The 288358-nt window shown below is 35.8% G+C and overlaps 2 protein-coding genes, 1 non-coding gene and 1 pseudogene across 10 annotated transcripts; all 4 read right to left on the bottom strand.

Annotated features, from left to right (window-relative positions):
* Positions 1 to 10885: 10885 nt before the first annotated feature.
* LOC113184251 (U6 spliceosomal RNA) lies at positions 10886 to 10992 on the bottom strand. Its single transcript, XR_003300964.2, has one exon. It is a non-coding gene; the product is annotated as a U6 spliceosomal RNA (small nuclear RNA).
* Positions 10993 to 55673: 44681 nt separating this feature from the next.
* On the bottom strand, positions 55674 to 92479 carry Srek1 (splicing regulatory glutamic acid and lysine rich protein 1). Of its 4 annotated transcripts, none has more exons than XM_077800351.1 (12): positions 92052 to 92479; positions 84256 to 84389; positions 78676 to 78791; positions 76887 to 77051; positions 76506 to 76684; positions 75179 to 75309; positions 74196 to 74310; positions 68329 to 68448; positions 67600 to 67974; positions 64170 to 64265; positions 61749 to 61890; positions 55674 to 60602 (listed from the first exon to the last, which is right to left on the bottom strand). In XM_077800351.1, exons 1-12 carry the CDS (start codon positions 92210 to 92212, stop codon positions 60453 to 60455), a joined length of 1884 nt encoding a protein of 627 aa, XP_077656477.1. In that variant the 5' UTR covers positions 92213 to 92479; the 3' UTR covers positions 55674 to 60452. The 4 variants fall into 4 exon arrangements, with proteins under 4 accessions (XP_077656477.1, XP_026246602.1, XP_026246604.1 ...); XM_026390817.2 differs by having other exon boundaries at positions 61749 to 61893; positions 92052 to 92477; XM_026390819.2 differs by lacking the exon at positions 92052 to 92479 and adding an exon at positions 79079 to 79202 and having other exon boundaries at positions 61749 to 61893; positions 84256 to 84338.
* A 37039-nt stretch (positions 92480 to 129518) lies between these two features.
* On the bottom strand, positions 129519 to 132819 carry LOC113184233 (radixin-like; annotated as a pseudogene).
* A 15148-nt stretch (positions 132820 to 147967) lies between these two features.
* Erbin (erbb2 interacting protein) lies at positions 147968 to 283925 on the bottom strand. Of its 5 annotated transcripts, XM_026390857.2 has the most exons (27): positions 283548 to 283925; positions 237131 to 237178; positions 233484 to 233681; positions 226416 to 226533; positions 207622 to 207700; positions 206014 to 206103; positions 204756 to 204812; positions 200016 to 200079; positions 197549 to 197623; positions 196784 to 196928; positions 195078 to 195150; positions 194653 to 194782; positions 194239 to 194354; positions 192802 to 192871; positions 183902 to 184001; positions 179818 to 179939; positions 178724 to 178897; positions 177598 to 177783; positions 172545 to 172659; positions 170474 to 170657; positions 166672 to 168217; positions 158371 to 158514; positions 155544 to 155663; positions 152935 to 153141; positions 151936 to 152028; positions 151215 to 151289; positions 147968 to 149708 (listed from the first exon to the last, which is right to left on the bottom strand). In XM_026390857.2, the coding sequence occupies exons 3-27, from the start codon at positions 233670 to 233672 to the stop codon at positions 149601 to 149603; spliced, it is 4380 nt and encodes a 1459-aa protein (XP_026246642.2). In that variant the 5' UTR covers positions 233673 to 233681; positions 237131 to 237178; positions 283548 to 283925; the 3' UTR covers positions 147968 to 149600. The 5 variants fall into 5 exon arrangements, with proteins under 5 accessions (XP_026246642.2, XP_026246644.2, XP_026246643.2 ...); XM_026390859.2 differs by lacking the exon at positions 152935 to 153141; XM_026390858.2 differs by lacking the exon at positions 158371 to 158514 and having other exon boundaries at positions 283548 to 283919.
* Between the last annotated feature and the right edge of the window lie 4433 nt (positions 283926 to 288358).

The following is a 288358-nucleotide window of genomic DNA, read 5'->3' as shown; positions in this document are numbered from 1 at the left end:
CCTGACACATACTAGGCAAGTGTTTTGCCACTGAGCCACAGCCACAACCCAAGGCTGCTCTACTTTTATATCTTGTCTCCCTTCCTCACATTCCCCATGGCACTCTCAGAAAATAACCAAGGGGGTCAGATCTGTTTTCCTGCCAAACACAGTTACTTGTGGCTCTAATTATATGAAAGGTCCAAATGGGAATAGGGAAGTACAGGTAAAATAAAATCTTAGCCAGGTACAGTGGCAAATACCTGGAATTCCAGTGGCTCAGGAGTTTAAAGCAAGAAAATCAAAAGTTCAAAGCTAGCCTCAGCAACTTAGCAAGACCCTAAGCAGCTTAGCGAAACCCTGTCTCAAAATAAAAAAATAAAAAGTGCTGAGGATGTGACAAAGTGGCTAAGCACCCCTGGGTTCAATCTCTGGTACCAAATAAATAAATAAATAAAATCTGACTTTATAACAATTCCCCAAACATGCTTCCTGTGTTTGTTAGCTTTCCATTACTGTAACAAAATACCTGAGATAATTGACTTTTAAAGAGGAAATATTTGTTTTGGCTCAGTTTTGGAGGTTCCAGTCCATGATCATCCGACTCCTCCTGGTTTAGGCCTGCAGTAAGGCAGCACGTCATGATGGAAGCACATGGTCAAGAAAAACCAGCCCATGGGTAAGAAATAAAGAGAAGAAGGGACTGGGGTCCCATAATCCCTTCCAAAGGCCTGCCCTCAATGACCTAAGAATTTCTCACAAGGCCTACATCCTACATTTCTGCCAACTCCCAATAGCACCACCCTGGGTAACAAATCTTTAATACACAGATGGTTGGAGGACATTCAAGGTAAACCTGTAGTACTTTCTACCCAGTGTAAGTTTTCCCAGAGGTTAAAAATAAATGAGTGGACAGAAGAGGGTGTGTGTTAGCACACTTGAATATTTGACTGTATCAACTGGAAAGTTCTCCCCATTCACCATCCATATCTTTTACAAATGAGGAATGAACCCCCTAACAGTCTCAGTTCTCCTCTCTACCATGAGAAACCTGCTTTTGCTGAGGAGCATGCTTAGACCCTTCCCACCTTCCCTTCTTGGCCTGTAATGATCCTTACCATCAAGATGGACTGCCTCTCAGGAGCCAGTTAATTACTAATTGTTAATTACTAATTTTCCCTTAATATTCTGCTCAAAGACAATAAATAGCTTTCAAAATCTAAGAACTTGTAATCTGAAGTGGGCCACAGCAAAGTAGGCAAACAAAATATACTTATTTTAACAAGATTTATACCAGGGATGGCACCCTTTAAGGAGCCAGACTGGTGATATAAAAGTATGAAGCTAAATCTTAAGCAATAAAGAGTGACGGAGATTGTGGAAAATTAAAACATTTTTAGTCAAAATAAATACATCTACGGGTGAAAGCTCATGCAGAGACGTGATCCATGTTGTGACAGTGACTCAGGGGATCAGAGCAGTGCTTCTTAAAGAAATCCAGATATTTAAGGGCAGGACAAAAATTCCCAAGAAATGTTTTCTCTGTTTTACTGCATCCTCATTGGATCAAAAGTCAGAGTAGATTCTCTTCATAATATATGTTGGTGTCACCCTGCCCCTCCGACATGGTACCACACCATCCTCAGACTCTTTAAAATGCCATTTTCATAGCGGCCCTCCCTGCTCAAGAGGTGTGGTCTCTTCCCCCTGATTTTTCATGCCATCGAGGACCTTTCCAACCAGGTCTCACTTTACCCAAACCAAACTGCATTGGGCCAGAGTGGGTAGACTCCTGATCCTCACTTGGAATTCTTCACTCATATTTTATCCGTTATTCGCCACATTCCTCCCTTCTGGAAAGTTTAGACCCTTTCCACTTCCCTTCTTGGCCTGGAATGATCCTTACCTTCAAGATGGACTTCCTCTCAGAAGCCAAGGGTTCTTACATTTCTAAAGGTGACAGAATCACCAGGGAACCTGAGAGGGCTCAGGCTCTGCTGCAGAGGACCTTTGCACATAAACAGGGGGAAAGTGGCTCATGCACACACACCACACTTTCCCCTGAGGGGCTGGTATGAACCCATTTCTCCAACTCATGAATCAATGTCCCCTGAAAGACAGTGATATTAGCCACATGTCACCCCCAGAAAGCAAGTAATTTTATTGCTGGTAGAAACATCTTCCCTTCATCCAAATTGGGGCCTTTGGGGTAGGTACAGAGAGCCAGGGGCCAGAAAGAATCCTGGGATACTGAAAGAGAAGTGGCATCCAGTGTCATCTTTAAAAAGCCACTGAGCATGCTTGACAGGCTTCGTGCTTTAACATCCACAATGCTACATGGCTGTTAGCGCTCAAGGTTTATTTTCCTTTTTATTGCTTATGTTTTATGGCATTTAATTTCTCCAATTTTCACACTGGCTCAGGTACCCTAATGCAATTCTGGGTCGAAGGTGATTTTTTACACATGAACAGAGCCTTTTCAGAAAAGAACTATTCACCTGAAGTAATTAGCCAGCGGTTCTTGTCTCTGTTCTCATTACAGCATATCTCCTCCTGCCAAAATGGGACTCTCTCTGGAATGTGGGCCGCCACATGGGCACAGCTCCCATTTGCAGGTCTGGGTGCCAGCAGACGGGCCACCACCTTGCCTTTACCATGAATGAGACTCCGTGGATTGTCCCAGGCTTTCATCAGCAAACCCCACTGGAAACCTTTCAGTGCGGCCAGAGCCTGCCAGACATTCATATCAAAAATCCACAGGCTTTACTTAACTCTCCCTGGAAGGAAGGATAAAGGTTACAAAATAATGAGGAAGAGCTCTGCTGAGCAGGAACCCAAGAGTCACAACCTCTTTGTTAAAACTGACAAAAGAGTTGGAAGATAAACTCTATGAGGAGCAGAATCGGGGCTATTTAACCTGCCGAAGGGGAAGCTGGAAGGGAACAAAATCACAGGATTCATGCATATGAAGGGGTATTATAATAGGGGATGCTGAGCAGCTGCTCCCCAATTCCTCTGAGGACAGGTAAGAAATGGGTTTCCGTTTTAGCAGCAGAAGGATTTGCAGGCATTTGAGTACCTTGGAAAAGATGAGCATTAAGACTTAGAAAAAGCGAGTCCTAATCTCTGCCCCTCCCTTGGCCAGCTGGTAGATTCCTCTGTTTTCTCAGAAATTAGAATGGGATAGCAGTCTCCCACCTGGTGCCATAGGATTGCAGGGAGAATAAAAGCAGTAATAGGCACAAAATCGCATTTTAAAAAGTAAAGGGAGCTGGGGGTGTAGCTCTGTGGTAGAACACGTGCCTTGCATGTGCTTGAGGCCCTGGGCTCAATCCCCAGTACTGGGGGAAGAAAAAAGCAAAGAGTGTTAGAAAAATTTAAGTAATTATTATTCCAATTTGGGCAAATAATAGATGAGGAGTTGATATAAGTTTCAGAAATACTGCATAACTTACCCCCTGACCTGATTGTGTAAAATACATTCAGTACATAGGTACATCTATTTCTCAAAAGCCAAACAGATTAAGACAATCATAAAAATGTCACATTCTCAATTTTTTTAAGCAAGGATTAAACCCAGGGGAGCTTAACCACTGAGCCACATCCCCAGCTCTTTTTATTTTTTTTATTTTTCAGACTGAAGCTCACTAAGTTATGTAGGGCCCCACTAAATTTCTGAAGCTGATTTTGAACTTGCAATTTTCTGGCCTCAGCCTACAGAGGAAGGCACCACCATGCTCAGCCTCAATTCAACCATTATGGAAAGCAGTATGGAGATTCCTCAGAAAACTTGGAATGGAACCACCATTTGACCCAGCTATCCCACTCCTCAGTTTATATCAAAGGACTTAAATAAGCATACTACAATGTTGCAGCCACATCAATGCTTATAGCAGTTCAACTTACACTAGCTAAGCTATGAAACCAACTTAGATGTCCTTCAGCAGATGAATGGATAAAGTAAATGTCACACACACATACACCCACACACACACACACACACAATGGATTATTACTCAGCCTTAAAGAAGAATGAAATTATTGCATTTGCTGGTAAATGGATAAAGCTGGAGAATAACATGCTAAGCAAAATAAACCAATCCCAGAAAAATCAAAGACAATGTTTTCTCTGATATACAGATGCCATTTCACAATATGGTGTGGGATGGGGGGTAGGGAAGAATAGAGGTACTTTATATTAATACAGGGGGTATGGGAGTAGGAAAGATAATAGAATTAATCAGACATTATTACCCTATGTACATATACCACACAACCAGTGTGATTCTATATCATGTATAACCAGAAGAATGAGAAGTTATACTCCATTTATGTATGATGTGTCAAAATGCATTCTACTTCATATAAAACTAATTAGAACAAATTTAAAAATCTTTAAAAAAAATGTTTTTAAAACAAGCTGATTTGGGCCTAAAATCTAAGTAACTTGCTAGGAAATGCTGAAGTATGTGTGAGTGTGAACACATGTACCTGAAGACACAGTGTTGATGCTGTGTCCTAAACGTCTGTGTCCCCCAAATTCTGTACATTGAACCCCATCACCAGTGTGATGGTATTAGGAGGTGGAACCTTTGAGAGGTGACCGATCATGCTGGTAGAGCCAGCCCTTGTGAATGGAATTAGTGCCCGAATAAAAGAGCCCCTGAGAGCTGCCTTGTCCCTTCCCATATGTGAGAACACAGCTGGAAAGCACCATGTATCAATCAGAAAGAAAGTCCTCAACAGATGCCAGGACCTTTGTGTTGGATTTCACAGCCTCCAGAATGGTGAAGGATAATGTCTGTCACTCATGGTGTTTTGTTATGGCTGCCCAAACAGACTCAGATTGTCAATTCTCTTTTGAAAAGTCAGCTAGGCCTAAAATCAAAGTCACTTCATAAGAAATGCTGAAGTATATGAGAGAATAACTTAGTTAATGGATATTACTACTGAATACTAATGTCCAGAATTTAATTACCTTGGGGCTTCCACAGACCTTGCTAAAGCACCAAAATATAACATCTAAGCAGCTGACATCAGTTTATATCTAGAAAAAAAAACAGAAGAATCAATGGGAAAACTACCAAAAATATAGCAAAATAGTAAATTAACATGTTTGATGTATACAAATAAGTAGTTACAATACAAGAAAATGCTGCTTTTGTGACATCAAAATGTGAAATAAAATATCAAGGAGCAAACATAATAAGAAAATACCAAAATCCTATGTGAAGAAAACTACAAAGCACTCCTTAAAATCCCAAAAGCACCCTTGAAGAAATACAAAGACTGTTTTAGTCAGCTTTTTCACTGTTGTGACCAAAGGATCTGACCAGAAAAACTAGAGAAGAGTTTATCTGAGGGCTCCCAGTTTCAGAGGTCTTAGTCCATAGAAGCCTGGCTCCATTTCTCAGGGCTTGAGGTGAGGCTGAACATCATGGCAGAGTGTGTGGCAGAAGGAAGCAGCTCACATCATGGTGATCAAGAAGCAGAGAGACTCCACCTCTCTAGATACAAATATATACACCGAAGCCACACCCTAATGTCACCTCCTCCAGACACACCCTACCACTTCAGTTGCCAGCTAATCCTATTGGGGGATTAAATACCTGATTGGGTTAAGAATCTTAAATCCAATCATTCCTCTGAAACTTCTTGCATCGTCTCACATTCGAGCTTTTGGGAGACACCTAACATCCAAACCATAACAAAGACATACCATATGTTGGCATTTCAGTTCTTAGGAAGGTAATTTATATTAAAAAAAAAAAACCCTCATGCCTATGTAATTTTTTCTGGCAAAAATCAAGCTTATTACAAGGGACATATATAAAAGAACAAAGCAAGAATAACCATTAAAAAAACTTAAAAAAAAATAAATATGGAGAGTACAGGAAGCTAGCTGATATATAATAAATCCTCTATAATTAAAAACAGTGTGGTATTGACACATGAAGAAGGAAACCAAAGAACAAACTAGAAAATTGAGACATAGACCAAATTGCACATGGAAATTTAATTCATGATAAAGGAGGCTTCACAAGTTATTAAAAAGAGTTGATAAGTGCTGAGAAGATAACTGAAAAGTCAAAAGGATAAAATTGGATGCATTCCCCATACCATATGTTCCTAGAATCCAAGTGGATTAGAGATTTAAATATAATTCATAAAGCTATGAAAATATAAGTGGATTATTTTAAAATTAGAGAAGTCATTGTTCCCAGTATGATTCAAAAATCCAGAAACAAGTAAGAGAAAATAGTATGAGAGCAACATCAAATATAAATTTAATAACATGTTTATAGATAAGTCAAACACCATGAGCAAAATAAAACTACAAAACATTATTAATATACTAAAAAAAGTCACTGCAATCTACATTCTTAAGTGATGCAGTGGTAAATCTTAAGTGAATTTTACCTCAATTTTTTTCACAAAAATTGGCTAACAATATAAACAGTTCATCAAGAAATGAAAGCAAAATGGCTGTAAATATATAGAAAAATGCTCAACTTATAAGAGGAAAAAATATGTAGTGAAACAATTCTAGAAATATTGCAGTAATAGTAGGATTTTTTAAATTTTTTTCCTTAATTGCCCCATGAAAACTTTCCAAGCAACAAGGATAACAATACCAAAAACTTGGGACTGATAACCAAACCTGGAAAGAGGTTCTGCAAGATATGATTTGGCAAGTATGTCCAAGGAGTGCACTATGATATGTAAGGTTTGATGAAATTTAAACAGTCCGAGTTCTGTGAATTCTCAACAAAACAGAATTTCCTTCCAAGATGAAGCCCCACTCTGAGGAGAAACTTATGAAGTAGAATCAAACAGAACAATGGTGAAGAGAAAACTTAGTTAAAGCAGAGGAGGCAGAACTCAGGCAAGGTTTGTTGTTTTGTTGTTGTTGTTGTATTTCTTGTTTTGTTTTGGGTTGGGGTGTTGGGTTATTTTGTTGTTTGGTTGGTTGGGTTTTTTTGTTTTTTTTTTTTTTTATTTTTAGGGATCTTTCTAAATTGCTTAGGACAATTTAGTTGCTGAGGCTGGTTTCAAATTCAAAATCCTCCTGTGTTAGCCTCCTGAGCTACTGGGATTACAGGCATGTGCTACCATGCCCAGTTGTTTTGTTGTTTTGTTTTTATCATTTCACAGAAACAACACAGGGGACACTCCAAAGCCAAGATTTTTAAAATAATATGCTGGCCAATTCTCCCCCTACATCTTATACAAAAGACAAGAAAAATTATTTCTCTTTTTAAAAATGAACAAAACTACAACCTACTATTTTAAAAGCCAAAAGAAATGTAATAGAATATATAAAATAACAATTTAAGTCAGAATTATAAATTAGGTGATTTGAGAAAGAATTTGTGTGTGTGTGTGTGTGTGTGTGTGTGTGTGTGTGTTGCTGGGGATTGAACCCAGGGCTTTGTGCATGCAAGGCAAGCACTCTACCAACTGAGCTATACCCCAGCCCAAAAAAGATTTTTAAAGGGAGTGATAGTGCTTAGAAACAAAAGAATATTTTACATCAGAAAATAAGTCTAAACTTTAAAAAATAAAAAAGCATCCCTTTAGAAAAAATAGAAAATGAAAACCAAAAAAAAATTTCAAAAAGAAATGAAGAAAGTGCTAAAAGAAGTTTGAGAAAATTTCCAAATCAAAAACAGATAAAAGCAATCCAAGATTTGTATAAATTTTGAATAAAACCTTAACAATGGAACAAAAACTACAATTCAATAAAAGCTAAAATTAAACACACATATTCTTGAGAATTGTGTGAGATGCTTGATTTGATCCCCAGCATCACAAAAAAAGAGAAAGAAAGAAAGAGAGGAAGGAAGGAAGGAAGGAAGGTAGGAAGGAAAGGAGGGAAGGAAGGTGGGAGGGGGGAGGGAGGGAGGAAGACAGGCTTGCTTCCCTGAAACTGCAACATATTGAGATACCACACCACACTAGCTTCCTAGGAATATTGGCCCAGAATGACCAAAATCAAAACATAGTCTAGTGAAATTGGAATTTAACAAAGAAAAATATCTTTTGCATCTAGGCAAAAGAACCAGGTCACTTATAAGGGAAAGAAAAATCAAAATATCATCTGAGTTTTTGACAATAATGCTTTTCACCAAAAAGTAATTAGGCAACGTTTTTAGGCAACTCATGAAGAGAAAGGTAATGATTTTATATCCAAAGGTGGATTTTATTCAGTTAAACTGACATTTAAGTACAAAGGCAACACAAATAAAATTCTAAACATGGAAGAATTCAGAGACTATTGTTCCGTTAAACCCTTCCTAAAGTATCTGCTAAATATATGGAGATACATTGACATAAGAATTGGACAAAAAACTAAATGGAGGCTAAAGAAAAAGAAAGTACAGCACATAGGCTCTGACAACATAAATAATGTGTATTTCTCAACTATGGAGGAAAAACAGAGATTATGTATGAAATGTAGAATAAACTCACTTATTATAGGTATGCCCTTGTAGTAAAAGGATTTTACTTTAGAAGTTGGGAGTACATAGGAATGAACAAGGCACTATTTGATTTTAACACCACTTTGAATGGGAAATAAATAGAAAATGGGGTATATAAAAAAAACTCAAAAAGCTAAGCACCAAAAAAACAAATAACCCAATCAATAAATGGGCCAAGGACCTGAACAGACCCTTCTCAGAAGGTGATATACAGTCAATCAACAAATAGATGAAAAAATGTTCATCACCACTAGAAATTAGAGAAATGCAAATCTCACTCCAGTCAGAATGGCAGCTATTATGAAGACAAACAACAATAAGTGTTGGCAAGGATGTGGAGAAAAAGTACACTCATACACTGCTGGTGGGACTGCAAATTGGTACAGCCAATATGGAAAGCAGTATGGAGATTTCTTAGAAAATTGGGAATTGAACCACCATTTGACCCAGCTATCCCTCTCCTTGATCTGTACCCAAAGGACTTAAAAACAACATACTACAGGGACACAGCCACATCTATGTTTATAGTAGCACAATTCACAATAGCTAAATTGTGGAACCAACCTAGATGTCCTTCAATAGATGAATGGATAAAAAAAAATGTGGCATATATACACAATGGAATATTACTCAGCAATAAAAGAGAATAAAATCATGGCATTTGCAGGTAAATGGATGGAGTTAGAGAAGATAATGAATGCTAAGTGAAGTTAGTCAAACACAAAAAACCAAATGCTGAATGTTTTCTCTGATATAAGGAGGATGATTCATAGTGGGATAGGGAAAGGGAGCATGGCAGGAATAGACTAACTCTAGATAGGGCAGAGGGGTTGGAGGGGAAGGGAAGGGGCATAGGGTTAGAAATGATGGTGGAATATGATGAACATTATTATTCAAAGTACATGTATGAAGACACGAATTGGTGTGGAAATATTTTGTATTCAACCAGAGATGTGAAAAATTATGCTCTATATGTGTTATAAGAATTGTAATGCATTCCCCTGTCATATATAAATTTAAAAAGGAAGGAATGGGGAAAAAAACCTACATACATATAAAAAGACTTATTGTTTATCAAAAAAAGGAGATTGATAATTTATATTAACTTGCTCATATTATTTAAAAGATATATAAGCCATTAAAAAAAGAAAGGAAAAAATATTTCCTACAGGAAAGAGGATAGGATAAGGATAGAGAAAACAAAGACAAAAATTTTACTTCATTGAATATTTCTTTTTTTTTTTTGAAGATTTTCATTTTAAAACCAAATAAATATTTCATATAATTATAAAACAAAATAAAAATTTACTAAATCTGAAAGTAAAAAAAAAAACAAAATTAAATGAACTTAGATGTGTATCTAGTAGGTGGGAAAATAACAGAGAAGATACCTTCAAAATTTACTTTTAAGCACAGCAATTTGGCTGTTTGTTTCTAACAAGACATATCCTAATGACAAAGCAACTGCAAAAATGTCTTAAACTCTTTTCTTCAATCAAATTATTGATTGCTGTGGTGTTGGTAAAGATTTTCTGAGGCTACTATGTACATATTATGGGAGAAAAAACAGTTGAGCAATTTTGTTGTTGTCATGGAGAAGACAGATTTTTGGCTTAGAAGAAAGGAAATACTGATGTAAAATTGGTTTATAAAGGTCTGTTGTTCTAAATTTTAATTTGAAGTTATCAGTATAATCTATTTTATCTTAAATAAAAATTCCTAGCTGTAGCCTGGATGGTGCATGCCTATAATCCCAGTGATTCAGGAGGCTAAGGCATGAGGACCCCAAGTTACAGGGCAGTCTGAACAACTGAGCAAGACCCTGTCTCAAAATAAAAGAGCTAGAATGCAGCTCCACGGTAGAACATGCCAGAGTCCAATCCCCAACACAAAAAAAGACATCCTGACCCCTGTCTATTGACAAGGACTGAAAGTAGGGACTTACCAGTATACTGAGCACACCTACTACCTAGATTATGGTTCCTAAATATCTTCTCACTAAAAGAAACCAGAGTTTCTTAAAGATATGGCAGAGTCCAGATTTGGGGCAGGAAATGTAAAAGATAAGCCTAAACATTTTGTTACGCCAGAAATCAAGGAAGGTACAAAAGATTTATTAGAACTGTGCCAGAAACAAACAAAAACAACAATGAAACACCTCAGGATTCAACTTGAGGACCCAATTGGCTAAAGACAGGACTATTTAAGTATTAACAGGTTGATATTGCAAATGAATTGAAGCACAACAAATATTATTAAATCCATGAGTTCATATGATTTTTTAAAATCCCATTGATCACCTGGAGAGGACATCACTTAAAATCAAGCAGCAAAATTCAAATTGGAAACTGTAAGATGAAAAATCTAGTTCATTCAGTTTTTTTAATATTTATTTTTTAGTTGTAGATGGATACAATATCTTTAAAAACATGGAACACTTCACAAATTTGCATGTCATCCTTGCGCAGGGGCCATGCTAATCTTCTCTGTATCGTTCCAATTTTAGTTTATGTGCTGCCGAAGCGAGCATGTTTATTCAGTTTTTAAAAAATTGCAAGAAAAGAAACAAAACTCAACGTGATATAGATTAAAAGATCTTTAGGACATATATCAAATAATGTGGACAGAAAAGTTTTCAGGAAAACTTGGAAAAAAATCTGACAAGATGTCTGACGATATCAAGGACTTATTATTCATATTTTATAGAGATGTTAACATTGTATTGTTTTTATTGTAATTGTCTTTATCTTTTAGAGGAACATAGAGACATATTTCCAGCTCTGAATGGGATCTCCCTCAAATTCACATTCTTTTGAATCCTTAGAATGTGTTTTTATTTAAGGTCATTACAGATGCAATGAGTTAAGATGAGGTCATACTAGAGTAGGATGGTCTTTAATCCAATACCATTGCTGTCCTAAAAGAAGAGAAGACACAACACAGAGACACGGGGAAGACACATGAATACGAAAGTTGTACTGCTCTCAAGGGAAGGAAAACCAGCACACAAAGGTCAGAGTGAGCTTTGGAAGACTTTTCCTTAGTGCTGCAAAAAGCAGTCAGAATTTTTCAAGTTTAATTTTTAGAATTAGGAAGATTGGGTGGGGGAGTGCTCAGTATCAAACCCAGGTTCTCACACATGCTCAGGGGAGAATAAATTTCTGTGGTGGTAAGCAAACCAATCTGTGGTAGTTTGTTAGGGCAGCTGTAGGAAATGAATGTCGATGTGTCTCAGATTTGCTTCCAAGTAACAAGGGGAGACTGGGAATGGATAGGGGTAAAGTGAAATAGGTTGAGCCCTGACAATCTTTGTTGAAGCCAGGTGACAAGTGTGGATGGCTTATTATACTATCACCCCCACTTCTGAATATGTTTAAATTTGCTGGAGTGAAAAAATGTTGCTGGGCCTGGAGCCACATACCTGTAATACCAGCAATTTGGGAGGCTGAGGCAGGAGGATCACAAGTTCAAGACCAGGCTGAGTGAGACCTTGTATCAAATTTCTAACAATTTAAAAAGGGCTGGAAATGTAGCTCAATAGTGGAGCACCTCTGGGTTCAACTCCCAGTACCCCCCAACACACACACACACACACAGTGTTAACAAATGATACTTCTTATGTGCTTATGGAGTTTCCACTTCTTAGAATTATTTATTTAATATATTGTGTGTTTATTAAATGTTTTATTGTCTCAATGGGCTTTCATTATTGTCCCTAGAGTGTTGGTAGTCACAGGCACAGACAGGATGAGCAACTTGCCTTTTGTCACAGAACCAGTTTGTGATGTCATTCAAGTCTAAACCTCAGCCTCTGGACTCAGGGTCTAGTTCCATTCCCCACACCATAGGTGTCACTGCTTTGTCATTCCTACACGGGACATAATTCCTACTCCCAGAGAGTATTAAATCTTGTTTGAAGAGGTCACATGTACATAAGGAAATCTTCAGAGAAGAAAAAAACATCCTAAGCAATAAAACAAATCCAATTCTATAGTATAATAAAAGCTGAAATGTATGATACAAAAAACATGTTTGTGTATCTATACATGCTGCACAGAAAAAAATGAATTCCAGTTCTAGTTTTCACAATTAAGAGGCTAAAATAAAACACCTAGCCTTTGAGCATCAGGTCTTATCTTAAAACCAGGAAACATAAGCACCTCACTAAGAGCATAAAACAGCATAATATATGTGAACAGGCCTCATGATCTGGAAGAGGTTATAAAAGCACTTTGAGAGTCCAAACTGGATGATGGTTCATACCTGGGTTGGAACAGATTGACAAAGCCCCCTCACCCCAAAATCTCTTAGCATCAAACAAGATATTTTTTTATTAAATGCTTTTTATTATTGAAGGAGATTAACTGTAACTATTTCTTCATGGGCAGGAAAACTATGGTTAGGAAGATATCAACAAAGAATTACTGCTTTGCAAAAACACAGTGGCGTTTGAGCTTTTCTTGTAGAGATTAAGTGTAGAATCACTGTCAGTAGCTCATTAGGCTGCTTCCTTTTGGCATCGTCCTCTGTTCTTGCTAATAGGAAAACTTCTGTCATGCCCCAAACTGGTATGGAGACAGAGAGGGTTCAGCTCTCTCCACAGCAGTATTCTTAGCTGATCACCAAAGCAGAGTTCAACAGAAGGCAACCAACCCAGGGCAGCCTCTACAGGACAACAAAACTAATAGCTAAACATGTCAGTCTCAGGACTTCTTTTAATCCCATGAAACCTAGAGCAGGGGTGCACTGTATTGATTTTTTTCTTCTTCTTCTCTCAATTTATAGAGCTGATGGGAGATTTGGTATCATGTGGCTATAGCCCGACTGTGTATTCATTAAGCGTCTCAAACTGTAGGTCATATGATTTAGGTTCCAATGCCCTTTCAGTTCTCAAAAGATCAAAAAGAAACCTGGTGTCACTTCCCATTCATAAGGCCACCAGAGCGAGCTCAGTGGAAGGGGAGTTGGGCAGATACCACAGGGCCAGAGCAGCTTTGCTGTGTCAAGATCCTCCCTTCTGTGCTTCACACCTTTTTCCCAGGGGGAGGATATTGACTCTTGTGTGTCTCTTCTCGATTTTGAAGAGATTCCCTGAGAATTCCTAAGCAATCACAGATCTTCCTGGCCCTGTCCAATATAAAGACCATTTCTCCAGGAATGCAGCTGAGGTTTTGCCAGAAGCACTAGAAGACACGTGTAAATTAAGGGCTAACCCTAAAACTGAACATCTTTTTCCATTTGAAACGAATGCTTTGTTTGTATTGGTCCTGCCTTTCAATAGTGAGTTTCTCTTTAAAGCAAGTAGTCTTCCTTTTTAAAATTAAATTATCCCTGGAAAATCCTGGAATTAGGGATCAGGATGTGAATGATTAGGCAGGTTAGATTTGAATCAGGTTTGAATCGCACTGCTCTTGAGTGCCTTCTTTGCACAAGCAATTTCCCTGCATCCTGGGGCAACTACATGAAACAGTAATCGTTCGTTCACATGTTTGGACATGAGAACTCGACCTCTCTGTGCCTTGGTTTTCTCATCTGTAAAATGGGGAGAGTAATAGTTTTACCTCATGCTATTGAGAAATGGCACCTACTAAACTTTCCATAGTAATTGCCATTATTGTTATTACCACTTGACAATGAGCACCTTGCAAAGGAGTTCTGGATCCAATTCTTGATGCCATGGTGCCAGGTACATAGTCAGTGCTCAGTGAACATAAGGTGGGTGGTTGGATGAATGTTTCAACCACAGCAAGCAGGTGTGAGAACAAGAATGCAACCCACAGTCTCACTGAAGGTAGGTTAAGAACTGGCTAGATTGCTAGATTTTTCTGAGTTGGGATATTCATTGGTGCTTCTCTATCCTGTGCAAAAGAAGTATGTGTGAATAGAAATAGGCACACAGGAGAACTCCATGCTTTATTTGTCGATGTAATTGTTCTCTGTTGGTTTTTTGTGGGTTTGTTTGATTTCCTGGCCGTTTTGAAGACTGAACCCAGGGCTTCACACTTGCTAGGTAAGTACGCTACCAATGAGCTACACACCCAGCCCTGTTGATTTAGTTATTTTAAGAATGTACGCATTTATATATTTGAAGCTGAGAGAGTGTTGATGGTTGCCCAGCTACAGAGAGACCCGGCACCTGTTGAAGAAGATGAGAGACACAGAAAGATCCTGGGGGCCCCAAAGAGGGTTTTTAGAAACACAAGCCATTCAGAGCTGCAGATGCTGTGTGTGAGGTTACTGCGACTGATCGTGTTGCCCCAGGAGGACTTTGCTCAGTAAGACATCCAAAGCCACTGGTGCAAAGGAAGAAATTGAAATGGGGCTTGCTGTTACTGGAAGAGAATTACCTAGGGCCTCTGTGGGAGCCATGGGCCAGAACACTTGGGGACAGGTAGAGAGAGACAGTGCTTCAGGCTCTGGGCCCCTCTGTCTTGCAACCCTTGACTTTCTAATGGAGAGTAGAGATTGGGGCATTTCAAGGAAGGAGAATGGGGGACAGTGGAGTCTGGGCCAACCAAGTCAGAGAACTCCAGATTCTGGGCCCTCTCCTCACTTTTGTCCTCCATTGTAAATGTGGAAAATTTCCTTATAGCCAATTGCTATTTAATCACATTCTTGTTCATTTTTTTCCCCATTTAGGCATTGAAATGATGGTCCTATTTTAAAACACAAATCATGAACGTTTTTCATAAGATATTTATTCCTTTTTTGCTAGAAGCTCACTCAGTAAGCATGGGCAAGTTATTGAACTTGGCCTTCTTCTCACTCCGTTTTCCCATCTATGAACTCCGACTCCCTTTCCATTAAATATGGATAGTGTTGATCTCTACCTGCTGACTCTCCCCTTTGTGCTGGTATTTTATATTCATGGAAGCTCAGCAAGGAACAAAATATAGAATTCAGGGCAGAGCTTCTGTCCATTGGGTTTTCATTCAAAATTCAACAGGTAGACAGAGCTCCCGCATAAGGAAAGGACGAGGTGACTCAGGGGAGGCAAGTAATGCTGAACATTAATGATGCTTGGATGTGGGCTGCCAGGGCTCTGAGAGCCAAAGATGGTCTTTTCAAAGACAGTGAGCCTGGAGATGTGAACAGCCTATACCAAGGTCATGCTGAGCAAGTTTTGCAGCCCCCAAGTCAGTGCAGTCTGAGCTATGCAAACACAATAAACTTCCTTCTCCTAGAAACAGATTGGTATTTCTGTGCTCAACTTTATGAGCTGGAGACAAATGAAATTTTACGACTACAGATGAGAAATTTATCCAAAAAACAAATAAATCAACAGCATGATGTTAAGTACCTAACGTGTGAAGATGAGGTCAGAAAGCACAAAGGCAGACAGGCCTGCTTGGGCACAACAGGAGGCTGAGGTGGGAGGATTCCTGAAGCTCAGGAGTTGAAGACCAACCTGTGCAACAGGAGATGAAAAGAAATTGTGAATGAGCAAAGGTTACCAGGCAATTGCTATGTCCCCAAAGTTCACGTTAGAAGTTTGATTCCCAAATTCATGTTGATGGAGGTGTAGTCAATGGGAAGTAATTACAATCAAACAGATCATGGGAGTGGATCCCAAACTGCATCAGTGGCTTTATAAGTGGAGAAAGAGAAACCTGAGCTACCATGACCTGAGCTACCATTTGCTCTTTCTGACCATGTGACGTCCTTCATCATAAGCAGCAAAACACTCTCACCAGATGCCAGCACCATGCGCTCAGATTTCCCAGCCTCCAGAACCATGAGCTAAATAATCTTCTATTCTTTATAAATTACCTGGTCTCACATATTTTTATTATCAGCAGCAAAACACTGGCTAAGATGCAGACTGACTAAACCAAAAGACCATATTGAGTGAAAATATAGGTACTAAGAACTGATCGCAGCTAAAAGGGTTGAAGGATTTATGGAAAGCCAGACCTGATGGTGTACTGGGTACATATTCTAGCTAGTTGGAGTTATGGCTAGACCCTGAAGATTGGGTAGAATCGGGGTCAGTAGAGAGGAAGCACAATATAGCAGTGTGCCAGAGCCAATTTGTGCTCCAGAGAGCTGGTTGCTCCATCTTCAGGAATGTTGTGAGCCATTTGTTAAAGATGGTGACTATTAAAAATTAATTTGTAAAAACTCAAAGAGAAATAAATTATATTTTAAAAGGTAATAAATAATCAGAACTCATCACTTCCTAATTCTTCTACCATAATTTACTATTATCTATTCTTAACATTATTTTTAACTATTGAATCTCTATGATGAAATACTAAATATAAGAGTGTGTTATTGCCATCTCTCCTTGACTTCATGGTAGGAGTATTTATACAACAAAAATCTGCTGACACTACAAGGCAGAGATTGATTAAATATTCTATTGACTGAGGACTATTAAAACTTAAGAAAGTAATGTAAAAATAGTAATAATACAGCCTAAACTTAAAAATACATGGGTCAGGGATGGGGATATAGCTCAGTGATGAGCACTTGCCTGGCATGTGTAGGACCCCAAGTTGAATCCCTAGCACCACAACAGCAAGGGGAGATAGATAGATAGACAGACAAATGGATAGAAACATACATACATACATACAACCCACAGTCTCATTGAAGACTCCTGTGTGGAACCAAGGAGTACATTGTGAATGATAGCAAAAGCACTGAGGAAATTTTCTTCTACCACTTGAAAATTATTATCTGATTCAGCAAAAAGTCCCTCACATCACTGATAAACAGTGAAGTTGGACATGCTCATTGATGTAAATAAAAATGTCAACCAATATTCATGTTAGAACTACAATGAGAAAGCCAGTTATTAAACATTTATCAGCACACCCCTGGGGGAGGGCCATATCATAAATAAATGACAATATATACAAATTGGCAAAGCTGAAAGGCATAGTATCATATGGTGAAAGTGACATGGGCTATAGTCAAGGGTTCAAATTCCAGCTCTAAATTCTGCAGTTTACTAGCTGTGAAAACTGAAGCAAACTATATTACATGACTGAGCCTAAACTTTTGCATATTTAGACAGTGAAGGCAACCACACTGTATGATTGTGAGCACTAGAAAGACCATAGCATTAAATGCTTAGAACAGCATCAGGTGCATATTACACACCCAATATTGATACTAATTATTACAGTGAAATGTTCTAAAACCCACAGAAAATTGATTGAGTAGTGGGTTTATTTAAGGGATGGGTGGAAGCATTAAGTCTGGAACTCCAGGCAAGAAATATGGAAATTATTATGTAAATAGCAGTGGTTCATTAAAGGTTTCTGATGGGGACATTATTGTAGGTTAAAATGATATCATAGAAAGTTGGGAATGGCATTAGCTTGGTACATAAACTACTGTCTTCTACACATGGACATTTAGGAAAATGTTTAATAACAAACCTCATTGTGGCAGATCCCAAAAATGTCTTCTGAATCAAAAAAAGATTAAGTTTTATATAATTTAAAGATTTATATAATTTAAAGATTAAGTTTATATAATTTTGGTGTTAGTGTACCTCAGCATATTCTAATTCTTTAGAAATTTAAAAATATATACTGAGTAGATACGGTAATGCCCCATGAAGTAATACACCAGACTCATGGTTTTCTTTTTCTACCCAACTCTTTCATCAAATAAATCTCCAAGACCTGTGGTTCTGCCTCTTTAATATCTCTTGACCCTATCCGCCACTGACCTTCCCATTGCCTTATTTGAAATCAGTGGATCACAACCTTGGTCCCACACAGGAGTCACCTAGAGAACCTTTAATTTAAAATGTGCCAGGGTCTGGCTCCTGCCTCCAGAGACCTAATTGATCCAATTGGTATGAGGTAGGGCTTGAACATTGGGGCATTTTTTTAAGCTCCTAAGGGTTCTACCTTGCAGACAAGCCTCAGACACCCCCCAGGTTGCTTCCCTGTATAAATGCCATGAGTCATCTGCCCGATCCCAGCCTCTAGGTTTGATTTTTTTAATTCTCTTCTTTACCCTGATTTCAGAATAATCTTTGAAAATACACTAATTTATCAGATTACTTTTGCTTTTAAACCCTTTAGTAAGTAGCTCTCCTGTACCTAATATGACCCAATCTTATTAATACTAGAGCCTTCTTTAACCACACATACACATCCTCTCTCTATCTCTCTCTCTCTATCTCTCTCTCTCTCTCTCTCTCCCCTCCCCACCCCCAAAAAATTCCAATAATAAAGAAGATAATGGCAAATTCAAGGAAAAAATTGAATCAGAGTGATCTGGCCTTGGAAATTGTGGTAAACTCAAATATTTAACAAAAGTTTCTAAAAACTCTGGTCAAAAAAAAATATTCCCAAGGTACCTGCTCTGCCACATTGAAGGCGCAGGGGAGCTTCGCTAGAGAAATGAGCCCAGGTGTAAGAAATGGCATTCCTTAGAAAAGGGGGAAATGTGAATACAGACACACACCCCAGGAGAAGGCCATGTGAAAGCAAAGGCCTTGGTGACCTGCCACAGCCAAGGAAGGCCGAAGGTGGACAGAACTGCCAGAAACTGGGGAGAGGTGGGGACAGATCTCCCTGGCATCTCTCAGAAGGAACAACCCTGCTCACACTCTGATCCTGGACTTGTATCCTTCAGACCGTGAGACAATACATTTCTGTGGTTTAAGCCACCCATCAGTGGTACCTTGTTTGAGCAGTCCTGGATACCTAATCCACCTCCAGGATGGCTTCTTTGTCTAAGAGCTGCTCGTCTTTCCGCCCACCCACTCCCAAACCCCTCCTGAGCTTTCATCTTCAGCCAGCAAGTCCCCTCACTGATGATTATTTGTTTGTACTTGTGTCTTTTTTTTTTTTTTTTTGCCATGCTGGGGATTGAACCCAGGGGTACTCAACCACCAAGCTACATCCCCAGCCCTTTTTATTTTTTATTTTGAGACAGTATGTTACTAAGTTCCCTGGGCTGGCCTTGAACTTGTGATCCTCCTGTCTCAACCTGCCATGTCACTGTGATTAAATTTGTGCAACCCAGCATCCAGCTTACTGATGTCTTTTCAAACAGAATTTAGGCTTCTTTGAAAAGAGGAATGAGGGCTAGGGTTGTGGCTCAGTGGTAGAGTGATTGCCTCGCACACATAAGGCCCTGGGTTGAACCTCAGGGCCACATACAAATAAACAAATAAAAATGAAGGTATTGTGTACATCTACTACTAAAAAAATATTTAAAAAAATGAGGAATGATGTCTTTTTAATTTCTGCATCTCCAGAAGCATCAAGCAATGTGGTTCCTCAATACACGTTGAATGAGTGTGTTGTGATCTTCTCAGTGCAGCTAAGGAAAAGTTTAAGGTAAGGATCCTTCTGTAGATAATGTCAGGATAATAAAGTTAAATCCCTACCTCACACTTTACATCAAATAAAGATGAATTGAGTGTTAAATGCCAAATAGAAGCAATTTTTAAAAGGATGATGAAAACAGTGTATAGCCTGGTAGGAGAGGTAAGTACAAAGCAAAGCTCCACTATGGACTGAGCTCCTCTAAGCAAAAGCACGGGTTGGGGAGGGGGGCTGAAAGAGCACCAAAGTCAGGCTGAGCTCAGAGAGTGCCCAAGGAAGTGAGCTCTAGGCTAAGTTCTGGAAGACACATAGAAAGGAGCCAGAGGGCTGGGAGGAAGTCATTCTAGGCAGAGGGAAGAGCCTGGACAAGGCATGGAGGTGAGAGGTTCTGATTGGAACAAACAAAAACAATTGTCTTGAAGCTCTCTGTAGAGATGCTAAGGAATCCATGGGAGTTATGAGATTCTGACTCTGGGGGAAAGAATGTCAAATATCACACAAATAAGAGCTGAGCGATTGCTCCGAGGTGCACTTGGAGTCCTTGCTTTCTTCTTCTGAGCTATGTGGTTGCTGCTTTCCTGGGTTACTACAGCCCTAGTCCGCACATGCACCAGGTTTGACAAGGACATCAAAACTAGCTTGGCCCACTCCTGAAGGGCATCCAGATTCTAGGGCTGGAGGCTGCACCAAATGTGCAAGTAGAAACATTGTCCCTTCTCTTTGATGGCTTCTGAGAAAGCTATTTCATAGGTCCTGGGAGCTCTTTGAATCGCCAGGAACCAGCATAGATGACCTATCAGGTCAGAAAAGTAGGACCCAATGAAGAGCCAGAGAATAGGGAATAAACTAGACTTGCCCATTGATTTTCAATGTAGGTTAATTGTAGACTATGGCACTTCATTTTATAGTCTGTGACAATTGAAATATTTTCCTTACATAAAGTTCAATGCTTATGTTCCCTTTACCCTAATGAATTTCTCTACATAATAGTACTCAATGGAATATTACTCAGCTTTAAAGAAGAGTGAAATTATGACATTTGCCAGTAAATGTTGGAGAATATCATACTAAGCGAAATAAGCCAATCCCACAAAACCAAAGGCCAAATGTTTTCTCTAATATGTGGATGCTAATTCACAATAAGTGGGGGGGGATGCAGGGGAGGGATGCGGGGGGGGGGGGGGGGCATGGGTAGAGCATGCACTAGGGAAGAATAGCATTACCTTAGATTAGGTAAAGAGAAGTGATGAGAGGGTAGGGGAGAGGATGTGGGGATAGGAAAGATAGTAGAATGAAACAGATATTATCACTGTATGTGTACATGTGATTGCATGACCAATATGATTCTGCAACATGTACACTCAGAAAAATGAGAAATTATATCCCATCTATGTATAATATATCAAAGTGCATAAATGCATTCTACTGCCATGTATAACTAATTAAAACAAATAAATTTTTTTTTAAAAAATTACAGCAGAATTAAAAACAAAAAAAAAAAATTGTAACACTGTTCTTTTCAATTCAAACTGATAACTTTTAGTAATGTCCTGGTCCAAGAATCAGGCAAATTGAATCAAAATACTTCATAACAACCATGCAATATTTTAGTGTGCATCTTTAAAATACACTTAATGTAATAAAGTATGTATTGTGCCATGAAATCCTTTAAAACCAGAGGGAATGAAGTAAAAGAACACCATGATAGTCTGAGAGGACCAACTAATATATTCCATGCTCCCTTCAACAGCAATAGCAATTGAACAAGAGTGCTGATAAGACATAATTGTAAGCTTGTCATTTATCACAAACATGAGGAAAACTCACTCAGCTTCAGGAACTTCTGTCACAAAAGGTAAATATAAAAATATCAACTTTTTAAAATCATCTATTATAAGACACCTGTCCTCAGTCGCCCATCTATTGTCTTCAAACATTTGATAGGATAAATGGGAGGATGCTGATTACATCACGTCATCACTAACACACTCAAAGAATTGTGACAGTCACATATTTTCTGACTTAGACTGTGTTTTATTTATGATTCATGTCAAAAAAATGCCTTGGGGTTTTGCTCTTCAATTCTCTAGCAGTTTATTTCTTCCAAATTGTGCCCATGTTTTACAGCAAGATCCACAGCAATAAAGCAAGAAATCAGAAAAAAAAATCAGCATTGGATATCAACAGTTTAACATTCTCTGCTCCCTGGGACAATCCAGAGACAATCAAAGAAAGGGTCTCCATGACCTTGCAGTAGCTGCAAATCACTGTGATCTGAATTAGAATAGCCTCCTCTTCAATAATACATTACAGACTTGGTACTTTTAGGCATCCTTGGGGTTTCTCAGTGGGAACTAAGATTATTCCAGCACAAACCTCATTTTTCTTATCACACAGCTTCCATCAATACATTTATGATCTCTTTAAAGCACACAATAGAGGCTACACCTATGTATCAGTCCCACATTTATCCACAAGCCCTCAAATAGATACATAAGCCAATAAATTCTAAGTAACTAAATGAAAGTACGAACTAAAATTCTTGTCCAGAGGGTGAATGCATCGCTGCTCACATCCAAGATCTGTCCTGTCAGAGATTAAGCAAAGAAATCAGACAAAAGTCAGCTAGCCAAGGTCAACTGTAAAGGCCAGGGAGGCAGAAGGGCAGCCACAGCAGATGATGCCCAAAGGCCAACCAAGACCCTTGGCATTAGCTGAGAATGAGTCACAAACCATCAGGGGTCCCCATATTCAAGAAAGTTTCTATAGGAGAATGGTCCCAATAAAAGCAATAAAAAAACAAATAGAAATGCAAGGTGTCCCCTTCAGAGCCAAGTACAGAACTTCAAAGCCACATTGAAATGTCAGCATTCATTGCTCAGAGTCCTGCTGGGGACCTTGCCAGCACCCAGTGCCCTCATCCTGCTCAGCATGCACACACATGCACACTCGCACACGGGCACACACATACATACACACACACACACCCTGTCTCCAGTTTCCTTCTGAGCTGAATGATTCACACAAATCTATCGCTACGTAAGACGACAAAGTATCAGATCTCATGATTGTAAAAATAAGGGCTAACACGTATGCAAGTGACAACTGGATACCAGCCACTATTACTCAAAGTGGTCTGAATGTTACCTCGTGTCATTGTCACCTCAACTGAATGAGATGAGTCTATCATTAACCCCCATTTTATTGAAGAGAAGCTCAAGTTTAATGAATTAGACACTATGGCGAGTGTCCACACAATTCACAATTATTCTCCCGTCTCTTTGAACTCCCCCACCTTTGCCCCACAATCCAGATTGATGATTCCTTAGGAAACGCGTTTGTACCACCAACTCTGTCAGCCAGTCCATTCAAAAGCCCAAATCTGAACTGAGAGCAAGAGAGATGGAAAGCTGATTGGTGCATCTTAGCAACAGAGACTGAAAAGAGAAGCCATAAACTCCTACTGCTGACCGCAGCAGCCCTGGCAGCCCACAGGAGATCTTCCAGAAAGCTCTGCTCTTCCAAAGCTATGTTTCTGTGCCTTGCTGTGGCCCCTGTGCTTCTATTGGCAGAAGTCAAGAGGAATCATCGTCCACTCCAAGAGCTGAGATGGAGCTCTATACACCACAAGAAAGACCTTGCACCCTCTACCCTTGGCACTTTTGTTAGCAGGAACCGGGGTGGGGCAGAATTCGGCATGCTCCAGCAAGACCACCTCACTCTCCCTTCTCCCATAACTCTGGCCACCACCCATTACCTTGTGATCACCAGATCCTTTATCCCTGCTACCTCAGCTGCCACACAAGCCAAGACTTCCAAGCATCCTTATATTCCCTTTTCTGACCCCTGTCTTCCACCATCACTCACTGCAAGCTTCTAAAATCCTTCCACGGTGCCTGCTCCGTCACACAACCCATCCTTAGCAAATTGCCTCTATTCACCGCCTCCTCTGGGCCCATTTCCTTCACCTCTTCCTCCAAATGAAAATCTAAGGGCATGCTTCTCCTGCAACCCATTTAAGATGAACTTTAATTTTCAGGATATATAAAGAACCAAAACAAATATATTTTAAAATCTCCAACATCTCTAACAATTAGAGAAATGCAAAAATCAGCATACTACAGAGACACAACCACATCAAGGTTTATAGCAGCTCAATTTACAATAGCTAAGCTATGGAACCAACCTAAGTGCCCTTCAACAGATGAATGGATAAAGATATATATATATATATTATATCATTTATATATATAAATATTCCATTATATATAATGGAATATTACTCATCCTTAAAGAAAAGTGAATGAGGACATTTGCCAGTAAATGGATGGAGCTGGAGAATATCATGCTTAACTGAATAAGCCAATCCCAAAGAAACAAAGGCCAAATGTTTTTCTGATATGTGGATGCTAATTCACAATGGTGGGGGACTAGGGAAGAATACATGTACTTGTATTGGACAAAGGAGAATGAGGGGAAGGGAGGATGGATAGGAAAAGGAAAGACAGTTGAATTAATCCAAAATAATTTTCCCATGTGCATATATGAATACACAATAGTGAATCTCACCATCATGTACATCCACAAGAATGGGGTCCTAATTAGAATAAGATCTATTCCATGCTTGTTTAATTATATCAAAATGAATTCTATTGTCATGTATAACTAAAAAGAATGAATAAAAAAATAAGATGAGGGACTGGGGATATAGCTTGGTTGGTAGAGTGCTTGCCTCAAATGCACAAGGCTCTGGGTTCAATCCCCAACACCACTAAAATAATAATAACTATAAGATGGACATTTTCTTCCTCATATCTCTTAAGCCACTGGACTGCAGATGGGTTAGCTGTCTTCTGCTCCTCACTGCCATTTCTAGACCTTTCCTCTTCCCTAAACTTCCTCTCCCCGGCTTGGTATCTTGTCATCAAGTTGCTCTCACCCAGTAGCCTACCTTGTGACAGCAACTACTGAGCCCCCTGCCCAACATCTCTTCCCTCTTTTCTCTAAGAATTTTCCTCCTGATTCATTGCCCATTTCTCCAACAGGATTCTCATCAAAATGCTTGGTGATTTTAATATCCACATGGGTGATCTTTCTCCCATCCTCCACCCTACTTCAGCCACTCACTCCCTTCCTTGGTCACAGCCAGACTGAGCCCATCCATATCCATTGCCAGTACTAGCATCCCTCCATAGCCTCAATAGCAAGCATTCCAACTGACACCTCCAACTACCTGTTCCACATCCTCACTCATCCAACAGTCATCTCAAACTTAGCACATCTAAAATCAAACTCTCCATCTTTCCCCAAAATCTGTTCCAACTGCTATCTTCCCATCTCAGGCAAGGGCAACCTCAATCTTCCAGTTGCATCCACAAAAATCTTGTATTTTCCTCATACCCCACATGCAGTCATCAAGAAATCCTGTTGAATAGACCTTCAAAAGGTCTCAGGCTGGGGTTGTGGCTCAGTGGCAAAGCGCTCACCTAGTATGCATGAGGCACTGGGTTTGATCCTCAGTACCACATAAGTATAAAATAAAGATATTGCATCCACCTAAAACTATAAAATAAATATTCAAAAAAAAAGGTGCAGTCTCTAACCATATCTTACCAACTCACCACAACCACCTGCTGTAAACCACCCCTAGATTATTGCAGTGGCCTCCCAGATGCTTGCATGGCTGCAACCTGCCTCCCCTCCACGCAGGCCAAGGCTCTTTTCAACACAGTACCAAGTGGACCATTGAATATATAAGTCCAGGTCTGGGGCTGTGGCTCAGTGGCAGAGCACATGCCCATCATGTGTGAGGCACTGGGTTCGGTCCTCAGCACCACATAAAAATAAATAAATATAAAAATATCGTACATCATGTGCATCTGTATCTAAAAATATTTTTAAAAAAGAAAAGAAAATACAAGTCCAGTTATGTCCTTCTTTCTTCAAAAGCTCTCCCTTGGCTTTATAATAACTCCTAGAACCTCATATTTGCTGGCCTCCCAGCACTCCTTGGACCTGCCTCTCATTAGATCTTCTGTGTTTCTTCTGCCCCGAATCCCTCTAGCCTCCTTGCTGCTCCCCACCATGCCAGACATATATTTTGCCTCAGGTCTTGTTCTTTCTCACATCTCAACTGGAAAGTTCTTCCTTCCAAATTTCTACTTCCTCTTTTTTCTTCCTTTCAGTCTTCACTCAAATATCACCTTTTCCTTGAGGCTCTGTAAGCACCTTAGTTAAAACTGAAGAACCCCTCACACACCATCTCCCCCTGCCTTGAAATGTCCTGTGCCTCTTTCTTGTTTTCTATTTCATCATGACACTATTGTCATCTTCATTTTATAGACTTTTACTTCTGTGTCTACCTCCATCTGGTGAAAGGTCTCACTGAGTTGCTTAGCACCTCACTTTTGCTGAGGCTGGCTTTGAACTTGGGATCCTCCTGCCTCAGCCTCCTGAGCCCCTGGGATTACAGACATACACCACGGCAGCCGGCTCGACAAATAGTTTTAATTAGCTGGGTGCAGTAGCACTCACCTGTAATCCCAGGCAGGAGGATTACAAATTAAGGGCAGCTTGGGCAACTTATCCAAATTCTGTGTCAAAATAAACATAAAAATAAAAAGGGCTGGGAGCTGGGCATGATGGCACACACCTGTAGTCCTAGAAATTTTTTGGAGGCTGAGGCAAGAGAATCACAAATTCAAAGCCAGCCTTAGCAACTTAGCAAGGTCCTAAGCAACTTAGTGAGACCCTGTCCCAAAATTTTTAAAAAAAGGTGGGCAGGGGCTGGAGATGTGGCTCAGTGGTTAAACTCCCCTGGGTTAAATCCCCAGAACCAAATAAATAAATAAACAAGCAAAGGGTGGAGGATATAGCTCAATGTTAGAGAACACTGGGTTTGATCCCCAGTACCAGAAAGGGAAAAAAAGTTTTAATTAATGACTGAATAAATAAGAACAAATAGAAATAGGCAGATGAAGCAATTTCTCCAAGGTCACAGAGCTTGTCCTCAGCACACATTTACCAGAGATGCACTTTGCACTGAAGACTTCCCTGCTTCATATAATCACACGCTTGGGATAACTTACAAACACACAATGAAATGGTAAATCCTCTAATGATGAGTTTGTTATGCCTTTACTAGGAAGATGAAGAGATGAAGAGAAGCCCATTTGAAATTGCTTATATCAGAGCAAACTCTGTAAAAAGCCAGCTGTTGAGTCTGTCATGGTTTGCAGGCCATTTGGTCTCAACGACTCAGCCTTGTCTTTGGAAGCACAAAAGCAGCCATAGACATAGACACATAGAAAAGCAGGCAGCTATCTGCATTCCATAAAACTTCAACTTCAAAAACACAGATGACAGACTGGATTTGACCCACATTCCATAATTTGCCAATCTCTGATTTAAATCTGTAAAAAACGTAGTTAGGCTGATGGGTAATTGTGTCTTAAATCTTAGGCAATTACAGGAAACAACGAAATAAAAAGAATCAACATTGAATTTGTCCAATTCCAGGTTCAAATTCTAGCCCTGCCATGTGCTATTTGTGACAATGGGCAAATTACCAACTCTTTAAAATTCAGATTGCTAAATGGTGCAGTGGTGCATGCCTGTAATCCCAGTGGCTCAGGAGGCTGAGGCAGGACGATAGAAGGTTCAAACCCAGGCTCAGCAACGTAGTGAGGCCCTAAGCAACTCAGGGAGACTCTGTCTCTAAATAAAATACAAAAAAAAAAAAAAGGTTAGGGATGTGGCTCAGTGGTTAAGTGCCCTGGGGTTAAATCCCCAGTACCAAAAACATAATAATAAATAAATAAATAAAATTCAGATTGTTCACCTGTGAAAAGGATAAATAATCCTTATTTGGCAAAGTTGTTTTGAGGCACAAATGAGATGATACGTACAGAGTTGTCACTAAATTGTACATAACAGTTGCTCAGTAGTGATGGTTACTATTATCCGGCGGCTCCTGTGAATCCCAAGTAGACTGTAGGTCACTTAGAGTGGAAGGCTATTTTTTTATTTTCAAGATTGAAGTTTGAACATTAGAGAAGCACGCCGTGGCAAGCATATGAAGCAGGGCTTATTTTAAAAGGGGTAACACAGACTTCTCCCGCAAGGGAGAAGGGGGCATAGCTGGTATTCTGGTATCCCAAGAAGCCAGGTGTTCTGCCCTTTTTATATGTCCTAGGCTTCCTTTGATCTCCTCCTTTCCCCCTTATCTTTCTCCTGCCTGTGGACATGACTAGGCCCAGGAATGCTTGGTGGGATGGCCAAAAGGTGGGAAATAGGTAGGCTGAAGGGGGAAGGGCAGGATGGAGTAGAGGAAAAACACCCTAACAACCTTATTGCTCCTTGTAGGGCAGAGATTTTCCTGGGACTGGTTACTTTGACAACAGGTTGGAGCAGGGGCCGGTTCTTGATAAGATCCCTCAGGGACAGTCTCCCACTTCCCAGACTCACTCAAAATTGGCCTCCTAGATCCGACCTGACTCAATTTACCTGTCTACACTGACTGCCTGTCTAATTCTGGCTTCAGTGTCTAGTTCTGGCCAGGAGATGTCCCTACTGAGCTTTTTGTGAAGGACAAACAAAAGGACATATTCCTTTTCACAAAGCCTGGTAAACTTCTGAATTCAAGAAATAACACAGATGTGTTTAAACACCAAGTTCTAGAAGCATTTAAATACAAAAGGCCTAAGAACACTGTGGCTGTGGAATTATGATAAAACTATTGAGGACTATTTAGCCAATATAGTATCATCCCCGTTTTCTCTGTTGCTCTGGGGTAGACAGAGCCGAACCCATGGAAACCATGCTGACCCCCTTAGAATTCAGACTCTGCCTGTGACTTGGATTCACCAGACACAATACACAACTCTGCAAGTCCAGGCGAGGTGGCTTTCCTGTGGGCACGTGTTGCTGGCTTGACTGTTGCAGGTGGCCCTACAGCTGATGTGTCCTTTAGTTTGTCCTTCACAAAAGGCTCAGTAGGAACATCTTCTGGCCAGAACTAGATACCAAAGTGACCTTGATATTAAATAATAGCCTTCCACCCTAAAGGACCTCTACCCTGGGCTTTCCTGAGTCGCCAATGGGGCAGCCAGCCCCTGGTGGTCCAATTCTGCAGTGTGGTTCTGGGTGGGGCTAGAAACTTCTTCTCTGGCCTGCCCAACAAAGTGTATTCAAGCCTGTAGGTTCAAGTTAGAGCAATCTCTGCGATCTGGACCTGAACCTGGACTGTCATGGCTCCTTGATTAGATGCCTCACTGGCCAACTCAGATCATCAGTTTCATGATCTGGAAAAGATAAGAAATGACCACTGACTGGTTCCCTCACACAGAAAAAGGAGGAAACAGCTTGCCTTTTCCCAAATGGAATGCAGGGACAAGCTAGACGTTGAAACAGGTTTGAACAGAAGCAGGGGGAGAGACACATGCTTCGCCAGAGTCACCCTTCTGCCCGAGAGGCTTGGTGGGGGGATTACAGCCCCACTAATACAGGAGGGCGGGCTGGGTTCCGTCCCTGCTGGGAGCACACTGTGGGGAACGGCCCTGCCAGTACGCCACACAAACACAGGGAGAACACAGAGCTAGGTCCCCAAGGCCTTGAGGCTTTCAGAAATGTCCGCATACCTGTGGAGGGAAGTAAAGCCCCATTGCCAGATGGGAGGATGGTATTGAAAAGGAAAACCTCGCTTTTCTTTACTCTCACTTCACTTCTGATTCCAAGTGGGTGGAGTTTCCCCCACGCTGACCCATTCTACATGCCAACCAGGCAGCCATCATTCAATCATAACACCAACTACTTGGAGTTAGTGCAGATCCCGCAAGCTCAGTCCTGTAAGATTCCCCCACTCCAGGCCACGATCAAGAGCAGTGGGTCCCCAGGTTACCCATACATCTGTCTAACTTGGCTACAAATGGGGAGTCCCCCTGACTCCTCCTCATGATCAGTATTTTGCCATAATAATTCACAGAAGCCAGGAAAACACATTTTTTGGTTTATCATAAAGGATATGATTCAGCATACAGCCGCACAGTCAGAAGAAGAGATGCATGGGGAGAAGTCAGAGTCCCTGTCCCAGAAGCTCCTGCCCCTAGGGAGCTGGGTGCACCACGCTCTAGCTTGTGGATGTACTCACCAACATGGAAGCTTTCTGAACCCTGTACTTTAGGGATTTTGCCAGAGGCCCCTTCACATAGACATGATCAACTATTAACTCAGTCTCCAGCTCTCTTCCCTTCCCAGAGGCTGGAGGATGAGTCTGAAATATTCAGGCTTCAAACCATGGCTTGATCTTTCTGGGGACCAACCCCCATTAAGGAACCCACCAAGAATCACCTCATCAGAACAAAAGATGCTTCTGTGCCCCAGGAAATTCTCAGGGATTGGGGGCTTCTGTTTCAGGAGGGGGACAAAGACCCAATACTAGAATATAAGATGTTCATAACACGCAGGAGATTATAAAGGTTCTATGAGTTCTGCTAGGACAGATGGATGGGATGTCGATGGATAGATGGATGGATATCTTAGTATATCACAAATAATGTAAGGCAATATGATTTTTATTTTTTAAAATGGATTCCATACAGTATACTTTTCTAAACTCTTAATTGTTCAAAGAAAAGCTCTGATATTACATGTCAAATCATAAGCAATGGTTACTTCCCACAGGAAATGGGGAGAGAAGGAGGGAGGGGGAAACTTCACTATGTCTTACTTGAGGATATTCAGTCTTGTGTGAATTTTTAAACATGAACTTCTTTTGTAATTAAAAAAAAAAACTTTTTGTGGCCTCTTCTTTTATCACAGCTGTTCACCAAGTGAAAACAGCCAGGTGTGAACAGCTGATGTCAAAATGTGCTACACTGTGATTTGCTCCAGGAACCTTCTATTCAAATACAAATACATGAATATTCTACAGATTTCCCTCTGTCATTTCTGAGAAAGAGGATGTGGGTGACATCTGGATGGTAAATTAGGCCTGTTCCTCAGACCAGCTGTTCTTAAACCTGAATAAACATCAGAATCATGGGGTGGGAAAAACTTGTTGAAATACAGATTTGCTGGGCCCACCTCTGCAGCTCCTGTCAAATTACATCTGGTATCAGACCCAAGAATTTGCATTCCTAGCCAGTTCCCAGGAGTTGATAGTGATGATGATGGGTGGACCACGCCTTGAGACTCTCTGCCCTAGACTCTCCTATTGCACCTGTGGCCCGGGACCAGCAACAGGGAACCATCCAGGAGCTTGGATCCTGAAGCAGACCCTGCCTCCTAACAAGCTTCCCAGGAGGCTCACAGCCACATGGCAATCAGCAAACACTGCTCTAGAAGACCAGAGCCTTCAGCCCCAGCAGCCTGAGATGTTTCCCCACACACAAAGCCTTCCATGGCTCCCACTCAAGTCGTGGGTCTGCAGTGCTGAGGCAGAGCACAGCCCTGTCAGTGGTTAGGACCTGGAGTTATGGGGAGGAGGAAGGAGAACCTGACCTTGACAAGAGAGCTACAGCCTCTGAGTGCCATGCAGCAGGTAAACACCTTCTTCCTTTATGCACATTCTCGTAGCCCATGTGGAGCCATATTTTCAACATAGCTGCTGATCTATGTCCTTCTGACCACACACAGAAGTAGAAGGCTGGACTCCATGCTGGATGGAGCCCCTTACCAACACCAGACTAGATAACCCATGTGTGTGAACACACACACACACACACTCAGGTCTTGCACCTCTGTTAGGTCCTCTCAGAGTTAAGCAGTCTATAAAGACAAGCAGAATAAAAGCCAGCCAATCTAAAGACTCTCTGAACACTTCAGAGACAAAAGCATGACTTCCACCAAGTAATTCCATCCCAGAGCCCAAACACTGAGGTCTATTGTGCAGGCCACAGGCCGTCCCAGTTTCACTGCATCATAATGATCAGTGTGGCGGTAACAAGATCCACACCACCATTTGATTAGGTCACCCAGCAGACTCAGAGAAGACTAAGTGCTTTCCTCCCACCCATCAACCAGACCTGCCCGAAGCTCTCTCCTTCCATAAATTGCTTTTATTGGGATTTAGAAAAAAATTCTTAACCCTTCTCAATACATCACTTGTATTTATACAAGTATTTGAGTACTAATAAAAATTATACAGGAGTACTAATAAAAATTATACACCTTCCCTTCACAGACACCCTCGGTGGTGCTATGGTTCACTTTTTTTACATTGATAGGAAAAAAACTGAAGCTCAGAGATGTTAGCTCACACAAGGCCCTACAGCTAGTCACCTCGGTAGGCTGATTTCAGCCAGTAGGCTTAATCTGTAGTCTATACCACCTTCCAGTCCTCTAGCCTCATGGACACTTGAGGAAGAAACAGAAAGCACAGGGAGGGGAAGAAGAAAGATCCCAGTGCCTCTGGAAATATTGGAGGGACAGGCTGCCTTTGTGTAAAGGTAAGAATCACTGTATCTTCCTCCTGTGTGCCATGTTGGGGGGAGGGGTTAAGGAGCTCCAGATGGCTCATGTATGGTTTTGGTACATGGAGAGGAGTCGCTCCCTGTGAAAGGAAAAACAGAGTCATGCCTCAACTCCAGACCAGCTCATCGTTGCTGCCGGCTGCAGAAACACTTCACTGGGTCATGACCCCAGTGTCAGCGCTGACTGTTTTGACGTGTGAGGGAGCCCCAGGTCATCAGCCCAGAATGACAGCACAAGGAGACTTTCTGCTTCTCAGTCCTGCTGTCTAGGAGACTCATTCTTCATTGCCAGGATGACAGATTGCCTTGTGTCACGCTGGGGAAAAACACGCGCGTGCGCATACACACAAACAGGTAATGCCTCAAAACTCAGCTTCGCTTGAGAAGCATGAGGTGATGTGAACTAAAGAACTCTGCTCACATATATAATTCCACACGGGAAAGGGAGGCTGGTTTTATTGTTAAAACAATGATGACTTAAAACATGGTGGAGAGACAGCCACCTCTCCATGGGCAGAATTGTCCACCTGTAAATACCAACCCTGAAAACTTGAAGTCAGACACAGCTCACTGGGAGAGTCAATGTCACTCACATATGAAGTGCAGACAGCACCCAAATCCATAAGAGAACAAGAGAAATAGAAATAGTGGGCTGAGGAAAGACAAGCCCAAGTGTGATTGAAAAATTAGCTTAGTGCTCAAAACTGGCCTCAAAGCAAATAATATAAACGTAATAATCACAAATTGACCCAAATGTCGGGAAATATAGAGCTAAGGAAATTGGAATTATCCACCGATTTATCTATTATTATTCTAATGAGAAATAAGTGTTAATTTATTGAAGATCTACTAGGCACCAAGTAAGATGTGATTCCCATTTTATGTATGAGGAAACTGAAACTTGAAGAGTTAAAAAACCTGAAACAAATGCACAGATGATGAATAGCATGGTCTGGAATCCAAAGCCCATCAATGATTTTGACTGGGAAATGGCTATAATTTCTTAATACCACAAACTGGAAAATGGCATCCAGTGCAAGGTATACATAGAAGGGCCCGGAGCAAACACTGGTGGTGATCTGTCCAATATCCATTCCCCCTATTCTCTTTCCCCTTTCCGAACCTCAATTATGTTAGATATTTAGTTATCCAGTTTCTGATTCCCAGATGGAGTCCTGATTGATCTAAGGTAACCTTCAACTGGTATTCTCTCAGCCAGTGTTTCCCGTGTAAGGGTGAGCACATGACCTTACATGACTGACTTATACTGAGGGGAGGAGCATAGGTACAATGCTTGGGAACAGGACAAGGATTTATCTCTGGCCACTAGCAGCCCCATATTGTGACCATGAAGAGACCCACCTGAAGACAAAACCAGCACCCCAAGGATGGCATTGTGGTAAGATGGAAAAAAGCTGGGTCTGTGAGGAAAAGCCCTTTGAGCCAATGGCTTAACCAATTTTGGAAACTGTGGTATTTGTGAATTTCTTGTTATGTGAAATAAAATGTGTCTTTATTTTTAACTAATTTGTTTCTGTCACTGACATATGAAAGTATCCTATTTGATTTTGGCTCCATATCCAAATTATTTTTTAATAACCTACTAAGTTCCATATTTCACAATTAGAGAATTATGCCTTTGAATATTTATGTTTCCCAATAGGTAATAGGGTTTTTAAGAAGTATATAATCTTGGGATAATTTTTTCCTTAATATTGCATCAAAGAAAATGATTAATTAAAGAAAATACTAACATGTTTAATTGCATAAAATGCTAAAACTTTTGGATCTATAAATTCCATAAAATCTACAGGGAAGTAATAAACTGGAGAAAAATTTTTCCACATATAATGCTATATGAAAAAGCTCTGCAAATAGATGGAGTCTCCAAGAGAAAATTATACAAAGGTTATGAACAAGCAATGGAATACTACACAGATTTTGAAATGTTCAATTTTACTAGGAATCAAAGGAACACAAGTTAAAATATGTTCATTTACTAAGCTTGCACTTTTTTCCTTATTAAGGACATGTTGGCTATCAGCCAGGCACCTCCACTCCCCTCATTCTTCATCAGGGTGAACCTCAACCAGTAGCCATGGCAGAGACGTAGAAAGGAGGCCTGGCTCAGAACTGGCACACCGTCACCTCCACTGCAGCACACGGGCAGAACAAGTCAAAGGCCAGCAAAGATTGGTGGGAAATCAGTTCTGCCTCCTGGTGAGAGGATTTGCAAAGTCAAATTGCAAAGACTGTAGTTACAGGAAAGGTGTTGTGCAAGCATGTACAACAGAATCCCAATTACATTTAAAAAATTTTTACTCAGTGAGACCCTGTCGCTAAATAAAATACAAAATGAGGCTAGGGATGTGGCTCTGTGGTTGAGTGCCCCTGAGCTCAATCCCCGGTACCTCCCAATTTTTTTGTTGTTGTTGTTTATCTATCTATATGATAGGTATTTAGACAGAACTACACAGTCTCACACACAGAGATACATAGATGTAGTGTGTGTGTGTGTGTGTGTGTGTGTGTGTGTGTACATAGACCATCCACTGAAATCTATTCCCAGTTGAACAAGTATTACGCAAAAGAGCTCTGGCTCTGTCCAGGACAAGAGCTTCGACTGTCAGGATTCGGTGACGACCAATCTCTGCAGCTCGAACCTGCCACTAAGGCACTCCTGATTTTTGGCTCTAGCGGGGACGCCCCTTTTGCCAATAAATCAGTTTCCTCCTTCTCTCTTAGACTATCTTTGCGTCTCCTTCCTTCTCCCCTATATTACGTTTGCGTCCTCTTCCCTCCTCCTTATACTACATTTGCAACATGGGTAATGTGTCCTCTCTGCCAGTCGACTCTCCCCCACAATGACTCTTGGATAACCTCAAAACCCTCCCCTTGACACCAGACATCAAACCCAAAAAATTGATCAAATATAGCCCCCAGGCCTGGCCCACTTATCCCTTAGACAACCAAAGCAGATGGCCCCCTTTTGGGTCCCTGGATCCCTCCATTCTAAGGGAACTCTACAATTACTGTGAGCGTTCAAAAAAATGGGTTAAAGATCACTTTCTTCTTGCTCCGATCCAATCCTGCTCTCTGCACCTCTAGCAAACCTCTACAAATTCTTCTATCTTGCAAACAACCCCCACAACCACAGATCCCCAATATTTTCCTCCTCTGGATTCATCCACTAACTTTTGACCCTGCTGATGAACCTCCACCCTATCGCCCTGCTCAAATAGGTCCTCGCCCTCCACCTTCTGCCCCAGCCCCTCCACTGTCTCTCCCCTACCTGTACAACCTGCTTTCTCCCCTCCAATTACTAGATCAAAAACATACACCACCACCCTTCCTCAAACTGTTGCCCCCTTGCTGAGGTAGCAGGTACTGAGGTATCCCTCTACCCACTCCTCCTCTCTTTTCCTGTCAGCGCCCACACCTGGTCCCACCATGTCCTCTTACCAATTAACCCAAAGCTCAAACTAGCTGAGGAGAGTCCTCAGACCCCTATCTAAGATCTGATGAAAATGGCCTTTAAAGTTGCTTTGTCATCACTGAAAACAGGTTACTAGGGATTAAAGTCCCTTATAGGCTTTTGGGGATATTCACTCCCATCTTCCCCTCTGCTCTACCTGTTCTGCTGCTCAAGTTTTCCTTGCTAGGGAAAATCCTATTCTTTTACATCTCCTTCCTCATTCTCAGATCCACCGGAGCTGCTCTCAGGCCCGCCTTCCTGTCTTCCCCCTCCCAACCCAGGTCCACAGAAAAGTCTTAACTGACCCTCTCCAGAAATCTTCACCATGGCTGATTTTAGGACTTTCAGAATCTCTACAAAAAAGTTTAATGTAGATAAACTTCCTCTTTTCGTGTTGCCCTGTTTTACTTGCCCACTGTCTGAAAAAATCAGCGCTCCAGGTGCTGGACACCCCCTTACTAGTTTTTCACAAAAATATGTAAACAAGGCCTCTGGCCTTGAGCTGGGGCTTCATAGTGCTGACTACATTTCTAGGGCTCCATGGTAACAGCTGGCAGGGGGAGGAAAGAAAGAGAAAAAGAAGCTCTCCCCTTCCCAGGTGTCCTTGAAGGGTTAACTTGCCCAGAACACACACACACACACCAAAAAAAAAAAAAAAAAAAAACTGCTATTTGTGAACTTCTGAGCCCCTCCTCTTACATGCTGGGTGCAAAATTCTGAAACTACCTAAACTTGGGGTTCAGGGGATTGATTACAGAAGCTGTGTGCTCTGAATCTGGCTGCAACCGAATAAATCTGTTTCCCTATATTCGCTGCTATCTTAGGTGCCTTGCCTTGTCCGTCCTTACAACAGTATAATTCTATATACTTAAACATTGTTAATGTTTTCATGAAATGGTAAACAGATGTGATTAATTGTGTACTGCAAATAACAAAATACCTCTTATTAAAATGGAATAATTTGCCTAAATTCAGAAATTTACAAGGATTGTTTCAAAGTGTGAATAAAGAAGGAGTTAACAGATGGGAAAGAGAAATTAGAAGGTTCTAGGTATGGATTTAATAGAAGGAATATGTGTTTCTGGATAAGAGAGTCTATGTGATTAAGTAAATAAGAGGGTTTAAGCAAGTGATAAAGAAGATCTGTGTACGTTGGCTATATAGGTTTGAGTAAGTGATAAAGAAGGTCTGTGTATGTTGGTTATATATGTAAGTTTTTTGAGCAAGTAATCTTGAAGGAATTAAGCATTATACAACTATGGTTAAACAACAACTGTTATTTTGCAATATTATATGTTATTTCTTTAAGAGCTAAACTGGGTTAATATAAAAACATCAATGTAATTGTGGTACTATTACTCTTCTTTGTATATTAAATGTGTTCATATTTTCCAGGCATATAATTCATTAAGATAGAAGCTTTAAAAAAAATTATATCAAGCTGGTATTCTCCAAAAGATTGCATAGTAATTTTAGACTTATAAAAACAACATATTAGAGATTTATTTATATCATTTAATGTTCTATGATTGGACCTGTTATTAATAAGATTAATATAAAGTTCTATACACTGGGTACAATTTAAATATAATATCATATTATGTTAGCTAGTATTCATGTGACATCAAGCAAAATTATATGTAAACTTTATAAAATGATATTTAAAAACAAAGATCAGTTCAATAATAGAACACTTTACCTAAGATTTATAAATCTTAGCCTTACCTGAGATAAGGCTATGCCTCCCATCTTACTACATGTCAGAATGACTCCAAAGTAGGCCAGACTTCAGCTAAAGCCCAGTATTCTTAATTTAAGGTGAAACTGACTTTGCTGGATGTTTATGATCAAGACTCAAAGTTAAATTAAAATGGCCTAGAAAACCAATGTTTGGCTCTGGCCCTCTGAGTCAGCCTGAAATCCAGGGAACAGGGAACTTCTCTAAAGAGCTTTGCAACTCTGGGCCACATAACCTCCTGATCAGGGAGATTATTGAGACCACTGGAGAATAAAAAGCCAATCAGTGCACTTGCTGTGAATAGGAGGGTCATAAGAGAAGGGAGACATCCCTCATGCTTCCAAGGGAAGCCACGTGGTCAAGCAAGACCTGGACCCATCCTAGTGCAAATGGCACTAGCAGAACTAAGAAGCTGCTCTCAAGTTCCCCCACGAGTGACCCCTATGGGAACTCGACTGACTCTAGATAGAAACAAAGTCAATTTTGACCAGCTTGATCTTAAACACCTACCAAAAACAGTTAAGCCAAAACACAGTCATTCCTGGGGGTAATGAAGGACAAAGAACAGCAACTAGGCCAACAGGCTCCATGGGGAATGTTCAGTCAAGTATGGCCTTGGCTCTTCCCCCTTACAGGACCCCTATTAGTCCTCTTTATGTTTCTCCTAATAGGACCATGTAAGTTCAGTTGCCTACAGAAGTTCCTGCAAGATCAGATACACAAATTCACCCACCAGTCAGTCAATCAACTACTTCTTTAAGACTACCAGCCCTGGTGCCCAAGATGGAGACCTGCGACTCACGACCAACTCCTCTAGCTCCAGAGACTCTGCCCCCACCTAAAACCCTCTCTAACCCCTTTTCCAGATTTTACAACCCCTCTTTCACTTCCTAGGAATGAGAACTACTCTCCAGCAGGTCCACTCTGCTTGTTCTGTCTGCTCTACAGCATCCCCATAAGGAAACATCAAACCTAAACTCCCCACACCTCAGATGAGGAGCCACCTGCCAGGCAAAGACTGGTAGATCAACTTCACTCATGTGCCTAGGCACAAAAAGCTTCGCTACCTACTTACTTTGGTTGATACTTTTTCAGGTTGGATAGAAGCCTTCCCTACATCCAGGGAAACTGCTGACACTATTGCCTCCATCCTCATTGAGGGGATCATTTCCAGGTTCGGACTTCCCACCTCCATCCAGTCGGACAACAGTCCCGCCTTCACTTCTCAGGTGGTTCAATAGTCTCCAAAGGCCTCAATATCACTTGGAGGCTCCACATCCCCCACCAACGCCAATCCTCGGGTAAGGTTGAGAGGCCTAACGGCATTCTCAAGGATCATCTCACTAAACTTGCTATTGAACTTAGGCTCTCCTGACCCAATCTCCTGCCGTTGGCCCTCAACTGAATTCAGGAAGCCCCCTAGAGCCCCAACAGGTCTTAACCCCTTTGAGCAATTCTATGGGTGCCCTTTCTTAACCACCCAAAGCTTTCCAATCACTCCTCCTCCCCTTGTGTCCTACCTGTCCTATCTCACACTTCTATGGAAACTCCTAAGGGAACACACAGACCGGTGCCTTCCTGCGCCATTCATTGCCTCAATCCCAGCACAACCACAAACTGAACTGGACCCTCTTCAACTGGGCGACTCAGTCTTACTTCAGGAACTGCATTCTCAATCGTTGGAACCTCGCTGGACGGGACCCCATACAGTCATACTGACTACCCCAATGGTGACCAAGCTTTTAGACACTCTCCCTGGTACCATGTCTCCTGCCTTAAAAAGGCACCTGTTCCAAATGTCCAGTCCTGGACTTCCACCACGCCCACTAAACTCAAGATTTTTTGCCAACTCTCTTCTTCTTCTACTAATCATTATTCTCTCTCAAGTTTTTATCTCAAACCACAGATGGCACTTCTACATCCAAGTGACATGGCACCAGGATGACACCACCCACTCTCAGTTTAAGGGTTAAGGCGATTGCCCTTCCACTGGCTGCAATTGGGCTGTCACCCTTAACATTACTGGATTCAACCAAGCCACCTCCAATACTTCCTAGAGTCCCTGCTACAGGACCAGTGGCTGATACCAAGAATCTCCTCCATCCAGTACTGGTTTGATGCCATCGAGACTTGTGGCTTCAAGGAACTTTTATGGACTTTACCCCTACCAAAGTAGTTGTCTATAGCCACTGAGTGTTATTTCTGGCTGCCCTGGTGTTCTCAGACCTGTCCCCCGAACATTCCTCCACTTTCCCTTCTAGGTTCCATGCCACCCACCATTAAGCAGGAAGTAGCCAGAGGACTTTACATCGTCCCCCATGTCACTTAGAAAAACAAAAAGAGAGAAATGTTAGGTGCAGGACAGGCTGAGTAAGCTGTCTGCAAGGCTTGCCAAACAAAGTTAGCTGCAGGATGACCTGGCGACTCAAACCCTCTGTCTGGCTCTTTATCACCTGTTTGCTTCACGCCCAAATGCCCAAGCCCCCGCTCAAGGCTGAACACTCAACCCCCCACTCAAGGCTGAACACTTAACCCCCTTGTGCCAACAAGGCAGCTTGCAGACGCAGAGACCCCATTAGATTTGGGCTATAAAAACTCCCTCCTGCCGGGCCCCTCTCTCTTGCTTTCTCTGTCTCTCTCTTGCGTTCTCTCTCTCTCTCTCTCTCTCTCTCTCTCTCTCTCTCTCTCTCTCTCTCTCTCTCTCTTTTCTCCTCTGTTGCAATGCTGCAATAAAGCTCTCTTTGTCGCTCTGAGTGTTGTGGTCACTTTCCTTTCAATATCTATCATTCATCACCTTCCTAAATGACTTCTAGATTCTGCTTTTCTAGGATGTCCGATAAAATCTTTTCAGTATTTCCTGGGAATTTCCTTATGGTTTTCATTTTGTGACCTAGTTTTTAAGTGAAAAACAACTAATTAAAGAATACAAGAGATTAAATACAATTAGATTCTCTTCAGTTTCCTCACAAAATTGGTTGACTAAACTTTTACCTTTCATTGAAGCAATTAAGTTGCCCAATAAGAATGCATTTAGCAACAAATTTAACAGCTCATAAACTAATGAAAAAAAAATCAACAAATTGCTGGGTCTAAAAATAACATAACTTAGCTGTATTCCTAGTCTTTTTAAATGACAGAGCAAAGACTGCAATGTCCAATTCTAGTGAGTCACTGGAAGCATGTCATGAGAAATGACAGCGAGTTTAAAGGGACTCAGATGAACCCAGCTGAAAGAGCTGGTTCTCATAGCTCTCTTCGAATTTCCTCTCCTCTTTTCTCCTGCTTCCTCTGCCCAATCCCTCATGTCAGTCCACTTAGGATCTTCTCATTGATAAAAATAAGATCCATGCTCCCTTGGCTTGGCATTGCCTACTTGATATTTGGGACAAGCTGCTACAAGGAAGGACATAAATTAAAAGATGGAACTCATTCTGGGGCACTCTGCCATCAAGCAGATTGTTAATATAAATCACTGCATTTCCATAACACAGGGGAAATTAATCATTTCATTCATGCAGATTTTGACCAAGAATTTTTTAAATGTGCCACTGTCGCAATGGCAAAAAGTGAGACTCATGCAGTCGAGGGGGAGAAATAAAGTATGTCCACGCACTTCTGCCTTTGTCAATGCTTTTTTCACTCAAATCACTCAATACAATTTCACTCTATAGGTTCTTAATCAAGAAAATGACAATCCTTAATGCTAGGCACTGCAATAGACATAATCAATTCACAGCAAACAATTCTAGATTCATTTTAAGCACTGCAAACACACTTACTCATGACAGGCTCGTGACAGACATTCCCTCTGTGTGCTAAACTCAAGTGTCAGATCCAAAGTCTCAAGTCTTAGGCTTTGACTCCAGCAGATGCACATTCCTCAGACTATGGTGATCAGATCAGGAACCAAGGCAGGCTTCTACTGGGATGGAGCTGATGGCCAGTTGAGGAGAGGGCCATAAGGAGAAGTTGTGGCTCTCACCAGGGTCGAGATGTGGCTGTAGAGTTTGAGAGCAGTGAGGAAGACTCAGAGGATCAGGCAAAGGATGAGAAGAGGTGGAATGTCAGTCCAGGTCCTCATCAGGCTCTCCAGCAGGAGGGCATCAGTGTGGGCTGGCTGAATGTCTGTCTGTTTATTTGCTTCTTCATTTATACTAAAATTTGAGGCTTGGGCTGGGGTTGTGGCTCAAGCGGTAGCGCGCTCGCCTGGCATGCGTGCGGCCCGGGTTCGAACCTCAGCACCACATACCAACAAGGATGTTGTGTCCGCCGAGAACTAAAAAATAAATATTAAAAATTCTCTCTCATTCTCATTCTCTCTCTCTCTCTCTCTCTCTCTCTCTCTCTCTCTCTCTCTAAAAAAAATAAAATAAAATAAAATTTGAGGCTTTTGACCACCATTGCAATTCCTATCAGTAACGTCATTTACCCTGGGGTTAAAGCATCTGGTCTGGTGGTCCCCACCCTGATTTTCTCACCTTTCCCCCTTATTGGGACGAGGACAATGTGCCAGAGACTTTGGCATGTTGGCAAAGTGAGTGGCACTCACTCTGAGTTTGTCAGGGGTGGGAAGAAGCGACTTATTTGTGCTTGAGGGCCACACTGGAGGGCTCCTTTAGGCATGCCTGGTGAGACTGCAGGTTTCAAATTGGAGTTTTAAAATGGAGTTGCTTAGCCTCAGGCCTCAGGCCATCCTTACAGCCACAATTTGTCTAAGAAGAATTTTAAGACACATATGATTTTAACCAGCATAATGTTCAAGTGTGTATGGACCGTATGAAGGTTGATAACAAATTTAATTTACTAAAATATAGCAAAGTAGCTCACTGAGGCCTGAAAACATAGCTCACCATAATCAAAGGAATAGCTAAAAATGATGGGAAAGTAACTTTTGAGATGAAAAAAATCAGATAGTGTAGCTTTTCTGGAGAGAGAAAACCCACCTACAACATTGGTTTGCTTTACAGTCCCAGGACCTCTTCTTGTAGCCCTGTATGACTAAATCCTGGGGCAAGGAGATGTGTCCCATGCCATGTAAACCAACCAACAACCCAGTTAAAACCTAACCCACACAGATAGAGGATTACACATGGGGTTTTTGTTTTGTTTTGTTAATTGGCCAAAGTCAGAGGAACTTCCAAGTACCTCCCTGGCTGCTGGCTGTCCTTCCCACAATGTCATGACTACCCACATAAAAAAAGGAAGGATGATTCCCAGCTACTTTCCCCTATAATCCTGAGATATCTGGCTCAAAACAAACAGCACCCGCTACCTTCTTAGCACCTCAAAGCTAACCTCAAAGACACTAACTTTTAGGTTTTACAGACCACATACGGGAAAACCTATGTTCTTCCTCTATCCAGTCAGAGCTGTGTTTTTGTTGATGAGGGTGTTCTAATGCAACAACAAGACATGGAAAGAATCAAAAGGCAGACGCTGAGGAACCCAGTCCTGTTTTCATTTTCATGATAGTATGAAGTCCCAGTAGCCCATGGCAGTTAGAAAGTCTGCTTCCTAAATCTTCATTCATTCACCCCATGGGTGTGTCCTGACCATTAGCATAAACTGGAAACTATGTTGGGTGGGGAAAATGTGTATCATTAATAAAATATGATTCCTGGTTGTGTGAAGCTTGAGAACTGGGAAGCCCTGTATTTGTACACATGCTCAAAAATAGGACATTACAACAAGGGATCCAAGAGTAATGGCAGGCGGGGGCGGGGAGGGGGTGAGGGTCTCTAACAAGGCTAGTAGTGAGACAGGGCAAAGAACTGGTAGCTGATGGTCAAAGAAAAGGAAATGAGTTGCTAACCTGCCCCTAGCACTTTCCTGCTCAACCAGTTGTTAACTCCCCTTCAGGGGAGGGGAAGGATCACACCTTCCAACCCAAGAGATTACCCCCTGGGGCTACTCTTTCCTGACTTTTAGGCTTGTAGGCAGGAAAGAAAGAGAGGTTGAGGGGTTTACTATACACCCCCACTCCCATGGGTCCCAGCTCTGGGCTGCTCTCCAGAGAAGTCTCTCTCTGTCTTTCTGTTCTGGCTCTTAAATAACACTTGCTTTCTATGCTGGCCTCAGCATTTCTGAGGTTTCTGAAAATCTGATCTGGATTTCCAAGATTGGTATCAGAAGACAGACTTACATCCACACACAGATAGCAGGTCCAGCCCTGGGGCTGCTAAGTGTTAGCTTATGAGAAAGAAGAGTCTTTTTGATGGATGTGATTAAATTAGGGATCTTGATATGGAGAGATTGTTTTGGATTATCTTGGATTATCCTGCTGAGCCCTAAATCCAATCACAATTGTCCTTATAGAGAAAGAGGCTGGGAGTGAAGTGACACAGTCCAGGTGAAGGAATGCCAGCAGCCACCAGGAGCTGGCACACTCAGAGACACATTTTCCCCCAGAAACTTCAGAGGAAATGAGGCCCCGCCTCTGCCTTGATTTCAGACACTGTCCTATGGAATTTTTTAAGTGGGCATTCATAAGAATATAGCAACTATAAATGAACAGTGCTGAGAAATCCATTATCATATATTGCTTGCTGAAGTATAAACTCTAGCAACATTTCTGAAAATCATTTTGGTAATACATGCCAACATCCTTGAAAAACAAGATATTGATAGGCATGGTGGTGCACACCTGTAATCCTAGTCACTCAGGAGGCTGAGGCAGGAGGATAAGTTTGAAACTAGTCTGGGCAACTTAGCAAGATCCGGTAAATAAAAATAAAAATTCAAAGGTCTGAGGAAGTAGCTCAAAGATAGAGTGCCACTGGGTTCAATCCTAGTTAATCATAATTTTTTGAGGGAATTGTGGCTAAAAACTTCCCAAAATTAGTGAAAGATGCAAAGCTACTGATTAAAGAAGCTTAGCAACCTCTACAGGATAAGACCAAAGAAATCCACACCCAAACACGTTATAATCAAACTATTGAAAACTAAAGACAGAAAAAAGTCTTGAAAGTGGTAAGAGAAAAATTATGCACTAGTTACAGGTAACAATTTGAACAATTGCAAATTTCCCCTTAGAAATACTGAAGTTTAGAAAGAAAAGGAGTAAAATTACTTAAATGCCAAAATTTAAAACTATCAGAATTCCTGTATCCAGGATAATTTTCCCGTAGGACTGAAGGTAAATCCATTCCCAGATGGAGGCAAACTAAGATATTTCACCAAGAGACACTCTGAAAGAACTGTTAAAAGAGGTTTTTCAGACAGTAGGGAAATGATACTGGAAAGAAACTTGGATCTTTAAGAATAAGGAAGAGAAATGAAAAATGATAAATATCTGGTAAATATAATAGATCATGGTTCTCTTGAGTTCTTTAAAATCTGCATGACAATTGAAAACAAAAGTGATCACATTGTCTAGGGGGGGTGTCATATGTAGATGTGATCTATGAGACAACTAGAGTGTGAAGGAGGGTAAAGGACCTGCCTTGGTGATGCTGGAATAATAACTTAATTAATGGGAAAGATATTCATGCTCTGGATATGAGTTGGGAGCAGGCAGACCAGAGCAAATCCTGGTGACCAAAAGATCTCATCCCATCCTCACCTCCCAAACCCAAATTTTTCCATCCTTCCTTCCAAATAGAAAGCCTTTTCCACCCTTTATTCATAGTATACCCTCAATCATTGGTTTACAGCTATCTGGTGGTCTTCAAAAAAATAATAATAACTGATTCTATTAATAACAACATCAACCATTTATTAAGTATCTGCTTTCTGTCAGATACTAAACCAAGTACTTTACAAGTGCCATCTCTAATTCTTACAAAACAGTGAAGTAGGTAATATTGTTCCCACTTGGCAAAAGAGGAAATGTGTTAGTCATTTTTATACTTGTTTTGTCTACAATAACAAGACTTACTAGGCTCTGCTAAGGTGAACCTTTTCTGGAGCATTTTGTAGGTTCATAAAACCCAAGCAGGAATGACCTTACTAATGTGCTTCAACTTTAACTCTTGAATTCTACAGCTGACAAAGTCAGGCTGGTTGGGTTTATTTTAAAATCAAGTTAGCACAGGTGCTGGGGATATAGCTCAGTTGGTAGAGTGCTTGCCTCGAATGCACAAGGCCCTGGGTGCAATCCTCAGCACCACACACACACACACACACACACAAAAAAAAAAAAAAAAAAATCAAGTTAGCAAGTTAGCACATAAACCTAAAAGAAATACAGGGCAATAAAATGTTTGGAAGCTGGTAGGTCTTGGCTCTAGCTCCTAAGGCACCTCTTGGATCCTAGATAGCATGTAAGAAAAGGCTGAGATACTTGGGAGGTATTTTGTGCAAACCACAGAGACTTTCTTGATTCCCAGTGAGATCAGAATGAAACAATTTATGTTTCCAAGCGTGGATACCTTGGCTTGACTTTGCTGCTGAATACTTATATGATTTCTTGTGCTGCAGCACATCCCAAGTTCAAAGTCAGATGGATATATCTTAGCCATACATGTTGGAGAAAATCAATTTCTATGACAAATGGTGTGATTCTTGTCTTAGGGCAGTGCTGGCAGCTGCGTCTGAGCACAGCCAGTCCGTTCTTGAAAGGCAATGCTCTCTGTGTACTGTAAGTGCTAGTTACCACGGAATGTTTTAGACTGGGCTGCTATGTGCAGGGAAAGAATCCGTATTTAATCATTTCATTAAAATATCCGAAGGAGGGCTGAGGTTGTGGCTCATTGATAGAGCGCTCGCCTCGCACATGTAAGACTGTGGGTTCGATCCTCAGCACCACATAAAAATAAACAAAATAAAGATTTAAATATATATATATATATATATATATATATATATATATATAGGCATTAAAAAAATAAAAACTGAGGGAACTTTCCATGGAGGAGGCCCATGGCATTGGGCCTTTTAGGAGAAGTAGAATTTGGACATGTACAACTAGGACTGGGTGAGATGCATGGTGTTCCAAGTTGGGAAGGCAAGAACTGGAAAGGGGCCACAAAGTGGGAACCGAGTTTGGAGCTCAGAGTACATAATTAAAGGAGGGAAAAGGAATGTGGGTTGGGAAGATTGATGGAGAATGCATGAGGCAGGACTCTTTCAATGGAAGTAACTAAAACCCAGTTTAAATTAGGTGAATTTAAGAAGGTTGAGAATTCAATGTCTGTCTTAAGTGGGATATCCAGGGATACAGAAGGCCTCAGGCATTTTAGACCCAAGTGCTAAAAATGTCCTCAGTTTCTCTCTCTTCCCTTTCTTGTGCTGTGCTCACCAACAGAGGTTGGCCTCACTGTCTCTGACTCTGTCCCTCTGCAGACCAACTTTCTTTTTTTTTCTTTTTTTCTGACTCTGTCCCTCTGCAGACCAACTTTCTTTTCTTTCTTTTTTTTTTTTTAAAGAGAGAGTGAGAGAGGAGAGAGAGAGAATTTTTTTTTAATATTTATTTTTTAGTTCTCGGCGGACACAACATCTTTGTTGGTATGTGGTGCTGAGGATTGAACCCGGGCCGCACGCATGCCAGGCGAGCGCGCTACCGCTTGAGCCACATCCCCAGCCCTGCAGACCAATTTTCTCCAGGTAACCTTGTGGGTCTGGGGGCCTGAAAGGCAGGGAATACACTCAATCATCCCCCTGGTCATGCCACATCCCAGGGAGGGGCTTTGCTTAGAGGACGATGAAAAGCTACTGAAAGATCTTACTCAGGGCTGTGGTATTAGCAGCCTTGAGCTTAGCAAGACCACTGTGCACAGTGGTGAGACATAGGAGGAGGCCGGTGGGAGGGCCATGGAATAATCAGAATGAGAAGTAATGAGGACATGAAGCCAGGCAGTAGCAGGGAGGGTGGAGAAAACCTCTCCCATGTTAGGAATGCTCACAACAGCAGGACCTGGTGGAAGAGGAGCACAAACCAGGCTACTGGCCACAGTTTTCCCATCGGAACCGCCACTGCATGGTGATATTGTTCACTGAGAGGTGGGCTATGGGGGAAGGAGAGCTTTCTCAGGGTCAGGTCTAAAGTTCTAGGTCTTTTTTGCCATAAAGCAGCATTGACTTCCCCCCCTCCCTATTAAGCTAATCAAGTCCACTTTGTGTCTGCCATTCAGCGACTCTCTCTCTCTCTCTCTCTCTCTCTCTCTCTTTCTGGACACAATACCTTTATTTTATTTATTTATGTGGTGCTGAGGATCGAACCCAGTGCCTCACAGATGCTAGGCAAGTGCTCTACCACTGAGATACAGCCCCCAGCCCTCAGAGATTCTCCTTTGATAGGAGGGAAAATAAAGACCCATGGAGAGTCCTACTGAGAACATATTGCGGCAGAAGTTGGGCTTGTGGAGCCAGAGAGCACATTCAGTCATTTTAAAAGCTTGTTATTTTTGAGGCCCCAAGCTCCAGAAATGAATTCAGAAAGAAAATGGAAAAAAAAAAAAAAAACCTAAGAAGACAGATAGCAGGAGCACAGGCTCCACTAACAAAAGCTGTCAGCTGAAACCAATTTGGACAGCTCAGCTCAGTCTCGGCTCATGAACTTCACTTTACCTCAGAAGAGCCCTTCAGCTCAGCCTTGGCATGCACTCAGGAACACACGCACTCGAGTGCACGTACACACACACATGCACAGAAGGCAGCACTGGGTTTCACAGCTACTCAGCACCCAAGAAGAGGAAACTTGCTTCATTTTTGTAAGTGATAATCTCTGTGTTTCTGACCTCACTAATTGTGATTTATAATGAGAAATATATCAATAAGGTCTTTGTCCAGTTTTATGGCACAAAGCTCCTAAAATCTTGGAAACATCTTGAATCATCAATGTCTCTGGGGACGTTAATGAGAAAACTGTGGCTGGGGGCTCCTGGATAGCCTCAGGATGCCAGGGGAACCAACCATGTGATCAGAGAATCCCCCATCCTCCACCCTTCTTCAGAGAAAGGAGAGGTGCTGAGGGTTGAGTTGATCACTGTGTTCATCAGCTTCCTGTCACTGTGACAAAATTTCTGAGATAAACAACTTATAAGGAGAAAAGCTTTATTTTGGCTTTTAGTTTCAGAAGTTTAAATCCATGGTCAATTGACTGTTGCTTTTGGGCCTGTGGCAAGGCAGAACATCATGAAGACATCATAGAGCACACTGCTCACCTCAAGGCAGTAAGGAAGCCAAGGTGAGAGTAAAAGGCCAGGGTCCCCATATCCCCTTCAAGGCCATGCCCCCAGTGACCCAACTTCCTCCCACTAGGGCCTCCTTCTGAAAAGTTGCACCACCTCCCAACAGTGCCACAGGCTAGAGAGCAACCTGAGCTTGGGGGGAACACCTGTACAAACCATAGCCATTGCCAGCGACCTATGATCTCATCAGCCATGGCTGTGCAATGAACCGCCATACAAACTCAAAAGGATTCAGAGAGCTGCTGGGCTGCTGAACACGTGGAATGCATGTGAACACCCAGAGAGCGCACAAAAGCTCCAGGACTTTCTCACACATCTTGCCCTACATGTTTCCAAATCAGCTGTTCATCTGTAGCTTGTATCACATCCTTTATAATAAACCAGTAAATGTAAGTAAAGCACTTTCATGAGTTCTGTGAAATGTTCCAGGAAAGGACTGAACCTGAGGAAGGGGTTGTAGGAAGCCCCCACTTACACTTGGTTGATCAGAAGCATAGGTCATAACCTGGAATTGGGGATTGGCATCTGAAATGCAGAGCAGCCTTGTGGGACGGAGCCCTTATTGACCTGTGCTTGAGGTTATCTGACTCAATTTCAGGTAGATAATGTCAGAACTGAATTGAATTAGATAACCCAGGTGGTTTCTGATGGAGAATTGGCTGTTGGGGGAAATCCCCTGACATATTTTGGCAACCAAAGGTGAAGTATTCTATGTTGAGTGTTAGAATATAGTAGAAGAAAACAGTCATTTGTTTTTCTGCTACAGTACTATACAGATGTTTTCAACTTAATGTCAAATGAGGAATTAACAGCCTCTCCCTCCTGAACAAAACCTTTCTCTTGCCTCAGGCTTTGCCATTTCACTTAATGACACCACCCTTGACTCAATTGCTCAAGCCCAAATGCTGAACATCATCCTGAATTCTTTCACCCTCCCACCCGTGATCCATCAGTATTAGCATCCTGACATGCTACCTCCAAAAGGGAACTAAAAATCTACTCACTATCCTCCCTTTTATTATCCAGTCATATATATTGGCATCTATGTATCAGGGGGGTATATACAAGGTATATTGTAGCTGTACTTATGTCAAAAAGGTTTGAAAGTCACTCATTGCCCATTAGGTTACAGCTCCTGACTACTACTTCATTGGGTCTTCTACCATCTCCCCATCTTTCTTCCTTCAGTCCCTGGAAAATGTTGTGCTCTTTTACACCTTGGACCTCAGTTCTTGCTATTAACTCCAACTGGAACATTCTTCTCCCTATCTTTCCCATGGCTAGTTCATTATCATCCTTTAATTCTCAGTTTAAATAGCATTATCGCAGAGAGACCTCCCCTGCAAACCCCCGTAAACCTTGTTTTCTTAAGTTTTCTATCACAATATGCTATGGTCTGAATGTTTGTACTGCCCCCAAATATTCATGTTTAAGACTAATTCCCAATGCAATAGGACTAAGAAGTAGAGTCTTTAGGAGATTACCAGGTCTTGAGGACAGAGTTCTTACAAATGGGATTAATTCTATTATAAAAGACGCCGGAGGGAGCTTGTTGGCCCCTTCCACCATGTGAGGACTCATGGAAGGCACAATGAATGAGGAAGTGGGCCCTTACCAGACTCTGAAACTGCTGAGGCCTGGATCTTGGACTTCCCAGTCTCAGATCACCTAGTCTGAGGTATTTTGTTATAGCAGCTCAAACAGACTAAGATACTAAACACAAGGCCCTGGGTTCAATCCCCAGCACACACACAGAAAAAGAAGCCCCATGGAAAATGATAATATATGGGTGCTTGCAGCATTTTTTCAAAGTAGTAATATATTTATTTATAAAATATAGTTTCACAGAAACAGCTCTCTTTATACACATAACCTTTATAATTACACAGAACCATGTAAATGATACTAAGTGTTTGGCCTAGCCAAAGCCCATGAGGGGCCTATTTTGGAGGTAACATCTTTCCCTCCCCTCACTTCATTAGTGATCACCCAGAAGTCCCTAGATGGGTCATGCCTAATTTACAAAAAGAAGCTGGTAGCAGCTGCCTAGCTCAATCTATCCCCAAAACTAAGGTGTGTGCCTCTCATCTCAGACAGCTCCCACAGGAATAGATCTGCTAAAAGAACATAAACAAAATCAAAGAAACAGAAATTGAGATGAGTACCAAACATGTTCCAGAAGCATCAAATCTTCTAACACACATTAACCATCACCAATATAAAACCACACATATTCTTAATTGCACTTTAAAAAAACCTTGTGGAGCTTTTTTTTTAAAAAAAGAAACACACTTTGGAACTTTGGTTATTCTCATGGTGAAGACAGTGGACAGGCATCATTATGTGGCAGATCTTTGGCAAATTCCTCCCCAACTTGTCCTGGATGTTTGCCCCCGAGCCTGCAGACAGGCTGTTTCTCAACAAGCTCTTTCTCTGCAGCAGAACTCTCCCTTGGGATCTCCTCAGTAAACTGAGTTTCAGAAGCTATTTCTACTTTCATACTTTGATATAAGCAACAGGACTTTTACAAACTAAGACAATTGACTAGACAAGTGTGAAGGATATTAGTACAAAAAAATAATGGGCTCTGGTTAGCAAAATTACCCTTCAGCCCCTTGGTGCTTCAGTAAGAGGACACCAGTAATGGCTGGTGGCCTGGGTACAAAGGTGCCACAGGGATGGGAAGCTTCCAGGAGGCAGACTGCAGGGCCCGTTCTGCTTCAAATAATATGCAAATAAATATGACTAACATTCTTCCCCTTTCATGTCTTATAAGAAACAATGCTTATGAGAACATACCTACCACTTTACAAAACATTCTTGAGAACATGTACTTGACCTGAAGAATAAGGTCAATTTCAGAGAAGCCTGAGGCCTCCTCTCCCCTTGAGTGCCAGAACCACTGGTGTACTGGGTACATTGCCCTTTGAGCGGAATCTACCTGCAGCATTTCTATATTCACAGAGATAGTAAGTCTGCATGCTACAGGATAGAATTGTGTCCTCCAGAAGACGATGTGTAAGCCCTAACCCAATTATGTGTCCATCTGGAAACAGGGTCTTTGCATGTAACTAGTTAAGATGAGGTCATACTGGAATAGGATGGGTCTGGTGTCCTTAAAAGGGGGAGAGATCTAGGGACACAAACACTGGGAGAATGTCATGTGATAACAAAGGCAGAGATTGGAGTGCTACGTTTATAGACCAAAGAATGCCAAGGACTGCTGGCAACATCAGAAGCTGAGGCATGGACCAGAACCCCTCTCCTGGGGGGTCTTCAGAGACAGCGCAGCCCTGCTGACATCTTGGTTCCAGCCTTCAGCCAGAACCGTAAGAGAATAAATTTCTGTTGTTTTAAGCCCCATTTGTGGTGCTTATACAGACAGCCTTGAGTCAAATCATGCAAAGAAAACAAAATATTTCTAAAATGAAAGCTAGCCCCATGGTTTGTGGATTTTAAGAATAGCAATTAGTAAGAGACTTGGAGGACCTGAAACACCTCAAGCAGGTCCTATTCCTTGCAGGGAAATATTCTGACAAAACTCTATTTCTTCTGAACCAATGTCAATCCAACTCTCAGAACAAAAAATAAAACCTATCTTATTTGAGCAATTAAATTGTTTATTAAACTTGCCACCTGATCTGGAGAACAGAAAAATCACATTAGAGTGATGTTAGAAGATGTTCTCATTTTGTATTTTTGTACCTATATTTTCAAAAGTCATGTACTGATAATGAAGTTACGTCAGCCTTTTAGGACATCTTTGAACATAAATTACATTAACTCGGATATCTCAGTTGGTTCGCCAGGAGTAATGAAATTATCACCGCCAGAAGCCACGACTTCCTTGGAAATGAAGATTGTATTTTTCCAAATGCCATAAAATAATGATGTTTAGAAGCTCTGTAATCATTGAATTAGAGAGCTTCAATTTCCATCTGTATTTTTGAGATGGCTTATAGTAGGAACAGCATTTTGAAAAAAAAATCTATCCATAATTTAATTTATAAAGATGATAGTTAAATATTGGAAAGGAAATTTCTGATGGTTCAGTACTGGGTCATGGACGGAACACTGCCTAGAATCACCACATCCAGGTCCTACCAAGACTCCATGACTTAACTGGTGGTGAGAACTTGATCCCCTCACTTCCCCCATGAGCTTTACAATTGCTCACCTTTAAAGTTAAGAGTAGAAAGAGAAGAACTAGATAATTTCCAAGATCCTTTCAAACTCCTCAATAATGTTGTCTGTGGACAATGTATTATTCATCTGCAGCATACGGACTCAGGATTTCATAGATTTTCACGGTTTAAACCCAATATAGATATGCTGACTTCCGTGCTTCTACTTGCCAAACAAGCCATCCAGAGGCTGGGACTGAAGAAAGGAGACTTATTGAAACAGCTTCCTGCCTCTGGTGCCTCAAATGATTTGTGAAGTCTATTTTTGCACAATGATGCCCAGTGCAGCATTCCACACTGGGCTGCACTCACCAGGCCCTGTGCCATGAGGTGGCATCAACAAGAGGCAACAACATTTCCTAGCGGCACAAGGCACCCAGAGAGGCTAGCAGAGGCCTTGCTGCCTCTACACTCAATTTCATTTTCTTTGAGAAGCTGCCAGATTCCTGTTTCAGAGAAGATAATTTAAAGAATATACTTATTGTTAATTATTGCTATTAATTTATTACTGTTTTTATTATCACTGTTCTTAAGAACTGATGGAAAGCTGCATGCACATGAAACTAGCAAACTCTTGGGCCAAAAAGATTAGTTATATAATCTCAAAATTCTAGCTGTGGCCACTGCAGTACGTTGACCTCTATAAATACAGCATGGGGACAAGTGAGAGCCAGACAGGCACTAGGTGACTGTCCCTTGCTGAGGAAAACAACTAAATCTAAGCAAACAGAACTTCTAAGAGGCCAAGAGTAGAACATCATCATATGCATTTTTTTGTGCAGACCTGACAGGAGGAACAAAAGAAACACCCAGATGCTTCAGGCAACTTTGCATTTTCTAAGGATTCTGCTAAAGGAAATTTATCAAAGAGAAATAAAAACCCATCCCTCCTAAAACAGGGGTAAAAAGTTCAAGGATTCCAATGCACCCAAGAGACCTCCATCAGTCTTTTTGTTCTGTTCTGAGCATCATCCCCAAATTAAAGAAGAACAAGTGGCCTATCATTAAGTGATGTTGCCAAGAAGTAAGGAGAGATGTGGAACAACACTGCTGCATATGACAAGCAGCCTCATGAAAATAAAAATGCTAATATTGATAAAATTCTCAAATGAATGACTCCAGCTCACACTTAAACTAGAATTAAAGAATTAAACCAAAACTAAGCAGAAAATAAATACTAAAGGGCAAAAATCAGTGAAATAAAAAATAGATATAAGCAAAAATCTGAGAAAAATCTCTTGCTAAACTAATCTAGATAAAAAGAATAATATGTTAACAGTGTTAAGAATGAGAGACATCCTACAGATGTTACAAGGGGATATTATTAACTTCACACCAATGCAGCAATGTGTTTTAAAACAAATCCTTTAAAAACATGCAACACCAAAGCTCATTTAAGAATAATACAACCCTGTATCTATTCTTAATATTGAATTTGTAATATTAAAAGCAAAAGCATATTCTAGGTTAAGGTTGGCTTTAGGTTGGTTCAGGTTGAGGAATTCTACATAATGACACAAATTCATTCAGAAAATTAAAGATTAGGGAACACTTTCCCACTAAAACTGCTATGTATGACTCTCATATAAAAGTAAGAAAAACTGCAAACCAATTTAAAAAGTTTAAGTGAATATGAAAAGGGCCTGAGGTTGGAAGACCAATTAGTAGACTATATATATAGATCAAAAAGACTGAATTTAATACTATAAACAGTGATTCTGTCCCATGTAACCAATCATGATTGAGACAAGGGCACATTTATTGCAGAAGAAATACAGAATTTGTGGTTGAGGGTAGGGTCAAATCAGAAATTAATGGTGGTAATGAGGAAGTAGGAAGAGTGGTGCATTCACTTAGCGTTGTAAACTGAATGCTTTGTTTGGAGCAGGAGTTTTTGGTTCTGACATGTCTCCAGTATTATGAGTTCTTTGTCAGATAATTGGAAATGTTAAGACTTTAGCTTCAGCTCAGGAAAGGGTAATGCACTACCAGAGGTCATGCCTCTATAACTGATCCATTTTCCACCTCAGTCATACGGTGGCTAATGCATTAGAATAGTATGATTTTTAAAAAACATTACTATTCTTTCCATGAGCCTTTTCATAATATAAGAAAATGATAATTATAAAAAACTAAATGTAATATAATTATACAACTTAATTATAACCCAGTGATCTTTCAAAACTAATGCAATGACTGGTCATGGTGGCACACACCTGTGTGCAAGGGGACTGCCAAGTTCAAAGCCAGCCTCAGCAATTTAGTCAGGCCCTACGCAACTTAAGAGCTGGGCATGTCGCTCAGTGGTTAAGCAACCTGGGTTCAATCCCTGGTACCAAAGAGTGCAATGTAAAATTTCATGTAGAAGTCTACTGTCAAAAGCAGCTGGTAATCCCTAGAAGTCCTGTGGAGAAGGTCACACACAAAAAACCCACTACTGGCAAGTACAGTTTAAAGGTCTCTTCTATCCACCCTTGCACAAACAGTTTAACATATTTGGAAACTCAAACAGTTCATGGCCTTTAACCATAATTAAGATAGCTCATCATCTCTGGGCCAACTAAGCCATGAAATCTTCTTACAGAATTCTAAATCTATACATTCAACAGGTAGCCTGTTTTCAAACTTTCAACAATACGCTGTTTTAAATGACCACCCTGAGGTCTTACAGCACATTTACCAGAGAGCTACACTTCTGATAAAGGGGAGAAAGCATTCCGCTTGCTGTTAAACACAAAAACGTCAATTTGGGTGGTAATTTTTAACCCTGGAAAAGCCTATAACCATCTCTCAGTTATAAAAACAAGTTGTGACTCTGGAAATAAATGTCCCAGAAATAGGCGAAATTACTACAACAGTGGCAAGATTTTAAGATTTTCATTTTATTAAAAATATAGTGACATAATAGCAGCAGCAGCAGCATCTGATAAATCTTTACTAGTACCATTTAAAAGTAATCCTACGCACATAAATATACACCACCTATGCAGAATCTTAATGTAACATTTTAAACTCTTCCCTTGAAAATCTATAGCACTGTTCTATTAAACTAATTAAGGTTAGGAGGATAATTATTTAACTATTAAATTGATTTATACAGCTACACAGTATATTCAAATTTAACCTTTTGTGGAAATCACGAATTCTCTAGGTTATTCCCTGACAATGTGTTATCTATACCTATACCCCTAAACTGGTGGAAATCACTCTCTTCTTTCAGTATGATTTTCATGAATCTGAATTTACATTTATGAAGTTACCTGACTAGTAAATAAAAATTAATCAAGATTAGAAGAAACTAACATTCATGCTAATCCTGGGAAAATTAAATTTAGAGGCAAAATATGTGAAGTCTCCTCAAAATTGACAATTTTCCAAATTAAAATGTTAACTAGACATAAATTTAAAAATCAGGCAACATATTAAAACCTACTTAAAAATATTAAGACATGTTAACATTTGGGGCTGGAGGGGAAGCCCAGTAGTAGAACACTTGCTTAAATCTGATCCCCAGCAATCCCCAAAAGGAAATGTTGTATCACATATAAACAGAAAATTTTGACAAATTATAAAGGTACCTTAACACATTAATTCCCAAATTTTTAATTTTCTATCAATGAAATTGACATAGGTACATTAAAATAGTTTGGAAATCATAGTCTAGAGCTTATATGTCCTTTACATATTTTCAAACATTCTAATTAATCATCATCTATTTTCTCAAAAGAATAGACCTCTGAAAACAATTATTTCAAAGTTACTTTAAGTGATATACTTGTTGCTCCATTTATGGTTTTATAGTTAGTCATTCCACATCACAGATTGGAAAAAATGGGTTAAACTGGAATGAAAAGATCCACATTAGGTACTGTATCTAACCTGACCAAATATGGACCAAATACCATAAACGGCTTTAGCTTTTATTTCTAAAATATCACTCTCTTCATGCAAAAATCACCAATAAAAGTATCCTAAAATAAAAATTTCACCCATAAACCTAAGATGAAGTAGGAAAGTCAGTTTTATTTTTAAAAGATTATTTTATTATATTTATACTAGACTCCTGCTTCCAGAAATAAGTTAGCCCTTAAAAGCACTAACTTTTGAATTATGAAAATAATTCAAAGTGACTACGACATCAGTAAATGAACATATGAGAATACTAAACATGTAGGAAGTAAAAATAAAAAAATATTTAAACACAAAGAGCACATGATCACTGTACTTTTACTTTGTAGGAATGGTTCAACTTCAATAACCCACTCAATTAAAATCAAATACTATCTTTTACCATGAAAATATAAGAAATGACATTTCTGAAATGTTGTTATTCAATTCAATGCATCCCTCCAAAAAGACTTGATTTTAATTGCTAATTCAACTAAAGTTAAATGAAAATAATCTGCATTTATAATACAGTGCAGATCAAAAAAATTGAAGTTTTAAAAGCCTATTACTATACTTAAAATCCTTAAAATTTGAACAGTCTCTTCAGTTGTGAGATTTGAATCAGTTTTTTGTTTTCTCAACTTTTAAAATAAAGATAGCAACATACACACACATAGAAATGACTGGGGATCCTGAAAATGATTTATATAAAATTATTTTCTTGACAAAATAATCTTTTGGTTATAAATACCAGCTTTATTGTTAAGTGAGCATGTCAAAATTTAAGCTTCTAACAGTGAAGATCAAGGTAGGTATTTCTTCAAAAGAATTCTAAACATGGGCAAAGTCACAAGATGACTTGATTATAAGCTAATTAGGTTAGATGGAAAATAGAAGCTAAGAAGACAACTGTGTAAGTTAAGGATTTACAAGTTTTTGCACGTGAAACTGACTGGCTAGTCAGTTATGAAGACCATCTTTTGTTCAACAAGCACTGCTGAAAAACAAGTATGATTTAAGAAAAACAGAGTGCCTTCTCTGTAATTAAGCTTAAAAAGAATCACAGAAGATACGAAGTGTAAAAGGGCTGCCTTCTTGGCCTTACCTCAAGTTTTCCTGACATCTACTGGGGAGATGAAAAAAATAATTTTAAAGGAAAAAACACAGTAACCTTAATGAAAATAATAAACAAATGGAAACATGTCAACTCTTAAGTGAACAAAATGAAAACTCATCTCTCTGTCTCACACACACATATACATACCCACACACACATCTAGACCCTAGTAGGCTTTGCTTCCATGTAAAAAAAATGTCAAATCTTACATTCCTAGATTCTCAGCTTTTTAATAGAATTTTTTTGTAGTTGTAGATGGACAACATGCCTTTCTTTTGTTTATTAGTATGTGGTGCTGAGGATCGAACCCAGTGACTCACACATGTACTCTGCCACTGAGCTACAACCCCAGCCTGATTCTCAGTTTTTGAAAAAAAATCACTCAAAATTAATATTACTTTACAGCTGAATAAATATCCTCAGCAATAAAATTAGTGGTAGGAATAAAATTAAATATTAATTTCCAACATAAAAAAACACTTAGAGAGTCCAGAGTACAAGAAAATATTTAAACTTGAAATGACTAATTTGTAGACAGATACCACACAAACATACACTCGCCATGTCAAAACAATCTCTGTGCTAACTAAATCAAGAGCAGGATGAAAACTAAGATCTTATTTTGAAATGTATAAACAACTATTTTCCTCTAAAATACTTAGCTTTATTAGAGAAATGGTACTAAAAATAACAGATTCAAACAACATTTGCTCTATTCTACTTACATATCATAAATAAGACAGCTGTTGATACAAGACACACACTCCTTCACAATCTTTCCATATGCACCCAAGCATTCTTGTATCAGAATAAACTGTTTACCAGCCAACCTTATGTGGTTGAATGATTACAATGACCACCTATACTTTACATAGTAAAGCATTTTCCAAAATTTTAATGTACACAGTGACAAAAAAGGAGAAAAAAAAAAAAACCACAGTAATTCTGAACATATGAAGATGATTAAGCAGCTTCAAAATCAAACCAGGCTTCATAACTTGCAAAAAGAACAACTCTTTCCATTCTCCATCAAATACTTAAGTTTCAACAGTATTAACATTTAAAAAGAAGACTCAAGTTGAAACCAAGTAACTAACATGCTACTCAGCTTTTTAAATCTGTAAAAAGTAACTCGTCCCATGAGGTAAGGCAACTGAGTAATTTGATTGTATTAGATTGCATTAAAATAATTATACTTGATTCTTAATAAAATGCTAATTAAAAGTACTTTTGGAAATATAACAATAATGAAAAGAGTTCAGAAACTACGAGTTATAGTTTTGGGGGAAAATATTAGATATGTTGTCATTTTACTACTTGTATACTTTCTGCAAAAAGTGAATGATGGATGACCTGTATCTTAAACTCAAGTAAACATAGTCTTAAACAAAACAAATAACCTCCCATATATTCCTTGTCCTCCCTTTAAGTATAATTTCTGCAGATTGTTTATGGGAAAATGATTGAGAGGTAAAAATTAAGGCCATCCAATGTAGTCAACTAAATGGTTTCCTTTGAGGAAAATAGAGCATGTTTCATTTTTAGTTATCACAGTTATATATAAAACTGATGGTCCCAAAACTGCACTGTTGTTTTAAACTCTAAAGTCAGTCTTGAAAACAAGGTTTCCTTCTCATATGAAGTGAACTAAGTTAAGCTCTTCTGACATATCACTTGCATACTTCTCTATGGTGTGAATACCTAGATTCCATATGAATTGAGAATGACTAGCACATATAAAATTCTAGAAAACAGTATACCACATTGTAGAAGGCACTAAAGCTTTAGCTTGTGCTCCCGTAGCCCATTTTGAAAACCCAGTTTCCTTTTTATGAGGGCATCCTTGCCACCTACAGCTGACAAGTCACACTGCAATATTATTCATAATAAAACTTGGAAATGTCAAGAAAGTTCAAAAAGAAATGCTTACTCTGTTTGTGGGTAGACCCAATGATTCTAAACACTGAATACTAATACATTAGTATTAGTATTCAACACAGTTACTCTTCCTTTTGAAAAAGAACAGTAGCATGCATTGTCAGTTGTTTTTTAATCCACTTATTTAAGCAATTTTAATTGTAAAACTATTTTAAAGAAAAACTGCTGTCCTAAACAGTGAGCAAAAGAAAACACAATAGTGAGAATTTAACACAATCACTGTAAATCCTGTGAAGTAAATGTTAAAACTTCTTACATACTTTGCACTTACAAGGGTGTGTATATATTTGCACCAATTTCAAGCACACCATCAAACTGTATATATCGAAATTTTTTTTTAAAAAAAGTAAAACAATACAAAATTCAGTAACTAGCATTTTTTTTTTTTTTAAGAGCCTCCAATGTTTACCTCCAGTCTCTAGGGAAAGTACAAATTTGGATCAATAATGTTCAATTTATTTGCAATGGTTCTTGGCAAACACTAACAATCACATGACAAGTGTGTCAGCCACCATGGAAACACAGTTTTTAGAAGATGAGGGGTTTGGGTAACATCTGGTATTTTCATGATGTCCATGCTTTATTTTCTTACTCAGTAACAAGATGTCCACAACATCACCTAACAATTAGAAAAGCTGTTAGCTTCTAACTTCATATTCGGCTAGATTTCTTCCCTGTTTACATCTTGTTGAGAGAATTAAAAGCTTTGGATTTTATTCCACCTTTGAGTGCAGAGGTGCATAAGTCTGTCCTATACTGCTTCTGTTTTGGTAGAGAGGTTTTCTTCATTTGGTTGACAATTCCCATTTTGCTGTACTTTGTTTTCCTCAGTCCTTGGTACATCCTTATCATCTACTTCTTTGCCCACAGTTGAATCTGGTTCTTTATTGTGCTCCTTCTCCTACAATAAATATGAAGGTAATCATTTACTATTCCCCTCAAGAGTTACTGCTACTATGGTTAAATGACATCTTAGTGAATTAATAAAACTGGATTTACTTTCATTATTTATTCATTAAAAAGAACATGCAAAATGTATCAATTTGACCACTTCATTTCTCATAAAACATGGGAACTAAGTTAGAACAGGTGAACAGAAATTCTAAAGAAGCACAAATATTGTGGATACGACTTGAAAAAGTGAGATCAACCTGCTAAAAGCATGAAGTTACTTCCAAAAATGCCATAAGAAGAAAAAATAAAGGAAGTAAATATTCCTCTTACAAAAGACTGTTTAAAACAATTCAAAGGCTGAGACAGGAGGACTTCGAGTTCAAAGCTAGCCTTAGCAAAAGCAAGGTGTTAAGCAACTCAGTGAGACCCTGTCTCTAAATAAAATACAATAGGGCTGGAGGATGTGGCTCAGTGGTCAAGTGCCCTTGAGTTCAATCCCTGGTACCAAAACACACACAGGTCAAATTTTATCCTTAGCTTAAAGGAAAATTAAATGAGATTCAAGAGTGGCACACAATAAATGATCAATAATTACTATCAATGACAATCCTAACCCTCTACCAGTAGGAAATTACATAATGAAAGTCCCAGAACTCAATTTCTAATACAAACATACTTTACGAGGATGGACAAGGGAATTGACATAATTCACAAGTACTTAAAAGATGTGTTCAAGAAAAAACTTACTTGGTGAAATTTGGTTTTCCATTATATAATTCAACAAACCTAATTAGTAATATATTATTACAAAGCCAATGACTAAAGACAGTCTTGTCAAATTTGCTAAAACAGATGAAAATGGCATCAGGCAGAAATTTTAACAGTATAAATGTGTCAAATACATTTGATGCCCACAGATTTTCTAAACATTTTCTTATTATATGCCATTTTCTGATTCTCTAAAATAAGGAACATAATATTTTAAATCTTAATTGTCTCTCATGTTTTCAAAATTTAATGTAAAAATTTACCAATTTAATAACTATTTTAAAATGCCAACAATGTAAAAACTGTTGCCCTCAAGAAGCATTCAGTTGATAAAGAACAATCTCAATTAATTATTCAATGCCAAATACTGTTATCTACTGCTTACTTTAACTGAAGTACTATTCTTCTCCAACTTCTCCTTTCCATCTCTGTCGTTAGAACTCTTTCTTGTAGAAGTTGAACGCTCTCTCTCTCTTCTTTCACTGATGTGATCCCTTTCTTTTTCTCTCTTTTTATCTTTCTTATTTCTGCTGTAAGAATATTCATAAAATGTCAACTTTTAAGAAATCAGAAACATATCATATTCTTTATCCTTATCTAACACAGGGTATCGAAAATAATATATTTTAAATAAACTTGTAGTAAGTTGGTATGATAAAGTAACAAAAATAGGTCCTATAACCTGACCAATTCCACCCCTTGCCCTAATGAGTTTTTAAAAAAGACACTAGGTCATTTTTGCAGCAGCCATCCAGTGTTTACATAAAACATAATTTGGTACTACAAATATATTACTTTAATAATATTCAGGATTTATTTATCTACTGGAATAAGATAAAATAAAACCAAATACACTCAGCTCATTTGAACCAGTAAGTTCCTTATCCATGAATTCAACCCATCACAGATTTAAAATATGTGGGGCAGCAACTAAGGATGCTCAATCAGAAGGATTACAAGATCAAGTCCAACCTGGGCAACTTAGCAAAACCCAATCTCAAAATTATTTACAAAAAAAATTTCTAAAAAGGGAGGAAAAACTGCATCTGTACTAAACATTTAGACTTTTTTTTGGGGGGGGGGGCGGGTGCTGGGGACATGTGTTCTACCACTAATCTACACACAGGCCCCTACAGAATTTTCTGGTCATTGTTACCTAAAAACTACAGTATAACAACTATTTACATAGCAACTCTTATATATATGTATACAGTCTATAAGTAATTTAGAGATAAAGTTTACAAGAGGATGTGCAGATTACATGCAAATGCTATATATACTATTTTATGTTAGGATTCAGCATTCATGCATTTTGGGATCTACAGGGGGTCCTGGATGCAATACCCCAAGAATACTAAGAGACAGTGTTTGTTTATGAATCTTTTCAAAGCAATACCTGAATACGCAGGAAATAAGAAACAAGAGATAAAGATGTTGGGGCTGGGGTTGTGGCTCAGCAGTATAGCACGTTCAAGGCCCTGGGCTTGATCCTCAGCACCACATAAAAACAAATAAAATAGAGGTATTGTGTCTAACTGCAACTAAAAATAAATATTAAAAAAAAAGAATCAGAGATGTGGCTCCCGGGCAGGGCTGAGTTAACCATTAGCATTAGTATCACCTTGGAAAGTGATAAAACTGGATCCACAGCTCATTTCACATAACAGAAATAAGTTTAACTGGATTAAGTACTTTTTTTTTGGTAGTTATAGATGGACAGAATGCCTTTATTTAATTTATTTTATTTATTTTTATGTGTGCTAAGGACTGAATACATGCCAGGCAAGCACTCTGCCACTGAGCTAGAACCCCATCCCTAAAGACTTATTTTTTAAAAACAAAATTATCTAGGGATAAACATGGGTGAATTCCTTTACTGAGTAGAGGGAAATATTTTCTAAGTATTTCTCCTAAAAATTTCTTTTAAAACTCCAGGTATAAACTGGATGCAGTGGTGCATGCCTATAATTCTAGTGGCTCAGGAGGCTGAGGGAAAAAAAGGGCTTGGGGTGTTGCTCAGTAGTTAAACACACCTAGGTTCAAACCCCAATACAAAAAAAAATTAAAAGAAACCTTCAGCTATATTCAAAAGAAAAAGTAAAAAAAAAAAAAAAAGATTATTAGCAACATATATGTATTTATTTTTAAACCTAATTCTTAAAAATCAAGGGAACAATAACTTTAAGAATAAAATACTTAGGATTATAAATTTATTCATAAATTTACAGCAACAAACTTAACTGTATATCACATATCCCATAACCCATCCGATACCATTTCTGGAAATTCTTCCTACACAACAGAACCCTATAAAACATTAAGTCCAAAGTTGTTCATTATAACATTACATAGTATGAAACAAGAAAATTTCAGAAAAAACATTCTACTGTAGGCTGGTAAAATAAAACAAGAAACTAGAATATAAATCTAAGCCCATGCAATTATAAAAAGGAATGAATTCTCTCTGACTGACCAGTTTATGGAAAAACTTCCTAATAGTTAAGTGAAGTAAAATCAAGTGTACAACAATATATATTTGTTACTTAATATGAGAAAAATAAAATATATATTTTCATATCCTTGGAAGGGCATAGAGAAAAACTATTTCATTATTTATGGTGCCAGGTGAACACATGAAAGAAAGTAAGTTTTCTCATCACATAAATTTTTACATTTATTTCTGAAAGATACAAATGTATTATTCATTCAAAATATAAAATTTTAAAAACATTAAAAAGAGAGAAACATAAATCTTTTAAAAAATTTTCCCGCTTTTCTTTAGTTTTGGTACTTGTTTTCAACCTACCTCCTAGGGGATGGAGACCTAGAAGACTTCCTTTTTATGTTTTTTGACATTCTTGGTGATCTGGAAGAACTCCTGCTCCTTCTCCTCCGCCTTTCCCTAAAAGCCAAAAATGTCATTTTAAAACACAATTGAAATAAAGAGAAATTCAAAAACACAAAAGCAAAAGGGTCCTTGGTTGAACTCTCAATTGAGTAGTACTCCTCATAAGCCATTTTGTTTATTATAGTTTACTACTCTTCAGCCCCTTTAAAGGCCAGTTTAAACTCAAATACTTTATAAACGTGTTCTACCACATAATTTTAGGGTAAGTCAAATTATGAGCCATAAATTTTATAGAGGACAAAAACTTTACCCCTAAGATTTAATATCAGAAACGATGGAGAGCCTCCATAACCATGTGATATATCTAAACAATAATTTCTTGAATAGAAAAAATATTGATGATTCAGTCTCTCAAATGTCTTTCTCTGAATCTAAAACACATTTTGCCTACTAGATTCTTTATCATGCATCTAGCTCCTTGCTGCCCCACTGTGGATTATTTTGTAACAAAACAACAGGTTCTTCAAGAACTGAAGGATAAATTAGTCCGAAAAACGTAAACAAATTAGTCTCAAGCATTAGAATGTCTTCAAAAAAGTATTTAAATCACTATAAAGAAATTGCTTTTCCTCTCCAACCTCCATTTATTATTGCTGTTTTATTAATTTAAAACTAAGTACACAGGTTGCTTAAATATAGGAAAAATAGTTAAAATCTGGGATTTAAATATGGTCAACTAAGAAATACACATATTAAGTATTTATTATTAAAATTATTTTGCTTAACATTAGTAAATGATATATACATAAAATTACTTTTTATGAGTGATCCACTTAGAAACAAAGAACTTCACCATGTCCATGATCCAAGGGAAAAAACAATGTATTTATTAAATGTCAATGAATCTAATGATACCCTTTCTTAAGGAGCACTGATAATCAGAAACCACAGAGATGAAATAAATCAATCCTCTGGATTTCAATTTTTCTTTACCATCTTATATTTTTCTTTCTTTTTTTTTTTTTTAGAGAGAGAGAGAGAGAGAGAGAGAGAGAGAGAGAATATTTTTAATATTTATTTTTTAGTTCTCGGCAGACACAACATCTTTGTTGGTATGTGGTGCTGAGGATCGAACCCGGGTTGCACGCATGCCAGGCGAGCACGCTACCGCTTGAGCCACATCCCCAGCCCATTATATTTTTCATTTGTAAAATTAATGCCTACATTATTAGTGGTACATAGGGCAGATATTTTAGACAACCAAAAAAGCTCAAGAGCTTTGAGAACATTAAGTATCATTCAACCCAAGTCTGGTTTGATTGGTTTTGTTGTTGTTTTGGTACTGGGATTGAACCAAGAGGTGCTCTACCACTGAGCTACACCCTCAGCCTTTTATTTTTTTATTTTAAGACAGGATCTCAATAAAAGCTGCTGAGGCTGAACTCGAACGTGCAATCCTCCTGCCTCAGCTTTTCAAGTCGCTTAAGGAATTATAGGCATGAGCCACCATTCCCGGTCCAAGTCTGGTTTTATTCAACTAGAAATAAAAATAAATAACTCACACCTTACACAGTTGCTATGAGGATATAGAATAATACCTATAAAGTTCATTGAGTCTGACACATAGTAGGTACTCAATAAATATCTTCTTCCTTTTTAAAAAATGTCTTTTGGTGCTAGGGATTAAGCCCAGGGTCTCACACATGCTAGGCAAGCTCTCTAACACTGAATTACACCTTCAGCCCTCTTCTTCCTTTTCTTGGTTTCATCTTTATTGACAATAACTTTAAAGCATTAAAAGTTTTAAAAGTCAAATTTTTCTGGAAAAAAAATATATACAGATTAGGAGACATTCAAAAAGTCTTTTAACAATTGGTTCAATGTGCTGGAAATGTAACAATATTTCTTTTTATTTTGATCCCCATTTTAATACATATACAATTGCTTTCAACTTTATGGTTCTCAGGTACATTTTAAAAGCAGGCAATAAATTACAGAATTCTCAAATTTGCCAAGCACAAAGGAGTAATTCCAACTACTCATGAATGTGAGGCAGGAGGATCACAAATTCAAGGCCAGCCTAGGCAACTTAGATGCTGTTTAAAAAAATAAAAACTAAAAAAGGGTGGGGATCTAACTCAGTGATAAAGCACTCCTGGGTACCACCCCAGTACCACCCCCCCACACACACAAAATAAAATGCTAAAACAATCTCTACAAAGAAGGAAAAGAGTTAAAAGATACTAAAATACACAAAAGACGGCTAATTTCCTATAGTTTCCCAGTTCCTCATATTTTACAACAATGATAATAATAGTTTTCTCATGAGCCTACTCTAAGGACTAAGTAAAGGAAGACAAAAAAGTGAGACATAATACATAGCACATGGGAAAGCACCCAATAAATGCCTACAATTATCTCTAAATATTAATCAGAGGCGAATATTAAGAGAAAACTACAAAAACATTTTAAAAATAGGAAATAATATTCTTTAATTGTTTTCTATGAAAACCATCTTTAAAATTTGCTAAAAATACATAAAATATTTTTAAGAGATAGGTTAACACAAATCAGAAACTTCCAGTTATTCACAATTATGGTATTATTTAGAATAATGGATTTGGGTTTAAATAACCTTGAGGAAGGTTCTCATTTTGCAGCTGTTTCTATGGCAACCTGCTGCCGCCTGGTGGCAGTGTACTTATTAATAAATTGAGAACTTTTTTTTTGGACAGTGCTAAGGGGAAAAAAACTAACCCTTAAAATTAACAAATGAAGAATTCAAATTTAAATGTCATGCACTCAACATGAGAGGTAAAATTTAACTCACATGATGGAAAGAACTAACAATCATTTTGCATATTAAAATTCCCCATGACATTCTTAAGAAAGGCGCCTAAGAGGTCAATTCTTCTATTTCTTTTCTTTTTTTTTTTAATATTTTTTAAATTGTAGATGGACATGATATCTTTATTTTGATTTATTTTTATGTGGTGCTAAGGATCGAATCCAGTGCCTCACGTGTATTAAGCAAGTGCTCTACCACTGAGGCACAACTCCCTACTCCTCTATTTCTTAATACCTTCCCTGATATTCTACCTTCTAAGAAAATAACAACACTGATAATAATTAGCTGGGCTAAAAATAGTATACTTCGAAATTTAGCTAAAACTAAATAATCTTGCAGAATATCATCTCTTCCTCCTCACAGGCTCAACACTGTGGCAATTCACAGAGAAAACATTTACTTTCCAATTACAAGAAAATGTTCTGCCCTTACTGTACTGGTTCTACTTGTATACAATAACCTTTCCCCCCTCAGTTAAACACTTATGTTTTAATTTGTTATCAGTAAACCCTTGACCAAAAAATTCAGACATTATCAAACCTGCTGGAACTACGAGATCTTCTTGATGCATTATAACTTCTGGGTGGTGTTCGGGATTTTTTATCCTTCTTTCTTTTTTCATCTATTTCTTTGGATCTGTCCTTTTCTCGTTCTTTCTCTTTGTCCTGGTCCTTTTCTTTCTCTTTGTCTCGCTCCTTTTCATGCTCTTTTTCTCTGTCTCTCTCTTTTTCCTTTTCTTTGTCCTTTTCCCGGTCCTTTTCTCGATCTTTGTCCCGGTCTTTGTTTTTCCCCCGTTCCTTTTCTTTTTCACGCTCTTTTTCCCTTTCTCTCTCTTTTTCCCTTTCCTTTTCTCTATCCTTCTCTTTCACTCTTTCCTTTTCCTTGATCTTTTCTCGAGTATCTTTTCTCTTGTCCCTTGAAAAATAAGCAAAAATAAATAAATGTATAACTAAAAAAATTCTACCCCCCCCAAAAGACATCCCTCCCTCTTTCCTCAACAATTACCAACACAAAACAATTTACAATGGCTCAAGACATTATATATGCATTTCTATATAATCCAGTGTACATGAAGCTGCAAAACGAAGTGATTACCAGGCTGAGTTGAGTAGTTTGGAAACCTCATGAGTCAGTGGCAATCAATATTAATCCTAGATTACTAAAACAATCAGAAAAAGAGTTTTATTTCTCATCCAAAGCCTAAATCACAGCAGAAAAGCCAATAATAAAACCAATGAAAAGATTATCCCTAATTTTTCTAAAACTCACCGAGAACGTGAACGACTCCTTGACTTCCGTCTTTCCCTTGATTTAGAGCGTTTTTTATGTGGGCTCTTAGATCTACGTCTATCTTTCTGTCTTGAACGGGATCTGTTATGGGATCTACTCCTGAAGAAATAAATTATTAAAAATCAAAACTTATTGTTAGAATTTCATTTTTTAAAAAAAGTCTTTCAAAATAAGAGAATTTAAAAATCCATCTTAACTCTATTTATCAACTTTTAAAAATTCTTTCTTATATAATGCTTTGGTTACATTACCAGAAAGAGTTTACTTATTTGAAACTTTACCAGATATTTCACTGTCTAGAACACAAGTTGATATTTTCCGGTATGGCTTTCTTTTGCAACAAATTATTACATGCCATGCCACAAATTAACAAAGAAGATTTTAAGAAGATTTTTCCCATCGTCCAAGTTTTCACACCAAAAACTGTCTTTCACTTGACTGTTACCTGGTTATGACACCTTGATGGGGAGTAGTGGTTATATGGTTCACTTCTACAAATTGTGTACTATTTATCATAATAAACATTAAGAGAATATGTACAAGGAAACAAACTGGAGAGTGGATGTGACAGGAAAACAAAAATCATTTTGCATGAGGTAAAACTACATAAAATCAAAATATTAGATTTGTGTTGCCTCTGTGTTAAAGCTGTAAACTATGACCACAGCTATTAAAAGAATGGAATTAAATTAAATTAATGGAATTCTTCCAAGGAAAAATACCTGTTATTTCAATTTTGATTAGTCCCTCTTTCCCCACTGAAATAACTGTATTTTTAAATACTTTTTTTCCCCACAATGAGCTAATTCAGGCACTATTTATTAAAATACAACAAAACAGATGCACTCAACTTAAAATAACAAAGTGATAAGACTCACCAGCTTTGAAGTCTGACAATCTGGCTCTAAAGCACAACTCTGCCACACACTAGCTGGCAGAGAACTAGCAAGTCACTAACCTCTCTAACTCTGCATTTCTTCATCTATAAAGTGGAATCAGAATCACACTTATTTACCTATCATGAGGATTAATTAGATGATGTATGTAAAACTGACTTGCAGTCTCTGGCACAGAGTAAACACTTATCTCAATTCTTGGTATTATTATAGCCATCATAAAAAATAACACAGTTTAACATAAATGTAAACTTTAAATCTTTATTTATTCCAAGGAGGTCAAATGAACTTCCACAAGTACACTGTACATAATATACACAAATATCTATAAGAGAAATATATAGTTAAATGGTCATGCTTGGGGCATGCTATAAAACCAGAAACAACTCCAGTTCCGTTACTAATATATTTTTCAGTTAGTCCAATTGTTTTGGATTTTTTTCCCCTCAGCACTGGGGATTGAGCCCAGTGGTACTCTACCACCAAGCTACCTCCACAGCCCATTTTGTGTTTGAGATGTGGTCTTGCTAAAAATGTTGAGTCAGCCTCAAACTCAAAATCCTCCTGCCTCAGCTTCCTAGGTAGCTGGGATTATTGGTATGCACCACCCTCACCATGCTCTTACAGCTAATTTTTAACTGCTCATCTATTATACAGCTGTAAAGATAATGCACCTGAGGAAAGAAAATAATTTTTAAAAATGCATCTGTCTTTATAACATTTTTTTAATACAATAAGATAATTCTGAGTTCGCTGAAGTATTTACCACTAAAAACCTAAGAGACATGAAGGTCAAGTAGCAGGTATTAAGGCAGATTTAAAAGTTAGAGCATTCTTAGTCCATTTACAGATGTTCACATTGTTTCTATGTACTCAGTAAAAAAGCTTGAGACTATTCTAATTAACCTTGCTAAAAATATAAACAATTCTTTTGTTTCCTCAAAGCAGTATTTTTCAAAAATAATTAAGCAAGGAAACTTGTTTTAAAAAATTAAGGGTAGCCCTAATAAATTTAGTTAGTAATAAAGAACTGATCACTTGGTTTCTTATCCTGTAGGTTCTGAGAGCTCACGTCACTGCTGAGGAGTAATTATTATACTTTAATTTTGACATTAAATCTTTTCAGGTCTATCCCACCCTCTAGTACGTTTTTTAATTAAGAATACTAAAACATTCAAGAGTAGGTCTAATCCAACCAAAGACAAACACTTATTAGTTAATTTTTTAAATAATTTACAAAATTATATTTTAAAATTAAATTGTAAATAAATAGCAACTTACCCTCACGCTGTATCAAAGTTCCTTTGTAAATCAGTTCTTTTCCATTAAAACATTACAAAATGTCTTATAGTTCCTATGCTGGTCTGTAAAGGTTACTTAACTTAAAAACATAACAATTCTTGGGCTGGGGTTGTGGCTCAGCAGTTGAGTACTTGCCTCGTATGTGTGAGGCACTGGGTTCAATCCTCAACACCACAAAAAAATAAATGAACAAAATAAAGGTATCTGTTCATCTACAACTAAAAAAAAATTTTTTTAAAAAAAAACAATTCTAGTACTACCTACGTTTTCTAATGTTATCTATATAAATAAAAAATGTAAAAAGGTATACTCATACGTTTGCTGGTGGGACTGCAAACTGGTGCAACCACTATGGAAAGCAGTATGGAGATTCCTCAGAAAACTTGGTTGGAACCCCCGTTTCACACAGCTATCCCACTCCTTGGTTTATACCCAAAGCAGCATAATGCAGTAGTGACACAGCAACATCAATGTGTATAGCAGCTCAATTCACAATAGCAAAACTATGGAACCAACCCAGGTGCCCTTTAATAGATGAAGGGATAAAGAAAATGTGGTATATATACACAATGGACTATGACTCAGCCTTAAAGAAGAATGAAATTAAGGCATTTGCCTGTAAATGGATGGATCTGGAGAATATCATGTTAAGCAAAATAAGCCAATCCCAAAGAACCAAAGGCGGAATGCTTTCTCTAACATACAAATGCCAATTCACAATAAGAGAGGTGGGGTGGGGGGGGTTAGGGAAGAATAGAGGCACTTTGGATTAGACAGAGGGGAGTGAGGGGAGGGGAAGGGGTATGAAAGATAGTAGAATGAATCAGACATTATTACCCTATGTATATATGTGACTATACAACCAGTATGATTCTACATGATGTACAACCAGAAAAATAAGAAATTATACTCTATTTATGTATGATGTGTCAAAATGCATTCTATTGTCATGTATAACTAATTAGAATTTTTTTTAAAGTATCAAAATTTGGACAAAGTAGAAACACTTTTCCCAAATCCTAGCTAGGGATACAATGACAAGAAACCCATTCCTCTTGTTTACAATAATACAGGGAAGGAACAGAGAAAGGGGAGATATTGGGGGTTAAGCACAACTCTCACTTAAGTTGACACATCATAATTGTACATATCTGTGGGGTACTGTGTGACAATTCAATACATGTATAAAATGTGCAGTGATCAAATCAGCTTAATTTAGTATTTCCATCTCCTTAAACATTAATCATTTATTTGTTCTGGGAATGTATAAACTCCTCTCTTCTAGTTCTTTGTAAAATATGTACTGAACTGTTAGGAACTACAATCATTCTACCATGTTATAGAACATGAGCAGTATTTTGGCACGTATTATCCAACTTCCTCCCATATCCCTCCACCATTTAATAACCAGATGTCTGCTTTTATGAAAGCAAATTTAAGCTCCTTAATGTGAGTAGTATTTGTCTTTCTATGCCTCGGAAAGCATAGTTCTAGAAGCATCTGAAGAACAGGTGGGCCCATAAGCAAAACCTGAGGATACCAGCTCCCACTGGCAGAGGAGGGAAAGCCAAAAAAAAACCTTCTCTGACTCCTGGGGATTAAGGGGACTTCTTCCAACTTCCAAGTCAACATCCTAAAGTCATATGTTTTTCAGTAAGATGTTTTCCATTCCTTTAAAAAGAATAGAGAACTTGTCCTCTTTTGTATGTTTATGAGCTTTGTCAAAGCTGTGCATGTCTACATGAACATGTGAAAGTAGGATATGCTGACCACACACACACATACACACAAAAAACACACACACACACACAGCAAGAGCTACTAATTTCCACTGCTACACAGACAGATCTACTAGAAAATAACTCTCATGAATATCAAGAACAAGAATTCACAAACTTCATAGACTGGATGATACCCTTGGAGGGGGGACTAATTAAATACATAGTACTTAAAATTAAAACCTTACAGTGAACAATGGATAAAGTGGATTGCTCAATTATTTGCCCAATTTCAAAAAGCACATATAGCTTCACATAGATTATCAAGGAAGCCACACGATGTTAATCATGGAGGTAAGCTTGCTCTCATATCAACCCCTCAAAATAAGATTCTCTTTTTCCTAAGTACAGTTATTAATTTTCACACAATTTTATATTTCCTTGCTATTCTTTATCCTCACCCGATCCTGTCAACACACAGGAATGTCCACTCTTGCACCACTGCTACTCCAACTCCACCTTCTGCTGCATTGACTTATTTCTTACACATGAAAACAACTCTTTTTATTTGATTCTGAATTTGCCTAACTACATCATCTTGTTGACACTGAAACAATATTTCAAAGAGATTTTGCAAACTGATTTAGTAGAGACCTATATAACACTAAAAGGGCTAGAAGTATGAGTACTAGAAACAAAAAAAGAATAGTCTACTTTCCTTTATCATTCACTGAATCTCTGTGATCATCATAGAAAAATTCAACTGGGCATGCTGGTGAGACTCAACACACTGGTTTCTTTCCTTTCTTCCCCTCAATCCCTCTGCCTTCTCTAATACTGCCACATCACACACACACACACACACTTTCCCCCCTTCCTGAAGACATAAACATCATGACATGCAATTAGGATCAAATATATATATATATATATATATATATATTTTGAAATGTTTTTAAGGTATGGAGGGGACTTTTTGAAATGGGAAAGTGTATATATATATATAAATTTCATATATATATATATATATATATACACATTTCAAAAAGTTCCCTCCATATGTGTGTATATATATATACACATATACATACATTCAGAAACATATACACATATGTATATATATATACACTTTCCCATTTCAAAAAGTACCCCCTACATGTGTGTATATATATATATACATATACATATATATATATACACTTTCCCATTTCAAAAAGTCCCCTCCACACCTTAAAAACAATAAAATGTATCACTTTAGAGATGATTCTTAAGGTACTTGCAGTCAAGATGGTATTCCGAGTTTATATTTTGAGATCTCCTTTCCAAACACAAAGCAATAACAGACAAGAGAAAACAAAATGCCAAAAGTATAATCAAAAATAGGGAAAAAACAAACAGTGCTTCAGGACAAGACAACTTCCAAAATGAGACTGCAAGTTACTCTGGGGTTTCAGCTCCAAAAGTGGTCAGAGGACGGCTCTTGTCACCACGAGTACCAAAAACTTAAGGTGCTCCATTTGAAACATGGTACTTAAGAGACAGGAAATTGCTTGAAACCAAGATCTGGGGTGTTGTTCCCCAGACCTGGAGTGGACTGGGAAAAGAAAACAAAAAAGCCGCAACTTGAACAATATTTTCAGCATAACCACTAAATACGTTCCCTTTTTTCAAAAGAACAAAAAGTTTCTGCCACTTCTGTGTAAAGAATACACTTAGAAATCTATCAAGTTAGCATCTTTAGATAGAAAACCAACTTCTAAAATGGAAAATTAGCTTAACTATTAAAACTTAACTACAGTCTTATAAGCAGAGCAATATTTATTAATAATCATTAAAACTTTCTAAATTCTGGCATTTTGATAAAAATCCATAAAATCTTAACTATTTTAAATAAGAAACTGAAATAAAATATGAAAGTAGAAATTCTCACCTGTGTTTTGACTGTGATCTTTTCCTTCTAGAATGGGATTTTGAGCTAGACCTGGACTTTGAGCGAGTGTGGGAACGAGATCGACCGCCTTTTCTTTCATTGCTCTTTCCAGACTCTGGGAGGAAAAAACCACTTTGCAGTGTAAGCTCAGAACAATTAAAGATCCCAGTTAATAATTAGGCACAAGTGGAATGTACCACATATAGTGCAAGGGGCCTACTCTCTGTACATCCTCCTCCTGTGCAATTATCCTTCAGAAACATCCAAGAAAGTCATTGCATAAACTCGTTGAGTGCAGCCACCCTGCAGCAGTACATATAAACCAGATGATTATAAACAGCTGTTCGTAATATTTTGTTGCTGCCATAACGTACGATTAAAACATGTCTGTAATTCCTATGACAGTGATTTTAAGTCCTTTCTGTTTATTTTGCTAGAATCGAAGTTTAAATTGCAAGTGTTAATTTAGAAAATCCACTCAAAGGTTAAACACCTAGACATTTTTAGACTGGATTTTAAAATCATTTTATTAAGCAACACAAAGTTTGAATAAGTGTTCCTTCACCCCGCTAAAACAGTTTTCTGTATTTTTTCTAAATCATGGGCTCTCTTTTCTAGGTTTAAAACTAGAACTTTATAGCAAACCCTGCTTAACATTTTGAATATATTTACCCTTTTCTTTTTGGCTTCATAATAACACTTATACTTTCCTTCAGGAAATCATTCTGAACACTGGTTTTCCTATTAAAAAATAAAGAGCTAATAAACTCAGGCTAATGTGCCTTGATACAGCATTATGGGAAAAAAGACAAAATTTGTGTTAAGTTGTTCTTTGAGTAAGCCACTTACTATTTTTTGAGTTTCAGTCTTCTTATTGGTAAAAATGAAGGGACTGAACAATGTAATTATTTCTAAAATTCCTTCAGGTTCTAAGATTCTATGATCTTTAAGCGATGACCTATGTAACAACGCTATGGCCTTACCTGGTTCAATAGCTGCTGAGATAAATGACTGAGCCTCTCGTACCCGCTTCATTACTTCTTCTAACTCCTTAGCTGCAGCCTGAGGTGTCATCTCAGGGGGTTTTACTATTGCATTGTTGGAGTGATTTATTCTAAATTAAAAATATTAGCATATCACAAATACACACCATATTTTATAAACACTAAACAAATGTTTATATGATAACTTACTGATGAGTCTAAGGACTTCTAAGAAGCACATTAAAATTATATAGCTAAATACAAAATAAACAAAAACAACCTCAAAAGTTTGATTCATCTCTCATCCCCACCTTCAGTCACCTCTTGCCAAAAAAGCTATAAGCAAGGAAAAACAAAAATACTAAACCCTAGCTGACTTCTTTTAATACAGAATAAATATTTTCCATATGGTTTAGAATTATAAACACTGATACCAATGTTAAATCATTTCTATTCTTACATTAGGAGATTTTGTTGATAAACTGTGCTCCCTGGTAGGATAAAGGGAAAGCTGTATATAATGTGCACCATTTTAGTCAACCCTATTCCTTCCTTGGTTGAGTCACTCTGACACCTTCGAATGTGGGAGGTGTCTGATAAAACTTCCCCTATTAGGTGAGAATGGCTTCTCTGATGCACACAATGAATGGGATTTGTCTGCTTCCTTCTATTTATCCCTTTTCCACACTGAGATAATTAGATCCCACTAAAAACCGTTATTTATCCTTCAACAGTTAAACCCTGATCAAATTGTATAACTAGAACAATCACCTATTAAATCAGACAAAACTATGTTTGACTTAATAATCTAACTGAAACAGAATATCTGATCTTAAGTATCTGAAAGGCTACATCAATTTTTTTACAAACAAGGATATGAGCAAACCTTAAAAATCCAATGTCTCATTTAAAACATTTCTGGGTACTTGATATTACTTTCTTCCTGGGATTTAGAATTTACTGAAATTCATATTACCAGAAGTAGAGTGGTACAGCCCACATGTTGAATTGCCCATTAGTCTAGAGTCATATTATAAAACCAATAAAATAATTTTAAAACTGATAAAGACTTAGAACTTTTATGTGGGGTATGTAAATAATGTTAAGTAAACTAGACCTTAAAAAATAGAAAATGAGAAATATGATTCCAAATACAACTTTAGGATTTTAAAGGCTAAAATGGCATGTATTTCATTTATACTTAACACAGTCTTCCTTTCCACAAATTGCCAATTACTATTAAAAAGAAAAAAAAAAAGCCTTAATTACATCAAATATACTTTAAAATTTTTTAAATCATTAAAATTTCTTGTTTAGGATTTCTTACTTCAGTGGCCTGTCTCCAAACATAACTCCATTAAAAGCAAGGGCCCTTGGTACAGAATTTTGGTCTGCAAATTCCACAAAAGCAAACCGAGTTGGCTGAGTCTCATCACCTGCCATCCGCACAAACTTCACTTCTCCAACTTGTTTAAAAAATTCAAGTAGTTGATCAGCTGTTGTTGTCTGAGGAAACAAAGTGACAGTTTTAACAGAGCTATTATTTTATGATTTTTTATTTATATGCGGTGCTGAGACTCAAACCCAGTGGCCTCACACACGCTAGGCAAGTGCTCTACCACTGAGTCACAATCCCAGCCCAATCAATATGATTTTTAAGAGGGGGAAAAAAGAACTATTGCCCTCTGTTTCTTCTTAAATTAGTTACCTGGGAATTCAAATTTCCAACATAGACTGTTCTCCTAATTTCATCAATTTTAGAAGGATCTACATTTCCCATAAGTGGTGGCTGTGGTATCTCTCCAAGTGTTGCAATATTGGGGTCTAGTGCTGCTGCTGGTATAGCTCCCAAACTGCTAAGTGAAACACCAAGCTGTAAGAAGACAAAACAAAAAAAAAAAAAAAAAAAAAAAAAAAAAAAAAAAACCAAGAGAACATAATTTCTATTAGTATTCCAAATTACAATTCTCTAATCTTGACAAGAATGGATCAACTCAAAAAGACTAGAAGGAGACTAAAGACTCCTAACTTTCTGAATTATTAAGACAGGGAAATCATATTAATTTTGAACCTAACTGAAATATAACCAATTTCTTAACTATCTGGGAATTTTAACTACCTTTAAACTTAATACTAAAAATGAATAGTTGGTTCTCAATAGTCAAAGTAGTTATACCCTATAAAGTTTCTATAAATAATGAATTATTACTGGATTATTGAACCATGTTCCTAAGGAAAATAAAAGATTAAGTTCCTAGGAGCCTCTGACCATAACACACTCATCATCACTAATAAATACATAATTTTGTTTTATATGTTTGTTTGAAGGCACCTGAGTTAATGTGTTGATTCATTAATACTGATCTCATGGGGCTGGGGATGTAACTCAGTGGTAGAGCGCTTGTCTCACACATATGAGGCACTAGATTCAATCCTCAGCACCACAAGTAAATAGATATTGTGTCCGTAAAAATAGATATATTTTAAGAGAGAGAGAGAGAAAAAGACTAAACTCATGATTAGCAACTCAACAAATCAGAAACTTATGTAACACACATTTTCTTCATAAGGTACATCACAATTTACCTAAGCATTTACTATTTAGGACTTGGCTTCGGGACCTATCTAAATAGCAAAATCATCAACAAAAGGCACACAAAATTTTTAAATGTGGCACCAAAAAATTGCAAAAGTATGCTTGTTTATAGCATGAGTGCCAAAACAAAAAGGCAGTGTCACCTTGCTTGACATAATCTGGGAATATGTACATCAGGCAACTCATATTTCTCATCACCTTGTATATCTGAAAATGACCACAAAAGCACTGCAAATATGATTTTGAGGTTTCAAAAAAACTACTTAGTAAGTGAATTCACAAATAATAAGGATTAACTGTATGCTGGTCATTAAAAAACACTGTGTAAGTTCCTAATCATCAACAATTATCACAGCATCACATTTTGCTGAGTTATTAACTTAATTCTCATACCAACCTTAAGAGGTAGGCATTACTATTATGTCAATTTCACAGGTCTTTAAAAAAAAACCCAGAAACTTGGAGAAATTAATTTGCCCAAAATTTCTAGGCTACCAAGTGGTAAAGGCAGGGTCCCAGTATGGATAACCTCAAATTGAAACAGAAAAATTTACCTAAGCAAAAATCTAAAATAGTAAGTTCTTGCTTATCCTATGGTTAAAGCAAAACGAATACATTTTGTTCTTGGTGGGGTAGGGGGCAGTAGTAATGGGGACTAAAACCAAGGGTGCTCTAGCTCTACCATTGCCCTATCTCGCCAGTCCATTTTGAATTTCATTTTGAAACAGAATTTCACTAATTGCTAAGGCTGGCCTCAAACTTGTGACATACTCCTCGCTTCACACTCCTCAGTGGCTAGGAATACAAATAACTGTCTAATCTCTTTATCCAACAGATTATACAGTTCAATATTCACTCCTTTCATAAGAAGGTACTTACTTATGTATAGTTCAATACTTACAGTAGTCAAGGGATTAGGAGTTGGTATGGGAAGCAATCCTGCACCAGGCATCAGACTTGTCATAGTTGGAGCAGGAGCCAATAAAGAGAGTGCTTTCGATTCCTCTGGGATTTTACCTGCAGAGGCAAGTTCCAAACATTACCGAGAGCAGAAACACCACACCAACTTTACACTATGATTTTACAATTACCCTTGCACTTAAAAAATAATAATAATAAATGAATCTATCTATCAGATCCGTATAAAGAAATAAATAAGAACTTAAGTCTTTCCTTTTATCCTGGCTCTACTAGGAAAAATAAAAGTGAGCAAAACTTCAAAGACTAACAATCTCATTAATGGAATATTATTTTAAAAATTGAATAATGTAGACAATTATTTAACACTTTGAGCTATGGGTCACCTGTACTGGAAACTTAATGTTCATGAACCAAACGATATCAAGCATGGACGCTTTCCCAGGACGGTGTTTTCGCGGTGATCGAAAGTTGTGTTACACATGACAACCGTTCGTGTTGGCTGCATCACTAATAGCACACAGAACATCAGATACAGAAAAGAAGAACATTTTTTAAAGTTTAATCCCCAGAAATGGCAAATAACCAAATTAGTCAAAAAAAAGAAAAAGAAAAAACAAATATGTGCGAATTGAAATTTGTTCCTTAATGAGTGCCACTATTCTGTTACTGAAACTATCTTCTTGTGATGCAAACAATTGTGATAACCCTCCAACAGATTCAAGTTCAAATAAACAGAAGAAAACATAAACCTACTTCATGTAATCAGCTTCAATTTAAAAGGAAGCCTATACCCATTCTGTTAATAAGGCATCTCACCAACAACGATCAATGATGCCTAAAAAGAATCCAGTTTCAAAGAATATGCCTTGGAAAAAATAATAATAATCACTAAAACTTTGTGAGAATTAATGACAAAAAATTTTTTCCCCTAGTCTCAGGAACCTTCTTAAAATGTAACTTTTAGAACCAATTTACATATATACTTATCTGAAGAGAAATGATTAATGCTTAAATGTCTTGCTTATAAACATTTTAAATGGTTAATAACAATAGTAACACTAAAATAATCTTAAAAACTAAAAAAATGCCTACAACCTAAAAAAATGAAAAAAATTAAAGTACATCATTTGCCATGTAACTGCTGATTTTAATCAAATAATTTTTATTAAGATTGCAACTTTCACACATTTTTATCTTAGCAAAAAAAAAAATTCTGTAAAAGTTGACTAAGTGTAGATACATTTAGAACTAGTCATACTGTAGTTGGCTAAGTATTTCTGTTAAGAACTTGGTCAAAATCGTTTTAAAATAGTGTACAAAATCATACTAAGCTGAAATATAATATAATGTAGTAAATTTTCCTGGTTTCAGTGGTAAAAATCCTATTTAAAACAACCATGTATAGAGATCAATCTCTGAACGTTATTATCTGAATATATCTCTAAACATGGATGGAATTCAAGATGAAACTTAAAACTTGCTTTAAATATTAATTATGTCTTATCTACAGGAACAGAATAAAAGGTACATTGTAGTAGCTTTAAGAACTCTGCAGCATCTAAATTTATATTACTTTGCCTAATTTCAAAAAGTTACTTTTATTATTTCAATGTAAATTCTGACAGAATAGATTGTTTAACATGCATAAAGATAAACAAAAGGTAGGTCTTACTGAAGACATTAAATAACAACCTATTTTTGTATGTGTTAGTCACTAAATACTTATTAACACATGTATTTTTGTACACCCACATTGATACTATACTATTTACACTGATATCACACTCACTTTATCTGTTATGTAGACTTTAAAAAAAAAAGGTTTATAAAATCTGAATATCCTTAATAAAACTGGGGTCCTGAGGTGAAAATTCTATGCTTCAGTACCCTAAAATTTATACACCTAAAAAAAAAAAGATGATTTCCAAGTTTAATATTACTTGTCAATTAATAAGCCAAACTATCCATAGAAACAGTATAGAAAAATTACACAAACAAAAAGGGGATTAAATGGGCCAAAAGTTGATCACTTAGTATTAGAAAGTCTCTTTTGGCTTCAAAGTCAGACTATCATTGCCTTTCATGAGAGTAATCTAGAACTCTAAGCTCAATTATACCTGTCTTATTCTATTAAAGGTATTTTAAGAAAAAGTTCCATTGCTCAATTTCTGAAATAAAATCCTATCAAATTTATCCTCTAAATAATATCAGAGTATATAAAAGTATTTAAACAATCAGATTTAGCATTTTCCCCAAACTATATTCCTTAGTAATGGAGAGAAAAATAGTATCTCTCATATTACTTGAGTCCTAACCTCAGAAGCCATTTAGAAACTGGTAACCTCTGAAGAATTTTCAACAAAAAATTCAAGCAAACAGAAAAACACGCACACAAATAAATAATCAATATTTTCTCAAATATCCTTTCCCCACATAGGCAACAAAGTCTTCATAAGACAAGGAAATAAATTGTATAATGAACAATCATAAAATGAAAGACCTTCCCCATACCAATGCACTGTAAGAAACTTGCTTATTTTCCTTGATGATTTTGTATGCCTAGAATTCTAGAGGGACGGATGAAAATTAAAAGCCATCCATTCATTTTTATGAGATAAAGTCTTGGAGTGGGGAGGGAAACTATAAAAATGTTACACTAAGATCAGGAAGTGTTCCTAAGATCCTCATAAGTGTTTTAATGTTAAGTATAAAATGTACCTGATCAATCTATAAACACCAATTAAGACTCACACTAGCTTCTCAACACTATATTTTAATTTACTGCATGAAAAATTTATTCTGTCTTAAGGTTGAGCTGTGTTAATTATCTCCCAATATAATTTGCAACACGTTATGAACCTTAATGGAATACCATTTACAAAGAACTGGAAAACCAGCTCACAAGTTAAAGTGAGAGAGATTTAACAAAACAAAAACAAAAACAAAAACAAAAAAAAAGGGACAAAATAAAGAAAAAGAAATGAAATTAAAGTAAAACAATAAAAAACAGAGACAGGGCGTCCATCTTCTGCGGTTCAGACTCCGATCTCATTTCCCCAATGAAGGTTTCACTTGACGGCAGGTTTAGTGGCATGGCAAACAATGCCTAACTCAGGCAAGTGTAACAGGTCTGCCTTGGCCAGTCTAGTCATCTAATAATGCACAAATATCACATAGAGAAAACATACAAAACCAAATTAATAGTCAAAATCCATCTACCAGAAAATGTGGACATAAAGTTATGACTGATGATTAGGCTGACACCTTTGTTAATGTTTGACCTTATCTTTCGTAAGTGTTAACATTTATAAAAAGAAATCTGAAATGCACGCAACAACAAAAAGAGATCATATTTAGACAAGTATAATGAAAGTATATTTTATTTTGAAATGGCATGTTTTATTAACAATAGTTAATGCTTAGTAAGTATGTACCTGTTACACATCAAACATTACTTTTACAGATTAGGATTTCTCATGTTACTATCTGAACTAAAAAAACAGCAAACTAAAAAACTTTTTAAAAAAATTTTTCTATGATTCCTTTCATTTACATCATGATTATTTCTAGGACATCAAGGAAAGAATGCACTCGGTAATGTGCAGAGCAGACTGCTCGCCACACCACAGCACATCTATTCTTAATAGAATTTCCTCCACTGTAATGCTTTCCTTGGGTTTATTTCAAACCCACTATGCTCTCTTTTTTAGTACAATAATGCATTATTTCTTTCCTGGCAGTGCATGAACAGACTTTTAGCAGCTCAATATGAAATTCTTCGGGTTCCATAAATTCATCTCTGTTGTACTTAATATAACTAATGAAAAATGGTATTTAAAGGTTTTTCTAATATGTTCTGAAATATTTACTTACATATAACTAAATTACTATGAAAGTATGCTTAAATTTTCATGTGTGAAACAGCAAAGCTTTGTCTCTAAATGGTAATATTAAAAATACTTAGAAATTATAAAAAAAAACTGCATTTATTCATCTCTATGAAGTAAAATAAACAGTAAAAGGGATATCTACATGCCCATAACCTTGACCATTTACGACAAGTCAGGGCTTATCTGATACATTAAACATTCTATGGAAATATAGCCAGGTTCCAACAAAGCAACACTGCTAAAAAATTCAATTCAATGGGATCTGACATAATAAAAGACCCTGTGCTGTTGGTGGTTTAATTTTCTGATATTATATTCCAGTTTAGTAAACCTTCTACTTGATTTTTCTTTTATTGAGGTTTCTTGGTATGAAATTTCAATATAAACTATATAGTATTAAACCATTAATCAGCTTCATTCCTAATTCATTTTCCAATTTGGGGCTCACTGTACTTCTATACAACTCCAGATAAAGACATATATAAATAGATTAACTTTAATCAATTTTTATTTCCCTTACACCCAAACATGATGAAGACCCTTTCAAATTTATCTGAAAAAAAGCCAGAATGTCCTATTCTGGGACTTCAAAAATACCAGCCTGGTACTCACTGTATTTGACTAAAATGTTTTTGACTTTCCAGAACAGACATTCTGAAATAAGAATAAAACCCTGAAAATGCAGCAAACTGCTTATATACATTAAATTGTTTTAATATTAACCTGGTTACTATAAGAGGTGTTAAAATTACACATGAAAGCCCATTAAATTGTTTCTTGGGAACTTTAATGTTGTAAAATATGTTATCATCATCCACCAGGAATTATCTACTTGTAAGGGCATTTAAATTTATAATAACCCAATTCTAAAATCCATGTACACATGCCATACTGCTCAAGTTAATTATACACCAAAATTCAACGTAGTCTATTATATATAAATGGTTCTGTAAAAAAGTAAGTTACTAAAAAATATTAGTAATAATTAGCTTTTAAAGCAGTCATAAAAATTTAACAAATACATGTAAGACCCTTGGGTCCTATTCCTATTTATTTCCTTGACGGATGCTTTGAAAAATTGCTTACCATGATTTTTTCTTCAATTACCTCCAAAAAGAACCAATTTAAATAAGTAAATTCCAGTTGCATAGCACACTATACACTGAAGATGAAACAATCATCTCACAGTAAAAATAAAGTTATCTTAAAAGAATACTTGAAGATACTAATTAAGAATATTTTTCCTATAAAGATCACTTAACCTCAATTGTGCAAAATGTATACATTTCTTATTTGTAATATTATTAGTACTATATACACAGGTAGATGTTTACTTTGTACATTTAAAGTCCAAAAAATTTCCCATACCCATTTCTATTTTTTAAATATAAAAAGCTCTCTTCACAATCTGTAAATTTCCTAAAGAAAACTAAAGCAAACAAGAAGCCAAATACTTTATGCAGTTGTAAAATCTTAAACATACATGTGTAATAAATTAACCGCTTTAATTTACCATTAGGTAAAAATTCTTTTCTTCTCCAAATTTCATTCTTGCTTTCTCACACACACACACATCAGAGTATTGTCTGCTTGCTAATTTGTAGGAAGCCAAAAGGCTACAGAAACAGAACAGAAATTAAAATAATAGAAAAAAAATGTGAGATACTAACCTTCTGCACAAGGAACAACTATCAGAGCTCTGTCAATAAAAACCGTGTTAGTTAGATGCTGGGCCACACCAACACTTGATGGGTCACGAAACTTAACATAACATACTTTGGAGGAAAAAGCAAGAGGAGCGTTGCTGCAAGATAAAAACAAAAACAATTGGACTAATAAATATTTGCTTAGTTTTGTCATTTTCACTTAAAATCTTTCTTACATGTTTTCGTACTCTTACCTAATCAAGACTTGGGAAATTTTTGTTGCAAGTGATCATTAAAACACTAAATGGTGGTATGTCTCACCAGAAAGAGGCAATCTAGGCAGACCTATAGCCTTATATATAAAACTTAAAACTCAATCAGTCCTGAATCTCAGTGAAATGTAAAATCAATTGATGCAACCACTGTGTCATCCTAAACAGGCAAAAATCCCTTTATGAAAGCTCCACTTCTTAAAAATTCAAATTTTCTAACCATCCCAACCCCTTTTAAATGTGATTCCCCAGCATTTACATCAATAAAAACATGGTTGGGGTATATAGCTCAGTGGTAGAGAACTTGCCAAGTACAAGTCCCTGGGTTCATCCTCAACACAAAAAGAAAAAGTCATTAAAACTTGATGGTAGTCTTAGAAACAAAAAATTAAATTAAGGTTTTTATGTATATACCAGCTAGTTTCAGGATAGATGGCAATGTGATCTTCTAGACCTCCCCCCAAAAAAATTATAAACAAAATTTTACACATTTTGCTGTTATAGTAAATAGCGTAGACTCTAATCCACTGATTCAATTCCATCTAGGGCAGATCTATAGTACAAAGGAACCAGACACAGCACAAATAAAAGGAATTTTTCCATATATGAATCTATCTTGTTAGATTCTAAAAGTTACTACCCTCGTGGACATTTTGTCAACATATCCATAATTATTTTTCATCAAAATCTACAATTGTCTGTAGCAGGAAAAAAGTACCTAAATATATACCTAATCTATAATATAAATACACACTCATTTGAAAGCTTTTTACACTAAAAAGAAAAGATATCATGTGAAAACATCATTTATAACTGGAATAATAACAGTAATTTACTGTGGGTTACTAAACAGTTCTAATAAGTTAGCCACATCTCTGAACTAGAAAATGGCAAAGTCAAGATTTAAAGTAATCATGTAAGTCCAAATCTCATGAAATCTTAATGATTCAACCAATCAAGAATTTTAAAATTCTGGGGATCTAAAGGTATAGCTCAGTGGTAGAGTCAGAACATACCCAGCATGCACAAGGCCCTGGTTTCAATCACCAGTATACATCTCCCCACAAAAACACCCCATCATTTTCAGTTACTATTTAGTCATTCCACAAATACTAGTCATTTTAAAGTTCAAAAATCTTTCTCTGTAATCCCTCACAAAAAGCAACAAATCCATCTTTAAACAATGTAGAATAACCACACTAATAACGGTTAAATTTACATACATGCTATTAAGCCAAACAAATAAAATGTATTTGCATTTAAAACTATATTTATCATTAACATACTGCTAGAGCTAATTTAGTTTAAAAAAAAAAACTACCTCTTTTCTAATCAACTCAATTTATTTCCTCTGCCTAAGATCATCCAAATCCAGGATTCATACCAATCCTCACCAAAAATCCCCCTTTACCCACTATCTTAGTCAAAGCATTTCATATATTGCCTTAGAGGTAAATATGTCCATATTCATGCTTATCCACCATGTTTATGTTACCAAATCTCCAATTTAAACTTCTTCTGAGCTCTAGACACCCAGATCCAAGGGCTGACAATACATTTTCATCCACCCCTAAGTCATTAAATCCAAATACATTACCCATTCTCTTTTTTTTTACAAAGCCTGCCCTCTGTATTTCATATCTCAATTAAAAATGTCTTCACATTTCTTCCCAAGTCTGTAATTTGGAAGTCACAATTATTAGTGCTATTTACCAAATATTTCCAAAGCTCACTCTGAGTATGTGGTAAATTCCATTTCTCTATTCCTTGAACAAAGGTGTGGCCCTGTAACTTGTTTTGGTCAATTAAACATGCAGAACTAATGTGCCTAACTTGTAAAAGTTTTAAAAGAGCCAACCACTGGTTGGTTCTTTTTCTCTGACACAGTGACTAATTATGTTCAAGAGATAGATGAAGGGTGGATTCATCAGCTTCATCCCACAATGCCCCCAATGAGTACAATTTCAACCCCACCAATTTAGCATAAGAAATAATCTGAGATTTGGTTTGTTTCTAAAACCCTGCCTATCCTGACAAATTGCCCTTGATCTTTTCATCTTCTCATCCAATAAATTCTGCTGAGTCTACCTCCCAACTATTGTCACATTAATTCTTTCATAATTCTCATTACCAAGCCTTAATTCAGCACTTGTCACCTAAATTACTATAATGGTTCCTAACCAACCACACTGCATCCAATTTCAATCCCTTATTGCTGTTTTTCCACAAAAACAACCCTTCTATACCCTAAATTGCATTGTGTCACTCCACAGATTACATTTCCTCAAAGGCACCCTTCTGTTCTCACTTCATCATCTAAGTATATCCAAAACTCCAGGCACAGAAATACCTGTGGTTCTAAGAAAACATCCTAAACATCTGGGTCTTTGTACCTGCTGTTCCATCAAGCTATAATGTCCCAACTTGGCTCAAGTGTCATGTCTTCTGGTAAGTCATCTTAAAATATCTCCTGTCTGTGCTATCAATGCAGCTTCAGCACAGACACATCACAATTTCCTTATTTGAAAACCCTTAGAAGAGCCTATTGGCTTATCTAGCCACAACTGATCAAAAACATCACAAAAGCCCATTTCACTTGCTGACCAACAACCTATAATTTGGGTAGTCAGGCTTGACTAAATGAACTTGAAACACTTAGATCTTCTGTTAGGCTGAAAAGTGACAGCCAGATGATGAAGGAATACAGAATAGATCTGCAAAGAAACTGAGTAGATATACAGAAACATACCTGTCAATAAAGCCTCTTCAGAGAAAGAGGCAATCACCTTGATTGTTGAACTACCTTTCTGGTTCCCAAGCCCTTTTCCCAAGAGGCCTCTCTGTTTTATAGTCATTATCAACTCTCTGTCTGTTCTTAAGGTAGATTGTTGGGTAACACTGTTTCTGTCCTTTGCAACCAAAAAATAAAATCTATGATTACAATGACCTACTAAAAATACCCTAGCAATTGCAACAGGAATACTCTTTTAGTCCTGAAATCTTCACAAACCTGACAAACCATCACTTTAATTTCATTACCTAAACTGAAAAACCTTTTGTGAAAGAATGAAAACCAAATTACCATCATTGAAAATTAAAAACACACTGCCAACTACCCCTAGTTGAAACCCACTTCATTTTAAATATCCAAAGAAACAGGAAATCTGAGGCTGATTTGCACAACTACTACACGTGAAGACATGACACCAAGATCTGAGAAACCTAGGAATTGGTTAAAAATATTTTGTCTATTATTTTGTTCTAAAAACCATTATTAAGCATGAAAGTGCTTTAAGCATTTTCTTAATCTTCACCTCCAGCTACCTCTTTGAAATACAGTAAAGCCCAACTTACGTTGTTTTGTAAAAATGTAAATACCTAAGATTTTCAAGAGAGGCAGTAACACTTTATCTTAAATATAATACTAATATATGATAGTGGCAAGCCTCCACAGAGATGACAAATCTCAGCAAGCAAATGTGTATGTATTTATAAATCAGCATGTTTCCAAACCTTGTATTTAGATCTTTCTCTCTAATGTATCTAAAACCAATAAATTCACTTTTTCTTTTTTTCTGTGCTGGGCAATCAAGCCCAGGGCCTCATAACGTGCTAGATAAGCGTCCTACCATTGAGCCACATCTCCAGTCCCTAGATTTACTTAAACAGGATTGTCATTTTTAGTTTTGACAGTTTTAATTATAAAAGCAGGTTACATAATTCAACTAGCCTAAACATACGACTCCACGGGAAGTAGCAATACCCAAAATTAGTAGGGCTTGAACATTAGTTTTCTCTTCTTTCATTCAACATGATGATGGCACATTTTCAAAAGCCAAGACTGTATATATCCTACATTTTACATCAATGTACACTGGACATTAGTATCATCCTTTAGAGAAAATATAGAAAAGAATATAATAAACATGGGCAAAATTGAGTTTTATGCATGGAAATATTAATTGATGCATCATTTTATCATAGGGCTTCTCCACAGGGCTCCAATGATACTTTAGACAGCACAATTTCTCCTTATAGAAGGCTTTCTTGTGAACTACTGACACTGCCAGTAAGACCACTAATAATCACTGCTAACAATCAAAAACACCACTAAATGATGCAGCTAAAAGATACCAATATATTTCATGATAGAATTTCCAAACACATATTAGTCTTTAAAAATTACTATAAACAAAGTACGGGGATATGAAAAATGTTATTACAGCTGAAGTGAAAAAAGTTTATAGAACTGTATCAATCCTTTGATAATACATTATAATAAACACATATTAAAAGACTGGAGGGTAATATATGCAAATAGAGGGGTTGTGATGGATGGTAGGATCATCATTTTTCTATATTTTCAACAAAATAGTTATACTGATAATATTAATTTTTTAACTAAATAAGCTTAAATAAGTAGTTGATAGATTTTACCTTTCATTCTTGGAACTTCTGAAGACCAGAGAAGTGAAGGAAACCAGCAAGCAAAAAAAACAACACAGGTAAAATCTCCAGTGTCAGAAATCAGGACAGGATTACCCTTTGGGGGTTAGTCACTTGAAGAAGGGCACAGGGGACCTGCTAGGGGCTTACACTCCTGATTGTACGCTAGTTACCTGGGCATGTTTACTCTGTGACACTTCATCAAGCTGTACAATCACAATCTGTTCATTTCTCTGTCTGCACATTACACCTCAATAAAAAGTTTGCTGAAAAAACAAAAATGCCTTACGTGTATAAATAGTTTTAATAAGCTATGAAATTCACTTACTGTGCAAAAATTAATAGTAACTGGATATTTAACCACCTGACAGCACACACAAAATGACAAGTTACAAATAAATGTAATATTTATAATAAACACTTATAAAAATTTCATTATTTAAACATTTAAATGAAATTGAATCACTGGCTTATGCCAAAAGAACTAAATTTTAAAATCCAAGTTTTCATTTTAGCAACTAAAATCATATGTTTTATGTGTATGTATGGTGCTGTGGACTGAAACAACAACTACACACATAATACACAAGCAATCTACCACTGAGCTATGTCCCCAGTCCCATGAAATTTTAGTAAAAAAAAAACATTTTCACATACAACACAAAACCAAATTTATTTCCAATTTCAAAACAAACAAATGTCTACTCAGGTTCCAAAGATAAAATTTTTAAAATAGTGTTTTTAGGATGGTACAAAACAATTCTGTATCTTCAATACAACTACTACTGCTGCACTTTTGTCCAGTCCAGGACAAATTTGCAAAAACATCTTTAATATAAAAACTAGGTAATAACTTCATGATGAAACAGAAAACCTGTTAATAAAGCGTGTCTCTACTGTAACAAAACAAAAATGAGAAGAATGAGGGATTTCATATTGCACTTACAGAAAAACTAAGGAATCACTTGATTTAGATGTATTTTCTTGGCATGAGTGGTTTATGTTCCTGGGATTGAACCCGGGGCACTCTACCACTAACTACATCCCCAGTAGTTTTTATTTTTATTTGTTTATTAACTTATTTTGAGACAGAGTCTTACTAATTTGCCCAGGCTGGCTGAGAACTTGGGATATTTAACCATCTGACAGCACCAAAAAAAAAAAAAAAAAGACAAGTTACAAATAAAAATGTTTATATAAACACAAAAATTTCATTATTAAAATGAAATTGAATTACTGGCTTATGCCAAAAGAACTAAATTTTAAAACCTGAGTTTTCAATAGGCCTGGCTTATATGTATTATATTTATGCTACAATTTTACCAATAGTTTGTGACACACTAACTCTATTGTAAAGCAACATCTTTGACTTTTAAACTCCAAGTAATGACATTCATTTTTTTTAAATGCCGTTACTAGTACCAGATAGTAACTGGAGTGTATAACCACTCTAACCCTGGTTTCAATCATATAAATTGTATTAGGCTGGCCATGCTCTGTGATATATTTTCTCTACCTATGAGATACCTCAAGGTTAACTCCCAGGGTTTCATGTTTAGACTATTTTAATGATTGACTCCAATTCTTCCAGGATACAGCACTCCTCCAAACACTTCTCAATTATGAAACACTGAGTGCTTAAGAGATGGCTGAAAGCATCTGCAAAAGTTAAATCATATATTCAAAGCTATACTGCCATAGCTAATCAATCAAAATTCATGTGTGTGCACATACACATTAGTCTAGTCAAAAATATATTACTTGAATGAAGAAACAACTTCTATAAACTCAAATTATGGCCTGTTCCACAAGACAGAATGGAAATATAACGAAGTGTTAATGTCATGAAGGATTTTTTAAAAGGTGAGGGAAGAGCAGCCTGTTCTAGTAACTAAGTGCCATAGCTGTTCTCTGATGATACACTAGATCAAAAAAGGAAGGGGGAAAAAGCAGTATTAGAACGGAAAAATTTTAATAATCAACTGTAGCAAAAAATTAGGAAGTACACTTGAAAGGAACATGGGAGTTGACCGTATTATTTCAACTTTTCTGCATGCACGAAACATTTCAAAACAAAAAACAAAACGTATGCATCATTATGAAATAAGCCAAATTAAATGCAAATTCTTTAAAGGAAAGAAATCTTGGGCAATTACTTCCTCTTCCTTCAAAGGAGTTTGATATAACGAACAAAAACCTGTGGTTCTTAATAAGACCTACCTCTAAAAAAAAAAAAAAAATGTTCATGCATGCAAGAAGGTAAGGAGCCTGCAAACCCCGTACAACTTACAAAGTTTTCCGATTAGATAATATTGTAGAAGGGAAATTTACCCTTCAAATACACTACTTGGGAAATGGCTGCGGCCTGTGAATGCGAGTCAAAATCCAGACTTTTAAAAGTATATATACACTAGAGATAATCCTCCACCGATTTACACGTTTTTGAAAAGTCTGTGATACAGTGTAACCATCCAGCAGGAAATTTTAATCTATAACCAAAAGATCGAATAGACACTATCTTTAATAACACGGCTGGGCTGAGTTAGATAAACCAAAAAGATGCTAAGTTTCTGAGTTCGCCTTTCGTAAAGAAAAAAAAACAAAAACAAAAACCAGAATTTCGTCTTGTCATCAGCCACAGGCTTCTTAATCTGCACTAACAGCCTGGCACCAAGATCTAAAGAACTGGGCAGCTGCTCAGACACCGGCTCCTCGATTTTCATAGTGCAAAAACGTTATCAGGCGTTTGCCATGAGGGCTATTCCGGGCCCACCTGCGGCCATCTTAAATAGGGGAGAGAAAAAAAGGATGGGGCATTGAATTCAAAGACCAGGCAGATAACACAAGTTCCGGAGGCATGGGAAAGGAAACTACTGCAAATCCTTTGTAAGGTCTTGATACGGAGGCTAAGCCTCAAAACCTGACTAACAAGGACAGCTGCAACGTGGGGCAGCGGGGCCCGGTGCCCTAATCAAATATGGGCACCAAGGTAAGCCCAGGCGATCACGTGACGGCGCCGCGCGCCCGCGCTCTCCCCCACGCCTAGGTTCCCGAGGTCTCTATGGCGCCGCGCCCCTCCCCCAACCGAGCTCCTGCACTTACTCCGGAGGGTAGAGCCGCAGCTCCTCGATTTCTCCTAGGAAGGAAAAAAGCGTCCGCATCTGCTCGCTAGTCACCGCCGACGATAGATTCGTCACCTGAATTACCGCCGTAGGGGTAAGGCCGAAGCCTAAGCCCAAACCGAAGCCTGCGCCGCTGTTCATCCCGATCCCGCTGCCACTGCCTTCCCGCTCCCCAACGTCTACGACGCGTCAGCGACGGAGCCGGGAAAGCTGAGGACGCGCGGCCGCGAGCGCGCTCCCGCTGGTGAATTCACGACGCCGGGCAGGTCTAGCCGACCATTTCACAACTCCCCTGCTCCCGGGGCTGCGCGCGCCAGCCGGAAGCGTCGCCCCGGCAACCCGGCGGGTCTCCGGAGACTGCGCCCTCCGGCCCCTGGGGTCTCTTGCGCGCTAGGTGCTGCTTTTCTCTCCGCCAGGATTTTGATTGGTGTTTGGGAGGCTTTTGTTTGCTTATTTTTTTCCCTAAAACTCGATCCAGTTCTGGTGCTCCTGTGGGCGTGGAAGACCCAGATCTTTCCAGTCTTTAGGTCTGACTGGGAAATCAAGCGGCCTGGCCTGCTGATGCCACAGGGGTATCATCGACAAATTCAGGCCCAAACTGCACCGCAGCATTCAGTACAGGAGACTCCCCCCCCCCCCGCCCCGCCCGTCAACTGTCTTTAAAAAAAAAGAGACAGCCATCTAACTGTGAAAAATCTTGGAAATTTTCACAAAACGTGGAGTTTCCAATTGAATTAAGGAAGGAAGCAGTAAACCAGAGGTTCTGCGATGTTTTCATTCGTTCTGCAGATATTAGTATTTATTGTTATATGTTAGACACTCTTAGACAAGGACACGAAAGGGACACAGACGATCCACTTAGAACTCGCAGCCTAATGGGAGACAAAAGTATGTGAGTCTAGAGCAGCTTTTCCCAAATTGCCGTTAGCCACAAAATCCTAAGGGTCTTGAGACCCTTGCAGTGGGTCCTCAAGGTCAAGACAATTTTCATACTAATACTGAGGTTTTGTTAACTTTTTTCACTATATTGACATTTGCACTGATGGTCTAAAAGCAATGGTAGACACCTTAGCAGGAACCAAGACAATGTCACCGAAGTGTACTGTATTCTTCTCCTCCATACACCCAGTCACACTACACGAAATTCAAGATTTTTTTAAAAATATTTCTTTTTAGTTGTAGATGGACACAATACCTTTATTTTTTATGTGGTGCTGAGGATAGAACTCAGTGCCTCACACGTGCTAGGCAAGCACTCTACCAGTGTACTACAAACCCTGGCCCCAAATTTTTAAAATATTTTCTCTTAAAGAATATTCTTGACAAAGGAGTAAAAAATAACTGATTTTATCAAACCTGCATTTTAGAATACAGGTCTTTTAAATAAGTGTGAAGAAATGGAAAGTACTTCTGCTATCTGCCCAGGTAGGAATAATCTCCAATAAAAGCATTTATTTGAATTTTCATACAAAAATACAAGTTTTACGGAACGTGTATCTGCCTCCTTGAGCTTAAAAGGTTGCCAGTACTTTACTGCTAAAATCACCAATGATAAGGGATGCCACTGTGGCACATGCCTGTGATCCCAGTAATTTGGGAGGCTGAAGCAGGAGGATTATGAGTTCAAACCCAGCCTCAGCAACTTTCCGAGGCCCTGAGCAACTCAACAAGACACTGTATCTAATAAAATTTAAAAGATAGGGCTGGGGTTGTGGCTCAGTGGTAGAGCGCTTGCCTAGAATGCGTGAGACACTGGGTTCGATGCTTGGCACCACATAAAAATGAAGGTATTGTGTTCACCTATAACTAAAAATGTATAAGAAGGGCTGGAGATGTGGTGTGGTGATTAAGTGGCCCTGAGTTCAATTACTGGTACAAAAAAAAGGAAAACTCACCAATGATATCAAAAAATGTATCTTTTTGCATTATGTATACATAATGAAATATGTAAACATTTGGACATTCTGTATAGCTTAATAAACAACTAACCAATGTGTGCCATTACCAAAAAAAAAAAAAAAAGAAAGAAAAAAAGATTTTTGCATGTGCAAGATCAGACAGTGTACTAGAATATATGAAAGTTTGATTTATAAGATTTCAAACATTGCAATTATATTCTAAGAATCTACCACATGTCAAGTTTGGTGTATCAAAGAATACATTTATCCAAAAAAGGTGTGACCATAGTTTTTGTTTGTTTGTTTGTTTTTAACTCTTTATCTGTGTGAGGTCAGGTTCTTTTCATTTATTTCAAACAAGATATACCACCACAGATTTAATACACAGATATGCAAATCAAGCTTCTTCTAGTAAGCCAAATATTAAATAGGTTTGAAAAATAAAGCAATGCCACTCTTCTCACAAACTTTCCTTGGAAAATATTTTGTCATAAAGATGTATCATTTAGCCAGTCATGGTGGCGCACACCTGTAATCCTAATGACTCGGGAGACTGACACAGGAAAATCACCAAGTTCTGGGCCAGCCTTAGCAACTTAAGGAGATCCTGTCTCAAATTTTTTTTCCATTTTTTTAAAATTTGTTTTAATTAGTTACACATGACAGTACAATGATCTTGACATATCATACATTTGAATCAGATGGGATATAATTTCTCATTTTTCTGAATGTACAGGTTGCACTGTCTCAAAATTTTAAAAAAGACTGGGGATGTAGTTCAATGGTAAACTGCCCCTGGATTCAATTCCCCATGCCCCTGCCACATAATTTTAATGCAAAGAGTTTTTTAAATATCAAATTTACTAGGTTTAATTTCTAATGTGGTAAATATGAATAGCTGTCCCATACATCAAAGTTGTTTAGGGTTCCTAATAAATTCTTATAGTGTGTTATACTTTGGATGTGAAGTGTCCCCCAAAAGCTCACATTTGAGACAATGCAAGAAAGTTTGGAGAAGAAATGATTGGGTTATAGCTTTAGCCTGATCTGTGAGTTAATTCCTGATGGGATTAACTGAAGTGGAAGGATGTGGTTGGAGGGGTGTGAACTTGGGTGTGGCTTTGGGTATATATTTGTACCTGAAGAGTAGAGTTTCTCTCTGCTTACTGATGTGAGCTGCTTCCCTCCACCACCCTCTCCCACCATGATGTTCAGCTTCACCTCCAGCCCTGAGGAATGGAGTTGGCCTTCTAGGGACTAAGACCTCTGAAACTGTGAACCTTCAAATGAACTTTTCCTCCTTAGAGTTGTCCTCATCAGATCCTTTAGTCACAGCAGTGCAATTACTGACTAAAACAGAGTGTAAAGGGGTCTTAAGACCAAAATGGGATTAGCACAGGGAGAATTGGGAGCATAGGAGGGCCACTTAAGCTTAGTCTTAATGGAAGAATACCCAGAAGAGCTATTAGGATATTGGGATTCATATATATATGGTCATATATATGTGGAGGGAAGAACAGTAAAGGGTAATCTAGACCTAACATGTGAAATATACAAAGGCATGAAAGTAGATGAGAGCCCAAGTGAAGGCCTAGAATATTCAAAGCGTATTATTACTAGACCAAAAACTGAAAATGACTAGAGATACAAGTGAAAGAATAAACCTTATTAAAGGATGTAGTCATGCTAAAAACGTTACTTGATCATAAACCAATGCAAACTATTGAAAACTTTGGAGCAAGAGTGGCTGTGATCAGATTCACATCTTAAAAAGAGCACCATCACCGCATTGTGGAGTTAAAGTGGAAAAGGTGGAGACTAGAAGCAAAGGGTCTGAATTACTGTCATTGCAATGAAGTCCTGAACCAAAGCAAGTAGTGGTAATAATGGTGAACCACAAATAGTTCCAAATTTGGGGATGATTAAACCCAATTGACAAATACCAAATGACTCCTTTGATATAAGGGGAGTAAACAAGGACAGGGTAGGGACGAAGAGCTTGAGAAGAAGATTTACATTAAACAGGGATGAGAGGTGGGAGGGAAAGGGAGTGAGAAGGGAAATTGCATGGAAATGGAAGGCGATCCTCAGGGATATACAAAATGTCATACAAGAGGAAAGGAGGGGTAAGACAAGATAATACAAATGGAAGAAATGATTTACAGTAGAAGGGGTAGAGAGAGAAAAGGGGAGGGGAGGGGAGGGGAGGGGAGGGGAGGGGAGGGGGGATAGTAGAGAATAGGACAGACATCAGAATACATCAGACACTAGAAAGGCAATATGTCAATCAATGGAAGGGAAACTGATGTGATACAGCAATTTGTATACGGGGTAAAAGGGGGAGTTCATAATCCACGTGAATCAAACCGTGTAATATGATGTATTAAGAACTATGTAATGTTATGAACGACCAATAAAAAAAAAAAAAAGATTATTAAAAAAAAATAAAAAAATAAAAAATAAATAAATAAACCCAATTGAATATTTTAAAAAATAGATAAAAAGGATAGAAAGAATAAAAATAGATTAAAAAGATACAAAGGATAATAGCTATCCACTCAGAAAAAATATATGTACATACACTCAGTTTTATCTACAATTACTATGCTTTTTCATCCTCCAAAAGCCATCAATCTATTGGTTTGACAACTAGAACAGCAATTTTCAGACTTTAGTGTGCATAGAGAATCACCTACACGGTGGGACATGGTGGTCCACACCCGTAATCCTGGGAGACTAAGGCAGGTGGATTGCAAGTTTGAGTCCAACCTTTGCAACTTAGCAATACCCTGTCTCAAAACATATAAAGAGGGCTGGGGTTGTTGTTCAGTAGTCGAGCCCCCCTGGGCCTGATACCCAGTATGGCGTTGGGGGGTAAAGATCCCCTAGAGGGCATGTCACTGCCTATTACTGGCCTGACTCCCAGAGTGTCTAGTTCAGTAGGTTTGGAGTGGAGCCTGAATTTTTTAATTCTAATTAGTTATACATGACAGTGGAATGCATTTTGACATAGCATATTTAAATGGAGTATAACTTCTCATTCTTCTGGTTGTACATGATGTAGAATTATACCAGTCATGTAATCATGTATGTACATAGGATAATAATGGCCGATTCATTCCACTGCCTTTGCATACCTATACCCCCTCGCCTCCCATCACCCCCCTCTGTCTAATCCAAAGTACCTCTATTCCTCCCTAACCCCTCCCCACTTATTGTAAATTAGAATCCATATATCAGAGAAAACATTTGGCCTTTGGTTCTTTGGGTTTAGCTTATTTTGATTAGGATGATATTCTCCAGTTCCATCCATTTACTAGCAAATGACATCATTTCATTCTTCTTTAAGGCTGAGTAATAGTCCATTGTGTATATATACCACATTTTTTTAACCATTTATCTGTTGAAGGATACCTAGGTTGGTTCCATAGTTGTGTATTGTGAATTGAGCTGCTACAAACATTGATGTGGCTGGGTCACTGTAGTATGCTGATTTTATGTTCTTCGGGTATAATCCGAGGAGTGGGATAGCTGGGTCAAATGGTGGTTCCATTCCAAGTTTTCTAAGGAATCTACATACCACTTTCCATAGTGGTTGCATCAATTTGCAGCCCCACCAGCAATATATGAGTGTACCTTTTCCTTCACATCCTCACCAATATTTATTGTTGCTTGTATTCTTGATAATTGCCGTTCTGATTGGAGTGCGATAAAATCCATTTTTGTAGTTTTGTTTTGCATTTCTCAAATTTCTAGAGATGTTGAAAATTTTTTATATATTTGTTGATCAATTGTATTTCTTCTTTAGTGAAATGTCTGTTCAGATCCTTAGTACATTTATTGATTGGATTATTTGGGTTTTTTTCATGTTAAGTTTTTTGAGCTTTATATATTCTGGTAATCCATGCTCTGTGGTAAAGATTTTCTCCTATTCTATAGGCTCTGTCTTCACATTATTGTTTCTTTTGCTGAGAAGAAGCTTTTTAGTTTGATTCCATCCCATTTATTGATTCTTGACTTTACTTCTTGTGCTTTAGGGGTCTTGTCAAGGAAGTCAGTTTCTAATCCACTTTGAGTTGAGTTTTGTGCATGGTGAAAGACAATAGTTTAATTTCATTTTGCTGCATATGGATTTCCAGTTTTCCAGCACCATTTGTTGAAGAGACCATCTTTTCAGTGTCTTTGTCTAGTATGAGATAACTGTATTTTCGTGGGTTTATCTGTGTGTCTTCCATTCTGTACCTTGGTCTACATGTCTATTTTGGTGCCATATCATGCCATTTTTGTTACTATGACCCTGAAGTATAATTTAATGATATTGTGTTGACTCCTGCTTTACTTTTCTTGCTAAGGATTGCTTTGGGTATTCTGAGTCTTTTATTTTTCCAAATGAATTTCATGATTGCTTTTTCTACTTCTATAAAGAATGTCATTGGGATTTTAATATGAATTGCATTAAATCTGTATAATGCACTTGGTAGTATGGCCAAATGTTATGACAATGTTAATTCTGCCTTTCCATCTTCTAAGGTCTTCTTCAATTTCTTTCTTTAGCATTCTGTAATTTTTATTGTAGAGGTCTTTCTCCTCTTTAATTAGATATATTCCCCCACCTCAATTTTTTGAGGCTATTGTAATGGGGTAGTATTCTTATTTCTTTTTCAGAGGATTCATCATTTATTAGTTCTAGAAGTTTTCTGGTGGAATTTTTGGATCTTCTAAATATAGAGTCATATCATCAGCAAATAATGACAGTTTAAGTTCTTCTTTTCCTATTCTTACCCCTTAATTTCTTTCTTCTGTTTAATTGCTCTGGCTAAATTCAAGGATGATGTTGAATAAAAGTGGTGAAAGAGGGTATCCTTGTCTTGTTCCAGTTTTTAGAGGGAATGCTTTCAATTTTTCTCCATTTAGTATGATATTGTGGAGCCTGAAATTTTAATAAATTCCCAGGTGATCCAGCTGCTGGTGGTCTCAAACCTGGGTTCCAGAACCAAAAGATCACAAAACCATTTTACTTAGTCAACCTGGTACTCTACTGTTGATAGTAAAGAAAAGGGAGAAGTTTGGGTTTCTGATTTGAAGGAATGAGTAAACAATGATATAAGTAGACAAATATCAAGGAAGAGTAACTTTGTGAGGAAAGAGCAGAAATATTGAGATGTGTTATGAATAAGTTTTTGAAATGAAATTTAGAAAAAATGTCTAGAACTAAGATATAGCTTATGATTTAAGACTTCCAGTAGACACACTTATGCCAGTGACACTTGTAGCAGAAGTGCCATGGGTGATACTAAACAGATAAAAACAACAAACAGCCAGGAACAAAACCAAGGCCAGGAAGAGTCAGGAAAGAGGATGGTCATATGAATTAAAGGAGGCAAAAGCTTTCATAAGGAAAAAGTAAGAAACAGGAAAGAATGGTGTAAAATATCAAATTCTGCAAAAATGACAAATCAGAGGACAATATGCCCATCAGTAGATACAGTGTATCGATCAGCTGAAGATATGCCCATCAGTGCATACAGTTTATCAGCAGATACAAAATGACTAAAGAGACCCAAACTCCAGGAACCAGTTTAGAGAAGCAAAGGAAACAGTCTCACTTCCCCAGTTCCCTTCATGAATCCCTTGATGAAGATTCTCAACCCTGAGCTTGTCCAAGCCCTGTCTCCCTCGCCCATCACAAACTGCTCCCTCTGGACGTCTAAGATACATTTTAGAATTTCAACCTCTATGCCATGTTTTTTAAACTCTGATCCATTCTCATGGTTCTGATATGCGGGTATTTCTTCATCACCAGGACTCTAGGTTTTAGCTTTCAGCTTCCAGAAAGGTCAGTATACTGACCCAACACCTTCTAAAACAAAATAAGACAGGCAGTGTCAATATTTCAGGGAAGAGAGGGCTCCTCATAAGGAGGGCCAGGCCCATGAGAGCCACCCAGAAAGCAAAAATGAAAACGATAAATGGTAAAAATATAGAAATATATACATTAATTGTTTAATGTTTTTGTTAGACTGAGAATCATGAGATGACTTTGGAAACAGCAGTTTCAGGGAGTACAGAGACAGGAAGAGAATGTTTAAATGGGAAAGGTACATGGTCTATACCTACAAGAAGAGGCTTAGTGACTTTATTTAGTGTGCTTGTTTTGCTTCCAAACAATATGTCTTATAAATCTATTCTATGGAGTTTGAAAGGACATTGTGACATAGGTAATAATTTAGAAGAAATTTCAAGTAAAGGAAGGGTCAATATTTTTGAAAGAGGAAAGCCAAATGTAGACATAAGATAGCAAAAGAGAAGGACTCATAGGTTGTACTTGTACTATAAAGAATTAGAAAAGGAGTGAGAATTGTGCCTACAGAAGTGTGCCTCTGTATGTGTGTGTGTGTGATGTATGTGTCTAATGTATGTGCACCCACACATTTGTAGTGTGTTTTAGAATGGGACTCTACCAGAAATGAAGCAGAAACTCATGTTCTTCTGTGCTAACCCACCTGGCCTTTTTCTTTCAGGATCCAGAATTGTCAGTTCATGATGTCTTTTGTGGGCTAGTTCTGGAACTTTACTATTGGCATTACTCTAACTTAAACAGGAAAATGTAGACACCAATGGTGTTTCATGGAGAGGAGGAAATAACCTCACAACCAAATCTTGAGAAGGATGTGAACAGAACATGTTTAGAAACCTTAACAGACTTTGGTTTCAGTCTAAGCAAGACAGAAAATATACAAGATGAGCAAACTACTTCCTACATTTTGAATGTATCTCTCAAAGTTCATATGTTGGAAACTTAACCCCAGGGCAAATGTTGAGAGAGAGGACATTTTTAAAATGTATTTTTTATTTTTATTCTCATTTGTTATATATGATAGCAGAATGCATTACAATTCATATTACATATATAGAGCACAATTTTTCATATCTCTAGTTGTATAGAAAATATATTCACACCACTCTTATCTTTATACATGTACTTAGGATAATGATGTCCATCTCATTCCACCATCTTTTCTAACCCAATGCCCCCTCTCTTCCTCTCTCACCCTTAGCTCTATCTGGAGTTCGTCTAATCCTCCCATGCTCCCCTCCCAACCCCATTATGACAAGTTCCATTGTTCAGTTCTCTCTTGCTCTCTCATGTGTTCACAGGAACACACATAAGTGCTCTCTTGGTTTGAACTCTTGATCCTCCTGCCTCAGCCTCCTGAGCTGCTGGGATTACAGGTGTGCACCATCTTTGTTTTTGTTTTTGTTTTTAATATTTATTTTTTATGTGTAGATGGACCTAGCACGGGCGAGGCCATCATTGTTTTTAAAGACTCTAACAGTGAGGAAATTCCTTTCCAGTACTAGATTGAGTTTTTACCATGAATAAATGCTGGATTTTTTTTTTTTTTTGCATCTACTAGGATAAATGCCACACAGTCATGGTGTACAATCTTTATTATATGTATAAACACATATAATATAACATTATCATAATGCAACTATGTAGTTTTATACTTTATAATTTGTTGGCAAAAAAAGTGTTCAAATTATACCCTCCCCTTCCAATTTCTGTAAGATCAGTAGTAATGTTTGTGAGTAGTAATGCTTGTCAAGGCAGGCAGCAACCAAAGAAGGCAGATTTAAAAGGACCACCAAACAAGGCTTTAATTTGAGATATCACTCCCAGGCAGAACTCGATCAGACCAATAGAGTGGACAGGAGAAGGGTCTGAGGAGAAACCGAGTGGGAGCTTGACCTGACTGGACTTTTATGGGGCCTAAGCAGAAAGGAAAGAGCTTGGGACAGGAAAAGGTATTTTTAGAGTCCCTTGTCCTGCTGGAGTTGGTCGGGGGAGCTGGCTGAACTCCAAGATTGGCCAGGGGGTCCTGCTGATTGACAGGCATTAGTTAGGAGATCCTGCTGATTGACAGGTGTTTCCGACAGCGCTTGGATGTTTCTTTCCTGCGCAGGCTGCTTTGTTTTAAGTCACTGCCACTGATCTGACAATGTTCCCTCTTTCATTTCTGATATTGACAATTGGCCTTCTCTTTTTCTTGGATGGCCTAGCTCGTGGGTTATAAATTCTCTTGATCTTTTCAAATAAGCAACTTTTATATTTTTCTCTATTGTTTTTCTGCTTCCTATTATATTGATTTCCATTCCGATTTTATTATTTCCTTGCTTCTGCTTGCTTTGTGTTTAATTCGCTCTTCTAGTTTTTTAAGGTAGAAGCTTACATTGTTGGTTTGAGACCTTGTTTTCTAATATTATCACTTAATGCCACATGTTTTCCTCTAAGTAATGAGAAATACTCCCATTAGGGTATTGGGCAAGACTGGCTATTCAGCAGCAGGTGTCTCACTAGAAACACTACAAAAAATAAAAAGTTTCTTTTTGTTACTGATTTACAATTTGTTTTGGTTAGAAAACATACTATGAATAATTTTAAATTTATCAAAATTTGTTTTATGGCCTAGCATATGTTCTATCCTGGAGATTACTCTCTGTGAACTTGAAAAGAATCTGTATTCTGCTGTTGGTGGAAAGTTTCGTAAGTGTCACTTAGGTCGTTTGGTGGATAATGCTGCTCAAGACTTTTGTTTCCCCTGGGTGCAGTAGTGGTAGCACATACTTGTAATTCCAGGGACTCAGAAGGCTGGGTCAGGAAGATATCAATTTTGAGGCAAGTCTTGGCAACTCAGTGAGATCCTGTCTTAAAAGAAACAAAGCTGGGCATGGTGGAGCATGCCTGCAGTCTCAGCAACTCAGGAGGCTGAGACAAGAGGATACCGAGTTCAAACCCTGTCTCTAATAAAATTTTAAAAGGGCTGAGAATATGTCTCAGTGGTTAAGTGCCCCTGGGTTCAATACCTGAGGCAAAAATAATAATAATAAACAAACATGGAGGTCTGGGGGTATAGATCAGTGGAAAAGCACTCCTGGGTTTCTTACTAGTATTTCCTTGTACCATATGCCATAGAGGATCCTAACACTGGAGAAGCTTCTCACACTACAGAAACAGCGTTGTGGACCACCGTGAACACTGCGGGAGCTGGACTCTGGTGAAACCATGCATTTTACAGGAGTTGCCCAGTGAAAGCACACCATAACCAGGAAGAAATTCCTTTCATGCTACAATGAGGTTTCAGATCCCTCTTTTGAAAAGACAGATTTGATTTTATGCCATCTGGCAAAATATATGAAGGGCCCAGAATGATTTTCACAGAAATGAAAATCAAGTGTATATTTGAGGGTCAGAAACAAGCAAATTTGTCTCCTCTGGCGTGTGTGGTCATTAATGTCCCTGCTTTGATTTTTAAAATTCTTACTTGCATGTTTTAGCTTGTTTCCTAGATGTTGTCCCTCTCTACATAGCCTGGTAGGTTGGTCTGAGAATGTGCTAAAACAACTCAAACCAGTAAGGTTTCCGATCCTTCCCTGTGGATGTGGATGTGGGTTTTTGAGTGCATTCAAAATTCAGGCCATTTTCTAGTCTGTCCCATGTGTTACTTCCTAGCAGGCCTTCTCAGGTGTCCCAAAACATGCACATAGACTACCACTTAGCCAGAGATGTGCAGAAAGCCTGTCCAGCCTCCCTCTGGCTCTCTTATTGCCTGCAATATTTCTTACTAGTCAGCAGATCTGCCACTCACCCCAACCAGACCCATGACCTGTGAACATTCCCCTTTCATTTCCTGTCCGGTTTGCTACTTTTACTGCAACTATGAGGTGGTATTTTCTGCTGTTTGCTCTATATACAGTCAACCTCCTTAGGCAGTGAAGCTGCTAGATTGCACGGCCAGCTGCACCTTGGTAGACTTCCATGCCATTAGAGCATGAGGAGGGAGGGGAACAGGAGCAGCCCCAGGCAAGGACCCCACAGACTCCCATTGCCCTTACTCAAGGTTTAGCTATTTACTCAAGGTTAAGCACCTCTCAACTTGTTTGCTTTTGGTCCACTTACTAGAGTCCTTAAACAACTAGTTCGGACAATGTTGCCCAGCTGTTTATGGGGAGATCATCTAGCAACCTCTTTACTTCATCATGGTCAGAAGTTCCTACCAATGGACTTTAAAATGGACATTTATATTCACCTCTCGGGAAAGGTTCCTAACACTTGGCATTTATGTGAGGCTCCTAGGAGGCACAGCCATGTGACCAAATCTTGAGGAAGCATAAATTGTAGGTTTAAATAATACAAATTTCTCTCATTACATGATTTTTAAATGCAAAAACTAAAGCAGAGAGTTACACCCAATGAACACTTGCTGAGACTGATTGTCAGGCATTATCCAAGGTGCTAGGGTCACAGTATGAACTAAGAATCCTCTGCCCTCATAGTAGTGTTCCAGAGAATTCAATTCCAGAGGCTGAGAAATGTCCAAGATCCCATGACCAGTGAGTGAGGGTTCCTGCCTGTTTGACTCCCCAGCCCTTTCTACATTGCCCCTCAACAATAACTTATATGTGAATAATGTTTTTCAATGTACAGTGAATTTCAAACAATTTTACCTTGTTTCATCCTCTTAAGAAATCTGTGAAATAGCTGGAAGTAGTGGCTCATGCCTGTAATCCTAGATACTTGGGAGGCTGAGGCAGGAGAATCACAATTTTGAGGACAACCTGGGCAATTTAGGGAGATCCTCCTGCCTCAGCTTCTTGAGTATCTGGGATTACAGGCCTGCATCACTACAACTAGTATATTTTTTACATTCAGGGAAAACATTCTTCATTAAGTAACACATGCACAGAATTAAAAATTCAAAAGATACAAAAGGATAGAGTCTCTCTCACCTATGTTTCCCTTTTTACCAGATTACCAGTTGTTATCCTTCTTGGCCAGCACTTAACTGGGTACCTATATGTATTAACCAAATATTTCAAAGTAAATATATATATATATATATATATATATATATATATATATATATATATTTATACACACACACACACACACACATACACACATACACATACATACTACGGTGTTAAGGCCAATATATAGATAGTTGGATATTTAAAGTCTTTCTTGATCTTTTTTCCATAGGAAATTGCATTGATCACATGAGCCAAGTTAATCACTTCTCCTCCCCCTTCCTGACTTCCCTGGGTTTAAAAATGGAGAAAGACTCAAGCAAGAATTACTATAAACTAGGTCTAAAAGAACAAAGTGACTTAGTCCTACGATTAAAATTAAGTGTAATGACAAATTCGTAAAATGGCGAAAAGAATACAGATGTTCATTTTACTAGTTTTTCAAATTTCTTGTAAGTTTAAATTTTTCAAAGTAAAAGTTTTGGGTGTATCTCAGTGCTAGAGGACTTGCCTAGCATAAGAGGTCCTGGGTTCAATCCCTAGCACCACTAAATAAATAAATAAGGCAATGACAAGAGGATATCTAATCTTAAAACATTTAAATTTAATTCAAGTATGATGTGATGATGTGTTTTCCCCAGAAAAACAAAGGAGCACATTAAAATTATAATTTTAAAACGAGATAAATTTTAAATGATTTGTTTCTTGCTGTGCTGGAGATCAAACCCAGGGCCTGTCAAGCACTGTATCACCCCCAACCCCAATACAATTTTTAATTTACAAGAGGGATCTTAAATTTACAATATTATTTTTTTAAAAATCAAGCTTCCAGGGCTGGGGATATAGTTCAGTTGATAGAGTGCTTGCCTCGCATGCATAAGGCCCTGGGTTCAATCCCCAGGAACACAGACACACACACACACACAAAAAAAAATCAAGCTTCCTATGTGCACATATATTGATTTATATAGCACACAAACACACATGCTGGCTTTGGTGAGGGATACCTAAAATACTAAGTGAAGTGGGCCTCCCAGGATATATGTGAGTAACTAGGTCTGGAATTAGAAAACTGAATTAAAAATAATTTGCAAAATTTAGTTATATGCATGTCCCAATATGCTACAATGAACCCCACCATTCTGTATAACTAATATACACCAATAAGTTTTAAAAAATGTTACCAATGGAGGAAACTTATTAAAGGGAGATATATATATATATATTTATATGTATATATGTAAAAAATATATAACTATATATACAATATATAATAATATAGAATAGAGTACAGAATAATATATTATCATTATATATTATAACATATTATATATGAATATATATTATATCTATTCATATGCAACAATGCTATATTTAGTCATTACATTTGCCTTTTTATCTGTAGAATTCTTTTGGATGTTTCATGTACACAATTCTGTACAATCATATGGTAATTATATTTCTTTTCATTTCTTATACCTCTTATTATATTCGTAAAGATATTTTTTAAATGTTAATTAGAGGTGCTCAAATCATACTTTTGGAGGAATTATTTCATCATTAAATGAAATCAAGTGGGTTTTGCATTTTTTTGTTTTGTTTTTGGCTATTATCATATGATTAAAGATGTCTCTATTTGTTTCACCATGGGTTTATCACTGGCAATAAATTTATTAAATGATTTTATGCATCCAAAACATTTGCTAAATAAATTTCTTCTGTACTTTTCCCTTTATACCATAAAGGGAGATAAACTATTTCACAAATAAGACTTAATTTTTCTACCTCTAGAGGCAAGAATGTGTTTCTTCAACACAAAGAAAACCAATTTACTGACAGTGAGATTTTTGGACCTGAGTTTAATTAAGACCCATTTATTTTTAGCATTGAATTAACTAAGAGTTGTTATATAAGGAATTGAGAAACAGGAAAATAGCAGCAGTTACATTTCTTCTCTAAAAGTAGCATTTATAAAATCTGATTACAAAATGGAATTTGCATCTTCAATGTTTTGAAAATATACAGAAGTAAGTATAAAATAATCCATTTACTACCAGACCATTCTGAAGACTATTAAAACTATGGTATATATTCATTTAGTCTTTTTATATAAATATACACATATTTTTACAAAATGATCCTGTACTAGCCTCCTCGTTTGGGTTCTGTGTTTCCTGAATTCTGTTTTTCTTGGTTTTCTTCTTCAGTGTGCTAGTGTACAGCCCTAAGTGATTTCCTAAAAGGGTGTTACATCACTAAGATTTCTCAGATCTTATGTATCCAAAAATGCTTTCCTCAGTTGACAGTTTGATTATCTGCCTTAGCAGGAATAAATAATTATTCAAAGTGATTTTCAATCATTGCTCATCTTCTAGTATCCAGCATTGCTAACAAAATATTATCAGATATCCATCCACAGAATTTTCAGTGGCCAGTTCTTCCTCTTTATAAGCTTCCAGAATTCACTAGAAAAGTCATCTGAAGCATCTTAGAGGGGCAGGGAGAAAATGAAGTTTTAAAGTACAAATTATTTAATAGTTTAATCATTATGTATGAATTCAGATTTTATGTCTTCTGCAACCAGTATGCTAAGTTGTGTGTATGTGTATGCATTCATATTTTATAAATTTTAACATTTATTAAGTTTTGAAAATTTGTTGGCATAAAGTCATTTCAAATTTTACTTTATGGTCTTTTTAATGAATGAAAGATCTGTTATGGTGTCCCTGTCTTCATTTCTCTCCTTTTTCTAAGATCTCACAAAGAATTTTGTTAGTTTTTAAAAATATGTTTTCTATTTCATGACTTTCTTTTCTTTATATCCTTTCTCTTTTGAGGGGTTTAATTTGCTATTCTTTTTCTAATTTCTTTTGATGGAAGCCTAAATAATCAGTTTTGAGTTCTTTTTTTCTTTTCAGTGATGTAAATTCTTGAAACATTCTCCGAGAATTAGATACAAAATATATTTAACACAAAAAAACTACATCATGCCCCTTCTAATCAATAACTCCCCAAAAGTAACCTTTATTTTTATCTCAATTACAACAGATCAGTTTTACTTGTTTTTGATTATTCATGTAAATAAGGTCATATTCTTATATATATATCTCTTCTTATGCTTAATTTTCTGGTTTTGAGATTGATATTTTGTTGTGTGTATTATAAGATATATATATATATATATATATATATATATATATATATATCTTCAGAAGAAACTACCAAAGGGTTTTCCAATTGGTTATATCGTGTAAAATCTAGCCAACAATATTTGAGAGCATTCATGGATGAAAGGTCTCATGTGGAAATGTTTTTATTTTTCTTGGGTAAATGCCTAGGAGCAGAATTTCCAGTTCATATAATTAATTCTTTAATTTTATGAGAAAGCATAAAATTTGGAAGGTGGACATGAAGATGTGACAATGTTTATGTATCTTTCCATCGTTTCTATTTACAAGCATGATTGTGGAGGTGTAGGGCTATTCGTTTTTGCAGCTGCGTGGAAGATCCCAAGGTCTAAGCTTCAAGTGTGCAAGGGAACAGCACATAGTTCATCCATTTTTATCAGTGCAGATGTAGCAGGTGCAGAATGGTTCCATAAATGTTCTGGCACAAGATTCCTAATCCCTGGATTATAGTAGTTTGTTCCTGGATATAACAGTTTTTGTGGCAGCTCCAATTCTTGGATCACAGATAGGCAGTATATTTATAGAGCCAAGAGCTGCAGGAACAACTTCCAAATCCAACAGCTTATTACCAATTGTGGCAGAAACAACACCTCCCTAACTAGGCTAGTTTTGTAATGTTGTTCTTAGAGTTGTTTATTTCTGTAGCCCTTATAGAGATCTTATAAGCATCAAGTTTTTCATACTGAATTCGTTTCTGTTGAAAATAGCTATAGTAATGTCTTAGCCTGTTTTGTATTGCTACAACAAAATGCCTGAGGCTGAATAGTTTATAAAGAAAATAGGTTTATTTAGCTCTCAGTTCTGGAGGTTCTAGATGATACCAGCATCTACTCAGCTCTGGTGAGGCTCTCATGGGAATGGCATCAGGGACCAAGCATGTCTGAGAGGTAGAGAAATCACATGGTGAAACAGGAAGCAAGAGAGGATGCTAAGACAGTCAGCTTGCTTCATTCTCCTGAGAACTAATCCAGCCCTCAAGGCTAGCATTAATCCCTGGGGACACTAGTGCTCTCATGTCCTAACTAATTACCTTTTGTACCCCATCTCTTACAGCTTCCACCACTTCAACACCATCACACTAGGGATCAGGCTTCTAGCATCTGAAATTTGGGGACATACTCAAACCACAACCAAATGACACCAAGTAGTTTCAAATATCTGAAAGATAACATTATACACTGAACATAAACTAAAGTGACCCAAAATGTCTAAAAATAAGTCTAGAGATATCTGAGGGATTAAACACTTGCCTAGCATACACAAGGCCCTGGTTCGATCCACAGCACTGCTAAAAGGAAAAAAAAAGTCTAAACTCAATAATGGTTGGCTAAAGAAAAGCAGAGGTTATGATCTTTTTGTTAATTAAGGTTGAATTCAGAGTGAGAATCAGTAACTGTGAAATTAAAATTATTCTGTATCCCAAGTACATAAAATCAGTTTTGCTCAAAGTTATACTTAAAACCACAGGCCACAATTTCTTTGGTCCCTAACAAGATTATTTTTTATTTTATTTTATTTATTTTGAGATAGGGTCTCTTTATGTTGCTCTTGGGCGAATTCCTCATGTGATCCTCATGCCTCAGTTTCCTGAGTAGCTAAGACTATAATCACATACCACCTCACCCACTGCCATGCCTACTAACGAGATTCTTTTAGTGAAGAAGTTGTTGACCCAAGGATCTTTGAAAACCTCAAAACACTGAGTTTGCCTTCAAGTTTTACGGATTAATGTCAAAAAAATATTCAATTTTGTTTACCATACATTTTAAGTTAAACCTTACTTATTCTGTATTTGGCATTCTAGACTTGTTTGTAAACAATTTTACTTAAAATAAGCATGAAGAACTTTTCTGCAATATTCCAAGGTTTGTGCCAGTGATGTTTTCCAGGCACTGACCTGTCCTTGGAATTATGTGGATTTGTTGTAGATAAATACATTCACTTGTATAGTGAATTGTTTTGTTGACATACAGCTCTAAATTTATTGGCATAAAGTTGTTCATAACGTTTTTATGATGTCTTTAATATTTTAATATGTGTAAAGAAGTTTCATTTTTCATTTCCAATGTTATGCTTCTCAAGCCCCAAATGAAAGAAAACAAGACCTGGTCACATCATAGTCAGATTACAGAAGTACAATAAGGGAAAAATAAATAAATACAGTTAAAGACAAATGACTTCTTACATACAAGAGAATACTCATAAGCATGGTGGCTAATTCCTCATCAGAATTAATGCAAATAAGAAGGGGATGGGAAAAAAATCATAGTATTAAAAGAACAAATGACAACTTGGAATCATATATCCTATGATATATGATTATAAAATAAAAGTGAAATAAGACCTTTTTGTAGAACTGGAAGCTGAAAGAAATTGCAATTAGTTCACCTCATGGTGGCACATGCCTGGAAGCTGGGTTACTCAGAACAATAGGCAGAAGGATCACGAGTTTGAAGCCATCCTAAGTGACATAGTAAGACTCCATCTTAAATAATAATAATAATACTTTCCCCGAATATAGAATTCCACTCATTATGCTACTTTTTGGTCTTCCATTTTTGCTGTTGGAAAATAAGCTGCTACTCTATTTGTTAATTACTTGTCTTGATGATAATCTGTTGCTGTAGGTTTTTTTTTTCCTGATTTCTTTTAAGATCATCCCTTTAATTTCTGTGTTCTAAAGTTTTATTATAACATGTTATTTTTCCTGCTTGGACTTCATTTGGCTTCTGAATCTATAGATTTGTGCCCAATTGGTTTATTTCTCTTGAATGCTCATGTTTACTTGGTTTTGGTCTGAGACTTCCATTCTTCCTTACCAATTCATAGATATGTTTTAAGATTTTATTTAAAGGGCTTTATTCAGAATTGTTTTCACTGTGAAAGTTAGCCCAGGATCTAATCTACTGTGTTATTCAAATGAAAGGATGTCTCTTTTGAATATGCCATTTCAGCAACCATATTTGAAATCTTTAAATATGCTTTTTTATTCTCTGTTAGTATAGCATCTCATTCTTTATGGATATACAATCTTCAAAAATCTTTGAAGAAAGAACTTTGAGCCAGGAATGGTGGCGCACAACTGGAATCCCAGCTGGTCTGGAGGCAGGTGGATCACAAGTTTGAGGCCAACCTCAGCAACTTAATGAGACCCTGTCTCAAGACAAAATAAAATGAAAAGATTTTTTAAAAGGCTGGGGCTGTAGCTAAGTGGTAAAGCACCCCTGGTTCAATTCATGGTACTATAAAAAATAGATAAAATACAATAGAGAGAAAACTTAGAATTTTAAAATTTTATTTTCCTTTTATCATTCTCTTTTTTTACTTAATTTACTCTTTTAAGGTTTTAGCACATATGTTGTGATTCTTTGTTGTCAATTTATATATATGAAAGAAGGACTAGGGGCAAGTGTGTATGTAGTCCTGTTTGTTCGTGGGTCTCTCCCCAACTTAGAAAGTCTTCTTGGAGCTCTTGTTTGTGCCAGAAATTGTCATCCTGCAAGTTTCACTAATGTGTAAAAGCAATAATCCAACAATCAGCAAATTCCAGAAAGAAAAAAAAAAGTTAGCCACTGGCACTTGTAACCCAAGAAGGGAACAGGGTGAGATCAATTATTCATGTATAGACCTTGGGTTAATTGAGACCATGATGAGAAAGTCTGATAGTGTGTTATCGCCATGGCAATCCTGCTCAGTACTGCATGTTCAAACATTTGGTGTGTGTGCATGGCTGAGGAGCCAATGGAGTGGAGCTGCCATCTGTGAAATTATAACTGAGTGCCTCCAAGTCAGAATCCTGCCCAAGTGGAAAAATAGTTTTTTCACTGACCAGATGAGGCAGGGAATTGAGTAATAAGGGAATCTCACTAAGTGCCTGGTTATAGCAGCTGGACACCTATTCCATAGAAGGGGATGGGAAAAAAAATCCATAGACATACCAGATGGGGATTTTGACTGGCATGCACACCTATAAAACAGAAATGGAGGGAGACAGAAACCTCTCTTGTTTCTATCATGAAAGGGTGTTGCATTTTGTCAAATAAATTTTTCTGGATCAATTGAAAAAATCATGTGGATTTCTCCCTTTTTTCTACTAAACTTATGTATCTCATTGATTGATTTTTGCATCTTGAACCATCCTTGCATTCCTGGGGTAAATCTCACTGAGCAATGGTATAGTATCCTCTTACTATGCTGCTGGATTTAATTTGCTAGTGTTTTGTCAGGATTTTTGCATCAATATTCATAATGATACTGGTCTGTGCTTTTCTTGTGATGTCTTTGTTTGACTGCTATCAAGGTAATACTAGCCTCTAGGACAAGGTCTTAAGTGTTTCCTCCTCCTGGGGTTTTCAGAAGGGTTTGAGAAGGACTAATGCTAATAAATTTTTTATTTTTATATTTTTGGTACTGGAGATTGAACCCAGGGGCACTTAACTATCAACCCATATCCCCAACTCTTTTTTATATTTTATTTAGAGACAGGGTCTCACTAAGTTGCTTAGGGCCTCACTAAATTGTTGAGGCTGGCTTTGAACTTGCAATCTTCCTGCCATAGTCTCCTGAGCTGCTGGGATTACGGGGTGCACCACTAACTGCACACAGCTTCTTCTTTAATCATTTGACAGAACTCATTAATGAAGCTATCTGGTCCTAGGCTTTTCTTTTTTGGAAGTTATTTTGATTATTCATTCAATCTCTTTATTTATTGTAGATATCTTCTGATTTTCTAGTGATTTTTTTTTTGGTATAATAACCTTCTACCTTGCAACCTTGGGATATAATCAGTATCAGGATGATTTCTTTCCTAATTCTTAGGGATTTTCTACATGGACAATTATGTTAACTATGAACAAAGAGTTTTATTTTTTCATTTCCAATCTGTTTACCTTTTCTCCTTCATTTATTACTGCATTAGTAAAATGTCCTCTATTTCCATTCTGAGGTGGCTCTATGTTACTCAAGTTGGCCTCAAACCCCAGGAATCAAGCAATCCTCCTACTCCAACCTCCAAAGTATCTGGAACTAAGGCTACTAGGAATTCCAGTACAACGTTGTATAACAATGGTGAGACAGGGCATCCTTTCCTTGTTCTTGATCTTAATAGGAAAGCACCTAATCTCTCACCATAAGTATGCTTGCTGTAGCTCTTTTGTAGTTGTTCTTTAAAAAACAAACAAAAAAAAAACTTTTTTTAACTGGGTATGGTGGCACACATCTATAAATACAGCAACTTGGGAAGCTGAGGCAGGAGGAACATAAGTTCAAGACCAGCCTAGGCAACTTAACAAGACCCTGTCTCAAAATAAAAAGGGATGGGGATATAGCTCAGTGTTAAAGCACAAAGCACACCTGGGTTTAGTCCCTAATACTGTTAAAAAAAAAAGGGGGGGTGGGGCAAAAAATCCCATTTTATTTCAGAAAATTTCAGATATATACAAAGTGAACAATACTCTCATTGCCCTCCATGTCTAATCATCATATCTAACAATTATCCATACACTGATGTTCTTGTTTCAGCTATATCTCCATTCATAAGACTAACTTATAACGTAAGTCATAACTCATATGACTTATCAAAAATTATAATTTATTTTTATTATATATATATCATGAAAAATTACTCTTTGGGGAATAGAGATTATGAGATTTGACAAATGAAGAAAGTCATGTTGCCACACAAAAAATGATGTACAATAGTTTCATTGCCAATTTTTTTTCCTCCTGCTGCCCCTTTGTATTCAAACCCTCCTCCCCTACCCAATCCTTGACATCCACTTACATTCTCCATCTCTGTAGTTTTGCCCTCCATATAAATGAAATCATACATTACACAGCACTTTAAGACTGGCTATCAAAGTTTGGAAGGATGGCTAGGAACAGTGGCGCATGTCTATAATTCCATGATGGGGGTTGGGCAGAGGCAATGAGGCAGGAGGATTGCAAGTTCAAGGTCAGCCTCAGCAACTTAGGAAGACCCTCCCTGAAAGCAAATAATAAAAAAGGCTGGGATGTAGCTTATTGGTAGAGTGCCACTGGGCTTAATCCCCAGTACTGAAAATTAAAACACAAATAAACTTATTTGCTATTATGCATTTTAGATTTACTTATGTTGCTGTGTGTAAGAATAGTTTGTTTCTTTTTATTTCTGAGTAATATTCCACTGTGTGGATGTACAAGTTTGTTCATGGTTCCATCAGCTATCATATGAGTAGTTTCCTGTTCTGGTGATTATGAGTAAAGCCATTAAAAACATTTGCATCAGGGTTTTATGTGAATGAAAGCTTTCAGTTCTCTTACATTGATTTTCAAATGTTAAGATAGTGTTGCATTTCTGGGATAAGCTTCCCTTGGCCATGATGTATCATCCTTTTTATACATTCCTGGATTTTTTTATTCCTTAAGAATTTGGGGATATTTATTGAGTTCTTTGTTAAATTTATTTCATTTTGTGTGGGTGGTACTAGGGATTGAACCTAGGGGTGTTCTACCGCTGAGCTACATCCCCAGTCCTTTTTATTTTTTATTTTGAGGCAGGATCTCACTAAGTCACCCAAGCTGGCCTCAAACTTGCAATCCTCCTGCCTCAGCCTCCCCATTTGTTGAGATTGCAGGCATGTGCCACTGCACCTGGCTCAAGTAATTTTGGATTACACAAGGGTACTTGGGACGTCATGTTGTGAGGCATGAGTCTCTGAGTTCTGTGTTAAAATGCTCTGGAGAATGTGTGTATGTTAGGTCTGGACCGCAAGCTCTGTCCCACTTCCTGTGAATTCTGGTTCTAATGAGACTTCAGTTTTCAAAGCCTTTGCTCTGCTGTTTAGGACATGTCCCATGCTTGTTCTTCTCAGGGAACTTGAGTGGCTATTTCGTTGCTGTTGCTTGTTTGTCTGTTTTTATCATAGTTTTTATAGCCTTTGCTGTCTCACTTTATCTTGCCTGGGCATAACTTGAGAATGGGACCTTCTGTTTTTTCATTCATAGAGTTAGGAAAAGTTCTCTGCTTTTCTTGATTCTCCCCACTTTCTCCACTCCCCAGGGCCCCACTTTCCTGATCCTCTTATAAAAAATGTAAGCTTTCTCCTGGTGTTTTAGCTGCCTACACTACTATGCAATTCTGCAGGACTGAAGCTACCCTCTGAGAAAAGTGGGGAGAAAAAATTTTAGTAATTCTCATAACACTTTTCAAACACGGGATCCCCTTCCTTCAGTTTCTCTGGCCATAAAGATGGGTTTTCTCTTGATATTTAAAGCATCTGAACCCCCACCATCATAGAGCAGTTCTGTGACTGGGCCACGCCTGGGGAAAAGCTAGGAGGAAAAAAAAAAAAAAACAGATTTAGTGTTTGTTAATCAGCTTTCCAAATTTTAATTACACTCTCATTCTGCTGCTATTTTTGACTTTCCACGGCATTCTCATAGCCACTTTTTAAATTTTGTCCAAAGATTTTAGTTGTCATCTGTATGGGGAGATGTCAGAAAGAGCTTACTTATCACAACATAATCATTCATGTGATTTTTTTTTTTTTTATTGCATTCAACACTCAGGATAGAGATACTTTGTCATAGTTTTTCTGGGCTGTGGGGCACAGTTTTTTCTCTTTCAGAAGATTAGCATTTGGAAGCACCAGGCTCTGTGTCAGGGTGTGGTTCCAACTCCCTCAGCTTCCAGGGCACCCACATGTACCTTGTAAAGCTGTTGAGATCCTCCCCCTGACAGACGCAGGACCCTGTAGTTATCACTCTATGGGAAGCCATGATATCTGGCTACCTGGACCAGGCCCGCCCCCTTTTTTGTTTCTGGAAGATTTCTCTTCTTTCTTTTCTGTTCCTCATTCCTTTCTGCATCTTTGACCATCCATTTGGGATCATTTTCCTTCCACTTGAAAAATAATTTTCAGAACTTCCAGTCCTCTGGTGGTGAGTTTTCTTAATTTTTGTTTGTTTCACATCTTTCTTTAGGCTATTTCCACCAATTACAGGATTGTGTAAGCAGTTGTTTTCTTTTATCTCATTGAAATTATTGTTCCACTGTCTTATTGTTTTGATTAAAAAGCCAGTAGTATATCAAATTATGGCTCCTATGAAGGGAACTTTTTTTCCCTAGCTGATTTTAGGATTTTCATCTTCATCTTCAGTTTTCTACAGTTTTACTACAATGTTTAGCTCTGAATTTCTTATTACTTATCCTCCCTGGGATTTGTTGATTTCCTGAATCTGGATGTTGGAGTCTTACATAATTTTTGAAACATCTTAGCCTACTCTATTAGCCAAAATTTCTAACTGGTTTTCAGTTCATTCTTCTGTTTCTGAAATCAGTTGATTATTTTGTGTGTGTGTGTGTGTGTGTGTGTGTGTGTGTGTGTGATTGTCTATGCATTCATAGTTTTAATTTTTTTAATAGAGAATTTCTAAATGCTGTGGCAGGTACTTTTCAACTTTGCCATAGTTTGCAGTACTTCCAAAATTTGTAAACCTATTACATTTGGTCCTCAGCTCCCACTATATCATAAAATAAATTCTCAGTTTCCTACTCTAAATAGCTCTTTTCAGATATTTTAAGACAATTTTGCAAGATTTGATGCTGTAATTGCTCCCTTCTTGAATTTTTCTCCTCTCATGGAGTCAAGAGACACTACCCAAACATAATTATTATTATTATTATTATTATTATTATTATTATTATTCTTTTTCTTCTTCTTCTTCTTCTTCTTCTTCTTCTTCTTCTTCTTCTTCTTCTTCTTTTTTTAAGTTCTGGGGATCAAACCCAGGTCCTTGTGCTTTCAAGACAAACAACTGGGCTATATCCCCTAATAATTATTCTCATATTTGCTTCTCTTCCTCCTCTTAATTCCTCCTTTCCCTTTCTTTTTTCTTTTTCTTTCTTTCTCTTACCCTTCTATTTTTCTATCTCCCTGTCTTTGCTTATACAAATTTCTACTTAGGGTAGGGGTCTTGGATGAAGGTCTAATTAGAGTAGGGGTCTTGATAGGAAGATCAGTATGAATGTCAAATATCAAAGACAAATACGTGCAAGTATCAGGGGCTCTGAATCCAAGAGTTGGCACCGATTTGGTTTTTTCATTTTTTCTGCCCTTATCTATCCTTCATTTTGATATTCCTACTGAGATTTCCCGATCAGTATCTTCAGCCATGATCTTTACCCTAAGCTAGAGATTTGTATATCTGCCTCCTGTTCATTTCTCTTTGATGTCTCGTAAGTTGTTCAAACTCAAAATGCCCCAAAGCGATCCATTATTATTTCCTGGCCTACATATCAAATTCCTGCTACCCTTTGCCCTTGTCAACCTCCCCAATTATACATATCCCTGCAGACGCTCCCCTGCCATGCATGCTATGCTGTAGTCTTATTAGACTGCACTATTTCTCTAAGGAGCCATGCTGTTTATTATTCATGTTTATTGCAGAATGACTATTGTGCTACATAAATGAATTAATGACATCCACAGTTCATTGTCCTTAACTTATTCCTTCGAGTTAGCTAATGTCTAGCACTAACTGCTCCATGGACACAAAAAGATGGATGACACCAAATACCCAGCCCCATCCCATTCATCTCATTCCTGAGTCCTGGATAGAGGGCTATTTGGGCTCTGACAATTCTTCCTTCTCAAGGGATGTGGCTTTCAGGAGTTATAATGTCCTTGCTGCTTCTTGGACCCTGACTTTGCCCCTCTAGTGCTAATCTCTCCTGTCTCAGCAGTAATTAAAAGAGTGAGGTTGGACCCCGGGTGCTATCCTACCAGGAGGGATGAACATAGTTCTCAGTGTATGACTCCTACCCCCACTCCTGCTCAGGAACCCTCTCCCACAAAGTTGACACATAAGAATTAGACAACGGACCTCTCATATGTATATTTCATCATATTATTATATAGGAAATGGGAGTCTTATTACTCATTGGTTTAACTACTTTATTATGGGGAGAGAAGTTTTTTGGTTTTTTTCTTGCAGTGCTAGGGATTGAAACCAAGGCCTCATTCATGCTAGGCAAGTGTTCTACCATTGAGCTGCATGCCCAAGCGGTTTTTAGTTTTTATCTTGAGATATGGTTCTACTAAGTTCCTGAGACTGGCCTCAAACTTGCAATACTCCTGCTTTAGCCTCCCAAGTGGCTGGGACTACATGTGTGTAACAACACACCTAATAGTAGATAAATTTAATAAATAAAAATTTTTATCTAATTGGTTTGTGATTACCTTTATTTATTTTTTGATTCCTGATACATTATATCTAGCAGAAAAGTAATTTCCCTCTTAACATTATTAGGGATTTAGCTTTTATTTTAAGACTAGAAATATATATATATATTTGGAATTTGCTTGCTCAGACTGATGCTTATTTTATATTTTTCTTTTTAAAATTCATGGGTTAGATAATCATAAAGCAGATCTTCAAGAAATATCTTCCATGGGTTTTTGTCTTGCTTTCACAACATTTCTTCCTTGACCTGGAATGTAGTTTGCAGGGGTTTCTGTGACAAAGTATCACAAACGAAGCAACTGGAGCCACCCATATTTGTTGTCTCACAGTGCTGGGGGCCAGAAGTCTGAGATCAGGGTGTGTTGGCAGGCCCTGCTCTCTAAAGGCACTGAAGAAGCGTTCTGTGCGTGTGTACATGCATGTGTCCAAATTTCTCTCATTTTAAAAGGACATTGGATATGAGACCAATTACTGTAGTATGATCTCATCTTAACTAATTACATGTGTAATGACTTTACTTCCAAATAAGTTTCCTTCCTGAGGTAATGAAGGTTAGGACTCCTACATATGAATTTAGGGAGTACATAATTTAATCCATAACAAACAACTTTCCTCATTTTACTCATATAGAATTGTCTGCTCATTTTTCATGGGTCATGGCACCCTCTGAGATCCTCCAGGAATCACCAATGATTTTTTTTCCTTTGTAGCCATCCTGGGCACTGCAATACCTCTGTTGCATTTATTTACTTACTAGCTTTTCTTTTCCTATGAGAGCATAATTTACTGTGGAAGAGAACTGTTGTGCTCATTTCTGCATCCCTAGCCCAGCAGAGCACATAGCAATAATTAATGATAAATAAATATTTATAGGTTGGATGAATGAATTGAGTGTAGGCCCATTTAAATATAGAGAAAAAACTAAATTCCAAGTATTTGTTTAAAAAAAAAGGAAGAATACAGAGATCTCATCCAATCAAATTCAGCATTTGAGAGAAACTTGCTGTTCCTCAACACTAATAGAATTTAAAAAAAAAAAAACTTTTTTTAGTTGTACATGAACACAATACCTTTATTGTATTTACTCATTTTTCTGTGGTGATGAGGATTGAGCCCAGTGCCTCACATGTGCTAGGCAAGTGCTCTACCACTGAGTCACAGCCCCAGCCCAACACATATGGAATTCTGTGGATCTACATCTGTACCATCCAGTACAGTTACCACTAGACACATGTGACTATTTAGAGTCAACTTAATTAACATTAAATGTATTAATGTTACACTAGCCATATTTCAACGTTCAATAACCACATGTGGATATTAGCTGCAACACTGAACAGCACACAGAGAACACGTCCATAGTTTAAGTAAGTCTTATTGGATGGTGCCAGTCTAGACAGTAACATACTTTCATGGAGATAATCTTTTCTCAAGAGACATACTTCAACTTAACCATGTTATTTAATCTTTTCATATAAGACAGATATCATGTTTAGTGTTGGCAAGAAATAAAATATGAGTAAATTAACTCTCTGATCTTAAGTAACTTACCATTTATTACTTTCGTAAATTTGTTTGAAAATACTTTGCTAAGGAAAATTCTGTTACATTTGAAATATCTCCTATTGAAGCAAATGAAAGTAAGGAAAACTGGGAAAATATCTCAGTGATGACATTCCAGAAAGTAGTAGTCACTGTCTCTATTGGATTATTAAATGGACACAGGAATAGGAGTGAAAATAGGTTCAATTTATCCTATACACCTGCAAAGGTCATGTTATTATGCACACATGCTGATCCCAGTGTCAAAGATGAACAGGGCTACATTTTACCTTGACACACAAGTTCCTAAACTGGGTCTTAGAATCACACAGTTTAGCATTTAGATGTGTTATAGACTCTTGTGAAACACTATTAAATTGAACTAAATTACATTTCTCTTAGTTTAGAAACTGCTTTGGTAACATTTTTACTATGAACAATGAGCAGACAGGATGTGGATTTAGTGGAAATGAGAACAACTTCTCAGTGACATATGGCAAAGCTCCCTCAGGCTTATAATTAAACCATAAGGAACCAAAGGTCACCTTATGTGTCACAGAGGGTGTTTGTGCAAATATTCAAGTAAATCAAGTTGAATTCCAGAATGGATATATTGATCAACTTATAGACAAACTAAAAATATAAAGAATATTACTGGAGCAACAAAGAGAAGCCACTTAGTATGGAAAATAACTGTCTTCAATGCATAGTTAAGTTCAAAAGCAAATTTATGGAAATATTTTAATCCTTTTCAAACATATTACTTTAAATATCATATTTGGTTTTGAATTATACACAATGAATGCTTTCAAAGTTTTTTTGCTAGTTGATCGTGTCCAAATACTATCCTATTTGATAACGACTGATTCAAGATTGCTTATTTTCCTTAAAATTTAGAAAGCCTTTGTAAAGGTTTTAATAATAAGGGAAGAACTTGCTATAAACCTCTCACTCCAGTCTTTACATCACTTTTCTTTGGTGGCAATCACCAGGTAAGTGTGTTTTTATAGATTGCCTTTTCCCTTTAACCTGTGTTTATCATAGCATTTTTCTATATTGCCTTCCTACCTTCCTAATTATCTTTTTAAAATTTTATACAATAGACCAAGTACCTGGTTTATTTAACTATTCTCATATAATTACCTACTTGTAGTATTATCATTTTTCTTTTATATATAGTACCACCATGGACATCAAAGTAACTGTCAGATGCAGCAACACCAAAAATCATAATCTTATCTGATGACAATTATTTCAAAAGACAATATTATGGACTGGGGATGTAACTCAGTGGTTATCGTTTGCTAGCATGCACAGACTTGTAGGATTGATCCCGAGCACATGAAAAAATTTTAAAAGGTCAATATTTAAGGGCTGGGATTGTGGCTCAGTGGTAGAGCACTTACCTGGCACATGTGGGGCACTGGGTTCAATCCTCAGCACCAAATAAAAATAAATAAATAAAATAAAGGTATTGTGTCCATCTACAACTAAAAAATTATTTTTAAAAAGTCAGTATTTAATATGTACCCTGTCTTTTTATATCTAGCAGAGTGTAAACCAACTAGACAATAAAGGTCTAAAAATTATGTCAGATTAAATATATAGATTAATTCTTATTACAGAAGGCATTGTTTTTAAGATTTTTAGAATTATATAAATATTTTGTAGAATTTTTTTGTTATGAACAAAAAAATAAGATGACCAGTCACTATGAATTACAAACAAATGAACATTTGAATTTTCCTAATTACTAATCCAGTGGAATCCTTCCCTCTTTTTAAGGTTTCAACACTTGACTTTCACTAATGTATTTTATAATTAATGTTTGATAAAATAAATTCATAGTTTATTAGTAGCATCTCCAAAGCAGTAGCATAAATAGCGATGTTGTAAATGGGAAGAATATACATATAGCTATACACCATTTTCTCAATAGAGTAGCAAGAAGATTTGAAAAAATACTTAGGTAGAAAAGTTGATGTGCTATACCCAGATTGTCAGTAGTTTCCTGATTGGCCAGTAAATAATACTTGAAAAATTTAACCAGTTAAACCAAATTCATTTTGAAATAAAAAATACAATGATTACAGATTTTTTATCTTTGAGTTTCGAAGAAGCTGAGGATAGAGAGCAGATGGGATTTTTGGCAAACAGTAGGCACGTCTGAGAGCTGGCAGCATGAATTGGCTGCTGCTGAAGCATATGGTGCTCATAATACCTCAGTCAATTAAAAAAAGGTGCTGTCCAGAGTTTGCCAGTCAGAAGACATCTTAACTAGTTTTTCTTAAAGCCGAGAGCGCTCCTTTCTAACCTCTTGTGGGGCCAAGCAGCCGATTTAGGATTCACTCTGGACAGCTTGCAGATATCAATTTCCCAGTGAATGCATAGAAATATTGTTAATGTAAAGTGTTTCTGTTTTGTATGGTAGTACTATGGTTTTTCACAGATGGGCAGATAAGGCACAGAGGCACCAGAGAACTTACTAAAGTCACATAATGTGGGTCTCAGAAAAGAGGTCATGGAGAATAATGTTGTCAACTGGCTTTTCCTCTGTAACTAAATCTCCTCTGAATCTACCATCCAAACAGGATCCCCATCACAGAGATTATGAGATCCAATCTACTATTAGACTCTTATTTAAATGGAGGGCCTATGAAATGTTACCCTTTGGAATGAAAGAGGGAAAAAAATGAAGTACAAAACTTAATACATTTTCCAGTGACCCAAATGAAAAAGAGAAGATGTGCTTATCATTATTTGTGTTACAAGGTGTTATATACAACAATAACCTCATCAATCCAATAAGGATTTGGAAAGATCTCAATCAGCAGAAATGATAAATCCTACCTTACTAAGAGAAATTTAGTAGTAACAAATAATAAGGCTTTGCCTTTGGATTTGACAATCATTTTTTTAAATTATGGTAAATAACATATGATATTAGGGGCTGGGGTTGTGGCTCAGCAGTAGAGCACCCACCTAGCACGTGAAAGTCCCTGGGTTTGATCCTCAGCACCACATAAAAATAAATAAATAAAAACAAAGGTATTGTGTCCAACTACAACTAAAAGTATATATGTATTTTAAAAAATAACATGATATTAATTTATCTTTTCCATGTTTAAGTATATGATTTCAGTAGAGTACCTTCACATCAATGTACAAGAGATCTCTAGAACATGTTTATCTTGCAACACTCAGTTTCCCTTCCCACTGATGAACCCAGCCTAATTCCATCTTAAGATTGGGAGCCATCTCGTTACAAAGTCATGAAAAGTTAATTTGTGTTTTACTATAAATTACTGCGATTTCTAAACTTGCTTGGAATGCCTGCCCATGCCTTGAACTCACCCAGGCCTGGCTTTCCCTGACCAGATAACAACCCTCTCTGAAACCTCAGCAGCGCCTCATAAATTCTGGTGTTGGGATCTAAATTTCCTCCCTAACTTGAAACGTTGAACCATTTAGATCATTAACCTTGCCGCAGTCTGGCTGGGCACAAATCACGAGCCACTCAAGCAGGAGCAAACTTTATTTCTGAACTCCCCCAAACGCCACCCACGCGGTCCTTCTAGGCACACCACACACCAACCGGAACTCCCTCCACCGGAACTTCCCCAACCAACACGAACTCCCCGGGAATCCCCGTAAGAACTCCAAAGTAGCAGGTGCCCAAGGCGGAAAGCAGGGGTCTATATACAATTGAATACACAGCCTGTTTCAATCCAGCATCATCTTAATGGCTCGCCTCTCAACCATTATTCTGGCAAAATGCCAGGGGCCAACAGACTCGGCTGTTTTGCTCTCAACAAACCTATTATCTGCCTCTGTATTATTCTTGTCAAAATCCTGTCATCTGTAAGTTCTCAAGACCACCCCCCTCCCTTTGCAACTTTTTGTGCTTTAAAACTATGCTCCTTGGGGCTGGGGATGTGGCTCAAGCCTGGCATGCGAGGGGCACTGGGTTCGATCCTCAGCACCACATAAAACAAAACAAAGATGTTGTGTCCACCGAAAGCTGAAAAATAAATATTAAAAAATCCCCTCTCTCTCTCCATTAAAAAAAAAAAGCTGGGGACTGTTCTCTAGCCCAGGGTTATGGGGTGAGACAGTCCTGACCAGAATTACAAGCTTGCTTTAATTTGATTTAAAATTGGACTTGGTGGTCTTTTCTTTGTGTTGAGGTTTAACACCCACCTTCCCCCAGACCTTGCTAAAAACCTTTCTACATTGTTTCTATTATTTTTTATTTCATTAAGTACTTTTTATGAGTGGAATCATACAGTATTTGTCTTCCTGTGAGGGGATTATTTAGCACAGTGTCCATGAAGTTCATCTACATTGTGGCATGTGCCAGCATTTCCTTGTTTTAAAGCTGAATAATACTCATGTGTGTGTATCATGTTTTCTTTATTTATTCATCTGTCCATGGACATTTGGGCTGCTTACTCCTCTTAGCTACTGGGAATAGGCTATAATGAACTTGGATGTGTAGCTACTTCCTTGAGATCCTGTTTGAATTATTTTTAATATACATCCTGAAGTAGAAATGCTGGATCAGATGGTAATTCTATTTTTACTTTTTTGAGGAGGAGACTTCATACCGTTTTCTAAAATGGCTGCACCATTTTATATTCCCATCACTGTACACCAGAGCTCTAACATCTCTGAATCCTCTATAACATGTCAGTTTCTGTTCTTTTGATAGATGCTATCAGGATATGTGTGTGAGGTGGTGGTTTTGATTTGTATTTCCCTAATGATTAATGCTGTTGAGTATCTTTTCATCTGCCCATTGGCCATTTGTATATGAACATTGGAGAAATGTTTATTTGCCCATTTAAAAAACTGGTTTTCATTTTGTTATTAAGTTATAAAAGTTTCCTATATATTCTGGATGTTGATTGCTTATATGATTTGCATTTATTTCCTATTTCATAGATTGTATTCACTCTGTTGATATTTTCTTTAACCAACAGAAGTTTTTAAGTTTAACATAATCCCTTTTGTCTGTTTTTATTTTTTATTTTTATTTTGTTGCCTATATTTTGGTGTTATATCCAAGAAATCATTGTCAAATCCAATGTCCTGAAGTTTTTTCCTTTGAGTTAACTTTTGTGTATGGTACAAGAAACTTGTTCAACTTCATTCTCTTATTGGACTTTATTCCAATTTTCCAAGCACCATTTATTGAAGAGAATGTCCTTTCCCTTTTGTATAGTCTTAGCACACTGTCAAAAATCATCCTCTATAACATGTCAGTTTCTGTTCTTTTGGTTTAGATATGTGGTGTACCTGAAAAGCTCATGTGTGAGATAATGCAAGAAGGTTTAGAGGTGAAATGATTGGGTTATGAGAATCTTAACCCAATTGCCACAGTCTGGCTGGGCACAATTCAGGAGCCACTTGTCAAAGAAAACGAACTTTATTTTTAGAACACACACACCGCACCACACAGCTCTTCAGGAAAACCCTCAGAGCCCAACTGCCACCACCGGCTTCCCACAAGCCTCTCCACCTCCCCCACCCCTCCTGCTCTTGAGGCCGATTGGCTGAGTCATGTGGGTGGAGCCAAAAAAAGTCCCCCAATGAGCAGCTCCCTGGTCTGAAAGGGCTGGGAAACAGCCCAATGAGCATCACCGCAGAGGAGCCAATCAGTTGGCAGCTAGAAGTTTGCTGGGGCCACTGTGAGCCAATCATCAGCTGGCAGCTGGAAGTTTGCTGGCAGCTGAAAGTTTGCTGGGGCCCCTTCGGCTGTGGCTCTCAACACCCAATCAGTGAATTAATCCCCTAATGGGGATTAACTGAGTGGTAACTGAAAGCAGGTAGGGTGTGGCTGGAGTAGGTGGGTCATTGGGGGAATGTTTTTGGTGTATATATAGTACTCATAGTCAGGTCTTGCTCTCTCTGCTTCCTGGCACCATGTTCCCAGCTGCTCTTCTCCAACATACACTTCCACCATGATGTCCTGCCTCACTTTGTGCCCAGAGCAAAGTGAATTGGTGAACTGAAGTTGGTGATTTATAGAGTAAGATCTCTGAAACTGTGAGCCCCAAAATAAACTTTTCTTCCTCTAATATTGTTCTTGGGTCTTTTGGTTGCAGTAGTGAAAAATCTGTCTAAAACATATATGCAAAGTTTACTTCTGGACTCCCTATCCTGTTCCATTGGTCTATATATTTATCTTTATGCCAGGACCACAACATCTTATTTACTCTTTCTTTGTAATGTGTTTTGAAATCCAGAAGTGTGCATTCTGCAACTTTGCTTTTATTTTTTAAGATTGTTTTGGCTATTTTAGTCACTTAAAGATTACCTAATTTAAAAAATTATATATAATATATATGTTTATACATATATGTGTGTGTATGTATGTGTGTGTGTGTGTATATATATATATATATATATACACACAATGGATCTTTATTTATTTATATTTATTTTTATTTATTTATTTATTTATTTATTTATTTATTTATCTACCACTGAGCCACATCTCCAGCACAAGATTACCTAATTCTTTTTAATATTATAGTAAATGGTATTGTTTCTTTAATTTCCTTTTCAGATTGGTCATTGGTATTGCTCAGAAGCACAACTGATTTTTCAGTTGACTTTATATCCAGCAACTTGGCTGATATTATTAGTTGTAAGAGTCATGTGTGTGTTGGTCTGGGGATACAGATCAGTTGGTAGAGTGCTTGCCTTGTATGCACAAAGCCCTGAGTTCAATCCCCAGCACCACACACACACACACACACACACACACACAAAGAGTTGTGTGTGTATACATGTGTACATAATTTTTAGGGTTTTACATATATATATATATATAATGTTTTCTGCTCACACAATTTCACTTCTTTTCCACTGTGGAAAAGAAGAATTTCTTTTTCTTGTCCAATTGTTCTGGCTTGAAATTCCAGTACTATGTTGAATAGTAGTGGAAAAATTAGTATACTTACTTTGTTTCTGATCTTAAAGGAAAAGCTTTAGTCTTTTTTTTTTAACCATTGAATATGATGTTAGCTGTGAGCTTTCCACATATAGTTTTTATTGTGTTGATGTAGTTTTCTTCTATTCTTTGTTGAATGGTTTTATCAGGAAAGGGTCTTGAATTGTTAGTTTTTTCTGTATCAATTTCAATGATCATGTGTTTTTGTTCTTCATTTTATTAATGTACTTTATTGTGTAGATTATATTTTTAATTTTTTTAGTTGTAGATGGAAAAATACCTTTATTTTACATATTTATTTATTTTTATGTGGTACTGAGGATGGAACCCAGTGCTTCACACATGCTAGGCAAGTGCTCTACCATAGACCTACAACCCTAGCCCTATAGATTGATTTTTATTTTGTGGTACACCATCCATGATGCTACTTGAGTGGTCTTTTGCTTGGTACTGAGCCATTGAGGACTTAGGTCTCCCTTTGGGAATGATCCCAGCATTCCTGTGTGCAGACTGCCCAAGGTGTGAGATCTCTGCCCTTTCTCTACCAATGGGACTGCTTTCGTAGCTCCAGAGTTGAGTGTAACCTATTGAGAAATAACAGTTTACCCCCTACCTTATTTGGCGAAGAAAATTCTGTAGAAAACCTTTTGATGTCTCCTCCATATATATATAAACCAAATATGGGCCCTCTCTTTCCATTGTGGAAGCTGGACCCCTAAGGTAGTAGAACTGTCCCACCCTGGCTTTTCAAGATTACTTCCAGTGTAGTGTGGTTTCTTTGTCACCTTTTCTTTTCTTAGCTTTATTTCGCAGGCAGTCTACATCCTGCAGAGGAAACCCAAATTCCGTCAGCTGCCTGGGATGTAAGCAAGATTATATGTTGAACTATCCTTGAATTCCAGTTATAACTACCCCTTGGTTATTGTGTATAATTCTTTTAATGTGGTATTTAATTTGGTTTGCTACTATTATGTTTAGAATTTTTGCATTAAAGATATATGTTTATACTTTGTGTTTTTGTCTAATTTTGGCATCAGGGTAATGTTGACCTCATAGACTGGGTGTGGAAATTAACTATACTCTTAATTAACTTCTTATTCTTTAACTATTTAAAGTTTGAGGGGAGTTTGGTGTTAATTCTTCTTTAAATGTTGGTGGAATTACCCAGTGAAACCATGTGTACAAGGGCTTTCCTATGATGGGAGGTTTTTGGTTACTGATTCAATCTCCTTACTAATTCTAAGTCTGTTAAGATTTTTTATTTCTTTTTTAAAAAAGGTTTATTTATTTCTGCTATCAAAGAACAGAATTATGACAGTATAATCTAACAATCCTAATTGGCTTTATTTTTAACTTTTTTTTTTAGAGAGAGAGAGGAGAGAGAGAGATAGAGATAGAGAGAGAGTTTTTTTTTTAATATTTATTTTTTAGTTTTCAGTGGACACAACATCTTTGTTTGTATGTGGTGCTGAGGATGGAACCCGGGCCGCACGCATGCCAGGCGAGCGCGCTACCACTTGAGCCACATCCTCAGCCCTTTATTTTTAACTTTAAAATCAGGTAACACTTCATTCCATAAAACAGAATCAGTTTTCCTATGAGCCAAGCACTCATCAAAAATAATTTGATGAGTTAACATCAGATTATTTATTTTGCTTACACAAAATAAGGACAAGGGAACTTCACTATTTTGCCAGTTGAGAATGGTTCTTCTCCCTCCAATCCAGATTTCTCTTGGAGGACCAGATGTGTCCGCTTGGTTTGATTGACTCCTTGTTTTGTTTTGTTTTTACCCTGGAATATTGTTTCTGTTGAAAAACTGGCTTCACAAAGAAGGTGGCAGCAGGAAAATTTCAGAATCCAAAGATTAAAAATAAGTCTTGGGCTTATTTTCTGTCTGGGGGGGGGGGAGGATCATCCGGTGTCTGAGGCCTGGGGTCAGAGGCAAAGTCCCCAGCCGCCCATCCAGGAGATGTCACTCTCAGTAGCATCTGGTGTCCTGACCTTTGCTTGCCCAGGATGACAGTGGGTAAGGAGCAGCAGGTCTCAGGGGCCCCCTGACCCTCTGGGAGACAGAGCTCTCCCTGGGCAGACGCCGGGGCTGAGGGTCAGTGGCCAGGGGAGAATCAATGATTGTCCCTGCCTGTGGTCCCTGAGGTCCTGGGGCAGGGATGTAGGAGGCAGCCAGTGTTACAAGAAGTCCCTGTCCCCAGCCAGGCCAGGTGCCTGGCTAAGCGAGGAGAAAGACGGTGTCCCTACTCAGGGCCTGGCCCCTGTGCCTGGTCTCACTTCCTCCCCGGCACCACCTGGAAGGGAAGTGACACCCAGGGGAAGGCCTGGAAGTGAGGCCACTGTCACATTCAAGTTCAGGGTGTGACAGCTCAGTCTGCCCCACAACAGCCCCATATTTGGCTCCCCTTCATGGGCCACATCCCTTCTGAGAGTCATGCCCTGCCCTTTATAGGCACAAGAACCCAGAAGTTCCAGGGACACGTCCATGTTTAGGCCCCCAGATCCGGAAGTTCCTCAGACATCCATGTTTAGGCCCCCAGATCCAGAAGTTCCTCAGCCATCCATGTTTAGGCTCTAGGATCCAGAAGTGCCTCAGGCATCCATGTGTAGGCCCCCGGATCCAGAAGTTCCGGAGGTGCACATCCATATTTAGGGCCCCAGATCTGGAAGTTCCTCAGGTGCATGTCGATGTTTAAGCCCCCCGATCCGGAAGTTCATCAATCCTCCATGTTTAGGCCATAGCAACCGGAAGTTCCTCAGGCACACATCCATGTTTAGGCCCCCCAATAGGGAAATTCTTCAGACATCCATGCTTAGGTCCCCAGATCCGGATCCAGAAGTTTCAAATGTGCACATCCATGTTTAGGAGCCTGGATCCGGAAGTTCCTCGGGTGTCCATGTTTAGGACCCCGGATCCAGAAGTTCCTCAGGCATCCATATTTAGGCCCACGGATCCGGAGGTTCCTCAGGTGTACATCCATGTTTAAGTTCCCAGGTCCGGAAGTGAGATTTTTTAATTTCTTGTTCCTGGTTCTCCTTTCCTCTTCTGTTCCCTCTCCTCCCCCATTTCCTGGCTGCCATAAGCTGAGCAGTTTTCTTTTGCCATTGCCCTTCCACCATGACATTTCTGCATTGCAAGAGCATGGACAGAACCTCTGAAACTGAGCAAAATAAAGCTTTCCTCCTCTCAATTGTTCTTGTAGGTATTTTGGTCACCACAACAAAAGGCTAGCACAAATATGTTTACATTTTGTTAGTTGTAGTTTTTTCGGTTCCTTACTTCTTCCCTTGATGTGTTCTTTCGTGTTTCATTGGTGGGTTTGTTTGTTTGTTTTTGGTTGTTTGTTTTCAGATTTTAGGACAGTCTGGAAGTCTTAATTAGAAAAACAAAAACAAACAAACAAAAAAAACCCCACATTGGATATTCTTTGCTTTAAGATGACTGGCTTGAAATTGTTTTGACTGGGATGCTGTGTATATTCTTTCTTATGTACTGTCTCATTTATATTCTTCAGTACTTTTTTGAGTAGTTTTTTGAATGTAAATCATTAAAATTTCTATTACATACTTTTGGGTTTTCACTGTCTGTTCTTCAGTTTGCCTTAGATGTTCCATTAACTCTTCTTTTTTGCCTTCTAGTCTTTCTTTTTTTCTGTTTTCTTATTTTCATTCTTTAATTGTGCCATTTATAACTGTTTTTAATATTTCTCCCCCCTAACCTGAGCCCTCATCTCTTATACTTCCATAGTATCAGCTTTTCTTCACTGCATGTATAGTTCATGGTTTCCCACACATAGGGCCAAAATTTATTTACCGATTCTCAGACAAGGTACCCGAAAAACAAAATTGGGTGCCTTTTTGTAGATTGGCTTTATGACTTTTTTTTCCCCCGTATCTTTGGTGGTCCTGGAACCACTCTTCTGTAGATATAGAAGAAAAACTATATAGGGAATATATCCAATTTTTTAAAATTTTAATTTGTTCTTTTTAGGTATATGTGACAGAGTATATTTTGAGATATTATACATATATGGCATATAACTTCTCATTCTTGTAGTTGTACATGATGTGGAGGTTCACTGGTTGTGTATTTATATCTGAACAAAGGAAAGTTATGTCCAATTCATTCTACTGTCTTTCCTAATACAATCCCCCATCTCTTCCCTTCATTCCCTTTGTCTAATCCAATGAACTTCTATTCTTCCCTCACCCCTCCTTATTGTGCATTAGCATCTGCATATCAGAGAGAACATTCAGCCTTTGGTCTTGGCGACTGGCTTATTTCACTTAACATGATATCATGTCTCCAGTTCCAGCCATTTACTGGCAAATGCCATAATTCCATACTTTCTTATGGCTGAGTAATATTCCATTATGTATATATACCACATTTTCCTTGTGTATTCATATGTTGAAGGGCATCTAGTTTGTTTCCATAGCTTGGCTATTGTGAATTGAGCTGCTATAAACAATGATGTGGCTGTGTCTCTGTAGTATGCTGATTTTTAAGTCCTTTGAGTATAAACCAAGGAGTGGGATAGCTGTGTCAAATCGCGCTTCCATCCCAAGTTTTCTGAGGAATCGCCATACTGCTTTCCACAATGGTTGTACCAATTTGCAGTTTCACCAGCAATGTATAACTGTACCTTTCCCCCCACATCCTCACCAACATTCATTGTTATTTATATTCTTTATAATTGCCATTCTGACTGGAGTGAGATGGAATCTCAGTGTAGTTTTAATTTGCAATTCTCTAATTGCTAAAAATGTTGAACTTTTTTTCATGTGTTTGTTGACTGATTGTATTTCTTCTGTGAAGTGCCTATTCAGTTCCTTTTCCCATTTATTCATAAGGTTATTATTATTTTGTGTGTGTGTGTGTGTGTGTGTTAAGTTTTTGAGTTCTTCGTATATCCTGGAGATTAATACTCTATCTGAGGTGTAGGTGGCAAAGATTTTCTCCCATTCTGTAGCTCTCTCTTCACATTCTTGATTGCTTCCTTTGCTGTGAAGCTTTTTAGTTTGATATCATCCCATTTAGTATTGATTTTACTTTTTGCACTTTAGTTATACTGTTAAGGAGGCTGGTTCCTAAGCTAACATGATGAAGAGTTGGGCCTACATTTTTTTCTAGTAGATGCAAGGTCTAATGCCTAGGTCCTTGATCCACTTTGAGCTGAGAGATAGGGGTTCAATTTCATTCTACTACATGTGGATTTCCAGTTTTCTCAGCACCAATTGTTGTACAAATGTATGTTTATGGTACCTTTGTCTAGTATGAGATAACTGTATATATGTGGGTTTGTATGACAAAGAATTTTGCCATTAAATATTTTTTATTACACTCAAGGGAAAGCCATTTTTAGGTGTTAACTTGTCATCATGCTCATAAATATTCAGAACCAAAGCCTCAACACCTACATTCATTTTATATTTCAAAACAGTTGACACCATACATTTCTAGATCTTGTGCAATCTTCAAGTATTTTATTGTCAAATTTTCCCTAAGCATTTTTCTATGTTCTTCATGCCACCTCTGTATTCTTTCTTCCCACAGTTCTTTTGTCAGTTTGTGTTGTTACAAAACATGCTAGGATAGGAGTCTGTCATTAGCTAGGTAGCCTGATATATGAATCTCTTTATTACACTCTCCATATTTGGCTTAGCATAGGAGGCCCAAAGAACTGCAGGTTCTGGTGGGTGATACAACTCATCATGTAAGGTGACTTCTTAAATGTGCAAGAAGAAAACTCTCCAGGTTATTTCTTGAATTAATTCCTCAGAAACATGTTCAATAAAGAGTTTAGCTCTAAACTTGAACCATAATACTGTGCCACCTTTTCATTTAGTTAAAACCATGTAGAATAACATTTGCTGTATACATACTGCAGCCAAAAACAAAACAGAACAACCAGACCTCACACAATCCAACTGTTTTCATCACCTGGTCAAAAGGTTGTTCACCAGCTGTAGTGGGCTGAATGGCAAATTCCAGGCATTCAAATTAATTTCACTGCAATCACATAAAACATCTTAAAGTTATAATTATCTGCCATAAACTAATAACTTACCTTCAACCACATATAAAAACACTGCTCCTTGTAACTCTGCCATTTTACGTTAGGACACAAATTACCTTTCTTTATTATGTATGCTTTTGTTTTTAAAAATCAGACTTTAAATTGATTTACACATCTATTTCATAATTCTAGGGATATTTACCAAGGATTTCAGTATTTTTGTATGGCTGTTTGTTATCCTTTTGCTTCAGCCTGAAGAACTCACTTGTGGACAGGTTTTGTGGTGAAGAACTGCTTCAACTTTTGTTTATCTTGGAAAGTATTAAATTCTCACTTCTAGAGAAGAGTCTTGCCAGATATCATATACTGGGTTGGAAGCTTTTCCTTTCACTACTTTGAATATGTCATCTCACTCCCTTTAGGCCTAAAGTTTCTGTAGAGAAACTTGCTAATAATCTAAAGCAGTTCCCTTGTACATGAAGAGTTACTTTTCTCTTGCTGCTTTCAAAATCTGTGACTTTCTTGTTATCTGTTTGTTTGTTTGTTTGCTTTTCTTATAGTGAGGCTCAGTGAAGTCTCTTTAGATTTATCTTAGTTAGAATTATTTTAGCTTCCTGATTTTGTATATCCATTCTTCTCCTTAGATTTGGAAATTTTTAGACTTTATTTCTTTGAATAGGGTTTGTGTCCCTTTGTTCTTCTGGATGATAGAGAACATAGTAAGACCAGCATATTCCATGAACATGGGTTCAATTTCTGGACTATATTTACACTGAAGTTACTTTCTAAATCAGAAGTAAAACTGTGCAAAATATGATGACAGTTGACATGGCATTTTATAACTCCATACATAGTAGTTTGGGTAGAAGCATTGTTCACAGAGAAGATAAATCCATATCCAGTGTTTTTTCCAGTAGGAATAAAGCACTGCGTCATCCATGATGGAAGTAGTCCAGTGCAATCAACTTGCCACCAGGTGGTTGGCTCATCACTTCATTACTGGTCTCAAGTCTGAATGAGATTTCTACTGCAATTAATAACCATGAACTTAGTGACTTAAAATGACAGAAGTTTATTATCTTAGTTCTGGAGGTCACAATTTTAGCATGATCTCACTGAGAAAAGTCATGGTAATGGCAGGGCTTCACTCTTTCTGGAAGCTCTAAGGGAGAATTGATTCTTGGACTATTTAGCTTCTAAAGGTCACACATATTTTTTGACACCTGATGCATTATTAAAATGTTAGGTTTTTGTTGTTTTGGGGAGTCTTCAAATTTTTTATCCTATAATGAAAATCCTGTCATTTTTTATTGTGTCCATATAAAACTTTTATATTTTTTGATGTTTTCTCTCATTATTATTAAGCTCAATTTACAACAGTAAAGAGATAAACTATATTATGCAATTTGTTAAATATTACCCATAGAATATTATTTATTTGTATTTAACATAAGAAAAAAATGTTTCATCAGTATTCATATAGTAATTGCTCCATGTAGGAATACCAACAGTCAACATTAAACCCAGCTGTATTTTCAAACCAACCCTGAACCTTTATATCAGAGGATATGTGGGATGTTGCGCCTTAACCCGTAAATTTGAAGTGTAAGATGTTTTTGGACATAAGTATTATGAAATTGGTAAGTTCTTAAGGCACATAGCTATGAAACCTGGACAGAAGATTCCTTAATTTTCACCTAAGAAAAACTTCAAAATTCATTTGGAAAACTGGCCTACAGGTAAACATAATAATTCCCCTCTTCCAATCACTCGGTCCTATTTTTTTTTAAATTTATTTTTTAGTTGTAGTTGGACACAATACCTATATTTTATTTATTCATTTTTATGTAGTGCTGAGGATCAAACCCAGTGACTCCCACACGCTCTGCAACAGCTCTACCATGGAGCTACAACTCCAGCCCTTGTCCCATTCTTGAAGACAATCTTTTCTCAAGAAATGTCTGAACAGAAGATAGCAAAAAAGTCTGAACCTGAAATTCAAGCCTTCTTCAGTTTTCTGGCTTGGATTGGTCAGAATCTTCATTAGTGAATTTAAGTGAATATGTGTTAGCATTTCTCTTTCAGCTCTGCAATCTTTCCTGGTACAGGTTCATTGTGAATATCCATCTCAGATGCACTTACTTTAGCTCTTGCTTTTAAGAGATAGCACACTATTTTATCACTGGAAAGGCAGAAGTGACCTCTCAAGGCAACCAAAGCAACATGGATGGAATAGGAATTTCATGAGAACTATAGAATAAAAGGTTATAAGTGCTGCATTTGAGCAAACCTCCAATGCTAACAAGGAAGGGTACTTCAAAAACAGTATTATTTGGACTCTGGAGAAGACCACAACCCCAGGGGAACATGATGGGTCCCAGGAGAGGTGCATTGAATTGGTGAGCAAGTGGCAATGCAGACCCTGGGACACTGTCCATCTCTTGGGCTGTAGCCATGACAGCAGCAGCAGGCTGGTTGGGGGTTCCTTTGCCCCATGTCCCATCAGTCGAGGACCCCTCCATCACCTGCGTCTCCCACTCCATGAAGGTGTTAAGAGAGGATTCACCAATCACTTCCTTAGTGCTGTCACAAAAGTCACTGCACAACGTGACTGAGGCTGCCACGACTGAGTGGCCATCTTCTTGCCTATATTTATTATTATAAGAATCCTGTAATTCCTTTTATAAAAAAGTAAAAGAACGTGTAAACTGGCAAATTAATTATCATAGCAAGAGACTTCCCCAGCACAGTGGCACCTGCCTGTAATCCCAGTGGCTGGGAAGGCTGAGGCAGGAGGATCTGAGTTCAAAGCCAGCCTCAGCAAATTAGTGAGGTACTAGACAACTCAGTGAGACCCTGTCTCTAAATAAAATAGAAAATAGGGCTGGGGATGTGGCTCAGTGGCTGAGTTCCTGGGAGCTCAATCCCTGGTACCAAAACAGCAACAACAATCACCAAAATAGAAAAAAAACCACACACACAAAGACTTAAATATGCCACTCTCTGATACAGACCTATCAAAGAGACAAGATGTCAGCATTTAAAAAGCACAATTTTTCAATTTGATTCTTAAAAGCATCACACAAAGTCTGGCATGCTATTGCACCCCTTGCAATCCCAGGAACTTGGGAGGTTGGGGCAGGAGGATCACAATTTCAAGGCCCTCCTGGACTTAGCAAGACTCTGTCTTGAAATAAATAAAAAGGGCAAGGGATATAGCTCAGTGGTAGAGTGCCACTGAATTCAATCCCAGGTACTAAATAAAGTAAATTCAACTCAATAATGCTGACAAAAGCAAATTTAAAAAACCCAACCACCTCACCTTCTATTAAGGAACATTAAAGAACTGAGTAAGTTTAGAGTAAATGGTATATCAGTGACTTCAATTAATATTATAACGATGTTCTTTCTCTCCAAACTTGTGGAGAGCATTGACTTGGATCATGGTCTCTGCCTTGTATTGTGGCTGGGAACTTCCTGTATAAATTTCAGATAAAGATTGCCCAGTTGCTGTGGTGATGCCCTACCTGAGGAGGTTCTGTATAAGGCAGGGGACTATCAGTCTTGACCCTAGTTCAGACACCAACTGCTAGAGATAGAGAATTATAGAGGTAGTAAGTTAGTTATAATTGCTTGCAGGTGCTTCAACCTTCAAGCCTGCCTGCTTTGAAGAAACTCTCACAGAAACCCTTTTGATGATAAAGCCTATATGATATAAATGAGCTGAGCTAGCTCTGGGTCATTGTTCCTCCATCAGAGGATGATGTCCCACCTGGTCCCAGCTTTCTTCCTATAAGTATATGTTTGTCTTTTGTCATCCCCCATTGCCCAGTTTCTAAGATTCAGCCATGCAGGTCATGGCACAAACTCACCTATAAGATAAAAGCAATGAAATTTGACATACTCTAGGAATTTGTTCATCAAAATTATTTATTGTCATAAAATGGCCCATAATAATCCTCTTATTATCATAATATTTATTGAATCTAGTGATGTTTCCTTTCTCATATTTAGCTTTGTTAATTTGTTTTTTTTTTCTCATCTGGGCAGAGATTTATCAATTTTATTGATCTCAAAGAACCAACTATGAGTTTCATTTACTTTATTGTTTTCTTTAATTCATAAACTTCTGCTTTATTTTTTTCCATCCTGCCACATATTTTGTGATTGATTTGATTTTTTTCAGCTTTTCAGGGGTATATAGAATATTGATTTGAGATTTTTACTTTTTCTATTATACACACTTAGTGCTTATAAATTTTTCCCCAAAGTACTGATTTGGTGGTATCTCAACATATTTTGTTATATGGTATTTTAATTTTCATTCAGTTCAAAATATTTCCTAATTTGACTTTTGATTTATTTGGCACCAAGTTTATTTAAAAGTGTAGTCTTTAATTTCCACATATTTGGGGATTTTCTAGATACTTCTATTATTGATTTCTTATTCAATTCTATTGTGACCACAGAAAATACTTAGAATGCTTTAAATGCTCTTGATCTTATTTAAACTTTTGGTCCAGAATATAATCTATTTTGGCAAATATTTCACATACTTTTGATAGAAGTATGTTTTTATTGTTGGATAGAGAATGGTATAAATGCCAACTAGATCAAGTTAGTCTAGGTTCAACTCTTTTCATAGTTTGGTTCAAGTATTTTTGCCTGCTCCTATCAACTGTTTAAAGAGAAGTACTTAAATCCTAATTATGGATCTTTTTTTTTCTTGTGAGTCTATCAGTTTTTGCTTTAAGTATATTGCAATTCTGTATTTAGTGAATAAATGAAGAACTGACTCCTTTATCATTATAAAATTATGTGGCATTTTTTATTTTCATTCAGTTCAAAATATTTTCTAACTTTACTTTTGATTCTCACCTAGGTTAATGAAAAATGTATTCTTCAGATTCCATGTATTTGGGGATTTTCGTTTGTGATATTTTTTTACCCCAAAATATGCTTTGATATTATTTTGCTACTATAACTTTTTTCTCTTCAGTATTAGGGATTGAATCCGAGGGCACTCTACCACTGGGATATGTCCCAAAGTCTGGTCTTATTTTTGAGACAAGACCTTACTAAGGTGTCTAGGCTGGCTTTGAACTTGTGACCCTTTTGTCTCAGCTTCCTGGGTTACTAAGATTACAGGTGTACACAATTATGCCCAGCTTTAGCTTTCTGTTGATTAATGTTAATGTGAAATGTCTTTTATGTCTTTAATTTTAAAATGTGTTTCTTGTACATAGTCCACTGTTGTCTTTTTTAAAAAAATCCCATATGACACTACTCTTTTAATTTAGATATTTAGATCATTTACATTTAATATGACTTGATATGATTAAGTCTAAATCTAAATCTACCATCTTGTTATTTGTTATGCTTTGGTTTACTTTTACCTCTCTTTGCCTTCTTTTGGAGTAACTGAATAATTTATTCATGATTCCATTTAGTCTCCTTTTTAGCTTACCAGATATAAACTTTAATTATTTTAGTAGTTTTTATTTGTGCATGTCTAACTCCTCATAGTACATCTTTGAGTAGTGTGATATTACTTTACATAGAAGAAACTTATTTCTCCCCTTCTGATCTTTATGCTATTATTGCCATATATTTTACAATTACATAATATAGATCCAATCCCTTTTGTTTTTCAAAGATTTAAATATTAAAAATTTTAAATATTTACCCATGTAATAGTCAATTCTGATGTTCTTCATTCCTTTTTATAAATCTGATATTTTCTTTCCACCTGAAGGATTTTAACACTTCTGCAGTGTGAGCTTGTTGATGTTGGATCCTTTTCAGTATTTGTCTCTTCTTTCTGGACTTAATTTTTTTTTTAATATTTATTAAGTTGTAGTTGGACACAATACCTTTATTTATTTATTTTTATGTGGTGCTGAGGATCGAACCCAGGGCCTCACATGCGCTAGGCGAGCGCTCTACTGCTGAGCCACAATCCCCCTTAATTTTTTTCTTTCAGTACTTTAAAGGTGTTGTTTAACTGTCTTCTCCCTGCTTCTTTTTCTGGCAAGAAATCTGCCATTAACTTTGTCCTTGTTGTGTGCATAATGTCTTTCCTTTTCTAGCTGTTTTCCCACACCTCCTGCTGAGAACTGAACCCAGGAGTACGCTGTCACTGAGATGCATCCCCAGACTTCATATTTTTTTTTTATTTTGAGACAGGGTCTCACTATGTTGTCCAGGCTAGCCTCAAACTTGTGATCTTCCTGCTTCAAGTGAGTTGCTGGAATGACAGACATGCACCACGTTGCCCAGCTCTGATTATAAAATATTCTCTGTATTATTAATTTTGAGTAATTTGTTTTATGATGTTCCTTGGTGTCATTTCCTTCATGTTTCTTGTGCCTGGTGTGTTGAGTTTCTTGGACCTGTTTTTCATTTTAATCAAATTTGGAAAATATTCATCTATTATTCCTTTTTGTTTTCTCTGGTTTCCTTCAGAAACAGTAATTATATATATTGCTGAGATTGTCCCACAGTTTACTGTCATTCTGTAGATTTTTTTTAAAGTTATGAACCTCACTTTAGAGTTCCTATTTTCTGTCTCCAAAATCAATAATATTCTTTTCTACGTTGTGAGATCTGTTAATTTTTTTTGTAACATTGAATATCTCACACATTTCTAGTATAGTCAGCTCTTCATCACTGTAACCAAAATACCTGACAAGAACAACTTTAGAGGAGGATAAGTTTATTTTGGCTCATGGTTTTGGAGTTTCAATCCATGGTTGGTTGACTCCATTGCTCTGGCCCTGAGGCAGAACATCATGACAGTAGGGTATGGCAGAAAGAAGTTTCTCAGCACATAGCAGCCAGGAAGTGGGGTGGGAGAGACCAGCTGCAAGGATACATTCAAGATATGCCCCAGTGACCTACCTTCTCTAGTCACACCACACCTTGCCTACAGTTGCCACCCAGTTAGACTATTCAAACTAGGATGGATTGATTAGGTTATGGCTCTCATAACCTATTTATTTTACCTTTGAATATTCCTGCATAGACACGGCAGGTTTTGGGAGACACCTCATATTCAAAGCAAACATAGGTCAGATTGGAATAACCTTTAACAAAAGGCTAATTATTCTCCACTGAGGCAAGACTCTTCTGTGTACCCTACCCTGTGTCAGTGAACCATGAAGTTTTCCAGTCCTGTTAATGGGAAAAGGCATTATGGCCTATTTTGTGTGAGCACAGGTTAACTGCAAGTGCAGGTTATTGTTATCATCTTTTCGAATAGTCCTTCCCTAGTCTTGGGGACTTTCCTCACACAAACTGATCAGTACTCAGCTGAATTCACAAAGACGCTCCTATGCAGAGTCCTTTGTTGCAGCTCTCTTTATTATTTTGCCCTGTGAACTGTAACTCCTTTGTTTTTTCTGGACTCCTAGCCTCACTTCCTTATCATGGAGAGTCTACCAGACTGCCTGGATTCCCCTTTCCTGCTTCATGGCTTAGAAATTTTCTCAAGGTAGTAATCTAGGGACAATCACAGGGTTTATCTCTTTCCCCTCCGCTTTCCTTCAGTATCATTGTCCTTCGATCTCAGACTTGAATAAATCCTACTCATATACTCACTCATCCTTGTCTATGGATTTAATTCTTTGAATTCATGAGAAGAGAACACAGAAAGAATTTGGTGATGAGCTGCAGGGATCTGCTGAAAAACTAGAGAGCATAGCCTGCCATTAAGAAGGACAACACGTTTCTTGACTTCAGAGCCCTGCAACTTATGCAGACCTCACTTGCCAGCATAAGTGGAGAAACTTTGGTTTTACTATGCTAGAAATGTAAACTGCAGAGCCCTAAACTTGACTTACTGAATCAAAAGCCCTGTGGGTGGGGCAGGTGACTGCTGTATGCTAAAGCCTGAGAATCATTGCTACATTAAGATATATAAAAGCTTAGTTATAAGAGTAATGATACATAAAAGGAAATATAGAAAATAAACATTAATGGAGGAACCTAGATGGGTGTTCACTATGAAATTTATAACTTTTCTGGGGGGAAAAAGGTACAGATGCAAAAACAGAAAACAGACTGAAAGAACACAAGAGCTCAGAAATGGTCCTGTGTATACATAGGTTCTTGATTATATAATAAAATTTGCACCACAGATTAATAAGAAAAAGCAGACTTGTGTAGAGAAAACATGGAGCTGGATCCATGCCTTGTACAATATACAATGGTAAACTTGAGATGAACTAATCTAAATAATCTAGTTTGTAGTTGTCAATGGATCTTTTATTTATTTACTTATATGTGGTGCTGAGGATCAAACCCAGGGCCTCACATGCCAGGCAAGTGCTACACCACTGAGCCACAACTCCTGCCCCACCAAAGATCTAAATCTTTTTTTTTTTTTTGAGAGAATTTTAATATTTATTTTTTAGTTTTTGGCCGACACAACATCTTTGTTTGTGTGTGGTGCTGAGGATGGAACCCGGGCCGCACGCATGCCAGGCGAGCGCGCTACCGCTTGAGCCACATCCCCAGCCCAAAGATCTAAATCTTAACAGAAAATCTATGTAGCTAACAGAAGTAAATGTGGTGAAAATCTTTGTGACTCAGGAATGGAAGACTTCCTTAATTGAAAAATAAGGAAGCATAAATAACAGATTTGTTCATATACACATTAAAAAGAATGGTAAATCTTAAGGGATATTAAGAATAGATACTTGTCACTCTCTCTCTAGTGATCAGAGGAATGATATACAAATAACAAAATGTAATAGGGACTTAGATTCCTCACTTTTGCCTAGAGATGTCTGATGGGTGGCTAAAAGCAAGAATAAAGACTTGGCATCCTGCCTCCATTTTTCATTTATCCTCTTTACTAAATCACCTTGGATTCCAGGAACAAAGTCTGATCTGATAACATAGTTACCCCCAGGCAAAAGCAACTTTTCATTCTGGGACAAGGCCCTACTTGACCAGTCCTAAGATAAAGGACAGACCACTCGGATCACAATCACCTCTCTGGCAATCTGAAGAGCCTCCAGCTTTGCAGACTCCCAACCCTTGCCCTCATTCCTCTTTTTATAAAACCTCAAAGTTACTGTCAATCCTTGGAAGATAGGGCTAAGGATGTGGATCCCATCTTCCTGGTGTAACTACACTGATTAAAGTTCCTTTCATGATTTTCACCATTACCTTTCTGTTAGGTTTTGGGACGAATGCCTAGAACTGATTTCTTGGATCCCCAGAGTATACCTGCAGCCCATTTTATTTGAGACAAGGTCTCACTAAATTGATGAGGCTGGCCTCAAATTTGCCTTAGCCTCCCAAGTCACTGTGATTACAGGTGTGTGTCACCATGCTCATTTAAAAATACAATGTTATATCCATCAAACATACAAAAGAGTCACATAATATTAAGTGTTTGCAAATATGTGGGAAAATGAGAATCTTCACTTCTGGCTGATGAGAGTACAAACTGACTCAGATGTTCAGCAAAATGATTTAGCAGATTTGGTGGGATTAAGTACCTGTGATCTAACAATTACACCCTTAAGTAGGTATACTGAGGAACTGAGGAATTTTCACACATGCCCATAACATGACATGAAGGAGGATATTCACCACTACATTATGTATGGCAGGGGATTGGTAGATGAAGTAGAACACTGTAGGTGTTCAGTTCTAGAAAAATAGATAAGATGCAGTGGAGTCAAACTACAAGTATATACATCATTGTGCGGGTGAGGGAGAATCTATACCCATTGCATTTATTTATCTAAATAAAACCCACACATAATACTACTTATTCTTTCTGTATTATTATACACCCATAAATTCCAATTTGGATTTTCCTGTAAGCAGTTAAAATTAACCAATATGTGTAGTTTTTTTTTAAGGAAAAAACCCCCAATTCTCACTCGAAGAGATCATCTGTCTTATATTCATTCATATTTACTATCAATTTTGATTACAATTATTTCTGCTCTACTCTATGTAGTTTTGGTCAATATTGTTTCTTGTATCTTGAATCTCCTTTTGAGATTTATTTGTCTGTTGCATAGGTCCCCTGGGTACTTCTTATGGGGAGGTAAACTTTAGAGTCTTTTAATTCCTGAAACAAATGCTTTCCCACTTGTATGACTTTCAAGTTCAGACATACTGCTTTGCAGTCTCCTTACATCCAAAGTTGCCGGTGAAAGTTCTGATATCTGATTCATTTGGAATTCTTTAGAACATTCTTCATATCTAACATTTGATGAAGATACTGTATATTTACAAGTTTGGTACATGTTTGTGGTTTTTGCTTGTTACCTAATCGGTCCATTCAGTCTGAGGATATATGTTGTGCTTCAACTGCAGGAAATTTTCTCATCCTTTCCCTTCATTCAGTTTCCATTCTCCCTTTGAAGGAAGATTTGTTGGAATATGAAGACTTCCCTTACACATCTCATTTCACTTAATATTTTTTGTTCCATTTTCATTACATTCCATGGGATCTAAATCTAAAGAATTTGATTTGCTCTTTAGGTGTCTCCTTCACGTTCTTTAGACCAACAATTGAATATGACAATTCTACATTATACAGTTGAATCTAACAATTCTATCTGACATTATAAAGAAATGTGGGGGGTGGGGGCTGGGGTTGTGGCTCAGTGGTAAAGCCTACCATGAATGAGGCACTGTGTTTGATCCACAGCACCACATAAAAATATAATAAAGGTATTGTGTTCACCTGCAACTAAAAAAAAAAAAAATAAAGAAAGAAAAGAAAGTATGTAGAGGCTGGTGATATGGCTCAATGGTAGAGCATTTGCCTAGCATCTGAGGCCTTTGAAACAAAAACACAACCCCACCTCCACACACCCTTACATAACATTTTAACAAACAGATTACCCTAGATCTCAGAAGGAACACTTTTTAATAATGATAGCTCTAGACATTGATGCTTCTGTTTGGTAACCCTCATTATGGTTACTTTTCTCCAATGTTTCATCATTTTGTTGTGGTCACCTTAGTATGAGCCTGAAATGTTTGTTACTTGATTACTGCAAACTATATGTACTAAGAGTAGACAAAGGAGAGAACATGCCACTTGGCTGACTATGCTCTTAATAGGGTTGCATTCATTTTTCCTTCTTATTCTAAGCATATATGCTCATTGTTTCTTCCTTGAACCAGACCATTCTTCTACAGTTTGGTGGTTAATGACAACACTTTCTTGAACCTTTATTCTGTCCACCTTTCAGACAGCCCTGAAGCCAAATCCACCTTTAGTGGTACAACTCTTATCCCATATGCCCCACACCTTCAAAAAGTTGTAGCACACTTCCTTCTTGTTTTCTAAAACTACTGAGAGTAAATAATACTTTTACCTATATCAACATTAAATAATAAACATTTTGTTCTTTCTAGGTTGTAGACAGAGGGAAGCTTGAAGAATGAAGAATGTTATCTTGAACAATCCATGTTGTAACAGTTAAGACTGCAAATAATTCTTCCTCTTCTTGGGAAACTGAATGTTCCTTTGAGGGATGCTGTAGTAAAGAATGATCCAAATGTGAAAGATGTTTAATATCATTTATTAAGTTCATTTAATGTTCTGGTAAGGCATTAGTTCTCAATAGCATTGAAGATGAGCTGGGTACAGTGGCACATGCCTATAATCCCAGCAACTGGAGAGGCTGAGGCATGAGGATCGCAAGTTTGAGGCCAGCCTCAGCAACTTATTGAGATCCTGTTTCAAAATAAAAAAGGGCTGTGAATGTACTTTAATGACAAAGCACTCCTGGGGGGAGGATGTCCAATCTTTAGTACTAGTAGTAATATTAGTACTACTACTACGAATAATAATACTGAAGATGATGAAACTTCAAATCATTTATCCTAAAAGTTAATGCTTCCTGCTTATGCATATTTCCCCCCAGTTTTTTTTAAAGTTTTAAAAGTTTCCTGACAAGAAGAAAAAAGAATACATGATAAAAAGATCCTTCTAAAGCCATGAATTAGAGTAGTTTGATGGCTTTAAGGAAGTGAAGTTAGGAAATATATAGGCTTATTTTCATTCAAAATAAAAGCTTTGTTGTATTGGGAATGGGGAGAGAATAACATCATGGCTTAGATTTCTCCCTTTACCAAGATATATGAGTTTTCTCAAATTTTATCCTAAAATTAAGGACTGACTGATCAGCTAGATGGACCATACACATTAGTTCCATGGGAGATAACCACTGTGCCTAGTTATATTTGAAAAAAGTAAGATCCTTTTTCCAACTTCTTTCCCAACAATCTATAGAAAGCTTCACAGGTTTTTTTTTTTATTTTATTTTTATTTTTTTGGTACCAGGGTTTGAACTCAGGGACACTCTGCCACTATTTTGTATTCTATTTAGAGACAGGGTTTCACTGAGCTGTTTAGCACCTCACTTTTGCTGAGGCTGGCTTTGAACTCACCATCCTCCTGCCTCAGTCTCCCCAGCTGCTAGGATTATAGGCATGTGCCACCGCACCTAGCCACAGATATTTTTAATTGTTGTTTATAATAAAACCTAAGGATCAAAATCAGGACCTTGCACATGCTAGGTAAGTGCTCTGCTAATGAGCTATATCCCCAGCCCAATACTGGACTTAAAAACATTTTTAGGTGTTTTCTCTAAAATAAGTTTCCTCAGCTTAGAATGGGAGCTTCTCTGGTGCATGAATGTTAGAACTTTACATTACTGGCGATGAAAATTCTTGATTTAAAAAATTCCTTTATGAAGAGACTGCAGCATCCTGAAAAGAAGACAGCATTCTCAAGAATTTCCCCAAACTTGAGTGACTATACTTATAAACCCCCTAGGATTATAAATTGTGTAAAGAATTCACTGCTGGAGCTGGGACTGGGGCTGTAGCTCAGTGGTAGAGTACTTGCCTTTGCATGTGTGAGGCACTGGGTGCTGATCCTCAGCACCACATATAAATAATAAAGCTATTGTGTCCATCTACAACTTAAAAAAATTTTAAAAAAGAATTTGTAGCTGAAGATATAAGATTGTCAACCTTTATGAAGGCTCTAGTTAGAAAGAAGGGAATACCTGGAGGCCTATATTTGGCTGCCTATCTAATACAGATGACCACTGAGACACATCCCTAGCCCTATTTTGTATTTCATTTACAGACAGGGTCTCACTTAGTTGCTTAGTGCCTCCCTAAGTTACTGAGGCTGAAATCAGTAACTTGCAATCCTCCTGCCTCAGCCTCTGGAGACACTGAGATTATAGGCGTGCACCATTGCGCCTGGCTAGATTACTTTTATTTAAGAGGCATCTTGTTCCCTTGTTCATCATCAATTGTGTATTCATGAATGCTCTTGATAAATCAAAAATATTTTTATTTAGTGTCTTTTTCATGGCAAACCTATTTACTAAAGTATATTACCAAAAAATGCAACAGAATAAAAAAAATACCTTTCCAAAAAGATATTACTTAACATCAGTCTGTAATGGAAACAAATTTCCTATGTTAATGGCTATCTTTAGATATAAAAAAGCAATAATTTGAGATAAACTATATTTTTCCATTCTCAGAAATTGAGCTATAAGGCTCAAAATTAGCTGTATTATCTTTCATGAGAATTCCACTAATTCTGAATTTCATAAAGTAAACCACACAACTTTAAACAGCATTACTTTATTATCTATCCTCTGTTTACCTCAGACAATCTAGATATACACAAAAATTTGGAATGTGGAATAAATGCTGATTGATAAAAATGGAAATTTTTTTAAGTACAGCAAATTAACAATTAATAGTTCTGTTTGTGTTCAAAAGAATTTTGAACATCTTGTATATATACATCTTTAAGACCAGTCTAAATATGTCGGGAAAATATTTACAAAATAAACATTAGGAATTTTAGAATTTTATTGATTCAGATGAACTGATTTCTAAATGAATAAGCATTCATTAAATTTTTTGTCAATAATTCTGTACTGAATATATTACTCTTATCTATATAATTTTTAATGGTATAATTTATTTTTTATTTTTTATTTTTTTTGTGTGTGTGGTGCTGGAAATTGAACCCAGGGCCTAGTACATGCAAGGCAAGCACTCTATCAACTGAGCTATATCCCAAGCCCCTATTGTATAATTGTTTTACTGGCTGGGGTAAGATATTTTAAACACTGTTATTAAAAATAAGGAAGCCTTTTTTTTTTTTTTAAATCTGCCATGGTGCTGGGGAGTGAACCTAGGGTCTTATGCATAGGAGGCAAGCATTCTACCACTAAGCCACACCCCTGTCCAAGAATTCTGCTACATAATACTTGTTATGAACACAGGTCTTACCTACAATTTACTCAACAGAATATAAACTCAAAATACCTTCTCCATTTCTGCAAAAGATTTCAATTATTATTGTTCTATTCAAACTGAAACTTTACTACTACTTTAACAAAAATTCTAATGAAGAGCCCTTGTCACTTAAATTTTTTCAATATTATGTAAGAAAATTTTGGCTACTAAGTGCAAAACTTTTTGTTACTTCTTTGAAAAAAGAAGTATGGTAACAAACTGCCCAACTCAACTTTATGTGTTGCAAGAATGTTACAAAAATTTTAAATTAACTAGAGTGGTACAAAATGCTAGTACATGTAACATCTGTTGTACTTGGAAATATTTCAATATAATATGCAGATAATAAACTTAAACTTCTCATAAACTGAAAAACCAATTGTCATATGAGGCTAAACTCCTTTTCCAATATTGCAGTTTTATATAATTGGTTCAAGGGAAAGTAGTTTGCAATTTTGCAGTTTTACCTATCTTATGCATTCCTGATTTAAAGTGGAAAGTGACTGTGTAAATTTGAAGTCAATAAAAGGAGAACATGACTATTTTACAATGCCAAAATTAGTATTTTTAAATCAACTAAGAATAAAGGGAACACCGAGACTTGTCTTAAAGAAGCCATTTGTCATTCTTTTTTTAGAGATTACAACACACATACAAGTGAATTTTATCAAAATACAGCACATTTCTTCTACTATATCCATAAAAATCAATTCCTATGTAAAGAGTACTGAAAATCAACTAAAATGAGTTAAAATTTACAAAGAGTTGTTAAAGGGTTTCAATAAAATTATTAAAACTATACAGTACAATAATCAATTGATAACATCTTGAAAGAAGTGCAATATTTGAGTCACATATTTTTAAAAGTGCTGCCTACTTGACTAGAAAGAATGGAAGATGAGTTCAACTCACTTTTGCAAAAATAATGTAGGTTGGTGTTTTAGCTAGTTCTATAAGTCTTCATTAAATCAAGGTTGAAGAAAAAAAGCATAATACATTAAAAATTCCCAAATTACATTTTTTGACATTAAAAATGACTGCAAGAAACCGAATATTGCTTAATAAAAGGTTTGAGACTAGCCTCAACGAAAAACAGTTATTGGTCTTCTATGGCACTTTTTTCTGGTCCAAATAACCATGCATTAATTCTTACCACTGCATGTTATTCAAATTTTATTTGATTACATAGAACAAAACAAAAAATTAATGGTTTCAATAAACAAAAATTAATAAACCTCTATGATCAAATACGTGTTACAGTAACTAGGAACGAAGGCAGTTGGTGGTAAAACACTATTACACTGATGCACTTAGAAACCCTTTAAAGACTCTGAAGTGTTGAGTTCACATTTAATGTTACCTGTAGGAACAGCCCTTTATTTGAACACCTTTACACACTGGTAGGCCTCAAGGACCCATCCCTTTGCTCTACAACTCTCCACAGCAATTCTCTATCACTGTGCCAGTTTCACAAACTTGCTTTGGTTTCCTAGCTCCATGCGTACTCCATGTTTCCTTTTACTTTACCAAGGCAATGCAAGGCCAAACAAAAATCAAGAGGCTTTCCTAAACTGTCTTATATTTTGTAGTGTTACAGGCAACACAATTTTAAAACTGGCCATTTTAGTTTCATTTGCTGCTTAAAATAACAATTATAAATTAGATTAAAATGGAGTACTAATTATAAAACAGACTGCAAGTACCACCATTTGCAAAAAAATAAAATGGGATTTCCATAGCACAGAAAATGCATGGACATGCATCTATAGTAGAGTTAAAAATTTCCTGTGACTAAAAAATTAAAAATTCAATCACCAGTAGCAAATGTATAGTTAATGGCTATGACAAGAACAGATCTTGTAGAGCTCATAAAATGCAATTATTATCTTTTCACTTCTTTAAAAAGACATTACATATTTTATTGCATTATTCTATTAATAAAAACACATTAACAGAGTTTTTTTCTTCATTCTTTGCTTCCAGATTTTTATATGAAATAACTGTTTTAATCTGGCCTTGGAAAGTGAACCCATCAGCACCACCTTCACCTACTCATTCTTCAACTCAATATGCACATAGCAAAAGCCAACACTTCAAATCTCTTGCCCACATCAAAAAAAGTAGTTTCAGCAGAAAAACATTAATACCAGTTGAATAAAAATAAGGGCATAAAAGCTGAGATAGATAGCTCTGCCATCTGTCTCTGGGCTACAATCAAGGCTAACTATTGCCTTGTACACAGTTCAGTCATGGGTATGAAATCCAAAAATAAACCTACAATCTATACAAAAACAACATAAGCTTGTTTCTGTAGCCTGATTGCTATGTTTAAAAACCTAACAACAAATTTTATATGGTAAGAATTCAACAGTCTCCTTTATATTCTGTACAGTGGTTCTTTCCCTCTAACCACAAGCTCCATTATTTCATTAATGTACAAATTTGAACATAATTGAGTTCTTCTTTATATATAAAAATAGTCAAAATATTAATCTCCCCTGCAAGTATCTTCCAATAAATCTTGTCATCCTTCCCCCCATTTTGTTTTGTCCACAGTGCTTATGAGGAAACTTCTCGTACAATGATGAGTTCTACTGTATTCTGGAAAGTTTTTAGCAAGGACACTGCTTGTCCATGTTCAATATTGATAAAACTGTAGCCATTAGCCTACAAAGAACAAAGAGAAAAAAAATTCTTTTAGGATAAACTTTTCATAGTAATGTATTTGTATTTTTGAACTTGTATTTCTTCCAAGTACTTTGTAAACCTGGCAGAAAAAAAAGAATCACTTTGGCAATTTAAAACAACATACAGACTAATGGGACTGCCCCACAGGTATGGGAAATAAATCTCTGAAGATGGTGCCCAGAAACCTATATTTTGTTCAAGTTTTCAGACAATTCTGATTTAACAACCTAGTATCAGGAACCACTTATCTAAGACAGTGTCAGATAGGATGTTGTGTATGTGCTGATATGCACTTGAGGAGACCAAACTCCAAGGGTAGCAGAGGACAAAGTCTACTCTTCCTATTGCCTTAGATCAGACCAAGACCACCACACTTTGATACTCAGAAGGACTTAAAAAGAATGAAATTCTGATTCTCATAATAACACTCAAAGAATCTTATTCTAGAGAACAGAAAATCCAGACATGGATAGAAAAGGTAACTTCTGTAGTCACAAACTAAAACCACAGGGCTGGGGATGTATATAGATCAGAGAGAGGCAAAGCTCTGGGTTCAATCTCCACTAATGAAGAAATTCTGAAACCACAGATTCTCCAAATGATTTAGAAAAATAAATGTCTGTGTGTGTGTGTGTGTGTGTGTGTGTGTGTGTAGGGAGAGAGAGAGAGAGAGAGGCACGCACAGAAAGAATGAATACTAAAGATAATGTGGCAATATATTAGCAACTAGTGACCTAATAAAGTATATACAGATGTTTGTTAAAACACCATTTTTGCAGATTTTCTCTAGGCCTGAAATGATGTAAAAATTAATTTAAAAATATTTTTTATTATTTTTTTTAAGTGTTGGGGTCAGGATTCAAACTCAAGCAGTCTGGCTCTAATCTATACTTTCAGCTACTCAACTCTAATATCTCTGTTATCATTTTTTGCTTTGAGAGTTATTTCTCATTGTCACCTGAACTGACAACAGTGAAGGCAGAGATAGGAAGGAGAGTTGTACTGTCTCTGAGGTTTGTTTTCCTCCTAGAGTGCACTATACATGTGTTTAGGTAAAATAAGTTGCTGAAGAAACAGAGAAAAGGAGGGATGTGGGAAAATAAAATGGTTTCTCAAATTTTTCTCTTCATTTTGATATGATGAACAGCGTACTTCCAAGAAGTGGTATTTTGGGGTACTGGAGTTGTGTCTTAGTGGTAGAGTTCTTACCTAGCATGTGTGAGGCACGGGTTCTATTCTCAGCACCACTTATAAATAAATGAATAAAATAAATGTCTATCAACGTCTAAAAAAATATTTTTTTAAAAAAAGAAGTGGTACTCTGATAAACAAAATTAGTAAAAATTAACATCCTGGAACTTAAAATACTATGATATAGCAAACAGATAAGCATGATTTTCAAGGTATAAAGTGGAAAAATTTAAATTATGAAAACATTTGAGTATGTTGTAAAATGAAAGAAATAAGAAAGTTTATCTTTATTACCTGAATTATTTTATCACCTGGTTGCAGTAATTTTGATGCTGGTCCTTCAGGCTGTACCCTTGTTACAAATATACCCTTTAGTAGCAACAACAAAAAAGATAATTATTTTAACTAAAAACTATATGCATAAATAACAAAGTAACAAGAAATAATTCTTTTTCCACACTATGCACATATTTGAATCATGATATAAGTTTTTGCTCTGATTTCTCTGAGTAGTACTATGAAAACCACAAGTTATTATTGCCTCTAGTAATTCTGTTAATGTTATGAAATTACTTCCACAGATTTGTGAAAAATTAAAAATCACCTGAGAATATCAAGAATATTCAAAATTTTTGGCTTTTATCTTCAAAAATTAATTTGAATTGAACAAATTACACAACAGCTGAGCATGATGATACACAGCTATAATCCCAGCTCCTTGGGAGGCTAAGACAAGAGGATCATAGATTCAAGGTCAACCTGGGCAACTCAGTGAGACCCTGTATCCAAATTTTTTAAAAAGTAGCTCAGTGGTACATATTCCTGGCATTCCATCCCCAGTACCACAAAGACAAAAACCAAACATAAAAATCAAAACAAAGTTGAACAATCTGAATAAAGTATAATACAAGAGTTATCTATCTAGATTTACATAAACATCAATTAGATTTACATATAAGAGGTACTGCATTAATAAAAGAAATGCTATGGGTGTTCAAGGCTATATAAAACTTACATCATCATCAGGTCTGAATGGGTTTCCTCTACCCCCAACACCTCCTGATATGCTAAATCCAAGTTCTGGATCCTTTTCAACCCTCACACGCATCTGATTTAATATGAAAATAAAACATTACTAATTCTGAAAAATTCACAACTTAACAACACCACATTTAAATATTGGTAAATTAAGTTGGAGCAAAAAATATATATAAGAATTCATCAAAAATAAATATTTTGGCAGATGAAGTGAAACTAAAACATAGACTATTATGTTAATGAGTTAGTGAGTTATTAAAGGCACAGTGGGATTATAAAGCATAGCTCCTAATTTTACTGTTTATGAAAAGTGGAATCAATTAATTTTAATGATACAGTGCATAAAAACAGAACATGTATATTATCAGTTTTCACTTGTGAAATTATACAGTACAGTATCTCCGCCTAATGCATTGTATCATAAGATACCTAAAAGAACCTTTGATGATTTTAGGTTATTAACTTTTCATTTCCTGAATTTGTTTATATGCTCCAAAGGAGTGGCATTTTAAAAATCTTATCAATTGACAATAGCTTTTATAACCTAGCTGTAAAAAAAAAAAAAAATTAAGATTTTTGCTATCGAACACTCCCTTTTGCCAGAGATTCAACCAAAATAAAGCATCTGATCTACATCTAAGTTCTTAATATTATTGATCATCTTATCAATAAGCTACCAAGACATGAATATATGGCCCATAACTTTTCTAAGATTAAAAACACTCAAAGTAGTATGGAGATATGGTCAAATGAAGACTGTCACAGAACAACATGCCATTTCAGTTTAATGTTCTACTATTTATATTCCTGGAAAAGGTCTAATTATTGGAGTACCATCAACCAGTTTTGAAAACTCAAATTTTAAGCAAAATGGTAAAAACTGTTATATGAATTTACTGCTAATAATTAAAAAATAATCTCTAAGAATATGTGAAAAGCTTAGTCTCATATTTCAAACAGTCTTTATTATTCTTACCTCTTGTTTTGCCAGTTCATGGCCTTGTCTAGGAGAACAATGGGGTTGTGTATATGGAGGCTGGTGGGCCACTTTCAGCATCAAGTAATCAATTAGTTGTTCTCTAGAGGGATGCCTTGCCACAGATGCCTGAGGGGGGTGATGTATTTGACTATAATTTGCCTGAGGCCTGAGAGGCTGGCCCATCTGTCCATTACTCAAAGGCATCTAAGAAAAACATGAAGTATCTTAAAATGACCAATAATAATGTCTTGAACAAATATTTGGATTTTTTTTTCATGGAGCATTATAAAAGGACTAGAATTTTAACATTCTAAATCACACAATTCCATTTCATTTACTATTTCCATCAATTTTAAACCTTAAAAGAAAAAAGCTATTAATGTCTTAGTTCTAAATTTGCTTGAGTGCTTCCTGATAGTGAATTACTCTTTTAAGTTTTGAAATTAAAGTAGCATACCTATGTATTAAATTATTTGCTTTTTTGTTAGATATAAATATATCTCCTTTCTATAGTAACCCAATACTAGGTAAATAGTTTACTGAAATTTTAAAATTTAAGTAAGTCTATTTGAAAGGTATTCATTTCCCATACTAAAACAGAGCACACATACAAAAGGTGCATTTGCTGATGTTTTTCTTCTGGAAAAACAGTAACTAATTCTGGGTTATAATTTTTTCCTAATTTACTGTATTTTTCTACTCCTTTTCTTCCAGGATTAACTAATTATAGGTATCCACACGGTAGAAAATTGATTTATTCCATTCACGTGTAGAAAACTGACTTATTCCTTTCATACACAGTGTGTGTATATGTATGAAGGTGGCAATTTTATAACTCTTAATATTAATTCCATAGACTAACCCAAAAATTAAACATTGATATTCAACTTTGATTTTCATAAGCTAAACAAAAAAGTTGAGATTAGCTGTTTGCTATTAAAGGACTACATTTTTTAGAGGCTAAACCTGAATTTTGGACTTAAAATTACCTTTGTGAAAATGTCACTTAAGCTAGCTTATTTTGTTAGTGTGAGGAATCTAGCTGGAAAATAAGCTGTTACATTCTTATGTTTGCATAAAAAAAATTGTGTAGAAAAAGAGTAAATGTTTAAGCTACTCAATCACTTAAAACTTCCTTGTTGGTTAATAGAAAGGTAACCTTGTCCACAAGGAAATAACCAGAAATTTTTGTGGGAGATAGTCACGCCCCATTTCCCTAAAATTATCTAAAAGCTGAAAGGTTTGGAGAACAGTTTAGCATGAGGTTTAAGTACTTCACATTATTCTGATTATGAACTTGTTTTTGATGAAGAAATTATACTTAAAAAGAATATTTTTTTCCCACTATTATACTCCATTTTATTTGAGTACTTAATTAATTCTGAAGTCTAGTAAAATGCTGGTTTTAATGACAGGGCACAGGATGATGTAACTCTGTGGCAAATCTTACACTGGTGAGGAGTCCAAAAGGAAAAAGAGATGTTATATTATTCCTGGTCTTTTTTTTTTGGTTGTTTATTACTTGATCTCTACAGATTTAAAGCAACTACGCTGACCAGGAGTAATTAACTGGTTGTGCTATGGCTTTATTTGCACAATTCTGTAGATAGCCCTTGCTTTTCTCTATATTTATGCATGCCATTTTATTCCTATGTGCTTTTCTTGGGGGGTGGGGTGCGCTATGGTTTGAACCCAGAGTCTCATACATGCTAGGCAAGCACTCTACCAGTGAGCTATAACCGCTACTCCTGACCTACTCTTAAAGACTCCCTGACACCTAGATACTTGGTCTCGTTTACATCAATGTTAAATATACACAAAAAATGTATCATGGCCCAGGAGATTTAAAGAGCAGAAAACAAATCAGTAACCTAAACCACAAAGTATATATTCAAAAAACAAAACAAAAAACCCTGGAAGATAGCACTCAATTAAAAGAAAATGGGATTAAAAAATATATGAACTTAATATTAGATAGCTGGGTTCCTCAAAAGTAACATAAAAGTTTTCTATAATAATGCTTCATAATTATATCTTATTATATTAGAGGCAAGTTTAAAAAATGAGAAAGAACAGCTGAGAGAGAAATGGAAAAGAATTATCATTTGGCAAAATAATCTCTCTAAATGAATGGCACTTTTTTTTTTTTTTTGCTATAGAAATACTAAGAATACAACCATCATCTCTATATACACGTATTTCAAGGTCATTTATAATTACATTTGAAGAATTTTAAAATGTTTTAGTAACAGTTACTAAGATCCTAAAACGAAGAATTTAAGACAAGTTCATGTTCCACTTTCCAAATAGGTTTACTATCAGGAATGCCAAAAATCCAATTAAAAAGTTAAAATGCGTACTATAAAAATCAAATTGCAACAATAAAGTGATTCTTCAGTGTGGAAAAATCATGGAATAAACAGAAATAGCAGATAGTCAAGCTCTATCTTGTATTTATAAATTATTTTAAATTAATACTTACTAGTTTAGGTGGGAAAGCCCTTATGAAAGTATTTTTAGTTATATATGTATGAGATTTCTAGTTCAAAAGCTGCAAAACACAGTAAGCTCACAGATTCTACTTCATTTATTTCCTAAGCACCTACTTTCATCAAGCTGTCTGGAAGAACATCTTTGTGACTAAGTGTAGCTGATGAGTAGTTCTGCAGTCCTGAAATGAATGTGTCATCCTGGCAAGGATCTCCTGGATTGGATGTCTGGGGAAGCTTCAAATGAGGGGGAAATAAAAAGCAAACAAATAATAACCTTTGAGATGTAAAACCAAAATGATGATGACACTTGATAACAGGAAAAAATACTGCTAGAGAACAGAAAGATGAAGAGCCAAATCAAATTTCACAATCATCACTGCCATCAATTAGTACCTTCAGCTTCTTCCAAAGGCACATGGCAAGATGTTTGTTCTTATTATGTATGAAAATACTGTATGATATATATTGGTAATATATATACATGTGAAAGACAAATTCTATATGATCTTTTTCCTTTTAGTTTTATTTACAGTAATACCTAGCTTTTAACCATCTGAGCTACCTATCCATCCATCCATCCATCAAGTGATTGATTGGTAGTACTGGGAATGGAACCTAGGGATACGCTACCACTAAGTTACATCCCCAGTCCTTTTAATTTTATTTATTAAAAAATTATTTTTTGTAGTGATAAAAAAATTTATATGGGCGGCATGCCTTTATTTGTTTATTTTTATGTTGTGCTAAGGATGGAATCCAGTGCCTCACACATGCTAGGCAAGTACTTTGCCGCTAAGCCACAGCCTCAGCCTCTATTTTTTTATTTTTTAAATATTTTTTAGTTGTTAATGGACCTTTTTTAAAAAAATTTATTTATATGCAGTGCTGAGAATCAAACCCAATGCATCCCAGATGCTAGGAAAGCACTCTACCACTGAGCCACATCCCCAGCACCCCTTTTTATTATTTTGTTATTATTTTATTTTGAGACAGGATCTCACTAAATTGCCCAGGCTAGCCTCAAACTTATAATCCTCCTGCCTCAGACTCCCAAGTCACTGATATTACAGGCATGCACCACCAAATGCAGTTAAATTTAGTTATTAATGAAAGTGGTCTCAATTTTATGAGCAACTAAAATATACTGAGCACTAAAGAAATGGTAAAAAAAAAATTAACTATTGTTCTTTTAACAGCACAGAACCACAGAGGATTTTTTTCCCTAAATTATCATAATAAGCAGAATCAATAAACTTAGTCTGATAAAACCTGATTATCTTAATACTGCCACATATTCATGGCAATATTTTAAAAGTACTGATTTTGAGAAATGCTTTAAAAATTAATCAACTAGTTCTTATCTTCATATGCCAAAATAATGTTCATATTATGGTTTACCTGAGATAATTTTTAGAGAAAACTAGACTAAAATGACAATATCCTGAATATTTCTTATTATACACATGTTGAAAAACAAGACATCTATATTTAAGTTAATTCTAAACACAAGATATATTTTAGAAAACAAAAAAGATTGTGATAAACCACACTATTGTTAATTTCAAAATAGTATATTCCTAGCAACATAGAAATGTAAACTAACTATATTATGCTGAAAATAATCTGAAATCTGCTTCATTATGCTTTACTACAGAAAACATAAAATTAAGACTAAAATTTAGTCTTAAAATTATATCTGCCACAAATCTATCACATGCAGTTAGTTGCTAGTTCAAACCATGGCTTAGCATTTTTGGATGTGGTCTGATCTAATTTTGTGTACTTACACAGTACATACTTCATTTTCCTTCTCCCTTCTTGTGACGTTCTTTTATAATATATAATAACCAATTTAGCTAAAAGTGTAAAGTTTAAACTGAAGTCTGAATGTACTATGCTTATCTACTCTTTATAATGACAAGCATATCATGAATGAAAAAGTAAATTCAACAGATTTGAAGGTTCTAAAAATAAGAAAAATAAGCACAAAATGTTATTGTGAAAGAATGTGAAAAGAATAATGTTTCAGATGACTATGAATAGCAAAGTATACCCCTGAGTTAATGAAAGTCAATGGTTTTTACCATCTGGACTCTGTTGGAATAAGAACTCAACAGTGAACACTCTTCTCTCACCCTTTCAAATTAGGAAATTTCAAAAAGACTGCTACTATCTTAATAGTATTGAAATCAAATGATGGCAGATGATAGAGGACAGGATAAGACTAGGTCAAGTGTAGCTACAGCAAAATGAGTCCAGGAAACTGCTCCTACTCTAGAACACGATAAAGCAAAGTCACAGATATGTTTAAGTGGGGAGGGTATACACAGGGAACGCTCAAGAAAAAGTGAAAAACACAGAAGTAAGCAGGGTTAACATGAAAACAAAACTATGGGAATAGGCTAAGTAAGTGAAGAAAAACTTTTCTGGATAGAAGGAAACATTTATTCAGAGACCCCACTTAATACTGAGTCATGAGAGTTGTCTTGTCCTTCTCTTTCTCTTCCATTTTTATGTCTTATACCTAACTTTAATAATAAACTTTCTTTTTTACTACTAAGGACTACAATGGGTGATAAAGGATTTGGATTTTGCCTTTTCAATGGAACTTATATATTCTCCAGCTTCACATTTAATCATTTTATGAGTTAACTTTGTGCATATACTTAGTAGCCAATTCTTAATTACAGGAGTTAAAATTATTCCTTTTATAAAAATAATCAAGAGCAGACTACATCATCAGTACATAACCAAAAATACTGAAGAGATAAAGACCAAAACAACTTTGGAAAGTTTTAGAACCAAGCCATGGAAGAACTCAGAGGGTATCAAGACTTCTAACCCACATTAAGCTTTTTACTTTCCTAGAAACATTAAAACATTTAAAACTTTTTATTTCTCTTCTACATGCTACAAGTACTGGTCTACTGTAGGTACTCACTCGAAAAATGTGCCCACCAGAACCTCTTCCGTCTGCAATACTCAAGGCAAGACTACCTTGGCTGCCATGCAGATCCCTAGAGCTGCCATAGTGAGAACTGCTTACAGCAGTAAAATTGGAATTAAAGGACCTTGACAGCATGCTCTGAATAAAGAGGGGATAGATTTAACAGAGATTAGTACAGCATGCAAAATCCACAAGACATGTTATGTACATAGATTTATTTACAAGTATCCCCACTTGATACCACAAAGAAATATCATGCAACACTGATTTTTTTCAGAGGCACTAAAAGAAATGGGGACTATTTACCACACATTTACATGACACCATACACACATAAAAGTAAATTATATGTAAATACAACAATTCACATTTTAAGCACTAAGGAAGAAAACAAACATATGGCTACTTTTATTTAATAAAAGCTATTATTTCCTTTACTCCTGACATATATTTCAGAAAATAGAAGCTGATGACATACCCAGATGTATGTGTATTTATACAGTCATTCATTAAATTAATTTCTCTATATAAGATTAATTTTATCAACATCCAATAATTTTAAGTCAAATACAGTCAATGGACTGCATTTTACAGTCCATTTCATTCTACAGAAATAATACAGGATTCCAGAAAGAAACAGATGTATTAAATTACCACATATATCTTTTTAGTTATTTTGTGGATTCTAAAATAATACTAGGAAAAAAACTAAATTTAATAGCCCAGACATGTATTTTTCCAAACTATTTCACCAAGGTTAGAGATTTAGGAAGGCATTTTAGAGGTTCTATGAACATGTGATTAGAATGTGAACTGCAAACTTCAAAGCACTGATCAAAGTGTTGGAGGGTGAGAGAGCACCTCTATTCATTTATTTCCTGTGTGTGTGTGCACACGTGTGCGCTCGAGCATAAACACACACACTTCTAAAGGCAGAGTGGGTGATAAAACAAAGAAATAATTCATACATATACACATACATAAATAACACACTCTATTTGTTATGCACAGAGTTTTACTGTGTTCACTTGAGTGTCCTAATTGACCCTTTTAATGATATACAGATCTTGGAACAAAGTTTTTTTATGTCATATCTCAACTTGGACAACTGTAAATATTTCACATACTAATAAGGCTAATGCTCAAAATATGTCTGGTTTTGAATTCAGGCTTGTGCCCAACTACATCCTGTCTTAACATATTGTACGGAGCCCAATTAAACGCTAGGCACAAAGTTCTGGGCAATGTTGCTCATTATATGCTGATAGTTTTGAATGGAGGTAGGGGTATGGTTCAGTGGCAGCAAAGCCATGAGTTTAATCCTTAGCCTCCAAAAAAACATAAACAAGTGAACATGGCATTTATCAAGTTGTGCTAACCATATCATGGTCTGGAGTGTATGCTTCATATCTAAAGTTTTTATGTAGGAAGAATTATTAGCAAATGCTGACATCTATAATAATTCAACTTTGAAATAAAAAATTTTATTTCTTTTCAAATTAATTCAGTCTTGAGATTTCTACGGTGATATATATTTTATGTTTGGATTCCAGGTAAACAGAAAAAGGGATAACTATTAAAAGGTTTAAAACCCAGTTAAAACTTCAATAAATCACCTATTATTGCTAAACTCCCAACTGTGCAAAATAGTAAACTTTAATTTGGGGATTTACAAGGTACAGCGGGATTTGTGAAATACCCTGGGGAAAAATTTTAAACACCAGCTCTGCCTTTAGAAGTGTGTGTGTGTGTGTGTGTGTGTGTGTGTGTACGCGTGCGCGCAAAACAAACAAATGAATAGAAGTCCTCTCTCACCTTCCAACACTTTGAATCAATGCTTTGAAGTTTGCAGTTCACATCCTGCTGCTATACAAGTAGCTAATTAGTAATATATTATGTAGTAGTTTCAAAATGCTTATGCTGCCCATACATTACACGTATGATTACATGTATGGTACATTATATGTATGTGTATACATTATATAATGGTAACATTAGTGATTTTCACATTTAATGAATGAGAACAAAGTCATTTCCATTCAAGCCTGAATTCAAAACCAGACATATTTTGAGCGTTAGCCTTATTAGTATGTGAAATATTTATAGTTGTCCATGTTGAGAGATGACATAAAAAACTTTGCTCCAAGATCTGTATATCATTAAAAGGGTCAATTAGGTCACTCAATGAGAACAAAAAAAAGGAAAATTACAGAATAATTTTTTACAATGTTTTTGAACATATGAAAAGAAACCATGTCTAATCTAAAATAATTTTTTTCACTATATGTATTATTTAAATTATGCTTCAGTTTTAAGAATTCTAGATTATTTTTATTGAGTAAAATGATTTCTGAAAGGATGATGGCAGAACAGAAGCAAATAACTCAGATAAATAAAAAGAACATAAGAACATCACAAAGTGGTCAAAATTAATCTGAAATCCTTCATAACTTATAAGATACATGGTTTTATTTATAGAACCCATATAGTACAGTTTGAGAACCACTGATATAAATTAAAGGAGGAACAAAGATAAAAGCTATATATAAATGTTTGGCTATATACCACTCTGCCCTTAAAATGATAAAAATTCCTGCCAGCTAACAACAGGGAAAGATGTTGGAGAAGTCTTGTGTGTGTACATATCATAAAACTCAGATGGACTGTTTTCAGAATAATAAAAGTGCCCAGCATCATTAGCAATTTAAACTTACTTAAAATAATATATTTATCTTTTCAGTATCTCTTAGAGAAAAACTCACAGGAGAATATGCTTTGTATCTCAAATTTGCATCACTTAACCTAATTTCATACCGTGTTCCAAGCTTAGATACACAACCATCACATCAAATACAAAATATTCAAAAGCAAGAAAATTACTTTTTGCCATATTTTCATACTACACCACACTGCACTAAGAATACCTATCTCCTAATTTCCAGAGTTTTTAAAAAAATAAATATTTTTCAGTTGTAGATGGACATGATACCTTTATTTTATTTATTTATTTATTTTTTTAATGTGGTGCTGGGAATCGAACCCAGTGCCTCACATGTGTTAGGCAAGCACTCTGCGGATAAGCCACAATTCCAGCCTATAATTTCCAGTTTTTTTAATAAATGTTGACAACCAAATATACCAAACCAGAAACTTGGCTACTTCTTGAATCCTATCCCTCATCCAATCCCTAAAACAAAATAACTGTTGTCAAAGTGTTAGATTCATCTCCACTTCAGTCACAATCCTAGCCCAGGTTTTAATCATTTAGCTGCTTTATTATTGAAACCGTTTTCCAAAACGGTTTCAATAATATCCATTCATCCTGAACATTTTTGTCTGAGATATCCTAAAATAACTCTTTTATTATTATCAGTCTTTAGTTTAGAACATTAAGTAGTTCTCCTGGACTTTCAAAATTGTTTTACTTTCTTCCATATAACACATATCATTTTGAAAAAATTACTTAAATATTCTGTGCTTCAATTTCTTTACTACAAAATATGATAATAAAGATACCTCAGGGCCAGGGTTGTGGCTCAGTGGTGGAGTGCTCGCCTAGCAAGCATGAGGCACTGGGTTCAATCCCTGGCACCACATAAAAATAAACAAATAAAATAAAGGTATTGTGGTGGGGGTGGGGGGAAGATACCTCATAGGTCTTGTATAAAAATTTAGAAATATTTGTGCAGAAGGATAATTATACAATGGTGCTTCCTGACATTTTGGAAATCCTAAATAAATTTAACTGTTATTAGGACCATCTACATCCATAATCTGATGTAAAAATAAACAAATAAAATAAAGGTATTGTGGTGGGGGTGGGGGGAAGATACCTCATAGGTCTTGTATGAAAATTTAGAAATATTTGTGCAGAAGGATAATTATACAATGGTGCTTCCTGGCATTTTGGAAGTCCTAAATAAATTTAACTGTTATTAGGACCATCTACATCCATAATCTGACCTAAATTTTATTATCAAAATTTCTCAAAATAAATCATTAACTCAATCAGGTTAAAGATCTGTTTTTCCTGCTATCAGCATTCCTTCCTGATAAATCCTTAGCCCTAACCTATTAATCTTACTCCAATGTATCAAATTTTTACCGGTGTTTCAAAAAATAGAGTTTTCCTTGAATAGGCCTATATTCTATGATTACTCTGACATGCATCATTATTTTATATTTATCCTTAGATTTAAAATTAAAACCAAAATTAAAAAAAAATTTTAGTTGTAGACAGACACAATACCTTTATTTTATTCATTTATTTTTATATGGTATTGAGGATCGAACCCAGTGCCTCACATGTGCCAGACCACTGAGCCACAATCCCAGCCCTAAAATTAAAACAAAACTTAAAATTACTTTTAAAATTTAAAATCTCCACATTGGGCACAGTAGCATACACACATAGTTTCAGCTACTTGGAAGGATAAGGCAGAAGAATTGGCTGAGCCCAGGAGGTCCAGCCTGTGCAAGATAGTGTGACCTCCATCTCAAAACAAAAAAGCTGCTACATTGTGTACAGAGAAATGAAAAGTTGTGCTGTAATTGTGTACAATGAATCAAAATGCATTCTGCTGTCATATATACCTAATTATAATTAATTAATTTTTAAAAATCCAGACGTGGTGGCACAGTCTGTAATCCCAGTGGCTCAGGAGGCTGAGGAAGGAGATATCCAAATTCAAGGCCAGCTTTAGTAATTTAGCAAGGCTGTAAGTAACTTAGTTAGACTCTGTCTTAAAATATAAAAAGGACTGAGGATGTAGTTTAGTGGTTAAGTGCCCCTGGGTTCAATCCCTAGTACCAAAAAAAACCAAAAAGAGTCCACAAATCTCATCATTGATAATTACCATTAATACATTAGCATTTCACTTTATGAACTATATTTCTTATAAAATATTTTTTCTAAACAAGATATAACTAATAATAAAGTTAGGAAAAAACATTGATTTTCTTTTAAAAATTCTATTTTTGCTAGAGTCTTATATATGTGTATATGAATAAATACATAGCTTCACAAAGTATCACTATTGATGTTTTATTATTGTTTTCCTGTCATATAAGTATGTGACAGAAATATTTTTCAAGATTGTTATCCTTGACAGATGGGTTAAATTTACAAGCTAAATACATATAGATACTAATTTTCAGAAAAGGCCTTTATCTTTGATATAAGAAATCTATTCATATTAAATTAGGAACTATCTTTAAAAATTTTTTTAAATAATTGTTTTAACACCACAAAATAACTTATTTTACTATAAAGTATTTTGATGTTTAATAAAAATATTAATTTTAAGTTGTCTAATCTTTATATTTTAGATGATTGGTGAGGATGAGGATGACAGTAATAAATACTATCACTTATAATATACACTTATTGTTTTTAAGTGCTTTTTATGTATTAACTTTGGGTGGGGGCAGTGCTGGGAATTGAACCCAGGGCCTTGTGCATGCTAAGGATGTGCTCTATAACAGTGCTACACTTCTAGCCCTCATTTAATTTTTAAACAATCCTAGCATAGCTCTGTTTGTTGTGCCTATTTTATAGATGAAACAACTGAGGAAGGAAAATCAAAGTTACTTGTACAATGAACATACTATAGATCAGAGATAAGTTTCTGAACAGTTAAGTTATTCTGTCAAAATGCTATATTATACAGTAGTTCTTATTATTTTTTACTTAAAAAGTCAGAGTGGTCACACATTTATTTTCTGGTAAATTCTTTAAAAATATGGCTTATTAAATATAAGAATACTTTTTTATAATATATCTGAAGACAAAACTTTCATGCATGTTAAAGTAAAAACAGACTCTCATTTGAATATTTTTTAAAATCAGAAAGAAACAAAGAAAACATTTAAGAAAGACATGGAGAGGATGAGATTATGGCTCAGCGGTAGAGCACTCGCCTCACACCTGCAAGGCCCTGGGTTTGATCCTCAGCACCAAATAAAGTCACTGTGTCCAACTACAACTACAAAAAATAAATATTAAAAAAAAAAAAAAGACATGGAGAGGGCTGGGCAAGTGACTCGGTGGCAGAGTGCTTGCCTTGCATGCATGAGGCCCTGGGTTTTATCCATAGCACCGCAAAAAAGAAAAAACAAACAAAACACAAAGACACCTAGAAAGAACACACACCCTAGAAAGAATGCAGCTGAGCTACATACAGTACTAGCAGCAACATACTTTTGGTATATGCTGGAAAAGCATCCCAACCAATGAGCTAGAATATACCACTCACTAGTCAACTGGTAGTCTGGAAGATGGGTGTCCAGGTAAGTAGATAAGGGGAAGAATACTCCTCTTATCTTCCAAGTATGATCTATGCATCCTTAGAAGTGGAGTTAGAATGTCAGGTGTGGATTTATATTCAGTCTGCCCTGTTTCTTTTCTCACAAGTCTTATCTTAGTTTCACCGATTTTTATGTCTAAGGACACAACTAGAAAACTACTGTCATTCACTCTCCAAGAAACTGCACAGCAAATTTCTAAATATGTATTTTATGCAATGGAAAAAAAAAAGCTAAGAGGCACAATGAACTTGCTTCCTATTTATTGAAGACCAGACACATCAGTCAGATAGGAAAGTGGGAGAATAAGCCCTCTAGAAGTAAACTATACAGACTATAATAACCAAATTCCTTTCTTCCTCCAAGTCCACTCCTCATCTTTGTCTAATAATAGTGCCATTCCCCAAAAAATAGTTATTTAAGGCATATATCCCTTTTCTTCAATCACTGATTATAGAAACAGTAAATGAGAAGTAAACTTCTTAAAGTCAATTCAGAACCATCTCTTGAATTTGTTCCTTTGTCTCAATTCAGTTGATAACAGTTCACATTTCATTTCTTAAGTGGATCACCAAATGGCTTTTATAACTGAACCTGGCTATAGCCTTCTTCCTCCTAAAATCTACTTCCACACTGCCACCAGAAGATTATTCATAAAACAGAGTTATATTACTCCTATCATTTTGTTAAGAAAATTCCAAATTCCTGATAAAAAGCACACAAGTTCAAAGAGCCTCAATAACAGGTGTAGACTTACAGCTGAAACAAAACTGGCAGGTGACAATGAAGTCACTACAGCTTATAGTTGTTCAGCTATTCAAAGTTGAGAAAACCTTACTGCAAAGAGTTAAAAATTATATTCTGTGACTTAATATGAATTGGTATAAAGTACTAACCATATTCTAGGCATTTATTTCTCAAAACATTTAAGGATTTTAAAAATATAATGGCTGAGACTATATAGTTCAGTTATATTTAAAAACATTATATATTTAATAAACAGAGGAAATATAATTCTTGGATAAAATCCAATGAGATATAGAAACCTAAATCTTCTTTTTTTTTTTTTAAAGTAATTTTAGTGTAGATGGCCAGAGTACCTTTAATTAATTAATTTATTTATTTTGTGGTGCTGGGGATCAAACCCAGAGCTTCATGCACACTACGCAAGCGCTCTACTACTGAGACACAACCCCAGCCCATAAACCTAAATCTTAAGAAATATGCCTTATGCAGCTGGGCGACATACCATGGCACTTATAATGATTTTATAGAATAATTTTATTTCTTTAATTTTTAACTGTTTTCAAAAGGCAAAGATCTACATATAAAAGTCTAAACTGAACAAAAGCATTATTTTATCAACTATTTCCAAGGCACACTGGAGCCACAGAAAGACTCAAACTAAGTTTAAGAAGGTCAGAAATGCAGTTGAGAAAAGTCAAGACTAAATGCCATGCCATAAGTCATCTGTGTCAATGACAATGTTAGATGAAATATTTACATTTGCAAATGCATCTCCTGTTATTTTGTTAACTATATATATAGTGAACTGATATTTTTTCAAAACATTTACATAATCAATAGTTATTAGTAGAGAGCAGGAGGTCAGAAAATGCTAAAGAGAAATACACATGTATTATTTCTAGTAAATGTGTACAATCTGAAAGAGATAAACACACACACACACACACACACACATATATATATATATATATATATATATATATATATATATATATATAAAGTAATATATGGACATTAGAATCACTGGGGAGTAAGAGATAAGAAAAAAGCTTACACTATCATCTCAACTGTCCTAAGTTTAAACTTGAAACTCTGTTCTCAGTATCAGGGAAAAATTCCTAGAATGTAAGTAGATAATCGGTAATTCAGAGTATCTTGTTTCACTTCGATTAAAAGACAAAGAATACCAAGCATTTTTAAGGAAAATAAGTTCATAAAGAGAATAAAAAACTCAAGTTCAATTACCTTTTCTAACTTTTTGGCCTCAATGTGTCGAAGTACTTGTTCTCGCCAATCATGAGGAACTTTACTTTTTCCTGGAGGATCTAATAAAGAATGCTCAGAACTGACCCTTGCATTTGGTCTTTTTGAAGGACTAGTCCGTGAATAATTGAAATCACTAACTGACATAGTTCTTTCTGGTATTTCATTAATAGAGGGTCGAGCACTCTGAGGTCTTGATGCATTTGGACCATCGATGCTGTATGTTCGTGCAGAAAGAGGTCTCTGTGACCCTGACATCATTGGAGGAGTTCTTCCTGCTGAATGTAACTCTCTGTATGATAAATAATCTCCTTCAGGAATTTGGCCACGTCTTGTGGAACCTGGATCACCAAGATTTACAGAGGCTGTTGAAGACACACTACTTTGTCGCTGAATTGTAGTTCGAGTTACTGAAGGAACAAGTCGGTCATTTGATGAGATGGCCCACATTTCTCCATGTCTTGTTGGGCCAAGTCTCTGATGTAAATGGTATGCAGTATTAGCTCTAACATTGTTATGGTTAGAGAAATTCATATTAGCAGAATGTCTAGCATAGCTGTGATTTTCTGTGCTCTCTGATCTTGGAAGGCGCTGAGAAGGAAAACTGACAGTGTCTATTTGGGGACTTTGTTTAGAGTGCCACAAAGTGTCTTTGACTGGAGCATTACTACTGTATTGAATATTATATTGTGGAGGACCATATATCTGAGGTGTAGATTGTGGGTCACTTGTGGGGGCTCTAATTATATCTGGTTCCTCAGGATTATGATTTGAATCAAACTTGAAAAGTGCCTTTGTCCCTGATATTAAATCAGAAGATGAAGAAGAACCAGTAAATACTTGCAATGGTTGATCATACAATAATGTGGCAGACTTGCTTCTGACTATATTTTTTCCATCAATACCAGATGTGATTTTAACTGTTGCACTTGGCTGCTGAGGTCCATTATCACTAAGAATGTCATAAATTTTTAAACCTCCAGTGTCCATATTAGTTATACTGTGAGATTTTACCACAGAGCCTATTGAACCTCTTCTCTGAGGGGAGAGATCTTCAGTGCTTTTGGAAACACCAGTGTCTACAGAAGAACTGGTGTCTTGTGGTTCAGTCCTACTAGGAGACTGTGGAGTTTCTTCAGAATGTCCATTTACCTTATTTATGGATTCCAGATTAGGATACTTGTTTCCATTTTCTAAATGTTCAGCTTCTCTTTTAGAATTAATGCTTAAAAAGCTTGTTCCAAGTACTATATCCTGTGTCTTTGATCTTTCCATAATCTCTGGTTGAAATGTATCATTAGTCACAAGTTTATTAAGATTCATGTTGATATGATCTAATTTGTGAGATTCATCAGATGTAGCTGTTGAATCAACACTTTTCTCAATTAGAACTAATCGCTCTTCAATATTCAAATCATATTCAGGTAAGTTAAAATCTTTTTTATCATGAACCTTGAATTTTTCCCCTGGTGAATTGTTTAAAATATCTCCATTTTGCAAAAGGCTGTTAAAGTTTTCATCTTCTTGCCTAAAATACAGATAGTTTTTTGAAAAAAACTTAATAAAATCAAGTTTTCTTGGTCATGAGGGAAACATTAATAACTATTTTATGCATAGGTAACACAAGTTAAAATAAGTTGAGTCATAAATGAAAAGCATTTATTATTAAGCTTATAATTTTGAAATATTACCTTAACTATATGATATATACATGTGTCAAAACATCACTTAACCCCTTAACTTGGACAATTTTCAGGTTTTTATAAATTAGTTAAAATTAAATTTAAATGAAAAATATTAGCTTAAGTCAAGTGATATAGGTTTATTTTAAATTGGAGACAAGTGAAATATCACTAAAACTCTAATATCAAGATTAATTTTCATCAATATGCTCAAATTTTCCACAAAATAGTTTAATGTACCCAAACTATGAACAAAAGTGGAATTATGTATCCCATTCTGATCCTCATTGTAATGTGAAATGCTTCAGGATGGGCAGAATATGGAAAAAGATAATAACCTTAGTAGTGACGTAAAGAACATAGGATATTTTTATGGGTAATTCTGAAGCCTTACATTATTAATCATACTTATTAACTAAGTAGCTGTTATTAAATTTAAATATACAAATAAGGAAATTATACAAAGTAAAGAACTAAAGTCACTCAAAGATGTGCATTAAAAATAAGCAAAAAGGATCAAAAGAGAAACTAAATCTAATCACTATTCTAAGTGACTACATTGGGCTGGGGATACAGCTCATTTAGTAGAGTGCTTGCCTCACATGCACAAGGTCCTGGGTTCAATCTCTAGCACCACACACACACACACACACACACACACACACACACACACAAAAACAAAACAAAACAAAACAAAAAAACTGGCAAATCTTACTGTATGTTAACTGTACCTCTAAGTGAATATGTTATACCTGTCAAATATTTTACAAAAGTGCCATCCAGAATTATGGAAAACATGTTATTTCTACTTGGTGGTACACAAACACATTGGTGTATTCAAGTTATGTTTCTATAAATATCCTTTAATATTGTTTTCTCCAGTAAACAAAAGATAACATTTAGTATTAGAAATACAGTACAAATAGAAATACAGTACAAATAGTTATTGGTATATTCCTTGCTTAAACCTTACTTCATTACATAAAAAATATGATTAGTAAAATTTTTATTTAAAAATTAATCATTATCTCTTAAAAAAATTTTTTTAGTTGTAGGCACACACAATAAATTTATTTTATTTATTTATTTTTATGTGGTGCTGGGGATAAAACCCAGAGCCTCACATGTGCTAGGCAAGTGTTCTACCACTGAGCTACAGTCCCAGTGCCTTCCATCATTTCCATCTAAGAGATTACAAAATTGTTTTTTTAAAACATGAGGTCATAACCTAAAATTCAGAGAACACATTCAAATGATAATAATTATAATTACAAAATATCTAAATTCAGAAAATTTGTCTTCTTTTTAAAATACAGACATTAAATTTTACTTAAATATGCCTAGAATTTAAGAACAATTTAATTCTAAATGATCATTGAAAATATCTGTACAACCAGCTTTTGTTTCACCTACTGCCCAAATCTTTCTCAAGCAAACTCCACCTGTAAGACTGACATGAGATCAAAAGACATAAGTTTTTTTTTTCCTGTTTTTGTTTGTTTTTAAAATTTTTTAAAATTAGAGTTTTATGGTAATACATAGTAGTTGGGTTCATCACAACAAACTCATATATGCATGGAAATCAATTTCAGTTTTTGTTTTGAAGACAAATTTCTTAAGAGCTTAAATAATAAAATTAGTTTTAAACTTGTGTCAAATTCCAGGATACTAGAATTAAATTAATGTTTATATTTCTCAGAGGGTATGCTGTGCAAAAATTAAGTTTAGACCAAATACACAGCACCAATCAAGAGGATCTAAATGAACCCTTCAATAGCATCTCCCTGCATTTCTAAGTACAAAAATAACGCTTTGAGCTTGAATGATTCCAAATAGGCTGTTTAGGCTATAATATCTAAAAATACTATAGAAATGTTAAAAGAAGAGATAGAGATAGAGAATCTATCTTGTTTTTGTTCCCCACTTAAAATACTGCTTTCAAATTGAAATGTATAAAAATGACATAGATAATAAGCTATAAAATGGAGGAAGAAAACATACTGCTAGAATCACTTCTATAATATTTGTGAAACTCTTTATGTTTTAGTCATGCATTTATTTATTGTATAAACAAATAAATAAATTTGTAAATGTTCACAAACCTGATTTTGGAACTAATATCAATATGAGTTTGTTTCACTGGAGAGCACAGTGAAGTGTCTTGACTACTATCAGTATTAAGAGAAACTGAATCAGACATCCGAGATGGAGAAGAACAATTGCTGTTATTTTGATTGCTATTGTGTGTAACTTCATCTGATAAAGAATCTGTATCCTTTGTATCATCTGAAACAAACAAACAAAAAATTTAAGATCACTGATAAATTCACCAAGATTTTGTGGGAAATGCTTTTCAGTGATGACAAATGGTAATTACATTGTCCTGCTTCCATAGATGAGGTAATATATAATACAGATAAGAAGATAACCAGAGGCACCCCTGAAAATTCAGTCCTAAATACACAGAAAGATTAAAGAATTTCAAGATCATGATACTTTTTTTTTGTACTGAGGATTGAACCCAGAAGTTCTTTATAACTGAACTATATCCAGCTGTCTCCCAGCCCTTTTTAGTTTTTATTTTGAGACCGGGCCTTGCTAAATTGCTGAGGCTGGTCTCCAATTTACAATCCACCTGACTTGGTCTCTCCCAAGTTGCTGGGATTACAGGAGATGCCACCTCGCCTGGCTCATGATACTGTTTTTAATGTAATCAAAGTAAGGGCTTCCCAAAATTTGATTTAGTTTACTGACACAATGTATGATTTTTAAGGATCTCAATTAATTATAGTGAATACACATTCTAGCTATTTATAATTCTGAAAATCCAAAACCAAAAATAGTTTTTAGTTTACATTTCTAACCTTAATTGGATCAGAAATTATCTCAATAATATGTGATTTTTTTTCTATATATGCTGATAATAGAAAGGAACAATATAAGCAAGCCACAAATACACAACAAGCAAATCAAAGAATTTTCAAAGGTCAACTCTCTTATTTCTAATTGTTTTTACAGCATTTCACAGAATTGTTTATGAATGACAACCTGTCAATGTTAGATAATTCTTTACCAATTATATTAAACAGAATGTATCTGGTTCATTCTCCTATTATAGACACATAGTATAAAGTAGAGCTTTTAAAAATTAATTGAAAAAAGATATTTTAAAACTACCTCAATTTTAGCCAAGTCACGGAAAAAGTGTTTGTAGACATATTCATAGATGATCATTTGAATTAAGAGTATTTTTGCTGTTCTCAGATCTTAGAAACGTAGCTCAAGTAGTCTTACAATCTCAACCTCAAAGTTTTTGAGTACTGGATTCTTAATTTCTAAAATACTATTAAATGGTTTTTAAAGTACTTTCCTAGATATATACCTATTATTTTTCTTTCTTATGAGGTTATTATGATTCTTAGATAATATTATGTAAAATATTTAGCCTAATACTTAAAACAACTAGTAAGTGAAGTGCTCAAGAAATACTAGGAATCACCACCACAATCATTATAAACCCAAGGTATACCTTGATAATAAGTATCACAAAAACAAAATGCTGGACAAACATTTGGTAAATAGCATAAAGATAATAAGACAGTGGTGGCAAGGGATGAGTGAAGAAAGAGAGATATCCATTAAGATCCATTTCATTTCTAAGACTCTGAAATTCAGTTACATAAACAAGTCGATGGCAGGAATTGGGGGAAGGAATTTAAAAATTTTTCTAGATACATAACATTAATAATGAGCATCTATTATATATCAAGTACTGTGCTACATATGAATCCTTTATATAATCCAGGCATTTGACACAAAATCCTTCATTAGTCTCACTGCATATCAAAACAGATATATACATATGGATAAAATTAAATAACCCAAGGATCAAATAGCAGGTTAAGTAGTAGAGATGGAATTATAACTTAGGTTTCTCTGCCTGTAGAGTCCACGCCCTTGTAAGTACATTTGCATGAAAAGAGAGAAAAAAATCTACTAAGAAAAAACTTGGTAGATTTTTTTTCAGGAGGAGAACTTTTTAGGAAGGCATGTTTAAAAATGTGTTTCTAAAATATGCTTTAAATAAGAGAACATTAAGTGAAATCTATCTTTAAAAATTCATAAATTTTATTAGGCCATTTCTATTCTTAGTGCTTTCCTTCAGTATCTAACCTTTTTTGTTATTACTAAGTGCTACGACTTTTGGCTGGTTAATAGAGGTTTCAATTAATGGTGGTCTCATCTCTGCCATTTTCATCTCTTCATCAGAAGACAGTTCTTCAGATTCCTAGTTTAAAGAAAAAAAGGGAAATATTTATGAAAGTTATGTTTTGAATTCTTTAAATGAAATGTTATATCATAAAAACATCAGAAGGAAAACAAAGAATATTAAGAATATGCATGAGATTTTTTTTTTTTTTTTTAAACTGGGGATTGAATCCAGGGGCACTTAACTACTGAGCCACATCCCCAGCTCTTTTTTGTATTTTATTAGAGTCAGGGTCTCACTGAGTTGCTTAGTTGTCTCCCTAAGTTGTTGAAGCTGGATTTGAACTCATGATCCTCTAGCCTCAGCCTCCCAAGCCTCTGGGGAAAATTTTTTATTGTAATAGTTAAAATTAGTAAACAATTTGACTTTTTCAAGATACGGCCATAAACTATGCTAACTATTAACAATATGCCAAAATATCTATGGGAGAAATTTCTGTGGCAGGCCTTATTCAATTATATTAATGATTACTATGTACCTGGTACTACACCAAAAAGTAAGACAGACAAAAATGAATAAAACATAATCCCTGCCTCTGAAAAACTCAAGTGTAATGATAGTGCCTCAAGAGAATCTCTCCCTCACCATATGATGGCACATACCTACAATCCCAGTGACTCAGGAAGCTGAGACAAGAGGACCAAAAGTTCAAGGCCAGCCTCATAAACTTTAACAAAACCCTATTTTAAAATGAAAATAAGAAGGGGTGGGGATGCAGCTAAGTGGTACAGTGCCCATGGGTTCAATTCCTAGTTCTGGGGGAAAAAAATTATTAAAAAACAATCTCTCCCTAGTTCTCAAATTTATTCTTTTATTGATCACTGTATTCAGACAGTCTACTGTCAAAATAAATTTATGGCAATTTTTACCCAATTTGTAGACAGAATTTTTAATATTCTCAGTATTTTCCCCCTGATATTTGGTAACCATCCCAGGTACCTACAACGGACTGCTCTCAGATAGCAAAGAAAATGACTTGTTAGAAAACAAATATTAATAGAAAATTTTTAATATTATATATCTTGTAGATGAAATCAGCTTTTCTGCAGGCTAAATACTCTTAGTTAATATGATGAAACAAAGTCCTTTAAAAAAGGTACTCTAAGTACTAACACATTTTGGGTGTTGCAGGCCACACAGTCTCTGTTTCAAATATTCAAAAATATGTAAAAAAATGAGTGTTTGTTTACAATAAAACTTTATTAATATATAACATAATTTGAATTTGTGAAATTTTCATGTCATAAAATAGTATTATTATACTGAATTTTAAATCAACTTGTAAATAAGATGAACCTATTCTTAGCTTGCAAGCCATACAAAAATAGGCAGAGGGCAAGATTTAGGCCAGAAGTCTTAGTTTGCCAACCCTGGTCCAGACTGTATATAATGAAAACTAGTATAGTAGGTAGAGGAGGTAAATTCATTTTAGTGTCTAAGGAGAATTACATTTAAAATTTTTTTTTTTAAATTGTAGATGGACACAATACCTTTATTTTATTCATTTATTTTTTATATGGTGCTGAGAATCAAACCCAGTGCCTCGTACATGCTAGGCAAGTTCTCTACCACTAAGCTATAGACCCAGCCCAAGAATTACATTTTGAGCAGAGAGATGCATGGAAATAAAAGGTATGTCAAGTCATACAGCTAGAATTCAGGATAAGCTCAGAATAATTGATAAGAGACAAAAATGGCAGACTGAACTGCCTAGAGAATTGGTGCTTTCTGAGTACACACTCAATTTATGTATGTACTGGTCATTATTAGAAGTTGCCAAACCAGGAAGAAACAAGAATAAAAATTATACTTTAAAACAGTAACTCTGGCTGAGGATGGTGGCACAGCTGCTTGTGGGGAGGCTGAGACAGAAAGATCCTAAGTTTGAGGCCCACTTGGGCAACTTAGCAAAAGCCTGTCTCAAAATAAAAAGTACTTGGCATATAGCTCTGATAAGAAGATGTACAGGAAGTAAAAGAAAGACAGGTAGAAAGGAATCTACCTGTCATCAGTCCTTAAGAAAAAGAGATTATACCTGTTTTTAGGCAATTGCAATGGTGGCTGGTAAAGAGGAAAAGAATTTCAAAGAAATTTTGAAATTATCAAGACTTAATGACAGAGTGAATGTGAATAAGTGAAAAGGACAAGGGCAAATGGTTTACTTTAATCTTTGAGGTCTACAGCATCTAGATTGCTGGACACACTTTTCCCTTCATAAAATTAAACTACACATGGGCTTTTTTTCCCCTAAATCTCTTGCCACCTTTCTGTCTCCCTTGCTCATATCAATCAGTCTTTGTTAATTGAACATTCCACCACTATCACTCCATACACATTTCTCCCCGCTTTCTTAGACTGTCCACAAAGATACTACATTTTCTTCAAAAACTACTACATTTTCTTCAAAAACTGTTTATTATAAACAATTCTGTAATTTATAATTTAGCTTTGATTTTTCTTTTGGCCTGAAGATCCATACTTCTGTTGGAAATATCTAACTGGTCTTGCCAGTTGCTCAGATTTCACATATCCAAAAGCAAACCTGTTCTTCTAAGCCTGTAGATTCTCTTTAAAACCCTATTCTGTTAATGGCATTGTCAACTTAATTAGTCATGGTTATGTCACTATTTTCTCTTCTCCTTTCTTTATAGCCAGAGTTTCACATGCTGTATCTCCTATAATATTCTCACAACTAACTTGCAGCCTGTATTTTCTGCTATCCTCATTCAAGATGCCATCAAGCTTAGAGAATTCAATAGCTACTGTAATATAACTATGACACATCATAGCTCTATCACAGTAGCATTCAGGAACCAATGATTTAATTTCATAATAGTAACCCTGACGTATTCGATCAGATGGAAGAATTATTTTTCATATCTTCCAAATGCCATTCTTTTGCTCTCATTATCCCCTCCAAACTTCATTCAGCTTTCCTATTTCTTTCAATGAAAATGTTTCAAAAATATAGGTCCAATACTTCCTTCTCCTTAAAAGGACCCATGGATCTTCATAGCTAGAAAAATATTTTTCACAATTTTGGTAACACTTAATACTTTTCTTAAACCCTCAGCACAGCATGAGGTTAGTTATTTTTATACTCCAAACATAGTACCTTAAACGTAGAGACTCACTAAGTGAGTACTAAGTTTGCTGGGATAAGCATAACTTTTTCTATGTTATATTGGCTTTAATGCATACAATAGTACATTAGAGATGTAATCCATCTGTAATATGTTCAAAAACTTTCGAGTTTTCTTTTTACCCCCATAGTAAAGGCAAGCTCACAGGATAAATGTGAAAATAAATGATGTGCTTTGAATTTTAAGAAATAAAGATGATACTGGATGGGGGCAGTGGTGCACGCTGTAATTGGGAGGCTGAGACAGAAGGATCGAAAGTTCAAAGCCAGCCTCACCAACAGCGAGGCACTAAGCAACTCAGTGAGACTCTGTTGCTAAATAAAATACAAAATAGGGCTGGGGATGTAATTCAGTGGTTGAGTGCCCCTGAGTTCAATTCCTGGTACCCCACTCCCCAAAAGAGAAAGATGTTATTATAACCCAAAACATCACTATTTCTAGATACCAATGTTGTCTAACAGAACTTTCTAAAGTGATGGAAATGCTCTATATCTATGCTAATACAGGTTAGTGATAGCCAGTAACCAGGCAGATATGGTTACTGACCATAAAATATCTGACCAGTGTGACTGAGAAGCTCAACTTTTAAGTTTTATCTAATTGAAATAGCCATTTGTAGCTATTACAGAGTGGACAGTGCAGCTATAAACAAAAAAATACTTCAAATAGTTTTATAAATAAAATGTTACAATGTTACCACCTCACAATACCACTAACACTGTATGAAGGGAATATAAAATGCTACAACTATTTGGCAGTTCCTCAAACTGTTGAATAAAGAGTTGTTATATGTTCCCACAATTCTACCCCTATACACAAGAGAAATGAAAATACATATCCATACAAAACCTGTGCACAAATATTCACAGCAGCCTTATTCATTACAGCCAAAAAAGAAATAACCCATGTGTCCATCAATTGAAGAATAAACATGTGGTATACAATGGAATAGCACTGATATATGCTACAATATGAATTTGAAGACAATATACTCAGCCAAAGAAATTAGTTACAAAGGACTACATATTGTATGGTTCTATTTATACAAAATGACAAGAATAGACAAATCTATAGAGGCAGATAAAGTATATTTGTGGTTGCTGAAGACTGAAGAGGATGGAGAGATTGAGCAGTAATAGGGTATACAGGATTTCTTTCTGGGGTAATAAAAATGTTCACGAAGTGACTGTGGTGATGGCTGCAAAAATATATATATTTATGTATACATACATACACACTAAAAGCCACTGAACTGTACACCTTAAATTAGTGACTATTTAGGATATGAGTTATATCTCAATAAAATTGTTTTTAAGTTAGAGCTTTTGTTGATTCACTAGAAGAAACTCTACATCAAAAAAATAGTCTCAAGATTATTTTTTTAACTTTATTTTAATGTAGTGCTGAGGATCAAACCCAGGGCCTTGCACATGCAAGGCAAGCACTCTACCACTGAGCCACAACCCCAGGCCCTCAAGATATTTTTAACCAAAAAAACCACTCACATTAAAAATAAAAGCTTAGTCAAATAATAGACTTATGCCTACATACCCTTTTCATTTTTGAGTTACAGAAATAAAAGAATTATAATTATGTATTTTATAGTAGAACTGCTATGTAATAAAACTGCCTAAATATTGTACTTTAAAGTAGTAAATAAGTGATATTTTAGTAAATATGAAATTTCTCAATGATGAATTCATTAGCCTATTTTCTGCAATCATAATATCGGTTTTCTATCTTTAGTTAGCAGTAATGAAAAATTAAATTGAAGATTCTTATATTTTTCCAGAATAATCATAAAGTCATATACCTCAAAAACATCATCATGGTTAACAATATGCTTCACGTTTTCAGGGGCTTTCATATTTGCAGTCACTGGTAAATTTCCAGGACTGATCTCAGCTTCAGGTTCAGTGATCTTCTGTATAGAGTTTCCTATCATATACTTTTCTCTGTCGTCCACTTTGCTTTTTACTGGAGTAGTACTTTCGGAAGTCTAAGTAAAATAAGAAAACAAAAATCTCATATTCTTTAAGTTTTATACCTATTTTTGTATTGAAGTTTGGAAAAAATTTACAAGTAACATATCAACTTCCAATTTTAATATTTATTTTTTAGTTGTAGTTGGGCACAACATCTTTATTTATTTATTTTTATGTGGTGCTGAGAATTGAACCCAGGGCCTCGCACATGCTAGGTGAGAGCTCTACAGCTGAGCCACAACCCCAGCCCCTCTAGATAAATTTTAAAAGAAATTGCAAGTATGGAAACTGTAGCACCCACATATAAAATGCCCACCTCAGGAAGAGTGGCCTATATAAATGCATGAGCTAAGTTAAAATTCATAATTTATCACAAATAATTTTCCTTGTAGAAGTTTTAAGATGGATGTGGCTGAGTGAGTCACTTGGCTCAGCATGCTCAAAAAAGGAGAGTTAAGATGTCTTTCTGCTTATGTGGAATGCAAAGTAACTATGACAAGATAAAACTTTTGTTACCGTGATACAATGTGTATGCAGAAACTCACTAAAAGAATATACAATTTAGAGATTTGTGAAAGTTTCTGCAACATTCCAAGGAAATGTCAAAAGTTCATATAGCAAATACATTTAAAATTAGAACTAAGTAAAATAGAACAATATCAAAATAAGGAAAATGAATATTTCCATAATAATGAATGATAATAATGACCTTATTTGTATTTACTCAACAATTTTTTAAAGGCAATGCTGATACCACCCTGCCAATGTGGACATTCTATAGCCAGAGAATGAGGAGAAAGAACAATTAAGGAAGCTCATTTCCACGTTCAGGTAATTGAGAATAATTTAGATGTACACTTACCATACAAAAAGGATCATTTTGTCAATTATCTTAAACATTTTAAAGAATTTGAAATAGACTTTAGTCAATTATTTTGAATTGAGCTTTCTAACCTTCACACTCATATCTTTATTGACTACTTGCTGATCATCATGTGGTTTCAAATCTCTTCCAGGGTCTTCAGTAGTCTCTTCATCTTTTAATCTATGTACAATGGTTTGAACAGTTTTAACCATGTTCTTAAGTTCATCTGGGTATGGTGTTGGGTATCTCTTTAAATTTCCCTCCTAAAGAAAAAGTGAAATACAAATTATAAATATTTCTAATGTCAGTCACAGAGAATTTAATCTATAATCCTTTGAACAATTGGATAATTACCTTATAGGGATGGCTATGATGATATACAATAGGTTTTGAAAGCATTTTACGTTAAATGTAAGTAAGGTTTTATCACAAAATAGTCAGAGATCTCACAGTAAATTTCAGGGTTTTAAAAGCTTTTTTGGTACATTTAAATATTTTCTATTTGGAGATATATGATATGGAAACTGCCAAAACCTGTTGTCAATTGTCTTTGAAACAGATACATGCTTGCCAACACATTTAAAATTCAGACATTCATATATTCATGTTTCATGTGCCAGAAACCAAACTCTTAACCAAGATAGCCTGTCATTCTTCTGGGATTCAGCTAGTTTATATAAAAAGCAAATAATCACATCGTTAAGTTATGGGAAAACATGCTCTTTGCTACTCATTCCACTGCAACACATATTCTTAATCCCATAAAGAATCAAAGTGTTCATAACAAAGACTTCTTTATCTCTACGATTTATATAAACAAATCATTAAAGAAAATGAAAGGGGAAAAAGTAATCACTAAAAATGAGCAAGGGAAGAAAATGATTACCTCTAGTGATATTTAGAAAGTACCAATTCAAAGATAAAAGTTCTGATTAATTTCTCTAGCCTATAATAATCTGTTTTTTCTCACAAGTACATATACTTGATAATTAGCTTTTAATGATATAGCTTTACAATGCTCTCAAATTCCTTTCTGTATGAAATATTTTGGATCAATAAATACCTTAAAGACAAGGAATGAATATAATCCTTCTTCCACAAAATAGCAGTAGTATAGACAAGAGTATCCACTTAAATATCAGCAGACCTATTTCAAGTTTGAAAGAAAATCTAACAAACTCACCCTGGGAGGTGCCTCTCTTTCATCCTTGTCTTCATCACATTCAAATGCCACCTGGGCCCGCTGTTTCCTCTGTTCTTCCCACAATGAAGGATTAAAACTTTCATTATCTGATATGAACATAACTAGAAAAAAGTAAAAAAAAAATGACTACATGACTATAATTATAAAGCTATAATTATGAAAAATCATTGTGTGTTCATAGTTTTCATTACAACTCATATTTGTTACAATAAGTCTAAGACAGTTAAGGTTGATCAATGCCAGCTTTAAAATTCCAGGGTAACAACTAGACTTTAAGATTTCTTTCTTTTTAGTATTGGGTAACAAACCCAGGGGCACTTTTTTTTTTTTTTTTTTTTTTTTTTTTTGAGAGAGGAGAGAGAGAGAGAGAGAGAGAGAGAGAGAGAATTTTTAATATTTATTTTTTAGTTCTCGGCGGACACAACATCTCTGTTGGTATGTGGTGCTGAGGATCGAACCCGGGCCGCACGCATGCCAGGCGAGCGCGCTACCGCTTGAGCCACATCCCCAGCCCCCAGGGGCACTTTAATCACTGTGCAACATCCCCAGTCCTTTTTATTTTTTCTTTTGAGACAGTATCTCGCTAAGTTGCTTAAGGCTTCCCTAAATTGCTAAGGCTGGCTTTGAATTTACAATCCTCCTGCCTCAGCCTTTAAGTCTCTGGGATTACAGACATGAACCACCATGTACAGCTGATTTTTCTTTTCAACGTCATGATCACAATTTTTACTTCCCTGAAGCTGACTCTTTTGTTTTGCAACCAAAAGGATTATTGATGAGAATCCACCAACTAAAACACTATAAATACACTGAACATTTTCACCTAAATTTTGCATTTTTGCTTCTTTTTAATTTCAAGATTCATTGTGTGCACAGAAAAGGGGGACAAGTTTGATGATAAAGTGAGCATTTTGGTTAAAAAAAAAGAGAAAGATTTCTCTGATGGTATATAATGACATCGATACTAAGTAAAAAAGTACTCCAAATATAATTTTTATTTCAGAATATAAAGAATATTAAAATTTATTGTAAAACCAATACTTATTCTATTTCAGATATAAAGATTTAACAACTCTCATTTTTCTTGCTACCTATTATTAGGCACCTAAGAAAAATCTACAACTCAAAATAATCAATTGATCTGACTGTTAGACATCACTCTATAAAAATTTTGCATACAAAATAAAATCACAACTTTTGCCCACTAAAAGAAAATGCCTATACCTACTCAAAACAAAAAGATATTAAAAGCATTCAACATTGGCAAATACAAAAACTGAAATTCCTAGAAAACCCTAAAGTGGTCAACCTGAATATTTAGCAAAAAATAAAATAATACCTTTAGAAAGGGGAAAAGAGGAGGGAAGGAAAAGGTACTCAGGACTGAAATGGAGCAAATTATATTCCCTGAATGTTCAATTTGTCAAAAATGATTGCCACTATTACGTATAGCTATACTGCACTAATAGAAATAATAATAATACCAAACTCTTGAAATTATCATCTATATTAAGCCCTTATAAATAATTTGGACTTCTTAACCTTTTCAAGTCTCATGTTCAGAATAAGGATGACATTTAAGAAATATGAACAATGGACTCTTATCTTTTCCTTTGTTTTCATTACTCAGCTCAAGATTTTTATTGTAATTGCTTTACTGAACTGCTTAACATTAATTTAATGAATTAGACTATTTTTGTTCAAAACAAATGTGGGCTATGATTCAAATGCCTATTACCTTTGTGATATCATTAAAAGGCAAGCAAAACCAAGCAGTTGCCAACAGACTTTTTGTATAATCCATATAATTTCTCCACCTATCTTCAATGGGGGAATTAATCTCAATTAATCCCTAGTCAGCCCAGAGATGACTGTTAGATTACATCAAAGCAACTTTACACCAGTGTTCATTCAGGGCGGTGTAAGCAATTTTGACCATGCCTCTCATTCTTGTCAATTTCTGGTTACCTACACTTCTTACTCTTTTGTATAAATCTATTATCTTTGAAGATTAAGGACCTCAAATAGTATTTTCTACCCAATGTATTGGCTAGTTGGCCAAATCTTGATTACCCTGGCATATTCACTGTGTAGTCTAGTAAATTGGCAATAGCCCCTTTCTCCCAAATCTGCCAATATTTTAATGATACCAATGTGCGACAATCCTCCCAATACTGCATTTTATTGTTTTGTGATGTCTTCAACCCCAACGTCCACCTACACATCAGCTAAGTGATTCACAACCACAGTCATTTTCAAGACCTGGGCTTCCCATAACAATTAGAAAACTCGATAGGCTAATTACTTCTTGTTCTTTTTTAAAATATTTTTTTTTGGTTGTAGTTGGACACAATATCTTTATTTATTTTTATGTGGTGCTAAGGATGGAACCCAGTGCCTCACACATGCAAGGCGAGTGCTCTACCACTGAGCTACAGCCCAAGCCCCTACTTCTTGTTCTTTGTAAGAAATAATAAAAAAGAGTTGCTTTGATAAGTTATTGTTTCATGGGTATGTTTAATGATTGTTGTTAACTTTTAAATTGAATTTAAAGTTAAAATTTGTGAGATAACAAATTGCTCCACTAAAAGGTCTATAATTAAATCTTTTAATAGGTTTTCAAGTAAGATCTCTTTTCCATGTATTTAAATGTACCTCTAATCTCCATATTTAGCAATACAATGAAATACAGAAATGTGTCATAATAAAATATGTTTAATTTTAAACTGTCAGTATTGATGTAATGTTAGATGAAAGTAATAATTCTACACATTAGAAATCAAGAAGTTAAAACAGATGTGAAAATTCTGCTTATGGCATAAATAGTGCTGTATGGGAAATCATAGCAAATACTTGGATATATCAATAGAAAATCTGTCTTATTCACTGGGACTCATGTCTCAATTTTCATTTTATCTCTAAAGATTTCTGGATAACAGGAAATAGGAAGAAAGAGTGAATGTCCTGTAAATAATAGTGTGATCAGCTATACAATATATTCAAATAACCAGTCTTGTATATGGAAGAAGAGAATATTAATAGTTAAAGTATCTGTGAGAAAAGGAATGGAATAATTTCTTAAAGAAGAGATTTTGATATCCTATTATACAGTCTGGCAAACTATTTTAGTAAAGGATCAAATAATAAAATATTTCAGAATTTTGTAGACCGTGAGAGTTTCTGTTGCTACTACTCAACTCTGCAGTTTGGAAGAAGCAATACACAATATGTAAATATATAAATGGTGACTATGTTCAAATGGAACTGCTATTGTCATTTCCTATAAGGAAACTGAAGCTTAAGAATTTACTTGCTCACAATATTTTTTTAATAAATGGAAATAAATGATTAATTTACATTTTCTTCTTTAATGTTATGTATTAAGAGTTAACTTATAAACAACTTCAGAACATAGATGTTTTTACTGGTTACAGAAATACGTACATATAAAAAATCATGTATTTTTAGTATAATGTAATAAGTGTTACACACACACAAAGTAAAATATATTAGAAACATTTTGCTACTTAGTCTTCACACCATAATTCATAAAAAATGTTTTGGCCAGTTAAAAAAAGTACATTTTCTCTTGTTGGGAAAAGTGTAGAAAATAATTTAGCAGTAACATTTATAGTCAGCATTCCATAGATCATTCTGTTCTAATGGACAGATTTGTAAAGATATAAATTTACAACAGTAGATTGTTTAAAACAGAACTGAATAAAATGTTTCTGTTTAATACTTCTAATCACATAAAACTTAATGATTTCCTAACACTGAGGTAAATGTGATTTTAAATAGGGAGAATTACAATTGATGAAGTTAGCAATTTAATTTAAAGGCATTTCAAAGAAGCATGATACAACTATACCTCCAAATTCAAGTGTCTGCTACCCTTGAGATGTTACCTTATTTTCTCATTATTTTGACAGAAATTTTTTGATCAACACTCCATCATTCATCCAACCAGTATAAAATCTTTGAGACCTAAAATTCACTTTGCACCTTTACTTTGATTAGTCTGTATTTGTTTTAAAGAGAAAAGAAATTCTTAAATTCCTACCATCCTCAGTTCTTGGCTGCTGAGGGAACATGTAGTTAGTGAGCACCATTTTCTGAGTCTCTGTATCAGTTTCTTTTTGAAGAGGTATCAAGGGTTTGGACTAGGGAAAAAAATAAATGTTCAATTTTCAATAACCTTACAGAAAATACATATCCAGCAATTCTTTTTTTGTTTTTAAAGTATCAAGGTATAGGTTACAAAAACAAATTTAAATATATATCATAACACTTTAGGCAATGATTTGAGACAATATAAAAATATTTTCAAAAATTAGGCATCAGTATAAGGTAAATTCAATGTATTTAGATAATCACTGAAATATCACTAGTGAAAAAAAGACTGCATACACCAAGTATATTTATAGTTCAATACTTAGTTATTACAAGTAATTTATTTAATCAAGTTAAAAAATAAATCATTCCATTTAATGTTATTTTGTCCTCTCTAGTATTTACTTTTGCAAAGAAGGTTCAGTCTAGTTACCTAAAAGTTATTCTAATTAACAGCTAAAAAGAGAGTCCTTAAAACAACTATTAAGTTGTAAACTGCCCCTCTCTCCTGCCCTCCTGTTTCCATTAATGGTCCCAACAAGTTGCTCAGTGATAGAGTTCCCAGGTAAGATTTTTTGCTTAATTGGTTAACAAATGTCAAATTACTACTAGTACTTTTTATAAGAAACCTAATTTTTTTCCATATTTTTGTTTCATTATAGTTGTATATAACAGTGGGATTCATTGTTATACATTCATACAGGGACACAATATAATTTGGCTAATATCATCCCCCCTATTTTCACTTTCTCTCCCCTCCTGCTCCCTGGGTCCCTTTAATTTACTCTACTGATCTCTCTTCAGTTTTCATGGAATCTCCCCTACCTTTCTTTTCCTTTTTCCTCTCTAGCTTCCAAATATGAGAAAAAAATTCAACCCCTCATTTTCTGAATTTGGCTTATTTTTCTTAACATAATGTTATCAAGTTCCATCCATTTTCTTGCAAATGAAATAATTTCATTTTTTAATGACTGAATAAAACTCCTGTGTGTGTGTTTGTACACACACAAACACACACACATTTTCTTTATCCCTTTATTAACTGATGGACACTTAAGGCTAGTTCCATAGTTTGGCGATTGTGAATTGAGCTGCTATAAAGATGGGTATGCATGTATCACTACAGTATGCTGACTTTAATTCTTTAGGATAAATACCAAGGATCAGTATAGCTGGTCATGTAGTGGTTCCATTCCTTGTCTTCTAAGGAAACTCTGTTCTGATTTCTACAGTGGTTGTACTACTTTTCAATCCCATCAACAGTGTGAAAGTCTTCCTTTTTCTCCACATCCTCTCCAGCATTAATTATTAGTTGCATTCTTTTTTCTTTTTTGTACTGGGGATTGACCCAGGGCTGCTTTATGCTTTATCACTGAACACATCCCCAGTCCTTTTTATTTTGAGGCAGAGTCTCACTAAGTTGCTGAAGCTGGTCTTCAACTTGAAACCCTCCTGTCTCAAGTCTCCCCAGTCACCAGGATTACAGGTGTGTGTCATTGTGCCTAGCATTATTTGTAGTCTTGATGGCTGCCATTCTTAACTTGAATGAGATGAAATTTCAGAGTAGTTTTTGTTTGCATTTCCCTAATCAATGAACTTCTTAAGATGTGTATGTGTGTGTGTGTGTGTGTGTGTGTGTGTAGTGCTGGGGCCTTCTCCATGCTAGGCAAGAGCTCTACCCCTGATATATACCCCCAATCCTTAATTCACTTCTTAATGTAACTAATTCTTTTTTCTGATGCATTCACCTAACATCCTATCAATAGAAACCTTGGCTGACTCCAGGTAAACAGGCAACTACCCCAATCCTCTCCTCTCATGACCCATCAGTTTATCCTGTGGATTACTCTTTTTATGAAAACATAACATATAGTTAATTCCATCATATAACTTATTCTCAAACATTTCAAACTTAGTGTTCTATCCTCATTTTGCAATAAAAAAAAAAATGGCCTACCTCTTGAACTTCTGAAATTTTCCTTGACTTCCTCATAGAACAAAAGTGATAGTACTAGTTGTTTCTGCACAACAGTGCTTTTTCCTGAAGCCTCAAATACAGGGGCCTTATTCCTCCACACCTCATCTATCCTAACTCAGGAGATGGAGGTAGCACTTACAATGCCATGAGATTATTACTTCTCTATCCTCAAATTTAAATTCCTGCTTTTTTGAGGAATATAACCCTTGCCTCTATATTCAAGTCCTTTTCTGTTATCCAGTGACTGCTACAGGTGGAACATTCCTAATACAAAAATTTGAAATGTTTCAAAATCTGAAACACTTCTGAGTGCTGACATGATGCCACAAGTGAAAACTTCACACCCAATCTCATTTGACTGACAGACTATAGTCAAGATATACTGCCGGGCATAGTGGTGCACTCCTCTAACCCCAGAGGCTTGGGAGGCTGAGGCAGGAGAATTACAAGTCCAAAGTCAGCTCCAGCAATTGAGAGATGCCCCAAACAACTTAATGAGAACCACTCTCAAAATAAAACATTACAAAAAAGGCCTGGGGATGTGGCTCAGTGGTTAAGCACCCCTGGGTTCAATCCCTGCTACCACAAAAAGAAGAAGAAGAAAAGATGAACAAAATTATATTAAAATACTGTATACAATAACTTTCTAGAGTCTATGTGTATGTGAAACATTAAAGAATTTTGTGTTTAGACTTGGGTCACCAACAAATCATTTTGCACTTAAGTATTCCAAAATCCTAAAACAAAAGCTTTAATAAGACCTTAACAAGACTCTTAAACCTCCAGAAATAAAACAAAGAATCCATAAGTGGGACAGTGTCAAAACTGTTTCTGCACAGCAAAGGAAATGATCTAAGAACATGAAGAGAATGCCTACAGAATGGGAAATATTCAGAATGGGAAATATTCAGAATGGCAAATCTTTGCTGGCTGCTCTTCTGACAAGGGAAAATATAAAAAACTTAAAAATTACCCAATGAATAAATGGACCAAAAAACTAAACAGAAACTTCTCAAAAGACATACAAATGGCCAACAAATATTTGAAATATGTTTAATATCCCTAGCAATCAGAGAAATGGAAATCAAAACAACACTGGGATTTTTTATCATTCCATTTAGAAAGGCAATAATCAAGAATACAAGTAATAATAAATGCTGGCAAGGATGTAGGGAAAAGGTACACTCATGCATCGCTGGTAGGTCAGCAAATTAGTACAACCACTGTGTCAGACAGTATAGAAATTCCTCAAAAGACAAGTAAAGGAACCACATTATGACCCAACTACCCCACTCCCTGGTGAACTAAAATCAGTACAGTATAGTGATAGATGTGTACCTGTGTTTATTGCAGCAAAACTCATAATACCTAAGTTATGAAACCCGCTCATGTGTCCATCAAGTGGAAAAAGAAAATGCATTACATATATACACTCAGTGAAGGTTTTACTCAGCCATAAAGAATAATGAAATTATGTCATTTGCTGATAAATGGATAAAACTAAAGAACATCATACTAAGTGAAATAATCCAGACTCAGAAAGTCAAAGGTCCTATGAAGAAGCCAGAAACAAATAAGGAATTAAAAAAAGACTAGATCCCATGAAAATAGAAGGGAGAACAGTGGAGTAGAGGAAGGGAATCAAGGGGGAGAGAGGAGGATGGGATAGGGGATGAACTGCAAAAAAATTTTTTGATCAAATTATGCTAATATACATGTATGAATATATCACATGAGTTCTACTTTTACGTATATCTATAAAGCACTAATTAAAAAGAAAACAATAAATAGAAGGAAAACCAACAGAGTAGAGGTAGGACAGCAGGAAGAGGGAAGAGGGGAGGGAAAGCAGAAGTACTGGGGATTGAGGAGCAAATAATATTACACACATGTATGTATGAATGTGTCAAAATAACCTCCACTATTATGCATAACTATAAGGAACTAATAAAAACAGCAATTTTTTCTAAAATCTGAAAAAAAAATCCGAAGTCTATTAACATTTCTGGTCCCAAGCATTTTAGATAAAGAATACTCAACCTGAATTCCTGCCACTTTGTCCCAAATCTTTCCAGAATACCGGGTAATTCAACAGATGTAAAACATAGAGGCCATAGCTAAACTCTTGGCCCAGTGGTTTATTAGTGGATGTTTGTGGGAAGAAGGGGAAAAAGTCTTCTTACATGGGAATATCAGAATTATCCAGGAGGCTTTTTTAAAAAAAAATATATTTTTAGTTGCAGATGAATATAATATCTTTACTTATTTTTATATGGTGCTAAGGATCAAATCTGGTGCCTCACATGTACAAGAAAAGCACTCTACCACTAAGCCACAACCCCAGCTCTCTGGTATGCCTTTACAAACCAATATTACCTTGAAAATGTTTAACTGTCATCACTGCAAGACTCTGAGAACATACTAAATACTATTTAATTACATATTTTAAAATGGGTGAACTATGGTATATTAATTGTACTTCAATACAGCTGTTATAAGAAAACTAATTAACTGTTACTTATGAAGTTTAAGGACAGAAAAATAGGTTAAAAACTATTTATGAAGCCCTAGTTCCCGGAACACCCAACCCTTGATCTTTTATTGGGGTCGGGAGGACAAGGGATTGAACTCAGGGGCACTCAGCCATAGAGCCACATCCCAAGCCCTATTTTGTATTTTATTTAGAGACAGGGTCTCACTGAGTTGCTTAGTGCCTTGCTTTTGCTGAGGCTGGCTTTCAAGTTGCAATCTTTCTGCACAGCTGGAATTATGCCTGGCCCAACCCTTGGTATTTCATCCTACTTCATTTCAGCTACTTATTCCATTTCATTGCCATAATTAGGATCCTAGAATATTGCCTGCAAATATCCTTCTTCTGAAATCTCAAAATCACTCATTTAACAAATACTTATTATAAACTATTTATATTGAAGCACTAGATGACAGGCACTGGATTATAGAGATGTAAGCAAAATAATTGTTTGTACTGACTTTGTAAAATTTACAGTATATGAATAGGAGGAAACAAGTAATAAAATCTCAAATTGCAACACAATGTAATTACAGCATGGACAAGGGACAGAGTGCTAAGAGAACGGGGGAGCTATGAGTACGACAGCATTTCTGCAAGTCTAAAGTGAGGAAAATAAGAAGGCAGAAAGTGAAAAATTAGAACAAAGATGTAAGGGGTAGAGACACAGTCACAGGATGTAAAGAATTTTGAAAATGAGTGATATTAACAAAAAAGGTATCATTAAAAGGTTTTACATAGGTTAGTTATAGGATCAGATTAAAAAATCACTTGAAGCCAAGTGTTGAGTATACGCCTATAATACCTGCAGCTCAGGAGGCTGAGGCAGGAGAATCATAAGTTTAAAGCCAGCCTCAGAACTTAGTGAGGCTCTAAGCAATTTAACAAGACCCTGTCTCTATGTAAAATATTTTAAAAAGGGCTGGGAATGTGGCTCAGTGGTTAAGTGCCCCTGGGTTCAATCCCCAGTCCCCCCCCCCCAAAAAAAAAAAACACCCCACTTGAGTTACCATGTGGGTCAGAAAGGATTCAGGGTGATGAGGAGGTGGAAGCGATGGTAATAATGAAGGCAGAGTTCTATTAGGAAACTATCTTAATAGCCTAAGTCAGCAATGTCCAATAGAACTACGATATGAGACAAAAATGGGAATCAAATAATTTATCATTTCTACTAGCTACACTTTTAAAAAGGTGAAAATAGATTAATTTTAATAATACATTCAATTGAACTTTATATAAAATATAATAATTTAACACATAACTCAAATAAAAATTATAAATGGAATAATTTATATTCTCTGTTTGTACTGAGGCTATAAAATCCAGTGTGCATTTTATTTATACCACATCTCTAGCAATTAGAGAAATGCAAATTAAAACTACATTGAGATTCCATGTCCAGACAGAATGGTAATTATCAAGAATATAAGTAACAATGTTGGCAAGGATGTGGGGAAAAAGGTACTCATACTGCAAATTGGTGCAATCTTTATAGAAAACAGTATGGAGATTCCTCAGAAAACTTGGAATGGAACCATCATTTTACCCAGTTATCCACTCTTAATTATATACCCAAAGGACTTAAAATCTTTGCCATCCTTGAACTATAACACAGGTTCTTTTGCATGGATAAAAGACTCTCCAAGAAATGGTCTCTGTCAACCTCATTTCCTATGTCTTTCATCTTAAAAGAGTCATGTTCTAGTCACAATGACCCACTTGTAGAGTTATCAAATTATACTAGGCTGCTTTGCATCTAAGTCCTCATGGTTCATGATAAACCTTCTAATAAGAACACTATTAATCCTTTTTTTGATAAAAATTCTACTCCTCTTTGGTAATTCAGGTACTGCAGACATTCCCTCCTCTGGGGAACATGACATTAAATCCCCAAATTATCCTCTCCATCTGTAATCCTAAAGTAGTCCTACTCATACCAGTTTGTATTACAATGATTTTCTAAATATCACTGTTTTCCCTATCTTACACAACCTGGCACAAAGCAACTGGTCAATAAATGGTTCATCAGAATCATAAAATAAATGAGGGAATAAATTAATAAATAATTGTTCTTCTTCATGCCTTCAGAGACTCATAAGAAATATTAATCATGTACTATCTATGTATTAATTTCAATAAATATTAAATAGCAGAGCAATTTGTTTTAAAAATTCACAATCAGACTATTTCCATTATACTTAGTTTTTTTACAACATAATATTTGTTTCATACCACAAGGGAAATTTTCTAGCCAGATCTGATATTATTTTACTAGATATTTTGCAAACTATGAGGGAATAAAGACCCTGCCATACAATTTTTGTTTTTAAACAATAGTGGGTAATGGGGAGAAAATGATAGGATACTGTAAACATGAAGAAATTGTAGTAGTTGATAATTTCATAAAAGGGAAAATCTGGGCTAGGGCTGTAGCCAAGTGGTAAAGCATTTGCCTTGCAGGTGTGAGACCCTGGGTTCGATCCTCAGCACCACATAACAATAAGTAAGTAAATAAATATATTTTTAAAAATGGAAAATCTGCCATAATTTGCTGGTATCAATTTATCCACATAAGTGCTTATGTACTAATATAGTTAGTCTGATATCAGGAACTATGCTTTGTCCCTATTTTAGTTAGTATCTGGCATAAGTCAGAGCCCCATAAATGTTTTCTGACTCCAGTTACAAAGCTTCAAGTAATCAAGTTCCAAACTTAAAATAACCAACTGAGAGATATCAAGAAGTTTTCACATATATGTAGTATTCAAGCTCTAAAAAAGCAAATGTATTATTTTAATTCATTTCTTTAATATCATTTCTTTCCAGATCTGTAAAGCAGTTAAATACTACAGTTTAATTAAGACCCATGGATTAACATCAACTTAGGGCATTTTAGAATATTAGTAAGAGGTAGGAAAAGGGTCCATAGTTAAAACAATTAGAGAATTCTGGAATACAAATAAGTGGATTTATTTTTTTTCCCCTTGGTAGTTGTAGATGAACATCAGGCCTTTAGTTTATTTGTTTATTTTTATGTGGTGCTAGGATCACACCCAGTACCTGATGTGTGCTAGGCAAGTGCTCTGCCAGAGAGCTACAGTCCCAGCCCCAAGTGGGTTTTTTTCCCTCTAGCAACATCTCAAGGCTGGTAACATAACTCAAAAGAGGGATATAAGTTTTCTCAAGCAAATTTGGCTATGTATGAAACTTATGAGAATAATCTGAGACCAGTGTATACAAACCTCGGGGGGGAAAAAAGGTACTGCTCAAAGTCAAATAGTAAGCTTTAATTCTTTTAATTAAAAAGAGCAACAAAATATGTATTCTATTTTGTAAAAAAAAAAAAAAAATTTACCAGGAACCCTTGCATACTGTTGGTGGGAATGTTAACTAGTCCAGTTATCATGGAAAACAGTCTAGATGGAGTCCTCCAAAAAAGTTAAAAAGAACTATATGATTCATTAATACCACTACTGATTTTATAAACATGTATGTATGTGAGGGTGTGTGTGTGTGTGTGTGTGTGTGTGTGTGTGTGTACGTACATACATATGGATACAGAGAGAAAATAAATTGAGTATTTCTAGGAGATATCTGTACTCCCATGTTCACTGCAGCATTACTCACAATTGCTAAGAAATCAACCTAAACATCTATCAACAGATAAATGCATAAAAAATGTGGTGTATGTATATGTATAAACAATGAAATACTATTCAGCTTTAGAAAAAAAGGAAATCCTGTCATTTGCAACTACATGGATGAACCTGGAGCACATTATGCTAAGTGAAATAAGCCAAAGGTAAAGACAAATATCACATGATGTCATTTACATGTGGAATCTAAAATAGGAGAACTCACAGAAATAGAATAAAGGCTGAGTGAGAGATATATGAGGATACATTGGTCAAAGGGTACAAAATTTCAATTAGATTGGAGCAATAAATTCAAGAGCTCTGTTGTTCACCATGATGACTTTAGTTAAAAACAATGCATTGTATTCTTGAAAACTGCTCAAAGAATAGATTTAAGCATATTCAGAAAAACTGACAAGTATATGGTGCCATTACTGAAGTAAAGATAGGAAGTACTAAATCTGATTTCCTAATCTCTATTCTTATGGGCTTAAAAATTTGGCAAGTTCAATAGGCCTTATTTATTTATTACAACTGTGCTACAAAAATTATGTTTCTAAATATTTGAAATATTTTTATTTATATACAAATACATTTTTATATATGTACCACAGTGTATAAGTGCTCTTAAATGGCCCTACATGAACTAGAATGCATAACTATATAACAATTGGAATTCCAGTAATTAACAGAATCAGAATACCTACCTGATTATCTGAAAGCCACATAGCAGTCAATTGTTGTAGCTTTGTAAAGCTAAAAGGCAAATTCTTTAATCTGTAGGAAAAAATACAAACAAAAATTAAACTTTAAAATAACAATATTTAACATGAATGAAAGTTGGGGCTGGAGGTAAATGAATCAAAGCTAAATCTGATGGTCTTCTGAACAATGTTATAAAATGACATACGCAAACAGGACAAAAGAAGAGAGAGAAAAGCCCAATATAGGTCTTCGTATACAAAAAAAAAACAAAAAATGATCTAGTTTTAATAATATAATTCTTCAACTAAATCACTCAGTAAGTAAGAAAATGGGTAATCAACAACTTCAAAAAAAATGTCTTATATACAAGTCAAAATTGTCCTTGCCTTAGAGGAAAAAAACAAGGAAATATTAAGTACTATCTTATAAAATTGCATTGGCTTTTTATTTGTATTTAGGAAGTACTCTTAGAGATAGCTAGTTGTAAAAACTGCATTGCTCTCTGTATTTTTTGTGAGCCATTACTTATACAATCAAGAACACTATTTTAAGATGATAATGCGTAAAAACAAAGTAGTATAAACACTTATTAGAATGTGAAAATAAAATAGTACCTTGTTTAAAACAGAATGTCTACTTCAACCTTGCTATCTTAGGCCTAACTAGTCTTCTGTGCCCCCTTTTAAGGCAATTTGTTAAAACCTAAGTCTTCTAGTTTGGGAAGAGGAAATACAGGCCAAAACAACGAGTTAATAAGAAAGCAGTAGTTCTGTTTAAATAAAATGGAATTGTCATAATATCATTAACTATTCAGAAAACTGAGTTTAAATTAAAGCTCTATCTTACAAGCAATGTAAGTCACCTTTAATATGAGTCTTAAATTTCTCTTAAATAAAATGGGGAAAACTGTTGAACTATTCCACAGAAGACTTCACAAGATATTATGAAAATAAGATGTATACAACACTCTACAAGTGGTGTTCTAATCATCCTCATCAGTATTTTTACTTCAGGAAAAGTTTTGAATACTTTATTTTTAACTTAAATATTGTTCCAATATAGTGATCACAGTGATCAATTTGCTCTGCACTTTGACTTTGTGTTCCAAGCAGTGTAAATGAGTGTACCTCTGCCCAGAAAAATATAAACAACAGATTACATTGAAATATTGATTTGTTCAACAATATTATTAAGGAAAAGATCTGCCTTTAGGAAGAAAACATTATTATAAGGAGAGAATAAAGGTTGTATTCCAAAATGAACAGTGACAACCACAGTATAATTTACATCAGAAAAAAATTAGATCAATCTCTTTAAACAAATTTTAAAATATATATGAAAAGAGGAACAAGCATTAGCTATGCTATCATATTTTATAAAACTTTAATTTCATTCATTCAGTCTTCTAAAAACCAATTGATGAATGTAATATTACAAACCTATTGTCACTTAAATTAATGACTTTTAATTTCTGCATATCACCCATTTCTTCTGGAAGTGTCTCAAGTTTATTAGAATGGAGAAACAGCACAGTTATATTTTTCCAGTTTCCAATCTGAAAGAGAAACATTTGGCCTACAGGTTAATGAACATATTAATAACATTGTATTTGAAAGTTATGAAAATGATTCTTTGCATTTATAAGAGGAGTAAAATTATTCCTTTTTTAGTTATTAGTTTTCATGAACAAAGGAAAGTATTTAGGTACATATTCTAAATTAACATAGCTAGTTATTATTCAGAACATAACAAATTGTTTTACAAAGAAAATAAATGAAATAATACTGGTAGCTATAATAAAGATAATTAGAAAAAAATGAGAAAAAAGCTAAAACAAATTTAAAATATAGTACCTCTGGGGGTAATTGTTGTAAGTAATTGTGATCTGCAGCAAAGGTTCTAATGTTAGTTAACTGTCCAATAGATGAAGGCAAAGCTTCAACTTCATTGAAACTGCAATCTAGTTCTTCTATTGATATTAACCTTTAATTATAAATGGAAATACACATTATAAATACATATATACACACATATAAAATTCAAAATTTAAGAACATGAACAGTTGAACTTGACTATGAACCCAGTGAAACTTCATATAGGTAAACTTAATTAAAAATTAATAGGTCTGTCAATTTACCCAAACTGCATACCAGTTATTTAATTAAATATTTGTAGAAATTCCTTTAGTTGTTATTTATGCAATTATCTGAAGATATATATGGCATGCTGAACTAAAAGTAAAAATTTCAAGGATCTACACATTTACCAAAACACATACCCTCCTACAGAGTCTGGTAGATACATTAATTGGTTTTCATCTATTTTTAAAGTTGTGACATTCTTCAACGAACCTATTAAAAGAAGAAATAACAATTTTTCAACACTTACTATAATTCCACATTCAATGTGAGTCACTACATTTGGCAAGAATTAAGAAGAACTTTGCAAACTAACCTATCAAGAGATACCACTCCCAATTCCGCTCATTCTGTTCTCTTAACCTATGTTTACAAGTCTAACCCACAACCCTTTTAATACAGTGTATATTTCTTTACTAACCCCCACTGAAACGTAAACTTCATAAGAGAAGAGACTTTCTGTCTGCACTATTTACTACTATAACTCCATTCCTAAAAACAATGTCATGGTTGAGAAGAAACCAACATCCCTACCCCCCAAAAAACCTTTATTGAATTAAAAGAAGAAATGGCAAAGGTCTATAACAAACTATTCTATGTATAAAAATATTAAAAATTAAAAGTGTTGATTAGAGTATAATGCTAGTGAATTTGCAAAATGTACATTATCTAAAACAACTAATTCAACTGAGAAATATGTAAAATTTATTTTTTAAGTTTTTTTATTAACATCTTTGTTTATAGTCATTTTATTAATAATTGCACAAACTTGGAGCAACCAAGATGTTCTCCACTAGATGAATAGATCAATAAACAGCAGCAGATCCAGGCAGTTAAATATAATTTAGCACTTAAAAATAAATGAGCTATCAAGCCATGAAAAGACATGGAGAAACCTTAAATGAATATAACAAAGTCAATCTGAAAGGCTACATGTTGTATGACTCTGTAGTAACATCCTAAAAAAGGCAACTAACAGAAACAGTTATGGATCTATGGTTTCCAGGGGGTTTCAAGGAAGGAGGGATGAAGATACAGAGCATAAAGGATTTTTAGAGCAGTGAAACTATTCTGTATGAAGTTATAATGAGAGATACCAGGTCATTAAACATTTGTCAAGGGCTAGATTTGTGGCTCAGAGGCAGAGTGTTTACCTAGCATGTGGGAGGCACTGGGTTTGATTCTCAGGACCATATATAAATAAATAAAATAAAGGTCCATCAACGACTTAAAAAAAAATTGTCAAAACCCACAGAATTTGCAATACCAAAAATGAACTCCATTGTAAAATGTGGAGTTGGGTTGCTAACAAATCTTAAAGATAACAATATTTAGGATTTAGTGCTTCCATTAAAATAATTCAATTCCTTTGAAATTTCATTTTATAAGAAACTGAATAAATACAGATTTTTATTTTTTAATTTATTTTCAGTGCTGGGAATTGAACCTGGGGCCTTGTGCATGCCAGGCAAGCGCTCTATCACTGAGTCATGTCTCCAACTCTTAGAAATACAGATTCAGTAATCGCAGATCTCTCACAAGATTTGTTCAACAAGTCTGTTTTCTTGTCTGCTCTATAATGAAGTAGGCCTGGAAAAAAGTTACTAAATAAGGGCTATGATTAAGGGTTAAAAACCAGTTATACAGATTCTTTATAAGATTTCTTTAGTGTAAATAAAGCCATAGTACCATTAACAACAAGTAAATTATATAACTGATCTTATCAGGAAAACTTCAAATAATATTAGTTATGTGGCAATACAGTAAAGCTATGTGGTAACAAATAAAAATTTCATGGAAGCCTTTGGTTTAATAAAAATTACATGTATTTGAAAGCAATACAAACCAATAGTCTCAGGCAGCTGTTGAAGTGAATTGCTTGATAACAGGAGGTCTTGGAGATTTTCACAAGCTGAAATTCCTTCTTCCACCATTTCAATATTATTTTTGGAAACATCCAAATATGTAAGCTGTTTCAAACTACCAATAAACTACAAGTAAAATAATAATAATAATAAAATGAATATAATTACTGTATCAAATAATTTATAAGAAATTCAGGTAATAAAAAATGCCAATTTTAATAAATAATTAAATGTTAACATGAGAAAGATGACTCAAAATAGTAAGCTAAGAATTCCTACTAACTTTAACCCAATGGAGTGACAAAGTATATGTATTTTTCTTTAGAAACTTAGCTGTTAATCACCTCCCTAAGGAGATACATATATGGAGATTCTTATGGCTTGTTTAGATTATGGGAGTATATAATTTATCCGTAAGAAAGAAAATAAGTTCATGGAAATCATCCTAGCTTTACAATTCCACAGGCAAACTAAATTAGGAAAATAATTCAATTGCTACTACTGGAAAGAATATACTCTATAATGCTAAGAAAAGACTAAGTTTTATTAGCCTGTTACAAGAATTTCCAGATTTTAATCAAGAATGTCTCAAATATAGTAAGAAAAGCGTGATTTGTTTCTGTTTAATAAAAAAGTAAAAAATAATCCATTTTTAACTAACTAAAAGTAATTTTAAAATGCACAGTTCAACTACTGCAAAGAAGAGACAGAAATTAGTGAAGCTGTCCAAAATTCCATATACATACCCCTGGAATAAAAGTAAGTCTATTACCATCCATCCAAAATTCTTTCAATCCACTTAGTTGCTCAAGTACTTCAGGCTATTTGGATAGAAAAGGGAAAAAAATCAAATTAATTCACAGAAATGTCTTTATCTGGCAAAAGAAGCCCTGAGAATGTATAATATAACCTTTAGTTTTGAAACATTAAATAAAAGGGGAAAAAAGAAAAAGTTGGGTGCAGGGGAGAAACACAGCCAAGACATGAGCCATTCCACTGCATTATAGTTACTACAATAGCATTATTAAAGGGAAATTCCAATATAAACTCCATACAAGTAGATTACATAAAACTCATTTAAGTTTTGGATTATACAACAGAGTCAACTATCTATACAATTAATAAAGAAATAAAAGTAGGGGGCCTGGGAGTACAGCTCAGCAGTAGAGCACTTGCTTAGCATGTGAGGCTGAGGCCCTGAGATCAAACATAGCACCTAAAAAAAAGAGAGGAAGAGGATCCACTGCCTGGAAGTATATAATAAAAAGAATTTCTCATTCATTATCAATAAAAAGATACAGCCTTTTAGAAAATTTTAGGAAAATCACAAAGATGTTGTTTCTCATGACATTAATAGAGAGAAAAGTCACTATACATCCTAAATTTTCAATAATAAGGAAAGATAAATAAGCAAAGGCATAACCATATGACAAAAATAGAAAATTCTGTCATTTAAGCTCCTAATGGAAAATTCTAATGATTTGGTAAAAAACTGTTTATAATACAGTGTTAAATACCTAAAACTAATTTTAAGTGTTGTTGTGGACCTTTGTATTCAGGTAAAATTTGCTGTTGGGCATTGGAACTTAAGACTGTCACCCCACAAAGCCAGGTGCAATAAATGACCAAGTGACAGCAAAGAGTACCATCATATCTAATCAATGAAATAATGTGAGTCTTGCATAAAAGGTCATATCATTCAGATTTATTGTTTAAACATAGAAAGAAGAATTCTAGGGGCTGGGATTGTGGCTCAGTGGTGGAGTGCTCGCCTAACACGGGCGGGACCCAGGTTTGATCCTCAGCACCACATAAAAATAAAGGCATTGTGTTGTGTCCATCTACACCTAAAACATAAATATTAAAAAAAAAAGAATTATAGATATATCTTGGGTTAAACAAAATTTCCTTTTGTGCTTTACTGTTGTAATTGCATTACTAAGTTTAAAAAATATGTATATAATGTTGAAAGATCAAAATAGTACAAAAATGAATAATTTTGAAAGCTTACTGGATTCATAAAATTAACAATTGAGAATTTTTATGTAGTTAATATGGAAATTAATTAATACACTGAAAACAAATAAGAGTACAGTAAATAATTCAGGAAACAGTATATTTTTCCTCCCACAGGGAATAAAAACTCCACATACTGAAATCCATAAGGAATCACTTCTAGTTAGAACGTAATAAAAAATAAAGTAAGTATTTTTTAAAGAAACTGGAAGGTATCTCAAACCAACATGGTCCTTCACTGGACAAAGGTGAAACGCACAATTAGCTATCTAAACTACTCATAGGGCACACAACACAGACCTGAGAAATTTTTGTTCTTAAAGACTATCATGTGAAAGCCAACACAATTTTGAACAACAAACTCATGAACATAATTTTAAAGTTTTAACAATGATATTGAGTTTGGTGAATTCCTTTTTTAAAGAAATCTACTTTATTTTTTGAGTTACTTTTGAACACTAAAGACACACTCCTTTTAGATGCAGCATCACAGTGTACTATAGCATACAAAGGACAAACACAATTGACAGGTCTCAATACAAACTCAAAAATAACAACTATTTCATTCAATGACTTTCCCTTTAAAGCCTTTATGTAAAACTACAGAGAAGTATCTTATCACTAAACAAACTCATAAGCAACACCCCAGAGGAATTATTTTTGACTCAAAACTACACTACCAATTGCTATATTTGAGAATGATATTTTTTTCCTTATAATCTCTCAAACTTTCTGTTTCCTTTGCTAAAAACTTTTGGCTATCTCTTCCATGGACCTCTCATTAATTTCATATTTTAGCCTTACTTTTTTCAGACTTTTCTATGGCTGGTTAATTTTTCCATCTGTCTGGAAAGTTCAAGTTAAGAACTTTCATATTTTCCTTCTTATCCCCCATCCCTCCCTGTACTGTAGATTTAAACCAGGGTCCTGCATATGCTAGGTAAGCCCTACCACTGAGCTATATCCCCAGCCCTTTCATTTTTTGGAGACAAGAGTCTTGTTAACTGATCATCCTGCCTCAGCCTCAAGTCACTGGTATTACAGATCGTGCCACATACATACCCAGCAGAACTTTCATATCTTATATCTCAAAAAATGTATACCTTTATTCAATTTTTAAGAGAAATACTTGAATTTTCACATTTTGCCCTTGATCACATGTAAGGCTTATAGAGAATGAGATTAATGAGAACTTACCACTTCTGTGAATTCATTACTTCCCAAATCCAGTCTTTCCAGCTGGGTCAATCTATTCATGGTTCTATTCACAATGGAGTTACAAAGAATTAACTATATAAAAATATCAATTACATGGAAGCTTTCAAATTTCACAGTCAATGTATACTTATGTAATGAAGCACAGGCTTTTCATATGTTGGCCAAAATGTTAATTTTCTAAAACAATAAGCCAATATTTATTTTCTAGAGAATGAATTGAATCACTGATTATTCTCTAATTTTGGCTTCTCATCAGTCTTATTTTCTATTCTTAAGAAGAAATTGCAATGAATTTAAAGTCACAGGTCAAAAAATGAATAAAAGTTTTTCATTTTTTAACAGAATAAATTTTCATATAGTATATACACATATATATCAGTGAGTTAAGACTATTTGGCAAATACATATTCATTTACTAAGTAATTTCAGCAAGTTTTTTTTCAAGACTGGTCATATATTTCTAAAGTTTTAAAATAACTATAATTCTCATAGTTTTCAAAATGTTAACATGTTCTTTACATGTTCAAGCCAATAAAATATAGGTTTTGAATTTTAAAACTGGTAGATTATTTTAAAGCAATAATATATCATTTTAAACTTCCCACTTAACATTTCTCACCAACTAAAGGCTAGAAAAATGTACAAACTGGTTTGTGATGAAATAAACAGTTTATTTTTATATTTCTTTCCACAAAGGTATCTTTTGAAACTAATTACAAATTAATCCAAATGTGTATTTATGCTCTTCAATTTTATTTTTAGAAAAACTCATTACTTAATATATTGAGATGCCCTAAACTACCCATAAGCAGCTCCACATTAGTGACTTTATAGGGTATGATAAAATAATAGAACAACTATATTTCTGCTATCATTAGTATTATTCATTCATATGTTAATATTTCAGAAATGAACTTCATTTAAAGCACAAAGACATCTTAAATTATGACAAAAAATACCTAATATTTCTTTCTTCTCTCAAAACTTAACAAAAATTAATGTTAAAAATTAGTTTAAATATTTGTTCAGGTTTTTAACTAAAAAATATAAGAATCCCCATCATAATTTATGTTATGGCCTAAACTGAAGCTAATTTTCTCCAACCTTTAAATTTTAAACATGCCGTTCCATCACTGCCCCTTTAATTCAATTCATCCCATAATGCCAAATTTTCTCAAAGCTCCATTAACTTAGATTTACTGAGTGCCTATTCTCAGGCACTATAATCCTATCTCCTTATTCATATCTTTTTCCAAAAAAGCTAGAAGCAAGCTGTAGCAAAAGGAAAAACATTAAAAAAAAAAAAAGGAATTTCCAGGAATTTTTTCCAGATGTATAAAATCACATGCTATGACATTAAGCTTGAATGTTCAAACTACTTTACCAGGTGAAGTTTTGAGAAAAGTAAAAAGGACTGTGAAGAGAGGGGAATATTGAAAGAAGAAAACAAAATCATCTACTTCTTGTTTTGACATTATTATAATGACAAGAGAAAATTCATGTGTAGCTATTGAATACATAACAACAACAGAGGCAATTTATAAAAACAAATAGTTTCAGAAGGGGTATAAAAATGAAAAGTTAGTACATTGGAACAACTGAATTACAGAAAACATTTAAGGAAAAAATAAGTTTCAGAACGTTTGGGAAAATATGAATGAAACAGACATGTAATAATAAAGAGAAATATACTACAACAACACAAAATTATCTGTTTCTACCTCAACCCTCTGTAGCTAATACTGGTAACCTGTGATCCATTTACACACCTATCCTGGGTATGTAAATAAACTGGGTGTCATAGCACATGCCTGTAATCCCAGTTACTTGGGAGGCTGAGGCAGGCAATCACAAGTTCAAGGTCGGCCTAAGCAACAGTGAGAACTTGCTTGACTCAAACAAATAGCAACACCATTACCAACAATGAAAACAGAGGGTCAGAGGCTGGGGATAAGGCTCAATAGTAAATAAAGTACTTGCATAGCATGCATGAGGCCCTGGGTTCAATTCCCAGCAACACCAAAAACCAAACAAAAAAACAGAGGATCAGTTACAGCTCAATGGTATTGTTTGCTTAGTCTGTGCGAGGTCTTGGGCTCAATCCATTCTACGTATGAATGAACATAAGAATGAATGAATAAATGAATCTGTCTATCTCAGAAATAAAATTTTATCTTAGAATAAGGTCCGGCTTACTAATTCAAGGAGAAGAAAGAAATAGTATCCTTCAAATTCCTGTCATCACCAGGCTCGGTGGCTCACGCCTATGATCCCAGCAGCTCCTGAGTGCGAGACAGGAAAACTGCAAGTTCAAAGCCAGCCTCAACAAAAAGCGAGGAGGCACTAAGAAACTCAGTGAGACCCTGTCTCTAAATAAAATGCAAAATAGGGCTGGGGATGTGGCTCAGTGGTTGAGTAGTCAGGAGTTCAATCCCCAGTACCAAAAAAAAAAAAAAAAAAAAAATTCTGTCATCTACCTCTAAAAGTCATTGTATTTATCTCATTTTACCTTTTCTCCTGTTTCATAGGAAGGACATAACATTTTTTGTGTTCCTGACAAAATACTCTGCAAACTCTTTAAGCACTATTAAGTTGTGCTTAACAACATATGTAAAATTATAGGTCTTCCTTTTGTTAAAATCTCTAATCATAAAAATATCCAGACATATAAATCTGAATGTGACTTTCCTAATATTTAAAACTATGGCTTTCTTTATATTTTTTGGAGGTCTCAAAGTTTTTAATCAGATCTTAGAAAGGAATAAAGAATTATATTATCAAATTTATTGACAGAGCCTGATCTGAATATCTAAAAGGAGTTAAAATCAGTGAATTACCTATGGTATCAGACCATAAGCATTTGGACCTAAAATGTCCCCCAAAAGCCCATATGTTGAAGGCTTGGTCCTTAGCCTGCGGCACAACTGGGAGGTAGGTAATGGAATCTTTAGGAGGTGGGGCCTGGTAGAAGGAAGTCAGGTTATGGGAGGCATGCCTGTCGGACATACAGTAGATTGAACTCAGGGCTTTGAACATGCTATGCAAGCACTAGCACTTAGCTGTACCTGGCCCTGTTTTTTGTTGTTTGTTTTTAGACAAGCAAGGTCTTGCTAAAATGCCTAGGTTAGACTTGAACTTGTGATCGCATATCTCAGCTTCCCAAGTACCTGGGATTAAGGGCATGTGCCACAAGGGGACATTGGAACCCTGGCCTCTTAACAGTTTTCTCTTTGCTTCCCAGACACCAAGAAGTGAGCAGCTTTGTTCCACCATGCACTCTCACCACAATGTGTTACTTCATTACAGGCCCAAAAGCCCATAAGGCCAATCATGGATGGGAACCTCTGAAATCTGAGAGAAAATAAACCTTTTCTCTTTGTAAGCTATTTATCTCAGGTATTTTGTCACAGTGACAGAAAGCTGATTAATGCACCACATTAATTATAGGCTTACTTATTATAATAAACAATTTATATATTGTTATTTAGGTCTCTTAGAAACCAGTAAAGTTTTGAGCTAAGCCAGTACTAAATTGGCAAAATATTTAGACCTCTTAAATTTTTAATATGGTAATTCTTACTTTAAGTTATACTCACAACTATACATATAACTATACTCATTAGAAACTTCATTCATGCACTGGATAAATACTTGGCTAAAACAAACTATCATTTGGTGGGGGGGAAACAAACTAGACATGTACTCTGTCCTCAACTTATAATCATGTGGGACAGAGGAAAAGACACACATGCGCATGTATACATGTTGGTCAGGCAAGAAGAAAGTGACATATAAAAACAGATACATTACTTGATGTGGCAAATACAGTAACAGATATAAATATGATGCCACTGAAGCTGAGTAAACAAAACAACTAACTCCTGGGGTAACTGAAGATGTTTGCTCCTCAAAAAGTAACAATTAAGTCTTAATGATTCTATTTTAATACTAGTTAAGAATTTTTTTTCTATAAAAGACCAGATAGTAAATATTTTAGGTTCTGTGATCATAAGGTCTTTGTCACAATTACTTTACAGAATAAAATTGGCCAGAGGTAATAAGTAAATTAAGGAATGTGGCTATGTTCCAATGAAACTTTATTCACAATTATAGACAATGGGCAATAATTAATCATAGACTGTAGTTTGTCAAGCACTACATGATATATAGCAATGTATTCAAGGTATTTTAAGACGTTTTTAAAATAAATCACCAAAGAATACAGTGCATTTTGAGTTTGTAGACCTGTTTTTTTTTCAATAGTTTTATCTCCTCATTTGCTCTTAAACTACCATCTCTTCTTGATGTTAGATTACAATATAAGAACCAATCACCCAATTTCTAATTTACAACAGATGAGAAAGCCAAGCAGTCAAGTTTTAGTTAGCAGCTTCACATGAAGACTATACAGATCTCTCTAATAAATGATATGTATGGGTTCTAACATAAGAATTTGAATCTCTAATTAGAACTCAGGTTGGCTTTCCAAACTTAATTTTTCTTTTCTCACAAACTTATTATCTAATTTTTGTATTACACAAAAGATTATGCCTCAGAGAGCTATGAAATCACCAATAGACACATTTTTAAATTTAACACCAGGAATTATATAATATAAGCACCACAAATTTAAGTCTTTATAAAAATCTAACTCTTTTTAGGGAAATATGGATTAAAAATTCTAAATTGAATTTTTAAAAGGATAACACCTTTACTTACTTAGGCAACATTTTTAACTGGTTTTCTCTAAGTTCTAATATCTGAAGTTTAGTTAATCTGCAAAACAAAGAACAAGTCAAGTGTCTACAACAAAGGATTTAATAATAATGCCATATTTTAAGGTTTTAAAACAATCAATACTAATTATATAATTACTATATGCAGAGTAACATAAAATATTACAAGGGAATAAAAACCACAAAGGAAGAAAAGACTATTTCTGCTGTTCAGAATTAACAGGAAGGGAAAATGCTTTTAGATATTTTCAAAGGGACAAAGTGATTGTTCCTAAGTAAACAATCCTAAATCATATTCCATGCCTTCCACTAAAAATAACCACAAAACTATTCCTTAAAGAACAATAATGCAACTCTAGGGAATAGTTATAAAAAGAGATAAATAAATCTGCTGACAATTCAGCAATATACATTTCACTATAAAATAGGGGAAATGAACAAATTAAATGATGCAAATGCCAGATACAGAAGACGAATCTAAAAAGTATAATAATTGTTTTAGACAAACGATAACTACAAAATTAAAGTTTAGTTTGCTAACACTTTCTATAATAAAATTAATTTAAATTCAATAACTTGATACCTATTATTCATTAATTCATCTGTTTAAAAAAATACTCAGAGACTTAATGGGGATGGTGATGAAGAGAGATGAAGTAAACACATACTGGTAAACCAGAAACATACTGTTTTCTCAAGAATTTTGATTCAATGGGGAAATAGCTAAATAGATTGTTAAAAGATTTTAATAAATACTAAAAATATAGCATTTGGTATCTCAAATATACAGATATTATCCCTAGGAAAACCTTCTATTTTTTTGCCACCTTAAAAACTGGTGGTCTTTTTTTTTTTTTAACTCTCACTGAAAATAAATTTGGAATAAAAGTAATTAGATTCAAAGAAACTATAAAAATCACTAATTGCATACTAATTAGTATTAGTACTTGGTACTCATGGTGTTAAAACAAGAGGATTGCCTGTTCTAGACCAGTTTCGACAACTTACTGAGACTCTGTCTCAAATTAGAAATAAAAAGGGCTGGGGATATAGCTCAGTGGTAGACACCCTTGGGTTTAATCCCCAGTACTGAAAAAAGAAGAGAAAAAAAATCACAATACTTGGAAATAGTTACAAAAGAAGAGCCTATGAAACTATAACATGGTATTACTAAAGTAACTTATAGTTTTGTAAACTACAAAAGCTAACAATAAATGTTTTTAGGAGAAACTATAATTTACCTGCCAAAATTAGCTGGCAAAAATTCAAGGAAAGCATCATTCAGATATAACTGGGTTAGGTTTAACAGCTGAGAAAATCCATCAGGGAGCCTATATAAAATATATCAGAATTTAAATTAATTTCATATATACAATTTCAGCCTCACAAGAATCTGTGTAATCAAGACATTTTCTCAACAGAAAATAGTCACCTCTTTACAAATTAAGGTTTGCATTTTGTAATAATTTGCCTGCTTCAATGTTTGTAACTTCATCTCTTTGGTAAGAGAAAGTAAGGTAATATTTGTCTCTGTAACATTAAATTTGCACAAATAGTTAACCAAGAATGAGCCACAACACATAGAAATACATTTAAGACATAACCATGAAAACAATAAGCACCCTTCAAATTCACCTTATTTAACATCAAGTGAAGGGACTATAGAGTTTCTAAACCTAGGCAGAGACAATTTGAGAATAATTCTTTGTTGTGAGAAAGCTGCCTTGTCACTGTAGGATGTTTAACTGTGGCCCTGGATTCTACCAACTAGATGCCAATAGTGTGCATATGTGTATACACTCCGACCCCCCGAAAGTTATCTCTAAAAATTGCCAAGTGTCCCTGGGGTAAAAACAGGCTCCAGTGGAAAACACTGATTTAGATTATTTTGATAATCAACATTTAGCCCCTAAATAAATAAGGTTTAGAATTCTTCAAGCAAATAACATAAAAAGCTGAGTATTTTTAAGTCCATGTAAGAATCTACATGTATTAGTTTCTATTTCTTCTTGCTTATGAAACAGGTTCTACAGATGTAGAACTTAACGACAGAGTATTATTTTCAAATGAAAAGTATATACATCATTCTTTATGCGTTTGCCATGGATTTTAACAAGAATAAAATCCTTGTGCATTAAGACATAGCAGGCTTAGCATAGTGGCACATGCCTGGATCCCAGAGGCTGAGAAGGGAGGATTGAGAATTCAAAGCCAACCTCAGCAAGCAACTCAGTGAGACCCTCTCTCTAAATAAAACACAAAATAGGGCTGGGAATGTGGCTCAGTGGTCAAATGCCCCTGAGTTCAATCCCTATACCCTCCCCACCACCGACACACACACACACAATCTATTCCCAGGCCAACCATTGAGGTGCTGACTCCAGTGTTCATTAAACAATTTATTCAAACTAGACTCTCAGTTCCTTGTTCACTTCAACTTGTTTATATCAACCATCTACTTCCAGGAAAATACTCTGGATATTACCATATTGTTGGCAATATCCAGAATATTATGATATATTCAAATATCTCACATTTTGGCACTGTACAAATAGTGAGGAAACCTAGCAGATTCTAGTCTCATTTCTGACATTAACTATCGGTGAGATCTGCATTAAAAATACTTGTATTGTCTTTTTTAGATCTCAAATTTATATCCATAATATGTGAACGTAGGAAGATTATTAAGATTTCATTTTTTATTCTAAAACCGAACCTTTGTGTAGCTTTAAAATTGATACAAATTTTTCACTAAAATACGTAAAATAATATTCTGTAATATTCTACTAGTGCTTCAAAATTGTTTTTTTTTAAAAACAAAACTTATAATTCAACTGAGAATAACTTACTTAGAAATTGGGTTTACACTGGCCTCCACAACAGTCAAAACTTTACAATTTTTTATATTTTCTGGAAACTCTTGTATTCCTAAAAAAATAATAATAATAATCAAATTAAAAGAATGTCTTATAGAGACCAAAACAATAATAATTAACATGTACCCCGCAGATTCTGAGAATAATTTGCCAACTAAGCAGGAGCTAGACAAATTGACACCACCAATGAGAACCAAATAGAACCACCTCCACAACAATTTCTCTTTCTGTGCATCTTTCCTTCTTTGCCTCTCTATAACTATTAATTACTTGAGTTGATTTTCCTTCCTTTCCTTCTCTTAGCTCTACTGAAAATTAGAACCTTCTCAATGTGATAAGGACACAAAATGCACAAAACATTTAATATTCTGTTTTTCTCACATAAACTATTGCTTTTTAAACACTGGGATCCAGATTGAGCTGGCCCCTTATATACATAAACAAGCAAAGCTGAAAACAAAGCTGTAGGTAAAAGGGTTGGAAAATCTATCTCACATACGCCCACAGATATACCTGAAGGCAATAACACTAACATAATAACACATTTTCTCTTTCCTGCCATCTATCTTCTCTTTTTCCCTATCTTTTTTTACATTCCTCTTAAAAGTTTTTCCTTCACATAATCCAGTAGCATACTCAATGTAAGTGGTTAAGGAATGTGTTGATCTCTGCACACCATGATGTGTACATTCGAGAGATCTACTAAACATTTCAACTTTTCAGTGGGCTTCTACTTATGATTTGGGGGAACTGGTGGTAGTAATGGGAACTGGATTCAGGGCCTCATGCATGCTAGAAAACACTCTGCTACTGAGCTACATCCCTAACCCTTGGAGTATCCTTTTAGACCAAGTGTTTCACAAACCTGAGGTAAATAAATTTTTAAAAATTTCCAATCTGTAACAGACCAATACATTTGCAAAATACAATATAAGTACTGTGAAGTTAAAATTTGGTAAAATATCCTAAGCACCTACTCATCTCCTAAAATTATCACAGCAAAAATACAGCAACAAATAACTGGTAAACTAGCACTCGTCCACAGACAACTTTAAATAGCACTCATTGCTCTAATCTTGATCAAAGGAATGCTAATTTAAATTTTTTTCAAAAATGAATTTTATATAGTCTGTTTATTAAAAAAGATCCATCCCTCCACTAACATAATGATTGATTATCCAACCGGGTTGTCAACCTTTTAAGTTGTCACCCTTTGAAGTTTATTCCAACTTTATCATCACTAGATGATAAAGTAAGCTTACCATAATGCCATGTATAGAGTTTCAGGTGATGAAAAATGGTGCAAAATCACCACCTAGCAAATACCACAATAATAACTGCTCCAGTCAAAACTCATCAATAGACTGGGTGTTTATGTCAGTGATAGTGTGTGTGTGCTTAGCATGCGGTGCAAGGCTCTGGGTTTAACTGACAACAGTAGCAAACACAAACTGGGAAAAGGACAAGAAAAAGAACAAAACAAAACCCCTAATTACAATGGATGCCAAAATTATTGCATAAAAAGTAATAATAAGTAGGACATTAATTTGGTCTCAAAGATTCTTTCTACAAGATATTTATCAATTACAAAAGAAAAAGTTGACTGAATCTGACAGGCACCATCTTAACAAAATTCTTCAAAGTTAAGCATTACCAGTTAACATCAATAGCACATGGCAACTTGTCTGAGATGCCCTAAGAAACAATGTATACTTGCCAAAAACATAAAAGCTACATTTAAACATAAGCAAGCATCAAACAAACCCAAATTAAGAAAACTTTTATTAAAGGCCAGTTATCTTCAAAAAACAAAAGAGGTCTTAGGAACCACTCAGAAGAGAGAAGGCCTAATAGACCTGACAACTAAATGCAATTGTGTGAAATTAACAAATACTAATGAAGATATGGAAAAATTGGAAACTACATATATACACTGCTAACTGGAACAGAAAATGGCTGTGGACAATGGTTTGGAAGCTCCTCCAAATGTTAAACACAGAATTACCCTATAACCCAGAAATTCTACTCCTGTGTGTACTTGAGAAAATTAAAAATATATGTTCCAACAAAAACTTGTACATGAATGCTCATAGAAGAATTATTTACAACAGCCAAATATAGAAATAATCTAATACCTATCAACAAATGGATAAAGAAAATAAATGAAATGTGGTATATCCACATTATGGGAATATCAATATATGGTACAACATGGATGCAACTGGAAAACACTATTTGAAGAGAAAGCAGCCGTACATATATATGATTCTATTAATATGAAATATCCAGAAAAAACAAATCCTGACAGACTCCAAAAAGATAAATGGTTGAAAGTACTGAGAAAAACTAGAATAGGGAGTGACTAGTTAGTGGGTCCAGGGTTTCCTTCTAAGATGACAACAACATTCTAGAACTACACAGTGGTGACGGTGAAACAAAAGTGCACCAAAATGCGTAAATTTAAAAATGCTAAAATGGTGAATGTTAAAACATGTGAATGGTCCCACAATAAATATGAAAAAAATTAACCAGAAACAATTGTTATGTTAACATTATTTATTTATTTGAGTTCAATACACAATCACAATTTTACACATAGGATACAAGTTTTTAAGGAAAAAGTCACAAAGTCCTTTCGTTGATTCTCAAAAGGAGCCCAACAATCATGCTAATGGTTTTTCTTGTGTTTGGACAAACAAAACATATATAATTTGAGGTAGTATTAAAAATCAAGAATTTCAATCTCTCAAAAACAGAGAGTTGTAAATGCAGTGGTCCCTTTTATCTTGTTCACCTCTATCTCCAACATCTAAGACAGAACCCGTCAGAGTAAGTATAGGTTGAGCATCCTTTATCTGAAATGGTTGGAACCAAAAATACTTAGGATTTCAGGGTGGTTGTTGTCGTTTTTCCCAGATTTTGAAATATTTGCATGTACATAATGAGATGTTTTAGGGAGGGAACCAGAGTCTAAATATGGAATTCATTTATGCTACATATGTATCTTGTACTTACATTACAGCCTGAAGGTAATTCATGTAACATTTTTAATAATTTTGTATGCTTTGGCTGCAATCCATCACAGGAGGTCAGGAGTGGAATTTTACACTTGTGTCATTATGTTGGCCCTCAAAAAAAAAAAGGCCAGATCTTGGAACACTTCAAATTCAAATTTGAGAGTACAGATGCTCAACCTGTATCACAAATAGTATATTTATTTGCTAAAAAAATGTATTTATTAGTTTAGTATTATATAATGAAAATTAATGTTTATATCATCTTCCTCATATACAAATGAATACTCTGTATTTTTCATGTTTTAAAGTACTTTGTTCCATAACACGTAGTTTACAAAAAGTAATCAGGGGTTAGAGTTATAGCTAAGTGGTACAGTACTTGCCTAACACATATGAGGCAATGGGTTCAATCCTCAGCACGGCATATAAATAAATAAAATAAAGGTTTTGTGTCCATTTATAAATTTAAAAAATTATTTAAAAAGTAATCAACTGATGTCTATGAAATTAACTAAATCATCACTAGCTTTTAGATACAGAGTATCTGTTTTCTCCTAAATCAATAGCTTTGAGATACTTAATGCAAATTGCTAGCTTAATGTTTATTTTGACTTCAATTTCTACCATATACACTTCTAGATTTTAAATCTGTATCTCAAATTTGCTCCCATTTTTAATTCCACTTAAGAATTTTTAAGTTCCCATTAGATTTTAGGTACCTCAAACTGAAATTATCTTTCCTCTATTATTCAGCAAATATGTATCAAACATACAAAATATCAGACACTATGATATGAACTATAAATATGACAAGTCCCCTTTATGAAAAATTAAGATATAGTAAGGAAAACAAACATTTTCTTTCTCCTACAGTAGTATTTTTCCTCAATTTTTTTGTTGTACCTTTCTTCTGTTCTTCAGATCTCTTAATGTTGGAGAAAAACAAAAGCTCACTCTTTGGGCTTTTCTTTCCACATTTATGCCCCTGTTCCCAATCATCAGATTTCCTCAGGTTCAAACAATTATTTTCTGCTTTGCCTAAAAACTTACAATTCACTCTTTTAGACTCAATTAAAAAGAAAGGCCTTGGTTAACCTCTCCAGAATTCCCACATCAGAAAGACAGATCTTGTTTCTCAATCTTACAATTCCTGTCATTTTATTCAGTGTGTTCACAAGAGAATTAACAACTACATGGTCTTAAATTTTGTCTCCCTTTCCCACCAACTTTCTCTATTGATACTTTAACAGTATGTTATAATCATCAGACCTATTAGAATTCTCTATACAGGCCATTTGGACACAACAAAATATAATTTTTCTAACAATCTGGCAATTGTGACAATATTACAGAATAACAGAGACTTAGATTAATTCCCCAATATTAAAATAGGACCAATAAACAGAAGCAAAGAACAAAGAACATTTTTTTTTTATTCCTAGGCGAGTGTTTTAATCATAAACCATACTACCTGGCCAACTGAAAAACACAGGAAGAACTATATAAAAGATCAGAAACCATGACAATCTAAATGCCAAAATTCAAATGCAAATGTTTAAAATACACACAGCTTGCTGAAACTTTTTTTTTTTTTTTTTGTACCAGGGATTGAACTCAGGGGCACTAGACCACTGAGCCAATCCCCAGCCCTATTTAGTATTTTATTTAGTGACAGGGTCTCACTGAATTGCTTAGCATCTTGCTTTTGCTGAGGCTGACTCTGAACTCTTGAACCTCCTGCCTCAGTTTCCGGAGCCATTGTGATTACAGGTGTGTGCCACCACACCCACCTGAAACTATTATTAATAAAGTATACCACCATGTTTCCTGGCTCTTTCCAAACAGGGCATATCAGCTAATGAATCTCAAAACTGTAACCTGATGTATTAAGACATATTTAAATATTATTAGACTAAAACTGATATAAACACCTAAAAGCAGAAAACAACAGAAATTAGATAAAAGATTATATATCCGATTTAAGATTCAATATGATCAAATGTTATAATAGGGAAAAAATGGATAGTATCTTAATTTTCTTACTCAGAATATAAGAAACACTTATCCATCCACATCAATAGTGATCATGTGAATACTAAATAAATTTTAATAACTTCGAACTATGGAGAACACTATGATCACTTAACATAACTAACCTTTCTTTTAAACAATCTATTATCTAATTGAAAATCCAACAGCCAGACATGGTGGCACACACCTGTAACCTATATATTCCAGAGGCTGAGGCAGGAAGATTCCAAGTTCTGCACCAGGCAGGAGGATTGCAAGTTCCAGACCAGCCTCAGAAAATTAGCAAGAATACCCTGTCTCAAAATAAAATAAAAAGGGCTAGGAATGTGTATTAGTAGTAGAGGGCTTGTCAACTATAAGGGAGGTCCTGGTTCAACTCCCAGTACTGGGGGGGAAAAAAACTAAAAACTTCAAATTCCTTACAACCAATCAAATCAACCTAAAATGCATACTATATCTTTGTTTTTGATAAAGAAGACTTACAAACGCATATATACTACAGCTAAATAATATAGGTTGATTAAATTAGTTCTCTAAAAGTAAAATGAGTTAATTCTTGTCTCTTCTCATCTACCTTTGTTCACTAACAATAAAGTGTAGTTTCATTTAGGCCTTAATTAAAGACAAAAAGAAGAAAAATTACAAAGAAAAGGCAAGGCATTATAAGCAATCATACGGAAAGAATAATAAATCCATTTAATTTTTAGTAAAAATAAATTGTAAAATTTATTGGCAGCAAATAGTAATGTCATAAGTATTTATTTGGAATCTTTTTTTAAACATTTATTTTTTAGTTGTAGGTGAACACAATACCTTTATTTTATTTTTATATGGTGCTAAGAATTGAACCCAGTGCCTCACGCATGCTAGGCAAGCACTCTTCCTCTGAGCCACAACCCCAGCCCCTTATTCTGAATCTTTTGATCATATAAAAAGTATTCCCAGGGCTGGGGTTGTGGCTCAGTGGTACAGCACTCACCTAGCATGTGTAAGGCCCTAGGTTCAATCCTCAGCACCACATAAAAATAAATAAATAAAGGTATTGTGTCCAACTACAACTAAAAAAATAAATTAAAAAAAAAGTATTTCCAACTACTCCAAAAACACTAATGGGCTGAACAAATCATTTAAAGTAGTCTTTTAGTTTTAGCAACAAGGACAAGCTAAAACTAGGAAGCTAAGATTTTTACACTGTGGCCAAATAAAAGTCACCATAATTGTAAAAATGAAATTCTTTACAAAGTTGTTTGGAAGTCTAGGATATTAATTTAATAGTGCTACAAGTCCACTATATAGCCATAATTCCACTATTCTTGTTTAGAATAATAAACCTGGAGTTTGTACAAGTATTTTTATTATTGAGTCAAGAAATATTTCCATAGTATTAAGACTGGTAACAAAGTTTACTAGGTATGTACACTTCCAGATGCATACAATTTCATATCCTGATTATCTAGAGTTTCTTTCCTTATGCTTTAACATCTATTTAAAAAAAATGGAAATGCTTAAAGGTAACCTTTTGTGATAGAAGAGTAGACTTAATGACTTCTAAAGTCACAATAATTCTTAAATTCTCTAATGCTTTAGCTTGAATTACCTACTAATGGAATGCAGAGACATAATTTTAATAGATTAAGTTTATTTACTTTGAGATTTACCAAACAAGCAATGCTTGGCATTACATTAAGCACCAGGGATTGAAATAAAAATTTTTCACACTATTCATAAGAAGTTTCAAATGGTAGTTAGCCTAAATAAAATTATGAGGGGGAAATATCACATTCTCACACATACACACAATCCAACTGGCCTGAGTTCTTAAAAAGTATCAATGTCATAAAAAAAAAATGAACAAATTTTCCTGATTTTAAAGACCAAAAGATCACAACAACTAAATGCTACATGTGATCTTTAACTTGAAAGGGAGAAAAAGAGGCAAAAGAGCTAAGGAGGGCAACAAGAAAAACGGGATATCAAATTTCTTGAGAGTGAGAATGATACTATGGTTATGTATAAGGAATTACTTTTGTTGGGAGATGCATACTTCTATGGATAAAGTCTGTGGTACCTGCAATTTACATAAGTTTAGTTAAAAAAAAGAAATATTACATTAGCAGCAAAACGTGTATCTGTTTCCTGAACATATTTTAAAAATACACACACACAAAAAGAGAAATAAAGCAAATGTGGCAAAATACAGACAATTGATAAATTCATGGGTATTTTCCCAATTTTTATAGAGGCATTTTAGTTGAATATGAAATTTTTTAAGTAGAGTAGAAAAAGACAAGTACATCACTATGAATGAATGGAATATAAATAAAATTATAAATTAAAAACACAAAATTTCCCGGCTGTGATTGTAGCTCAGTGGTAGCTAGCATGTGTGAGGCACTGGGTTTGATTCTCAGCACCATATATAAATAAATGAATACAATAAAGGTCCATCAACAACAAAATATATATATTTTTTTTAAAACCACAAAATTTCCATATGCAACAGAAAAAATTTAGTCCTTAAGTTAAATGACTCAATAACAAAAGCTGAAATAAAATAATACCTTTAAAGTTAAAAAAAACTATTGGCTATTGAGAACTGAAAACCTGTTGGGTACTAAACACTATAAACTTCACGTAAACCTATGATTAATGAATAAATCATAAACCAGTAAAATGGATTTATTTCTTAAAATGGATGTGCCAAAATGATAATTTTTCTATAAGATATACAATTTAATTGCTTCATATGAACTAGGATTTAGCAAATGAATGCATGCAATACTTTATTTTTTTTTTACTTTAACTGTGTATGTGTATGTGTGTGTGTGTGTGTGTGTGTTGACAGACTTCTGGTTAACTGACTTGCCAAAGTTAATTGTTAACTGTAAAACTAGAATGACTTGACTATTTTAATCAGTACAAAATGATTTGCAATAAGTCATGAAATTTAATTAAAATGACAGGAAGGATTACTTTCAGTCATCATTTAGGAGAAAAGGTGACCTTGCAATTAAGGGCTATGGAAAACAATTACCACATATTTGCTGGTACTATTGTACTAACTTGAAGAACTTGTTTATAAAGATTTTCTACAAAGGTTAAAAATTATTTGAATATGTCTTAGCATTTAGTATTTATTGCATGTCATATCTTTGGGCACAACATTTAAAATCTACCCTCATGTGATTCTTTCACTTTTTAATTATAAAAGAAATACACGTTTATTTTTTAAATTTTTTTAAGAGCTAACTTCTATCTTCCATATAGTCTTCAATGTATTATCAAATGACACATGACGGTCTGCTCTTAATAATAATTTCAACATTTGCAAATCTGTAAATGTGACATACACCACATTAACGGATGAAGGGAAAAAACTTTTCAATAGATGCAGAAAAAGCAGTTGACAAAATTAAACATCCTTTCATAATAAAAACTCTCAACAAATTAGGTATAGAAAGAATGTTTGTCAACACAGTAAAAGCCATATAGGTTCAACTCACAGCTAACATATATTCAATATTGAAAGCTAAAAGAATTTTTGTTAAATTTTGATTTGTTATACATGACAACAGAATGCATTACAATTCATATTACACATATAGAGCGTAATTTTTCATATGTCTGGTTGTACACAAAGAAGAGTCACAACCTTGTCTTCTTACATGTATTTAGGGTAATGATGACCATCACATTCCACCACCTATCCTATCCTTATTCCCCCTAAGCCTCCCTTCCCTTTTCCCCTTTGCCCTAGAGTTCCTTTAATCCTTCCATTTCCCCCACCTCATAGCATATGTTTTTTCTAAGATTAGCAACTAGACAAGGTTTTCCATTGTTGCCACTACTCCTCAACATATTATAGTCACACATCTCAAAATATTTGGTCAACAATGGACTACAAAAACAACAATGATTCCAAATGATTATAAACACTCCATCCTACTTACTAAAAATAAAGTTCACTGTATTGATATTCAGGCAGCAGCCTCTCAGACATCTCATATGTTTGTTATGTCTTTTTTTTTTTTTAAGTTCTGATTGGACATAATACCTTTATTTTATTTATTTATTTTTATGTGATGCTGAGGATAAAACCCAGCATCTCACAAGTGTTAGGCAAGAGCTGTACCACTAAACCACAACCCCAGCCCCTACTACATCTCTTAATCACATCAAGAGAGCACATCAAGTTAATGATCTATATATCATTTAAGTCTGTGTTAAGTATACTCTATGATGTTTACACAATGACAAAGTCACCTAATGACTTATTTCTCAACACATATTCCTGTCATCAAGCAACACATGACTACACTGAAAGTTCCACTCAGGGCGTGAATGCAAGAAAAGAAAATAAAAGCCATCTAAATTGAAGTGGAAAAAGTTTAATTGTCCTTTTTTTGAAGATGACACACATGGATCTTACACATAGAAAAACCTAACAACTCCACAATAAAACTGTTAGAACTAACAAATGCAGTAAAGTTGCAGGATACAAAGTCAATATACAAAAATCAGTAGTAATTCTATGTATTAACAACATACAAAAATCAATAGTAATTATATGTATTAACAACAATCTATCCAAACAAAAAAAAATATTTAACAATCCCATTTATAATAGCTAGTGTAATGATTTGGATCTTTAATTTTCCCTGAAAAGCTCATGTGTCAGGCAATGCATGAATGTTCAGAGAAGAAATGATTCAATTAAGACAGCTGTAACCTCCTTAGTGGATTGATCCATTTGATGAATTAACAATTTGAATTAATTATACTAGGTGATAACTGTAGACAGGTGGGGCATAGCCAGAGGAAGGAGGTCACCAGGATGTGCAGCTGAGGATTATATCCTGTCCCGAGCTCCTAAAACAGTCTCTTGCTCATACGCTTGTGTGTTCACATGCTCATACACTCCCTTTCGCCCTCTCAGTCCCTCCTTTTCTTCCTCTCTCTGTGCTTTCCAACTTCCATGAGCATCTTTCCTCCACCATACCCTTCTGCAATAATGTTCTGCCTCACTTTGAGTCCAGAGTAATGAAGTTAGCTAACCACAGACTGAACCACTGAAATCATGAGCCCAAAATAAGCTTTTTCTCCTCTAAGTTGTTTTTGTCAGGTATTTTGGTCACAATAAAGAAAAAAAATTTACTAATATAGCTACCATTAAAAAAAAAAACCTAAGGCATAATTCCATCAAAGAGATGAACTACCCATACACTGAAAACCATAGAACACTAAGAAAACTATAAAACACAATGAAAAAAATTAAGGAAGCAGTAGAAGACATCCCAAGTTGCTAGAAAAATATATTCCCAAGTACAAAATTCAGGGAAAAAAGACCTTACCATTTTTGCTGACATCTAGTTCCCTGAGATTAGATTTGCAATGGATGCCGGTAATGTTGTTAAATCATTGACTGGCAAATTCAGTTTGTGTAGAGACTGACAGTTAAATTCAAGCTCAACATTCTTGAGCTTGAATTAAGATCATCTATACTATCCACATTGTTCTACAGATTCAATGCAATCACTACTAAAATTCCCAAGATGGCCGAGAATAGAGTGCCTCACACCCCGTGTACCTCACCACTGCGCGGGTGAATAACGAGTTAGAATGACAAAAAACTATCTTGTTAGGAACTTACAGCAAAATGGGGGTGCACCGAAACCTAGAGGAAGGATTTCCAGCACCAAGGTCAGGTAATTGAGTCTCATACACGAGCCAACTGTGTGACCGGAGATCTGGGCTCACTGATCCGCGCGTCCTGCCCCGCGGCTACAGACGGCAGGGAGCCGCTGAGAAGCGACCAGCAAGCAGGGAGATTGCTGCAGATTCTGTGGAATCCTGTCGCCTGAGCACTCACGGAGCCCCGGGCTGAGTTCGGAATTTCAGACAGGGAAGGAAGCGGGACAGTTCTATCCCCCACAACGGAAACTCCACCAAGGAAACCAGAGGCCACCATCTTGGAGAGCTGAAGTAACCACCGCGACTCTCTGATAGATTGCAACAATAAAACAGGTGTGTGTTACTCAGCTCATCTCCCATACAGCAGGGAATTCGCACAAAATCTCTCCTAGGCTCTCCGGGGGAGGGATTATCAGAGCAAGCCTGCATAAAGACGCGGGGAAAACTAGAGACACCCGACCTTCAACTCCCCCTCCCATCAGTGGGGAACACGAAACCTGTATTGCCAGCTCAGGGGAGGGGCAAACGGAAAAAATCAAAACAATAGAGTGCGGGGGTGGGGGGTCGGGGGTGGGGGGTGGGGGTGGGGTCTCAATAGCCACCCTCCACGCCCAACAAACAGCAGGCCCAGAGTACAGTTTGAACTGCCGAGAGGCATCACTCAGAGGAAATCTGGTCTAGCAGGAGAAACCAGGACTAGCAGGAGAAACCAGGGGACTAGAGGCCAGGCCCTCGTGACTGGGCGGCTGGAGTCCGCCCCGCTGGCAACCGACCGCGCGACTGGGCAGCTAGAGATTGCTCGCCCACCAGCAACAGCCGGCCCATTGCCCCTGTGACTGGGTGACTGGAGACTGCACGCCCGCCTGCAACAGCCGGCCCATTGCCCCTGTGACTGGGCGGCTAGAGATCGCCCGACCACCAGCGACGGCCGGCCCATTGCCCCTGTGACAGAGCAGCTGGAAACCGCACACCCACCGGCGATTGGTCGCCCGCCGGCTGCCCACGCGACTGGGTAGCTGGGGTAGCTGGGGACCGCCCACCCACCTGCGACAACCAGCCCATTGCCCCTGCGACTGAGCAGCTGAAACCACACGCCCACTGGCGACCAATCGCCCGCCGGCTGCCCGCACATCTGGGCAGCTGGGGACTGCCCGCCCGCCTGCGACAGCTGGCCCATTGCCCCTTCAACTAGGAGGCTAGAGATCGCCCGCCCGCCGGCGACACCCAGCCCGCTGCCCGTGCAACTAGGCGGCTGAAGACCACACGCCCACTGGCGACCGATCATCCGCCCGCTGCCTACAAGAATGGGCGGCTGGAAACCGCCCACCCGCTGGCGACGGACCCCACGACTGGGCGGCTAGAGATCACCCGCCCGCCAGCGACAGCCCACCCGCTGTCCGCGCGACTGGGCGGCTGGAGACCACCTGGCCGCCGGTGTCCGGAGCTGAAACCAACCAGAGACAGTCCAGTCCCATCCCTCCATTCGGACACCCCAGTAAGGAGCCTGGGGCCCGCCATAGCAGAGAGGTGACATCCCTGGAGCTCGGCCATCGGAATTCCGAGGGGAATCCACTTTAGCAAGCATAGTCTACCAACACAGAGGAGAGACAACAGAGATATAAAAAACCAAAACAAATTTATAGAAGAGAGCAGAAACACAGCAATCAAATAGAGCTGGAAAGTAGCGTGAACATCATGAAAAAACAAGGGAAAAAAGGAGTACAAACAATGCAGGACAACTTAAATCTACAGGAGGACCTAGAAGCATCAGAAACAGGGATAGGGAAAGAACTCAAGGCATACCTAACTCAGATGGAAAGGAATATTAGAGAAGACATGAGACAGCAAGCCCAAGCAATAAAAGTATATTTTGAAAATGAATTAAACAAACAAATTCAAATGGCAAAGAACGAGCATTACCAGGAGATAAAGATCTTTAAAAAAATCAAACATTAATCCTAGAAATGCAGGAAACTATAAACCAAATTAAAAACTCAAACGAGAATATTACAAATAGACTAGATCAAGTAGAAGTCAGAACATCAGATAATGAAGACAAAGTTTATCAACTTGAAAAGAATATAGTCAACACAGAAAAGATGCTTAAATCCCACGAGCAATCTATTCAAGAGATATGGGATGTCATAAAAAAACCAAATTTGAGAGTCATCAGGATAGAAGAAGGCATAGAGAATCAAACCAAAGGAATGGACAACCTACTAAATGAAATAATTCTAGAAAACTTCCCAGAGATGAAAGATGGAATGGATTGCCAAATCCTGGAAGCCTACAGGACCCCAAACATTCAAAACCGTAATAGACCAACTCCAAGACATATAATTATGAAGATAGCCAACATACAGAACAAGGAGAGAATATTAAAAGCTACGAGAGAAAGGAGGCAGATTACATTCAAGGGTAAACCAGTTAGGTTAACGACTGATTTTTCATCACAGACTTTGAAAGCAAGAAGATCCTGGAACAATATATTTCAAACGCTGAAAAAAAATGGATTCCAACCAAGAATACTGTATCCAGCATAATTAAGCTTCAGATTTGACAATGAAATTAAAATCTGTCACGATAAACAAAAGCTAAAAGAATTCGAAGCCAGAAAACCAGCACTGCAAAGCATTTTGAGCAAAATACTACAAGAAGAGGAATTGAAAAATGGTGCCCAAAACTAACAGCAGGAGGTATCTCAGTAAAGGGGGAGCAAAAAAACCAAAGAGTAAAAACTAGCCATACTAAAATAAATAAATAAATAAACATGACTGGAAGTACGAATCATATTTCAATTGTAACCTTAAATGTTAATGGCCTAAACTCACCAATCAAGAGACATAGTCTAGTAACCTGGATCAAAAAAACAAATCCAACAATATGCTGCCTTCAGGAGACTCATATGATAGAAAAAGACATACACAGGCTGAAGGTAAAAGGTTGGGAAAAATCATAGCACATGGCCCTCGGAAGCAAGCAGGAGTGGCCATACTCATATCGAATAAAATCAACTTCAAACCTAAGTTAATCAAAAGGGATGAAGAAGGACACTATATACTATTAAAAGGAACCATCCACCAATAAGACATAACAATTATCAATTTGTATGCACCAAACAATGGAGCTGCAACGTTCATAAAACAAACTCTGCTCAAGTTCAAGAGTCAAATACACTACAACACAATAATCATGGGTGACTTCAACACACCACTCTCACCATTAAAAAGATCCTCTAGACAAAAGCTGAATAAAGAAAATATTGAACTCAATAGCACAATCAATAACCTAGACTTAACCGACATATATAGAATATATCAACCATCATCAAGTGGATACACGGTCTTCTCAGCAGCACATGGATCCTACTCAAAGATAGACCATATATTATGCCATAGGGAAACGCTTAGTAAATATAAAGGCGTGGAGATAATACCATGCACCATATCTGATCATAATGGAATGAAACTGGAAATCAATGATAAAAGAAGGAAGGAAAAATCCTACATCACATGGAAAATGAACAATATGTTACTGAATGATCAATGGGTTACAGAAGACATAAAGGGGGAGATAAAAAAATTCTTAGAGATAAATGAAAATACAGACACAACATACCGGAATCTATGGGACACAATGAAAACAGTTTTAAGAGGGAAATTCATTTCTTGGAGTTCTTTCCTCAAAAAAAGAAAAAACCAACAAATAAATGAACTCACACTACACCTCAAAAATCTAGAAAAGGAAGAGCAAAACAACAGCAAATGTGGTAGAAGTCAAGAAATAATTAAAATTAGAGCAGAAATCAACAAAATTGAAACAAAAAAAAACCACTGAAAAAATTGAAAAAAATAAAAGTTGGTTCTTTGAAAAAATAAATAGGATCAACAGGCCCTTAGCCATGCTAACGAAGAGAAGAAGAGAGAGAACTCAAATTACTAACATACGGGATGAAAAAGGCAATATCACAACAGACACTACAGAAATACAGAAGATAATTAGAAAGTATTTTGAAAACTTATATTCCAATAAAATAGAAGATAGTGAAGATATCGGTAAATTTCGTAAGTCATACCATCTGCCCAGATTGAGTCAGGAAGACACACACAATTTAAACAGACCAATAACAAAGGAAGAAATTGAAGAAGCCATCAAAAGACTACCAACCAAAAAAAACCCTGGACCAGATAGGTATACAGCAGAGTTTTACAAAACCTTCAAAGAAGAATTAATACCAATAGTTTTCAAGCTATTTCAAGAAATAGAAAAAGAAGGAGCTCTTCCAAATTCATTCTATGAGGCCAACATCACCCTGATCCCGAAACCAGACAAAGACACCTCAAAGAAAGAAAACTACAGACCAATATCTCTAATGAACTTGGATGCAAAAATTCTCAATAAAATCCTGGCGAATCGAATACAAAAGCAGACCAAAAAAAAATTGTGCACCATGATCAAGTAGGATTCATCCCTGGGATGCAAGGCTGGTTCAATATACAGAAATCAATAAATACTATTCACCACATCAATAGACTTAAAGACAAGAACCATATGATCATCTCGATAGACGCAGAAAAAGCATTTGACAAAGTACAGCATCCCTTTATGTTCAAAACACTAGAAAAACTAGGGATAACAGGAACTGACCTCAACATTGTAAAAGCTATATATGCTAAACCTCAGGCTAGCATCATCCTAAATGGAGAAAAATTGAAGGCATTCCCTCTAAAATCTGGAACAAGACAGGCATGCCCTCTATCACCACTTCTATTCAATTTAGTTCTTGAAATACCAGCCATAGCAATTAGACAGACAAAAGAAATTAAAGGCATAAAAATAGGAAAAGAAGAACTTAAATTATCGCTATTTACGGATGACATGATAATATATTTAACAGACCCAAAAGGGTCTACAAAGAAACTGCTAGAGTTAATAAATGAATTCAGCAAAGTGGCAGGATATAAAATCAACAGGCATAAATCAAAGGTATTCCTGTATATCAGCAACAAAACTTCTGAAATGGAAATGAGGAAAACCACTCCATTCACAATATCCTCAAAAAAAAAAAAAAATACTTGGGAATCAACCTAACAAAAGAGGTGAAAGATTTATACAATGAAAACTACAGAACCCTAAAGAGAGAGATAGAAGAAGATCTTAGAAGATGGAAAAATGTACCCTGTTCATTGATAGGCAGAACTAACATCATCAAAATGGCGATATTACCCAAGGTTCTCTACAGGTTTAATGCGATGCCAATTAAAATCCCAATGGCATTTCTTGTAGAAATAGATAAAGCAATCATGAAATTCATATGGAATAACAAAAGACCCAGAATAGCAAAAGCAATTCTAAGCAGGAAGTGTGAATCTGGAGGTATAGCGAGGATCTTAAAAGAGCGTACTATAGGGATACTGCCACATCAATGATCATAGCGGCACAATTCACAATAGCTAGACTGTGGAACCAACCTAGATGCCCTTCAATAGATGAATGGATAAAAAAAATGTGGCAACTATACACAATGGAGTACTATGCAGCAATAAAAAATGACAAAATCATAGAATGTGCAGGGAAATGGATGGCATTAGAGCAGATTATGCTAAGCGAAGCTAGCCAATCCTTAAAAAACAAATGCCAAATGTCTTCTTTGATATAAAGAGAGCAATTAAGAACAGAACAGGGGGCTGGGGATGTGGCTCAAGCGGTAGCGCGCTCGCCTGGCATGCGTGCGGCCCGGGTTCGATCCTCAGCACCACATACAGACAAAGATGCTGTGTCCGCCAAATACTGAAAAATAAATATTAAAGTTCTCTCTCTCTCTCCCTCTTTCTCACTCTCTCTCACTCTTTCTTTAAAAAAAAAAAAAAGAACAGAACAGGGAGGAAGAGCATGAGGAAAAGATTAACATTAAACAAAGACGAGTGGGGGGAGAGAAAGGGAGAGAGAAGGGAAAGCATATGGAAATGGTAGGAGACCCTCAATGTTACACAAAATTACATATAAGAGGTTGTGAGGGGAAAGGGGGGGGAACAAGGGAGAGAACTGAACAACAGCAGATGAGGTAGAGAGGGATGATGGGAGGGGAGGGGAGGGGGGGTAGTAGAGGATAGGAATGGCAGCAGAATACAACAGTCACTAATATGCCATTATGTAAAAATGTGAGTGTGTAACCGATGTGATTCTGCAATTTGTATTTGGGGTAAAAATGGGAGTTCATAACCCAATTGAGTCAAATGTATGAAAGATGATATATCATGAGCTTTGTAATGTCTTGAACAACCAATAAAAAATATTTTTAAAAAATTTTAAAAAAATAATAAAACTGCCTTGGCAGAAAAAAAAAAAGAAATTTTTTTCACAAAAAAACAAGCTAATGCAAAAAAAAAAAAAAAAACACCTAATGCAATGTTGAAAAAAAACAAGGCTTCAGGTATCATATTCCCTAACTTAAATATATACCATAAAACTGCATGAATTAAAGCAGTATAGTACTAGCACAAGAACAGACACAGACTAATGGAACAAAATAAAGAGTTCAGAAATAAATTCATGCTTTTATGGTCAATTCAATTTTTCCAAAGGTGCCAAAAGAAACAATGGGGAAAGGACAATCTCCTCAAAACTGTTAGGACAATTAAATATCCCCATGCAGAAAAAGGAAATTAGGCTCTTATTTTACAAAATATGTAAAACTTAACTCAAAATGGATTAGTGGCTTAAATGTTAAACCTCAAACTATAGAATTACAAAAACACGACCTAAGGGGAAAGCCTCATTATGCTCTGGAGTTTGACAATGGTCTGAACAATGATTTTTTTTTTCTTTCTTAAGAAAGGGGTTAATATCCAAAATATGTAAAGAGTTCAAACAACTCAATATCAAGAGAACAACCAACTTGATTTTTAAAATGGCAAAGAACTTAAATAGATATTTCTCAAAAGAAGACATACAATTGGCCAACAGGAATATGAAAAAATGTTCAACATTATTAATCATCAAAAAATACAAATTAAATCCCCAGTGACATATACTTTACACATGTTAGAATGGCTATTATCAAAAAGACAACAGAGAGTTAAAGGTACAGCTCAGTGGCAGAGCACTCACCTAGCACTTGCTCCATCCCCAACAATGGAAAGAGAAGACAAAAGGGTTGATGAGGATTTGAAAAAAATGGAAATGGAACCCCCACTGTTGGTGGGACCATAATTTAGTATAGCCATTGTAGAAAAGAGTATAGAGTCTCCTCAAAAATAATATCTTTTTTATAAAGGACTATCAATAGCTAGTACTGGGTATATATCCAAAGAAAATTAAATTAGTATGTCCAAGAGGTATTTGAGGGGGCAAATACCTCTTGGTATTGAGTCGAGAGAAAGAGAGAAACATCTGCAGAACATCTATGTTCTATACCTAAGATACAGAATTGACCTAAGTGTCCATCAACAGATGAGTGAATAAAGAAAATGTGGCATATATACACAATGAAGTACTATTCAAACTTGAAAAAGAAAGAAGGAAATCCTATTATTTGGGACAACATGGATAAACCTAAAGGACATTTCATTAAATTAAGTAAGGAAAAAAGTCAAAACTACTTAATCTCATTTTCATATATAATCTTAAAAAGACAAAATCATAGAAGCATAAAGTAAAATGGTGGTTATCAGTGGCTGGAAAGGAGTAGGGTTTTGAGTATTAGGCTATATAGATCAAAGGATATAAACTTTAGACAGGAGAAACAAGTTCAAGAGGTCTATTACACAACCCAGTAACTACAGTTAATAACAACATTTAAAAAACCCACCATTTTCCACCTGTTTTAAGTTATCATAGTTTTTATACTTATAAAACAAATGCCAAGCCAAAAGTATAACGATAAATTTTACTGATTTATATAAAACAAGTTGCAAAATCTTTAAAATGGAAAAATAAAATTTTTATATTTTATTTGTTAAAACAACAGAAATCTGAATAATGAAATGTATTCCCAAGTACAAAAATTAAGTGAAAGAAAGACCTTACCATTTTTGCTGACATCTAGTTCCCTGAGATTAATAAGATTTGCAATGGATGCTGGTAACGTTGTTAAATCATTGTCTGGCAAACTCAGTTTGTGTAGAGATTGACAGTTAAAAAGTTGCTAGTGAAAAAAGAGAAAAAAGGATTTTGAATATCTTTTAAATTTCTTTAAATATTTCATCTATTACCTTTTACAAATAATTAGTAGTAGTCATTAAAATAGAGTTTTACCCATACTAATATCAGAAAGCTCTCTCATTATTCTGTTCATGTACCTGAATACATCTGTACTAGTTAGAATGATTTATATCCTCATACTTCTAATCTAAGTGAAAAGTGAAACACACTTTAGAGTAAGAGTAAGGTTATATACTCTACTGAAGTAATCAAAAAGGTGGTTGGGGCTGTTACATTTAATAAAATGTAGAGATTGTCTTTCGAACAGGTTTATTTCAAAATGAAAACCATAATAAAACTATTACCTATCAAAAGACTCAGCTATTCAAAAGACTCAGCTATTCAAACTGCTTCAGCAAGCAACACAACTTGGTGAAAAATAAATTATAAGGAAGAATACTAAATTTCAAGGTACAATTCCACAATTTAAGTATTTAATTCTTAAACATGTAACTGAAAATCCTTAATATTTTACCCACAGCCATTAGATTTCTCTTTAAAATTACCAAGGGTACCAATGAGTTTCTAAGTGTTATTACTACTGGTCACCAGGAAAGAAAGTCTTTTGCACACGTTCATTCAGTAGGTTTACACATATATGAAAATCTAACACAAATACTTCATGAAACAACTGCCATATACAACATACTTTATTTTCTAATATATTATAGTTAGGAATGCTAGATTCCAACAGGATGCCCAAATAAATAATGAATCATTTTTAGTACAAATGCATCCCATTGCACAGAATATACACTTACAAAAATTTCTTCTTCATCTGAAAATCCTTCTTTAAGTGTCTTACCTTTTTATTTTCTAATTATCATAGTCTAAATTATACAGTTCATTTTTCTAAATGCTGACCATGTGTACTAATCAGCTTTATAAGCCACCAATGGGTCTCTGGTCCACAGTTTCATAAACATTGCTGTTTGGATGGCTAAAGATCTTAACAAAAGTATAAGCTGTTTGCTTTTTTAAAAATAAAACACAAGATAAGAAGAAGAAAAGAGAAAAATACACTAAAAAATTCTAGCAAAAAAACAAGATGATAATTTGATAGTGTTTCATGACACTAAATTTCTCCTTCCAGTTATCGCTACATTTCAGAATGAGTCCTCCGAAAACTTTCCAAACTGCAAATGAACAGAATACTACCTCTAAAAATGTGTTTCAACAATAAAATCGTGATAAAATAACAATCATCCCCAAATGCACATCAATGTGCTCTACCAATTGTATAGTCTCACTATCTACCTTAGCAGTTATGCTATGAAAGTAAAACCAAATATTTTATCTTTGCAAAATTTTACATTGGTGCATTACAGTTACACATAATGGTGGAACTTGTTGATACATATACATACATATGAATATAACAACATAATTTAGCAAATATCACTCCCCAGTATTTTCCTTTTTCTTCCCCTGGTCCCTTTAATCTACTCTATTGATGTCCCTTCAATTTTCACATCCCACCCACCTTTCTTTTCCTTTTTTCTCTGTAGTTTTTGCATGAGAGACAGTATTTAATAACCCTTGACCTTCTGAGTTTGGCTTGTTTTGCATTAATAAGGGTCTGATGTTTCACTTATTTTCCTATAAATGACTTAATTTCACTTTTACGGTTGAATAAAAAATACTTCTCTTGTGTAAATATACCACATTTTCTTTATCCATTCACCTGTTGATGGACATCTGCACTGGTTCCACAGTTTGGTTACTGTGAATTGTGCTACTATAAACACAGGTATGAATGTAGCACCATAGTATGCTGACTTTCTTTTTTTGATTGTATTTCCCTAATTATTAGTGATTGAACGTTTTTTTCTTATAGTTAGCCATTTGTAAATCTTCTTTTGAAAAGTGTGTGTTTAGTTCATTTGCCCATTTACTTATTTTGGTTATTTATCTTTTGGGTGTTTTTTTTAGTTCTTTGTATATTCTGGATATTAAGGATCTGTCAGAAGAGTAGCTAGCGATGATTTTCCCCACTTCTGAAGGTTCTCTCTTCACATTCTTGATTGTTTCCTTTGCTGTGCTAAAGCTTTTTAATTTGATGTCAAACCACCTATTAACTCTTGAGTTTTAGGGACCCTACTGAGAAAGTCCTTGCCTGTGCCTTAGATATAATTCCTGCCTAGGTATGTGATCCCTTTTGGGTTGACTTTTGTGCAGCATGAGAGATAAAGTTCTAGTCTCATTATTCTATATATGCACAACCAGTGTTCCCAGCACCATTTGTTTAAAAGGCTGTTTTCTCTCCAGTGTATATTTTTGGAACCTTTGTCAAGGATAAGGTGACTTATCTGAGTGGGTTTGTCTCTGTGTTTCCTATTCCATACCATTGGTCTATGTATGTTTTTAATTTTTTTATTTGTTTTAATTAGTAATACATGACAGTAGAATGCATTTACCATCATGTAGTTTTTGTTACTGTAGCCCTGTAGTACAATTTGTAGTCAGGGATTGTGATGCTTCCAGCATTGCGTTTTTGGCTTAGAACTGCTTTGACTATTCTGGGTCTTTAATTCTTTCAAATCAATTTTAGTACTATTCTATTTTTTTTAGTTCTGTGGAAAATGTCATTGGCATTTTGATGGGAACGGTAGTGATTCTGCATACTGATTTTGGTAGTTTGGCCACTTGAAACCATATTAATTCTGCCTATCCATGAACACAGGAGGTCTTTCCATCTTCTTGCATCTTCTTCAGTTTCTTTATTCAATGTTATATGGTTTTTATTGTAGAGGTCTTCTTTTTCCTTAGTTAGATTTATTACTAGGTAGTTTTGCTTTCATGAATGGGATTGTTTTCCTGATTTCTTTCTCAGCAGATTCATTTTTGGTGTTTAGGAAAGCTATTGATTTTTCTATGTTGAGTTTGTAACCTGTTAATTTGCTGAATTTATTAGCTCTGGAAGTCTTTTTTTTATATTTTTTTAGTTGTAGTTGGACACAATACCTTTATTTTATATATTTATTTTTATGTGGTGCTGAGGATCGAACCCAGTGCCTTGCACATGCTAGGCGAGCGCTCTACCACTAAGCCACAACCCCAGCCCTCTGACAGTCTTTTGGTGGAATGTTTTGATGAAGTAGTCTTTTGGTGAATCTTCTAAGTATAGGATTACACCATCTGCAAACAATGATAATTTTTACTTCTTCCTTTTCTGTTTTTATATCTTTTACTTCCTTCTCTCAAATAAGAGTATTGACAATGAACATCCTAGTCTTGTTCCAGATTTTAAAGGAAATACTTTCAGTTTTTCTCCATTCACTATGATTTTGGCTTTGGGTTTTTCATATATACCCTTTATGATGTTGAGATGAGGTTTCATCTATCCATAGTTTCTTCAATTCTTTCATCATGAATGGGTGCTGAATTCTGTTGAAGGCTTTCTCTGCATCTACCGAGATGACGAAGTGATTTCTGTTCTTAATTCTATTTATGAATTACATTTATTGATTTGCATGTTAAACCATCCTTGCATTCCTGGGATAAAACCTACTTGATCATAATGTACAATCTTCTTAAAATGTTGTTGAATATGAGTTGCTAATGTTTTATTAAGGATTTCTGCATCTAAATTCAACAGCAATATTAGTTTGTAGTTTTTTTTCCTTGATATGTCCTTATCTGGTTTGGGTATGAGTATGATACTGGCTTCACAGAATGAATTTGGAAGCCAAATTCTTTCTATTTCATGGAATAACTTGACAAGCATTGGCATTAATTCTGTAAAGGTCTGGTAGAATTCAGCTGAGAATTCATCTGGTTCTGGGCTTTTCTTTGGTAGAAGGTTTTTTATTACTGCTTCTGTTTCACTTCCAGTTATTGGTCTGTTGAAGCTTTCTAAGTTTTCTTAATTCAATTTTGGCAGGTCATAAGTATCTAAACATGTATCCATTTCTTATAGGTTTTCCAAATTATTATAGTATAAAGGTTTTCAAAATAGTCCCTAATGATCCTCTGGATTTTGGTGGTGTCTGTTATAATTTCTCCTTTTTCATTTCTAATTTTATTCATTTGGGCTTTCTCTTTCTTTTGGTTAGTTTGACTATAGGTTTATCAATATTATTTATCTTTTCAAAGAACCAACTATTTGTTTCATTGATCCTTTGTATTTTATTTATTTTCAATTTAATTGGTCTCAGCGCTGATCTTAATTATTTCCTTCCTTCTACTGGTTTTGGAATTGGTTGTTCTCCTTTTTCAAGGCCTTGAGATACATCATTAGATTATTTTGGAGGGATCTTTCTGAATTTCTCATGTAAACATCAGAAACTTTCCTCTTAGAACTGTCTTCAGAATTTTTTATTTTCTCCCTTAATTTCTTCTATCACGTCTTTATAATTCCAAAGTGTACTGTTCAATTTCCATGTGTTTATATAGTTTCTGTAGGGATTTTTGGTGCTGACTTCTAATTTTATTCCAATGAAATCCAATAAGATTCAAAGGGTTGTTTTGTGGCATAAATATGGTGAATGGTTCTGTGAACTGCTAAGAAGAAAGTGTGTTTGGCTGAGGTTGGATGAAATATTCTATAGATGTCTGTCAAGTCCATCTGATTTATAATATTTTTCAATTCCAATTTTTACTCAGTTTGTGTCTAATGGATTAACTATCTAATGGTGAGAGGTGTGTTGAAATCACCCAGTATTATCATAATTGGGTCTATCTGAGGCTTCAATTCAAGCAGTATTTCTTTTATGCAATTAGGTGCACCAACATTTGGGGCACAAATATTTACTATCATTATATTTTCCTGTTGGACTGTTTCCTTTTCCACTATAAAGTGACCTTGTTTGTCTCTCCTGATTGATTCTGGCTTTAACACTACTTTATCAGATATCAGAGAATCTACTACTCCTGCTTATTTCCTAGCTCCTTTCACATGGTATATCAATTTCCACTGTTTCGCCTATCAGTGAATTTTCTTCACACAACATACAGTTGGGTATTGTTTTTTAATCCATTCTGCTGGTCTATATCTTTTACTTGGAAAGATGAGATAATTTACATTGTTATTACAGAGATATTTTCATTATTTCCTGCCATTTTGATTTATTTCTAATGTTTAATTTGGTTCTGTTTCTCATTTGCTTAGCTACTCTTCAAAGCAGATTTGTTTATTTGTCAGCTCTGGGGCTTATTTTTTTATTTCTTCTGTATGGAGTATTTCTTTAAGTAAGATCTTAAGTGCCAGTTTAATAGTCATGAATTCTTTTAGTTTCTGCATACCTTAGGTTTTTTTCCCTTCAATTCTAAGGATAGTTTCATGGGATATAGCAATCTTGCTGACAGTTATTTTATTTCAGAGCTCAACACACATAATTCCAAGACCTCCTGGCTTTTAGAGTCTGTACTGAGAAAACAGAATTCCAAATGACTTGCCTCTAAATGTGACCTGATGTTTTTCTCTTGAGGCTTTTAAAATTTTTAACCTTATTCTGTATTTAATTATAATGTGTCATGGAGAGATTCTTTTTTGATCTTGTCTATTTGGGATTCTGAGTGCCTTTTGCATCTGGATATCCATCTCATTCTCAAGGCTTTAGAAAATTTTCTGATACCCTGAATAGATATCTACTCTATTAGCCTGCATCTCAAAATTCTCAATTTCAGTGATTCTTAAATTTGGTCTTTTAATGTTGTCCCAGAGTTTCTGTATATTCTGATCATGGTTACTTATTATCTTTTCTTTAATACTGTCTGAATGTTTAAGAATGGCCACTCTGTCTTTGAACTCTGAGATTCTGTCTTGAGCAATGTCTACTCTATTAGGAAGACTTTCAACTGAACATTTTATTTGTTGTGTCTTTCATTTCCAAGATTTCTGTTTCATTCTTTTTCAATACTTTCGTTTCCTTATTGAATTACTCATTCATATCTTCTACTGACTTCCTTAATTCATTCAGTTTTTTTCTGTTTTCTTTAAATTCATTGATCATTTTTATAATCATTCTCTTGAATTTTTTATGTGCTATTTCAGCCACTTTGATATCTTTGAAGTAAGTTGCTAATAAATCACAAACTGTAGGAGGTGTCATTTTATCTTGTTTTTTCCTATTTCTTATACTCCTGTGTTGGGTTTTATGCATCTTCTGGGATGGATTTCTCTTCTACTTTTATATGTTGGCCTTCTGAGGACAGCTTTCTCTTACCAAAAGTGTTCTAGAGTGATCTAGACTGAGATTCCTCACAGGTGTGGTTATCTACAGTTTTCATGTTAACTGTTTTTGCTGTGGGAGCAGATGTCTATGAGTGAGACTTGAGGGCCCACCGAGGGCCCACCCCATCTGTTCCTACTTGGGGGCCTGGTTGGTAGTTTGGGTTTTATCTCTTCTATTCTTTGAGTATAGCAAAAGCTTGAGTGTTGTTAACTTGTGTGTGGAGCAAGATGCGCTGTCTTTTGACTGAGTTTAGTTCAGCAGTCGAGTATCTACCCTGTGAACTTGCAGTATCCCAGTAGTAAGTACCGCTGTTTATATCCTGAGCCATAGAGCAAATGGAAATGTAGCCTTTCTCTAATCTGCCATGTTGGCATTAACCATTTCCTGGCTTTCAAGGTGTCCAGTGTATTCTCTATAGATTTTCCAGTATATCTGTACAGCAGAGCAAACTGGGCCTCCTGGGCATATAAAAGGGAGCTAGCCAAGAATAGTCAGTGCAAATTTTTAAGTTATTTGGCACTAGTATTCAAGCAATTAATTTGAAGTTTAAAAGTCTATTTTGAAAATTTTATTATGCAGCATGACTTAGTGTAAATTAAACTAAAAAAAGGGAAACACTTACATATATATGGACAGCATTATGGCAATATTAGGAATATCAAACTTCTAAGACAAATAAATCTCCAAAGATAATTCTTTAAAAATTGTGTTACCATACCTTTGGAAGCTCTTCAATCTGATTAGCGTCTAAATAGAGCTCCTCCAAAGTTTTTTCAAAAGTAAAAATCTCTTTGGGAACCTGTTCCAAACTGCAATGGGAATAATCCAGAGTAGTGACAGTCTCCTCTTCCCCTCGTAAACAGCGACATGGTACCAACCGCACAAATAAACTTCGTTTTGTAGTCATTTTTAGATACTGTAATATTCAAATAAAAATAAATTTGATTAAAACATACATAACTAACAAGTTTTCTTATTTACTTATTATAATTCTTATGTCACAGATAATTCCCCCCTACTACATACCCAGTGGAGTCCATTTGACATTGCTTTGATATCCACATTTATATCTACTGGATTACAAATTAGACTCAAGTACTTTAGTACTCTCTAAAACAATCCATGAAGCACCAAATTATATGCTTCTACAAAATGCTTTATGAGTGCTTCTTAATTCCCTAAAAGAAATACTCTAATACAACAAGAATTTTCTTTAATTACTGGCTTTAACAATTCTGTGTTTCATCCTAATATTATAGAATAAGTTATACTCCAGGCATGTACAGTATGTCAAAACACACTCTGTCATGTGTGTTTTAAAAAAAAGTAAAAAGAACAAATTGAAAAATAAAATAATAAGAAAGAATTCTGTATGTTTCTTAGTTAAGCACTTGATTATGTGTACTTTTGAATAGAAAGCAGAAATGTAAAAACATTTTCAGTTTTCCTAACCAGCTATCAGAGATTAATCACCATTTAACTTCCCTATGATTCTCCCATATGAAAATTCCCATTTACCCCAAGAATATGTTGTTCTAATCAAATATTAGCCTTACAGTCTTTCTACAAAGCTTACAGGTCTCAAATGTACTTAAGGTTATACACTGAACCATGAATTTGCTTAAATAAAGCACAAACTTCAAATCAAATGAGAGAAAAAGTTACTTTTGAATTAGTGGAAATTCTCAAGGCCAGTTTCACAAAATATACAATGTATGTACATAGGTTATCCCAACTAGGTTAAGATTATATTAGCAAAAAAAAGACCTACTCTAATAAATAGAAATGACTGATAATCAGTGTTGTCATTTGTGTTAAATGACAAATTCTTACCCTACTTATTATTAGATTACTTCTAATCAGGGCCAACCCCAAGTCAAAGCCAGTGTGGTCTCAGGCACAAAATGTAAGGAGGTGTCAAAAAACATTAATCAAGATAAATATTTTTAATACATTTTTTTAAATATCCATTTATTATCAAAATGAAAAATGTTTAAATAAATACAAGATCAGTATTACCGATTTGCCCTTTTGCTTCAGGTTTTAATATGGCTCTATATGGCATGGCACAAAACTCTTCTTCAAATTAGGTATGATGGGGTTGGGGCTATAGCTCAGTGACAGAGAGCTTGCCTGGCACACGTGAGACACTGGATTCGATCCTTAGCACCTCATAAAATAAAATAAAGACATGCTGTTCATCTATAACTACAAAATTTGTTTTAAATTATGTATGATAACTCGAGTGTTTACTACAGGTAGAATAAGTATTTCTCTTGCAATCTTCTTTAAAATCTGACTTTACTCAGTCACCAAATGCCTGGCATTGTGCTAAAATCCTTTGGTAAACTATAGGCATATTCTCATTTCATCCTCACTACAACTTTCTAAGACATGTATTATTATCTCCATTTTCCCACTGAGGCCTTATTGGAGTCCTCAAAACTATTCAAGTATTAATAGGTATTTGCTATACACTTCAGAATTACAAAAAGAAACTATGATGCCAAATATTAGATGTTTCCATCTAGGGTTGGGAACATAGTAGTGAACACTTGCCTGTTACATGCAAGACCTTGATTCCATCCCCAGAACCATGGGGGGAAAAAAAAGAAAGGTTTCCATCAAAACCCTTGTCAGAAAATAAATATCCAGAAAAGTTTACTGAACACTTACTATAAACAATCCATGTTGTACAAAGGCATGTTTTACCAATAGGAATAAACAGTTCATTTTTAAAATTCTGAAAATGAGCATGAAATTTCTAATTCTATACATTTTAAGAATATCACTAATATTGAGTTAGGAGAATACTTAAGAACAATAGGAAGAATTCTATCTATACTGTCCAATATGTCACTAAACACATGTAACCATTTAAGCTTAATATTACAGTTAATCAAATAAAATTTCTCAATTACCCTATTTACATTTTAAATGCTCAGCAGTTACACATGGCTAGTAGCTACCAGAGTAGACCAACCAAATACAGAACATGTCCATCATTGCAGAAAGTTCTATTGAGTAGAGCCATTTTAATGTTTCAAATTATGACTCTAGCACATCATAACTACTACATGTGTGTATATTTTTTATATTGTTTATTTTTTTATTTTTGGTACAAGGGATTGAACCCAGAGGCACTTAACCACTACATCCCCAGCCCCCCCCCTTTTTAATATTTTATTTATAGACAGGGTCTTGCTGTGTTATTTCGGACCTCACTAAATTGCTGAGGCTGGCTTTGAACTTGCAATATTCCTGTCCCCGTCTCCCAAGCTTCTGGGATTACAGGTGTGCTCCACTACACCTGGCTATAATTTGATAGTATCCAAGAACTTGGAAGACAAGGCAGAGAAAATCCTGAATTTCAGAATATAATTTCTAAGAATAAAGGCTATCAAATGTTATTATATGTGATTTAAAAGAATGCATACTTATTTTAGTTGTGATGTAGACACTTGAGGTATAAGGCAATTTACAGGGTAAAGCAATTATAACAATAATGAAAAACTTCCAAGATTTTTCTGTAGAGCTAATCATGTTGAATGTTGTAGAACTTAGAAAGGACAATGAATTCAGAAAGGGAAGATTAGATGAATACTTGGCTCTAGAAAGCTGCATAGAGTTTACAATCTCAAAAGAAAATTTCTGTGGATAAAGGTTATGAAAAGAACACTTTAGACCTCAGATTAAATTCAGTTTTGTTTTCAGACAGGGTCTCACTACACTGGTCCAGGTTGGCCTTGAACTGTTACACTCAGGTGACTTTCCTATCTCAATCTCCTCAATAGCTGGGACTACAAACATGTGCCACCATACTTTGAGACCACAGATTAAATTCAGTAGGTCTAGAGACGATAGAAAAATAGACCCCAATTCTATACACAATTCTGTAGATGGAAGTGCTGCAGGATAAAAATGGATTTAAAAAAAAAAAAAGTACTCCACTTTCATGTATATCAAAAAATAACAAATTTTTTAAAAGGTAAAGAAAACCTTAATTCTTGAGGCCAAAGGGGCAAGTATCATATTTTTAAAAAGTAAATGAGTAAAAATGCCCAGAAATCATAACTGACACAATAATTCATTGTATTATTCCCTACACAATAATAATACATTGTATTATCCTTTATACAACAATATAAAGAAGTAATCCACAGAGAGACAGCCTAGCCTGAACAGCAACTGATCAACATGGCAACTGCTAATTTGACTTTTAAGAAAAGAAGAGCTCTTTTATAAAGCAGAACTAACATTGTAGAGGTTAAGAATTGTCAAACAACATGAAGGAAAAAGAAGCAAACCAGAGAAGGGTCATAATATGCGTAAAACTTTCTAACAAAAGAAATTAAAGCTACTTACCAATGGGTTGAATTTATCTCCCTGATGTTTCTTAATTGAACCAACATTCTACGGAAAGTAAAAGAGAATAAAAATTAACAATAAAGAAAAAGAGAATCAAAATTGATAATAAAAATGAATCTTTATAACTGTAAGGAAAATCTCTTCTAATTCCCAAATTACATCAAAAGTAAAATTGATATTTTAAAAACTGACCATTATAAACTGAAAATAGGACCAAGTAACCAAACCAAACTACTAGCTTAAAAAAAAAAATGGCCACACCTGCTCAAATTTGCTAACTTTTAAATAAATGACTATACACAGGATGTATGAGGCCCCTGGGTTCCAGGGCCACAAAAAATAAATAAAGAACTTCTTAACAAATTAATTGTTTTTCACATATTTGTAATTATTGAAAGCCTTCAAAAAACAAATATCCTTTCACCCATTATTAAAATGCCATTTATTTGAACTTATTGAGAAATAATAAAATTTTCCCATGTTAAAAAAAAACTCTAATCACCAACTATATTTAAATTTAGTAGTTTATGGAGGTTCTGTTTGGCATGCACTGTACATTGCTTATCAGATTTATTCCCTCCCCCTTTTTATGTGATAAAAGATTTATTTTTATGTAATTTTTCTATTTATATATGATAGCACAATGCATTACAATTCTTATTACACACATAGAACACAATTTTTCATATTTCTGGTTGTATATATAGTACATTCACACCAATTCGTGTCTTCATACCTGTACTTTGGATAATAATGATCATCATATTCCACCATCATTTCTAACCTCATGCCCTCTTCCTTCCCCTCCAACCCCTCTGCCCTATCTAGAGTTCATCTATTCCTCCCATGCTGCAGCTCCCTATCCCACTATGAATCAGCCTCCTTATATCAAATAAAACATTCGGCATTTGGTTTTCTTGGGATTGGCTAACTTCATTTAGCATTATCTTCTCTAACTCTACTATTTACCTGCAAATGCCATGATTTTAATCTCCTTTATTGCTAAGTAATATTCCATTGTGTATGCCACATTTTTTAATCCATTCATATTGAAGGGCATCTAGGTTGGTTCCACAGTTTAGCTATTGTGAATTATGCTTATTCCCCCTTTTTAAGAAGCTTGATTATTCAGAGTAATAATGGGCCTGGGGAAAATACCCACTTTTGAGCTTTCCAGGCCAGGAGGAAGGGAGAGGAGATAGGTGACTAAGATCAAAGATCTTTGGAGGTGGGAGGTCAGTTGGTTCTAGAAAAACATATACTTTCTTAACATGGGAACAAAAGTGTCTGAAATCACCAGTCTTCCATTTTTCTAGCCTTGAATCTGGAATATGATGCCTAGATCTATAACAAGCATGAGGATTAAAAACCTGCCAATAAATAAGGCTAAGAGAGTGGAAAGACAAAACTAGCCAATCTCTAACTGCACTGCTGAGTAGCTAAACCAATTACAACTACTGCGTACTTCTGGATTTGTGAGCTATGTGACAAAACTAAATCCCTTATTTGCTTAAAGCATTGTCATACTCTGTTTCTGAAACCAACACATTTCAAAGAGAGACAGCTTGAACCATAAAAGATCTTAATAAAAAGTATATGCAGGGCTGGGCTTCTGGCTCAGTGGTAGAGCGCTTGCCTAGAATGTGTGAATCACTGGGTTAGATTCTCAGCACCACATACAAATAAATAAATAAATTTTAAAAATTTCATCAACAATAAAAATATTTTTTAAAAAAGTATACACAGCTTGCACACACAGAGAAATGTGTTTACACATATATGCATATGTATATAAAATGAACAATCTGTTTTGTGAAAATTCAGTGATATCCATAAATATTTCAGAGTTTTACATTCACCATGAATATAAAAACCTATTAATCGGGCTGGGATGTGACTCAAGTCATAGTGCACTTGCCTAGCATGCGTGAGGCACTAAATGATTTAAGACTACTGAGTTATTTAGCCTTCTCCACAAATTCTATATATACTGCACACCACACAAAATTATCTTTTGTGTATACGAAGCACAGATGGTCACTAAATCTTTTGCCATTCAATATATTCACATATGATGTGATAGTCTGGTAGATGGAGCTGAAAATAAACTAAAATGGAATAAGATAATAGGAAAAGGCTGCAAGTAAGAGTTATAAGATGTTTATGTCAGAAACTTTAGTTTGAAATACATGAAAAATACCTTAGTGAATCCTAAGTAGGCAGTTGAACAGGGCATGCAAAAACATAAGGAAAGATCCATACTCTTTCAATTCCCAGTACCAACACGGGGAGTGTCGGTAAATTTGAAAATAAATTTGAAAATCATCTGCTTACAGATTCTATTTTAAGCAATAAAATTAGATGAAATCATCTGGAATATGAGGATAGAAAAAAAAAAACCCCAATGAATGAGCCTAAGACATTATGAACTTAGGGGTCAGAAAGAGAGAGGACCAGCAAAAGACACTGAAGAGAACCCACCCACACTGTGCATGCGCGCGCGCGCGCGCGCGCGCGCGCGCACACACACACACACACACAAAGAGGTGATTCCTAAAGTCAAATGAAAAAACTGTTTCAAGGAAGAAGGAATTGACAAATTCTGTTAATAAGGACTTATTTATTGCCGGTGTGTGTTAATGTAAGGTCACTGATTATCTTGACAAAACCATTTCTAGTGGACAAGAAAAACACTGGAAGGCATTCAAAGAAGAACAGAAAGCCACCTCAGTAGTGGAGGAACTGCTCAGCATGCACTGAACCTGGGTTCAATCCTTAGCACCACAACAAGAAGGGAGGAAATGAAAGAAGAGGGGAGGGAGGACTGGATACAACAAGGAGATAATTCAGGTAGTTTTGCTACAGGTACAACAGTGGGTTTGTAGACACATGGCGAATAATCTGGTAGAAAAATTCACTGATCCCCCCACTCCCCGTGTTGGTACTGGGAACTGAACTCAGGGCCTCACACAGCTAGGTAAGCACTATGCTACTGAGTTACATCCGCAACCCTTTTTATTTTGAGACAGGGTCTCACTAAGTGGTCCAGACTAGCCTCAAACTTGTGATCTTCCTGCCTCAGCTTCCCCAGCAGCTAGGATTGCATCACCACACACGACTGATAATTTTATGAATAGGATTTGGGCAGCCACTTATAGGCCCATATAAAATTTCCCACCACTGGAAAAAAAAAGTTACTAAAACAAGGAAGAAAACAGCAAAATGGAACTCAGGGATAACTGCACAATTAGTTGAATAAAATCCACTCAGTATTTTTCAAAAGTACAAAATTACGACATCTTTTTTCTAAAGGTTCTGACCTAATATGTTAGGTATAAAATTCAACATTCTTTATCTTAAAATGTCCATGTGGTTCCTTTTTTTGAACACAGTGTCAACAATAACCAATAAAAATGAAACCTCAGAATAATTATAATTTGTATTTCTCTAATTACTAGAGATGCTAAACATTTTTTCATATATTTGTTGATTAGTTGTATACCTTCTTCTGAGAAGTATCTGTTCAGCACCTTAGCCCATTTATTGATTGGACTGCTTGTTGTTTTGGTGTTAAGTTTTTTGAGTTCTGTATATATTCTGGAGATTAGTGCTCTGACGTGCGTGTGGCAAAAATCGGCTCCCAAAATGTAGGTCTCTGTTCACCTCATTGTTTCTTTTGCTGAGAAGAAGCTTTTCAGTTTGAGTCCATCCCATTTGTTTATCCTTAATTTTATTTCTTGCATTTTAGGAGTCTTGTTAAGGAGTCGGGGCCTAATCCAACGTGATGAAGATATGGGCCTACTTTTTCCTCTATAAGCCGCAGGGTCTCTAGTCTAATTCCTAGGTCCTTGATCCACTTTTGAGTTTTGTGCATGGTGAGAGACAGAGGTTTAGTTTCATTTTGATACATATGGATTTCCAGTTTTCCCAGCACCATTTGTTGAAGAGGCTCTTTTCTCTACTGTATGTTTTTGGCGCCTTGCCTAGTATGAGATAACTGTATTTATGTGGATTTGTCTCTGTGTCTTCTATTCTGCACCATTGGTCTACATGTCTATTTTGGTGCCAATACTATGCCATTTTTGTTTCTATAGCTTTGTAGTATAGTTTAACATCTGTTATTGTGATGCTTCGTGCTTCACTCTTCTTGCTAAGGATTGCTTTGGCTATTCTGGGTCTCTTATTTTTCCAAATGAATTTCATGATTGCTTTTTTCATTTCTATAAGGAATGACAATGGGATTTTAATTGGAATCACATTGAATTTGTATAGCACTTTGGGTAGTGTGCCATTTTGACAATATTAATTTTGCCTACCCAAGAACACAGGAGATATTTCCACCTTCTAAGGTCTTCTTTGATTTCTTTTTCTAGTGTTCTGTAGCTTTCACTGTAGAGATCTTTCACCTCTTTTGTTAAGTCGATTCCCAAGTTTTGTTTTGTTTTGGAGGCTATTGTGAATGGGTTAGTTTTCTTGATTTCTCTTTCAGAGGATTCATCACAGACGTATAGAAATGCATTTGATTTATGGGTATTGATTTTATATCCTGTTACTTTGCTGAATTCATTAATTATTCTAGAAGTTTTCTGATAAGAGGTTTTTAGATCCTCTAAGTATAAAATCATGTCATCAGCAAATAATGATAGTTTGAGTTCTTCTTTTTCTTTTGTATACCTTTAATCTCTTTTGTCTAATTGCTCTGGCTAGAGTTTCAAGGACTATGTTGAATAGAAGTGGTGAAAGAGGGCATCCCCATCTTGCTCCAGTTTTTAGAGGGAATGCTTCCAATTTTTCTCCATTTAGAATGATGTTGGCCTTGGGTTTAGCATCAATAGCTTTTACAATGTTGAGGTATATTCCCACTATCCTTAGTTTTTCTAGTGTTTTGAACATGAAAAGGTGCTGTATTTTATCAAATGCTTTCTATGCATCAATTGGTATAAACACATGATTCTTAAGCCTATTGGTGTGATGAATTATATTTATTGATTTCCATATGTTGAACCAACGGTGTAGCCCTGGAATAAATCCCACTTGATCTTGGTGCACTATTTTTAAAATATGTCTCTGTATGCAATTTGCCAGAATTTTATTGATAATTTTTGCATCAATGTTCATCGGGGATATTGGCCTGAAGTTTTCTTTCCTTGATGTGTGTCTGCCTGGATTTGGGTATCAGGATGATACTAGCTTCGTAGAATGAGTTTGGAAGGGTCCCTTCCTTTTCTATTTCATGGAATAACTTGAAGAGTATTGGTATTAATTCTTCTTTGTAGGTCTTGTAGAACTCAGTGGTGAAACCGTCTGGTCCTGGGCTTTTCTTGGTTGGTACATCTTCTATTTCCTTGTTTGAAATTGATCTGTTTAAATTGTGTATGTCCTCTTGTCTCAGTTTGGGTTGATCATATACCTCTCACACCAGTAAGAATGGCAGTTATCAAGAATACAGACAACAATAAATGTTGGTAAGGATGTGGGGGGAAAGGCACACTCATAAATTGCTAGTGAGACTGCAAATTGGTGCAAACAATCTGTAAAGCAGTACAGATTCCTTAGAAAACTTAGAATAGAACCACTATTTAACCCAGCTATCCCACTCCCTGGTCTATACCCAAAGGACTTAAAATCAGCATACTAGGGCTAGGGATGTGGCTCAAGCGGTAGCACGCTCGCCTGGCATGCGTGCGGCCCGGGTTCAATCCTCAGCACCACATACAAAGATGTTGTGTCCGCTGATAACTAAAAAAAAATTAAAAAGAAAATATTAAAAAAAAAAAAAAAATCAGCATACTATAGTAACGCAGCCACATCAATGTTTATAGCAGTTCAATTTACAATAGCTAAACTGTGGAACCAACCTACATGCCCTTCAATATATGAATGGATAAAGAAACTGTGGTATATATACACAATGGAATATTACTCAGCATATTAAAAGATAATAAAATTATGGCATTTGCAGGTAAATGAATGGAGGTAGAGAATATCATGCTAAGTGAAGTAAGCCAAACCCCCAAATCCAAAGGCCAAATGTTCTCTCTGACAAGTAAATTCTGATCCATAATGGGGGAGGGGAAGAGATGAGAAAAAATGGAGGAAAACTGACTGGGAAAGGGGGAGGGAGAGATGGGGAGGAAAGATGGGGAGGGAGGATGGGGGCAGGAAAGATGGTGGAATGAAGTGGACATCATTACCCTAAATAAATGTATGACTATGCATATGGTGCAATGCTACATTGTGTACAACCAGAGAAATGAAAAGTTGTGCTGCAATTGTGTACAATGAATCAAAATGCATTTTGCTATCATATGTACCTAATAAATGAATTTTTAAAATTCTAAGAAAAAAGAAACAATACTCATAGAAGATGAGTTAATAACTGAATGAATCAATAAATAGTCTACATTTTTTGTCTAATAAGTTGGATGAAAACAGTGCTAGTTGTGATGAACATATATCATTTCACTTCAAATTTCTGACTTTGTGCAATCGTTACATATGGTGTGCCTCATTGTTTTGTTTTGTATTCCTTAATGTTCTGTTGTTTTTCCTCCAATATAACCCACTGAAAGTAATTAGCAAAAAATAAACAAATAACCAATAAATACATAGACATTCTCTTTTTTAAAATATTTATTTTTTAGATATACCAATACCTGTATTTTGTTTGTTTATTTTTATGTGGTGCTGAGGATTGAACCCAGGGCCTCACACATGCTAGGTGAACACTCTACCACTGAGCCACAACCCCAGCCCCTACATAGTCATTCTTATTTGATCTATACCAAAGACACCATCCTTTCTTTAACTCTCTCCATTCTCTACTGGGGATTATTTTGACTAGTCTCAGTTTGAAAATCACTACAAAAATTGAAAAGTAACTGGGCATGGTGATGCACACCTATAATCCCAGTGACTGGGGAGACTGAGGCAGGAGGACTGCCAAGTTCAAGTTCAGCCTCAGCAACTTATCAAGACTGTCTCAAAAATAAAAAACAAAAGGACTAGATATGTAGCTCAGTAGTAAAGGGCTACTGAGTTCAAATCCCAGTTTGGAAATGAAAAGTAAAATCACTATAAAGTGTTTTTTATTTTGTTGTTTTTAGATACAGATGATAGTAGGGTATATTTTGACATATATACAAGGGGTGCAACCCATTACAATTTAGATCCCATTCTCGTGGGTGAACATATGTGGGGTTACACTGGTCATGTATTCATATATGAGCACAGGAAAGTTACTGTAAAGGTTTTTAAAAATTTGTAAATTATATTTTCACATTTACTAAAGGAGACACAACTTACATTTGGCTACAATTAAGAGAAATTTTGCATAGAGACAATCTTTCTAAACAAGTTCCTAAGTAAAAATGCTGAACAAAGGCTATTGCTATTCACATAGGCCCATGACTATTAGGTGGTATTCAGTGATTGTACAAGATCGATTAGTTGAATCATGGTTATCAGTGTTTACTGATTTGTATCTGGTATATTTGTGCTCAGTTTTCTGTGACATGTTATGAATGTTATTAACTCATTATTGGTAAGTATTTGAATACGACACAGTTTCTCTACACTTTTCAACTCCCTGCTATACTGCTGCTTCTTGGCAAAATCCAAGGAGGGAAGATAATGGAATGATTAGGCTTAATTATTTCATTTTGACTTTGGGGCTCTGTTGGGTTCTCATCCCTCCCCTAACGCCCAGAAGGTCATTCAAGCATCAGATAACTTATTTTTGTCCCTTCAATGTCTTCCCATTTATGTCATTCCTACTCCTCCATCTACCTGTACTACCAGGTACCTCTCCCCAGGTAGGGAAACTGCTATAGTCACCTATACAGGGCTTATGTATCTCTGGAATTCAGATCACTAACTGTTCCTTACATCCACCCATTTTTGCTAGCCATGTTTTTGTGTGGTTTTTACTCTTTTCAGATTTTTGTTGTTACCAGATACAAAGGTCTCATTTCCTCCTTTATTCTAATCAGAATTAGGAATTTCAGTAGATTCCCAGTATAGATTAAGCCATTCAATTTACAGAAAAGGTGTAAGATACCCAGTCTCACCCCTTTGTGGAAGAAAGTTGATCAAGATAGAAGAATCACCTATAGTATTCTCCTCCACCTCAGTTTAAGAGGACCAACATAACAGGAGTTCCTCAGATTATTTTTATAGAGAAAGTCTTTCATTCCACAATTAGATAAGACTACAAATATAAATATCGCAAACTAAATTAACTCCTTAAGAGTAGCACTGATTCATTCTATAATCTGAAGGAAGCGTTGGGAGGGAATGAGAAAATAAACAGCTCAAAATAGTTTACCGGAGAAGGTGAAACAATGCAAAAAAGAAAAATCTGTGGGCAAATTTCATCCTAGAATGGAACTGTGTCTGGGTTTATTTTCAGTAAGTCAACTAAAAGTGTATATAGAGACAAACATGTGGCAATGTGTAACACAAACATGTATATTCACAATGTTGCTTAATGTAGGAGAGAGATTAAATCATGACATTAATTCAAATCTACAGCTTTCTCAAACAGTCTTGAGTGGATTCCAAACTCTTCCCCACTACAAACAATACTATGGCAGGAGTAACTTCCTTATATGCATTCCCTCACTTCTTTACTTAGTAGTGTTTTTATCCATGCTAGAATAATTCCCAATCTCCTTTATTTTGTTAGGAGCTTGTAAAAACTTCCTTTCCATCACAAAATCATTAAGTACAATCTAGGAAACCTTGATAGGAACATGATGATTGAATTAGTATCTTATCAAGGGCAAGGTTAAGTCTATCTCTATAAAGAAAGTCTTAAGTGGGGCTAGGTATATAGTTTAGTAGTAAAGCATGTGCTTTAGCATTTGGAAGACCTTGTTTTAATCTTTAGCACCATGAAAAAAAAAAAAACAACTCTAAGTAACAACTGATTTTCACCATAAGCTATACCAAGCAGGTATGTATTACTCTTCTATCTTAAAAAGAACTTCTCCAGAAAACACCTGTTTTTCCAGCTACCACAACCTTAACTCTATTCTTTGTGACAAAATTTCTCAAAAAAATTTGTCCACATTACTGTCTTCAATTATTCCACCAATTATTCTTAAATCCACTCCAATCATATTTTTGTTACATTGTTTCAATGGAAACTATGCCTCAAAGGTCACCAATGGCTTGTATATTACTAAATCCAATAGACAATCTAAGCTCACATCTCATTTTATAAAATTTTCTCAAAAAATAAAAATCATGGCCAGGTACAATCCCATGTGTTGGATTGCATGCCTATAATCCCAGCTACTCTAGAGGCAGAAGCAAGAGGATCACAAGATCAAGGGCAACCTTAGCAAACTTAGTGAGACCATGCCTCAAAATTTTAAAAATAATAATAAAGGGGGTGGAATATAGCTCACTGGTTGAACCCCCAGGTTCAATTCCCAGTATCACAAAATTAAAATAAATTTAAAAGGGCTAGGAATGTAGTTCAGTGATAGTGCACCCCTGGGTTCAATCCCCAGTATGGGAAGGGGAGAAAAAAAAAAAAAAAAGAAAGGCAAGCAGGCAGTCATTCAGTCATGAATGAAGTACATCAAAATTACTTCTCTAAAAGACAATATGCACCTAAGTGTTTGCAAAATTTCAAGTATTGTAATTTGATCACAAGGTTCAAGACTCACAAGAAAGAAAACTTTCAATTCGCATTACAAATTCAATATAATTCTGATACCAACATCTTTCAAAATAAAGGAATCATGTAACCTTTGGACTCAAGAAAACACCCTAAATTAGAGTTAGGCCTGGTTGTGCACTCTGTAGTCCCAGGTACTTGGGGAGCAGAGGTGGGAGAATCACTTGAGCCAGAAGTTTGAGGCCAGCCTGGACAACACAGCAAAACTTGTCTCAGAGAAAAAGGAAAAAAATCCTAAATGATAAAGCACCTTATTATATGCAGCAGTATTAAACATAATAGCAGAACTGATTCTAAATGCCATGATAAATAAAAATGAGGAAAATCCAATAACAATGTATCACCTAAAAAGATGCAAAAGGAGACAAATGGATCCTCTCAACAAATACTCAAAGATCATCTAAATAATTATCCACATCCACTCTTGATTAAAAATCCTTGATAAAAATCCTAGTTAGGGTTGTGGCTCAACGGTAGAGCGCTCGCCTAGCACATTCGAGACCCTGGGTTCCATCCTAAACACCACGTAAAAATAAATAAATAAAAGGTATTGTGTCCAACTACAATTGAAAAATATTTTTAAAAATCCTAGTTAACTAGAAACAAAATATTTCTTCAATTAAGAAGCTGTGTCATGTTCAAGAATAAAACAAATACTACAAACATTCTCTCTCACTAAAATTAAAAAGAACAGCAACATAAGAAAAGGTAAAGACAACCCATAGAATGGGAGAAAATATTTTAAACCATATACTTGATAATGGGCTTATATCCTTAAGATGTAAAGAACTCTCATAACTCAAATATAAGAAAGCAAAACAAAAACTCAAAAATGGGCAAAGGAGTCAGGCATGGTGACACATGTCTATAATCCCAGCAACTCAGGAGGCTGGGGCAGGACGATCATAAGTTCAAACCTAGCCTCAGCAACTTAGCGAGGCCCTGAGCAATTCAGCGAGACCCTGTCTCTAATAAAATATAAAAGGGGGCTGGGGAAGTGCTCGGTGGTTAAGCACTGGGGTTTAATCCCTGGTACCAAAAAATAGTCAACAATTTCAATCCTAGATATATAAATAAGCAGACTGAAAATGCATATTTTCAGAAAAACTTGCAACTAACATTCCCAGCAGCATTATTCACAGTGAACAAAATGTATAAATAACCCAAATGTTCATGGATTAACAAACAGATAAACAAAATGTCATGCAAAATATGTGAAATATCATTTAGCTATAAAAAAGGATAAAATAGGGTTGGGGTTGTGGCTCAGTGGTAGATTGCTCGCCTAGAACATGTGAGATGCTAGGTTCAATCCTCAGCACCACGTAAAAATAAATAAAGGTATTGTGTCCAACTACAACTAAATATGTGCGTGTGTATATTTTTTTAAACAGATATAAAATACCAAGAAAGCAGACACAAAGGCTACATGTTATATTAATTCATTTTTATGAAATACCTTGAATAGGCAAATTCATAGAGATAGAAAGTAGACTAGTTGTTGGTAAGATCTGAGGTCAGGGAAGAAGGGGGAATTACTTCTAATGAATATATGGGTTTTTTTGAGGGACTGATAAACTGCTTTGGAATTAGTGATGATGGTTGCATAACTTTGTAAATACTTGAAAAACAAAAACTACTAAACTGTAAACTTTAAAAGAGAGAATTGTATGATACATGAATTATACCTGAATTAAGAAAAAATCTTTCGAAGAAAAATATTAGGATGCCAGTTAATACCACTTTTATGAATTAACACAAGAGATTCCAATCTGATTTTGAATCCAATGCAGTCAGCACCTGATCACTGACACCTGATTTTTTCTTTAAAATTCCTTTCCCCCATTACAATTTTAAAATTGCTCACTCCCCAAAACCTTTACAATTTCTTCCCAATTTACCCTTACCTTTACTACTCAAATAAATTCTGCCTACCTCAACATACTAATTACTTCTTTGGTTCTTTTAAGTGGCATTTTAAATAAAGTTGATTATAAATGAAATGTTTTTATGCAGTGTGTCCATCATCCTGGAAATTGAGCTAGACCTTCTGAAAATCATGTTCTGATTTCAGCATCCTGAATGTAGGTGCCATAAATGCATGAAATCCCACTACTAGTTATTTCTCCTGGGCCTTCTTCAAACAAACTCCATTAAAACACAAATTCACCTGGAAAAGACAAGGCCCTAATTTTTTAAGGTGAATTTCTTTATAAGTCTATTTTCCCTTCAATTCGAAAGAACAGGATAGGGGAAAAATCAGGAACCATGAGGAAACAACTGAAAAAAGGTAAGAATTAGCAGAACAGTCTGAAATACTCATTTTTCTGTAATCTCTTGTTTGTTTAGGGGTTAAATTACACTGGGAATTATTATAAACATCACAAACTTTCCAAAGAAACGTAGATCACTCTCCATTACCATGTTCTTAAAGAAAGGCTTTTTTATTGGTGGGAGTAGAGATCAAACCCAGGGCCCCATGCTTACAATTTATAACTGAGTACATGGCCAGCCCCTCAAGAATTTTAAAAGGTTAACTATTAACACTTTTTGGTAAAGCTTAAAAAATATTACCAACTGTGGCTGGAGTTGTGGCTCAGTGATAGAGCACTTGCCTGACATGTGTGAGGCATGGGTTTGATCCTCAGCACTGCATGCTTATAAAGGAAGGAAGGAAGGAAAGATCCATTGACAACTTAGGAAAAAAAAAAATCACCAACTTGCTTAGTTTTTTGTTTGTTTGTTTGTTTGTTTGTTTTTTGGTACCAGGGAGTGAACCCAGGGGCCAGTGAGCTACATCCCTATATTTTTTACTTAGACAGGATCTTGATGAGTTGCTCAGGGTCTCGCTAAATTGCTAAGGCTGGCTCTGAACTTTCAATCCTCTTGCCTCAGTCTGTGAGCCTCGGGATTACAGGCATATGCATGGTGCACAGCACTTAAAGTCTTATTTTTAAAAACCTTCACCTTTAGGAGGATTCAGATCTACATTAGGCATAACAGCCATAATTCTATTAAACCATCCAAAACATTCCTTAGGGCCAAATATTCATTTATTTTGTAGTAAACTAGTGTCACAGATGTAGACAGGAAGGAAAAAAACTTCTCAGCTTCTTCCACTAATCAAACATGATTTTGATCCAGGAAGGAGTGATGGCACAAGCCTGTTATCCCATTTACCCAGGAGACTAAGGCAGGAAATTCACTAGAGCCCAGGAGTTCAAGGCCAGCCTGAAGAACACAACAAAATCCCATCTCAAAAAAAGAAAAAGAAAAGTTTTAAAAAAGAAAAGGCAGCATTATATTTAGAGTACTTTTAAGTAACAAATGTTCTTTAATTAAAGAGTCTTTGTAGAAAACGGTGAGGTGCTTACTGTCAAGTTCATTCACATGCATTAAACTCTGATGCAGGCTGAAACACAAAAAGGTCACAGAATAAGAGATCTTTGATACCAAGACTTTTAAGATTTGACATATAACAGCCTTTCCATAACATTAATGGTTCTCAAACTAATGTAAGGTCAGTCATCTTCAAAATCTCCAAAAATTTCAAGGACCACATAGTAATTCCTTTTTCAATATTCCTGGTGAGAAAACACTGATATGCATATGGATTTTTGTTTTTCTTCAATAAAACTCCAAGGCCCAAATTTAGAACCATTCTAAATTTTCAAAACTGAGATAGATTTTGGCTATGCCAAAATAATTAATAGATACAAAGAGAGAAAAAAGGACATATCAGACACTATTTAGACTCTAAAGTCACTATGATTCCTTTCTCTGAAAAAAAGGTCACCACAAACCCATAAAATACTGTTGTACAATTTTAAAACTACAGCCCTATGAGTATACAGCTTGGCAAGCAGACACATGCAAATAAATAACCTGCCCAATACAGCAGCCCTGCTCCAAAGACTCTTCTTCCATTTGAAAGGAGTGACCACCTAACATCTATTTTAGTGCCAGGTTAACAGTGTCCACATGGTTCTGGCAGACTGGAAAAGAGACAGGTCCCTGAATCAAGATAGTCAATCATTTTTTCTCTCCCCAGGATGTGTGAGACTGAAAAATAGCAAGTCTGTTTCTGCAGTTAGTGAACTGTGATATCTGAAGCCAGAATCTGTAGAGGTGGTGCCTTCTACCATATGGACATAGAAACAGAATGTTCATCTGAAGAGAGAAAAATATAAAAGATGGATGGTACTGTGTTGCTGATGACTTTATAGTTATTTGTTCTAACTTCTTTCTGAGGTCAACTGCATTCTTGTCTTTCAGTGTCACTAAGACACCACCACACCCTTCATATTACCCTATTTTTATTGATTCTTATCCAAGGAGTCCTTCTGATACATTTTACTTCTACCAACACTTCTGAATTGAAAATCTGGAAAACAATTTTTTTCAAATAAATAAAAAATGCAATATAAATATTATCACCCATTACTTTGCAAATCACTCTATCTCCGATTTTTCACCCATCCCGAAAAGCTCAAAATCTATTCTAAAAAGGGAATTTTGCATTTCTAAGTTAAGAGAGCTACACCTGAAGACTTGACACAATATAAACTTAAACACTGAAAAAAGTCACATAAACATAATATCTATAATTGTCATAGCCACTGCTAGACACCTGTTCTACCTTTTTTTTGTTGTTGTTTGTTACACCTCAACCAGTTTAGAACTACTGCCAAACTACCAGACTGTGCATAAAAAGGACAAAACCAAACAAATAGAATATTTCTGTAAGGAAGTATAAAATGTACAAATGATAATTCTAATGAAAAATGATAAATACTAAAATCAGCCTCACGTTATAGTTCAGTGTAGGTCAGATTTTACCCAAAAAAAAAAGTGATTTAGGAAAAAGAAGTTCAGTATCTAGAACTTTCTGAATCCAAAATTACACAAGGGATTGTGGAGCTGAAGTTCAGATGTTTCATTAAATGTTTAAAATTTCCCCTTTTAGCATAAAATTAAACACAATCCAGATAGCAATGTGCAAAGAAGTCAGTCCAATAGTGACTTTCAAAAGGGTCATTATTGAAATACATGGAGAAATTTTCAGTTGTCACAGTAAATGGATCTGCCACAGACCAGGTAAGGTTAATGTAATGGAGGGAGTCAGTCTTATACAACTTCAAAACATCCTTCATTCATGAAGCTAGAAAAGACCCAAAGGTGTGTTTTTGTTGTTGTTTTGTTATTTACATACTGTTTTTAGAGACTATAAATATTCAGAAAATGAAGGGAAGATTCAACTTTGTTTTGTTTGAAATTTTACCAAGAGTTGTTTCTCCATCTCATAAAATCTTATAACAAATGGCTAAGCCTCTCTTAATTACGATTTAGTTGCCAATATTGTATACCTGTATCAGTCTGCATATGTAGCAAATGCATTCATGATGGGTCTACATCCAAGGGCAAGAATCTAAGAATTCTGGCTACACATAAGAAGCCAACACCGTAAAACAATAAAATCAGAATCTCTGGAATGTACAACCTGGACAGCAGTATTTTTGCTTTGCTTCCTGTTTCTTGAGGCAAAATTTATGTATAGTGAAATTCACAGTCTTAAATATACAAATTATACTGAAGTAAAGCATAACCCAATCAAGGGCTGGGGTTATGGCTTAGCAGTAGAGTGCTCAACTAACAAGTGCAAGGCGCTGGGTTTGATCCTCAGCACCACATAAAAATAAACAAATAAAATAAAGGTATTATGTCCAACTATAACTAAATATATATATTTTTTTAAATACCCCAATCAAAATACAGAACACTTTCATTATACATACATATCCCTCCAGTCATTTAATACCTCTATTCTCCAGATGCCTATTTCTAATGTGATAGTTTAGTTCTCAACGCTTCATCCTTGTTGTATTCATTCTTTATGACTGCAGAGTGGCATCAGTGCATGACTATACTGCAATTTCTTAATTCATTCTTTGTGCAGCCTGAAACTATTTAGCACCATTTTCTAATGAGATTATGACAAAAAATATTCTATTACAATAATTTTCTGTCTTATATTCTTTGTTCCTATTAGTAAGAAATTACATTGCTTTTTTTCTCTTTTGAATCCTGTATGGGAATTGGAAGATCACACTACCTATGAATGTCAAATGATGAAGAAGGGCATTAAAAATATATGTGATATTTATTAGTACATTTTCCATTGCTATAATAAAATATCTGGCACTGGGTACTTTGTAAAGAAAAAAGATTTATTTAGCTCACAGTTTTGGAGGCTGAACGTCCAAATCCAGGCATCCCCAACTATTCAGCCCCTGGTAAGGGTCAGCTGCAGATGAATTACAGAAAGGAAAAGCCAGAGACCAGGGAGGGGCCAGATTGCTTTTATAACAACTCTCTTATGAGGACTAACTAGAGCCCCATAAGAACTAGTTGATTTTCTCTTAGGGTAGAGCTCTTCAATGACCCAACAACCTCCCTCTAGGCCTGACTACCTCTTAAGTTTGCCTGTGAAGACCAAGCCTCCAACACAAAAACCCTTGGGGGATACACTCCAATTATATTCAAATATAACTGACTGTATAATACAAGGGGGCATACAGACATGAGTCACATGAACCTCTTTGAGAACCAGATGAACTTGATTGAACCTATCACTAAAAAAAATAAAAACATACACATAATTTCCAATTTTGTTGTTAATCTGTATTTATGGACAATAAATCCATCCTCAGAATATTTACAAGCCTATAGCACCCAAGTTAAAACCTGCTACTCTTACATTATAATTAATTAATACATTAGTATTGAGTCTTAACTCTATTTTTTGTAAAAACAACCAAACTTAGAAATCATGAAAGACTGGCATATTAAACCACATAAAATATATGACAAAGGATATCATCCACAATGTTTTTATAAGTTATAAAATTATAAGAATGTAATATTAAGACTTCTTCCAAATATTACTCAGCAATAAAAGAGAATAAAATCATGGCATTTGCAGGTAAATGGATGGAGTTAGAGAAGACAATGCTAAGTGAAGTTAGCTAATCCCATAAAACCAAATGCTGAATGTTTTCTTAGATATAAGAAGGCTGATTCATAGTGGGATAGAGAGCTGGAGCATGGGAAAAATAGATTAACTCTAGATAGGGCAGAGAGGTTGGAGGGGAAGGGGGTAGGGCATGGGGTTATTAATGACGGTGGAATATGATGACCATTATTATCCAAAGTATAGGTATGAAGACATGAACTGGTGTGAATATACTATGTTTACAACCAGAGATATGAAAAACTGTGCTCTATGTGTGTAATAAGAATTGTAATACATTCTGTCATATACAAATAAAACTAAATAAATAAATAAATAAATAAAAGACTTCTTCCAAATCAAGATGACCTCTACAGAAAACAAAATAAAGGGGGCTGGGGATGTGGCTCAAGTGGTAGCGCGCTTGCCTGGCATGCGTGCGGCCCGGGTTCAATTCTCAGCACCACATACAAACAAAGATGTTGTGTCCGCCAATAACTAAAAAATAAATATTAAAATTCTCTCTCTCTCTTTCTTTCTCTCCCTCTCACTCTCTCTTAAAAAAAAAAAAAAGAAAATAAAATAAAGCACAATAAACATGTAACTCCTAAAATGAAATAAAACAGAATTTAAAATGGTCACCTGATTAAATCAAATATAAAGAACTTAAAAGATCAAATTGTTATTATTTATAATAGATTGGCAAACATTTTTAAAACTGATAATATCAGCATTAGCAAGCATATGTAGACAAACCCACTATCACACTCTTAGTGGAGGTATGCAATTATATAACCTTCCTAGATGACAATTTTGACAACATAAATAAATAATGTTAACTGTATACCCAACATATTACTTTTAAAAATGTATTCTTAGGAAATAAGAAAAAGTACACCAACACATATTACAAGAGTTTCATTAAAAGGTTAAATTATACTAGTAAAAAATGATGGGGGGATTAATATACCTTAATAGTGCTTGTTAAATATTCTCTGATTAATCCAAACAACTGAATGTTATTAAGCAACCAAAAGAGGCAAGAAATACATGTAAAAAATACATTTAAATGATATATGCCTTCAATATTTATTGAAGGCATATATCATATTAACTTTAAATAGTACATAGAATACTGAAAATATTTTTGTAAATCATATTCATGCACAGAAGAACCTGGAAGGACATTCTGAAAGTTTTAAACATTAACTTTGGAGAGTAGAAGTAAATTAAGAAAAAATTTTACACCTACAATTCAATACTGTGTACAAATTATTTTAAACTATGGGCACTTCACACTTTTAAATATTCAAAAAACAGCAAAGTATTTCTACTTTGACAAAGAACCATCGTAGAATCAATATAATTTCTTCATAGATCTATTTGGGGTGTTTTTTGTTTTTTTTTTTTTTTTACCTACAAGATGCAAAAATCAGGGCTGAGAGGTGCAGCTCAATATTAGAGCATTTGTCTAGTATGCATGAGACCCTGGATTATGTCACCAGCACTACAAGCAAAAAAAAAAAAAAAAGGTGGGGGGAGGGTGGAAGGAGGAAGAAAGAAAGAGAAAAACCTCAGGTTTTTTTTTCTTTCTTTCTTTAAGATACAAATGATTAGTTCATTTAAGTTTACTTTGCATCTAAGCTATTTAAATATTTTTTTGAAATCACATCTTTTTGATCATTCAACCACAATAATGGGATCCTAATTAGAATAAGTTTTACTCTATATATGTATAATATGTCAAAATACATTCTACTGTCATGTATATCTAAAAAGAAGAAAGAAAAAAATCTTGTTGATCTATGATCATTCAGAGATTAAGCTTCCAAATAATAAACTAATACAAATATTCTTTTCATTAATATGGCAATGTCTATTGCCCCTAATGACCCAGATTATAGTTTAGTATTGTACTGTTTAAAATTAATGTAACAATTAAAGTCAACGTGGTGTTCAAAGACTGGAAAATATTTCTTCAAGCCCTAAAAGAAAATAACCATAGAATCTCTATAGATTTACTGGGCAGGTACTAAAATTGATGATAACTATTCAAAGCCACTGAGGACTACACCTAAGTTGCTTGTACTACACCACCATACATAAAGAGCAGCATGGTTAAATACTTAACAACAGCCATATTCCAAATATAAATATACAACACATGAAACATTCATGAACTCTTCTTTTTACTCTTTCATAGTTGTCTCCGGAATTTTTTTCTATTCTACATTTTCTTCTTTATTTTATTTATTTTGTTGTTGTTGCTGGTATTGGTGTGGAACACCACCCCTGAATTATTTGAGCTTATTTGAGCGTCTTCACTGGGCCTTGAGCCAGGGAGATTCAGGTTTGGCATTACAAACTATTTTGTGGCTCCTCCCACTCAATGGATTATGCAATGCGTATGTCCTCTGTCTTTGCTGGCCTAGGGAGAGGGCTCTGGTAGCTCTGGAGTTGGGAGTGATCCTTTGGAAACTGGACAGCCCACCTCCTACCTTATTTGGCAAAGAACAGTTCATGGAAAACCTCTGACACTTCTCCCATATAAATAAAGCAAGCACAGGCTCTCTGGCTCTCTTTCCAGTGTGGAAGCTTGATCTTTAAGATCAGAGAGCCATGGTCCCCCCACTTTCTAAAATTACTTTCTGTGTCCTGTAGGTTCTTGGCCATTTTCTCTTTCTTAACTTTATTTCACAGCCAGCCCCTAACCCGCAAAGGAAACCCAAATTCCTCCCCCTGCACACGATGTGGGTGAGAGGTACTGGGAATTCCACTCCAGGCCTCAAGCAAGCCTGGTAAGTGCTCTACCACTGAGTTCTACCCCTTTCCCTTTTAAAATTTTATTTAGACACAGGGTCTAAGTTGTACAGCCTGGCTTTGAGTTTGGGATTCTCCTGCCTCACCTTCCCAAGTACCTGAAATTATAGGTGCACGTCACCACCCCCAACTAGCTGTCACTGAATTATAACAATTGACCAAAAACTATTTCCTGTTCTATAGCCTAAATTACCTGGGACAAGAGAAATTTTTCCTCAAAACATTTTTATATTTAGCCCATATTTTGAATCATAATACATTTTTCAGAATTTTCTTTCTCAGAAATGCAAAAACTGAAAATTTAAAATGTTTTTAATTCAGCATATACTTTATAGACAAAAATTCCTAAATATTTCTAAAAATATAGAGCTATAGTTCTTTTCACTTCTGAAAAACCTCATTCTCTAAGCAAGGATTCACGTTGAATTTTTAAACTTTTATCTTCTACAAGTGCCAATGTCAATAAATAATTACTTCTGCAGTATCTTTACCAATATGAGTGTCCTGTTTGTCTATAAATCCGAGTTTACACAAAAAACAAACACAATATGAAACAGTATAGCAGGACTATGAAAATATTATGAAACTAAACTTTAATAATGTTTATTATTTCCATTAAAGAATCCTTAAATTTGTTGTACCCAGATTCATGTGTAATCACAGCTGAGCCAATAAGATTTAAGGCTGAGATCTAACAAAGGAATCCCTCATTAACACAGTACTCTCATCTGCTATAGAACCAGACTTTGCCAGAGTCAATGCACAAAACTAAAAAAGACTAATTTTCACCAATTTCTTCATGTTATCCAAGCACTGGACACACCTCCATGACAGGAGCTCTAGGCTGGCTCCCTTTTTTTTCCCGTTCCTTCCTCCCCCGCTGATTATTTTCAACATTTACTTCTCTCCAAACTAGTATGAATTAAAAGGGGAAATTATCTATGCCTTCACTATATTGTCTTAATTCAAGAAAAGCTTTCCTTCCCTCAGGCCCATTACTAGCAAACTGTCAGTTAGATGATGGGGGTAGGGAAGCCAACATTCTGAAAACAGTAAATTTCACATTTTTAAAAAACAATGCAGAGATTAATGCTTTAACAGAGGTGTATGTAGTAAAGATTTCTCCCAATCTGTAGGCTCTCTCCTCACATTACTGATTGTTTCCTTTGTTGAGAAGAAGCTTTTTAATTTGAATCCATCCTATTTATTGATTCTTGATTTTCCTCAAAAAACTTAACACCAAAAAAAACCTAAATAACCCAATCAACAAATGGGCTAAAGAACTGAACAGACACTACATAGAAGAAGAAATACAATCAATCAACAAATATATGAAAAAGTGTTCAACATCTCTAGTAATTAGAGAAATGCAAATCAAAACTACACTAAGATTTCATCTCACTCCAGTCAGAATGGCAATCATCAAGAAATCAGGCAACAGGGGTTGGGGTTGTGGCTCAGCAGTAAAAGCACTCACTTAGCTTGTGCAAGGCTCTGGGTTCGAACCTCAGCACGACATATAAATAAATAAAGTAAAATAAAAAGAATTTTAAAAAAAGAATCAGGCAACAATAGATGTTGGCAAGGATGTGGAGGAAAAGGTATACTCATACATTGCTAGTGGGACTGCAATTTGGTACAACCACTATGGAAGGCAAAACAGAGATTCCTCAGAAAACTTAGAATGGAAACACCATTTGACCCAGCTATCCCCCTCCTTGGTTTATAACCAAAGGACTTAAAATCAGCATACTACAGTGATGCAGCCACGTCAATGTTTATAGCAGTTCAATTCATAATAGCTCAACTATAGAAACAACCTAGGTGTCCTTCAATAGATGATTGGATAAAGGGAGTGTGGTGTGTGTGTGTGTGTGTACATGTATATATATATATATTTTCCAATGGAATATTACTCAGCTTTAAAGAAGAATGAAATTATGGTATTTGCCAGTAAGTGGGTGGAGTTGGAGAATATCATGCTAAGCAAAATAAGCCAATCCCAAAAATAAGCCAATCTCAAAGGGTGAATGTTTTCTCTAATAGGCAGATTCTCATTCATAATAAGAGGTGGGGTGCTAGAGAAGAAAAGAGTTACCTTAGATTAGGTAGAAGGAAATGAAAAGAGAGAAGGGAAGGAAATGTGGAGATAGAAAGGCTAATAGAATGAAAGAGACATTATTACTTTATGTATATAAATGACTGAATGACGACCAATGTAATTCTTTAACATGTACATTCAGAAAAGGAATTATATCCCATCTATGTATGATACAAAGTACATGAATGCATTCTACTGTCTTGTATTACTAATTAAAACAAAACAAAAAAAAGCAATGCAAGGCTTCAGTACAACCAGAAGTGAACAATTGTGCTCCATTTGTGTACAATGAATTGAAGAACATTCTTCTGTCATATATAACTGATTAGAACAAATTTTAAAACAAGGAAAAGAAAAAAAATGCAGGGGCTGAGTTGTGGCTCATTGGTGGAGCACTCGCTTAACACATGTGAGGCACTGGGTTCAATCCCCAGCACCACATAAAAATAAAATAAAGGTATTCTGTCCATCCACAATTAAAAAAAAATATATGTGTGTGTGTATATATATATGTACGCATATATATGTATGTAATATATATACACACACACACACATATATATATATTTATTTTTTTTAACACAGATCTCTAACTTCTAGAGGGGTTGGGGGTTGGATCTAATTTTCAGTACAGCCACAAAAGAATGGCAAATAAGTATTCTACAATATCTGCTTTTATAATGGAATGATAACCAAACACTATTCCGATCTAACCAATGCCTGAACATATGTACATCTCATCCTTACTACTTCTAGTTTAAAAACAACTGGAAAAGATCACTTGGTCAAATTACATAAAGTAGCACGGCCAAAAACAACTTAGGAAATTGTTGTATGACTTGAATGACTGTAGTAAAGTTACAGGGAAAAGAAACTATACCAACATTCATCCCTTAGACCTAAATAACAGTGACTCTATCTTGCACTCCTTGCTTTAGAGGATCCCATGATGGCAGTACAGCCCTCCCATAAAGCAAGGAGTTCCTAGGACAAAGGAAACTTGTCCTTCTAAAGCACTTGCTTCCTACTCCCCTAATTCTAGACTTAGTACTGTGGGCATAAAGGACCCTAGAATTTGCTGCCCAAACAGCTCAGAGCCAAATTCCAAAACTTCTTTAACTAGACCAGTCTTGTAGAAGGATGACACTACTAGAATCTGTACCCTTAGGCCTAAAAGATGAGCAAAAGTCAACTTTATGTAGAAGATGTAAAAACAACTTGATACATTGATATAGGTGTGCCTACATCCCCTCAATTATGGTAAAGAGCTATGAAAAAATGGGTCTCTGTACCACCATAATCTTACACAAGATATTCAGGAATCTGAGAATACCAAATTCTAGCCCGACTTCCTGGGTCATTATTAAGGTAGCAGGATAAAACATTTCATTAGGCAGGTTCAAGCTTGACTTATAATTCTAAAATTAGATAAACGGTATGTAAAGCTCCATTTACATTTCAGTCCCTTGACCCACAAAAATAAAAGGCAAGCATTCCTAGAAGGCTTATTTTTCCAAAAGTTTTCAATCTAAGATCCTTTAAGTCAGTATTCAAATTGTAAACCACAAGTTCTATGATTTTGAAATAAAAACAAATTAATACACAGGGTGTTTGTAAAGGTAGGAAATATGAAATTATAGATATATGTACATATATTAGTTATACATTCAAATAGTAAGCTCTTTATGTTTTTCTATCTCCTTATAAATTTTCAGGGGACATATCTCTAAGTTTAAATAACTTCAAAAGTTATAGAAGACTATAATAAATACAGTATTTAATCTTGTTTCCAGACTTTATTAGAGTCTGCAGTATAATTTTTATGCCCCCCCAGATTAATAATAGAATATAAAGGCACCTCAAAAAGGCATCTGGAAGTTGGAGAAAATCATGATTCTTTTTATGATATACAAATTCTTTATTTTATATAAAATATTTAGTATTTGCCAGGCATGGTGGCATGTACCTGTAATCCCAACGGCTCAGGAGGCTGAGGCAGGAAGATTAAAATTCAAAACCAGCCTCAGCAACAGCAAGGCACTAAGCAACTCAGTGAGACTCTGTCTCAAAATAAAATACAATAGAACGGGTGCAGGCTGGGGTTGTGGCTTAGCGGTAGAGAGCTCACCTAGCATGCACAAGGCTCTGGGTTCAATCCCCAGCACCACATATAAATAAATAAATATATAAATAATAAATAAATGAATAAATAAAGGTTTTGTGTCCAACTACAACTAAAAAATAAATATATATATTTTTTTAAAAAAGGTGGCAGGAGAGCACTGCTAGGGAGGTGGCTCAGTGGTTAAATGCCCTGAATTCAATCCCTGGTACCAAAAAACAAAAACAAAAAAAAAAAAAAAAAACCACACACACAAAAAGGTATATATAAAAAAACCCAAAGCCAAAATCACAGTGAATGGGGAAAAACTGAAAGCATTCCCTTTAAAATCTGGAACAAGGCCAGGCACAAAGGAGCATGCCTGCATCCCAGTGGCTTGGGAAGCTGAAGGAGGATTGCAAATTCAAAGCTAGCTTCAGCAACTTGGTGAAGACCTAAGCAACTTAGTGAGACCCTGTCTCTAAATTAAAAATTTAAAAGGGGGTAGGGAAGTGGCTCAGTGGTTACAATTATTTTTTTCTTCCACTTACTTATTTATTGAGCACTTTTTACATATCATATAATGTTCAAGGCAGTGAAGTAAAGAAGAAAACAGCTAAAATCCTTGCCTTCCTGGAATTTATATTCCAACACAAGAGAGACACAGTAGGCAAGATAAAATAGTTGTACAATGTCAGGTAAGCTACCATAGAGAGAAATAGGATAAAAACACAGAGGTGAGCCACCTTTAGAAACAGCATTCTCCTAACTATCCCAACTTTATTTTCACATGACTAATCTGGGAGGAAGGTTTCCACTGGCCTGTCATTAGCATTTAGTCTATACATAAAATCAAGTCATAACCCAGCACATGCTTGACTTTAATCATTGCCCTCACAAAATCTACATTCTAATATATTGGGATAAGCAAAACTTGGGACCCAGAACCATCACATAGATCAAATGAATTCCAAATGTAAGAAGTGACTGAATTTGCCCCATTTTTATTGATGTACTCTTTACTGGTATTTATATTAACTAGATAAGCTTTCCCACTATGCCATATTCCCTTTTATTCACCAATTAACATATATCGTAAGACAATTGGTTCTAAAGGAAAATATTTAAAATAAATGCTAAGGTCTGAGGTTGTGGTTCAGTGGTAGAGTACTTGGCTAGCATGTGTGAGGCACTGGGTTAGATTCTCAGCACCACATAAAAAATAAATAAAGACATTGTGTCCATCTATATCTAATAAAAATATTTTTAAAAAATGAATGCTAAAGTTATTAGGAAAACCTTTAAGAAGAAATAATATAACTATGTGTGTCCCCCAAAATAACTATGTGGTAGTTTAAACACTATGCCTTAATATTAATAGTTTCTTTCTGAAGGAAGTGGATCTTAAACTTCCCTTCCCCTGAAAGCAGGATTTCTAACAAATGAATTATGGAAAGATAAAAACAGTAACTCTAATAGTGGGGAAACCTGACAGATACTATCCAATCAAGTAATCAAGTTCACATTTCCAACTTAAAAAAAAAAAAATGTTCAGACCACGCATGGTGGTGCACACCTATTAATTGCAGCTACTGGGGAGGTTGCAGCAGGAAGACTATACCTACCACAAGGTTAAGGCCAGCCTGGGCAACTTAGCAAGAACCTCTTCCAAAAATAAAATTAAAAAGAGCATGGAATATAGTTCAGTGGTAGAGCACCCCTGGATAAAATCCTCAGTAGTGGGGTGGGGGAGATACCACTCTAAGTAAGATTATACATTCTTCCTAATTGCTATGGTTTAAATATTAGATGTTCCTCCAAAATTCATGTGTAAGGCAATAAGAGAAGATTTAGTGGTGAAATGATTGGGTACGAGAGCTTTAACCCAATCAGTATATTAATCTCCTCATAGGAATTCACAGTGATAAGGCAGGTAGGGTGCAGCAGGAGGAGGTAGATCCCTTGGGGCATGCCTTTGGGGTATATATTTTGTCCTTATTGAGCAAAGCACTCTCTCTGCTCTCTGGTGATATCCCCTACAGCTTTCCTCTGCCACATACTTCTGCTATGATGTTGTTTCTACCTTACCTCAAGCTCTGAGGAAGAGTCAGCTGTTTATGGACTGAGAACTCTGAAACAGTAAGCCCCCAAATAAACTTTTTCTCCTCAAATTGTTCAGATCTGTTGGTCATAGCAGCAAAAAAAAAAAAAAAAGCTGACTAAAGCATTAAAACAGTAAGAAAAGCACTTTCCTTGAGTTGTATTCTTCCTAAAGTACCATTAACCCAGTCTAATAATGAAAAGCAAAAAATAAAGATAAATCTAAAATTAGGAAAATTCTACAAAATACCTAAGTAGAACTCTTCACAAATCAAGATCATGAATACCAAGAAAAAACTGAGAAATTGTCAGATTGAAGAACAGACACTAAGACATGAAAACTAAATATAACATCTTGGATTGGATCCTACAACAGTAAAATGAAATTAGTTGAAAAATGGTAAAATTAAAATATAGCCTATAGACTAATTAATACTAATGCACCAAGGCTAATTTCTTGGTTTTGATAAATGTGCTACGGTTTAAATATTAGATGTTGAGACAGATATTTTATATATGTATTATATATATATATGTATTATATATATTATACATATATATGTATAACATACACTCCCTCTGAACTATCTTAGCAAATTTGCGGGGAGGGGGTTAGAGACTGAACTCACGCATGCTAGGTAAGTGTTGTACTTTACCACTAAGCTACATCCCAGCTCCCACAATTCTTTTTTAAATACAAAATTACTTCAAAATAAAATTTTAAAAAAATAATAATTCTGGTGTTTAACTTTTTGTGAAAAAAAGAGTGGTTAAACATGAACTAGAGGAAATACAATCTGCCAGTGGTACTAATATTCCAACATTCAATCATAAAGAGTTTTAAACAACACTTCACTGAAAGTCACCCCCTTTGATTACATGAAAGTGTGTTTTTTCATTTGTTTACTTTTTTATCTAATTCTATCAAGCAAAACAGAATACTGTGCAGCTCAAAATTAAGGATTTCCTAGGATCATGACTGAGAGTTTCTTTAATGCCACAAATATGTGATTGGTAATGCAATTTGAAAACCTAAAGATTTCCTAAGCCAAAATCATCTGTATTATATACTTTGCTATTTTCAATGGTCTCAGTAAAGCACTTATATTAAGTGTCAAAAGCAAATCTGAACCTGACCTTTGAAGAAAACACAAGCTTCACAATAATTTAAGCAAAACTTTTAAAGGAAAAAAATGGACTTCTACTTAGATATAAAGAGTTCTCTTTTTTTTTTTTTTTTGGGGGGGGGGTGTACCAGAGACTGAACCCAGAAGGACTTAACAACTAAGCCACATCCCTGCCCACCACCTTTTTTTTTTTTTATTTTGAGACAGGGTCTTACTAAGTTGCTTAGGGTCTCCATAAATTGCTGAGGCTCACCTTGAACTTGCAATCCTCCTGCCTCAGCCTCCCTAGTCACTGGGATTATAGGTATGCACCAAGCACCTGGCTCAACTTTAATATGATTAACACACCAGTTCCTCACTTCATTTCAAGAGCATCAATAAGCAAAACAAACTCCAGTATGTCATCTTTTCATTAGAAGTAAAATCCTAAAAGTAGCTAGCAAAACTCCAAATATAAACAATGTCTACAGGAGTGTAAGAAATAACTGTATCCATTCGTGTCTACTTTATCCTTAGACCAATTTAAGAATACAACAAAACTGACACTTGTTAGCCTATCCTCATAATCTACCTTCCCCATTTTTTTTATATATTCCACCCTTTTCTTATCAGTAAGAAAAAGGCCTGATATAGAATATGTGCCAAAAAAATCACTGTCAGTAACACTGTCCATTCATTACTTAACAGCCCTTTCTTAAGGGAATTCACATTTTAGAAACTGTAAAAGACAATGCAAGGAAAATCTTTATCTCCTTTGAGGAATTTGTGATATGATTATTTAGTGTAATAAGAACCTTGGCTCCAAGTAAGCTTAGCTAGCTCTCAAGTTCTATCACAACTATGCGAAATTACTTACATAACTTTAAAAATTATATTATATATTTCCATGTTCCTTCTCTTGGATCTCATTTTCTATTTCTATTAATTATGTATCCGCATGCTACTAAAAGCCATTTCAAATCTTCAATCAATTCCCCCCCAGAAAGTAATACCCAAGTTGAATGTATGAGGATACTAATATATGAATAAAGAAAAAGAGAAAAACAATCCAAAAAATAATAATAATGTCCTTGCTGGGCACAGTGGCACATACCTGTAATCCCAGGGGTCTGTGGGAGGAAGATAGCAAGTTCAAAGCCAGCAAGTTCAGTGAGACCCTGTCTCTAAATAAAATACAAAAAGGGTGGAGATGTGATTCAGTGGTTGAGTGTCCCTGAGTCCAATTCCTGGTACCAAAAAAAAAAAGGATGTCCTTGACAGGTGTGCACCTATAATCCCAGCAACTCAGGAGGCTGACACGGGAGAATCACAAGTTTGAGGTCAGCTTGCGTAACTTTGCAAGACCCTTTCTCAATTTTTTTTTTTAAGTGGGGAGAAGGAACTGAGGAAGTAGCTCAATGGTAAAGTGTCCCCTAAATTCAATCCCCAGTAAAGAATGGGGGTAGGAGGGTCCCTGATATATCATTTGAAAAGATCTCCAAACAGAAAGTTAACACAGCAAATTAACTGCATAAATAAAAAGGCAGAATGGAATAGCAGATCCTAACACAAAAAGGAAAAACCTATGTGCCTCAGTTTCTTCATCACCAAGATGTCCTTCAATGTGAAATTGTAAACTGGTAGTATATCCAATCCATATCACAGAATAGTAATCAAAAATAAAAATGGACAAACAAACTGGACATAGGGGCTCTCACCTATAACCCCAGTACTCGGGAGTCTTGAGACAGAAGGAGCCCCTATTCAAGGTCAGCCTTGGCAACTTATCAAGAAAGACCCTGTCTCAAAAACTAAAAAGGGATAAGGATATAGCTCAGTCATAGGGTGTCCCCAGGTTCAAACCCCAGTACTTAAGAAAAAAAAAAAGAAAAAAGAAAGACAAACTATGGCTCTACATACACAGCAACTTTAATGAACCTCCATAGTATGAAAGCAAATTCCATTTATTTGAAAAGACAAAATGGAGAGAAAATGGAGGGAAGCAAATCCCAGTAATAAAAAGACAAAAAACAGAAATACTCGTGATGATGGAACTATTCTGTCTTGACAATTTTAATGATACTATAATTCTATGCAATATTACCATTAGAGGAAATTGAATAAAAGGTACACAAAACCTCACTGTAAATTTTTTTTTTTTTTTTGTACTGGGGATTGAACTCAGGGGCACTGGACCACTGAGCCACATCCCCAGCCCTTTATGTATTTTATGTAGAGACAGGGTCTCACTGAGTTGTTTAGCACCTTGCTTTTGCTGAGGCTGGCTTTGAACTCACAATCCTCCTGCCTCAGCCTCCTGAGCCTATGGGATTATAGGTGAGCACCACTGAACCCATCTCACTGGAATAATTCTTAAAATTGCATGTGAATCTATAATTATCCCAGAATAGAAAATGTAATTCACAAGAGAAATCTGAAGTTAAACATTTGTAAACTGGAGGAGGAAATATTAGAATTTTTACTTCATTTTCAAAAAAAAAAAGTCTAAAGAACAATGTCCAAGAACAATTTAAAAACAGTATAAAATAGTTTGTGTATTTAAATTTTAAATTGAATGGCTAATCACTTTTTAAATTATAAAATCAAACTATAATAACTTTCCAAAATAGAATCTGGCTTTTTAAATTTTTCTTTTTGCGCCCAGAGTCTCACCTAAGGAAGGCATGAGCTCTACCACTGAGACACATCCCCAATCCTCACAATTATTTTTTTGATATGACACCAAAGGCACAGGCCACAAAAATAAACAACCAAAAACCAATTAGATTTTTTGAAATTTTAAAAATTTTGTACAATCAAGATAGTATCATTCATATATGAATACACAACCAGTGTAACTTCACATCATGTACAAACACAAGAATGGGAAGTTAAACTCTATGTAAGTATAATATGTCAAAAACTCTACTGTCAGGTATATATAAAAATTATTTATAGCAAAAAAAAAAGTATCAGCCAGGCACAGTGAGACACACCTATAATTCCAGCTACTCCAGGAAGTTGATGGGGGTGTTAGATCCCAAGTTCAAGGCCAAACTTGGTAGAATTTAACAAGCCTGTTTTCAAATAAAAAGGAACAATAAATGTTTAAAAGAAGGGTAGGGATGTAGCTCAGTGATAATTCTTACCTAACATGTGTGAGGTCTTAGGTTCAATCCTTTGTACTACCAAAAAAAAAAAGACAGTATAAACAAATAGCATACAATGGGAAAAAAATATTTAATATTTATTATCAAGAACTACTACAATGGCTGGGATTGTGACTCTAGAGTGCTTGCCTAGCACGTGTGAGGCACTAGGTTTGATCCTCAGCACCACATAAAAAAATTGAATAAATAAATAAAGGTATTGTGTCCATCTACATATATATGTATACATACATATACAATACATACTTATATATTTTTTTAAAGAACTCCTACAACTGAAAAAAATAAAACAAAATACCTTGGGTTTAAAACCAGGCAAAGAACTTTTTGAATAGACATTTTTTCATTAATAGCCAATAGGCACATAAAAGAAGTTCAATATCACTAATGATTAGGATAATGCAAATCAAAAAGTACAATCAGATTCCACCTCACACCCAAAAAGTATCACTACTCTCAAAGAAACAAAACAAAAATGTAAGAATGTAAAGAAACTGAATTCTTATGCATTCTTGACAGAAATATTAAAAAGTACAGTTGCTATAGAAAATAATAGTGCAAACATTCAAAAAATTAAACACAAAATTACCAAATGATCCAGCATTCTACTTCTGGATATATTACAAAAGTATTGAAGGTAGTATCTCAAAGAAATATTCATATACCCATGTCCAAAATAGCTAAAATGTGAAATCAACCCAAATGTCCATACACAGATGAATGGATAAGCAAAATATGACATATATCCATATAATGGAATATTATTCAGTCTTTTTTTAAAAAAAAGGAAATACTGACAGGTGAACCTTGAGAACACATGCCGAGTTACTTAAAAAAGAAATAGTGACTGCCAGGGACTAGGGGAAAGGGATCATTATTTAATATGATATTTCAGTTTTGCCAGATGAAAAAAGAGTTCTAGAGATGGTGGTGGTGAGGGTTGTACAACAATATGAACGTACTTAATGCCACTGAAGCAGTACACTTAAAAATGATCAAGAAGGTAAATTTTTTACCTTTTATCACTATAAGTAAATGAGAGGGAATTATAAATCCAAATAAGGAAAAACATAAGTACTAAGGGAAGCTTCAGCAGAAACAATGATACTTAAACTTGATAGATAAGTAGAATTGTATATAAACGGTCTACCAGCAATTGTAATGACAAAATTTTAGTGATGAGAGTGTTTCCGTTTTCATCTTTAATCACTTGCTTATTTCTCAGAAATTAAACAGGCCAATATTCAAATTTTAATTTTCCATAAACTGCCAAATATGATTTCTTTAAAGATATGTGATGTCATTTCAACTTTAATACATTAGTCCCACATATGTCCCAGTAAAAAATAGTCTGATTTCAAATAATGCAAGCACCTTAAAACAAGAATATTCTCAATTCCTTGTTCCCATCCCTTAAGACATTGCTGTCACTCACCTCATGTATTCCACATCACTGAATATACTGTTGCTATTCTTAGCAACAATGATGGATGTCATTATATATTTGCCAAAACCCATAGAATGTATACCGCAGAGTGAACTTTATTATATAGAGTGGACTTTAGTTAATAATAATCTATCACTATTAGCTCATCAATTGTAACAAAAGTACCACAAGAATATAGACGTTAATAGAGGAGATGGAGAGGAAGAGGCATGGGAACTTCCTATACTTTCTACTCAATTTTTTTATAAACCTGAAACTACTCAAAAAACTTAAGTTCATGTGGAAAAAAATCTGAGCTCATGTTACAGAATTATGTACAGCTTTAAGATAAACCTTCCTGTGAAATTTTTTGGCTCAAATATTAATACCACGGGTTGGGGTTGTGGCTCAGAGGAAGAGCGATCGCCTAGAATTCGTGAATACTGGGTTCAATCCTCAGCACCACATAAAAATAAAAAGTAAAGGTATTGTTTCTACCTACAACTAAAAAAATAAATGTTTTTTAAAATATGAATACCACCATTTCTTGTAAACTGAGCTGTATTCCAGTTATTTCTAAAATTAAAAACAATCATATTTATGGATCCACCATTTTACCCAGCTATCCCACTCCTCAGTTTATACCCAAAAGACTTAAAATCAGCATACTACAGTGATGCAGTCACATCAATGTTTACAGCAGCTCAATTCACAATAGCTAAACTATGGAAACTAGATGCCCTTCAACAGAAGAACAGATTAAGAAAATGTGGTACATATACACAATGGAATATTACTCAGCCATAAAAAATAAAATTATGGCATTTGAAGGTAAATGGATGAGTTGGAGAATATCATGCTAAGTGATATAAGCCAATCCCAAAAAAACAAAAAATAAATGTTTTGAAAAAATATGAATATCACCATTTTTCTCTGATAAATGGATGCTGATCCATAGTAGGGCAGGGGATAGGAAAGAATGAAGGAACTTTGTTTTGTGTAGAGGGGAATTAGGTGAGGGGTAGGGTTGTGAGGATAGTAAGGACAGTAGAAAGAGAAGATATTATTACCCTATATACACATATGATTACACTAGTATAGTGACTCTGAACCATGTACAGCCAGAGGAATGAGAAGTTGTGCTCCATTTGTGTATTACAGTCAAAATGCATTCTACTGTAAAATAAATTAATTAATTTAAAATAAAATCATCTTTGACAAACTGGCATCTTCCAAAAAAAGCAGGGCTGGGGTTGTAGCACAGTGTTAGAGCACTTGCCTAGTATGTGTGAGGCACTGGGTTCAATCCTCAGCACCACGTAAAAATGAATAAATTAAAGTTATTGTGTTCATCTACAACTTAATAAATTTTTAAATAATAAGAAAAAATGTACAAACCCCAAATTTCCTTACTTATGTGAACCCAGAAAGAACTCTTCTTCTCTAATACTTATTTTTAAATCTTTAGAAAATACTACTGTTCCAAAAAAATTCTTCAAAAATTTTTAAATGCTAATATAAGGGGAAAACTAATAAAGTTGGGAAACCAGAATCTACTTTTTTTAATTTCACTCAGGACACTAATAAATTACCTCCAGTATTTCACTTCCCTCACTGAGCTAATAGTTTCCTTTTCTGCTAATTAAAAAGAAAAGGAAAAAGGTTTATCCAAACAAGGTTACTTCTAAGTCAATTATAACAATACAGTGAATGAGGAAAATATCAACATTTTGGGGAACATGCATTTCATGTACACCTAATTAACTACTACATATACTATATGAAGGTTAAAATCTTGATCAAGGAAACACGTAAATTGACAGAAATTAACCTTAAGGCATGTACATAAATTATGTACATAAATTATGTAAGTAGAGTTTACTGTTATAATAAACTAAAGAACCCAAATAAGAACCCAAATATACATCACTTGATGTATATAATCACATACGTACATAAAGTCATTACTAAAGCATCATACTAAATATTAAGCAGATCAATGAAAATGTTTATAATTGATTTTTTTAGAGAAAAAGCCAAAAGTAAAGGAACAACAAGGTTCAAGAAGTCCTTCTCAGATGACTGAAGACACCTTCAGGGTGCAGTTAATGGCAGAAGAAAAACAGAAGTCTTTCTTAAAGAATCTATCCAAGGACTGGGGTTGTAGCTTATTGGCAGAGCGCTTGCCTCACACGTGTGAAGCTGTGGGTTCGATCCTCAGCACCACACAAAAATAAATAAATAAATAAAAATAAAGATATTGTGTCCATCTACAACTAAAAAAAATTTTTTTAAAGAATCTACCCAAGAATTTTTGCTTTTCTAACAAATATTCAGAGTTTAACAAATTTCCTTTTTCTTCTTTCCATTTCAATAGGTACACAATGCTAGAGAAAGTAAGTACAGTCCTGCCCCCTAATGAAAGCATAGAAATAAAATTCTATCCCAGTTCTCAAGGGGTTTACAGTAATATAAGGGGAACCACTTAGTCAAATAAAAGGATAAGGAGATAAAAAAGGAAAAAAAAGAATGACTTAATCAAACTTCTATAGTGTTGGGGACTATATCAAGCAATGGGAGAAAGTTAAAGGGAAATTTTTGTAGTTGAAAACATGGGTTATAAAATAACAACTGTTCTTGGGCTGGAGTTGTGGCTCAGTGACACAGCACTTACCTGACATGTGTGAGGCCCTGGATTTGATCCTCAGCACCAGATCTTCAGGCTTAATTTTTTTTTTTTTTTAGTTGTCGATGGATCTTTTATTTTATTATAAATAAATAAAATAAAAGATCCATCGACAACTAAAAAAGAAATTGTAAAAAAAACTATTCTACATACTACACTAAAAGAATTATTTATTTTAAACTTGTCAATATCAAAATTAATAAGCAGATTTATATCTAAGCACTGACTCCCAGTCTATATTCTTACATACTATACTACATATTATAGTACAGAGGTACAAATAGTACTATGGCTTAGATGTGATTTGTCCCCCAAGCACTCAAGTAGTATAAGTTTGGTCCCCAGGGTGGAAGTGTGGAACCTCTAGCCTAGGGCTAGAGATGGAACTTAGTGTTAGAATACTTATGGAGAATAGATAAGGCCCCAGGTTCTATTCCCAGCAAAGCAAAAGGAGTGGGGGTGCTTAGTGGGAGGTCTTTGTGTCAATTGAGGGCATTCCCTAGAAATGCACTGTGGGAGTTCAGAGTCTCTCCATGGCTTCCAGTCTTGCCCAGTGTTCTCACCCTCTTTCACACTCTCCTTCCATTGTGGTGCCATCAGCCATAAGGTGATGCAGCCAAAAAGGTCCCAGAGAGAATTGGCACCCTACTGTTCAGACTTGACTTAGCTCCCAAAACTAGGAGCTAAATAAACCTCTTTTCTTTTTAAGTACTCAGCCTGAGGTATTTTATCATGGAACAAAAAAAATGTACTAATACAGATATCCATTTTAGTCCAAAATGTACACAAAGTACTCTTACACAGTTTTGGTGGAAATGCAAACAGATAAGTCTTTGAAGGGAATTTCACTCTATAATTTTAAACTAAACATACAAGGAGTATCTCTGGGAGACAGGATTATGGAAAATTTTTATTTTCCATGTTATATATTAACATTTAGATTTTTATAGGAAGATTAATTTTACAATCATTTTTTTAAAATAAGGTAATTGTTTCAACCCTTTGCCTACAAAAAGCTCTTCTCTGCTTTTCCCACTTTCCTATCCTACCCTAATGCACCTCACTCTACAGATATTTAAAAGACAGAACTGGCAAGAATGGTTCTGATTTCAGTAACTGAGGAAGATGACTCAGGGTCTCTCTGGTTTGGGAATGGCTTTCAAAAAAAAAAAAAAGCGCAGACAGTACACTATGTTGATATCATATATTCATGACAAATAAAACAGCACCTACTATTTATAGTCCCTACAATCCTACAGTTAGCACCAAAACAGTTAACTGTATCTTTTGAAGACCCCAGAGATTTTAAAGGGCACCCAAATTATCTCTAGTCACCAAAGGCTATCTCAGTATGTCTCTTAAATCACTTCCAAAATCTCCAGGGATGGGGGAAGTGAAATCAATTTATTCTAGGCTAGGTGACAGCCTTAGCCAGAAGATGATTTATTTTAGCTTATAGGTTTTGTATAGGGTCCTAATACAAAACATTCTTTACTCAGAGTCTGGAATTAACTTAAGTTTGAAATTCCAAGGACATCATTAGCATAGAAATATGTTTCAAACTTTGGGATGACGCAAACAATAGAACTTCCATATGGAAAAACACAGTTGTATCAAAATCACTGCCTTTATACTGAAACAGAACAATTATCCCCACAAGAACCTTGTTTTTTGTTTTTATATTTATTTTTTAGTTGTAGGTAGCACACAATCTTTATTTCATTTTTATATAGTGCTGAGGATCGAACCCAGCCAGCGCCTCACGTGTGCTAGGCGAGCACACTACCTCTGAGCCACACTCCCAGCCCAAGGAACTTATTCAAAGCACATAATAAAACTACTGAACTTGGACTAGGGATTAGCTCAATGGTAGGGCACTTGTCTAGGATGTGCAAGGCCCTGGGTTAGAGCCCTGGCAACACGTACCCTCCCACCACCAAAATTCTTTCAATACCCACTTTTCAGAGTACCCTGGAATTACTGAGGAATGAAATATTTCACCTAAGTATACTTTATTGTAAAATTAAAGCTTGCCATTTTTATACTTTAGAATTTTATTCCTTTAGAAATACATCAGGAATATATTGTACTATAAGAGCTTCTGGCTCAAAATGTCTGAACAAAAATATTTACCTCAATACCTTCACAAAAAGGAAAACTAGTTTCCACTAATCAAATAAATTACAAAGACAGAAAGGAAAAAAAAAAACCATAGAATGAATACTGTGGTGCTCGATTAAAATCAGGGTTATTGGGCTGGGGTTGTGGCTCAGTGGTAGAGCGCTTGCCTAGCATGCATGAGGCACTGGGTTTGATCCTCAGCACCACATAAAAATAAAACAAAAATATTGTGTCCACCTAAAAACTAAAAAAGATAATTTTTTTAAAATTAGGGTTATTGTAGTCTCCTAGTTTTCTCATATACATAAATAAATATGAATGTATGTGTATACACAAATGTCTCCTAGCTCTATACACTGAGAGAACCTGGGGCCTCTAAATACATTTCCACTAAAAATAACAAAGGAAAGTACAAGGTATACTTAAAACATCTCATTGTACTAAAAAGGATGAAGGTTCTCAGAGAGAAAGAGAGAGAGAGAGAGAGAGAGAGAGAGAGAGAGAGAAGAGAGTAAGCCAGCTGGAAAGGATTTTCATTGGCCAAATCAAGGAACTATTTAAGCATTAAAATAAATGATAAAGGATTACAACACTTTGAATAGGAAACTATGAGTCTAGGAGATGTAAATCAATTAAAATCTGATGAGAAACAAAACATTTACATAGTTTCAAAGTTATTTATCCCACCTTACCAACAAAATACTCATATACTACAAATAGGGAAAGATTACCTTGAAAAAAGGACAAGTCTGGCAGTCACAATTTTTATCAACTAACTGAATTGCCACCACCTCCCAAGATGCAAGGAGGAGAAAGCTGCATCACATCTATGACAACCTTGCCAAAGATTTAATCATAAAAATTTAACCATGAAATCTAATCCAAGACCAATTCATGAAAAGTATTAGACAAATGAAAATTGAGGAGTATTCTACAAAATAACTAGGCTTGTAATTTTTAAGTGTCAATAAAACCATAGTAGAGTATGCATGATATAAGCCTCTAGTAAAGTTCTCTGTAAAGGCAGAAATTGTTCCAGATTGAAGGAGAATAAAGAGATAACTAAATGTAACATATGGGGACAACTAGTGGAGTTCAGATTTTAGTCATGTATTCATGCTAACTTTCTGATTTTGATGGTCATAATACATAGGGAAATGTCCTTGTTCATAGGAAATGAACACAAAAGTATTTCAGTGTGAAAGGTCATCAGGTGGACAACTTACTGGCAAATGATTCAGGAACAAATAGTTCCAACTTTTCTGCATGTCCGTCTTTGTCTCAAAAACTAAAATATAAAAAAGTTCCATAAAATCTGTAATAGTACTGAAAATATAGAAAGGGTATGTCTACAGACAAGAAAGGAAAGTAATTTGAGAATACCATGTGGATTGGAAGAGGAAGAGATGACAACAAAATACAATTCCCCCTATGCGGGGCTGGGGATGTGGATCAAGCGGTATCGTGCTCGCCTGGCATGCGTGGGGCCCAGGTTCGATCCTCAGCACCACATACAAACAAAGATGTTGTGTCTGCCGAAAACTAAAAAATAAATAAAATAAATATTTTTTTAAAAATTCCCCCTATACCCTATTTCACATTCTACCATTTCAGCTACCTATGGTCAACCATGTTCAGTTACCTATGATCAACTCCAGAAACAAACAATTTATAAGTTTTCACTTGTGCGCCATTCTGAGTAACATAATGGAAGCTCACATGATCCCTCTGTCCAGAGTATAGACACTGATACACTGCTTTCAGGTTACTTATTAGTCACCTAGGTTATCAGATCCATTACAGAGGTATTGTAGTACTTATGTTTTACTTAATAATAACCCCCAAAACAAGTTATGCTGGCAATTATATATGCCCCAAAGAAGCCATAAAGTGCTTTCTTCTCAATTAATAAGGAGAGAAAAAATTGCATCCTGAAGGTGTTAAGATCTTCATTAAGAATGGGTTCTACATATGAAAATGTAAAGAAGTGCTGAGAGCCATTGCCAAGTAGGAATGACGCATGGCATGACCCAGGTCATTTGCAGTGACATTGCATGTAAGGTGACCTTGCTCAAGAACCAGGGCGGATCCGGGTTTAGGGCGGATCAGGGTTTAGGACTGTCACCGACAAAGAAGGAAAAATAATTTCATGTTAGTTTTGTTACTGCACCTCAAACTGTAAAAGATACAATCATTCTGCTGTGAATGCAGCTCAGTAGTAGAAGGCTTGCGTGAGACTGGGTTCTACCTCTAGCACAGAAAGAAACAGAAGTCATAGTGGGTGGCAAGTGCTTACTCAAGACAGAAAAGGCATCAATTTATAGAGTTTGAGACTATCCATAGTTTTAAGCATCAACTGGAGATCTTGGAATTTATCCCAAGAAGATAATATTACACATTTGAGGGTACACATTTGAGTACCCAAAACAAGCATCAAATGCAATCTCTAAAGATGTTTAATTTCCTTAGCAAGGAGGATTGGAAGATGTATATCCTGGTCAGTTAGCCAAGTAACAAAACCATAGTAGAACATGCATGATTTAAGTGACTAATACAGCTCTCTGTAATTGAGAGAGCTGCCCAATAGTATGTGAAAATAACAGAGTATCTGCTGAGGGACACAAAGAAGTCAAGCTATTCACACACCCTAAAGGAGAAACCCATTTGTTAAATATTCCTCTCTCTCTCCTCTTCTAAGCAATAACCAAAGCAAGAAGAACTCGAGCTGGAAAAACAAAGTACAATTAAGAGAGCAGTACAATTAAAGTTGGGCCATAATATAAAACTTTTTGACCTCCATGAAAAATCTAACATTTGGAGGTTGAGAAAGGAGGAACGCGAATTCAAAGCCAACATCAGCAAAAAGTGAGGCACTAAGCAATTCAGTGAGATTCTGTCTCTAAATAAAATATAAAACGGGGCTGGAGAGGTGGCTCAGTGGTTGAGTGCCCCTTAGTTCAATTCCCCGTAACGGCCCTCACCCTGGTTCCCACCCTGTCCCACCTACTCCCCCCCCCCCAAAAAAAAACCCTGAAAACTAAATGAGCTAAAAAATCAAGCCACTTGATTCTCCAAAAATGGGGGGGGGGGAATTCTCCCAAAATACAATACCAAAGGATCAAAAAAAAAAAAAGAATCAAAGGAAGTAATGAAAGCTCCACAAATCCCAACCCATTAATAATGTCTTCAAAGTGTGGTCCACAGGTCCTGAAAATCCACAGCCCCTAGACCTCACACTCTTCAAGAAGTCTTTAAGGTCAAAATTATTTCTTCATAACAATACTCTAAAGTTATTTTTCCCTTTTCCATTATACTGACACTTTACACTGATGATATGAAAGCAATAGTAGGCAAAACTACTAGCATCTTGGCAGGTACATGTATCTTTACTACAAATTCCCAGATTTTTAAATGCCACAATGCTCAAAGATATTTTTAGTAAAACAAAATAAGTGAAGTAAAAAGTAACAAAAATTCAAAATAAACCAAGTATATCTATTAAGAAACAAAAAATAACTTTAAATCTTGTGTTTGCTACTGCATAATTAAACGTGTCAATATTTGGAAAATACATATAATTCAATGAACCAATATTTTCCAAATGACCGATGTAGGATGTTACAAAAATCATGAAAAAGGTAAAAGATTTATCCAAAGTACAAGGAAAAAAGATACAAAGTACAAGATAATGATATGAAATTAAATTTTCAGTGATATGATTTCAGATTCAACATTTCAACTAACCTGTAGAAAACCACTACTTGTCAAATTCTGGTTTATCAAATACTTATCAAATTTTGATAGCAAAGAGTATATACACAATTATCTTAAAAGGCTGGGGAAAAAATTCCTCCCTTTTCTAACTACATCATCCATATAAGACTGTATTTTCTACATATACTTTAACCAAAACAACATATTGCAACAGATGGAATGAAGAAATTGATAAAGAATTAAGCTGTTTTCTATTAAACCACACATAGAAACTTGCAAAAATACAAAACTGCCACTCCTTTTGCTCAATTACAGAGAGCCCTCTATATCCATGAGTTCATTTCACAATCATTCATTCACTGAAAATATTAGGAAGAAAAAAATTGTATCTGTTCTGAACACATAGAGACTTTTAGCACTTACACTCTATTAGGTATTTAAGTAATAGATATATACATACATATATAACTTAAAGTACATAGGGAGGATTATGTATGTTATATGAAAATACTATACCATTTTATATAAGAGATTTTAGCATCCACAGATTTGGGTATGAAAGGTTAGGCCCTGGAACAATCTTCCATGGATACCAAGACACAAACTGTTACTTGTTTTGGAAAGTAGTTATATTTTTATTAGAACAATATTTAGTATTTTAAGTTTGTTTTAGCTTATAATACAGGAAATATAGTAAATAGACCACATAAGCCAAAAATTCTGGGTTCTCAGTAATTTGTAAGATTAAAGAATTCAAAGACCAAAGAGTTTGAGAACGGAGGACTTAAGGCTATGACTATTTCTTATAATTATCCATCTTATAATAAAATGACTTCTGACAGGCAAATGAAATGTATAAGACACTCCGCCCCAAAGTAAGTTGTCCCAAACTACTCTAGATATGATCCCTGACTTGATGGTTCACCTTAAAATTTTTCCTCTTTACAATAATGCAAAAGTGATATGCATCTGGAAAGCAGTATGGAGGTTCCTCAGAAAACTTGGAATGGAACCACTATTTAACTCGCTATCTCATTCCTCACTGTATACCCAAAAGACTTAAAATCAGCATCCTACAGTGATGCAGCCATATCAAGTTTATAGCAGCTCAATTCACAATAGCTAAACTATGGAACCAACCTAGATGCCCTTCAACAGAGGAACAGATTAAGAAAATGTGGTATATATACACAAAGGAATATTACTCAGCCATAAAGAAAAATGAAATTATGGCATATGCAGGTAAATGGATGGAGTTGGAGAATATCATGCTAAGCAAAGTAAGCTAATCCCAAAAAAACCAAAGGCCAAATGTTTTCTCTGATAAGCAGATGTTGATCTGTAATTGGGTGGGGGGGAATGAAGGAAGTTTCGGTAGGGCAGAGGGAAGTGAGGAAGTGGGAAGGACAATGGAATGAGAGGAACATTATTAACCTACATACATGTATGATTATATGACTGGTGTGACTCTGCACCGCTTACAGCCAGAGGAATGAGAAGCTGTGCTCCATTTGGGTACAATGTGTCAAAATGCATTCTATTGTCATATACAGCTAATTAGAACAAATTTTTTTAAAAAGTGACATGCGTTTGGTAGAAACCATAATTTAATGGGTTCAATCCTAATGGGTTCAATCCTCAGTACCACACACACACACACCAAAAAAAAAAAAAAAAAAAAAAACAGAAAAAGAAACCATACTTCAAATTTTGATCTTTTCCCCAGCTAGCAAAGCATATATAAACATATACAATATGCTCTCACAAACCATGGAACAGGATTGAGAGTAAACTATCAATACTGGGTTGCAGAGATTTTGTTGTTTGTTGTTGTTGTTGTTGTTTCTTTGAATTCAGGTATTCAATAAATTACATGAGATTTTTTCTACCCCTTATTATAAAATGAGCTTTGTGTTAGACAATTTTGCCCAGTTGTAGACTAATGGAAGTATTCTGAGCACATTTAAGATACGGTAGACTGCCTAAATTCCCAGCAATTTGGGAGACTGAGGCAGGAAGACTGCAACTTCAAAGTCAGCCTCAGCAACTTAGCAAGATCCTAAAGCAACTCAACAAGACCCCATCTCTAAATAAAATATATAAAAAAAAAAAATAGTTAAGCACCACTGGGTTCAATCCTGGTACCAAAAAAAAAAAACGTGAGACTAAGCCCTTATGTTCAGGTTAGGTACATTCTCTGCATTCTTCTTCTTCTTTTTTTTTTTTTAATTGTCAATGGACCTTTATTTTATTTATTTATATGCAGTGCTGAGAATCAACCCAGTGCCTCACTCATGCTAGGCAAGTGCTCTACCACTGAGCTACATACAGCCCCAGCCTCTTAAATGCTTTCTTGACTTACAATATTTTCCTGTTATGATAAGTTTATCTTAGAAGATATAAGTGTTTCTCATCATAAGTTGAGAAGCACTTAAGTTATTCAGTCTTCTTTCCATTTTTCTATTCCCTCACTGTAAACCACAGGTCATAACTACATGATGTTGTCAATGTGCATTTCTTACCCTCTTCTTACACACCAAAAAGCCAAGAGCTCACTATGTACAAAAATAAATGGACTTTGAATAAGGATGTCCTTAAAACTGAAGTCCAAAAACTTTATTTTACATATTTGATTACATAATATCATCTTTTTATCTTCTCGTTTTTCTATATATTCTCTATATCTGAATTTATTAATGTATAAATGACTTCCAAATAGTAGTAGAGTTTATTAAGGTAATTTTTAGATATTCTTCTTTTCTACTGTCTCACATGCCATCATTTATAAAGACTGGCAAGACCTTCATCTAATGTGGCCTGGAACAAAATTTGAAGTGTGAATAGAGTGCCCATGTGCTTATCTCACAGGAGAAAAAATAGACAACTTCAAAATTTTAGGAACATTTAAAAAAGCAAAGAAAGAAACAAAAAGGAGAAGGAAGATACCCATAAACACATGTACATTTAGAGAGGCTAAACACTCAACACACACACACACACACACACACACACACACACCAAAAACAACAACAATAAGGTAAGGAGGTAAGGAGGTTGCAGAGTGTCAAGACATGAGAATGTTTAACAATCTAATATGATCTCAACAGTTAATCCTAAGGACATTAAGGAGAAAGAAGGAAACTGAGGAAACAAACTAAATAAAAACAAAACAGTATATTAATGCATATCAAAACAAAATACTGACATGTATATCAAGATGGAATACAAAAGGAATATTCAAAATTAAATGGGGCTGATCAAATTTTTTCTACTGCATATTTTAAACAGTTTTTTGACATAATAAGCAGACTAATAGATTGAAAAAGAAGGGAAAGGCAAAACATAATTAATAAACAACTGGTAAACATGGACAAATAGGGGAAGTAAATGAAGCTAACTATAAAAATAGGAACCTAAAGGAATTAGAAGAGAAAGCTGAACAATAATTAGATTTCTTTTTTACAGGTAGGAAACCAAAGACTGGAGAAAACTAAACAGTAAATCTGAAAAATGGAAGTAGCATAGTTCAGGAGTTAGTGTTGACAGGAACCCAGAAAGAGAAAACAAAAATTTTTAAAAAGTACAAGGCAGAAATTAACAAATTTTTGAGATAATTCAAAAGCAGATATTATAGAGCATAATTCACATATAGATTTACCATGGAAATAACAGTATATATTCAAAAACTGCATAATCTATCATGAACAGTTCAGAAAAGGAAAAAAAAGACACCTTCAGAGGTTTATAACATAAATAGTCCAAAAAGCATGTACCAAAAAAAGAATGAATGAGCAAGACAAAAGGGTCAAAATGATAATACAAAAAACAAAGTATGAGTATTTAAAGAGAATGTGGAAACTAGTAACAATTACAAAAAAAAATAATTCTGCTATCCAACATCACTAAAATTCATCAAAACCCCAAACACTCTGTAAATACTTCCATAATCTATTTCTTTTTTAAAAAAAGCCTTAAAATCTAAATCATATTATCCATAGGCAATTATTTCAAACAAATGCCTAAATATGCACCAAATTTTCTGAAATTTTAAAGTATTTCTTAGAAGATACTGTTTACTACCAATAGCTCAATACCAATAATGTCTAAAGTAATAACTTTAGAAATTTACCAATGACACAGAGTAGCACATAACAAAAATTTGGTTTCCACATCTGAACCTCTATAGGCTTTTTATATACGAAGTTCACAATAGATTGATCCCAAGTGGCAAGGAGACTTCATAACTCAATACCTACTAGATGATGATCTGAAAATTCATGATTACTTTCAATACAGAGACTTTACATGTGCGTTTTGTGCATCATAAGCAAAAGCTCTGGAAGTACTCTATACACACACAATACTAATACACAAACTTTTAAATCATTTTGAAATATTTTAACTGTCCTTTCTAAGCCTCTTTATAAACCTGTCACATTTATAAACAAGGCTTTGAAAATATTTATAGTTTGACAACAGTATAAAACCTAAAACTCATTCAGTGCTAAGCTAACAGAATTTAATTTGAAGTAAACTACAAAGTAAATTATGCCTTACTGAAGGGGGAAAGGAACTAAAGATAATTACAAAGTGAACACCTCACTTTTAAAACTATGTTATCAGAACTTAAAACATCCTACTTATTTTTCCCTAAATTGGAGGGGGAGGCAACTATCTCTAAAAACAGGAGTTTAAACAATCATTTTTAAGAGTGATGAAACTTTTTTAATATAAAAGTTACAAACATGGAAAAACATCTTCACTAAGTGCTAAGTCTCTGCAAAAAAAGACTTGCTCTATTAAGGCTTTGTTGCTCTGGGGCCAAGTATAAGCCATATAAGGAAACTGAAGTTCAATGTCATTTACTTTGTTCCCCACTTTTAAATGCCCAAGAATAATCTCCTTTGCTGCCTAAAATCATCCAAAATCATAAAGCAGATCAGTTATGCACTTTAAAATCCTAGATAAAGCTACTCAGACTTACAGGAATTACTGGATGGTTCACAAATTTTACCAAAAACTGAAAGAAAAAAAAAAAAAACTTCAGACACGGGGCTCTAGGAACAAAACAATTCATAGTAATAGTTAAAAGATTCTCTTTTTGAAATATACTTAATTAAAGATGAAGTAGCCAAGAACAAGTTGTGGAATAACTAGATCCTGATCTTTAAAACCTACCTTTTTTCTTTGAACTAAAGAAAGCCAACCCTTTTCCCTCAGTTTCCGGTAAGTAGCATCTGATTAATTAAACATCAGTTTACATTTAAGATATACCTACCAAGAGAATCTCTTATTTAATATTTGTTCAAAAGCACATTATTATCTTTGACCTCCCTTTACCACAACAGCACTGGAATAAAACTAAAAAAGACACACACTAAAACAACATTTCGGGTTTGCTGCAACCAAAACTAGTTTGATCTATGAAGCCTACCCATTGGTTCAGAAATGCTCATAACTCTGACTGGTGGAATGTCTGCCACGCTTGACAAATTCCCACCCACTCAGTAGGTACCTAACACTTATCAGACAGAACCAAACAAAATCAGGAGAACACAAAAATCTGAAGATCAGACAGTTCAAAAAGCACATTTTATCACCATCAACGTGACTGTCATTAAAATCATTTTAAGCATTTTACTTCCCTTCCTATATAGGCTCTTCTAAAGTAGAGAAATCCTAACAAATCAACTACTTATAAGTGTGTGTTGTTTTTTTAATCATACGTCTCTCTCTGTAACCCTTACAACGTACTTTTTCTTCGTAATGGATCTGTTACATTTCTAGCAGACATATGCTTTCAATTAACCAAACAAGCATTACAGGGTACAAAACGTTTGAAAAGAACAAATAAAGAAATGTATTACCTCGCCCTGAAAAACAACTAAAGTCCAAGAAAATATATTTATAAGGGTTTGAACAAAAGTATCTCCATAAACGATTATCGCAGAAACCAAAACAATCGGCATCAACATAAACAAATGCGGCAGCCATCTCAATAACAGCAAATCACTCGCTCGAGCGACCTTTCTTCCAAAACAAAAGTTGCCAGTTTCAGCAACTTAATATACAATGTATATGTTCCGAAAACCTAAAACTTCTGGACCTGTGCTGAACAAAGGCACTCTTTCTTCCGATTGCGGAAAACTTTTCGTCCCACCGCATTCTTACAACCCCCTTATAAAAAGAGAAAAGAAAAGAGTCCAGATGGTAGAAGGAGGAGAAAAATCAGGTCTACTATTTAGCTCCTAAACTACTACCCACTCTTAACTTGAAAAAAGAATTCACGTCGACTTGAGCAAAGCAAAAATACTATCGCCTGTCTTCCGGCCCACGAACTTCGCGACTTCTAGACACTTTCGTGAAAATTACCTTTCGGTCGGACAGTGTCTCAGGGCAGCTTTCTCAAGGCTCCGCTGGACATGATTTCCTTCCCTTCATTAGTCACTTAGGATCCAGCTGAATTTCTCTCTCGGGTGAGAGCGGATGTGCAGTGGCCTCCCGAAGAAGAGTGGGTTGCTTTGGTGGGGGTTGGGATGCGGGCTGGCTTCCTGGCCTCGAGTTCTGCAGGAGTTTCCCAGCCCCAACTAGGATCTCCGCCGAAAGGAGGAAAAAAAAAAAAAAAAAAACTTTTCACTCGTGACACCGCCCGGAATTGCCGTGCGAAACTCACTTCCTGCCTTGGCGAAAAGCAGGATCCAGCTCCGTCCAGGGGAACCCGGAAAACCAGCTCCGCGCGCGCCGCCGAGGGGGAGGGGAGGGGGCGTCCGCCGCGAGCCTCCGGCTCCGGGCGCCCGGCGCGCCGCGCACACCCGACGGCGGCGGAGCACGGCCAGCGGGGACGAAGACGCGGCTCGGACGCTGGGCAAGCTTTGGCCGCGCTAGGCCGCCGCCTCCGCCTCCTCCTCCTCCTCCTCGCCGCCGCCCCCAGAGCCGAGCGGTGGGGTTATTGTCTCGATAGCGCCTGCCGCGCCCTTCGTCCGCGCCGCCACCGTCGCCGCCGCCCTGAGCCCGAGCCGAGGGGCCGCAGGCTGGATGGCGGCCCCCTCCCCGGGCCGTCCGTCGGGCCGTCCGTCCTTCCGTCCGTCCCTCCCCGCCTTCTCCTCTGGCCCTCGGACCCTCTTCCTTTCCCGTTTTCCCGCCGCCGTTCCTCCTCGGCCCTCCTAGTTCTTCTCCCCCAGCGGTGGAGGATTCCCCAGGAAGCGCAGGAGGTGGCGCGGGCTGCAGCCGGATCTCCTCAGGAGCTCGCGGGGCCGCGGCAGGGACCGAGGCTGCGTCCCGCGCCGCCGCGCCACATTCACTCGAGCGAGAGACAGCGAGGGGAGGAGAAGGGAGGGAGAGAGAGAGAGGAGAGAAAGGAGGAGGAACGGGGTTGGGGCGGAGGGGAGACGCTGCTCACAGGCCGCGGCGGCAACAGCGCCACCGCCCCGGTGGCGGCGGGGGGCGGGTAGGCTGCGCGAGGCGGGGGCGGGGCGGCCTCCTGCCGGCTGCGCCCCAACCGCCAACAGCCCGGCTGAAGGCCGGCGCGAGCCAGTCAGCGCGCGAGGGCGGCGCGGGCCGACGTCCGCGGCGGCGGGGGGCGGCGGGCCTGGTCAGGACCCTGGCCGGGGGGAAGGGCCGCGGGTTCGCGTGCGAGGCGCGCCTGGAGGCCTCAGCGCCAGGAGGTCCTCAGCCGGCTGCTCAGCCCGCCGAGTGGGGAACACTGACCCGGGGTTGGCTCCTCGCTACCTTGCGCCCAACCCCGTAGACCGAGAGCCCATCAGGCCTCCGCCGCCTTGGCTTCTCGAGTTTCTTTGTACGACAGTAATCGGTGCAGAGGTTGTTCAAGTCCAGCCCCGATTTAAAGGCAGCAGGTATCTCTTTCAGCTACAGCACTCCAACTTCCTCTCATAGCACTCTCAGGTTGCAGGAAACCACCGCGACAGCTCTGTGAACCTTCCCACGCCGGCCCTGACACCGAGCTTGCTCGCACAGCCACGCAGCTGGGGCTCCTCCAAGTCTCAGCCTCACACGGGTGGGGAGACAAAGCTGGCGCTGGGAGGGGGAAAAAATGGCCCGCGAAATTGCCTCAAGATAGTCCCTTTGTTAGAGGAACAGTGGTTACACTGCGAATGCGACAAGGGCTTCCAACCCCAGCGGGTTCTGTGGTGCAGTCGTTGAATTGCGCTGGTCCTGATAGTTCAGCCTGGCAGGGTTTGCGTTTATTGCGGAGAGAGACTCAAGCATTCTGTCAACACATATGGCATAGAAAGCTTCAACCATAACATTGCACAGTTTTTGCAGTTACTGCTTTAAATATGTTAACAGACAAGACGTCCTTGTTTTACCCAGAGAAGAAACGGAATAGATACGCAGCAAACCATCAAACACCCCCAACTCCCTGCTGTACTTAACTGTGTACAGTGATGATAATTAGACTCTGAGTCCCTGAAGTCACTAGTTCAGTTCTTCCATCTGTATTCCAGAGATAATTATTTATTACCAAGTTTGAGTAAAGAGTTATATGCAGAATATTTTTGGCTTGCACCCAAAGGAAGGAGTATGTAAAGTCCACCAAAGAATTGTTTACTGAAGTGAGTTCTATGCTGGTGACAAACATTTGAAGTAACTCAAGAGATATTCAAGTCATTCTGAATAGATATGGGATCGTGTTAACTACATCCAGAACTGATGAAATTAACACCGTCTTAGTTCCTTAGAGCAGAAATTGAACATTTACAATAGTACCAAAGCATTTAGTGCTGAATTAAAAGAGCGTTAGCCAGAAGCTAGGAAATGGCAGATATACTGGTGATACCAAGATGGTGTTTTATATGAATATGAATCTTAACTGCATAAAAAGCCAAAGGGTTGGATGAGCTGTCTTTCATAGTCACTAGAAAGATATCTTTGAAAAACTGGTTAGAGTCTGATCAAAACTTGGTGGCATAGCTTGAGCTGAAAGGGCCCCTTTTCTAAAGCATCCCAGAGTGGAATACCTCCCATATCAATGGGAAATCAGCTGGATTCTAGGATTCTAGTGAAGTACCATAAATTCAAGTAAACCTAATCTGTCTTTCCAAACTTAAATAAGTAGGACCGATCAAGTCTCTAGGATAAGACTTGACCCAGCCTTGATTTTAACTCATTCTGAGAATTCATCTGGCTAAGAATCATTCAGACTAGAAAAGGCCATAGCACCAAAATCCTTTCTCCCAATCACCTGAAATTCTGCTATTAGAGTTTTATCCCTCTGAGTAGTTACTCTAGTATAAAACCATAATCCAAAAACCCTAATGTTTTAAGCTTCAAAAGCCACTTATATCTAATTCATCAGATTGTTTCTCTAAAGCAGATTTTGATGGAAGAGAAAAAAAATAACATGCTGATGCTGAGAAGATAGAACAGGGAAAAGGGCCTTTCATTCCTCTGTGCAATAGAGGGAGCATAGAGGAGTACATGAAAAAAAAAAATGACTCCTACTTAATGGCTAAGTAGGTTCTGCTTACTCAAACTATAACAATGAACCCAAAAACGCTGGCCTTAAAAGAATAGAACATCTGTAAACCCAGGTAACTTTAGAGGTTAAGGCAGGAGGATCCCAAATTCAAGGCCAACCTCAGCAATTTAGTGAGACCCTGACTCAAAAATTGAAAGGTAGGTCTAGGGGTGTAGCTTAGTGGTGGAGTGTTTGCCTGGCATACACAGGGTCTTGGGTTTGATCCCTAGCACCACAAAAGAGAGAGAGAATGCAAGCAAGGATACACTTGTCAATAATTATCTATTTTGTAAAATATTTCTTTAATTGTCCCTTTATAAAGTACTTTCCCAGGAATCTATATCCGTGAAATGAAAACATACAATCAGGGTAATCAATATTCAGAAATAATGATTTATCTTCATTATTCATCACTGACTACTTAGTTCTAACTCATATGAGCAATGCAGACAAATATAGTCAAATCTTCATTTGTTCTTTTATATGAGACATTCCTATTCCATGCTTACAGATTGGTTTCCTTTGAAAGTCCTCCCACAGGACCTTGGACTAAAGATGGACTGAATTTTTTATTTATGATTAAACAGAGAACTAAAACCCCACCTTAAGCTAAGCTGCCTAGCTGTGATTCTGTAATCATTAACTGAATCCCAACACCACCTTAGAGAGTAAGTTAATGTGTGTTGATAATAAAGCTTCATCTTCTCCATTATGATTTCTCTAAATGATTCTCTGCGAAAGGGAGGGAATCTTTTCTTTGGGATTTACCCTCACCAAAGCCTGAGCTCAGGAAAAGAATACTTACTGCTAGTGATAAGCCACTTTATCTGAAGGACAACCTTAAGACCATAAGCATTCCAGGGACTGTACACAGCATCCATAAGAAAAAAAAATGAGAAAAAAGTGTCCTAAGAGAGCATGTCCACTGTTTTCAAAAGGGACCCCATCATTTCCCCATGCCAGACAAGCAACTGCACACAAGTATTAGAGAGACTGAAGTAGCATAGAGCAAGAAAAGGTTTGAAATAGTCATTCTTTTCTCCTTTTCTCAATTCCTAGCAAATAATTAGTTACCGAAAGGCAAAGCTGTATCCCAGTAGTTTTGAGAAAAATGGATCTTCAAGCTGGCATAGGATTAGTTTCAAAGGAAGTGTAGACATATTAGATCCATTAAATCAAAATATACTATAATGACCTAGTGGCTTGGGATGCTGAGATAGGAAAATCGCAAGTTCAAAGTCAGCCTCAGCAATGGCTAGGCGCCAAGCAACTCATTGAGACCCTAAATAAAATACAAAATAGGGCTGGGTATGTGGCTCAGTGGTCAGGTGCCTCTGAGTTCAATTCCCAGTACCAAAATTACATATATATATATTATGTATTTTTAATAGGACTTCCAATTTTCACTTCCATCTTAGTCCCTTGATACAAGGAGCAGGAGGTCAGGGTGGCAGGTCTGTGAGAAAGGGATGCTTAGACTTGAAAGAGGCAGTACATGTAGGAACCAATATTAGGAGTTATATAAAACTTTGGGAATGAAATCATTCCTCCTATAACATGTTTCTACCTTTCAAGCATATTTTCAGTGATACTTTGTGAATCAAAATGAAAGTCTACCTCTATTTGTGAAAAGCTTTCTGAAAAGTTTTGAAGTCTTTTTTCCCCTAGTACATTAGTCCCCCTTTATTCACAGGGAACACATTCT

Source organism: Urocitellus parryii, chromosome 1 (genome assembly GCF_045843805.1).
Source record: "Urocitellus parryii isolate mUroPar1 chromosome 1, mUroPar1.hap1, whole genome shotgun sequence".
Taxonomy (NCBI): domain Eukaryota; kingdom Metazoa; phylum Chordata; class Mammalia; order Rodentia; family Sciuridae; genus Urocitellus; species Urocitellus parryii.
The sequence above is the reverse complement of the archived record's forward strand: the minus strand, read 5'-3'. Positions and strand labels throughout refer to the sequence as shown.

What these genes read in the sequence shown, in the direction of transcription:
- Srek1 (XM_026390817.2), bottom strand. Translation starts at nt 92,212, where the DNA reads ATGAACAGCGGCGCAGGCTTCGGTTTGGGCTTAGGCTTCGGCCTTACC. An exon ending in CTGCGGCTCTACCCTCCGGA is followed by an intron (nt 84,390 to 92,051) that starts GTAAGTGCAGGA and finishes TTTATCTTGCAG; the next exon opens with CAACGCTCCTCTTGCTTTTT. An exon ending in AGATCTCGTAGTTCCAGCAG is followed by an intron (nt 64,266 to 67,599) that starts GTTTGATAATGT and finishes TTTGGCTTTTAG; the next exon opens with GGAAAGGCGGAGGAGAAGGA.
- Erbin (XM_026390857.2), bottom strand. Translation starts at nt 233,672, where the DNA reads ATGACTACAAAACGAAGTTTATTTGTGCGGTTGGTACCATGTCGCTGT. An exon ending in TACAACAATTACCCCCAGAG is followed by an intron (nt 194,355 to 194,652) that starts GTACTATATTTT and finishes TTTCTCTTTCAG; the next exon opens with ATTGGAAACTGGAAAAATAT. An exon ending in AGGCCAAAAAGTTAGAAAAG is followed by an intron (nt 158,515 to 166,671) that starts GTAATTGAACTT and finishes CTCTTTATTCAG; the next exon opens with AGCATGCTGTCAAGGTCCTT.